The sequence below is a fragment of the Monomorium pharaonis genome, chromosome 7 (genome assembly GCF_013373865.1).
Source record: "Monomorium pharaonis isolate MP-MQ-018 chromosome 7, ASM1337386v2, whole genome shotgun sequence".
NCBI lineage: Eukaryota > Metazoa > Arthropoda > Insecta > Hymenoptera > Formicidae > Monomorium > Monomorium pharaonis.
Genome location: NC_050473.1, coordinates 5,922,773 through 6,211,130, shown reverse-complemented (window position 1 = coordinate 6,211,130; position 288,358 = coordinate 5,922,773). Strand labels below are relative to the sequence as shown.

At 35.7% G+C, this 288,358-nt stretch overlaps 15 protein-coding genes, 2 long non-coding RNA genes and 2 other non-coding genes across 27 annotated transcripts; 10 read left to right on the top strand and 9 right to left on the bottom strand.

Annotated features, from left to right (window-relative positions):
* Positions 1-3,366: 3,366 nt before the first annotated feature.
* Positions 3,367-21,194, bottom strand: LOC105828747. 2 transcript variants are annotated; one of them, XM_012667236.3, is made up of 5 exons: positions 21,080-21,194; positions 14,752-14,854; positions 14,590-14,675; positions 12,111-12,215; positions 3,367-7,799 (listed from the first exon to the last, which is right to left on the bottom strand). In XM_012667236.3, exons 1-5 carry the CDS (start codon positions 21,105-21,107, stop codon positions 3,934-3,936), a joined length of 4,188 nt encoding a protein of 1,395 aa, XP_012522690.2. In that variant the 5' UTR covers positions 21,108-21,194; the 3' UTR covers positions 3,367-3,933. The 2 variants fall into 2 exon arrangements, with proteins under 2 accessions (XP_012522690.2, XP_036145661.1); XM_036289768.1 differs by having other exon boundaries at positions 14,590-14,854.
* A 68,407-nt stretch (positions 21,195-89,601) lies between these two features.
* LOC114253800 lies at positions 89,602-89,721 on the top strand. The gene has a single exon (XR_003625276.1). It is a non-coding gene; the product is annotated as a 5S ribosomal RNA (ribosomal RNA).
* A 2,623-nt stretch (positions 89,722-92,344) lies between these two features.
* On the top strand, positions 92,345-106,884 carry LOC118646626. Its single transcript, XM_036289938.1, has 2 exons — positions 92,345-92,576; positions 105,577-106,884. The coding sequence occupies exons 1-2, from the start codon at positions 92,370-92,372 to the stop codon at positions 105,688-105,690; spliced, it is 321 nt and encodes a 106-aa protein (XP_036145831.1). The 5' UTR covers positions 92,345-92,369; the 3' UTR covers positions 105,691-106,884.
* Positions 106,885-108,537: 1,653 nt separating this feature from the next.
* LOC118646455 lies at positions 108,538-117,038 on the bottom strand. Its single transcript, XR_004964030.1, has 2 exons — positions 113,461-117,038; positions 108,538-113,141 (listed from the first exon to the last, which is right to left on the bottom strand). It is a non-coding gene; the product is annotated as an uncharacterized LOC118646455 (long non-coding RNA).
* A 2,264-nt stretch (positions 117,039-119,302) lies between these two features.
* LOC105830524 (transcription factor AP-1) lies at positions 119,303-127,356 on the bottom strand. The gene has a single exon (XM_012669892.3). The coding sequence runs from the start codon at positions 126,497-126,499 to the stop codon at positions 125,669-125,671; it is 831 nt and encodes a 276-aa protein (XP_012525346.1). The 5' UTR covers positions 126,500-127,356; the 3' UTR covers positions 119,303-125,668.
* Positions 127,357-133,386: 6,030 nt separating this feature from the next.
* Positions 133,387-141,317, bottom strand: LOC105830528 (dentin sialophosphoprotein). Of its 2 annotated transcripts, none has more exons than XM_028195187.2 (10): positions 141,008-141,317; positions 140,700-140,879; positions 140,472-140,614; positions 138,454-138,601; positions 137,154-137,392; positions 136,579-136,639; positions 136,379-136,503; positions 134,941-136,103; positions 134,757-134,870; positions 133,387-134,338 (listed from the first exon to the last, which is right to left on the bottom strand). In XM_028195187.2, exons 2-10 carry the CDS (start codon positions 140,797-140,799, stop codon positions 134,320-134,322), a joined length of 2,112 nt encoding a protein of 703 aa, XP_028050988.1. In that variant the 5' UTR covers positions 140,800-140,879; positions 141,008-141,317; the 3' UTR covers positions 133,387-134,319. The 2 variants fall into 2 exon arrangements, with proteins under 2 accessions (XP_028050988.1, XP_012525355.1); XM_012669901.3 differs by having other exon boundaries at positions 140,969-141,314.
* A 768-nt stretch (positions 141,318-142,085) lies between these two features.
* On the bottom strand, positions 142,086-145,159 carry LOC105830527 (tRNA-uridine aminocarboxypropyltransferase 1). Of its 2 annotated transcripts, none has more exons than XM_028195190.2 (4): positions 144,225-145,159; positions 143,931-144,083; positions 143,171-143,360; positions 142,086-142,760 (listed from the first exon to the last, which is right to left on the bottom strand). In XM_028195190.2, exons 1-4 carry the CDS (start codon positions 144,450-144,452, stop codon positions 142,423-142,425), a joined length of 909 nt encoding a protein of 302 aa, XP_028050991.1. In that variant the 5' UTR covers positions 144,453-145,159; the 3' UTR covers positions 142,086-142,422. The 2 variants fall into 2 exon arrangements, with proteins under 2 accessions (XP_028050991.1, XP_012525352.1); XM_012669898.3 differs by having other exon boundaries at positions 143,943-144,083; positions 144,225-145,155.
* Positions 145,160-145,185: 26 nt separating this feature from the next.
* On the top strand, positions 145,186-150,652 carry LOC105830525 (adiponectin receptor protein). Of its 4 annotated transcripts, none has more exons than XM_028195188.2 (7): positions 145,186-145,439; positions 146,985-147,267; positions 147,355-147,453; positions 147,953-148,124; positions 148,278-148,675; positions 148,775-148,939; positions 149,242-150,652. In XM_028195188.2, exons 2-7 carry the CDS (start codon positions 147,016-147,018, stop codon positions 149,374-149,376), a joined length of 1,221 nt encoding a protein of 406 aa, XP_028050989.1. In that variant the 5' UTR covers positions 145,186-145,439; positions 146,985-147,015; the 3' UTR covers positions 149,377-150,652. The 4 variants fall into 4 exon arrangements, with proteins under 4 accessions (XP_028050989.1, XP_012525350.1, XP_012525348.1 ...); XM_012669896.3 differs by having other exon boundaries at positions 145,186-145,749; positions 146,996-147,267; XM_012669894.3 differs by having other exon boundaries at positions 145,186-145,871; positions 146,996-147,267.
* A 178-nt stretch (positions 150,653-150,830) lies between these two features.
* Positions 150,831-167,666, top strand: LOC105830523 (transmembrane protein 205). Its single transcript, XM_012669891.3, has 4 exons — positions 150,831-152,541; positions 165,152-165,339; positions 165,502-165,665; positions 165,844-167,666. Exons 1-4 carry the CDS (start codon positions 152,240-152,242, stop codon positions 166,129-166,131), a joined length of 942 nt encoding a protein of 313 aa, XP_012525345.1. The 5' UTR covers positions 150,831-152,239; the 3' UTR covers positions 166,132-167,666.
* Positions 153,325-162,103, top strand: LOC118646504. The gene is made up of 2 exons (XR_004964066.1): positions 153,325-154,706; positions 154,789-162,103. It is a non-coding gene; the product is annotated as an uncharacterized LOC118646504 (long non-coding RNA).
* Positions 167,431-173,475, bottom strand: LOC105832807 (DDB1- and CUL4-associated factor 7). Its single transcript, XM_028195189.2, has 4 exons — positions 173,073-173,475; positions 172,173-172,548; positions 171,502-172,054; positions 167,431-168,606 (listed from the first exon to the last, which is right to left on the bottom strand). Exons 2-4 carry the CDS (start codon positions 172,423-172,425, stop codon positions 168,372-168,374), a joined length of 1,041 nt encoding a protein of 346 aa, XP_028050990.1. The 5' UTR covers positions 172,426-172,548; positions 173,073-173,475; the 3' UTR covers positions 167,431-168,371.
* A 194-nt stretch (positions 173,476-173,669) lies between these two features.
* Positions 173,670-176,857, top strand: LOC105832809 (pre-mRNA-splicing factor SPF27). The gene is made up of 3 exons (XM_012674078.3): positions 173,670-173,840; positions 175,224-175,489; positions 175,878-176,857. Exons 1-3 carry the CDS (start codon positions 173,766-173,768, stop codon positions 176,275-176,277), a joined length of 741 nt encoding a protein of 246 aa, XP_012529532.1. The 5' UTR covers positions 173,670-173,765; the 3' UTR covers positions 176,278-176,857.
* Positions 176,518-248,350, bottom strand: LOC105832808 (colorectal mutant cancer protein). The gene is made up of 15 exons (XM_012674073.3): positions 247,617-248,350; positions 246,065-246,514; positions 226,920-227,149; positions 225,013-225,149; positions 188,834-189,095; positions 187,563-187,708; positions 186,213-186,434; positions 185,820-186,008; positions 185,064-185,254; positions 181,129-181,395; positions 180,484-180,679; positions 179,540-179,728; positions 179,278-179,465; positions 178,475-178,577; positions 176,518-177,090 (listed from the first exon to the last, which is right to left on the bottom strand). Exons 2-15 carry the CDS (start codon positions 246,172-246,174, stop codon positions 176,980-176,982), a joined length of 2,541 nt encoding a protein of 846 aa, XP_012529527.1. The 5' UTR covers positions 246,175-246,514; positions 247,617-248,350; the 3' UTR covers positions 176,518-176,979.
* On the top strand, positions 177,870-178,179 carry LOC105832811 (small integral membrane protein 4). The gene has a single exon (XM_012674081.3). The coding sequence runs from the start codon at positions 177,929-177,931 to the stop codon at positions 178,148-178,150; it is 222 nt and encodes a 73-aa protein (XP_012529535.1). The 5' UTR covers positions 177,870-177,928; the 3' UTR covers positions 178,151-178,179.
* Positions 178,161-178,444, top strand: LOC105832812. The gene has a single exon (XM_012674082.3). The coding sequence runs from the start codon at positions 178,194-178,196 to the stop codon at positions 178,359-178,361; it is 168 nt and encodes a 55-aa protein (XP_012529536.1). The 5' UTR covers positions 178,161-178,193; the 3' UTR covers positions 178,362-178,444.
* On the top strand, positions 192,713-194,558 carry LOC105832810. Of its 2 annotated transcripts, none has more exons than XM_012674080.3 (2): positions 192,713-192,816; positions 194,020-194,558. In XM_012674080.3, the coding sequence occupies exon 2, from the start codon at positions 194,043-194,045 to the stop codon at positions 194,274-194,276; it is 234 nt and encodes a 77-aa protein (XP_012529534.1). In that variant the 5' UTR covers positions 192,713-192,816; positions 194,020-194,042; the 3' UTR covers positions 194,277-194,558. The 2 variants fall into 2 exon arrangements, with proteins under 2 accessions (XP_012529534.1, XP_012529533.1); XM_012674079.3 differs by having other exon boundaries at positions 192,738-192,893.
* Positions 248,351-249,424: 1,074 nt separating the features above from the next.
* Positions 249,425-279,746, bottom strand: LOC105830902 (ETS translocation variant 1). The gene is made up of 11 exons (XM_036289558.1): positions 278,540-279,746; positions 272,884-272,998; positions 268,766-268,819; positions 267,281-267,340; positions 262,856-263,000; positions 262,174-262,304; positions 253,952-254,460; positions 251,845-252,178; positions 251,192-251,728; positions 250,378-250,919; positions 249,425-249,943 (listed from the first exon to the last, which is right to left on the bottom strand). The coding sequence occupies exons 1-9, from the start codon at positions 278,594-278,596 to the stop codon at positions 251,292-251,294; spliced, it is 1,842 nt and encodes a 613-aa protein (XP_036145451.1). The 5' UTR covers positions 278,597-279,746; the 3' UTR covers positions 249,425-249,943; positions 250,378-250,919; positions 251,192-251,291.
* Positions 268,548-268,620, bottom strand: Trnak-uuu. Its single transcript has one exon. It is a non-coding gene; the product is annotated as a tRNA-Lys (tRNA).
* Positions 279,747-280,629: 883 nt separating the features above from the next.
* LOC105830904 (solute carrier family 25 member 44) lies at positions 280,630-284,701 on the top strand. 2 transcript variants are annotated; one of them, XM_012670598.3, is made up of 5 exons: positions 280,630-280,893; positions 281,804-282,112; positions 282,355-282,662; positions 282,746-282,932; positions 283,495-284,701. In XM_012670598.3, exons 2-5 carry the CDS (start codon positions 281,938-281,940, stop codon positions 283,812-283,814), a joined length of 990 nt encoding a protein of 329 aa, XP_012526052.1. In that variant the 5' UTR covers positions 280,630-280,893; positions 281,804-281,937; the 3' UTR covers positions 283,815-284,701. The 2 variants fall into 2 exon arrangements, with proteins under 2 accessions (XP_012526052.1, XP_012526053.1); XM_012670599.3 differs by lacking the exon at positions 280,630-280,893 and adding an exon at positions 280,900-281,383 and having other exon boundaries at positions 283,495-283,814.
* Positions 284,702-288,358: the final 3,657 nt, after the last annotated feature.

The following is a 288,358-nucleotide window of genomic DNA, read 5'->3' as shown; positions in this document are numbered from 1 at the left end:
ATACTCTCGTCGCTGGTGCGCATAAAATAGAAGAAGGTGACGTCCTGCAGGTCGGGTCTGTTGCTATCTACCTGGCCGCATATCATGTGAAGCACCGGTACCTGACGGACTTTCTCCATCATTTTCTGCAATTGCCACAGATCGCGCAGTTTATGATCAACGTAAGTTACTCAATACTGCCGGTTCGCTTTAACTGCCGTTTAAATCGATTTATTACATTGTCTCCGTCTGAAACTAGAACTGAAGAAAGAGACGACGAATAGGTTGAGCTAAGATTAACTGTTACTGGTGAAATCAAAGCTAAAGTTAACGATTGGTCACGATTGGATCTTCCTTTCCTTACAGAAAGATTGAATTTCTATCTACAGAATTAACTATTTTTTTGTATACAGAATTAACTGTTTGAAATGATAATAAATGACACAAATGTAATTATTGTAATTCATATATTATTTAGCAGAATAACCTTAGTTAAAATGTACTTTTCCTCTTCTCCAGGCGGTGGAGGAACAGTGGAAGTATCTGTGAAAAAGTCAATTAATTACATATTATATCACATATTATATTATATCACAGAAAAAAGTAGATTGGATAACTTTGCAAAATTATAATTTGCTGCCAGCATTTAACACTAACTAAAGAGATTTGATAGTTTAACAAAGAAATCGTGTTTAAAAGCATGAATAATCTCAGCCAGAACGTTTTATTAAATTTTTTTATCTACATAATCAATTACGTAAAATATTGTCTCGCTGTTATGACAAATACGATATTGCTGAATAATTATTAATTTTATTTTGCTGCTAGAACTTTTTTGCTACAAAGCTAATTGTCCGTATATTACGGCTACAGATCTGAATCAATAAGATTCTTGATTGTTTTAATAAATCTTTATTTTTATAATACGCTTAAAACGGAACATATTTGAAATTAAACGTAATGTAACTGACCAATAGATATGCTACTCAAGTCTTCCTTTTTTCTAGAATAAGCAGGAAAATCGCCACTGCCGTTATGCTCTCTATCATATTCCTCTTCTTCCTCCTCCTCCTCGCTAGACTCTGGCATACTAGGAGTATGCACTGTGCTAGTGCTCATTGCCGTGCGACTGGCAATTGAACTGGTGTCCATTTTATTACCTTTACTTTTGCCTCTCTTACCTTTCTTTCCGAGCCTTTTATCTTTCTTTTTCTCATCGTCATCACGTTTCTCCACTTTTCCTAATTCGATAGTAAAAAATGTTATTACATATCTGTTGGAAATTTTTCGCAATAAATGTTGTGTAATTTTAAAAATCGCGAAATTTTGCCGAAAAAACTTTTGATAAATCCGATACACTTTTTTTCTGTATAAAAATATATTTTAATCTTACTTTCCTCCCACACTGAAACTTCTTCTTGAAACACTTCACTGACATAAGTTTTGTAGAAGAAAATTAGTTTTTTTTCTAGATCTGTCACCCCTAATAAATCTAATATAAGAAAGTTGAGTAGCTTGTCTTCAAAATATCGATTATTCGCCTAATAATTAAAGATAGTAGATATTAATTTCAATTAATCTCTGAATTATGTACTCTTGTAAGAAAGATTAATTACGTTAATAAGTTTGTCGAAAAGATGTTCTTGGTTCGTTAGTCCGAGAAACTTTAAAACTCGATCACGAATCCATCTTATTCTGTTTAAATAAAACAATGCTGTTTAATAAATTCTAGGAAGAGTTCCACAAATAGTTGCATATAAATATAGAGAATTAATACAATATTATTAACTCTCTAGAGACTGCATTCTATCACTAAAAAATTTTTTTTATTGGTTTTACTCAAATATATCTTATGAGTCTAGAGAGTCTATCAATTTTTTTCAAATAAGCTAATCTCTTTTGCCATATATTTCAATGAATAATGCATACATTTCCATTTTTATTATAATATTTTTTTAACTTGTTAACTAATCTGCATAAAATCTTGAATTTACTGAGATATATTTATATTTAAATGTGAAAAGTGAATGTTGTAAATATGCAACATTGGCTATTACAGGATTAATTAATAAATCTGTTCATGTTGCTTAAAATCTTTCAAAAATTTTTCTCTTAAAATGAGATAAAATTTTCACTCGAAATAAATATACATTAGAGAAAGAGAGAGAGAGAGAGAGAGGAGGGGAAGCAAAAATTTTAAGTGCAAATAGTGTAAATAATACTAACAGGCTTAATACATACCGATAGTCCATGTGCAAGACGGACAATTCAAGATCACCTTTCTCACTTAAACCTTTCTGTTCATCTTTCTCCTTCTCCTCATCTTTTTCATAAATATCTTTCTCCATATTTATAATCAACAATAAAAATTCTATTTGAAATTTCTACATTTAGCAATGTTAGTTTCCTTTATTCAATAATTTTAATTCCTTAAAAATAAATTATGTCGGAGTGCTTAATAACCTGTAATCCCTCACTTCGAAGTAATAGGATTGTACTTCAGACGTTTTATTTCTTTCATCTTTTATACAGGCAATATTTCATTTTACTTCCTTAAGGCTTATCTTGGTACTGTTTTATTTACAACTGATTGAAGAAATCGTTACTGTAAATAACCGTTTTTCAGGGTTTAATGCTTTTCGACTTGAATCGCTTTTGAAGAATACTGCTGCATAGTGAGAAACTTCGACGCTGTCGTCGTTGTCATGGTGAATAAACGGTTTTTCGATGTAGGAATATGTACATACATACATATATACATAGAGTAAGGGAGTATACTTATTGATTACACAGTAGAATTCGCGTATAACGAGACAGATTTAATTTATAAAAAAGTTAATACAGTACAAAATATTTGCAATAATACATATGTTCTCCTGCATTCACATCAAGTGCACACATTATTATACATATATGATAGATGCTCTCTCATATACGAGAACTATTTATATGAAACGTTACGAATGTTCATCGAAGTCCATTATCACGTATAAACCAGCAATAAAATCCATTTTACGATACCTCATATCTTATCTATATGGTCACATTAGGGAATAACTATTGCATTTTGGCGTAGAAAAAATAATTACATTGATCCCTCGATTTACGGTATTTTTTTACGATACGCAGTTTTATTTTTGTACAATCTTCTTTAATTAGAAAATACATATATTATATTAAATTATTAAACATATTCTATTTGTAAAACAATAGTATTGATTTTATTTGTTATTGATTGATTGTTAGAGTATTTGCAGTACAGTGCGATAATTAGTTACAACGAATAAAATTTAAATACGTTTTTTGTAACTTTTATTATTATTGTTTTGCATATATGCAAAATAAATATTTGTATAACATACCTAAGTCTTTTTTTTTATTTTCTTATAGACGATTCAATTTTCAATCGTATAGAAAACCTATGAAATGGACATTGTGTAAATTGTGTAAATCAGAGGAATCAACGTATATGCATAAAATTTTTTTTTTTATATTATATTAACTAACTTTAATTGATTAATACGGACAACAGGTTATAACTTTAAATGCACATTTCATTTAAATGTTACTTCAAAAGAAAAAATTTATATAACAACTATAATTATTGAACAATAATATAATTTATTTTTATTCAGTATACAATATATTGAAATATACAAAAGTAAAATATTCAATTCTTTTGTAATAACAAATTAAGCTTCATGTATCAATTAATATTAAGAAAATCGTAATAAGATTTTCTATTTAAATAATATAAACATCAATAATAGGAGTTCATCATCTCCATTTAGTTAATTTTTAATTTCATAATTTTAAAAGAAATTATAGATCGACGTTAATAAAATAGATCTTTAAGGATATATTTAAGGATTTCAAAAAAAAATTCTTCATATGCTTCATTCTTCATATATTATACTTTTATTTTAAAAAATTTCTTTAAAGTCTGTTAAATTTTTATTGCTCGGCTTCCAAAGTTTCATCTTTTGGAGTTTCGTTTTGGATGTTGGATTCGTTTTTACTGCTTTCGCTGGTGTGCTCGTCGATCAATCCGTCAAGGACTGCTTGAACATATTCTTCGCGACCTTCATTGGTATCTAAAGAAAATCCCAGAGAGGGAACAAACTCGGTCTCGACGGTAGTCTTCGCAGATTCTGTCGTCGTGGTCGTTTCTTGTGTCGTCATCGTCGTCGTCGTTGTCTTCGTAGCAGACGTTGAACTTTCTTCTTCAATTTTGCTAGTCACTTGTTCACTCTCATCCAACGGCAAGCCGGTCTCGAAGTTCAAACTCCTTTGCACTTGCGGTAGATCGAAGACAAGTGGTCTGCGGATCAAATCGCCGCGGTAAAGGGGCTGTCCAAAGTTTTCCGTCAACTGCTCCAGAATCTCCTCCTTCTGAAGTGGTCGAACAATCGGCTTCGTCTTCTGTTCCGTGGCATTATTAGGATTAACTCCCGAAGAAACTTCAGGAGGTGGCCTTAAATCAACATTAATAGGTGTCTTCAAGGTATCATCCAAGGAAGCTGTCTCGGAATCTGCATTTCCGAACGACGCGCTGGCTTGAGAGTAATCCGACGGTGGACTTCCTGTATCGAATGATGGTCTATCGAGATGCAGATTGCGTAACGGTTTCGATTCAACAAGTTTAACGGGTGTCTTTGACGTGATCGTATCGAAAGTGGACAACTTGAGATTGGCGTTCTGGTATGTCCTTTGGGGTTGTGGTTGGTCCAGTGGTGGACTCGTCGTGTCGTAAGACAACTCGTCGAAATCGTCGAGGTCGAACGAGTCTTTAAACTCTAAGCTACCTAAATCTTTCATGGTAAATGGTCGCGGTAGTCGATCCAATTTCAACAATTCCGCCATCAGTTCGAGAAGACTCACCATACTCATATTCGTTTGTTTAAATTCCTCGATTGTATCATTTTCAGCGACATAAAAGCTGTTGTTGCTCGCACCGGCTAAAGAAACGTGGCTGGCATCAGGAAGTTTAGGCGTCTGCAAAGTGCTGTCGAACTCCGTTTGTGGTTCTACAGATTTAATAATCTCAAAGTCACCCAATTCGCTATTCAAATCCGGTTGCTGGTGCTGAGCGATGAGTCGACTGATAAAATCATCAGAGGTTGTCTCTAGATCCTCGTTCTTTTTTACTGTGAATGATACTTCGTACGGAGAATCATGTTTATCAATCACCTCCTCGATCTGTTTTAAAGATCCAGGTCGGATCGAGTGTAGCAAGCTGCTCGCTGTCGCGTCCACTGTTTTTTCTGTCGTCTCTTTAGGATATTTAATGTCAAACACGGCTCTCGGCGTAACCGTTTTCAAGTTGGAGTCTTTTACATTGATATCACTATTGACCGGAGATTTCGCAGTAGACGTGAAAGATTCGCGAGAAACAAGTGTCGCCGATTTTTCCGGCAGTTTTAGGCTCTTTGTGCTACTCGAAAAAGTTACTTTTTCTGGAATCCTCGTAGTCGCTCTCGTACCAATCGAAACTGTTCTTTCTGTTACGCTCGACGTAGAATCTGCAATTTTAGGAGTGACAGAACTCGTCTCGCAGCGACTTCCTCGCTGGTCAGACGTTGAAGTATAACATCCGGAATTTGGTTTCGACGTCACCTTCTGAGCCTTGACAGCGTCTCTAATGGTGAACTGGAATCTCGTGTTGTACCGGCCCAGGAAATCCGTTTCGCTGTCATTCTTCTTCAAGACTGTCGAAGAACTCTGCGTTTTTTCCGGGGATTCCGTGTGATCAAACTGCTCCGTGTACGGGCGTTCGTCCGGCGGGGCAAAGTCACCGAAGCCATCGTTATAATCGACGATCGGCGGAACGATATCGGTCACGGGAATGTCGACGATCGATCGATCGTGCGTAGAGAAGAACCATGGAATGGACGTCGATACCTCGGTGACCACTTGAACAGTCGAATGAACGCCTGGACTAGGCGTCTCCGAGAAACCCTCGTCTGTGTAATCGATCAGCTCCTCATCGTATATTGGCGATCGATTTTCGCTGTCTTCAGCGAACGCGCTAGAAAATCGCGGGGCTTCCGTGGTCCCAGGATTCCAGAAAGTCTTGGAATTCCCATCGATGTAGCGCGTCTCGTCAGGAACGTTAATGACGAAACGTTCCACCGGAGGCTTCAAAAACCGCGCTGGTTGAGGAACCTCAGGGTTCATTCTAGGCTCGTCGTTAAAGCTGGAGATCGATCCGGTGGAGGACGAGTTCTGATCTTCGGCCGTTGCCGAATTGCGATTCGTGTTATTAAACAAAGTGCGAACAACGATTTCACCGTTAATATCATCGACGCTTCTCTCCGTCGTATTTAGAGCTGTCACAGTTATCGACACGGTTGACGCTTGCGCGATATCAACGTCTCCCTGTTCCCAATTCTTCAGCAGCGGAGTCTTCCGATCGTCGAGGCTACTTGCCGTTGAGCTCGGGATGTCCTCGTAATCTCCCGCCGGTCGAGCGTTGCCCGTTTCGTTGGAGGCGTCGGACGTCTTCTGGGTACCTGATACATTCACGTCGTCCGCTTTCTCGTAGGACTTCCGCGAGGAATGACTTAAGATCGTCTGTAGTGGAACAGGAGTAGTGATCAAACTTCCTCGTTCGTCCTTCGACAGCTGGTGTACGGGACTTTGACTTTGTATGCCAATCCTGCCGAGTGGATCGTTCAACGCGCGAGCGATGCCGATGCTGTCTTTCGTCTCCAGGCTATCTTCCGACCGATCTTCGCTTTTATCACTCTGGATCATTGGTCTGTCATTCTGCTGTCCGAATGCCACGTCCTCGTCAAGCGCATCGGTTATGTTGATCCTGAAGCTCGTCTCCGACGTCTTCTTGGGACGCGCCTCGTCACTCTTGGAGCGAACATTATCGTCCTTTTCATCGTCTTTGTCCGTTCTCGATAACGAGGCGTTCTCCGATGTCTTCGGATCGTCGTGTCCCGTTTCACTCTTTCTTGAATCAACCTTTTCCATGTTGTCATTCTGATGAGTAACCGTGGGAGGGGTTACCGGTCCTTTACCGCTATGCGCGTATAGATGATCGGAGCTGTCCATAATCAGATCCAGCTTGCTATAGGCCAGAGTGGAAGGTCGATAGGTCGTCGGTACTGTGGGCGAGTATAATCTTCGGGTGGTGGTGGTAACAGTGGGAACGGTAGGCGCGTAGGATGTTTGTAACCGATTAGTGAATCCGTCTACGGGTCTACGATAGTCGTCTTGAAACTCGTTATCATCCGTTCGATCCTGATAATCGTGCTGAATAATCGCGGACGCGTGATAAGGCGATCGTCCCTTGTTTTCAAAGGGGAGCTTCCCCTGATACACGGTATCCACCTTCCTCTGCTGCTGATACCGATGATCGTAATTGAGAATTTGCCGCGCGTCCTGCTGAGGATAGTCCTCGAAGCTGCTCGGTAGGTCGTTCCCGGTCGCCTCGACCGGAGCGTAGTCCGTGATCCTGCGGAATCCGGGCGTGTAAGCCATCACAGTTCGGCCGCCGAGCGTGGAATAGTCGATGATCCTGGCGCCGCTGTCGGGATCGACCAGGCCGTCCTTGGTGACATCCTCCGCGGAGGCCTGCAAACTGATCATCACGTACGCATTCCGAATCATTTCATCGTCGTCAATCTGATAGCTATCGCGATTCACTTCGAGGTATCGTCTGGTAGAGGCGCAATCGACCTTGGTCCACCAGTCGCAAGTCAGCAGCTTCTGACTGAAAGTCGAGCCGATCGGGCACAAGAACGAGGAAACCAGCACGTCGTGGCACACGTGGAAGACCTGACATCCGGCCGCTTCGTCGGCATAGTAACCTGTTGAGCAATCATATAAGCGGATACTTAAATCATGATTCTTATTTGCAATCTTCGAAATTTGTTGAGAGAATAATATCACGTTTAAAAAATTGTATAATGAATAATTATGATCTGATTTCTAAGAATATCAAAATTAAAAATTGTAAATCTAACGTCAACAAGCATATATTATATTAACATTATTCTTATATGTACAATATTCTAAAACTAAACTAATATTTTTGAAACAAAAATATATGTAGAAGCTGAATTGAAGAAAGTTACTTTGCAGGCATGCAAATGTATTCAATCTCTTGTTAACATTACAAGTAATTTGGAAATGAATAGTAAGAATATGATAATTAGAACATGACTGAGCGAATATATAAATAAATGTTCACAAGGATTAGAAATTCGTTATGTACTACATAATAAATATGTAAATTTTGCTTATGTAACAATTTTATGTAGTCTCGTGTGCGCGGTGCTTTTTTTATATATTCTCTCAGCGGATTATCTAATACTTATGATGAGATGCGGCACCAAGCTTCAATGGCATAATCTCACAAAAACTATATTAAATGAAGCTGTATGCATTGCGTGACTTCACCAATAATAAGATAATTGTTACTTACATATGTTTAATTTATTGAAAAATTAAGAGAGAGGAATTTAGTAACACGTTTAATTAAACAAATTTAATTAGAAATCTTATTTCGAGCTAAACTAACAGACAAAATTACATTAATAATTTCGTAGAATTTCAATTTCTCAATTGTAAATATAGTCACGAATGACATATCACAACATATTATTTGTGAAATCAGTTAATATGGTTATATAAAGTTGTAACAAAGTTGTGCAAATTGTGATAGATGAATGTAAAATTGCAAGATCGAGAAATGCAGTCTTTGATTTCATACATAATTCAATAAGAGAAAATACTTTCTTACAGTAAAGATTTTAAAGGAATATAAAGTTATACAACTTTTTTTTAAAGTAACTACGTTTCCTTTACTCAAATTAATTGATCTCTTTATTTTATGCATAAAGTATTAAGTTGCGAATTAATCAATTATTTAAAAAATGAGTAATTTACGAGACTTTATATTTTATACTAAACATACAATGAAACTAAAAGTCATCGATGAAAGATCGATAAAATCAGGTAACGAAAAGTTCTATCTAATTGAATCACGCTTTTGGTTCATAAATAGATATTAGATTGTTTATCAGAAATATATGACAGATTTTCTATATTTCTGTATCATATTGTATCCTTTAAATATTTCATATTATATACACAACAATTGAAAACGACTTATTTTTCTACTATATATTTTTGATAGAAACGTATAAGGACAATTTCACATTAATTTACATAGAATCTTAACTTTTAAATCGTAACTTTTATATTTAGTAAGATAACTAAATAAGATCACATAGGAATGCACGTATATTCAGATAAAGTTTTAGTTGCTTGATTCAGATACAATAAAAACGATAGAATTTTATAACTTTTCTATCTAGCATAAAATCTAGTGTTCGTTAGAAATTATAAATTTAGATAAAATCATTAAATTTCTATCAAATTTCTATATGTTAGAAATTATAAATTCAGATACAATCATTAAATTTTTATCAAATTCCCATGTTTCCATCAATTTCTATCGAGTTTTTTGAGCAGGGTATAAGTGGTCATCATGCTTTCGAATGTCGCATTCCACGGGGTTCTATCTTCAATCTTGTACTCCGAGTACTTGTCCGTTCAAATTATACGGTAGCAATCGTCTCAAAACGAAATTCCTGCCATTCGCTGTTTTCAAAATGCGAAAAAAACGCGCGAAAGCGCACCGTAGTGCAGCTCCGAGTGAAGTTGCCCGCGAGTTCCCCTCCGCCATATTAGGACGCGGGAGTCGCGGGACGCAGGCAGTGCTGAGTACATGGGACCGTTGATCCAGTGGCGATGTAAACATCAGCGTCTTAATCTGTTTACAAATAGGACTATCGTGTGGTCGCGGGTGTCCCGCGTACTCCTAAATCGCTTTGCGTTAATCGTCGTGACGTCGCAGGCCGGCGTGGCTCCGCGCGATTACGTGCGTGCCTTCCTCGCGTTGTTCGTGATGCAACAGGTTACGCGTCGCATTAACGTGCCGGGAGCCGGGAGTGGTGCCGTGCAAAGCGTCGCGCTTTCGCGTTGGCGATTAATGAGCGATCGCCGTTTGGTGATTAGCGTTTGTTAGATGCGATCCTAACGGGCCGTTCGTGTTACGCGAGTGGTGTGAGTGTGTGTGTATGTGTGTGTGTGTGTCCTGTGACGGAGGGAACAACGATGAGAAGGGCGGAGGAGGAGGAGGAGGAGGAGGAGGAGGAAGGCCCGGGCATCAGGCATCGGTGGAGCAACCACGAGAGTGAGTAATTCATTATTTATTTATATTATTACGAAATAAATCGCGTTTAGCCTCGGGACAATCGCTCGTGTACCGTGCGGCATTTTACATTATTATGTAATACAATCTGTATAAAGCATTTAGATTGTTTTGAAACATGTGCTTTAAGAATGTTTAATATACACGTATGTGTTTAGTATTTGTAATACTTCTGTAAAGAATTAATATTTATTGCAGTATTTTATTATTAAACTGTATGTATTTATACTAGAATTAGATTTTTATTTTATAAAGATTTAAAATATTTAGAAAATTTTCTTTTGGAAGTAATTTTTTAGTTGAATGTTTGTTTAAGGAACAGAAAATTATTTTTCTACTATTTTAATTTTTTTAAATATTCCTACGATAGATTTTGAGAGATAAATAAAATATTTTAATTAAAAAAAATTTTCTGCAATTTATACAAGAATTAGAATCTTTCACAAAAGTTTTAAATACTTTGAAAATTTTTTGTCAGAAATTTAGAAGTAATTTTTTTATTGAACTTTAAACAGAACTTTAAACTTGTTTTTCTCCATTTTTTTTATTGTTGTATACACAGCAAATTTATTTTTATTGTTCGAACTAGAACTAATATCCTGTATTGCTTTTTTCTTTTTTTTTTTAAGTTTTTTTTAGGGAATAAAATTGTGTAAAATTGGAATTTCTTTTTTCAAATTGCCTTTATTTTGAAAATATGTTTGCGATGTCAATAATCATAGTTCAAACGAAAATTATAAGTTTACTCATCAAGAAAATTGCGGAATTTTTGTTTTCAAACTAACCATATGGCTTCAGGACAATCAATTGGCTATATTTTAAAATATATATTATTTATGCGCTGCATTTGTATTTTTATTTATAAAAAAATTATTGAAGACAGCATTAAATTTGATTCTTTATCGGACGAGAAAACCTTTAAAGAACATAAAATTTAATGTGTGCTATATTTATTTTTTACCATTTTAATTATTTTGAGCATAGGTTTAACTTGAACGTATTTGTATTTTACAGATCAACATTGTATAAAACTCCACTGCTGCGCATCGTACTTGTGAGTCAATATTTATTATCTTAAATATAATAATAAAATATAATTTTTTGGATTTTAGTTTAAATATTATTGTAGCACATGTCAAATTAAATATTCTTTTAAAAATTATCAATGTTTAATTAATTGTAATTTAAATTTGCAATGAAAAATATTTTACATTATTTATTCTTATAATCTATTTTGAATACATATTATCTAATAATTTTAAAATATTAGAAAAATTAAAATTTTATATGTTTATGGGTTCATTGCCCAATAAGGTAAAGCAGATTAATGTCATTTAATCTTTAAATATTTAATCTCTTGATTTATATTATTGCCATCACATCACTAACATAAATACGTAAAAAATTCAATATTATTTTTTTTACAAAATATCTTTAAAATGTTTTAAATCAAAAGAATCGAGTATTTTTCTTGTAAAAATCACACATCTTATTAGTAAAATAAATGCATATTCTAAATTCCTTAAAATTTGAAAATTATATTGTTATAATAAAAAAATTAAAATATATTCTGTGAGATTTTAAAAATTCTATATTATTAATTATTATTCTATATTATTATAATATAACAATTTTAAGCTGTTATATGAAGTTATTTTTTATTGTATTTGTTATTATATCAGTTAGCATCAGTCATCTTTATTAGAATTCATTTTAAATATATTGAATGCATGCATGGTGTGAGTTAAAAATTATACATTTCTGATATAAAGAAAGGGATGAAAATTTCATGCGCGTCTCATGAGAGATGTTGCGTTTAGCAAAACTGTACGTATGTCATAACGCATAATGGTAAGTAAAATGGCATATATGACTATATAATTTATTCATGTATATTTACCACGTGAACGTCCTTCACACGTGAATCCTGTCTGAGGTAATCTCGTGTAGGCGGGATAATCGATGCCCGGCTCACCCGGCACATTTTTTCTGATGTCGGATAGATCTGAAAGAAAAAGAAAGAGTGAGAGGTAGTGGATTTACTACCCTACGGCAAATTGAGTATGCCATTTAGAAATCATTTTTAAGTTAATGAGACTCTAGAAACGTTTATTTTATCTTCACGGGCTGTAATCGTTACCACAAAATTTACTACATAATTTGCACAATTTTAATGAATTCATGAAGAACTATATTTCGGAGAGCAAGCAGACATTATCGTCATTTTAACGTCAAAATGACATATTTGACGACACTTTGATGTCAAATTGACCTAGCGTGATATTTGCAAAGAAATATCTGTAATTCACATTAAATCATTATGTTTAAAATTAAATGACAAGTTAAGTAATATTTCAAGTCGATGAGTAATAAAGTAATATATTAATATGCTTGTTTAAAAGATAATGTACGCGGAGAAAGGAGCCAATAAAGTTAAACCATAGCTGAAAAAAGTCCTTAAAATAGGGATAGCTAATGTCGCTGCTGTCATTCATTAATTTATTAGTTATTAAAATATTCGAATGCGCGTAAGATATTGAAGAGCTGTAACTTTCTTAGCTATTCATTAACGCACACATTTAACTCATAAAATTATAACAAATGTATTTTACCTTTGGTAGCCAACATTTAGCGATGACAAAAAAAAAAGAATTCGAACCAGCTAGCTGACATTTAGCTGACATTTCTAAGTCACCTCTTTTCGCGTAACATCGTTGCTGTCGTTTAATTACAACAAAAGGAAAAGATCGAGTAAAAAGTATTGTTAGGCACGTGTGTCGAGTTTCATCGTCGATTGCTAATCAAGGTCGCGGAAAATAGGCCGCGATGATCGCGTCTGTGTCTGTGATATTTAAGATTTCGCTCGTGCTCAAACAAATAATGTCTCGTAATTTGCTGCATCCATATAATCAGTGAGGTTTTTCATGACCTATCGGCGACGCCGTTTTTTTTTCTATAGACACACCGCGGTACCTTTCACGCGAGTGTGACGATCCGCTCGCTTCGACGCGAATTAATAATTATCCACGCGCGCATTTATCCGCGTATTTATGTACATCGGCAGTTAACTTCCAACGTTTTTTTTAAAGTAGCAGGAATAATTTTGCGGTAGCAAAAAATTGTCTGAAGTTTCGAGTTATAGTTTCCATAAAATTGCCAACTGCCGCATCGAGTTGATGTAATTATGTGGCATCGCACCACGGCATATGATTTTCCATTTGTCGCAGCGCGTAGGTTTAATTGAGAGATAACTGCTCCCCGCGCCACAAGAGAATCCGCACGTCGTGAGGGGAAAATAATTACGTAATGCAAAAATGAATAAGGCGGTATCCACCTCAGTCGAAAGTATGAAGTTGTCTATTGAAAGACAGGCACAAAAGAAAAGGCATTTAATAATGAGAATATGAGTGCACATATAAAAAATGCACGCTGTAAATTGCTTGAATTAACTTGTGTCCTCCAGGTGTTTAATAAATTCATATATGTATATCCGCAAGTCTATTATAAGTTTGTCACAAGTCTGTTACAACCATCACATTTAACATGTTCAACATATATTTTTGAAGTAAAATAATAATTTATTTTAACGAAGAATTAAGTTAAAACGAAAATTTGATTTGCTTATTATTCAAATTTTCCTTCGATAAAATTTGATAGTATTTTTTGAAAAAACTATTTTAGTAAAAATTTAGCTACGGATTAGAAAATAACTTTATGTTGGACTATCAAAATAATTACATGGGACTCTCAAGTTGTGGAAAGTTTTGACATTCTTGCAATCAGCTTAAATGTTCAATGTAAATATGTTAATAATTTATCACAATTATTTTTAAAGCTGTATTTTAGCAAAATTATTTTTTTCCGTATAAATTCTTTTTTAGTAATAAGTTTTTTATTATATTTATGATATATTAAGACTGTTATCAAGAACATACTTTTTGTTAAGGCTCAACTTAATTAAAATTACTTTGAAGAAGAAAAATAAATTGAATAATTGCTTTTTCTTAATATTATTCTGTGTGGAATTAGCGCTTGGAAATTACAAAATTGAAATAAATTAATTTCTTATGCAGTATTCTAATTTAATTATTATTATATCCAATTATTAATTAATAATCGGATACAATTTTGTTAATTTCGTGTAACTGTTTTAACTAATAACGCAACCCAATAATTTACGATTGTAAAAGTCGTTCTACCAACAAGAGAGAAATTAATTGATTATATAATTTTTTTTATACAACTCCCAATCTTATAATTGGACACAAGTATTTTTGAACTTTAACATATACAAGAGCAGGAAAGGAATACATCTAAGATTCTAATTAGTTTCTTAAAGAGTCTTAAAGTTTTTTAAGATTAGAACGTTAATAATTTACCCGTTATATGATCGTACTGTTCGTACTGACCGCCGGCCGATCCGTAGCTATCGAATGCACCGTCCTCATTCGGATCGAAGTACTTCCTGCAAAAGGCGTACGATTTAATTAAGTCGCGTAATCGAATTCTCGTGCGGAAGGATCCGCATAGTGAGAACGTACCTTCCTCTAGTTCCGTCGATCGCTCTGCGTGAAAGGAAACTTCTCCTAGGAATTCCATGTTCAAGACTCCGCTGAACGGTGCACAAGACCGCCGTCACGAGACCTGTGCATAAAGGAGGCAATCTATAGATCGCGGAAAGGATGCACTTTAAAATATAAAAAAATTGTGCGGCAACCGTTGGAAAAAAATTCGTGATTCTGTTAAAATGTTACGATATAAAATTTAAAATCCTTCAATGCCAGCATAATTTTATTGTCGAATAATTTAGATAACGCGTTATAATCTAATTAACGCCAGAAGTACCAACATTTCTTATTTACTGTAAAGATAAAACGAATGAATTGTCATAAAAGTAAAGAAAGAGTAACAAGAAAATCCGAATAAAGGGGATAATTAACGAGAAACGTCAGAATTCTATTTTTCACACATGCAGACACACGAAAAAAATTATTAATTCAAAAAATAGAAACGATCAATGATAAATAACGACGCCCGGCTATTTCTACAGTTAAATTATAATATAATTAAATTATAATATTATTTGTCTACACCTTTATTACTCGTAGACTGTAATACATTGCAATTCAGAAAAAGGTCGAACATCAAAATTTAGTTTTTCATTAATAAACAAGGGAAAAGTCCGATGTTTAAACTGACGTTTTTTTATTCACAGATAATAAGCCTGTGAGTTTCAACGAGTCTCGATTCATCCTCGCGCCGATCACTGAATATCGGCGATTCGATTTCGATTTCGTAATCGGGCGAGCGTGGCGTGAAAGGTCGCTCAGGACGGAACATCTTTACAGTTGTACTTTTGAGGCCACGCTAAAATCCGACCCCCTCGCGTTCTACAATCGATTAGGCAAGGTAGCCTCTTAATTCATGATTGACCATGAACGATCCGGCGTCGTCACGACCCGGCAATCGGTCCCGAGAAGAGATCTCGGGTCTATCACGGGGTTAACGTAAGTCTTACGCGGCGAAGGAGTCCGATTCTCTTCTCTCATAATTCATATTCGCGCTTGTTAGATGATTGATGCTTCGTCCCGTAGAATTATCACGAATAAGCGAGATCGATTCCCTTGAAAAGGCGAGACTCGGTAGACGCGTTCTGGTGGCATTTCGAAAAGCGTAGCTCAAGATAATTGTTATCGCATTATATAACGCAGTTATAAAACATTATTATTACGCAATATAGCACGAGAATAAGATTCGAGAGCTCTTGCTGATCACTTAGATGACGCCAATGAAGTCACGTTTCTCTGGCTGCAATGTGCAACTTTGTCTTCTCAACATTTCTCATTTCAGAATATCTATGAGAACTTTGTGATGAAAAAATTAAAGCTTAATTGCTATTAGTTTCGATAGGATTATTTGTTCGAAATTGCACCACTTGATTCATAATAAAAAAACTCAATAGTTATGTTGAGTAGAAAAAGCAACGAGTAGTAAACATTTTGCGCTAATTGGATTATATATTTTTCTAGAGGAATAGTTTCATCTCAATTAAAAATCATACGGAAAAAATAATTTTGCTGAAATATTTAAGTATTTACTCACGTACAGATCTGAAAATAATTTCGTTGGGCTGGTCAAAATAATTATGTAGGATCAAATATGACGAGCAATGTTACAAAAAGTTTAGACATTCTAGCAACTAATTTGAGCATCCCACACAATCATTTTAATGAAAATTATTTTTATATCTGTATCTAAATATTTAGATACTTTAACAAAACTGTTTTTCCATGTAAAACTATAATACAACCCACGCAAAGCAATTACTAAGCTGTTTATCCTGTTAAATTATTATATTATTAAAATTTTATTTTTTTTAATGTCTTTATTATTTTACAATTATACATGAAAAAAATAAATATTGCAGTAATCATAATATCACTATAATTTATAGTCATTTTTAGAATCAATTATTTTTATAATTACTCAACAATACAAATTATGGTTTAAACTATGTTAAAGTTCTCAAAATCATATATTGGAGCTTATGCTTGCCAGAACCAAAATGCAGATTTTTATATAGTACACGTTGTACTATAAATTTACACAATTGCTATAAGCATATATATGATTACTGTAAGCATCATTATAAACATATAGTTATTATTACCAATATTATAGTAATAATTACTATTAAAATATTCCTGACTATTATTTTACTATGCAATTATAGTAAAAAAATATATATATATATCACACATTTTTTCTCAGTGTAAAGCATCCAAAAATTTAACTACACTGAAAATAATTTTATTAAATCATCAAAATAATTATAGGATTTAAGTCGATTGTTAGAATATTGAAACTTTTTGCATATTATGCTTAAACGCTTTATAATTATTTTGATAACAAGATTTAACAAGATCTAACTTTGATCTAACAAAATTATTTTCTTATTTTCTCTAAGAGGTCTAAATTTTTTTTAGATACGTCAGCAAAAAACAGATTTTCTTGCGATTCAATTTGAAGAGTCCCAGTCAAAATATTGATCGTAACGCATGTTTCTAGATAATGTGTGTACTATTACACGTCTGCCATATAAAGCCGTCAGAGCTTGATGTCATCTGTAATTTCGTTGTCATTATCCGTAGTCAGTCAACATGTGAAATCTTTCGAAAGAGCCCGACAGGCCGACAATATCCACTTTACGGAGTGACGTTCTTAAACGCACGTGCTCTCCCTCTCATTGTGGCTGCCATTTTCAATGGCATTAAAAGGACGCAAAGGCCACGGGGAATGAGCACAACGAAGACCAGTGGTCGTGATAGAGCGAGCTTATTCGGTGTTACAAATCGTTCGACCTGCGAGAAATCGCCCGTGAATTATTTTCCGCCTCACTCGCGCGAAATTAATGATCGGATTGATCGGAATGATTTGCATATGCGGAACGGTGCGACCTCCGAGAGAAAATGTCGAGTAACTTGCGGTTGTACGGCGAGTAATTAACGGCGCCAATTTCCGGCGGCGAAAGTGTCCACGCTCCTTTAAATATTCGCGTCGCTGAGACCCAAGACAAATCGGATTTCACGGTACCACTTAAAACAGTTGTTTGAATCAATTTAACCGGCCGCCGACAACTTTTTGCGTCGAGCACTCATCCGCAAATAAGATATACTTCATAATTATTATACACCGACAAAACAGTTTTTTTCTGAGGTATATAAAAATTTAGTTTACATAGACACAAATTTGAAAATAATTTTTTTAGACCATTAAAATAATTATATAGGATACACATGAAAAGCAATGCTTGCAAAAAATTTGGACACTCTTGCAATTAGGTTGAGTGTATTACAAAAATCATTTAAAAAATTTGTATCTATTAAATTTTTACATGCTCTAGCAAAACTATTCTTTTTTTCGTATATAATTTGTGTATCAGACAGTTTAAAATAGATGTAAAAATAACAACAAAAATTGCTTTTTCTAAAATGATTCTTATCTCTATTTTTATATATAATTTAAAAATGATTTTAGAATGAAATTATCTAACATAGTTAGATATAAGTTAAAAATAATATTATTAAACCATGAAATTAATTATGAACGCCGGTTGTTAGAATATCGAAACTTTTGCAGTATTTTTCATCATGCTAGAGCATTCAAAATAATTATATAATTATTTTGTAATCCAACGAACAATTATTTCCAGATTTGTATTTAGCTAAATTTTTGGATACTTCAGCAAAATTATTCTTTCCGTGTAAAATAAAATCGTAATCAACTTTGTGAATCTCTATAATTTTTAATATTTGAATATCTTAAAAGTTATTTTTTTATTGCGTACAATTCAGCTTTAAGCAAAAATTAATTTTTATTACTTACATATTTTTACATCTTAATTTATCGAAATATTAACATAAATGTCACAAATAAAAGTACAGTTCTGTTAAAATCAAACAAATTCATTTATACCAAGATTTATACTCATACTCTTGTAGGAGAATTGCAATATAATTATTCATTTTTTTAAGTATTTGGTATCGGAAAATTTCCATAAATTAATTACAAGTTTCATTAAGCAATCAGTGCATCTACATAATATATTTGCTATTATTAGCATCACCGTTACGAGCTACATGTCCACACCAACGTTAAATCAAAGCGCCGACAACCGTCTTTCACACGTGAGCAATAAAATTCTTCACGGCAATCGCTGCAATTTACACGGCGCATTTGTAAATTACACGTGAACTCATCGGATTGTTGAAATGGTGAAAAAAAAAGGGGAACGTAATACTTAATTCCGACTGTGCGTAACGCTCCGGCGTCGCGGAGAGATTTAATTTACGAGCGTGTTACCTCGATGCTCTTCCTAGCATTGCGTGAACGTCGGTCTCGGGCTTGCATGAATGAATTAACCGTCGCGGCGAAACGCGGATAAGCGGTATTTTCTATTATTAATTATAACTAGATCGCGAACGACCTGCGCTCGTCGATGATTGATTAAACTTGCTACCGACGTGAAGATGGCTTAGAGATATCTCGTTGCGTAATGTCTGCGTGTGTGTAATGAGTAGAGAAGGAGAGGAGAGCAAGTATCTTCATAAATTAAATCTTTATACATCGCGTACCACATGAATGCTTTATGACTTTGGTTTTCTCTCACAATTAACATTAGCCTTCGGTCATAATGCCGGATAAAATCTATTTGCAGCAATTGACACAATTTTTTTTTCCCCTATTGTGTGTATATCCCACAGCATATAAATATTAGAATTTTAAATTAGGAGTTGCGAATTTGAAGTAAAATCTCTGGCTTTGATTACTCACTTAAATATATGATACGCAGTATTAAAGAAGCTATCGGAAAGAATCTCTTTCAATTCAAATAATTTCTCTTATTTTAACTTCTTCGTTCAAAAATCTTTAGCTATTCTCTAGATATCTCGTACACAGAGGAAAAAATTTTTTTAGATTTAATAAAATTTAAAACAAAGAAATATACGCTTTGGAATAATCTAATAAAACTATATATTTGAAGAAACAAATATGATTACTTAATTATTTATTAATAATACTTAATTATTTATTAATAATACTGTTTGATTCAATGAAACAATGTTTTTTCAATCAGTAAAGATAATATTGTATAACATTATATTGTTTGAATAAAATAAATAAATAAAAATCCAAATAAATGAAAAAAAAAGTATTTAAAGAAATAGTTTTCTCTGTGTACTCTTAATTAATGTTTACAACTTTAAATAACATGTGGTAATTACATCGATCAGAATCATTAATTTGTCTAACTTTTAATAATTTCAATGACAAAGTGCAATTAACTTTAAAAGAAGCTATAAACAATCTATTTTAATTCAAACAATTTCTCTTTTGTTTTAACTTTTTTTGTTCAAAAGTTTGTAGAAATTTTTAGTGTTCGCATCTTTAATTAACACGCTCAACTTTCTAGTAACAAAGAGGATTAATCCAGATTGATCGGAATCATTAAGTCACCCAACTTTTAATAATTTTAATGAGTACATAAAGAGCAATTAATTTTTAAAAAGGCTATCAAAAAATTTATTTTCTCTTATTTTTTTTAAACATGTCTACGTATTCGTATTCTAGTTAATGCTCGAATAACTGCGCATCTGAATTAACACGCTCGATTATCTAGCAGGAGAGAAAATATAATCCACACTAATCATTAATTTATCTAATTTTCAATAATTTTAATAAGTATATAAAGTGCAGCTAAAGAAACCATGAACTATTAATCCATCTATTTCCAATAATTCTGATAATTGACAAAACTTTGAATTACATTCATTTGTCTAATGACTAAATAATTGATTTTTAATAAAAATCAATTTATACTTTATGAATACAAAAATGTGCATTAAAAGAATGTTGAACAAGGTTGGAAGTGTTATGTCACAATTTCATGTCACACGACTACGACCGTCGTAAATTTTTACGCGTTTGACCCATCGGCGATGTCGAGTCATCGGGTTCCCACCGAGATAATTGAACTCACGATCTCCGCCGGCGCTCGCTTTCGTTATTTCACCGTCGCGTTGCTGTCTGCTATGATCGACGCGTCATTAAAAAATTATTCAATCCTGATGAAAAAAAAATCCGTCGATTAACATACGTTAGCCCGGCGTGTCTTACTCGCCTGCGGCGAAAGACTAACACGTGATCAAAATAAACGAGAGCCGAAAGAGAGAGAGAGAGAGAGACCGAACACTATCACTCGTGATGTGATCGGCACGTGAGCCGATCTCGCGGGGTCACGATTTCAAATTCAGGTTCTCACAATGCGACGAAGTCCGGGCCCGGACCGACACGTGCGCGGACACTTACACAGAATACGCAGGCTAATTTTCGGCATTTTGCTCGGTGTCGCATGGGCGGTTTGCGGCGGACGGGGTCCCCCGATTACGCTCGTCCACCGTGAAAAGCAGCGGCGACAACGGCGGCGACGGCGACGACGGCGGATGCACTGCGCACCTCGACGCGATTACCTCGACTCAGCTCTCGGCACTCTTCCTCTCGATCGGGGCCTGTCCGTCGCCGCGTCTCCACGCCGGCCGGCGCGGTAGGGATCCCTGATCGTGGGACCTCTTACCTTTCTTCTCTTCTCGCGGGGGCCCTCTCACCTGCGCCGGGCATCTCGATCTACGTCCCCCGCACGAGGAGGAATTCCGCACGGGTCGCGCCTCTCGCCGGAATCTCTCCGCGTGCGAGGATGATTCCTGGGCGCCCTCGGCTTGTTTATTCGGAAGACAGATATAGTTGACGGATGGTCGCGGTCGGTGCGGACCATATTTTCTCTTCTAAGGATGCGAACATCTAAAGGCTTTAACGTTTGTTACTGTTATACAAACGGAAAGCTTATTAGATAGGCGTTTAACGGGACGAGCGTTTTGGCACATTCTCAACAATGTTACAATTACTCAAAATTATAGGCAGTGTTTGCCATTATTTAACTAGATAAGGAAAGAAGAATAGCTTTCTTTTCTGATGCCAAGACAAAAATATTCTTGATATATTTAATCTTATTACAACCTCGTGTAGTATAAAAGTAAAACAATTAAGATTCAGATTAAATTAGAAATAGAAATTTCTATCTTCAGACCGGTCTATTCTTAAATCTAGAATATTATATAAGTTTGTCATAAATTTATCAAATTATTTTAAGAAAATTAATAAGATAGCATCAAAAATTAATTTATTCTAGATTTAAGAACTTTCTATTTAAGAATAAAATATTCGCTCTTTGATAATAATTAAATAACCTTTGCGCTACATCAATGCTATTTTATAATAGACCGAAGAGTAAAGCATTAGGTCCAGAAATCTTTTCTGTGGGTGTAGATGATTGAAATATATGTTATTCTTATCTATCTTAGAAAAAGAAGTGTTATCTTTTTCAAACTTTATTACTTTATTACTTAAATAATCCAGATTATCTTAGCTTATTAGATAATTTAAAAAGGTAACACTTTTATCTAAAATAGATGACGATAATACATTTCAATAACATCATAAAAGTAAAGATAAAAATTATTTCTTTATCTATCGATGAGTATCTAGAGAATTTTATCTCTAGATAACAAACATTAATTACAGCTAATATGCAAACAGATATACAGATAATATACAGATAATCCTTATTATTGAAGAATATGTTGAAATTGTCGATCCTTGAGACGTAGAAAGTCAGCGTTGCGCATCCGCGCGATTCATTCGTGAGGGATTTAAATCGATATACGCGCAAGAGGACTACGTATAATCGAAGTGCGGCGACACATTATATAAGTTCGATGACATTGCCTCGGTTTGCGGCGGCGGTTTTCGCACACGTGACCGTTTTCGCCTTTTGCATAACCGGCAATCTCGTCTCCCGCCGCAACCCTCAGTGGCTTTCCTTTCGAGGCGCGGTGTGACCAGCTGCAGCAAGTCATACGCCATTTTCACCTGGTGCGTGCGATTTTTCGAGGCCGCGGATCACCTCTCGCTCTCGTATGGCACGTTATAACGGCACGACCGTCGGATCGGTATCTTAATTAAGAGCGAAACACTCACGTGGCCCCCCCGGAGCGTTTTTTGTTTAATTAATTTTTTTTATGGCAGAAGAGGGAAGGGCGCTTACGTGGCAGTCCGCAGGCTATTACGTTTAAATTAGAGCTTACTTTCGTCAATTACACGTGCAAAATATATCTATTAGGGAATCCGATAAGCTTGTACATGATTTTAAACATAAGAATGGACTATGAATACTGGAGGACGAAGGTATTCTCGAACTTTATTGTTAATAGATTTGGTCGAATTTGTAGAGCTAATTATCTTAATTGCAAACGCGTTTAAGAAAAATATTTAAAATTTATCTAAAAAATACTAATACATAAAAATTAATCTTATATGCCCATTATCACTCTTTAAATCTCGTAGTGTAAAACGCGTCATTGTGAAAAAGTGAAAATTGAGCTTGTACAATTAACGAATAGTTTGCTATTCTAATAAGAAAACAGTACATTCTTATAGAAATTTTATTTAATTTTACACAAAAAGAAAAAATGGTTACAATCATTATAATTTAACTGTAATTTATAATCATTTTTGGTGCCAAATATTTATTGTTTTAACGAAAATTACAGCTATTATTATTAGTATTAGTATTTGAAATTATTACAATTTACAGTAAAAGTTTTTCATAATTTAATAATAGAGTTAATATAATAATAATAAACATAATGTTATTATTACTAACGTTATAGCAATAATAATAGTAAAAATTTTAATTATAATTATTTTACCGTACAATAATAGTCGTAAATATATTTTAGTCACAAATACTAAAGCTTTTTTTTTACTGTAAATAAGTAGAAGTGAATTTTGATTTATATACAATGTGAGTCATTCAAACAATTGCACAAGCTCAATTTTTATTTTACATTTATAAAGAGCACTTTTAAATTAAATGTTACAACTAATTATTTCGATGATTTACTTTTGAATTTATCCTAGAACTATGTATACAGAGAAATACTGTATACTTAATCTACTTTTTTCTTTCAATATGGATATATAAACTTATAAAATACTTGAAATAAGAAATTTACTTATTTAAATATATATTTTTTGTGTTTTTATAGAAGATAATTTTTTAATATTATTTGTTTCAATATTTATTTAAAATGATAAAATATTTCAAGTCAATTATACAAAAATATTCTTTGCAAGAAAATTGTTACTTAAAAAGAGAAAATAAAAAATTAAGTAATGGCTCAGCACAAGAATAGTATTTCTCTGTCCACGATAAACCAATTGATACGAAAGACAATCACTTAAATCCTTCTAATAATATTTTCGTTTCGAAGTCTCTCTTCACGTCTCGAATATCATGCGTAAATTGAGGTGAATCCGTGCCTGTCGCGGAACGTTACGTGAAGCCGGTCAGTGGGTACGCATTGCATCTCTCACGTAACCGCCTAGCGGGATGCTGCTGGGGAACGAGCGTATATACGGCGGTGATACTCGCGCTCGCTCTCGTCCCTTTCGCTGCCTTCTCATCTTCGTCGGATGGCTTACAACAACGGCAACCGTAACCATTTACGACGCCGTTACCGCGCTTTCATGCAGAACGGTACCGTTCGCGCGAGTTGCGTTCGCTCTAATGGCAAACGACGATCGGCAAAAAGGTTTTATCTTGCGTCACTCGCTCTCGCGGTACATATTATTCGTGGCAGAATTCGAAATGTAACTTCACTAAGCCCCAACCTGCCACCTACTCGCGATTTTTCCGTAAGGCGTCTTAAGGCAACTTTTGACCGCAAGAAGAAGTTCAAAGTTCTTGCACTCGTAATATTTGCTCGCTTTTAGTAATTGTTATTCCAATCAAACATTGTTATTTTATATAAATAGAATTGGTGCATTTAAAGTGATACACTGCACTTTATTCTTATAATTAGAATTAGTCGAACTTATTTAATTTGCTGTCAGAAAGTTAGGCTCAACTGATTATTATGTCAAAATCACAAAATAAAAACTTCGTTAAAAATGTTCTTAATAGATTTTATCACGATAGTTTAATATTAAACAATAAAAAAAATTATCTAAAATATTTTAAGCAAACACAGAAGAAACATCCAAACATTCTTCTCATCAAAAAATCCTTTCTTATTTTGGATTACATTTATACAAAGTATAGACATTCTATTTAGGTATTTCTATTTTATTTGAAGCTTCTTATTTGAACATCTTGACGACTCATTATCGTCATGCGTTCGAACGAACTTGTTGGGGGAAGGAAGAAAGGCATTAGAAAGGCTCGATTCATTCAGGCAATCCCGAGTCCTTTGTTCTGCCGAGAAAAGCCCATACAAGGATGTAGATCGCGCAGGACATTGTGCCATGACATTATACGGAATTGCAATCAACGAGATCGAATATGACGAAGTAGTTGGACGTGTATACATATAATACCCGATGCGAGAGCTAAGTTGCGGGAAACAGAAGATATTAGAAATATCTTCATGAAAGAGATGGTTTTTCTTTATAAAATAATCATAAGGCAGCGAAAGGTAAAAGAAAAAGTGCTGTTGTCAAGGATGACGATAGGTCGTCTGAGATCGTTAAAGATGAAATTTATTAACGTTCGGTAGCGTCCGCGGAATAGCGTTTGCTTATGCAAATCAGAAAGACATTGGTATTTGCTCGGGCAAGTATTATTATTGACTTTCATCGGCGTGACCCTGTTTGCTACTCGCGTATGTATGGATGTGCAGCATGAAAGGGAAGTCGCATGCTGGGGACTTTCTTCGCTGAGAAATCGTAAGTAAACCGAAAGCAAAATATTTTCGTGGAGACACGCAACTTCTCTCTTGCGTTTTGATTGATCTCGCGTCGATGCCAAAAAATATCGCATTTTGGATTATGGAAAGTAATTTTTGGACGACAAGGATGGAAAATGTATAATAACATTCAAAATTCAACAATGAAATGAAGATAATGACTCTAGGCATGTCATTAAAACCACAAATTAAAAAATATAATAGTAATGTTTTCTACATAGAAAACAAAACTTTGTTTACTTAAATTATTTTTTAATAATTTCTTAATTATTTTAATTTAAATAAATAATCTACTTCTTAATCCTTAGAAAAAATTTAACACATTCAATAATAGTGCATTAAGAGCGTAAAATTGACCTTTATTTGTGCACGAGTGCGGACACGAGGCTCATCTTTAGTGAGTGCGTTCACCCGCACGAATGCACAAAAGGTCATTACACGTGTGCGTCGATGTCTGGTCATTTGAGCGTCTTGGATTCTCGCAAATTAACAGGTCAAGGTTAAATTCGCGAATGCGACGAAGCGTCGGTAAATGTCGGTAGCGTTGGGTAGTCAAAAAAAAATTTTTTTTGTTACATGTGCATCGAAAATAGTCCTTTTTGTGTTATTTTTCTGTAAGTAAAATCGCGGATTTCAGCACTTTAAGATTCTTGCACATCTTATTGATACTAAAAGAATTTAGTTTTTTCGTTTAAAGTAATTTTTTAATTAAAAATTAAATTTCAAGAAAAGACAATTACATTAAATAAGTTTTTGTTTTCGTGAATGTCCATTAGTGGTCACTTTCCCACGCAGTCATTCTGAATAACTTATCATGAGCATTGCGAAAGAAGTGAGATTCGATGAAATTGGAGCAATTTTCTTGCAAGAGTTGAATATTCGCACAGATTACGCAGATTGAGAGCACGTCGTGCGTTCACGGTGCGTAAGTATCTTAATGATTGTGATGAATCGAGATGCACGTGTAATGATCCATCAGCTAATTTAACGTGACCGAATAATTATCGATACCATTACGTCCGAGACTTTTCTTCATCAAGAGACTGGCTGCGCATTTACCAATAAACTAATAGAAATGTCGTAATTTCCGCTCTCTTGTGAAAGCGCTCATCGCTGTAGTCTAGTCGCAAAGTCGATGCACTAATAGCGATCTGGTTCAAAATCATTTACCTCTAATTAGATCTAATTGAACGAAGTCTAACTGATAGTACGCATTCTTTGGTAATAAAATAAAATTTGATGCGTTCATTAAACATTTAGTTAAGATCATCATTAAGTTTTGAAATTATTTCAAAACCACGTATCCATATTTTGTAATAAAATCAGCAGCGCGTTTATTTGTGGCTACAGGAACCCGAGTTTCAAATAATATTTTACAAAAACTCAACTAAAATAGAAACTTACAAAACGTTTATAACAGATTTTTTTACAATTTCTGATACTTTTCTTATGAATGTCACGAAATAGTTATTATAATACAAAACAATAATAAATTTATTATTTAAAAATGATAAATTATTATTATATTAACTTCAACTTACATACAAAAAATTTGATTTAATTATTTAACAAGTGCAATTAACTTTGCAAATGCCATGTATTGAAAATACCATGTTAACAAAGATTTTTATTAACATTTAATTAATGGTTTAGCTGCTATTGCATTGCTTCTACTTTAATAAAACTCTGCGTTCTTTAAAAAAGGAATGAAAATCCATGTAGCTTTTAAAAATGTCGCTCGTTATTTTAAATGAACAGTTTGTCACGATCCGAAGACAAGAAATTGTAAAAAAAAGTTGTACTTACAGCAAAATATATTACATATATTTTTCAGGATCGTTTAGATGTTGTTATATTTACGACCGGTCGCTATTGCGCACTCGGAATGCTCGACGAGCGTATATGCTCATTTTACGATCTCTGGTCTTAAACATGTAATAAGGTCATTTTCCCTTGAATATTCTTCTAATCGTAGTGTCTTTAGTGGTAAAAAAAAGAGGAACAAGAAAGAGACAGTAAAAAATATAATTCCGTCTTTCGAAATATTATTTTTGACAGAGAAATTTCACAAAATTACCGTTTCAACTATTTGAAACTCCCTTTGTCATTGTTTTACGAGCGAGGACCTGTACTTTCTACTCTCTCTCGTTGATTAGGCGCTCCTTGAGAGGCGCAATTAACACAGGTGTAATGGGTTCCTGGCAACGTTCGCGAACGTGTCGTGAAAAAATCGGCCGCGCATCTGCGTTCTTCCGCGTCGCGGATCCTATCTAAACAGCTTGGACGGATATATACAGGTCGTAAGAACAAATTGGGTAAAGATTACGGCGTTTAGAGAATGGGGGAAAGAAACTCCTCTCGGTTCTGCCTTGGATGTAGAAATCTGTTATTACGTCGTCACGATTCTACCAGCCGATATGCTTGTTGTTAAGCGATAACATCGTACATATAAGTAATATGCAGTTGATCGAAATAATTGACGCGGGCTCGTGCTTCTTACGATTTGTCGTAATTGAAGGGTTTGGCGAAATGTGATGCATTTAACAGGCGCATCTCTCTAGCGTTTTGTTTTTACAGGCAAACTATATTCGTAAAAAATTTATACTATCTGTAGAAAAAGAGAGAGAGACAGAGACAGAGAGAGAGAGAGAGAGAGAGAGAGAGAGAGAGAGAGAGAGAGAGAGAGAGAGAGAGAATCGTGAATACAAGACGATGTTCCGCGATGTTCCGTTCTCTTTTTTATTGACAAATTTTTCTTGCAATTTGAAAAGATTTTTTGTGGCATATTATATCAATACAAAAATAACAGACTCAGTGACAAATATTAATATTTAATAGTTCATAAAAAAAGACATAAAGATACGGAAATACGGTTAACATTTTCGTCATCTTCAGCAGAAGAGAATAAACATCTAAGAATATCTTCCGCATTATTATGTGTATCTTGCTGCAGTTAAGAATGACAATCACAGTTCACAAAGATTATCGAAAAACATTATTTCCACATAGCTGAATGGTGTCAAATTATGTGCGTCTTCAATTGTAATTTAAATATAAATAAGGGCACGCAATCAAAGGAAAATATAATCTGAAAATAGCATATTTAATTAATATGTAGCTAAAACTCACTCAAAATTGTAGCGAAAGCCTAATATTTTTAGCAAATATGTACTTAATATTTCTTGTAGTCCGAAGTAAAAGTAACGAATAGAAAGATTGTAGTTAAAAATTCAAATAACATTTAAAATGGAAATGTTTAATTGAAAATATTGAAATATATTTTATCTATCTTTATATTATAATAATTAAAAAATGTTTTAGTTTTAAATTTTAAACATAAAATTTTAAACACAAAAATATTTTTTTAGTTTTAAATTGCAAACACTAAATAAAACTGTTAAAAATTTCAGCTTTAAACATTTTATTGTTTTAAATCTAAACATCATTTAAAATTAAAACATTGTCAAGACAGAAAAAAATATTTTACTATCTTAAAATAAAACACATTTTTTAAGCGACTAAATAAAAATGTAATTATAGCTAATATAAGCATTTAGTAATTAAAACTAGCATTACTATTATTGCATTATTTACGTTTGCAATATTGTTTATGTTTCCCCATTTTTACAATTATCTCTGGAACAGTTTCGCAAGCCATTTTTGAGCTTTATGTGGACGACTTTCTATAAGACCTACCTTCTTGACCCGTGCCAGTTCTCGATGTATAGTTGGCATAAAAAATGTCACTTCAAGATGAGATTTGGACATTTATGGCGCAGACAAAGAAATATTGAGTCACATTAACTTTCAAAAAAATAAAGTAATATATATAAGTATATATAATTTTTAGAATTTTTTATAAATTTTTAAAATAATATCTTTTTTATAAAATATTACTTTTAAAAGTTAGAGAAAAACGAAGAAACAAACATTTATTTTTAAATAAAAAAATTTTTAATAAAAGGCGAATTTAAAAACAATAATTTTATAATAGAAAACATAATACTGAGATTCTTTGTACAAAGAAATATCTTGTCATAACGCACAATCGACTGATCGATCGTTCGCGAGAGGACGTGCATTTTCCTAATTGTTATAAATATTTTTTAAATTAATTTTTATTGTTTTTTGCGCCTCACGCTTAAACGCTATGTGCGATTTTCTCCAAATTTGGCTGGAAATATCTTTCCGTAACGTACAATCGACTGATTAATCATTCGCGAGAGCACGTGCATTTTCCTAATTGTTATAAACATTAAAAAAATTAATTTTTATCGTTTCTTGCGCCTCACGCCTAAACGCAATGTGCGATTTCCTCCAAATTTGGCTGGAAATATCTTTCCGTAACGTACAATTGACTAATCGATTATTCGCGAGAGGACATGCATTTTCCTAATTGTTATAAACATTTAAATAATTAATTTTTATCGTTTCTTGCGCCTCACGCTTAAACGCAATGTGCGATTTCCTCCAAATTTGGCTGGAAATATCTTTCCGTAACGTACAATTGACTAATCGATCATTCGCGAAAGGACATGCATTTTCCTAATTGTTATAAACATTTAAATAATTAATTTTTATCGTTTCTTGCGCCTCACGCCTAAACGCTATGTACGATTTCCTCCAAATTTGGCTGGAAATATCTTTCCGTAACGTACAATTGACTAATCGATTATTCGCGAGAGGACATGCATTTTCCTAATTGTTATAAACATTTAAATAATTAATTTTTATCGTTTCTTGCGCCTCACGCTTAAACGCAATGTGCGATTTCCTCCAAATTTGGCTGGAAATATCTTTCCGTAACGTACAATTGACTAATCGATCATTCGCGAAAGGACATGCATTTTCCTAATTGTTATAAACATTTAAATAATTAATTTTTATCGTTTCTTGCGCCTCACGCCTAAACGCTATGTACGATTTCCTCCAAATTTGGCTGGAAATATCTTTCCGCAACGTACAATCGACTGATCAATCATTCGCGACAGCACGTGTATTTTCCTAATTGTTATAAACATTTAAAAAATTAATTTTTATCGTTTCATGCGCCTCACGCCTAAACGCAATGTGCGATTTTCTCCAAATTGGGCTGGAAATATCTTTCCGTAACGTACAATCGACTGATCAATCATTCGCGACAGCACGTGTATTTTCCTAATTGTTATAAACATTTAAATAATTAATTTTTATCGTTTCTTGCGCCTCACGCCTAAACGCAATGTGCGATTTCCTCCAAATTTGGCAGGAAATATCTTTCCGTAACGTACAATCGACTGATCAATCATTCGCGAGAGCACGTGCATTTTCCTAATTGTTATAAACATTTAAAAAATTAATTTTTATCGTTTCATGCGCCTCACGCCTAAACGCAATGTGCGATTTCCTCCAAATTTGGCTGGAAATATCTTTCCGTAACGTACAATTGACTGATCAATCATTCGCGAGAGCACGTGCATTTTCCTAATTGTTATAAACATTTAAAAAATTAATTTTTATCGTTTCATGCGCCTCACGCCTAAACGCAATGTGCGATTTCCTCCAAATTTGGCTGGAAATATCTTTCCGTAACGTACAATCGACTGATCAATCATTCGCGAGAGGACATGCATTTTCCTAATTGTTATAAACATTTAAATAATTAATTTTTATCGTTTCTTGCGCCTCACGCCTAAACGCAATGTGCGATTTCCTCCAAATTTGGCTGGAAATATCTTTTCGTAACGTACAATTGACTAATCGATCATTCGCGAGAGGACATGCATTTTCCTAATTGTTATAAACATTTAAATAATTAATTTTTATCGTTTCTTGCGCCTCACGCCTAAACGCAATGTGCGATTTCCTCCAAATTTGGCTGGAAATATCTTTTCGTAACGTACAATTGACTAATCGATCATTCGCGAGAGGACATGCATTTTCCTAATTGTTATAAACATTTAAATAATTAATTTTTATCGTTTCTTGCGCCTCACGCTTAAACGCAATGTGCGATTTCCTCCAAATTTGGCTGGAAATATCTTTCCGTAACGTACAATTGACTAATCGATCATTCGCGAGAGGACATGCATTTTTTTAATTGTTATAAACATTTAAAAAATTAATTTTTATCGTTTCTTGCGCCTCACGCTTAAACGCAATGTGCGATTTTCTCCAAATTTGGCAGGAAATGTCTTTCCGTAACGTACAATTGACTAATCGATCATTCGCGAGAGGACATGCATTTTTTTAATTGTTATAAACATTTAAAAAATTAATTTTTATCGTTTCTTGCGCCTCACGCCTAAACGCAATGTGCGATTTTCTCCAAATTTGGCTGGAAATATCTTTCCGTAACGTACATTTGACTAATCGATCATTCGCGAGAGGACATGCATTTTCCTAATTGTTATAAACATTTAAATAATTAATTTTTATCGTTTCTTGCGCCTCACGCCTAAACGCTATGTACGATTTCCTCCAAATTTGGCTGGAAATATCTTTCCGTAACGTACAATCGACTGATCAATCATTCGCGACAGCACGTGTATTTTCCTAATTGTTATAAACATTTAAAAAATTAATTTTTATCGTTTCATGCGCCTCACGCCTAAACGCAATGTGCGATTTCCTCCAAATTTGGCTGGAAATATCTTTTTTTAACGTACAGTCGATTGATCAATCATTCGCCAGAGGACGTGCATATTCTTAATTGTTATAAACATTTAAAAAATTAATTTTTATCTTTTCTTGCGCCTCACGCCTAAACGCTATGTACGATTTCCTCCAAATTTGACTGGAAATATCTTTCCGTAACGTACAATCGATTGATCAATTATTCGCGAGAGCACGTGCATTTTCCTAATTGTTATAAATATTTAAAAAATTAATTTTTATCGTTTTTTGCCCCTCACACCTAAACGCAATGTACGATTTCTATATCTGTATTGGCGATCGTCCTTTAATTAATACTATGTAATAAGTAATAAAATATTTATATGTATACTTAATTAAAAATTATTAAGTTGCAAATATTACTTGAACTATGAATAAAAAGAAGCATACAATAAAAGTTTAAATAAAACTTAAAAATTTAATTTGCAAAAAAAAATCACAATTATATATATTTATTAAACTGGATTTTATTAAATCCCAAATCACTATGTGGTAGTAATAATTATAAAACCTGTTTTCTATTTTTTTTGTATAAATATTAATAAATCCTGAGAATTAAGATACTACAGAAACCTGTAAGTGCATCACAAAGTTGGCATTTGCAACGTTAGATAGCGCAATGAGTCTGACCATCGCAACCATTTTAATATCTTTTTAATCGGTTTTCAATTTTTTTTATATTGTTTATTGAAAAAAACTGTTATACTTTTTTTTATAGAGATGACTGATTTGTCTAGTGAGTCTGTGAATCTGAGTTCAAACAACGTGGATTCAATACACACATTTGTTCTCTCTAAACTTCATAGAGTGAAAATAAGAGCGAGTTATTCATTCTCATTTAACTTTAACTCTTATTAGAGTGAAAAATTATTCGAAAAATTGTATTGGCAGTGTTTTCAATCTATGAAATTTAGAGAATAGATAATAATACGGTAATATTTACAGAAAAGCACAATATAATATAATTTAAGAATGTAACAGGGAGAATAAAAGTAAGAATTACACTTCATATGACACATTTGATATAAATAGTATAACAGAAGTTTAACCAAAACTAAATAACAAAAACTTATTTTTATTTTTTTATAATTTATTTGTTTTTTACACACTCTCTCTTTCTCTCTCTCTCTCTCTGTTTTGGGGAAATTACACCTCTGCACGCTCTTACAAGTATTATGTAATATATGAATTGTGTATGTGCGAGAAAATTCGTTTATAAAACAGTATTGCATCAGGCAATTTCTATCCGTTGATTCTCTGTACGAAATTCAAGATTTGTAAACAAGATTTGTTTTGGAATATCTTTTATACGGATTTCCGTGTACAGTTTAAATAAATCTATCTCGTGTTTTATCGGGCGGGTTATCAACTTAATGAATTCGATTATGAATATAAAAGCTATAAAAAGATGTAGCAGCACACAAGCGATTAGCGCAAAGTTCACGGTTGACAAACAACTGAATAGGTCACAATGTCGCAATTGCACTTTGTACATTCGATACAAAAGCATTCTTCGGGAACCGGATCGAAACCGAGCGCAACAGAACTGGTCTCCATCCGTTCGTCGGTCTTATCTTAAAAGCAAACAAGCGACATTAACACGGCGATAGGAAAACGAATTTCTAAAACAAAGGCACGTCGTTCGTGCTCCGTTGCACGGAAAAAACTTTCGATCGACGACTATTTTCTTTCGTCTTGACTCCGACCACTGAACAAATACGAACAATACGCGATAGTGATATTCGAACGACCACGTTCGTGTGTTATCTGTTATTCGCATTGGGTCACGCATTTCTTTCTATCATACTTCACGCAATTAATGCGCAATCGAGTGTTACGACTCTATTTTAAAAGCTATGAATAATTTATATGATAAATTTTCAACTCTTATCTTTTTTGAAGGGGGAAATAAAATTGCTAAGAACGCAGTCGGAGTGGCTACCACTTCGAAAGCGACAAATAAGGAAGTGATTTCAAAAGCAAATAAAGATACGATCGGTGTTTCTTTGTCAGATGTACATCTGATAGAAGTAGATATCGGATATCGTATTATTCCTTGAACCTTTTATAAGAACTCGCGTAAACAATTACACTTGGAAATGATGTTAATTAGAAAACACGTTGAAACCAACAACACCAGGGGCAGAGATAGAATTAATATCAAAGTAAACAAAAAGTGAGTTATGCTGAATGAAAACTAATCTGAGGTAATGAGCGTCGAGTAAATAAAACGCGGCGTCGCGAGAATTATCGAATCGTACATTTTAATATCGCAATTTAAAATACGCAAGCACGTATACAGCAGTTCGATAACTTCGTGCCACACGTACGCGATTTAGATAAAGTTCCATGAGTGCGAATTCAACTTATCGGCGGAGGCAAACAAACCTGATTGAGGGGAATCAACACGCGAGAACTCAATGCGCAATCTCGACGGAGAGAGGCGATTTGCCAGCGGCGGCGCTAAATTCCCCTCCGCCGCCGCTGAACTTTGTCGCGCCGCTTTATTGCGTAATCGCGCAAAAGAAGAAGAGGCTTAACTCGCCGCGGCCGAACCTCTCTCGCGCGACGGATTTCCGTGCGCGCGGACCCGCACGCGAGATGACTCACGAGATAATTTACGAGCGGGGAGGAAAAAAGGCTCCTCTTCCGGAAACTATGTACTCCGATCCTCTCCTCCGGTCCATCGATCGCGCCGTCTCTCCTCCGCTTTCTGAAACTCGCAACGTGACTCACAGCGAGACACTGTTACGAGATTCAAGGTCATCGATCCGCCCACTGTACGCGCCATCGCGTAAACGAGTCATCTCTCTCTCTCTCTCTCTCTCGCTCTCTCTTTCTCTCTCTTTCTCGTTGAAAACGTCGGATGACGAGAAAAACTGAAATTTCTAGCTAAAGAGTGAGAAAAATCATAATTTCTAACAAAAGTATGAAATAAAATTGAAATATTGAAATTATTACTTGCTTCCGTTTCCCTACATAAATCGCAATCTCGACTTCCCTTCACCGTTTATCTCTACATTCGCGTTAATTCTCGAGTATAATAACAAGTGGCGGTTTTTTTTGTGTCACCGCGAATAGGACGAATTCGTCTCTCGCTGTTCCTCTCCGATGAATGCGTAATTACCACGCGGGTTGGTTGATTCAGGTGGGATGAAGCGCAGGTTGAAACTTAAAAGGCGACCCAGAAACCGAATGCAGCCAGCAACAGGTGGTGGCAGGTAGGCAATAACGGGGGGATGGCGGCGACCCGGTGACTCATGGGGTTGCTCCGAGAATGTTGATCGCTCCTCGCGATCTCCCCGCCGTCTTTACCTGGATGACTCACATACCAGTCGACATATATGCCGCACGCACACACGAGCACGTACACATGTATGTACATACATGTATATGCGCGCACGTTCTCACCGCCTGAGAGAAAACACGCGGACCTACTCTCTTTTTCTTTCCTTTTTTATTCCCCGAGCGTTTCATTCAGGACCGATCCTCTCCCTCGGTGGAGCCGCGGCGTCACTCACGTTTTCATTGGAAAAACCCTCGAATCGATCTCTCCCGTTTGAAACATCCGACACTCGATGTGGGACATTCTTTCGTACCGCTGGAATGCGGTAACCGCAACCGGTGTTTTCTTCAGCCGTGAATACTTACAGAGGAATAACGAAACCTTGACCAAAGAGAAGTGTAATCCCGTATAAGCCGCTTGTGTGTTTCCATCGAAGTGTCAGATAAATTCTTCAATTAAAAATAAATATTTGTTTAGATGAAGAATATTTATGTGCATGTAGAGAAAACAGTGTTAAGTTATAATCAACGTATTCTATTTAACAATTATTGTTTTATATATAAGCAAGAAATTATATTCTTGCTTATACGTTTAATCTTTTTTTTAAGAATTTGATCATCTTAAATTTCAGCAAAATATTATATTTTAATATTATAATGGTTTTCTAGAGCACAATATCATTATTATGATAATGTATAATATTAAAAAATGTTAATTTTCTTAAAGATGCTTTTATTCCTGTTGAATGATTTATATTGCTCTAATGAAAGTAAAAAGTCACTCTTTATAATTGTGATTTTAGTATTAAAACGCAGGGAAGTTAGAAACAACAAAATGTTATTTAGTTTATTAATTTACATAGCTAAGAAATTAAAAGAAAATTAAAGAGACAAGAGAGCAGGCCTTTCAGTTTATTGTTTAGCTTCCGAGGCGGAAATGTACATATTGCTTATATGTGCTCAAGACAGCAAATATTCACGACGAGAAGTAATCGAATACACTTACGACAGTCACATGTAAGGCTTCGTATCGATTGATACTCGACGATGCGGCGACTCAATAGCCAGCGTTGAAAAAAAATGACCAATCGATGAAATCGCGTAGCTACGACATGTCGACGGTAGATTAACATGCATATACAATAAAAAAAAGCACGTACACGTGCAATGTACAAGTACACGCGAGTGCAATCTTCTATCGTATCTCACATCATTTCAAGAGTTACTTAACACAGAACTAAAGCTTTCACTCCAATTTTCAGATAAAGAGATTTAATTGATTCATGTAGAGTGCAGATATATACTTCACCGAAGCTACTTCGCTTATGAAAATGTAGCTGCCGGACAATATTAAATTGGCTAGGAATTATCACTTATTTTGTGTATTAAAAGTATTAACAACGGTGCCTTTAATACTTAAAATAAGCCAATTTAATACTGCCCCAGTATTGCACTCTTATAAGGGTTTTCTTCAACGTTAATCACGCAAGAGATGAAGACGAACGAATTTCGTTGAGGTTCTCGTTTTCGAACGCAAGTTGCGATAGGAAATCACAACGGTCCATTGTCGGCCGGCATGCTCGTGTAACGATTTTCGTGGAAGTCAACGACGATGAATGAACCACACTATCATAGTACACCACACAAATCACTTACCTGTCGTTGCTTCCGAGAAAATTTCATTCAGAATCTGTTCACGATCAACCAGTGTGGTAACGCCGCTTCCAGTTCCGGCTTCCAGTCGATGATTCATGATTCGCGACACGTTCGAAGAAATCGTTCTTCCAGGAAACGCGCTCGTACGATGCCTTATCGATTAAAGTCGATGTTTCGCAAGTTGAACCTTGATTCGACGTAGCCCGAAACTCCGCGCCGAGAGATGATTTGACTTTCACCGGATGGACGAGAGAACATTGGAATGAAAAAAAAAATGAAAAAAAGGATATCGTTCGATTTGCAGATAAAAGGAAATTGATTGCACGGTTAATTAACTTTTCTAGCGATTATCTTCGATCTAAAGTGCCTAGTTAAATTTAACCAATAATCGACTCTCTCTGTCTGTCTCTCTCAAAATTGTACGATGATATAATCAATGAATTAATTTTTTAATTGATCAAGATAACACGTTATGCAATACACAATTGAAAAATTTCTGTTAACTTTAATATATTTTACATGTCTTTAGTTAAATTTTAAAAAAAGACTACTTAAATTTTTATGTTAATATAAGATATAAGATAAATACGTTAAAAGGTAATATAAATATTTAAAATGTTAACACAAAAGTACAAAACTCTGGTACAACTTGGAAACATATTATGGAAGCATATTTCCTTATTAACATTAACATTTATAATATATGTATACCACTTTAATTATTTTTTATTATATTTTCCATTTGCTACTGCTTTGCACACAAATAAACATTGGAAATTATAGCTTGGAGTTTCAAATCAACCTATTATATTACAATGATCTTCTATTACTAAGTACAAGATCTTTACACATAATAACAAATTAATTTATTAATAAGGATATGTTGCAAAATGCTACAATTTAGACAATCAGTCGCCTAAATCGTATTTTATTGAAACTATCGAATTTATGAATTAAAATAAAAATAATAAAGAATCCATAACCAATATTTATTTTATATATTAATTTAAGCGAAAAAGGATCAAATATAAAATAATAAATTAACAGTAATAAAAAGATAAGAACGTCGAAATAAAATTGACTTGAATTTATTTTTGCAATTGGCACATATTTTTATCCGCATTAATTATTAATTTTACAAATTAATTCGGATATTTTAGAAATTTAACACAAAAATTTTAACAAGAGCCAGTTTAAACGCAAATAAAAAATATTTTCTACCGTTTAACCGCGATAATTTCGCGAAATGTACATTTTTGTCGAACAACGCGTGCTCATTGCGAATCCGGACGCAAACACGCAGATGAATGAGTCACATGTGGCGATCATGCAAACAAATACCTGCAAATGTTTTGGACAGCGTTTAAAGCGATATCGGATGGCAGGTATCGCGCGTGCATACCATAGGCGCGCACCTGTTCCATTTTAACACATTAACAGTGATTACGCGATGCTCCACAGCCGGCATTCCGATAAGAAATAAATTGCCAGTCATCCCGTTCCACGTTTATCGTAACTCGAAACGCGATTGATTACTTCGTTCGCGCGAAAGGAGCGAGATCTACGAATTTTCTTCGTCAAAGCGAAAAATTCCAACGCCCGACTTTGTGTAATGTAGTTTATAGGGAAGCGAGATAACGAGCGAGAGTTAAGTTTTTCCTCACGTTTCTATAATGGCGCTGTAATAACACGTAATCGAAAGCATATCTTTAACACGTAACACGTATCTTTAAGATATAACGACGAATCCTTCCGATATTAAATACTTTTCCTGTTAATTGTTGTCGCGCGACCTTGCACGTCCTACGATCGCACGAAAGTTCTTTATATTTTTTTTTTTACATTAGCAAGATTGCAAGTGCTATTACTCGCAAATGTCAAATGAGTTTTTATTAGGGTTGGGTAAGTTAATTTTTTTTTTTTAACTAAATTAAATTAAAGTAAGTGGATTATAAAATTAATTCAGTTAAGTTGAAAGTTACACAAATAAAAAACTAACTCAGTTAAAGTTACGTTAAGATTAATCTAATTCAAGTTAAAGTTAATTTTGAGAAGCTTTATATTAAATTAGAAACCCATATAATTTATTTAAGTCAAATTACCAACATAATTACGGTATCGATCATCAAATATATTTAATATTTTATTTGTAAATTAAGTTATAATATTAATTATATGAAATAACAAAAAAGTATTGTTTTTATGCAGGAATGTATTTTTATTTTATAATTTTTTTCTTTTACCCAGATAAAATTTGTAATTTAAGAAAAAAGTTAATAAGTTAAAGTTTATGCATTTCAAAAATAACAAGTTAAAGCTAAAAATTAAATCATTTAAAATGAATTAAATGAAATTAAATGTTATGAACTTTTCAATTAGTTACTACCCAACCCTGCAGTTTTTATTCGTCAATTTGCCTCAGGAAATCAAAAGTCCATCGGTGGATTTGTTCAAAGTGTCAGGTAATTCGTCGTGGCGTTTTAATCACTTTGTTTCCTCCACGGCGTATATGCCGTATTTGTATTACGTAATAGATGGATAACGGTTATCATTAAATATAAATTATGTCATAATCATTTGAGTTTTGAGCGAGCCTCCTGCCATTTTTCCGTTTCCTTCTCATTTCTGTTATGTAATAGACATAATCGTTCTTATCAAAAGATAAGAAATTATGATGCTTTCGTAATAGATTTATTTTTTCAGTTATGAAACAATTTAATTATGATGAAAATTCCTTAAAATTCTTATTCAGAAATTCAAAACCGCCGCATTATTAAAAAAAAAAATATAATACCGTATATTCCCAGTTACAAGAAAGTGTTTAAAGATTCAAAAATTACAATTTCTTTCTCTCTGTTACTAAAGATAAAAAATTTCTTCCGCTCAAGGATCTAGTAATCGTGTTTTCACGAACGCATCCCTGTCAGTCATCAGCAATTCGTTTTTTTTTTTTTGCAAGGGTTGTCGCACAAAAGAAGCACCTCTTCTCCAGTTAGCGGTAACGATAAAACGCCCGATCAGCCGGTCGGTGGAATTCCGTCACGGTAGGTAGGTTCTCGCATTGCGTAATGACGCATAAGCGTTTCGCGCGTACGTGGCGTATAACTGATCTACGTCACTGCCGTAAACAGAGTGCGGCGTCATCGCCCTGCAACGCCCAGCAGGTTTCTCTTCGCGTTTTGCTCCTTTTTACTTCCTCTCCCTCCGGAGAGCCCTGGCTTCTCCCTCCCCCCCTATCCTTCCGCCAGCTTGCATTTTCTTCTCTTTCTCTCGATATTATTACGTGAGTACGACTGGTACGACGTATCAACGGGTACGTCATCGCGTCTCCTCTTGCCGAATGACTCACGCGGAATTTGCGATCGACGTAACGTATGTATACATATGTATATCACACAATTGTAAAAAAAAAAAAACACGCGATGCAAGACGAAATTATTATTTGCATCTGCTGGAAGGTAAAAGTAACAATAGTAACAATATTTAACAAAGGAACATTAATGTATCTACTATCGGATTTTTATTCCTTTACTAAAATTTAATACTGTCGTTATTAATCGACCATTATTAGTATTAAAACACTGTAAAAATAAGTAAAAACGAAATAAATAATTAATCACCAGCTAATTTAATATTGTTAGTATTAAACTTGTATGGATGTTCGCAATTTATTATTTTTTACAGAATAAAGGAAAAATTCTTCTTGGATCATTAAAAGAATTGTCAACGATAAGGAAATATGTAGAAAAATTAATCTATTTGTATCGCGTGACGTCTCTTGCGTCTGTCTAAGAATATTTGAAGACGTTAAATATGCATAAAAAATGGTATAACAATGTTTTAATTTATGTATTTTGTTAGCGGTAATAACCATATTTAAATACGATTTTTAAATCTTCAGTGCGATGATCATGTGAAAAGTTTGCGAGTCTAAAAAGATTGGGAATATCGTTGTTCCAGAGAACAGTTAAAATCACACGTCTCGTAAAATTTATGCCTTTCCAAGATGATTATTTATTTTGTTTTCTATCTCGCGTGGCCTTCAGGATATACGCGCCGTCATTAAACTCGTTTTTATTGCCTAAAAAAAGTAGTGTCATTAAAAGTAAAAAAAAGGAAAGACTAGCATCACGCAAGTCCACAAGAAAAACTTTAAAACGTCTTTATAAACACTTGTACGCAAAATAATAAAATAAACTGGTCGATGTCTATTACATATTTAAAAAAATAATCGCTTCAATCGCGTTCGTCGCATTGAAAACTCGTGGATTTTCGAACACCTTGTAGACGGGAGCGTGAATTACTACGTCACGACCGTGACGTCACGTAGATTCACATGTTCGTTCATGACGTCTTCTTCTCTCCTTCGAGCGAGAGGGAAGGATGAGGAACAATAAGGCGAAACGGGAGGCGCAGCGGTGCACGAGTAGGCGGATATGGGCATGCACGTTTCTAATTGCAGTGGGTGGGGCTAATGAGTCGGTAATTAATAGGAGCATGATGCAGCAGCGGTCGCAGGGGCCGCGCGCGATATCGATCGGATGATTCAGTTCTGGTTCATCATCAGCTTCCGCGGTCGCTGCAACGAGCATCTAATGTAACCGCAACGCCTCGTGGATTACGTAATGCGCTTAACGATCGCACGAAGCACGTCCGTCCCTCGATGAAAAACCGCGGAGCGCCATGATGCTCGATCGAGCAGCAATGATATGTAAAGCCGTTTTATTAAAATGGCATCGCGGCCGTATTGCTTCGAAGATATCGACGAAATGCATTTACTTTGCATCTCGGACATAGATGTTGCACGCGCAGTTTAGCCCGCAAAGGTGTCATCCCTACATAGAGAAAAGGAATATTCTTGTTTTGAAATATCTTTATTTTTGAAATTTTAAATATTAAATTAAGATTAAATAACGTTAAACAGATAAATTACGTAAAGAAATTTTGTATGGTTTCACGAAAATTCAAGAGAAATGTATTCTCATTATTCAAGAATAATTTTTATTAATTGAAAGGAAAGAAAAACCGATAGGAAGATAGAGTTTTTAAAATTAATTATTATAATCAAAATATAATCATATTAAATAATTATTATAATATTGAGATACAAATATTTTGCGTCATTTAAATTTATCAAATTCTTTAAAGAACATTAAATTATGCATAAATAATGTTTGTTAAGCAGAATGTATTGTAACTTGATACTAACTTTTTATGAAAGTGTTATAAAATGATATATAAAACGTTGAAGACACAATTGTATTTTATCCCTTTTAACGTAAATTAACTGTAATCCTATTTTTTGTTCTTTTGGAAGAGGATGAAAAGTGAGTTAAATCAAAGATTGGAGCTAATTTGTATTATTAGAAGTACAACCATCATTAGTAGATACACATTACAACCACTTACGCCCACATTTACACTATCATAGAGTGACCTTTAAAAGTTTACGTTGCACGCGGGGATTAACTGAATGATTAACTGTGTACCAAGAGGAGGAGGGGATTTACCAGACTTCACCTGTGATTCCTTTTTCAGTTACGGCAAACTGAGATCTCTAGTACATGAGAATAGAGTTAAACGGCACTATAGATGTTTAACAAATAAAGTCTACCTCGCGCGCACACACACAGTTCCTCGAATCGTTCGATTCCCAGGCGGCAGGTAGGCGTGTAATACGGTGATGAGAAAATACAAATACGTGGGATCGCGGAGTCCACGTTCTTATGTAGGAGGACACAGGAGAGATGTGTGTGCGTGCGCACCGGTGGCTGCAGTACCAGGAAATCTCGACGGTAACGCGATCGTCGTCGGGAGTGCGTAATGTAAAGTAACGATAAATTTTGCGGCAAGAAGAAAGAGCGCGATTCCTGGCGCGGAAACACATGGGAAATCGTCCGCGACGAGCAAACACGAGTCGAATTTGGTTCGACGAGATCCGCGTTCGTTCCGTCCACGTGGGCGAACCGGTACCGAGCAAGTTCAACATTTCGAGTTTCCATATACTCGGCGATCGATCGCGCGCGGGCGTCTACACGGAGGATCCTCGAAACTCCGTTGTGTTATGCCGACCGTTTAATCTAATGAAGATAGCAGCTGTCAGTTTAAGAAGAGAGAAAGAGAGAGAGAGAGCAGAGGGAAAATAACAGGAGAGTTACGCTGCTTTTTGAATAAATAAGCTGTCGTTCTTTGAGCTTAACGTTTTTTTATGGCGGAGCAAAAAAAACTGCGCACTCGTATCGTTATTTACGAAGAACTTGAGGAACGATAAAAAAAAAAGATCAGCAATTTCAAGGCTATTTATTTTATCGCAGTTTGTAAGGAAGATTCGAATTAATGTTTTATTTATTTTTTTTATTAATCTTTGGTGTATCAAAGTTGTAAGGAACAAGAATTCTTCTTACTCCACACTTCTTTTTATAATATTTTTGTGTACAAATATTTCACTTTCAAGTTTTGAAAAGAAAAAGAAAATTCTAGGTCGCTAAACATGATATGATGACCCATTATAATAGTATTTCTCTATGTACAATTTATTAAATTATAATATTAAATTAATAATAATAAAATTATTACTAAATTATTAAACTTACTAATTTAATAATTTAACGGTAATTTGAATTAAACGCTAAGCGATAAATAAAATCAAATAGAATAATAAAATTAAATTAATGGAAATCGAGAGAAGAGCGATTAAATGTCTTGCTCGCATTGATCTGTCAATGAAATAGCAACGTTTAAAGCCTCTCCGAGTTTGATCGTTAATCGATCGATGCAATCGTTCAATTGTGCAACGAACCCAAGCGTCGCGCTCAATTTGGAGCTGATCTAGAAGCGCGGTCTAGAAGAGCGAATTTCGCGGAACAAAGATGGCGGGCGAATACTTCGGTCCGGGTTAATATCTGTGTCGGTGGCGCGGGTATACGAGCCGATTTATAGCGTTCGTAGAATGCGATCCCTTTGGCAGGCGGGACGAGAGAATTCTCAGAGGTGCTGGCGCTAAATCCCGGCCTACATAATAGTCGTGCCAACGGGATCTCCCTGTATTCCGTTCGTCAAGTCCCCGCTGTAGAGCGTAGGATTCTCGATGTTTATGATTACTGCGAAATACAGAATAATTTAGCTGAGAGACGCTATTTATTTATTTATAATGATGTATACACTACTGCTTGAAAGTATTTGTCTATTTTGTCTTTCTTAATGATATAATGAGAATTTTGAAGAATTTAAATTTTCCTTCCTAATATTTTATGTGTTTACTAATAATCTTGTTAATTTAAAAAATTTTACATTTTACATATTATACATAAACGAAATATAGGATTATTGCATTCATCAGTGAACAAATAAGAAATCGAATTAGTAAATAAATGAACAGTTAAAAATAACTAAATATAATTACATTTTTAAATAAAAAATAATAGTTTAATCAAAACTATATGTAAATTAGAATTATTTAAGTATTAATTAATTTGCAAATATTATTTTTAATTCTTATTATGTTAATATCTTTCTTAAACAGTCATTTATTGGCAATTGTTCAATACTACTGACGTAGTGTGACTCTACCAGCATTGAAACAGAAAATTTAGATGTATAAATTATACACATACAAAAAACAAATAGACAAAAACTTTGAATGATATTATGCATAATAGTAATATTTATTTTCAGAATAATAAATCATCGTACTATATCATGTTCTCAGAGTTGGGGGGTAAGTTAAAACTTAAATGATAAAATTAACAATAAGAAGTCTATAATATAATAAAATTATTGACTTTTAACTTAACTTAGTTAATTTCAAACTTAGTTAAATTTTTACTTCAACTAGTTAAGTTTAGGATAAATCTTATTAACTTTTTTCTAAATTAAAAGTTTATCTAAATAAAAGAAAAAAATACAAAAAATATTTGTATATAAAAGCATTTCCTAGTTATTTTATATAAACTCAATTTACAATAAAATATTAAATTTATATTCATCCATATTATAATTATTTTGTTATTTAGAGTAATCTAAATTCTCCTTGGAAAATTACGATATTCTAATTTAATATATAAATAAAATTTTTTAAAGCTTTTAATTTAATCTTAACGAATTATTTTTTTTATTCACGTAACTTTTAAACTAAATTAATTTGATAAATTACATACACACACAAGCTTTAACTTAATTTTAAAAAATATCAATTATTTTTGCATATTCTCGACTATATTTCTTGTTTCTCCTTCTTAAATTATCTAATTGTAAAAGGGAATTCTTTGAAGCTTAATTAGACGCAATTAGGTGGATACAATTAAGTTTCCATATTCAAACTTTACTATATTTTAACTCGAGTGCATTCAATGTTGTATAAAGCTCTCTTAAAATCACTTCTCGTCCATTTAAGATTTAACTCCGTATTTGCGTAACAAGATTGCAATTTGCCTTGCTATTAAGACCGAACTACTTTATTTCTATCGAGAAATCCCGAAGGTCTGGTTGCACAATAAAATCAAATGATTTCCTCCGACGAGATTTCGTTCTTAGGTGCACCGTAATTGGCAGTGTAATCGCGCCACGCCGCGCACCGCGCGATTTGCCAGCGGCACATTTGTAAATCTATCAAACCGGATGTCTTACGTAAAACGCGGCTTGCGCAGAGAGTTGGCGATTCATACAATTCGTTTTGTTTACATCGAGAGGAGATGATATACGGGTATCTCGTGTCCTGCGTTCGACTCCGAACCAGGAAACGATTACGACGACACGTGCAGGTTCATTATCGTGGTGATTCGCGAGATCGCTACTTTGCCCGTATAAAGTATCCAGATAATGAATAGCTTCGCGACGTTTCTTTTTTTTTGTTTCTTTTTTTTTTTGTTAACCCACCGCGACTGATGTAAATACGATAATTGCCCGTTGTTTTTGCAGAAGCTATTACAAGATCATCAATTGCCGTTTCAACAACAAAATTAGCATGTACATCCGAAGCGACGTGAAGGGCAGCTTTATCGCTCGCGGTACCAGAGGGCGGAGCTACTTAATACATAATTCCGATGGCTGTCGCATTTGGAAATTTTCCAAACCCGCCCCTGAGACACTTGATACGTTTGGATACTCTTGCTCGTATAATCGAGAATTTATCTTTCCAAAGATATTCAATATCGTTCAAGAAGGTTACAGAAAATAATAATTACTAAACTTTGGCTCTGGTAAAATAATTTTTATATAAAAACGTATATAAATATACATAATTATATACGAAATATGTTCATTTATGTTTATACTAATTTCTTTTTTTGTAAAATTTCTGTTTAGTAAAAAAAGTCATACTGAAAAGATGAAAACTAATTAGAAAGATAATTTTCGCATTTTTCAAAAAGTTAGATATCAAGAAATGAGAAAAAATAGCCTATGATATAATCATATATATTTATAATTTAAGGAATCTGTATGATTATACATGAGCAATTTTTTTCTCATTTTTTCATATTTAACTTTTTTTGTGAAAGAAACAAATATTTTACAAGAAGAAAAGGCATATTTAATATACATATAATTATATATTTTTTCTGGGTTGAATAAGTTAATATATCTTTTAAATAAATTAAATTAAAGTTATATTAAGATTAATTTAAGTCAGGTTAAAGTAAAAGTAATTTTAAAAAGTTTTATTTATATTAAATTAAAAACTCGTATAATTTATTTAAGTCAGATTACCAGCATAATTATTAGTCTTTTGATCATGTTGAATGAACATTAAAAATTTTTTCGTCAGAGTTTAGTAACTATTGTACTTGATTATCATCATCATCGGACTCTTTGTTGAATGCGCGCAATCCTTGAAGTGATTCGGGGAGATCGACTCACGTCGACTCGTATCACCTTGTCTGCTCTATAGTTGCAAACTTGTTTATCCCTAATTTTCCTAAGTGGCGCAGGATTGTCTACTATTTTATCCCCTCGTTGAAACGCGCTATTTCCAATTGTGATGGGGGCCTCTGCCTGGCAAAGTGTCTCGCGTCGACACCGCGCACATTTGCATATATGTATATGCGACAGAATGCTCGGGCCATATACTCAGATCGCGTAATCTCGTAATGCAATTCTTTCGGACGACTAATTCAGTCGAAGTCAGCGAATGGCCCCCGCGCCGAGGGGACGGATGACGAAAATCAATACGCGCCACGACGAGACCCCCGTTGGTCGCTCCTGTAAAGTACGGGGCGAGGGTTCCCCGGCTGTGTAAGTGCATCCACGTCAGGAATGTGTCGACGAACAATCGGAGCACTCTGCGTCCAGAAAAAAAAATTTTACAACTGACGGACATTTTCATTGCATCACTCACACTATTCAAAGTCAACGGTGATTCGTTAATTTTAGATTTGCATAAAAAATATCAATGATTTCATTGATTTGATGATCGATACTGTAATTATGTTGGTAATCTGACTTAAATAAATTATATTTGTTTTTAATCTATATAAATAAAGCTTCTCAAAATTAACTTTTACTTTAACTTGACTTAAATTAATCTTAATGTAACTTTAATTGAGTTGGTTTTTTATTGTTGTACTTGAAATGAGAAAATCAAATGCACCACACAAAATAAAATAGAATATAAAATTATTAGGGATCAATGATGACAATTTCGATGAAAACGCGTTTCCTCGAGAATTTTTCAGCGAAAGTAGTTGAACTTGCGGTACAGCTGGGCCCGTGCATCGCGGAGGTCGCAGTAAATATAAAATCACCAGACCGAATCGAGGGAAAACGGGGGATATATATAGAGGGGAATAGAAAATTATTAGCGCGAGTCGCAGTAAACCGGCGTTATACGACTCTACCGAAATATATCGCGCGTACTCTCCGAAAGAGACGATACCGAATTATTAATACCATCACAGGGCGCAACATCGGGAGGGTGGCTGTCAGGCAGTTACGGGCCTGGAAAGTACGTACCTTCGGGAGGCAGGGGGAAGAGGCAAGTCGGCGAAGCGTGGCCCACGCTCCCCGCTCTTGCCGGATAGCCCGTGCGGCGCCCCTTCGCTGACATTTCGGCCAACGAAAGGAAAAAAAAAAAGATACGGTTCGCTTATTTCAAGACGGAAAAGACGGTATTACGTAAAAATATATATTTCCCGCGCAATGTAGAATAACGTTGAACTTGCTGCCAGATCGGCGCCGGCGCAAACGAGACGCTCGCACGCAAAAAAAAAGGGGGAATTCGATATTTTTATGCATACTTTTTTTTCTTGCCACGCATGACGTTCGAATTTTTTGAAATGCGTTTTTTTTCGCGGAAATAAATAACTGAATATGCAAAAGTACAAGTTTCCCAATAATTTATCGCAGCGCACGCACGCACGCGTTGCGATGCGTCGTACGCTCGCAATGATGCTCCTGCATGGCGTTCCGCGATTAATATTTCACGCACACGCTCGCAACATACCGACGGAATAAAACGATTTGAAATTTGTGCGCAATATGAGTCTATTAACGAAAAAATATTCTTTGTTAAAAATAATGGTTATCTAAAAAAAAGATAAGTAAATAATCGCACTAAAACTGATAGTTCACTTTGTGTAGAATGAAATTTTACTTAATTCGAAAGTATTGAAGTTTATTGAAGTATGTACTAAGCGTAAGATATGTGTAACAATATTCTCGAAATTTTTTATCGAAACAAAATATTTCAATAAAAATACGAAAATATATTATATATAAAATGAGAAGAAAAGGAAAAGCTAGGAAACGGGCATTAATAAACGCTCAAATTTTATGTAATAAACACATCGATGCTGACGGTGTTAAAAAAACACGTTCACACGAAATACATATAGATAAAGATAAAAAATGCGAGCCAGTAAATTGTGTGTCGGGGTCTATGTAGAAACGACCGACGTGCTCGTTAATATTCCGCGCGATGGCGCGTTATTCCTACTCGCGCACGCTTGCTGAATAAAAAAAAACGGACAGAATGGACAGAACGGTTTGTGTATCATTTTGCACTCTATCGTTATCCTGCACGGCGCACGCAACGTGGCTCACGCATAAAATTCAATCTTGTGTAAAAAAATTTTTATTTTACCTTAATTGCATCTGTGTGCCATTCCAATAACAAGCTGTAATGATTTTGCTGATGCAATTCTATCGTATCTTGTTACATTATTTTTACATTTATTGCAATTTTTACTTCATATATATTGTATATGTAAAGTAAAAATATATATATATGTATGTATATATATACACACACACACACACACACATGCACACATATATTCACGGATAAGCAAGAAGAGTTGTTGAAAATAAATTCTATTGCATTGAGAGATACTTTTTATTTATTACTTACTGTCAAAAAACAATAATTTTAATTTTTCTTAAGAGTAGAAAAATATAATATATTTATATACTCCAGCTATATTCTCAGAAGATACTTGGCCTTAACATCTTTATTAACCTCTAAGCTGTATGTATATTTTTATCACATTATTATAATGCGCGCCCAAGGCTTCTCTCGTATCTTATCTTCTTTTTCTAATTTTTATTTTTCTATATTAGTTTCTATAATTTTCTATGCTAATTACATATGTAAAATACCATTTCGCTCGTTGGCAACGTGCATCGTGTCAACGAGTCAAAAGTTTTCGAACCTTTGACAAATCCTAGTTGTAAAAGGGAGAGACATGAAATTCACCGCATCGACCGCTATCGTCGAATCGCTTGATATTCCGCACGTGCGCTCGATCTCGCGGCACCGACCATTATTTCAAAGTCGTGCAGCGCTTTGTATTGCATGAAACGTGCTCCGCGACTCGTTATCGGATAATGCGCGTGCTCTGCCTCTGCACTTTGTATTCGAGGAGAAATAGAAGTGTCGTCCGCCGCGGCGCGGTGGTTCTTCGCACGTTCTTTCCAAGAGTCTCTCTCTCTTTCTCTCTCTTTCTCTAGCGACCTTCGTTTCATCTTCTATTCTGTTATTAATTCTGTCGCGAGAGGAGCGTGTCGAATAACCGGTTTCGAATTTGCGTATACGCACGATCTCTTAATTCTGTATTCACAAATGTCTCATAAAAAAGCGAGGACCCGAGGAAAACGCGCGTCAAGTCTCCGTCTATTCTCTTCTGCGCAAGAAAGACTGCAGAGTCAATCAAAAAATCCTGGATTTAATCTGTTTCGATAGCTTACTTAGATATGTTTAATTATTGCATATGTGGATTAGAGAATAATGCGGTAATGCAATCTTTCGATCAGAATTTCTCTTTTAGAAATAATTGAAGGGTTTCCTGTAAAAATCAAACAAGTCTGTTTTTTTTTTCCCGAAATAATTCTTTGCCAGTAAAGTCACATTGCGAACATTTTTATGTGTTAATCAAACAGAAGTCTAGATTTTTTTTAAATGGATTCTTTAAAATATTAATCTTAAAGACTAAACTTTTATTTTTATATCCTTTATGAAGAAAAATTATTAAATTTAGATAAAAAGAAATATAAAAGGATATTTTTGTTGAAAACAACTTATAAAATTTTGTAAATAAGAGGTGAAAAATTGATTGCTTTATATTTTAAGTACTATCTCTTTGTTTATCTTTTATTACTATTAATGTTATTTAAAAAATGTTATTATGCTAGTAATATTTTTTTTTGTCAAGAAACAAGTTCAGATATTTTCTTATCACATATATTTTAAATAGATTTTTAAATTATTAATTAAAGAGTATACAAGCAATTTTGTTTTTTCTTGTACCTATTATGTGTCCGGAGGAAAGTGATCATATTTAATATAGATCATATAATGAATGGTTTAAAGAAATGATAAGTTTTTTGGTTTCCTGATAATTTCACTTTTTTGAATTTACTTGTAGAAAACCTTTCAATTGTCAATATTTTCTTTTTATTTTTTTGTCATTCACAGAAAATCATTAAAGACTCAACAAGGTGTTTGAGAAGATGCATTTATCTGTTTTTCTTCTAGTTTGCCGAGAAAGCAAACAAGATTGATCGTCGCCACGACGCAACGTTTAAGATAGGTTTAAGATAGATCGCAGGGAAAGAAAGGAGAATCGAAAATATACGACGCACATTGAAATTCTTAACCACGCTTCTCACACGTGGGCGTCAAGCCCGAAATTGATGTACATATATTAATGACGCTGATAGCATATAGGGATCCCCGTCCGACCCGAATCCTTTGTTGCAGGTCTTGATGCAGGGAGAGAGGAGAGGAAGAAAATATATACCGGGTCTCTCGCAGCATTTCTCTCTCTCTCTCTCTCTCCTCTCTCTCTCTCTCCCTCTCCCTCTCCCTCTTCTTCTCCCTCTCCCTCCCTCCTACGTATGTCAAACGGACGACCTTCGCTTCACGACGGGTAAACCGACCGATCGTGTAGGAAGATCTATAATTGTCATGATTATTTTTCTCCCGCAACGCGCACTAGAGCGTTTATTAGCTCGTTCGTGCCATTCCGTTTTCATAGGTTAAGTTTGCAACGCGAATACCAGCAACCGCAGCCGAAATCCAGCTGTAATACGAGTCCGAAGTAAAATAAGAAGAATCATATGCATTAAATATATATATTGAAAATAAAAGCCATACGTAGTTTAACGAAGCTGGGGGAGAACTTTTGTGGAATAACCGAGTATTATCGATTATCGGCTTGGTGGCTCGTAACCGATATTAATTTTTCCGACACCCTATAGATGCCGAAGCCGGGCTCGGGCAGATCTCTAGTAGGCACCGCCATGGGGGTCAGCACGCGACCAGCTGTCTCCCCAATAGGGGTTACATCGGGCACCGTGAAAAAAGGCTGAGGCGGTAGGGGTGAGGCCGCTTAATGAGGGCACCATGGTGGCTCGAGGTCAATGCTCTTTAAAAGTTCTCGGTTTTTACGGTACTTGACTTGAAATTTTTTTTATTTAGCTCTCCCGAATCAACGGCAAAATTGGTGGTGATTAAAAGTCTCCGATAAAGTCTCTTTCGTCGTCATGAGAATGCGAAAGAGTTACGTAGCTCTTTTAGATTTATTTAAAACCCCACGTTCCGCTGGCAGTTTCAACCGACACTTTTATTGCGACAGACAAGCTTCAAACTTTGCCGGCCGAAAGATATAATCGCAATTACATATTTTGTTATATATTAACGATATTTTAGTGTAAATCATCAGCATTTATGTATCAGCTTTTAGTATTTCTAACTTTTATTCTGTAATTATTTATTGAAAAAAGAAATGTAATCGTGAAATCTGTTCACGCAGGCGCGGGGCGCATATTGATATCAAATAACGATGCGAGTCTCGTGCGTTATTAATAGCCACACGTGATCTTGTATTGACGCTATTTCCAGAGGACGTAATTGGTTATCTGACGATGACAAAGTTGACCCTTCTCTCGGCCGGCCTTGCGCTTTTATTATCGCTAAGCACGAAATCCGGTGACCACGGTAATGGACCAATAACTAAATGAAAGGCCTTCTAGGAATATATGCGGATTTTTGCGTGTACCGGTAATTGTAACATTCTCATTAATGTAAGTATTATAAACCAGGCGGGACAAAGTAAAAAAAGAACATCCGTGTTGTAATAATGAAAATAAAATTTACATTTTAATTACATTTACTTAAATTAAATTAAGCTTAATTTAATTTAAGGATTATCGCCTTTTTGTAAAGTAAAAGGAATGACCCAAGGTTTTATGTTACCTTGGATCATTCCTTTTACTTTACAAAAAAGCGATAATACTTAAATTAAATTAAGCTTAATTTAATTTAAATGTAATTAAAATGTAAAAAAAAACATAAGGATCGTTCCGATCGTAATTATCCTTGATTGTATTCGCGTATAATGTATGTACGAAAGTCAATCCACCGTAGGGCGCGATTTAACCCTTCCGACGTGCCCCGTACGTGATTCGTGCGGATATACAGAGGGAGCCGCTCAAAAATAAACCGATGAATAAGTTTCGCTATACGGTTTCCGCAGTGTCAACAACTAGGGATTTATTATAGACGCGCTGCTTTTCGAGGAAAGCAGTCTAGTGACACAACATTATGCAATTGGCGATCTCGCACGGGCCAGACGTTAACGCCACCGCGAATGTTACAATTCTTCGAAAGATTAACGCCAAGAAACAATCAAGAGATACTATCATCCACTGGCAACTCTGTTTATTAAATGCTACAAAATATATTAAATAAAAGGCATCTATATATAAAATAATATTAAATATTACAGAGTATTACAAAAAAATTAAATGTATTGATAGTATTGCGTCCTCATCTTACATATTAGTAACGATTCTTTTCGCCGTGAAGAGAGATCACGATCGACTCACAGCGAAATGGAGAGACGAAGCTTAGAGACACAGATTCTACAGAGAATCGGAAAGAGAACGGAAAAAAGTGGGATCGTTGGTAAACGACCAGAAGACTGAGGATCGCATGAGAGCCACCCACACGAGCGCTTCTCAGCTTCTTTTGACGTTTCTGCCTGTCTGTGAACCATAAAATAGGTAACGCCTCGCGAACTTTCGTCCATATGTTTCTCTCGAGGGTTATTCATAGAAAAATGTCTCGCAAAGTTAGCCTTCTTCTTCAATTAATTACTGCTAATTAGAACATTATTACTATCCAATTGTTATTTATTAGGATGAAGAAATAGATACAAGCGATACATTACATTTATTAGAAAATTATCAATGTTATTTTTCTTACGCACAAATGTAACGAGGGACTTGTTTGATCGTACAAGAGCAACGCAGAGAGCAAGACTTAATAGTGACTTAAATGGAAATTTATTGCGCCTCATTTTGTTATTGCGCCGTAATATTAATTCTCTTCGCGAAGTATAATGCAGAATGATTACGTGCCTGCTCTTGGCAATCGCAATTCAGACGATTAAAATGATCGATTGGATAATGTGATATACGTGGCAGATTAGCGAAGATGATGTCTATTCAATGCGGTAACTTTTTAGATCCGTATTTATAGTCTCCTTTCTACTGAATAACTAACAGCTAAAATCAGACTTGAGAGACGTGATACAATTTGATATATTGGATCTTAAGAGTCAATTTGATATTTGTAACGTCATATTTCGCGATTCAACTCAGGCATGTATATGTGTTAAAACGTGCATTAAACTGTATTCTCTAAATCTTAGAGTAAAACTCTAAAAAAGTACAATTTGAGCTCGTTGCAATTATTCAAGTGATCTGCCATTCTGTAAAAGTAAAAATAAAGATGTAACAACTTGAGATGAGAAATGATTATGAAAATAATTTTAATAATTAAAACGTTCCATTAAGAAGACAGCTATTTATACAATACTCGTTACTTACTCACGTTATTTGTCCAGAATGTTTTGTTCAAATTTTTTAAAGACAAAATACAAGTAACAGCTATAAATACGGGCCTCAGTTCCATATATAGCGCTTATGCAACGCTTAGGCAAATGCGGAAGCCTCAAATAACGTTAGCCTCTTTGCGTACTCTCTTCATGAATATAACAATATTCTTTCTCCGAATAAGTTGAAGACAATTTTGTGAATAATGATGTGTCCTCCTACGCGCCCATCAGCGATAGTATTAATAGCGAAACGAAGGATTTGAGAGGTAACAATGAACCACTTTCACCATTGTCCCGAGTCGACATTATCACGTCCGCTATTGCACAAATATACGCCTTTTCAAGCTCTTTCGACGGTACTTAACGTCTCGGAGTCAATGGCCCGGTTACGAAATCATTAATGGACAGCCAAAAATGGAAGTCCTGCGATTCAATAGGAATAGACATACACACTTATTAGTTATTACCAAATATTCGTGATATTTATTGCACAATAAATTACGATACAAGCAATTATTCATGTCTTACTATATTCGAAATAATATGCCAAGAAAATAGTATTTGCGATTATATGTAACAGAATTAAGTAATTTATTTTTATAATTATTACTGCTCTAATATATGTGCAATAATATACAGTGTGTTGCATTGACAGAAAAATGCAATCATTACAATTTAAATATAATTGGCACTGAAAATTGTTATGAATTATGGTTATTTCCGTTTCCAACGGGTTTCAAATTATTATGATAATTTTGATTTTTGCCAGTATAATACACATTTCGTTTTAAGTACCTACACAATTTTTTTGAAGATTTTAAACAATACAAACAGATCTATTCTATGTTATTATTATTATATAAAAACTGGAGCTTCTAATCACAATCGTTTCATTATTCAATTAAAATCACAGGTACCAAACACTTTAATACTTGTATATGTATACATAATTTTTAAAAAATTTACATTTTTTAGTTTCGTGAACTTATTTTCAAACTCTCAAAGAAGAAATTAAGAGATTGTTAAAAATTATAAGCCTCTCAATTTCTAAATGAAGGTAGAGGATTTTTCATACTTAGAGTACATATTTTCCTGATAAATCCGATGATATTGAATTTGCGCTTCCAACTAGCGTCTCAGGATAAATTGTTATCCTTTGGCGAGTCGTGGATATCTTCACGCGACGTGTACGTGGCCTTCGCACAATACCGTATACCCGCAATAGGAATAACGTTCGCACGAGTGGCGCGCGGTGTGGATACGAAACGGTGACCCTGGCTCACTGACCCTTTTAGCCGGAGAGCCTTCGCATCGTGCCTCTCGTAAATACTGGACTCGATGTTGCAATCACGATGGCAGCTTCACGGCTACCCGTCCCTTTCTTTCTTTATCCATTCGCGTTAGGCGAGACGCGACTAAAAAGCGATTTAAAATAGACCGGGCAAAGTCGGTGGGATAACCGTCGCCGCGACAGATTACATCTACGTTGTCGTCAGTTTCATTTGCGCACCAATTACCGAGACCTGGAGCACTGTATTTTATTGACTTTGTTTACTACTTCTTCAACTTGAAATCGACGTTCTTAAAAAAGATATCAAGATATCAATAGCGTTTTAGTTTATAGATGTTGGTAAAAGGACCATTTTTTTCAATAACTTTTAGATTTTAAGAACGTTTGATTTCATATGACTTTTGGACTTAGAACTACGTCAATTGCATGGAAGAAAAACAGTATTAAATCTAATCTTAGTATCAACTTAAAATTAATATATTCTATTTAACGATTACTATTTGCGTTTGAAATAACGATTATCTTGCTTTTATGTATATAATTTAATTTTCTTTAAAGTAGCTGACAATATTAAATTTTAGCAAACATATTTTTATTTTAATATTACAATAGCGATCTAAAGAACACAATATATTATTATTTTAATAATTATAGCATTAAAAAAGATTTTCATTCTTGAAGATATTATTTTCTACGTAATATTTTTTTTCTCAATTGGAAATTATTGTTGAATAATAAGATTATATTTTTCCTGATAAAATTAACTATACAAAAATTCTTCATGTAAGCAAATTACATTTGTTTAACGCGCCATCACATTTCCATATTTAATATTTTGAAAATGTAGATATTCTCACAACAAAAATGCACTTTTTTGTGCAAATAAATTAATATTCCTTTCAAATTTTTGTCCAGATCTTTTCAGAGCATTTATTATATCGTCGGCTAAAGACATGTTACTCCTGCCTTTAAATCGGGTCTTTAATGGAAGGGAAAGCTCTTGATTAACGAAGTTGAGGATTTAACTTCATTTATATACTGTCTGTCAATTAGTCAAAAGTCACGTAAAACAAACATTCGCTGCGGATCGATGATTTCTTCAACGAACAGGGGAGGCAGGGAGTTGACAGCAGAAAGAGAAGAGGGAAGCTATTGGGCGAAACCCCTTCGGGCCGAGGGTTTCGGAAATTCGGCACCGCGCCAATTTTCCAAAAGCAGAACGGTGACTAAGCTACACCGCATACACGGCCAATCGGAGCCGGGCTCAAATTTAGCACCGCCAATCGCGCACTACCTGCCTCGTGGGAATTGCCACCCCGAGCGTCAACAACAACGTTGCTGTCCGTCGCGATTCACCATCTGTTTTTCCCGTCCTCTGCTTCGTCGCCCGTTGAAAAAGCGCCAAAACATCGTGTCCCCATCATTTTGCTGCTTTATACCCGCTCGTACGAGCGGGTATTAAAACGCTTTCATCTTTCAATATCTCTCATAACGCGTAACGCAACACCCGCCGCCGAGACTTTCGAAGTGATCGGTGCCGATGATCGATTGGACCTGGCTACGCGAAGTGGAACTGAACCCGGTCGATAAACAAGCGATAATGCGTCCGCATAGCTATGGAGATCTTGTTTCGAATTTTTACTGAGCCGCAACTTACAAGACGCCTTAAACAATAAATCTCGATAACACAATCTCCGTTTGCCATTCGTACCGAGTGACACTTTCAAAAGTGAAAAAACAAAATATTTTTTAGGTCGTAAAAAATCGAAATCTGTGTAGATAAATTATTTCAAGTTGTATCACTAGATTAAATACTACAGTCAAGATAAATAATAATTCAGGCACTGATTATATTCTACACAAAATAATTGTACACGATCAGAATATTCTACACAAATATATTGTATACAAAAAAATTGTACGTGAAAAAACTGTGCATAAGAATTATCCTTGAATTGAAAATTGCACATCGATATAGAATATTCTGATCGTGTACAATTATTTTATGTAGAATATGATCAGTGCCATAATTCAAGATAGCATAATTTTATCCAGACAGAATTTTATAATTACATAAAGTTTACGAGTAGAGTGGAAAGGAAAAGTTTGTTTTATGTTTGCTGGGGGAAAGTAATACCGAGGGGTAACGAGTAATAATATCGATCGCGACGATTTTATCGCTCCTTTCCCTCGGCAACCAATCGATCTGTCTTTATTAATCTTAAACACCTGGTCTCTGGCGTGGGTGCTAGCCATGACCCTCCCGGCTATTCACATCAGTGATCCCGCTTTCAAAGACCAGAACAACACTCTAACATTTGTGTGAGAAACGCCGTTCTAAAAAAAAAAACTCATTGACCTATTTATATGGGATCCGATTGTCAAAACTTTAATGTACATTTTTTAATAAATAAGAAATACTAATATTCAAACTAAACATTTGAAAGTATACAGAAAAGATATTTTTATTTTAAGTATACATTATGAGTATATTTATTTTTAAAATGTTAATTAAATGAGGTTATATAGCTTTAAATAATACATAACGTATATATTTATATTTAAAAGTTTTATTATAATTTTATGAAGAAGAATATACTTCAAAATTAATAATAATTTTCATGAGTTAAGAGGAAAAAATTGGATTAGAATTTTACGACAGCAACGGATTGATAACAAATTAATGCTGACACATTGCTATAAATTTGCCGTTGTTAAAAATAGAATATTATATGAGTTCAACAGATATAATGCTGTTTCACCTTGTTCCGAGATATTCTAAATTAGTTGCCACAACGATTGTCGACAACATAACTGCAACATCAAAACATTTGACTATTTCGATGTGCGTGCAAGGAAAGTGTATTTTAAATATTTATTTTAAATGTTATCTGCGATAAAGTTATAAAACATATTCTTTAATATTACTGTTAATATTTTCTTTACGACTATTATTTTTCGTGTACAGATGCATAACGTAAATATTTAACCTGCCCAGATGGCAGCGTCTGTTTTAGCACGACGATTCCCCTGGCAAACAAACCAATATTAGTGACGGGATTTGTCTAGCACTAAAACGCAAAGTTGCTAATGCAGATGTCTGGATCGTTCAGAAAAAAAATCTTCGCCAATCTCTACGTGAGTTTTTCGCCAATGGCAAACATCCATTATCGTCAAGCAAGCGTAGACATTCAATATTTTCGCAGACGTTGAACGATGTAGCGAATATAGTCTCCATACTTTTCTAACTGCTAGGAGAGATTGTGATATATTTGTAAAAATATTTTAATAAATAATAATAAACGCCTAATAATATATAATAATAAGGTTAGAGACGGGAAGAGACCGGGAGAGACGGGGAGAGACGGATAGAGACTGTGAGAGGCGGGGAGAGACCGGGAGAGACGGGGAGAGACCGGGAGAGACGGGGAGAGACCGGGAGAGACGGGGAGAGGCGAAGAATGTTTCTATTGTGTTTAAATTAAGGTAATAAGAAAAATAAAGGTGGCTTTTATTTTATTGAAAAAAAGGAACTTATTTAAAACAGTCTTTTGAATGGATTTCTAAATCCATGGCAGCTTTTAGAAAAAAAGTTAGAAGTACGTGAATAAATGAATATTAAATTTATTAAAGATAGATAAATGCTTATTCAAAAATAAAATAAAAAGAGCAACAGTAAAGCAAGGCTCTTGAAAGTTAAACAACGAAAGCAAAGAAAATTTGAAAAAAACGTAGCATAAGAATAGAAAGCCATAGCAACGCGTGACAGGGCATAGCTAGTATATAATAAAATAATCAAACAAATGCAAAGGATGTACGATACCTTGGAAACAATACATCCAAAAAATATCTTAGAAATTTACCTTCTCTTTAAAAATTTAAAAGTTTAAATTAATTTTTCCGTAGCAGATGCTTTAAGAAATATTATATTATCATAGACTTCCTATAAAAATGAAAATAATTTATAAACTTTAGTATAAAAGAATCATACGTTAATTTATTTCGATATTTACGTCAAAAATGATCGATGCTCCAGTTCAGAATGATCAACGATCCTCTCCAAGGACTCTTTTAGCCGTCAATTCAAACTCGCGTATAATTATGCCGAGAAGGACAAAGAGCCTCCATAACGAGACCCAGACTATGTGCTTTAAACAATGCTTTGTTTTATTGCCACGGAAACGGTTCATTGTCGTCACGACTCGGCGAGCGAGGTTCTCTATCTCTTTTCTCTTCTCTCTCTCTCTCTCTCTCTCTCTCTCTCTCTCTCTCTCTCTCTCTTTCTTTCTTGCTCTTTTTCCATCCTGCCGTAACACTATTTCAGGGATTACGAATTTAGTGTGAAGCTGCTCCCGGCAAGACAAATGGATCCTGCTTGTTGAAATTACAATATGAATCGTGCGCCCACTTATTCGACGAAACGCTCGATCGCTTAGGGTGTCATATCTGGCTTCTTAAGCATCGGCCTTTACCTATTCACGAGTTGTGCGTATAGAACGAGCTATTCGACGGACGCCTGAATAAATTTATGGGAAAAAGACGAAGTGCTTTATACAGCGCTATATGTGGCAGAAACAAATACGCTCGCGAGCCTCGCGTTGCTCGAAGACTCCGTTGTGGCTGAAAGCGTGAAATCGTAGCATCCGTTTATAACGCAACAAGATTTAGGGACGTCTTAAGGTTATTTAAACCATATTCATTAACATGCGCTTCATTAGAGTCGATTATATATCAACACGTACAAAGATTAAATCTGGTATATTGATACACTGAGAAAATAATTTGTTAATTTGATTAAATTTTTCAACTTAATTAAATTTGTTTAATATTTATGTACTTTAGTCCAATATATAAAGATTTAATTTAAAATTCAAATATTTTATGTATTTTAGTTAAATGAATAAATGTTATACTTAAACTAAAGAAATTTAATCGAGTTGAAAAATTTAGTCAAATTAACATTTTTTTCCTCAGTGTATTCATTCCATGTCCGTTTCATTTCTGTTCCATTTTGATCCATCGCTTTATAATTTTTCTTGAATATGTACTATATGTACTACATTCCACATTTATAATATAATTTTATGATTCTGAATTTATAAGTTTTTAATTCAAACTTCAGTTTTGCTTTATGTTTGTCCATCCATTAGTTTGCTTGCAGTACCGACGTGGTCAAAATTAAAAGTCCACGCGCCACGTTCGCTGTCGTAAACGCGCGGGACTCTCGCACGAGGGGAAATAGAAAAGGAACGCATTCAGGCGAGATATAAATCGATGTAAAATTACTGCGACGGCGGCGGCGAGGCTCATCTGTGGAGGCCGGCCGTACGGTTCTCCTTTAGATCGCAAGGAAGACATTGAGGACGGCCGCTTTCCTGGGTGGCGAAATTTACGGTACATCGCACACCGCGCGAGAGTCCGTGCCTGCCTTACTCCTATCGTTGCCTTTTACGTCTCGTGTACACAAACAAGTCCACATAATGCGATTAATTCGACACGCGGACGCGGACTCGACGGGACCGAAGGTCGGCGGCGTCCCGTTTTGGACTTGCGCCTGGTAAGCACGGGAGGAAGCGGATTCGAAGGCGCCTTGCATTTTCTAGCACCGAGTTCGACGGACCCCAGGCCAGCGCGTGGTTCCACGCGAGCGCGTGTATTAATCGGGCGAATGACATAAGACGATTACACGCGGCGGTGTAACGACAATCTTTTGCACGGCGGGAAGCCTTATTAATTACGGAGATAATCCGTCTGGTAATCGTGGCTTATATCTCAGGCATGCACTCGAATCTCCTGCACGCGATTTGTAAGAGTCTGACTTTCGATTTTCTTAATAGCAGCAAACGCTCTCGGCACAAGCGAACTCTCTTTTAATTAATTTTAAAGACTTAGAGTTGAAATTCAATCAGGTTTATTTCGACTTTCTCTACAAGATTGTATTTTTTTATTTTTTAAAATGTACAATTAAGCTTGACTTGAATATTTGCTATAAAAGTATCTTTTAAAATAAATAGTAATATTAAATAAATATGATATAAACATAACTTTTTTTAAATATATAAATAGAAAATGTATAATTGATTTTACACAAATTTCAACTAATTGGCTGAAATGATAAGGTGTTTATTATTTAAATACAGAGAATTAAAGAGTATTTATGTGAAATAAATACAGTATTGAAAAACATAAATGAAGAACTATAACAATATGAATTACAAATATTTATAATTGTTACATAGTCATACAAAGCAAAAACTTACCTCTGAAATTTTAGACTCAGAAGAGCACAATTTGAATAAAGTAATAATTACAAGCCGTAGAAAGCAAATATTGACCAGTTAACTGGCATAAATACATCGTATCGACTTCCTGCGGAGCGCGATATGTCAACGTTATCTCTGAGATTCCTTGTATAATTATTTGAAAATGGGGGAGGTGCCAAATTGAGTACACGGCCATACAGGTATCTCACTATCCTTCGCCGGCTATCGTCTTCGCGTGACATCTTCCGCGTCTCTGGCAATCCCACGTATCGGGACACATCTTAACGAGCTATAAATTCACCGGCGGAAGCGAGGACGACGCGAAGGAGGTCCTGTAGCCTTCGGGATCGACGCTGCGCGCCGCCTCGCCTCGCGATCTAATCGACGTTATTTCACATCTATTTTCACGCGATCCTAGGCGAGGTAGACTGTGACGTCATTTAAACGCCGATCGCTCGTGCCGGCTTTCTTCCATCCTGGCTACTAATAACAATGCAGCGTGCACCGAGAGATGATAATTCCACTGTCTTTCTCTCTCTCTCCCTCCCGCATCCTTCCTCTCCGCCGACTTTGTCGGCTGGCGCACCTCTTCTGGAGCATTTCAATAGCACGGTATGTAAAGTGACTATGAAATCATTTTGCCGGGGAGCACGACGGGGGTCTCTCAAAAATGTTGCGACAATCGAATCACTCGTGTCACGCTTCCCCCTCCCCTTCCTCCCTTCGGAATCATCGGGTACTAACTCGTCGATTTTGATCAGGCGAGAAAAACAGTTCGAATTGATTATTGAATTGATTTGCGTGCTGCGTGAATAAAGACGATCCTCCGTTAGATCGTAGTAAGATTATACTGCGTCGCGATCTGAGTCACAATAAATCGCGGACAATGGAAAACGCGGCGAGACGTTGGTATCGAGGATAAACGATTCCGAGATTGATCCGAGAAATCATTTAGCGCTCAGGGACACCTGAACGGTGAGTCGAATGGACGCTCGTCATCGTCGATTTCGAGGCAGGCGGACTTTATGCAAATAACGCGCGATAAGATCGCTCGTCAGTCTTCTTGAGGTAATAATCGCCGCGGGCGAGTTCTCCTCGCGACGATCCCTCCGCGTATTTTCTTAAAAATCAATCCACCCGACAATTCTTCACAGATGTGCAATAAATCATAATTGCAAGAAGAAATAACATGCAAAAGCAGGAATGATGGAAAGATAAAATTTTCAAAGTGGATATGGCATATATTGTGAAAAGAAGAAAAGGAGAAAAATTTGTTTTATTATATTACAAAAAATTTCAGTCAGTAATCAAGTTGAATAATTTGTTACATTTAATATCACCTATTTATAAATATTTGTAAAGAATTGAGAAAAAATTTGCGGTACATTTGTATTGTTTACATTTAAAGTTCATTTTTTTTCAACATTACGAAAAGACGATTTTTTATGAGTGAGTCAATCACGGCTTCGGGGTTCAAAACAGTCGTCATCGACGATCTTGATTTCTAGGCGTAGCTCGTTGATGCAAATCGCCCTGTCAGGTACATCGATCTTACGATCATTACGCACCCTTCGCGATCAGTCGCGCATTCCTCTCGGCTGAATCAGCGCATGGCAAATAACCATTATACGAACGAATAACCATGTGGTATTGTTTTCATAAGTCAGCCGGCGATGAAGTAGCCGGCAGTCACTGACGCAGTAAAAATAGAGGATGTTAGGACGGGTACATAAAATGCTTCGCTTTGTTGCGGCTCGAGGCATGCTCCATTTTCCGAAAATAATCGCATTTAAGGTTTGTCTTATTTCGTCAATAAATCAATAAGTTCAAAATTATTTGATGCAAGTAAGGTGTCTGATCTTAATAAAGCACACCGCTAAATATAAGGTCTATTTTGAATGTATAATGTCTCTGGGAAAAAATAGTTTTCTCAAAATACGGTTATAACCTACTTTGGGGCCCACAATTAAATAATCAAATTATTTGAATTATTCGTAACCTTAATTTTACGTTAATTTTTTTAAATTAACCTTGTATTAACTAAAAATTGCAATTAGCTATTCTAATTGAAAGATTTTGAAGTTATATTCAAATCTCTCAATTAGTTCCGTTGATATCTAGTTACGCAAAGATTTTTATTTAAATACGTTACTAAACAAAATATTAAGTTGTTTAACTACAACAAAAGGGGTTAAAATTTTTCCTACGGTAGAATCCTCAAATGGGTTATAACTGTATTTTGGGAAAACTATTTTTCCCAGAGTATTATTGAAAAAAGACGTCTTTTAAATCTGGGGTACATGTTTAAAAGATGTGTCGTTAGGAAGCAGAAAAGGATACATTGGAAAACTAGCAACGGATTTGTTCAATATAAAAAAACTTGATGATAAAATGAGCGTTTTTTATAAAAATCACATTATGTAGAGAAAGGTCGCCAAACACCGGTGTAGGCCTAAAGCAATACTCCCTTATTTGTCAAAAACTAAATATTACATTATATTAATATTGATAAAAATATGATTTGCTTAGATAATCAAAGAAATAAAAACTTATATAGCTTATCCCTTTTTAAAAATAAAATCTACTAAAAACGAATTTAACCCAATGTAACTTTTATAATTGCGCTACATGTGTCTTGTAAAACAGCATAAGAATTTTTTGTAATCTTTCTAATTTACTTTATGATACTCTCTTGTATCATTACGACGGCGAGAATCGCCGAACATGATAACATAAATTCAATGAAAGTTTCATCATCGCTTGCTTACTATTTAGTCTTATCTCTGGTACGCTTTTGATATGATAAAACAAAGAACTTTTCCTCAAATAAATTTTTCCTTGACGCAACTTGCATTCCTTTCATCTACGACGCGTGAAATCACGCGTTATTAACGTCTGTTTTAACCTGTGCTTCCCTCGCCCACCAAATTTGGTGCCGCCGAAAATCGTGACCCTTTGCGAAATCACCTCGTCCGTCCGTTGTAACGAATTGCACAACTTTCCGTGGGCACTCTTTCAACGCGCATTGGATGTTTCCAAGCGTGTCGCAACGTCCACGTCAAAAAAAAAAATAAAAATAAAAGTTATTTTATCGCTTATTCGTGGAAAAATTCGTGGAAACGTTGCGCAATTCAGTCCGGAGCGGAGGAACAGCAGTCTCCGGATCTCGCACTGATGAGAGAGAAAGAGCCAATGATCCTCGGATGATTAATCAATTATGCCAGGGTTTGCAATCAGGACACGATTATATATTGTGGCATCCTTACAGCTTCAGAGCTCTGTGAAATCAAAATGACTTGATATAAACGTCTCATTGAAACTCTACTCGAATAGATTGGAGTGGCTGATGCAAAAAGTGTTCATTACACGATAGAATATAAGGAAATAATATATTTAATTACATGTGTTATAATAATATAAACGCGTCTTTTTTTAATGAAACAAAGCAGTTCTATTTTAATCGATAAATCTTTTTATATAATTCGCGGTTTTTTAATTTCCATTGTTATCACAATTTCTTGCATTTTATTCCCTTGATAAAAACTTATTACATCTGCATGATAATGACGTGCGAAATAATAAAATAAGCTTTGAATGATGATTTCAAAGAAATTATTATTCAAAATGTTTCTTATTGTATAATAATCAGTTAGTGTTGGTACAAAAAAAAAAGAAGAATATAAAGGACCACGTGAGGTTGCAGAATCCATCTGGACGGCGCCCGCGGCCTGCGAATCGCGCGGTGCAAATTAATAATACGCGTTCGTCGCCGCTCGCTATTGAGATCACTGCCGGCCTTGGCACGTTTTCTTTTAAGGACCAACCGATTAAGGTCCGCTCCGCGAGTTGCAGATACAGCGCGCCGTGCGTTCTCGCCGTTCTCTCCTACGAATTCGCGGAACTAGAATGTGCACGTTGCACATTATCAAATGAATTGCGCGCATTATGCAAATCGATGTCTACGGACACAGCCGCGAGCCTCAAGGGGAACGTGTGTACGATATGTTGATACATACGTGCTTTTCGCTCCCCCGCGCCGCCGTATATCTCGGTGCAATATCTTTGGCGTGAAATCGCGAAATCGCGTTCCAACGGAACTGATTAGCACCATCGATGCGATAACGATCGCGTATCGGGCGAAACCGATGGAGTCTAAAGGTCGACACAGGCTGCAGAAGCGATTTCTTATCGGGCGAGTAAAAATTATCAATTCCGCGAAAATTCTCGCGAACCTTCGTCGTTCCTTTTCACGCGGCGAGAAAAAAATTAGTTCCCCGGAAATTGGGATCCAGTCGGGAGAAGTGTGTACGCGGGGGGAAATTTCGAATTTAATATTTTCGCTTCTTCCTTTGTCATTGAAGACGCGCGATATTGTTTTTTTAGAAACAATTTATAAATTAAAGTAATAATTTCAATTTGATAGTTTTTAATTATAAAACTTTAAAAAGATAAATTAAGCGAGCTTCATTCAGCGTCTTATTAATTTTGATGTAGATCCACTGCCGCGAGCTTGAATTCACTTCGGAAATCGATCTGTGTCGCTGGTAATCGGGATTTCATCTTTGCACTCAGCTGCCCGAGCGAAGGCAATAAAAAATTGACGGAAACAGAAGTTGAAATCGGTACAGTAACGGCAATTTCAATGAAAAGCAACAGACCTTGCTCCAGTGTCTGTAAAGCACCCAAATCTCTCTGAACCCCAGCAGCTGAACAATAACGGGTTTCGGTCCTTGAGCACCGAGTCGCTGCTGATGGTGACCGAAAATTCGCCGGTTGAGTGCCACTGACAGCCCGGCAGGATGTGGGAGGCGAATGTCAAGGCTAAACAGTCGCAATGTCTCGCTCTTCCTCCTCTTCCTCCTCCTCCTCCTCCATCATCTCCTCCTCCTGCTCATGCTCGCCATCCTTCCTCGCTAATTCTGTTTGTACTCCGATTTTCGCCTTCTTTTTAACGCCCGTCCCCTCGTTGTCCCCCTCCGCCCCCTCCCCTCTCTGCCCGTTGCCCCTTTCTCTCCTCCCCCGAGGGAGAGAGACGGGCCTTCAAGCCCGCAGAAAATAATTTACGAAACAGCCGCCCGTTGTTACGCTCCTGCGGGTTCTCGAGCCTCGTCCTCTTTTTCCCCTCTCATTCCCTCCCTCCATCCCCCCCCCCCACCCCTCGGGGCCTCCGTGAAAGAATTCATAAGAAACATGCCATGTATTATATAGAGATTCCTGCGGTCCACATATGTTTCCTCGAGGGTATACAAGGTTATTTACAACCGATGTCACGAACCGTGACGGATAATCTCGTGTGCGCTTAGTTTCAAATGAATTCTATACAGGCGCAACTTTTAAACTCGAATAGCTCCACGTGCAAGCGAAAAATACGCCCTCAAGATTTACGACGTCTCCCCTTAAACCCGAAAAGTAACGTTCGATTAGAATGAGAATTAATATTAATTGAAATTTATTGGAATTTTGATGCTTTTTTTTCGACGTACTGAAATAATCTTTCTGCACGTTTATTCGTAACAGTAAATACGTGATAAATCGTGACGATATATTTTTTATACGTCTGTTACACGGAAAAATTAATTTAGCAAAATCAGAGTTGGATGTAGCGATCAGTTAAGCCAGTGGCACAATATTTGTTTTCGTGCTGAATTGCTCGCTGGATGGAAGTATTCTGTTCCGATTGGTTGCATTTCTGAAGATGAATGAAAATGCACCAATCAGAACAGTATTTCCATCCAGCAAGCAATCTTGTACAAAAACAAGCATTGTGTCGCTGGCTTCAAAAAGTAAAAGTTAAATAACAAAATTGAAATGGTAATGACTTTTAATTAATTAGTCAATTTTAAATGAGTTAATTTTTAACTTGTTTTTAAAACACATAAATTTTAACATATTAACCTTTTTCTAACACTAAGTTAAAAATTTGTGTAACTGTGAGAGAAAGAAGAATTAGAAAAGGAAAACACACATTTCTACATAAAAACAATATTTTTTGTTATTTTATTAAAACTTAATTGACAAGTAAAATATTGAATTTATTTGATGATCTATAATATAATTACTTCGAGTAATCTAACTTAAAAAGATTATAGCCTTCTAATTTAATATAATCTTCAAAACTTTTAATTCAAGTTAATCTTTACTTTAATCTTAACGTAACTAAATTAATTTTATAACCCTTAATTAACTTTAACTTAATTTAGTTAAAAGAAGTATTTATCACACAGACCCTCATCAAAATACAATCACATATTCAATCTCAATCTCTTAATTAGAGTAAAAAATAAAGTAATAAATAAGGTAATAACACTGCATTGCTTATAATGGGATTTATCAGCCAATCCCACTTTTCATCTCGCTAACATTTTTATCACTAAATATTAATATTATTATTAATTGTTAAGCACTTGTGTGCGTAACTGGCCGAACTGCTAAGTGGCGTTGTAGTGCGACAGGAGTCGTAAGACTCTTATAAATAAAAAAAGACCGCGCGGACTTGTGAAGGAGCGAGTTTAGTTTCAGCTTGAAATTCGCGCGATCGCTAAAAACCACAAGTAATAATTATCATTGCGCTGCGGCGGCTGGACGTGGCAATTACGTGCTCCCCATATAACGGGTAGTCATGGAAACCCCGGCGTCGTCGGGAGCGCGCAACCTTTTCGAGCCCCTCCGATGGACGGTGTTCCCTCCGACGGTCCGTCGTTCGGTGTTGGAAATTGCTCTAATAAACTTAGCCGCACTTATAAGAGATACGGAGCGGGAAAGGGGAGACAGATAGATAGAGAGGAAATTTATTGCTGCCGGGAAATCTCGTTGCCGTCCCGTTCCCCAATTGTCCTCCATTTCTCTCGACGAATCGACAGATTACCGGACGTTAAATGATCGGGCTTATTGCAATCTATTATTATTGCATTGTTTGGCAGAATCTTTTTTCACGAATAAATAATTATACGTCTTTATATATATTTATAAAAGAAAATTAACCTTAGTAGCACAAAACATTAGCGCAATATTGAGAAGTAATGTAAAGGCAATATTCCTAATATTGGTTTAATATTGTAAAGTAGACCCTTCACCTTATTTAGCCAGTTTGTCTAAGCAGTAATATTGATTCAATATTGATTCAACATTGGGTGAATGTTGAACCAATCATTTTTTCATATTGGATGTTAATTGCATTCTAATTTGGAACCAATATTTTATGACCAATATTGGCGTTACATTCGGAAAACATTGGCCAATGCATTCCCAATATAACCAATGTTTAGCCAAAATTAGCTGATTTACTGTCAATGTATTGTACGACCAGAAAATTAATTAATTAATCGACTCTTTTTTTTATTTCGTGAAACAAGAAATATTTCATGCGCTCTGGTGGTTTTGATTGGCGATAACATTTCTAGATCAATTCCTCGATTTACACATCCCAGATTAATGCGAGATTGACCAAGTTTCGTAATCCGCGACATCTTCCTGCTTTCGAGAAAGCAGGACGGATGTCGCCTACGCGCGACGCGGAAAACGCGTATTGCCGCTCGTAGACTTTAATAGGAATCGCCACATCGCATCTACCGCGCGGATTCCGGAAGGGGGTTCCCGGAGATTTTACGAACGGTCGGAGCCCCTGATATTAAATTACGTTTAATAACATTCAAAACCGGCGAGACGCCGCCGCGCCGGACCCCGACGGCCGCCCTTTGTCGACGACGACGACGACGATGTCGTCTGCCCTCATACCGTGTTAATTGCGCCATCGTACATAAAACCGTTTTTATGCGTCTCACACGAACGATCTACACTATACTGCTCGCGGGCATCTTTACGAGGCTTTTTAATTTCTCCACTGTATATCATTACACAGCTTTAATTCCCGGAAATAACTAAAATTTTTACTTGATGATTCCTTAAGCGTTTCTTTCAGATTAAATATACACTGAATACCTAATCAAAATACTATACATTAAAAGAGCATTTAGAAAATGCAGTAATTAGAAAAATCTTTAATATACAGCTGATTAATACCATTATAAAAGAAATTATATAAACCTTTACAATTTTCTACTAATTTTAAATATTTTTAAAGAATTGATTAATTTTTGATGTTTTACGAATCACTTATGGCTTTTAATAACTTATTGATAACAAAAATTGATTGAGCGCTTAGTTAAATATATTTTTAATCTTTTCAGATAACAAAATAACAAAATAATGTTTTAAGTAAAATTTAAAAAAAGAAATTCGCAGAATTACAAGAAATATTGGAATCTGATTAACTCAAACTCGATCTTTTGATTTGATTGACCGCGATTGATAAAATAATAAATGCTAATCAGTAACTAGGTGCTTTCTGAAAAATCCATTAAGAGTGCTCGTACTTATTAAAGCGGGATACTTCGTGTTGCATTTACAGACACGCGTTACAAACGATACACATTACGGCCATTAATTAATAGATAACCAAAAGATGGTAACATAGATAATCGATATTTATTATCAATCCACTTTAAATCTACTAACAATATTAATGTACCTCTTGGAGAATTTTCCAGTGGATTTTTAACATGCTGAATTCAAAGGCGCTTATCTTGTATATGTTTTACATAATTTTTGTAGATTAGATGAGGAAATTTATAAACTCGAGTAAAAATACTTCACGTGCACCGTATAACGTAACGATGTAAAAATGTTACATTATTATTCTATTTCTTCGTTTTTTTGGACAATTTCCCGTCACCAAAGTTACAAATCCTTAATTTTCGAAAACTATAATTGGACCTGGTGTCGATTTCTTCCTATATTAATTTTTTTATCAAAAGCAATTTATCTTTACTAGTTGATACGTCGATACGCGTTTCTATCTTAAAATTGCCTATCGTTTGCAGGTCAGATTACGGTGTCGAAAATAATTTTATCTTCTACACAAAAGTCTTTAGCTTCTGCGTACACCCGGTAGACTACAGCACGGTTTAACGCGGCGAAGCTTATACTAGTGGTCGTGCTGTTCGTCGGCAATCATACGGCATTAGCACTTTAACCTACTCGCTCTCTAGGCTCTGACCATTTTAGTCGGGGAACTCTTGCGCGCCACTCCGACGATCAACAAGACGTAGTCGTTGAAAACGACGGTGCGAGTGAGCGCGAAACCAGAAATAGAAAATTGTCGTCGTTTGTTAGGCCGATTTTTACTTTTGCGAAATTGCGCTTGTCCGTCGAACTAAATGCCGTTTTTATTTCGCCCAACTGAATTATCCAACGGACTTGATCGCAATTTTATATATTTCTTTTATATATTTGAAAATTCTTTTCCAGAATTAAAGTACACATATTAATGTCAGCCTATGAATTGAATTTTATATCGAAAATTGAAAACATTTTTTTAAATTCCTCTTTTCGTCTAGATTTGAAATTACAAAAAGTTAAAGTAACTAATCTTTTTTTCTAAGCTCTTAATCTTAGTTTGAATTGCATGATATTGTTTGTATATGTTCTCTCTAAAGGAATACGGTTTAATTTTGTACATATAGGCATATCGCAGATTTTGTATATTAAACAGATATATTGTCATCAAGTGACAGTTCTACGTACGAAAAAAATAAAAATTCTTTCCGCTTTTTATACGAACTCGACCGTTTTCCTCTAGATTTTTGTGAGTACTTTAAAAGACTTGCAATTCTATAAAGCCAATTAAAAAGTTAGTTTAAAAAATATCCGTAAAACAGACGGTTTTAGGATCCCTTAAGCGATTTCTTTCAGACATCCGTCCGATTACGATCGCACGATAATCAAATACGTTCCGCAGTACGTCGCGCGCAATTCGCAGCGTGCAAGCGCATCGCTCCCAGGATAAAGGCTATAGCCGCCGCGTAATTGCAGGATGTAATTCATGCGTGCGCATTGCACTTGCGCGAATAATATGTACGCGTCTCCACGACGAAGGTCCGGGATTCTCCCGGGCGTTGCTCGCGAGACGCGGTACACGTCCCATCCTCTCCGACTGCGAATCGCGCGACTCGATCTCCCGTTCTCATCTCCTTCGCGCCCGGGTAAGGGGGAAAAAAGGACTACCGCTGCGTGCGAAAAAAAAAAAAGAACGGGCCACACGAATTTCGGCCGCCGATCGATATCTCCGAAGGACACCCCGCTGTGGTCGACTCCGAACGCGCCAGGGGCTTCTCCGAAGCACCCACAAGACGCGCGGATCTGCGTTGAGTTTTTACCGCGCATATTATGCAACGCGTGGAATGCAATAAAAGAGCCCGCGCGCTAATAAATAAATATCCATGAAAGGTCAGCGTGTGTGTGTGCATATACGCGATACATTTTCTCGCGCGGCTCCCGGCACAGTTTCGTAAGATCGGCTTGCCCCGCCGTTTAAGGGGGGCGTTACGAAATTAGCATGAATACTGGAAACTTTGTTATTGTTTCTATCCGCAATGCATTTGCAACTAATTAAGATATATATGCCGCGTATACAATATCTGCATACCTGTTTATGAGTCAATGAGAATTTATTCGGAATAAATACATACAAAAGCGAGGCACAGAGAACGATTATACGTCCCGACGTAAAAATTTAATCAATGCGTAAGATATGCGTTTGGTAAAAAGGAAAGAAACGCACGTTTAAAAAGTCACCGAGCGTTATAGGATTCAGAAAATAATATTTCGCAGTAATGCGTTAAAGCGCTTTCACAATTTTTTTAAGTCTCTATAGATTTAATGTTCCTACTCGACAAACCAAAATATCTCTCGCCATTCGCTTGCTTCATCCCGCCCAAATTTAAATTTGCATGTACAAACAGCGTTCGCATTTACATAACGCGTACAAAAAAAGCACTTGACGCGCGAATTGCTGCGATCCGCGTTGATGCAGAAGCCAACCGATAAACGTGGAGATCGTTTTTCTGCATGTGCAGCGTCTAGATTTTGTAGGTTTCCCCCGAACGTTGTTGTTTTAACCCTCTGAAGGTTCTAACAGCACACCGAGTATGGCATACACAAAGAAGAACATTCTTGTTCTGAGAATATCTTTATTTTTGAAACGTTAAATACTGAATTAAAATTGTATAGCGTTAAATTGCGTATTAAAAAACTTTTTAGGCAAGAATAAGAAGAGAGATTTAAAGAGAGATTTTATTTGTTCGAAAAATGAAGATAAAAGACTTTTCAAATAGTATTTCAAAACTTTAAATTTAAAGAAAAAATATGCAGTAGTTGTATCTACTTCAAAAACGAACGATACAACTTAAGTATGATCTACCCAGTATAAATTTTTGTTATTACTTAAAGATTATTGCCTTACAACATTGTCCTTTACGCCAGAAAATAAGAGTAGTCTAACGTTCAAATGTCAGGTAGATCTGCCAACCTTCAGAAATACAAAAAATGTCAACCTTTGAAAAAAATGTCTGAGTGTACGGCAGCGTGTTGTTTTAGAATTAAAAACAAATTCCATTTGATCATCACTTTGTTTCCGCCTCACCGAGAAGATATCGATCTTGGAAATATCGGGAAAACAACCGAATATGCGAAAAGTGCAAAATTATGCCGCGCCACTATTCGCCCGGCGCCGATAAGGTAAACGAAACGGGAGAACCTACGGTCCGGAAAATTTATGAGCCCCCAGGGACGCTGCGGGGGTGCGGGGATAAGGCAGACGTGGCGCCGGGCGTCCCGACGCCCAGACTGGCCGGGGCCGCACGCACGTTGACCGTGAAAACTGGCGTGCTGCATTGGGACTGTGTGTGTGTGTGTGTGTGTGTGTATGTGTGTGTTTGCGATCCGATCGAGTTACAGCTGATTTCGAATCCAGGTCCTCGCCTTCCAAATCGTAAGTACAAAATGAATTCAAAATTATTTGGGCCAAAAAAAAACTAGACTTCTCTTTACGATAATGCACTCAAAGGACATATTGTTGCGTGAGATATCTCATGCTTTTAATCCTTCGAACCTAACGTTTGTAACAATAACTGAATCCAGTCTGTGAGACTTATGTTGACTTAAAGACAGTAATTAATTAACGTATAATTAATTAAGGCTTAATTGTATCTACACATCCGTTGTATGTCTGTGTGTAGACATAGACACATTTGTCTATTAGATAACTTGCCATATAATTTAGTCGAAGATAAGAACAACCGGCCTTAAAAGATACTAATTAATTTCGAGAAGCTAAAAAAAGAAATAAATACTAAGTTTTACTTTACATTCGCTCGAAAAATGTTTATAACTGAACAGATGCAATAAACTTACCGTCAAGAAAGTTAAAGCGATTTCTTTAACATTTCTGAGAAATCAAATTATTCTTACTTCTTCGGATAATTGGAGTTTTATTTAAATTATTATCGCACAGCTGCGAGAGACGCAATGTAAACGCATCACTCCTTCTCCCCCAAATAAATATACCAATTATGTATAATATTGTGTTACCGGAAACAAAGGAATGGTGCACCTTTCGATTTTGCGACGAATTCGTGCGCGCGCGCGCGCGCACGTTCACCCCCTTCGCCTTGCGAGGGAGAGCGATGAGATCGATAAAGTTCGAGGGTTTCTACACGTGCACACAAGGCGTGTGCGCCCTGTCCTCTCTCTTCCTTTATTTTTCTCTCTGTCTATCACCCCTCTAAATTAGGAATTCTTACGTGGGAGAGGGTCCCCCGCGAGCGATATTTATTCCGCGGTTCGGGGGTTGGTATCCTCCTTTTTCATTCACCCTCAGCGACGGGCAATATCCGCGGGGGGTCACTGAATCGGCCTGGCAACACAATGGCCAGTGGAAGTACGCGTCGTCTCAACCCCCCTCGTATTCTCTTTCTCCCTCTTTTTCTCTTTCTCTCACCCTTCGCTCTCCGCGTCTCGTACGTACAACTATACGGACAAGTACACGCCGATCAAAATTTCACCCTCGCCGCCGCGTGCGTCCGCGGTATCACTTTCGTCGCGTTCGATAAATCGGTCCCCCACCTCCACTCCCTCTATACGACCCGTAAATTCGTGATGGTTATCGCGCGAGAAAGAAAGGACGACTGTCAATTTATTTGGAAACAGCGAGTCGCATCTCAGAAACAGCCCACTTTCTACTCTGAGTTATGACGACGAGATAACATCCCCCATTTTCTCCCCGAGTACCTGCGAGAAGTGCTTATTGTAACCTTTCTATGGGCTGCGACCCTTCGGTGCGTTTCTGGCGCCAGTAGAGCGAGCAAAAACTCATGGAATTTATCTACGCATGTATTTTGCACTGAAAAAAAAATATTTTAGTTACAGTTTTAAAAAAGCTGTTTCTTTTGAATCGCTGGAGAAAATCGGATCTTGAAAATCCTAATTGTAATTATTTATTATAGTCATAAATACTTTTTTCTCAGTGTGTATTTAATATTATATTAACGCAATATCATCTAATTATGTAAGTGACAATTATTAACGTTTTAAAACTATGATTTTTTATTTGTCGTATTATATGTATACGTGGTATTGTATGTGTGTGTGTGTGTGTATGTGTGTAAAATATATTCTATTTATTACATATGTACATGTATATAATATGTAATATATTATTATATTTTACTTATATCAGATGCGATACGCATTATAAAAAAAGGCTGATAAAAAAGTTACCATAATTTAACTATAATTCATAATTATTTTTGATGTCAATTATTTACATATATTTATATTTTTAACCATGCAGTTATAATTACAAATGCCAAACACTTTTCTTTCAATGTAATATTTTACATTAAGATTTCATTATGCAAGCATCATATCGCCTTTCCTAACAATATTACCAAGTTCCTATAGCAATAAGTGACAATGGTGCCGCCCTTATTTAAAAAATTGGTCTCTTTAAGAGATCTATAAATAATTCTAATCCACAGATAATTAAGAACGCGTCTTCAATTAATTCTAAAATTATCCCTCGAGAGCCGCTCATGTTAACGCATTAATTTCTGCGGAATTTAATGGTAGGCGAATTCGTTTTATTTCCTGACAACGAGAGCTTTTAAAGGGCAGAGTGCCCGAGGAGCACGCGAAGAACACGCGAAGGGTCGAAGGGACGGGATTAACCGAAAGGTGATTGCCAGATTATGGCGGGTGTCCCTCCTAGTCTATTAAGCGCCGTCTGTATTTTCATCCCCTTCGAGATGCGTTAATACCGCGCGGGGAGTGCGAAATGACTTTGACTGACAGCCGGCTCGTAAGAATGCGAGCTTTGAAAAAGTAAAAGTTCGATTTCTCTCCGGGAATTAAGCGGACAAAAAGAGCGGCGGGATGGTCGCAACGAAGTCACGAAATCTAAAGCTTTTACGCTAACGTCTTTTAAATCGTTCAAGTCATTTACTTAATGAATTATTTAAACGCGCCCGTCAAGAAGTCGGGTATAATTAACATGTAATATGCATTCAGGGCGAGTGGAAGAGTTTCGCGTGTTAATAAATTAAATCACGTCATCTCCCGGCGCTTGTCACGAGCCTTTGTTATCGGCAATCCGTGATAGTTTATAAGTTTTTTAGCAGCGAAAAAAGCACGAAGAAAGGAAGGAAGGAAGGAAGGAGAGGTTGATGAAAAGGAGTGACGGGGGCAACGAGTCTTGCGCTTGGCGCCGCCAAGTGAATCACGCGACACGAAATAAACCGCGCGACGCGTGTCGTTTGTAGACTTCTGACACAAGAAATATGGCGAGAAGCCGATCTTTTCGCGAGCTCGTTCTTTTTCTTCGCTCATGATTACTTCCAGCGCTCGCGTAACTCGACTCACTCCGATTTTAAATAGCCGAAAAGTAATTCGAGAATAAGAAATAGTACGACAGCATGTAAATTGAGAGAGAAGTGTCTGGCATTTGTAATTATAATTGAAAGTTTAATTATGAACATCATCTTTATTATTGCTATAATTTTACTAATAACAATGTGTTACAATGTGTTCCTGATAAAGAAATCGTTGCAATTACCATAATTTAAATATATAGTTGGCATTGAAAATGATAATAATTCATATATTATTTTTCATGCTACCTATATTTAAATTATAGTTAATGCAAATTTTTTTTAAGTGTAATACGTAGAATATGTGAATCGAATCAAATCAAATCAAATCTCTATGATTCAAATCCGAATTGTTTTGAAATGTTTAAAAAATTTTGAATCCATAAGGTATTTTAAACGCAAGTCACACACGCATACACATTATAATATTTAAAATATGATTTTATATCACATAATTATGTTTAACATTTAATTATATTCATGTATGTAAATACCAAAAACTTTTCTTTCAGCCTAAAGAACTAAAAAAGAATAACATTTATTTCTGAATAACGACAATTTAAAGTTACAATCTGAAAAGAAGACTATACAACGATAATATTTCTCCTTGCTAATTTATAACGAGACATGGCTGACTATGATTGACTGTCGAATGACGTAAGGAATACCGGTCGAACGTTACGCGTCCCAGAGAGAAAAGAGATCTGTTGGAGAGCCGATTTTTGCCTGTCACGTATATTAACCACTGATTTTCGCCGGGATGTGGTGAAAACCGCAGCTCGGCTTCCAACGCGCGCTTCGGATGGTGGCTAGAAGCAGGAAGTCGCTGAAAGCATGCCACCGGTGCCGCTGTTTTTATTGGCAATCGACCGATAAACATTTACATGCCCCCCCGTCGAAAACAGCTCGACGTCCCATTTTCTGGACGCGGGAAAACAATCTATCCGGCCACCTTCGCCCGCGCGAATCGCGTGTCTCACGAAAGTCACACGGGCATTTTATCCCGTGGCGAAAAGCTCAATAACGTGGTCGTGCGTCACACGTTGTCCAATGTTAACAATTCAATGGTACGTAATCTTCGTGAAAATAGACGAACAAGAAAATATAACGATGGAAATCAACATTTTAAATATATCTTTTATATATAAAGAAGCATATTATTCTTCACTATTGAAGAAATACATGATACTATTGTAGAGAGACATGAAAAGAAATGTTAATATATATATCATTTATATAAAAACAAATATGTACAGATACAGGTTAATTATATTCAGCTTTGGACAAAAGTAGTAGGTATTTTCTTTGTTTGGAACTTTTTATTTCGCTTCTTATTAATGGCATTGTATGTAAATTTAAATAGTTTAAAACAAAGAACAATTTACATTTTAATTTTCGTTGAAATCCCCCTCCCTCCCCAGATAAAAGTATTTTTTTTTTTTTTAATGTAGATGCTCTTAATGCCTTAATGCCTTTGATTAAAGCTTTACAATTGGGATATACTAATACAATTTAACATTGTAAAACAACTTATCTTAGGATTTGAGAAGGAGCTTCTTTACGTTAAAGAAGATTTATTTGTAAATAGAATTGCGCAATGTTGGTGAAACAAAACGATGTTTTTCGCTTGCCGCGGATATCTGCGAGATAAATCTTTCACCGAGCTGGTTTCGGTTGCCGCCACGGAAGATCCAGCCGCTTGAAAGCTGCACGTTATTAGCTCGAACGGCAAATAACTCCTCTCTGATATCGAGCCTGGGAGGGAAACCTTTAATCTCGTGTATCGAATGTTAAAGATTCCGCGATTCGTTTGTTGCCTCTAAGTCCAGCGGGAACGTTGCAAGTTGCGCGCGTTAAGGCTTGATCGATTCGTTATTTTAGGCGCATCTGACGAGAGAGACCGTCGCTCGGCCACGCATTGGCGGACATCCAAATGGGATAAGTCCCAATGTGAAAGCGGCACCACACATAGCGGTGTGCACGCGTGTGCGTGCGGCCACATGCGGCGAGTTACGCGCCCGTTGATTCGCGTTAAATCGATCCCGCGCGAAAATCGATCTGCAAGTAACATTAATTTAATTGACTTATACGTATATTATCTCATGTATGCTATAGATAAGGATAAGAGAAAGAACCCCTAATAGCCCGATACATTGGCAGTACATTGACTAATATTGGCTAAACATTGGTTATATTGCGAATGCATTGGCCAATGTTTTCCCAATGTAACGTCAATATTGATTATAAAATATTGCTTCCAAATTAGAATGCAATTAATGTCCGATACAAAAAATTGATTGGTTCAACATTGGCCCAATATTGAACAATTATTACTGCTTAGACAAATTGGCTAAATAAAGTGAAGTCCACTTTACAATATTGCGCCAATGTTTTGTGCTACTAGGGACGAGTCATACGCACGGTTAATTTTCTCTGAGCGTGTGCTGAACGACACGCAAACACCTCGGAATCGTGCCGAGGCCGCGAAATTTCTTTGCCCAACCAATATTCTCACCTGAGCGTCCGGTCGCGCGTTTTGCCTTACTGTCAGCTGCGCCATTCGACGAATACCGCTACTCAATACAACTAAGGCCGAGGTCTATCGCCTGGCGGCCGCCGGTGCTCGGCGAAATACCGTAATTGGCGTATGTTATACATACTATTTGCACTTCGCGGGCGCATAAACTTTAGAGGTGAAACGAGAGAAAAAAAGAAACACTAGGCTAAGCTGAAAAAACATAGAATGCAGCGGTATATATTGTTCCAATCTCGATCTTTCGCGTCAACTTCTTTGCGCCGACTTGAAATCTACTTCCTCGACCCTGAGGGGGAACCGTTATTAGTTTATAAGTGGCGAAAAAGTAGCGTAACGGCGCGCGTGTAGGCGTGGGAACGTGCGACAGTCCGAAGGTCTCCGGTCGCGGTTGTCATTAAAAACCCATTATCGGGCCGACGATAAAGGCCGTCGCGAACGGATTTCGAGGAGAATGGAGTTCTTATTATCCGCGTTTCTACGTACTCGCGAGTCTCTTTCGCTTGCGTAAGATCGCGGCGATTCCTCGCCTCGCCTTCGATGATCGATAGCGACGATGAGCTGCTCTGGCACGCGTCGCGTTCGTCCTAATAGCATATGATTTTGTGTCTCGGGCGCAATTAATGCATTCTGCCTTGGCACCAGCGTGACCGGACTTTGCATTTCCCCGAGATTCCCAAATTCTTCGTGTTAAGTCTTACAATTAGTATGTGCAATTGAATCTTTTGTGTCCTGCATATTTCTTTTCTTTGGAACATTACAAATGCTGTAATTAATTAGAGCATTTGTATACAAATTTTTTTTAATACACAATAAAGAGACCGTGAATGCTCACTAATTATAATCACAATTATACAAATCAGTGATAATACATTGCCATTTAGAGAGTATAAACGGAAAAATGGTTTGCTAAAGTATCTAGAAACTTAACTAGATACTGTTGTGAATTTTGTTAAACAATCAAATTTAAACTGATATTTAAACTGGTTACTAGAAAGTCAAAACATTTTGCAGCATTGTTCATTACATTTAAATATCCTCGTAATTATTTTACTCTTTCGACACAATTAGTTCCAGTATCTTTCTCTATTAGCTATGTTTTTAAATATTTTAGCAAAATCTCTTATTCCGCTTATGGAAAATTGATTGTGAATATTACAATATTATTATACGTTAATTTTCTTCGTGCATTTATACTACCATTGTCTTGGAACACCATTTTTGTATTCGACTCATTTCGTGCTTATTATTGCACCGATAAGTCAAGTGTGACAACCACGTGCGATTCGCCTACGTCACTCAGTCACGCGATACAAATTCCAGTAATCCGGAGTGTCCTTTGACCGATGATTCGACTGTTTCACCTTTGTACGAGAAATAAAGCGAGTAAGAAAGGCACGGTTTTTACGAAAGAAAGAGAGACAGTACGCAGCGTAGAATTATGGAGACTGAACAACAAAGAGGCGAGAAAAAGAAAGCAGACGTTGCGCAGAGCCAACGACCACCTGAGCCAACAATAGTCTCCCGTTTAATCCACTTGATGCACTGCCGCGCCGTTATTAACTTTTTTATGCGACTCGCAGCTGCGCTTGAGCACACCGAACAAAAAAAATTTCATTAGCGCGGGAACATAACCAGGGATTAAAAGTTATTCTAGGAATTCATCGGAAGCAGATAAGAAAACCTCCGCTCGAACAAGCGCGATAAGCTCTGCAGCACAAGATTAATCTCCCTTAGCGGTGACATTAATGTCCAAAGTAAAATTTCTGCCAGAGTAAGGTTTACCTGAGTAAAATCCAAATGGAGGACATTTTATTTTAGTGTCGTTTAGTTATTAATTATTTCAATTAATCTGATTGTTTTTTTTTTTATTTACGAACTTGTATTCATATCTTATCTATCACTTATTGTTCATAAAAAATAATTTTAGTTTTAAAAAAGTAATAATAAAAATAGTATAAAGAATAAAAATAGTAGAATTGAATAATAATAATAATCACACAAGTCTAGGTGATAATTATTGAGCTTTAAGAGAATAATTTTAATTAAATGTTTGATTAATATAATTAAATATTTCGTAATATTTAGTAACTGTTTGGTAATCGTAACCGATTGATTACTATTATTATATAATTACTAAATATTAAATATTTGGTTGTATTAATCAGACATTTAATAGAAATTATTTCACCACAGTTTAAATTATCAAATTCTTTGTTAGTGTAGCGATGACAATTACAAAAATGACAACTGTACAAATACCGACATGTAGAATTAATATACACAGTTGAACAAACTACTTTTTAATTATCGCAACTAAAATTTTATTTGCAGTAACTGTAATAAAATAATTTATTGAATAATGTAATTCTACGTATAAAATACATAAAATTTGTACAATTGTTGTTTTCACAATTGCTACATAACGTCTTTGTCTTAGTGCGACTGTTAATTTTTAATTTGTTAATTGGTCAAGTTTTAATAATCCTGAAACGCACGAACGATCTCGAAATTCGTGTTCGTTTCTAGTAATATTCTCGTCACGCGTACACTTTGATATCTACCTGACGGATCCAAACGTTATATCTTCGGCGCAACGAGACACGATATATAACATCGGAAAATACGGCACGAACGAATTCTCATCATCGTGCACAGTAAGATGATAATCTGGCAGACGTGCGATTCTTGGCACGGCCGGTCGGCCGCCCCCTCCTCCCCCCTGAATCCGCGCACAATGGATGATCGTGATTTATAATCGCGCGTTAACGATACGCAACATCTGAAACGCATCCGTCCAGACGTAAATTCAGATACGGAGCTAAAATTAAGTTCGGGGGTTGCCCCGAAACCTCGTCATCCAGGATGCGACATGCAGTAATATCAGTGGCCGACGGATACCGGACGCCAGCGCGAAATGCCGACACAATCGAAAGAGGTCGGCGCCAGTCATGCGTGACGCTCGCAGTTGTAACGTTATCTCGCATATCGGACATTTATTTTATTATTTAAAAAGGGGGGAAATATTAAACATTTTTCGGAGAAAATTTAAGTACTTCATAAAATTTAATACACTGGAGAAAAATATCTGGTGAGATTAACCAGAATTCTGGTGATTAATCGTGTAACCAGAATTCTGGTTAATCTCACCAGATATTATTCTTAGTTTATCCAGAATTCTGGATAAACTCACTAGAATTCAGATTCAGTTTACTAAACCGTATGGTGAATAATCGTGTAACCAGAATTTTGATTAATCTTACCAGACACTTTTTTCCAGTGTACATACAATATTTAATTTATTTAATAATTAAGATTGTATTAAAATCCTTTACATATATATAATTAATTTCTCAAGCCACACAAGTTTAAACTCGCGCGTACGAAAGTTCTTGAACTCTCTCGAATTTTCGGCCGCACTCTCCGGCAATTTTCGCGTGCGATCGACGTACGCGCGCGAGGATTCTGTTTACGCGATTATTTCGGGAGACATCGTCGTCGTCGTCGACAGCTCGTCGAGTCGACGCGGGCTAACAGGCAGGCCGCGCTATCGTCGAATCGAGCTTACGCGAGTTTAATTCGATCTGGCAGGCCGCGCGGGGTGTACGTATACACGTACACGCGAGCACATGCACCGGCCACGTGTCCGCCTTACTCTGGCTGACCACCTGCGGCCGCGGCCGTCCGGAGATCGTTGTCGCGAAACGCACGCCCGGTCGCGTCGCGTCGCGTCGCGACGCTCGTATTGGCGCGCCGACAGCGGGCCCGCGTCTCGAATTCCAAGGAAAACAACGCGTACGACACGGCGCGAAATATATAAGAGCCTACATCTTTCTCTCTCCGCATCACGCGAGAATCGAGCGAGATCCGCGGGAGATCCGCGAGATTTTCGCCAAGTTTAAATTCGTCCTCTCGTAAAAAGGGATTGATCTTGGAGGCGCAAACGTTTACCTTAATTAATCTGGCATAAATCGTGTCAGCTAGGTGTGCGGTATATTTTCTTTATCGCAAAATGATTACCAATTTAGAATTTATTGACAAAGTCCAGACCCTAAAGCTGTAAGTTTGCTAATTAAACTGTATTACGTAGCAAAATACTTTAAAAAATATAGGTTTATTCCTTTTAATTAATTTCTTTCAATTAATGTTTACAAATTACAATTTAACTCTCTAAACGTGTCTCAAGTTAATAATTACTCTTGTAAAGAAAAATAAAAAAACACGCAAAAAAAGTCATGCTAATAAATTAACTCGCGGATCAATACACTTTTAACATAAATATAAATTTCGCACACATTTAATAATTTGTAAATTGATTATTACTACATCACATTTTATTTATATCGGCTGTATCCTATACGTATAGATGTGAACGTTCTTCGTGTCAAGAAGATTGAGCAACCAAGAGAAAAGGGGAAATCCCTGATACGTCACGGTTGCGCTCTCTCTTTCTCTCTCTCCTTCTCTCGGTCTCCCTCTCCCTTTCTTCATCGCTCACGTTTCCTCTCGCTGCTGCTGGCAAGCAGCACTCCCGGCACGAGATCCGCGTCGACCGCCTTTTCCTGCCCGAGATACGGCCCTATCCCGTGACTAATCGCGACAAAAGCCCGACGTCCGTGCGTCTCGTGTATCTTTCTCTCGATGCTGTCGCGCGTTGCGCCGAGCACACAGCCGCCCGCGTCGCAACGGGCGATCCTGAGAATCCGCCGCGGACCACCGCCCGACGACGATTCCCGCGATTTCGCAGAATCCCTGTGGTTGTCTGGCGGTTTCGCGTTTCCGGATTCGTACATTCCTGCCTTTTGCCATTTTCAACGTCTCTCTTCGTCTTTCAGAGGCTCGATGATGTTATCCGCGTGCAATATTATTAGCCCCGACAAATTTTTTCCGTTTCTTTTTTTCTTTCAAAACAGCGTTATCTTTGTCCTTTCTATGTCAATGGTTTTAGGATCACGAGAAAAAAGATTTATTACAACTAAAAATTTCACTAATGATTTAATTAGCAGATCTGAATCTATAATATAAGTATGGACAGCTAGTTTTCTACGTTAAAACAAAGTTCTATAGCTGAATAAAGTTAGCACGTATTCAGCAATATCATATTTGTTATAATAGCACAGCAAATTTGTTAACATAGCACGACAATCTTCTGTGAAAATCAATTGAATATACGGATTAAAATTTTTAACAAAACATGAAGTGACGGTCCCAATCATTTAAGGTTAAAGTAATTTTAATTCATTCGAGTAAATGTAACGGACAAACATTTAAAAAGGTTAAATTTAACGTAAGCAGTAAAGATTATAATTTTAAAAAGAAATTATTAAATACATATTTAGTAAAACAATAGCGAATTTTGAAAAAAATATTTTAAGATATTTGTGTAAGTCTCAAGTACTGATAACAGACACAATAGATGTCCATATAAACCATATTGTAATTGCACATTTATTAATATTTTTTATGTCATTGCTTAAAAGTATGATTTTATTGCGAAAATTCTGAACTACCTTTAAAGCACACATTTATATAATTCTATAAATTAATGTGTCTAGATATGCACTTTTATCTAACATAATTACAAGAAATTATTAAAGAGATATTTAGAGAGCTTATTAGAAAGGTTAATAATAACTTCCTGCTTTTAAATGTCAGCAATAATTAAGAAAGTGACTTTAAGTTACAATAATTACAAGAAAGTTAAAGAGTGTAAAAAAATTCTGCCATTTTATTAAACATGTATGTCTGCAAAATATTTAATTTTGCAAATTTGATGTAATTAGACCTTGATCCGTAATTGGAAGCGTCACCTTACTAGCTGATATGTCGTCATATTTTGGCTGCTGTAACAAGGAAAAATTTACATTAGCAATTTTCATTACAACAAAGAATTAACTTAAAATTGCCTTAACAATTTGTTCATTACTTTCAAAAAGGTTGTTGTGTTGATTTATCAAATCTTTTAGTTACATGGTGAACTCGCGCAGCAAGCTTTGCTGAATCACCCAATCCGTTTTTTTTTTTCATGTTTGTCTTCACATATAAGAATCATAATAAATAAGTAATTTATCAAGAAAGTTCATTGATATCACAATTGCTGTTATCACAGTTCGAAGGAAAGATCTAGAAATAACAGGTTTTACTTTTCTGAAAAGTTAAGAACGCTAATCAACAAGTAAAAGATAGCAAGAGGACCTGATATCAGTCCTCTCGGTATCGCTTATGTGCACCGTGTTCGTACGCGAATGAAATATACGTATGCGTGCTAAATTCGGTAATTACAGATTACTAATCGGAGCGCCAAACGTGCACGCGCGCGAACGTAACGACGAATCGCGCGTAATGCACGGCGGGAAATACGAGAGAGAATACAAAACGGTTCTCCCCTTTTCCCTCCTTCTCTTTTTCTCCCCCTCGGCCTAAATAATGGCGTGCGCGCGGCGAGTGACTGGGTCCCCGCCTCCGCCGCTTCGCTCGTTAAGATTAACGACTGGCCGACGAGTGCCAAGAGCGCGAGAGAGCACCGAGGACACCGAGAGGAGAATCCGAAGACGAGAGAAATCCCTCGCGCTACCGATGCGTATACCTTTTCCCTTGCGTTCCCTTCGTTCCCTTTTCGTAGGCCTCCTGTGTATTCCGCACAAGAATATACGGTTCTCGTGAAGAAACACATTATCTGAATTTAATATCAATTTTAGAATCGTGAATTAATAAGGTTTTTTCTGAATAGTGAAAAATTTGTATTAAAAATTAAGATATTACGACAATAAGATAATGGCTTCAATTATAAGCCATTTAAAGTTAAAGTTATTTTTATTAATTTATGTAAATTTAATGATCTAATTTAAAAAGCTTATTGATGCACTGAGAAAAATGGTTTTATTATAATAATAAAACGGTTCTGGTTGAGCGTATTCTTATTAAACGAAACAGAATTTCTGGTTATCATAACAAGATTTTACAGCTTATAACTACACCGTTTGGTTAACTGTACTATAAGGATTTGATTAAGTGTTTTCTTGTTGGATCTACAAAACTTCTTGTTGAATCTACAAAATAATACAAAACTTCTTGTTATATTTACAAAAATAGCGATAATGCTGGCGCCTTCGTTCTTGCAGTGCAAGTCGGTGCATGCCAATCTCGCGCAAACCAACGCGGTATCGATGCGATACTAATATCACGCGGTACCCATAAGGTAGCTACATGCTTTATATTTGTTTCGTGTATCTTACAATCGTGTATTTACATTATTCTATTCAACGGCATGGCGGACGAAAAAACGTCTTCTCTTCTGCGCGAATGGAATTTCGACAGCTATATAGAGATTTTTAGAGGTTAGTAAAATATATATAAAATATATGCAGTGTACTTTAAACCAAGATATATTGTTATTATTTTAAAAACTCTATCCGAACTCGTTTTTTAACCAAAAAATTGTGTTAACCTAATAAAACAATATAATAAGATTAACAAGAAATTTTTGTAGAGTTTTGTAACCCTAACAAAACGATGTAGTAAGATTAACAAGAAATATTGGTAGATTTTTGTAAACCTAACAAAACGATGTAGTAAGATTAACAAGAAATTCTGATAGATTTAAACAGTATGGAATTAACCAGAATCCTCTGGTAATTTCAACTACAAAATTTGTATCGTCCATTTTCGAACAAACGGACAGGTTGAATCAACCAGAATTTCTCATAAAACAACAAAACTTTTTTTCCAGTGTGTCAATGTAAGAGCAATGAATAAATATATTCAATATTTTCGTTTTTTTTTTTCTCAAAAATTTACAATCTGTTGTTTTCCTTTAAAATTACAATATATATTTAATATATATTATAATTAAAAAAAAAATGGTTATACATTCAATTAAATTATGAATTTTAGAAAAATAAGAATGTTTACGTACAAGTCTCAATTATAAGGTCGCATAATTAATTGCACATTTATGTATGTTATACGTTTAGTAAACTAATTACAATTTCAATCTATTAGGAGTATCATAATTTCAAGGAATTCAATCAGCGGCAAACTAAGAAAGATCAATAGATAGAGGAAATTATTATGAATATCCCAGTAATTATTGTTATCATCAATCCAGATGCGTGGAACAGATGAACCTTTCAAAGTTCGATAAATAAAACGCACCTCTAATCGCTTTAACATTTTATTAATTTTTTTCATGATTTTTTCAACGATAAACTATTGTTGATTTTTTTGCATGGTTTGGATTTAAAACAATCGCCGGCGATTTTAAAGCTTCCAGAATCGTACGCACGCATGCATGACGCTGTTAAAAGTTAAGGTTTCCGATGACTTTCGCTCGTTCCCCGAAGCCCCGGGCTTTCTAAGTTACCGTATGCGAGTGGCAGGTCGCGCGATTTTCGGATGCCTGACGTGCCACTTTTACGAACCCGCATCGTACAGCCGCGGGTAGGCAGGATCGTAAACCCTGCAAGGATACGCGGCTTTTATTTCGGTCGTCCCGAAAGCCAGCCGCGGATTCGTGGAAGGAGAACCGGTCGTTTCGAAATCCACCACCGCGCGCCGCACCGGATAAAGAAAACTGGTCCAGAGAACGATGGTCATGGCGACGACGTCGACGACGATAGCGCGAAGAGGAATCGTTCGGGGGAAGGGAAAGGGGATGGTGTCTGGCCGTCGTCCAAGACTCGTGATGCCCGCGGATTTATCGCGAGGAAATCCTGACTGCGGACGCGTGCAAACAACGTTCGCGCGGAAACGAGCGTCAGCCAGTCGCTAAAGGCTGTTCTACGGTATAGCTGGGCTATCGCCAGTACGCCCGTCGGGTATTTTATTTGTTAGCATCAAAGAATCTGTCAAATTGCTTGTCAATTCTATTTGTGATATATTGCGTGCTTCAGCTTCAGTTCAGAACTGTGTTGCAAATAGCCGACGTACAGTTTGCATGAATCGGAAACTGGTAAAAAAAAGATGCGCACTGCAAATATTAGGCACCGAGATTTGCCTCGAAAAAATGAGTTTTTTTACCGCTTAGTTTGTAATTTTAATTAAAGTAAATACCGGTAAACGTTCTAAATATTTACAGAAAATTATTAGTAACCTTAACCCTCGGGGTACACATCTTTTTTTTCGAACGTGGACCACTTTGGATCAACGTTACTCTGCGCACTTTTTCATCTGCTGTCATTCAAAGACAGCAGATCAATCCGATTGTTGCGAAAAATTATGAAATAAAGTTCAAATATTTTAAAATAAATTTATGTACTTTGAAAGTTTAATTAAAATTATTAACATAGTTTAAAAAATTTGTGAGAAAAAGAATTTTCAGAGAAGTTTTTGTTTCACTTAAAAAAAAATCATAACATTTTAAGTTCTTAATATTTTTGGCTAAAAATTTAACCTGATATTCTCAAGATATACCTCTTTTAGGAAAAAAATTGTTTTTTAGTGCAGCTTTAAAAAAAAATACAATCATACTGAATCATATTGTACCCCGAGGGTCAAATGTATTTTTCATTATAATATTAAAATTTAATTGTAATTTTTAAACACTTAAATATATATTTATGAAATTTTAAATATTATAAAAATTAACTTTAAACAAATTAATTTTTTATACAACTATGTAAGCAAAGTATTTTTCTTGAAGTTTTTAAAAATTTTTAAAGAAATTATTACAGGTATTTGTTAAAATATTATTTATTTTACTCTTTGTAGTTATTTTGTATAGTTATAATAAGTATTTTCAATAGTTCATTTATAGATGCTTCATAAGTTTTCATTATTCTCAAAACAAAATTAAAATTTTACTTTACATTATCAATTCTTAAATTTAACAATGACAAAAGGTTATTATTATGTACTCATAAAAAGAACTTATAATAATTAAATATTTCTTCGGTTTTCAAAAAATTACGTAATTTAATTCATATATTCTACTAAAATGCAACAATTTGTATACATCTATGAATAAATCAAGTATTGTAATTTTCTGGTAGAAATTAATATATTGACAAAAAAATTGTGACAGAAATATTTTCATGTATTCTTTTTCATCCAAATAATAGGTGTTGATTGAAAAAAGAATTACTTGTATATTGCTCTCGCGAAAAAGAAAGACAATATCGATAATAAATTTTTAATCATACGCATTGATCGATCACACCTAACATTTTTATGATATTGACTACATAAAAAATTAAAATTTTTAGAAGTAAAATTGAAAGGCATTGAAAACCATTCTTAAACAAGACTGTACTCGGCTAACGTCCCTACCACGTTAGTGTACACCAGTTCTCGTCCGATCACTGAAGTTAAGCAACGTTGGGCACGGTTAGTACTTGGATGGGTGACCGCTTGGGAACACCGTGTGACGTTAGCCTTATTTTTTTGCACTTTTATAATTATTATAAAAAAAATAATATTAATTTTTTAATAATAATTTTTTATAAAAATCACATAATTTTTATAAATAAAATAATTTTTTTATTTATTTTACATATAAAACTATCAAAATAGAATGGTAAAAAATCAATAATTTATGAGATATTTTATACTTCACTGTAGCATATTTTGACATAAAATATAAAATATTTCAAAACTTATTTAGTTTGTTAATAATTGACTGATTCGCACGTTTACACTTTGATGCATAGAACAATAATATTAATTAATTGGTGTAAAGAAAACTTAATAGCTTTTAGGGCCACTGCAAAGAGGGTATATTATTTTTTCAGGTCCTGTTATCTTCGACTCATGATGTAATGCGTTGTGTTTGAATTGTAAACAATAGGTAATTAATTGTAAAGAGTAGGTAATTAAAAACAATAGGTAAAAAAAGCAGCCAAACGCCGAGCGGCCAGGGCCGAACGTCACATAGGCGTTTCCAGGGGCATCATTCAATCAAACGTTAAAAATTCCAGGGTTACGAGATTTTTAACGAACTTTGAAAAATTTGCATAGGGTTTAGTTGATATAATATATAATCGATCATTTGCGACAAGACTTGTAATTTACCAATTGTTACAAATGTTTTTTAATTGATTTTTACTGTTTTGGCACCTCACGCCTAAACGCAAAATACGATTTTCTCCAAATTTGACTTAAAACATCTTTTCGTAACGCACAATCGACTTATTGATCATTCGCGAGAAAACGTGCATTTTCCTAATTGTTATAAACATTTAAAAAATTAATTTTTATCGTTCCTTACGCCTCACGCCTAAACGCTATGTACGATTTCCTTCAAATTTGGTTGGTAATATCTTTTTGTAACGTACAATCGACTGATCAATCATTCGCGAGAGCACGTGCATTTTCCTAATTGTTATAAACATTTAAAAAATTAATTGTTATTGTTTCTTGCGCCTCACGCCTAAGCGCTATGTACGATTTCTTCCAAATTTGGCTGGAAATATCTTTCCGTAACGTACAATCGACTGACCAATCATTCGCGAGAGCACGTGCATTTTCCTAATTGTTATAAACATTTAAAAAATTAATTTTTATCGTTCCTTGCGCCTCACGCCCAAACGCTATGTACGATTTTTTTCAAATTTGGTTGGTAATATCTTTTTGTAACGTACAATCGACTGATCAATCATTCGCGAGAGCACGTTCATTTTCGTAATTGTTATAAACATTTAAAAAATTAATTTTTATTGTTTTTTGCGCTTTCCGTCTAAACGCAATGTTTGATTTCCTCTAAACTTGGCTGGAAATATCTTTCTGTAACGTACAATTTACTAATCGATCATTCGCAAGAGGACGTGCATTTTCCTAAATGTCGGCGTTTGGCTGCTGCCTTTGGCTGCTAGTTTCAGCTACATATTTCTTTTTAATCTTAATGATAATTTCGTATTTTAGATGAATCAGTTTCGTGCCTTTTAGCAAACGAATGAAATAAAGATTTTGCCTTTACGGTTGCTCGTTTTCTTGATAATTCTTACGACATTGAATCTAATCGGATAGTGTAGTCGATCGATTTCTATCAGTTCTACTACCAAGAAAAGCAGCTACTCAATTTATTTTTCTAAAATAATTTTTTACAAAAAGAAACATTTTCTTGATAATTTTTCAAATACTTTCGTCATTTAGAAAAACTAATATTATATATTCACAAAAAGAATTTATTCTTTTAAAAAATGTTATAAAATTAAATAACATTCAAATTAACAAGTCGAATTTTTGTTTATATTCTCAATCGAAATATTACTAGAATATAGTTTGAATAAATTGAATTCTTATAACAGATTTACGGAATATATTGAACTAAGATATTTGAAAGAAGTTTAACGTTTGCTCGAATCCGTGGTGTAATTTATAGCGCGTATAATTCTGCATGCGCGATCTCCTTTATGGAACAAACTTAAAATCCACGGCAAGAGCGATAAGAAACCACTCGATGATTGTCGCGCGCGGCTGATTAACGCGGGAGGCAACACCGTCTCTGACCTGGATTTCGTTTCTTCCAACGCGCGATTAACGGGCAGACGCGTTACGTTGCGCCGCGCCGCGCGCTCGCTTTCTAAGCGTCGTCCGCTGGATTTCACGGCGCGAAGGAGATTGAAAACCCGCGAGTGGCGAACGCGATTTTTCCGCAACTCGCGTAACACCGTGGCGAACATCGTGCGATAAGGATCTCGCTGAAAATCACCTCTCGATCTCTTTTACACCGCTAATTTTTTTTCCGGATAAAACCCGGGCGTATATACAAAAATTAATCGAGCGAATTTTGCACAATGCGTGAAACTAAAAAGCGGTATTTGGAATTCCAGGCGAAAATTTCCAGGCGTGAGGATCCGAAGCGCGTTCGCGAACGCTGCGGAACACGGTTCCTTCTGAACGGGCGAGCCTGTGGTCCTCGCCGGCAATCGCCGCTCTTACACGCGTATCGGAACGACGCCGGAGTATAAAAACGATGTCAGCGGCAAGGAGGCCGAGGAGGGACCCGTGTTCGACGAGCTATTTGACCCCGAGAGGTTACGCGTTGCGTATATAACGATTGCCAGCGCACACACGGGAATACAGATGCACACGCGTACACGTACACGCGTACATACACCCATCGAATTCTGGATCCTTCCGCGCTTAAGTGCGTACACGTGCAAGAACTGCCGACGCGAACCACGTGCGTACGAAAGAATGTCTGCGATTATGCCGGCCCGATGTTGTCCCGGGGACAGACCTTCCGGATCCGATTCGGTTGCGCCCGCAATGTTGCCAAATTCAGTACAGGTAAATGTGAAGTAAACTTTAATCTTAGTCTCTAAAAAGAAAATTTATGTTTAATTATTCTGTAAAACCTGCATTTAAAATTTGAGTCTTTTTCTCGATTTTTTACTTTTTTCTTTAGGCATTTTTAAATTTTAACAAATATTTTTGGGATTTTTATGATATTTAATGGCTATTTTTCTGTTTCTACAATTAAAAGGAAAAGATGAACTCTGAACTAGTACAATTGAATAGCGTCTGATTGATCACGTCACCAATTGGCTAATTTAATATAACATTTTCAAATTAGATCTAATGGAAAAACTATAAGCTCACTGAACGGCTAAATAGCATTTGAAAGTTATTTGTTGATCCAAAGGTAGAAGCCAATTACTTTGATGGCTATGGTCAATTGGGACATGAGCGACCGAGACACTCCCGTGCAGCTAATTCAGTTTTAAAAAGTTCTTTCGAAAATGAATCTTTTGAAAATCCTTAAAAAATTTGCTAAATATATTTTGCTCCCTATTTTATCCCTAATCTACTTTTTAAAACTCCTAAAAAATCTCCTAAATATTTTTTCTCTATTTTTTTTACCTTTAACCGAAATACAATACCCTTAAATCTTCTTCCCTTTTCCTTTGCGCGCTTCAGATTAATAATTAAACACTTATGGCATTAATTTTTTAAATATTATAAATATTTTTGTAAATATTGCAAACATTACATATAAAATTGTGCATTATTATAGTATAGTGATATTAAAACAGATTGTTATTGCTAAAATATATTTTTTATTTCATGTGTATATATTTCCTGGTTATTCTGGAATAAAAAATCTTTGTTGCATTTATTAAACATAAAATAAGGATAGAATGACAAAAAAACTACGTTAACATTTCTGGATGGTTTCCAGCAATGTGCAATTGTACATACACGGATGATATTGTATAATACGGTGCATCATCCAGTGCTTTTCATCTGTAACACAACTCGACACACTTGTACACAGTTAATAAAATGTTTATATTAATTCAACATACTGTACATTTTAATTTATTTAAAAAAATATTCTTTTGCTTTTAAGTTATGTTACATTTTTTGTTTTAATGTTTTTTACATATTATTTGCGCTATACTATCCAACATGTTCCTTGTGATACGTGGAAAAATGTGTTAAATATACACGTAATTTTTTACTCTTGCAAAAATAACATATAAATACACATTACATTTGTACGAAATCTCTATCATAATTAATATATCACACAGAATTATTACAAAATTATAAGTCGTAAGAGATTGTGGACGAAAATAAAATCAGAAACTTAAATATAAATGACGTAACAAGACTCAACGAGGCGTGAGTGGCTTGAAAAAAAACGTGAAAAAAGAAATAATTTTGTCCCTGGATACATCTGTTCTCGTATATGCTGCAAGCGTGCTCTCATCCTACTTTTCGACCATCCATTTCTCGATAGCCTCGCAGTACTTAGCGTGCTGTCACGTCACGGGCATAAATCTCGCGGCCGATTTATTACGCGCGGCATAACACGCATGGCGGCTTGATATTCTTCGTTTCGAGCGAAAGAGTGAAAGAGAGCGCGGCGTTCCGGGAAACAATGTTTTTCATCGGCTCGTTATGCGCGTCGTGACAAAATGGTGCTAAGCGCCCTAAAAAAAAATTACTCAATTACAATTTTCCGACGCTTTTAGTACGTTAATAAAAACGAATGTTTACGTACATGTGTTAGTTTCTTTAAAAAGTTGTACTAGGAAAAGTGAATAATTGTATATATTAATATTTAATTAGTTTCGATTTATATAAGTGTTTCGAGTAATTGTCTTAATAAACTTGATTTCGTACTAACAACCGCAATGATAGCTTTATTTTGTTTTTTTTTTATTATATCAAAGTATAAACTATGTTCTTTTTATTTTACTGTGTTACAATAGTCTCTTTTTTCTCTGTCGCAGAAATAAAATCTTAAAATTGAAAACCTGAAACATGCAATTGATCGATGTACAATTCTCCTAGTATTTATGTTTTAGACGTAACACGAAAAAAAGAGGCTTATTGCTTCGTCGACCTTGATCGTCTACACGTGACGCTATTAAAAGTCGATAGAAGTTCTCGCGACCTTGATTGTCACGCACGCATCAGATTAGCAGGAGCCAGCGAACGCTTAGCTTAATTTAATCGCCGAGATAATGCCTGTCAAAACGTGGAAATGGATGTTTTGTTCGCTTTTTTTAATGCGCCGCAATTTACCGCAAATTTATTGTCATTTTATATAGTTGTTTTTTTACCTATTCTTTATTTCTTAATTGTGCGTTAAAATAGCTCGCGTCCATAATGACGCCGCTAAAGATTTATGAAAAATATTTTCTAAAAATTGCATATGTACGTGTATTCTTTTGCATTTATATATATATATATATATATATATATATATATGCATGTATAATTTTTGCAACAGAGAGAAAAAGACTATGCAATAAAAATTAAAGTAAAATAAAAAGAATAGAATACTCTAGTATAATAAAACAGAACATAAAATAAAATTGTCATTATAACCATTGTGGTTGTTAGAGAAGTCAAATTTATTAAGACAATTACTCGAAACAATTAAATTAAAAAAAAATATTGTTTATAAATATTAAAATATAAATATTAAATTATAGTATAATTTGATCCAAACGAAAAGTATCAGTAGTATTTTATACATATTTGTCATTGTCGCAGGAATTTGTAGGTTTAAGAAAAAAAATTTTGCTCCAGACATGCAAAACGAAAACACACGTGCCACCTTTCGCGGCCTTCCGTAAAAATTTACGAATCGCCTCTCCAGCTATTTCAACGCGATTTAGGACCTCTATAAATTAACCGAGCCTGAAAATAATCATCCTGTTCCTCCCGAAGACTGTACCCCTACATCAAAAATAAATCTGCCTCGTCGCAATGGATGACGAAATGGTACCGCACGTGACACCTGTAATCCACCAAAGTGTCGCAAATTTTTGAAATCGGTCGGGAAAAGATTTCCACTTTGACTTACGAACGAATATTGCGAAGCATCAGCCAAGCTAAATTTACTCACACTGAAAAAAAATTTACTAAATTGAAAGAAATGTTTTTTCAAATAGTACCATGCAGAAGTTTTGTAAAAAATAAATAATATTTATTTCTAATAAGATAATATTTTCTAATTTAGAAAATGTATTATGCATTTTGTATACATTAAAAAAAAGTATTATACATTTTCTGAATTATAGAAAATATTATCTTACTTGAAATAAATATTATTTATTTTTTACAAAACTTCTGGTACTATTTGAAAAAATATTTATTTCAATTTAGTAAATTTTTTTTATAAGTGCAAATACCATTTAATTTCTTCATCTAGCGTAGAAGAGAGGACTTTCAAAATTAAACTTAATATCAACGAAATATTTTAAATACGTTATCGCATATCTGAATGTTTTAGCTCGCGCATCCGAATGTTTCAGGATTATCACGTAGCTTATAAAACAACGATACGACTCTTCGATAATCTCGATAATCCACAGTCGGCCGACGAAGAAACCCCTGGAACCGCGGGTTAGTGGTACCGAGCCGCGCGAGAACGAGAGAATATACGCTCGATATATGTACCCAGGTCACGTTCGACGCCGTGACTACCAGCCGGACAGGTTTCGACGTCCCGTTTCGTTCTGGTACCAACTCGCGCTCGCGCAATCGAAAATACACCCGCGGTCCGAGCGAATAAACAAAATATCGAGAGAGAGAGAGAGAGAGAGAGAGAGAGAGAGAGAGAGAGAGAGAGAGAGAGAGAGAGAGAGAGCGAGAAACACGTAACACGTACACCGGTAAGATGCCGCCGGAACACGTTACGGCGAAGAATTACACGACAGACACGTTTCTAGACGCAGGATGCGATTGTGAACCACCTTGAAAGAGCCTCTCGCGAACCACGTTTCATAATAAAGAACAGCGATCGCTGATTTTTAACGCGCCAACTTTTCAAGGCGCACGAGTGGAACCGCGCATGAAACCGCCAGCGTTGTAATTTAACGAACATATGCGTGTTCCCGGAGAATTCGAGCCGATTATGATGAAAAACGCGATTCTACGAACGTGAGAATCCGCTGGATATTTATGCTAGTGGCAAAAGGAAGGACATACAGAGTCATATGGGAAATTCTTCCGGTGGACTTTGGTCATCTTTTGTAATTTTGTAGTTTACGTGACGCTGAAAAATGTCAGTGGGTCAAGACTCTTTAGACATTATAGAAGATGTATTTTAAAAACTATTTCAATATAAATTAGATAAGATAAGTTCAGAAATCATCACGTAAAGGTACTTGTGATTCTCATCAAATCATTTAACAATAAAATATGATTGCATCAATTCTAATGATTGCATATCGCGGTTGCACCAAAAGGATTAGGATTAAGAGATGTAATCTCCTAATCAACAATAATCGATGATATTAGGTGCATCTAGCACTATATTTAAACGATTTAATAATGAATATTTTATATTAAATTTTTGCATCTCACATACATTAAATATAATAAGACACAGCAGTATGAGTACAGATATCTGTGATTTAAACTTTCGTTTTATACAGTAATATTTTACATGTATTTCTATATAGCTGTATATCTTTAATTATAGCACCTACATAGAATTATGATTATTACACAGTTCAACAAAAAATGATATTCATTTTTGGATGCTGAATATGAATCTGGTTTTTAAATTGCTCCATAGCATCACATATTGCAATTATAACATGAAAGTATGTGAAAATAGTCATTTTTCCCACTTTAACTGCAAATTTTTCAAAATTGTAAAATAATTGAGCGATTTGGAAATCGGTTTTGTATTCAGCGTCCAAACAATTACAATAACTAGTCCCATTCTGATGTTTTCGTATCATTAAACTAATAGTTACTGATTAGGAAATTATTAATTAGATTTGAGAAGATAATTATGACGTGCAATCATTAGATTTAGTGCTACTTATGGATGAGTGGCTAAGAAAGATTCGAATTGCCTTTGTATGATAAGTTTTAAAGTGTTTCACTTGTTAAAAGTTGTAAGCATGTGATACTTTTATTTACAATTCTTAAAAAAAAAAATCTTTCAACTTTTATTTAATCTCTGCAGATTAAACTAGGGAGTTTTTGTTCGTTGATACTTTGAAGCAGCATTAAATAAACTACAAAATTATAAAAGAGATACGAGATTCGCCAGAGACAAATTTCTCATGTACATAATTGTGGATAGGGTTCTTCCTTTGAAAATTACTTGAAATTCTTACTTTTCGTTCTACTTTTAAAGGTTTATAAGATAAGAGATAGCTCGTTCCAGTGTTTAAATTTAATTGTGTGTGATACGTGGGAATGTGTTGTGAAAGGAAAAAAAAAATTAAACGGAATATTTGTGCGGAGCAAATGTTCGCTCGCCACGTGCTTTCTTCGCGCTTTCGTTCCTTTGTTCGTGCTGCGTGGCGATGCACGCGAGAAGAAACGCGTATACGTTTAAACTGCGCAGCAAGCTAATCTTGGTGGAAGATAAGAGAAACGAGAATGAGCGGGAGAGGGATTGGTCAGAGAGAGAGAGAGGCAGATATGCTCAGGGAGCACTACGGACAAACAAGGGGAAGGGGGAGGAAAAGGAGGGGGAACGAGCACGTGGCGGGTGTGCCTAGGTCAACTGCACACAATGCCCGAAAGCGAATTGAGCGGAGCATCGGCGAGTGGGGTCGAGAGGAAGACTTGAAACGCTAGTGAAATACGACGAGTAATTTCGGGTTAACTCGCGTTGCTCGCTTGTGCTCGCTGGATCTTCGAATTGCGGTCGTGGTCTTCGTATACTTACCGGATTTTCTGTGGTTGACGTAGGACATGGGCGATGAAAAGTAAAAGGGAGAGCGGCACGCATCAAGTCTTCCTAATCTCAACATACCTTTAGACATTAGTGTTCTGCGCATTTTTTTTTTGCCTTTAAAATGTTAAGAATACCGCGATAAATATAATCTTTATTTTCTTTCCTAAAAACAATTTACAGCTAGGAAACAAAGCCTAGTGCATTGCTGGCCTTAGTTCTTGCATATTTCTTTTGCCAAGATGTCTTGAAAATTTATTCTAAAAAAATGAATAATCTATCTTATGTAACGTGACTATTTTTTCTCTACTAAAAAATTTTTATTTCTTTCCTTATTTTCAACCTAATTCTCGTTTGCATTACAAGGATTTTACAACTATTTAAAAAATATTCGAATTTTTATTTTTATTTTGATGTTTTCCATTTATTTTCATTTATTTATTTTTTGTTATTTTTTCAGCGTTGTTTTAATTAGTTACAAGTTTTTGTAACGCAGTATCAATAATAAAATATATTATTTAAAATGTAAATGTAATATACCTTCAATTTATATCTATTTACATGCATATATTTTTAAAATATCATTTTTCAAGGAATAACACAGTAACAATTTTTAAAACAACCGATACTTGAATTATTCTTCTTTTATTATTGGAATGTCAACTTTGAAATACGAAAGTATTTTTCCTTGAGTTACTTTTATTTCAGTTTTTAATTTTTACATGAAAATAAAAATGAAAAATGCATTCGTCTCCTCTTGTCAACTATAATTAGTTACAACATTTATGTGCAATTTTTAAGAAAATAATTATACAAATTCTTTCTAGAGATATTAAAGTATATGTCAGAGTCAAGTATATGTAAGAGTCACTTAATAATTCTTTTATACTTGTAAAAGAGAAAATTAATGACGGACACGAATGACCTGTCCTATGATGTGCCGTAGGGAGCCAGAAAACAAAGTGCATTAAGTGATAATCATCACAATGTTTCATAATCATGAAATTATAAAAAAAAATTATAGACGTATTATAAAGTCCAAAGATATAATTCCGAAATTATAGTAATTTTGACAAATTCAAAAGCACTTGATGATGAATGTAATAGTAAAGCTGTTTTTTGTTATTAGGAATTAGTATAAAAGGAACGAGGATTAAGTATCGCGATTAAATTATATAACACAGAAAAACAAGTATTCGCCAACAAAGGCAGAAACCGCAGCTTGTACAAGAAAACATCCCGCGCTTATGACGCACGCGCGCGCAAACGCACCCCAAATATCTTCACAGAAGACTCTCGGAATACTCTCGGAGGGTCGTTCGCGGTATTGTGCGCAGCGGAGGACTTTCCAGTTAAAATGTCCAAATAAACAGCGGCTTGAATTAAGCACTGCTGTGCTGCGAGGGAGATGGAGTAGGCGAAGAAAAAGGAAGAGGAACCCGCGCAAAGAGACAAAAGAAAATAAAGAGAGAGAGACGCGGATGGAGGAATCTCCGGATGAGCGAGAAGGCAGAAGAGGGAGGGAGCGGACTAAAGAGTGACACAAGGTGGTTGCGGGAGGAAGAATTTCTTTCGCGTCTCTAAGATAAACTCGTGGCAAAGCATCGTAGGATAATTAATCTTAAAGATTAAGCATATGGATTTGCGAGGTCTGGCAAAAATTTCAAGTTGCCAGAGTTCTTGGCAAACCCTCCTTGTTTGAGTGTATATTTTTCAATCTGGCTTAAATTTTTATTTTGTGATAGGATTCTGTGTGATGTGCGTATGTGTGAGTGACATATTTCTGAATAAAACGATTATCTTAAAATATACATATTTACGTATAAAAATATCTTAATCTAATTCTCTCTCTCTCTCTCTCTCTCTCTCTCTCTCTCTCTCTCTCTCTCTCTCTCTCTCTCTCTCTCTCTCTCTCTCTCTCTCTCTCTCTCTCTCTCTCTCTCTCTCTCTCTCTCTCTCTCTCTCTCTCTCTCTCAAAGAGAATATTAAATATTTACTTAATATAATCAATAATAATTTATTTTTTTATTAAATATTTAATTAATATTATTAAATTTGAGTTTAGTAATATTTAGAAAAGTATATGACCACTTTTTATTACATTGTTAAATATTGAATTATTTTAGTCAGCATTTGGTAGCTATTAAATTCAAAGAGAGCGAGATAGAGAGAGGGATCTCTACACTAAGAAAAAGTTTAATAGCTACCAAATGCTGAGTAAAATAATTCAATATTTAATAATATAACAAAAAGTGGCCGTATACTTTTCTAAATATTACTAAACTTAAATTTAATAATATTAACTAAATATTTAATAAAAAATTAAATTATTATTGGTTATATTTAGTAAATATTTAATTGACATTTATTCACTCAATATTTGGTATTACGAAACTTTTTTTTATAGCGTATAGTCTTTGAATTAATACGCATAACGTGGAGAACAGCAACATCGCCGGTAGAGGAAGGGGACAACGAACTTGCACCGTAATATCGGCGCTCGTCGACATTCTGGGTTAAGCGCCGCGCTGCGTAGAACGCGCCACGTGCGGAGAAATTAGCCGCGAGGCAGGCCGCGCGCCGAAATCCGGGGAGAGCGCTTCCGAAACAAGACTTAACTTTCGGCGATCGTTTCGCATGAGAACAAAACGCCTCCGTGCGAAATCCCTTGCGCGAACGCAAATTTTTTTTCTTCGCTGCAGCACAAAGGAAACTCATCTCGAGACCTTAGATCTACATCGATCGTCATTTTTGTCATCCAAAATTTCTTGAATTCCTCATTACGCGCGCACTGACGATATGATGTTACGGAATAGTTAGTGCTTGTCAATATCTATCATCTAAATAAAGAAATAGCTTTATTTTATCTTTATTTAAACTATTGAAATGTATAGTATTTTCATTTATCTTAAATAAAACAAGTGTTATTTTTTTAAATTATTTAGTGTTATCTAGATAATTTGAAAAAGGTAACATTTCTTTTTATCTAAGATAAAGATAAAAATAATATACATTTCAATAATCTAGATAAAGACAAGATAGTATGAAATAAAGATTTTTTTATTTCTAGTTTCAGATAATTTTATTTGGGTAACGGTAAACACTGTTAATAGTTGGGTCGTAATGTTAATTCTCAGCAATCGCATTAACTCTGAGAAACAGCAAAGATCATAGTATCCATTTTAGGCCGAACTCTGTAACCAATGCTCCCTTTCTCTCTCATTCTTTCTTTCTCTTTCCTTCTCTTTCTTTCCTCTCTTCACTCTCCCCCTCGACGACAAAGAAAATCAAAGTTTACTTTAGATAAAGAACCGCGTGCTTACCGAACAAACGGAGCTCTCGAGTGCTTTGTTTAGAACTGCTGACAAAGTTCCAGATTACATGAAGCTGGCACCGAGAATTGCGATAAGGATACAATTCGAAGGCCGCGGCGGCGATTGTTTATATAAAACAAAAAAACAAAAAAAAACGACGCAAAAAGAAGAAATCATCAACCTCGTCTGATGTCTCATATAAACCAAATATTACATTGTTAATGCGATTAAATTCGTAAAATCGAATTGCAGATGACTTTCGTTAATTTAAGCCATTTTTTTATCATTCCCAAGTCGCTGCTGTCGCTTTAATCAATATTAGTAAATTTAACAAAGAATAATAAAATTAATATTAAAAAATTTAGCTTAAAGTGTATTAAATTAGATCCAAATTTGTGATTTATTATTTATTAGGTGTATACTTTAATATAAACATTACTTATTTTGAAACTAAAGAAATTCAACTACAATAAAATGATAAATGTGACTGATTTTTTAACCATGTGTTAAAATAATTAATTTCGACATGTATAGAAATTAACAATAATGTTATTTAATTCAAGGAATTGATTTAAATTTGATCCTTCAATATTTATTTACAATGTAGCATTTAAATACCACCAAATGACCAATACAATCAGAAAAAAAACTGACGTAACTTATTTACTGTAATTCTTCCAAGAAGCCAGTAGTATTTACGTTAGACAAATAGAACATATTAGATAAGCGTGTGTAAAAATGTACAATTATTTTGAAAATAGATAAAGTTTTCTCTGATCACTCCGATCAGACATTTGTCTGAGAAATATACTCTCTCTCCATTTAAAGTAGTTTATTTATTGAAACACGACGGTGGTCTCGACGCGAGGTCTATACGCGTGCCAAAGAAAGGTTTGATTCGAGGAAGTCGGCAAGGTCACCCGGACCCTTTTGGGTCTCTAAGGTTCTCAAAGCTTCTCAGGAATGCAAGTGATAAAAAAAAAGTGAAAGAAAAAATAAGAATGAAACCGCCAAATATCCTGTTTGGAGCTACTTCCTCGTTCTAGACTCTCTTGACCTGTAACACTCGCATTCTTTGTTCGCCTTCCTTTCATGGGTTCTTTCTATAGAGTTACCGCTTAGTTAAGATCTTGGAGAGAATGTTAACGCATCCGTGAAAGTCGTTTAAAGTTCGTTCGTCGTGGCTTTACTGCTTACTGAAAAGGATCCCGTCGAGTTTCGAGGCTCTCGGCATTGTCAAACGATAACTTCCAGAAAAAGAGAGAGAATTCCATTTGTACCGGCGAAGTAGATCATTACCTGTGTTCACGAATGTATTTATCTGTTCTGTTTTTATTAAAAATTGGCAAAGGCCATCGTAAAAATGTATTATTAGATTTTTTTCGATTTTGTAATTGATAGTCACTACTGATCGTCATACAAATGATAATTGATATTTTTTTCAATTTTCTAGGAAATTTTATAAATTTTTGGGCAATTTTATTCTTTATTCTATTAACCTGTATAGACAACTGTTTTTTTCTTTATGAAACAATTGCTTGTGATTTTTACGTTTTAATTAAAAATCATTATTTTATAAATTACGTATTGTATATTATTGATTTGACAATTTATTAGCTTACGAAATTATTTTGTGTACAGGAAAGTCATCTGCAATATCGACGTACAGCTCTTTATTTTTTACTATATTTTCTTCAAACAAAGTTATAAATAAAATTTTTGAAACGTAAGTACAAACTGAAAAGAAACTATTTCCATCAGATAATATAGTTTTCATAATATCGTTTCGGATTTTAAAATAATCAAGTTTTTGTGTAAGATTAACAAAAATAAATGTCTGAAAAAATGAGTCTCAAAACTGACATAGTAGGCAATATATAATACTATATTTTCCTTTTCTCTTCCAACACAATAAGTCATCTGTGCAAAATATAATACTTACAAGTAAATGTATTTGAGGATTCCTAGATTTTTCTCAATTAACGTAATTTTATTTCACCGTCTCAATACATTTCTCTTTGCTGAATAGTTCATCGATCGATATCGTTGTCCATCTGCAGCAGCCGAGCGCGTTCGAGATGGTATGCCGTCGCAAGGAATTCCGAATCTAATCGAAACAAATTCCCGGCCGTCGTGATGGCTGCTAAAACGACCGACGAATTCGGAATCGAGAGAACAGTGGGCGACGGCTTTCTCGCCATCGCGTACGCATTTAAAAGGCGCATCCGGCCACGTGGAGACCGACTCGACTGGAGAAAACATCATTTCGATGTAAATGCGACCCGACTGCATAATGTTGTCGCCTGTATGTACGCCGACGCAAACCACTCGCTGCCGAAAAATACAAAAGTAGGCTTTCAGTTTTCTTTTCGGTTCACGCGTTTCAAAGGTTCAGATCTTGAAATACTTGGGCGAACCTGTATTTTGTTGTTATTTTTTAAACTCAGGCGAACCCTAATTAACCCTTGAATCGCGGGTACTCCTTGTCCGATCGATTTCTATCTATGGAAGTGACTCGAAATTTTAAAGGTAATTAATTATGCTATATTTTTTTAAAAGAAGTGCGGACATTCATTCTAAAAATTCGAAAGTGTATTTATGAATTTTTTAGAGATTTTTTACATCACTTTAAATAGGTGATCTGACGCGAGATACCAATGGGTCAGTAAAGTTAACCTGATCTTTTTTCAAATTTTATCATAAGAGTTAATATAAATATGCGATTTCTTTACTTACTATCGTTCAATGACTGAAGAAAATACGAATAACTTGCCAAATGCATGTTGGTTTGTGGCATTTTTCGCGCGCTAGAGTTTGTACACATTACACACTGCATTATGCAAAACAGATGATTAGCACTGTTGTTCCGTTCGAATCTATTTGAATAAAACGCATTTTATTTTCTTATTAATGTTTAAGAAATTCTATTCTCTGATATTTTTCATCTGTAAGACCTCTTTTTAATGAAAATTTTTATTTCTTATTTTTAAGATCTTTTAATCCGAACGAGACGATAGTAAATTTGAACAGAACGGTATAGTTAATTGTTCCACGTAAAAGCTGTCTTCACTTCAATAATTCGGTTTCCGGTTCTCCGCGAAATTGCGGCTTTCCTAAGAAAACCGAGTCACAAAGTGGCGGAATCACGAAAACCATCATCTTCGCGCGCGTCATTGCTATTGATCTTGCGCAATATTTAACGAGTCCTCTGGGCTGTCTGCCAATCGCGATCCGACTTAACTTACGAATAAACTGGCGGCGAGGACAAACGATATGAATCACAGACTGGCGTCAAGTGATTGTGCGACCAGAAAATGCCGGAACGTCTAGCCGGAAATCATTAAAAAATATTACAATTGTACAACGTAAATTCAATGTTATAAATCAAGTGCTGAAAAAAATATAAGAGACAGAATGTCTTTATGCAAAACAATAAATTTCACAAAATTTTATCAAACAAAATCATTAACGGAAATAATTTATATTCTATTTATATAACGCAACGATATAAATATTATTTAATTAAAAAATTCACAAAAAGCCTTGCTCACATCACGATGTACAATTTTATGATTTTGTTATCAATATGTTGCTTTTATATTTTCTAATTTTGACATACCGGCACGACGAACTAATTAAATTCATCAGCTGTCCTTTTACTATCTCAATTACTATCAGTGTTTCAACCACTGCCACCTTTGCCGTAACATTAAAATAATATTATAATATAATAAATATAATAAATAATATTATAATATAATAAATATATAATATGCATTTAAATAAAATATTTACGTCACTGGATTATTTTCAGAGAACGCATAATTCGTCCGTTTACAAGATCACGTTGCTCGATTGCTGCCAACTCCGAAGAGCAACAGCACATAATCCATCGGGAAAATCTATCGGGGCATCGGAGGTGGCATAATGCGCTGGCACCGACTTCGCCGTCACGTCTGGCACGAGGACGCCGCGGACCGCGAGAGCGCGGACTCCCTTTGTCCCGCGCGTGCACGCGTGCTCTTTGTTTACGCGCGCATTCCGCAGGTCTGTCGCGCGTGCAGCCACGTCGCGCCGCCGCGTTGCATTCGCCGCTCTCCGCGGCAGCTTATCTGCATCACAAAGCGTCGTCGTCGTCGGCCGCTTTAGTTTGGCCTACATATCCCGGTGCGCGCGTTTACCCCGCCCCGACGGCCGAAGTAATGACACATCGCCGAGATAACAATGTCAGGAACGGCAGATAAGGTGAAATTTCGCCCGGAGCCACTCGCGAGACGATCGCGGCGCGCTCCCGAAGCTGCGTTGCATCGAAACGCACGAGCGGGAGCGAATCGCCGCGATTTAACATCGCGATAAAGTCTGCGCGGACAACGTGTATTGTTGCGAAAAACTAAAATTAAATTTCGGAGTAAATTAGTGAAGAGCAATACGATTTTTCGTTCATGAGATAGAAACACGACAGAAGAAGAAAGTACCATGAATTATTTTATCTTAAGATAATAATTGTTATATTTTTTATGATAACAATGAAACAGAAAAGCATTAATATTTCAATTTCGAATATCATTAGAGATTATCGTAATCCCATTTACGTATACGCAACATTAAAATCTTCCCCGATCGATGCGCGTTCCACATTTGCGCTCCTCCTCGCGATTATTTCGGGCACATAAATTGTATGAAAAATTATAATCATAACGCTTGAACATTTCCGCACGAATCGGTATATATTATTTTTCTATCAGCAAGCGGAGATCTGGCTGGAAAGGAGTGCAGATCTCTCATCGGCGGCCATTGTGTGAAGGGTAAACAGATGAGATCTATTATCCCACGCGTCGTAGCTTAATGGCATATAGAGCCAGCACGCCGCGATAAGCCGGTTAAAATACAAAAATCAAGATAACACTAGAACACGGCACAACTTTTATACGATTGCGTAATTGCAGCTACGCATAAATTGAATACGAACGCTTCGTCAAATATTTGTGTCTACGAGCGTGTAAAAATCGCGCTCGTATAGATACGTAAACATCGCCGCGTAACATCAAAGTACATATCTTTTGATATAAATCGCTTTAACGTCAATAAAAAAAAACTGAAAAAGAAAATGTGAAATAATGTACTGTGATAAATTAACAGATAAATTAAAAATATTTTTATATGTAAAAAAAGAACCAGAGAGGGTTGAATAAATTAATTCTTTTCTTACTAAATTAAATTAAAGTTAATGACTTAGAAACTTAATTTAGTTACGTTTTAACTTTATTATAATATTAACTTTTAACTTTTTAATTAATCTAATTATCACCCAACCTTAGTTTAAATACACACACATATCAAAAAGCTGTTTTTTCCAAGATTATAACTTGGTAATTTAAGAAAAATTATAAGATTTATGCTCTTGAAACTTCCACAGATATTTTCGTCAAGAATGCTAAAAGATTTATGGATTGTCTGTGTCTTGATATAAAATTTAAGGTTTATAAATAGCGTTTGGTAACCAATAAGATACTTGGTTGTGGCAATAAACAGTTTTACTTTTTAATAGCGTAAAATTTTGTTTAATATAAAACTATTAATTTTTATTCTTATTAATGAATTAAAATTATGTCGAATAGTGTAATAGAAATACAAAATATACATGTGTTATAATACATTCATTTATTATATTTAAATATTTATTAATATATGTATTAATAAATATATCATAAATATCATAAATCATAAAATGATTATCAAGTTACGACATAAAAATAATTCCGCATTTTTCTTATCGCGACATAATGTAACTTTGTTAATTAAGAATCGTAATTCTTTCTAAATAATTTCAAACAGTTTTATATCAGAAGGAACCTCTTTCGTGCTATGAAAGCAGCAAAACAGCTTGCCATGTAACTTAAGAAATCATAAATCGCGCCGATTATTTGTGCAACGTAATTTAAACAAAGCGGGCGACGCGACGCCGGGCGCACATTGGCGACGGTCGCCGGGCCGCCGTTAATTGGGCGATAATTCGCGCGAGTGCAATTAGGTGACTAAAACACGAGCGCGCAATACCATAGCTATGGAGAGCCTGCGATCAATTCAAGGACACGCTATAATGAGAGACCGCCGGTGCGGTCGGAATTCGCGATAATCACGCGTTCGCCGCGGGTTAAACGAGCGCTCATTTGTAACTCTATACGGATAAATAGCGACGCGGAATTGCGCGACCTCGCATTTTTCTCCATCGCGGTGTCGGGTCGATCTCTCTTAAAGGAGATCTAGATCCGCGTGGCCGGAGAGCTTGGTACCCTCGGGGGACGACCTTCGCCTGGTGTCATCCATTTTCAGTTCAGGATTTCGCGGAATCCTCGCTCGCGGAATTACGCTTCGATTCGCGGCGACGGCGACACGATTCGCCGTGCGATTCGCATTCAAAATTCGCACCTTGTCCGTCACGTCGAACCGGAGTCACTCGATCTTGCGCGTCCGACGAGGCGTGACGAGGCAATTGACAATTAAACGCGCGCGAATCCAATTTACGAATGCAATTCCGCGACACGCACTGAGAGAAAAGTAGCCGGTATTTGTAAATATTTGAGACTTGTTAATTTAATCGTTTTGTAATTACAAAACGATTAAATTCAATTGAATGTCACAATATAATTGAAGGATTTTTCACAAAGATTGAACAAGATTATTTTTGTCAAAATCTGGATCATGATATCAAATCATTCTTTATCAGATTCACATTATAAAATTTGTGCCAAGGATCAAAGTCTAAAGATTTTTATTTTTTTTTTCCTTTTAAACGTATTCTCAGAATGTTAATTAAAGAGCCTACGACTTTATTCTTATATCTATTATATAATATTATATCCAGATTATTCATACAATTGTCGGTTTGAAGATAAAAAGTGTTTTCTGAAAATTTTTAACTGTATAAGTTTCTTTAGGAAATCTTTCAATTATCCCAGTAGCACAAAACATTGGCGCAATATTAGGAAGTAATATTATATATAAAGGCAACATTCCCAATATTGGTCCAATATCATAAAGTAGACGTTTCACTTCATTTAGCCAATTTTTCTAAGCAGTAATATTGATTCAACATTGGTCGAATCAATTTTTCATATTGGACATTAATTGCATTCTAATTTGAAATCAATATTTTATGAGTAATATTGGCGTTACGTTGGGCCAATATACTCCCAATATAACCAATGTATTGTGCTATACTAGAGTACAGTTATCAACTCCATCTTTATAATTATTTCTGCTATAATATTAATATTTAATAACATGCAATGTGTGTTACACTGATAAAAACAATTGCACATTTATAATTTAAATATAATTAATATTGAAAAAAACGATTACAAATTATAGCCTCTAATTGTAGTAACTAAAGATAAAGCTCTTAATCATAATTTATTGTAACATTCAATCACAGTTACAAATCATGGTGTCAAATGTCTCTCCCTTAGTGCGTCCGTACACACAATTCGCGCTGTATGCGCGAGTGCACACCGGCGTGCGTTTCGTGCCACGTGCATAGATTTACGAAGATGCATATTGCATAAATGTGTCCCGGGCGTCCGTAACGCATAAATTCCGCGAAACTGAATATTCAATTCCGCATATGTTACCCATATGCTTTTATATACGCGCACATTCTGCCCGCGACGGCTTTTAGTATGCATCAGTGCGCACTGGCGCGTCCAATCGAATTCCCCGTTAGCACACTTTTGCCTCGGACCTCCCCCCCCCCCCATAAACGCCAAATGGGGTCCGTCATGCGAGCGTTCAGTCTTAACGAATTTGTTAACCCGACCCTCGTATCGAAAGGGTGGAAGGAAAAATTTTACGACAGTTTACATCTGTCCATTTAATATTTTATCATCTGCATAGAAAAAATTTACCAAGAACTCTCAAGATCATGGTAACCGTAGGACAACGTGCTATTTTTCGAAGAATTTTATCATATACTTTAATAAAATTTAGCCATATTTTATATTTTACGAAGAAATTACATATTGAATCGGGGAAAATTATATCAAACCTTTCGAAATGTAACGACTATAATATCATGATTTTAAAGTTTTACATTTTAAGAGGAAACTCTTTATATAGGACATTTTCAATTATATTCAATTCTCTCTTAGACATCTTGTAAATTATTTATATTCCACATGCCAATCTCGGATTGTCGCTTCCGCGAGACGAGCGAAAGGCTTCGTCGTCGTGCCGCCGCGCCGCTCCTCCGCGTCGAGACTCCGGGAATTCTCGGCGATAAAGCGAAATCCGTTCCACATACCGCACGTCGCAGGTCTCTGTGCGTTCTTTCAGGAAAGCGATAACATTTGTGCGGCTCACGATCGCTCGATGGATCGTAGTAACCAACGCGACGTACGCGTAATATCGTCTCACGCGGGAGTGTCAATAATTAATTAAACGCTTTGTTCTTTGATTGCTCTCGATGATAAATATATACATTGTTAAATATTAAAAGATGCAATTTAAAACCAACTCCTTGAGTTAAATTTTATTGTGTTTAACTTACATGTGAAGTTATTATTTTAACGCACATGTGGTTAAAAAAACAATTACACCTAATCAACCGTGATTAAATTGTTTAATTGTGTAAAATAAGCTACGTTCGTATTAACGTATACGTGTAGTAAATAATAAACTAATTTTTAACTTGAATCAAATTTAGTACATTTCTCAAGTTACTCATCGTTAAATTATTCTGCTTTCCGTTATTTTAGTTTGATGATACATTAAGTGGAAACAAAGTAACAGGAATGAAAAGATAACTCAAATTGAACACAACATTCGACATTATGAGTTTAACAATATAATGTAAAAACGTTACAGAGAGGAAAAAATTTTGAGGATGCCATCCTATAAATAAGATGAAGGAAAAAAGGGGGAAAGGATGAATTAAGTTATGGAAAATGTGCAAATATTTATTTTATAGACCCAGCAAACACCAACTAAAAATGATGTAACTATGAGTTATAATTTTCTGTAGTAATAACAATAATTACATTATTGAGTAAAAAATTATAATTAACAGTTATATAACTTTTAACTGGTGTTTGTTGAAAAGCGCACTTTCAGTATTTTTCACGAAAAAAACAAAACAATATTTGCACTTTAAAATTTACGAACGCAAGTGAGACACTCGATGTACAGAATATTCTCGATTGTTCAGATTTCACAATTTTGGTCGTTCAAGTTTCGGTAAGTTTTATTTTTTCGGGATTCTAATTTTAAATCCATTTATTTAACATTGTCGCGTCGAAAAGATGATTTTCCGAGGAAAAGGTTTCAAGTACCTTCTGAAACATCCTGTACAACGATGTGACAAAGATACGCAAAGCAATTTATAGTCTTATCTCGTCGACGTGTTCGAACGCGCACAAACACTCCCGGAGAGACTTCGCCTTCGTCGCCTCGAGCCCCCGATTCACCGCTCGATGAATTATGCGATTTCGCTCTCATTTCACTCGCATAAAACCCACCTGATTAGTAACTAAATGCGATTACGCAAGATAACGAAAGACCTAAGTCCAAATCACTGTTTCCGGATTCTCAGACGCGTTAAAATTCTTATGATAAAATACTTTCGTTATCTTTCCGGTGTTTCGATTTTACCGATTTTACCGCAAAAATAATAGTTAACGATCTGAATGATCAGTAATGAATAGTCAGCGATTAATGTAATATTAACAAAACAGCCGATTTTTTCACTGCTTTTAATTATATTAAAATAAACATATAAACGTGATTTAAATGATTTATGAGGCTGCATTTTTGGGGGGAGATGTCACATCGTAAAATTTACAATGTCTTTACGGTAAGGAATTAGAAAAAGATCAGGATTGCTATACCATTTTGTTTTTAGATACTATTTCTTAAACAAAAGCTAAAAATTAAACTTTGAAAACATAAATATAAATTAGAAATATCTTCTCAAACAACAATTAACAATTTTTACAATAGTGTTTCATTTTGTAATAATCAATGTTTTCACAACATAACTAAAAATGAACGTTTGAAAAATTAGATCCCAAAACTAACAACAGAACTCTTCTTTCTCTTTTCCTTTTCATGATTTATTTGTACAAATTGTGTATGAGGATTTGTATCTTTTACTTCAACGTAAAATATTTTTTGTTGATTATACAAATAAATGTTATTCCACAAAATGCAACATGTAACGCGACTATGTATATAGATTAGATTAGTTTTCAGTAGATTTTATGTAAAATAATGTCTTGAAAGTATGACCTATGGAACTATGTTTTTAATTATCTAAGATCATGTTTTTATCAGTATTAATACGGTACAATGTTCAGAAAAATAAGAAAGTGCGCTTTAGAAAACCTATGTCATTATTGATGCCCTGCTTCTATACCAAAAATATTAAAATTTCTATGACATTATTTTATTATTACGTTTGAATAACTATGCAAAAATTTGAACACTCTTGTTAGAACAAAAGTTATTTAATTTTTTATTTGCTTTTTTATGTAAAATCACGTTTTGTAGTACTTACTTGTAAATTTGATGGGAAAATAGCACAATGAATTGAATACATTTTTTACATATATAGGTACTAATAAAACTCTAATAAATATTGGCGCAAAAGTTTACTTGACTCCACTTACTCGTAAAACTATAAAAATAATTTATTTAAATCTGCCGCAGAAATATGGTGATTTACGCTACATTGGTTATTATAATCCAAATTATTTTTTGCAGTTGATTTTAAAATTCAGATAATCACTTACGATCTAAGTTTTTAATTGTCAATTAGAAAAGAAAAAAGAATAAGAAGCATGCAATTTTTTAACTTTTAGCTAATATCGTATGCTTAAAAATATCTTTAGTAATGTCAATAATAAACAGACGATTCTTTCATTAATTAATTACAGATAAACATATGATAAACATACGATATGATGATAAACACATGATAAATATTTTCGAAAAACGTGAGGCCACGTTTCCTTTCTTTGAATTATCGTCAATCAACTATGATAATTCTCGCAGAGAAACAGCTGATTATTCATTGCCGGTGTTTCGAGTAAAAATTTTGTTTTCCTATGTATAAATAAGTCGACGACTTCAAGTTTCCGAAAAATAACGCTGACATTTCTGACGTACGTAAATTACACTCGTGTTTAATTGCGCAATCCATCATCTTAATAATCGATACCGTCGAGCAGCGATCGAAGGTCAGCCTCGTTCATGAAATATATCAGACGGGCAATAAAATGCTCCGTGCCGACTTAATATTTAAAATCTTCATCTCGTTTACAGGTCCATATTTCACGCAGCCTCCTTTCGCGTGTTCCCTTTTTTTTATTTCATAGCATCTCCCCTCTATAACATATCGATTATTAAAACGCAAAAATAACAAGAGTAACAAGTTCGAATGACGTTACACTTAGTTACACAAAGTTACACGTTACACAAAGTAATATACTAAACGCTATTAAAAAATAAAATTATGTTTTTTGCATTAAAAAAAAAACTAGCTGTCATATCCGAGGGTCTATATCGTACTATTAATTTTATATCACCATTTTATACTTGCAAAGAATAAGAGGTGATATTTAAATCCGATAAATCTGTAAGTTTCGGTGATCTTTTTGTAATAAATTTATACTGCATGCGGAACAAAGGTTTTAATAAGACTCACAGCGTTAAAAATAAAAGATTACAGCATCGATGAATAATGACACCAAAAGTCGTCGTTTTGGCCCAGCGGCATCGTCGTCGTGAGCATTATCTTCCTCTCTCCCGTTCGAATGTAAGCTCGTCAGCCGCTCCGCGAGATTCGCGCGTACGCGTGTACGCAACCACTTATCTCCTACATTCCACCAAAGCCAAGGTAAACAGTAAGAAAAAGAGAGGAGGACATGGGGAGAGGAGCGGAGAAAAGAAAACGTTCGCGCGTCCTCCTCCTCGTCGCCGGCGGTCGTTTCCAACCAGGCGCAGACCAAGGTTTCCCTTCCTTCTCTCCTCTCCGCCGCGCTCTTTTCATAATCCGGTCGATGTATATCGTGCGATGGTGGATTTTAGATGGTTAGAGACCGATTAGATTCGCGAAATCGCTCGACCGAGAACCGCGGCTGCCGCGAATGCACGGGAACGATATCTCTTTTTGAAACTGCGGTGCAGCGTAGCTCGCGTTTTTCTTTTAATTGTCTGGAAGAGCGCACCGACCTATTAATTTTATTTATTTCTTATTTACGGCCTTTATTTTTATGCCTGTTGAATATTGACTGTGGTTTTTTCTTGTTGCTGCGTTGCTGCAAGAGTTTCAATTAATTAACTCATTTATTTTCATTCTTCCATTTTCTCTCAAGATTCTTGCATGCCCATGTGACTTTTATTTCTTTTCTGTTTCATTTCCACCCAAAATCAAACCATATATTTCCAACGGCTTAACTCTTATAAGCACTTGATTTTATTTTTCATGTAATATGTAAATTACAGCCTCTTAGGTGCTGCGTTATCTAAAAATCGAAGCTACAAAAAAAAAACATAATGCAGATTTAGTATAATTTTATTTCACAAATTTTAGGTCTTATCTCCGATAGATCTCTCTATTTAGAAGTCGCCTTAGTGTGCTGCAGCGAAGAACGCAAATTGGCGCAAATGCTGTTCGCTTTTCCCCATTTGCGATAAGCACGCATTCAATAGCTAAACGGACCGAAGTGCGCGCGCGCTCGCAAGCGAGCGAGCACCGATAACGACGGCGATAACGCCCGTCGGTCGTCGATAACGCGGTGATATCTTCCGCGCGCACGCGAGCCGAAGCGGCGACGTCCTCTGAATTTTTATCTCCGGTTTAGAGACCGCGCTGAAAACACAGGACTATGTCGCAGTTTGCTTTTTCCAACGTGCAGCCGTCCAGTTATCATTGTGATCGCGCAATATTGGCATAGTAATTAATAACACACTGTTAAAAGTCAAAATGTCTAATTGTACTAAATTTAAATCACTTTTGATCATTCCTACAGGTCGCCACTGTTTCTACTTATATATGTCGTTAACTTAGTCAATGGAATTAAACGATTTAATTATAAATGTATATTAAATTCGACTCAAATTTGATTTATTATTTATTAGGTATGTGTTATTGTGGCGGCTACTTACTTTGAAACAATTTAACCATAGAATTGATGAGAAAAGGTTGCTTTTTTTAGCTTTTGCGTTGAAATAATTAATGCTTTGAGCGTTAAAAGCATTAAACCTCGAAATTCCAAGTTATTATCGTTATGTCGATGACATTTTATTATCTGCACCGTTGACAAAAATTACCGAAACCGTTAACATGTTTAACAGTTTTCATAACAGACTTCAGTTTACTTTAGAACTTGAAAAGGACCGTTGTCTCAGCTTTCTGGATCTTTTGTTGGGGGTGAAGGACAACAAAACATTATTAAAATAATTTTTGACATACATGAAAAATACTGTTATTTAATTCCAGGAATTAATTTAAGTTTTATTCTCGAACATCGAGCCATCTTGACTCCCACTTCACAATTTTCTAATTTAATGTCAGAGATGCTTCTCCCTGTCTCTGCCTTTTTCTCTCCCCTGCCTTCCCACTTTCATCGACAATAATTCACAAGTTATTCGCACATATCGTCGCACTATACGTTCGTGAATGCGGCATTTCGCCGTGCATTCCACGCTCGGCGGAATTTATGCCTTATCGATTCATCCGCGGCCATGAATGCGCTTCCTACGATCATCTCACTTTCCCTCATGTGATCGACGACGCGACGGCCGGATTTAAAGAGCTCGCGGGGCTTTGTGTTTCGAGTGTCCTTCCGTTCTAAGAATAACCGGTGAAAAAATTATTAACGGGCCGAGCGGAGTCACAGGCGTAATCAAGGCCGTAATCTTAGGCGCGATAATCGCGCGATCGTGTCGCGCGCACGTGCGTTCTTTTTACACCGGGGATTTCAAAAGCTGCGAATAATTCTCGTGTGGGATACGACATTCCTCGTGTGTGACATTTTAATCCTAATAAACGTGACTCCCGTACTCTCCGCCGTTTTTCCTCCTAAGTGGACTCATTGCCTCCTAAGCAAGGCTAAGAAGTGATATTTCTTCATACTCCATAGTTGTGAAAATCTTCACTTTTTCCTTGTCAGATTCGTGTAGGAAATGTATCGTTGCCCTGGAAGTGAAAGTTTTATGTCGCTATAAAATATATCGTTTGCGTGTTTAAAAAAAGTAATTGCGTAAAGATAATTAAAAATGTAAACTTAACCTTTATTAATGAATGGACTCTTATATTAATGGAATTATGTGAAAATAAAATAAATTTTTTAAATAACTCTTCACATTTACCTACAATTAATAGCAACGTACAATAATAATAGAGCCAATAAAGGCAGCCGTTTTAACAAGAAATGTTATAGCAAAATTTTGTCATTATTAAAAAAAATTGTATTCCTAATATATACATATACATTCCCTAATATTGATTAACTAGCGAATGACTATTGATCTATTATATTCTTTTTATAAAATATGTAATATTATATTTGCTAAATTATATTTGTTTTACATTTAATGGCAGAATATTAGGACCGTTAATTATTACATAATCAAACTGAAGCGATCATTGAGCGCTTTGATATCCTCGCTTCATTATTAATTCGAAGCGTTCCTTTAACGAAGGAAAATAAAGCTTTGATTAATGTCCGTTAAAAAGAGATTCTCAGAACGAGAGGTCGTTCTCATAACCAGAGTTACTTTTAAAACCGCTCGCCCGATTTTAATTAGTACCAAGAACTTTCCCAATTGAGCCAATTAGTCAATTGCGATAATTAACGCGGTCAGAAGGGGAGATCAAGCCGATGTTGGAATTCAGTTTCCCCTCTCCTTCGTTCCCTTCAATGACTCTATCGTCTTCTATGAGAAACGCCATAAATCTTATAATCGAGAAGACGGGTCTCTCCTGCCCTCGGAAATATAATAAAAAAAAATAGAATCGATCGCTGCAATCGAAGTGCATTAGATGATTAAAGAGCATCTCGCAGTTACGTAGAAAATTACGGAGGAATAGCGAAAACTTGCGTTATCATTATAGAACTATTATTATTACAGAACCATATCTCAGGAGGATTGAGAAAGAAGGATACACAACTTGTTTGCGTTTAATGTATTGAAATTTTATTTTCGTCGTATTTCATTCAAAAATAAAATTATTCGTAAAAAAAGATTTCTTCGTTCTCTGTGTCGGTAGACAATATATAACATATATATATCTATATATATGTGTATATATATAATATTATTACATTTTATAATAGCAATATTTACTCTCATGTATAATGTTATACGTAACTCTCTACGGCGCGCGCGTGTGTGAGTGTGTATGTGTGTGTTCTTATATATATAATATATATCTCTCTTTCTTTCTCACGGGCGTCGTTAACCACCGCACAACACCTCGCCACGCAATTACTATACTCTAATGGGGGGTTTTTCTCGCTCTTACTGACTAAATCACATGTGGTTTCCATTTACTTTCATACATATCGCCGCCGCTCTTCTCGCCGCCCGGCCAGCGCTCCCGAAGAATGTCATCCGCGCGATTTATTATACAACTCGGAGGAAAAGAAGGCACGCCGCGGGGGCGTGTGAATAACGCCTGATGTATATGTGTGTGTGTGTGTATGTATACTCGCGAGTCCGCTTCCGTATTCTCTTGTTCCTCGTGTTATTTCACGGCGCATTGCACAAAGATGGTGAAAACGTGGTCGGTTTATCCGCACGTTTACAACCCGCGGAAACAGCCACCCGGGGCGATTTTTTTACCATCCCAGCAGCGAGAAAATAAAGTTCGGTCGCACAGTAGCTTTTCTTACTGATTGAGAATTCTCGTTCTCTTCACTTCTCCTTACTCTTTTAGAATTGGTATTAAATAACCCACACAGTAAAATATATCTGAGATGTAATCAAATATTTTTTTGTGCTTACAATTTTAAATAAATTTTAAAATATCTTATTGTCAGAATTCTGCAGGACATTATTACTTGACATTACGTATTATTTGTAAAAGGATATTTATGCAACATTTGTATATAACATGGTCAATATGACAGTTAAACTTTTTACTTTATTTTAAATTTGCTTCATATTTATTTTAAGATATATATTTTGTATAAAATAATTTATAAACATATCTTAAGATAAACTTCAGATTATCTTATATATAAGAATTAAAGATAAGATTAAACATAAAAATATCACAATTGAGATAAAATTATCATGACTTTTTAGTATCTTGGAGATATCTCAGAAACATTCTTAAGATATCTCTAGACAGTACAATGCAGATATTCTGACATGTAGATATTTTCAAGATATCTCTGGCATATTTTGCCACATGGGAAATTTATATGATTTCAAATACTAATAAACTGTAAAACAATCAACATTTTATATTAATATATAAGGAGAGAATTTTCTCTTAGAATTTATCCTCAAAAACATAATGGTCATGATGATCGAACTAATATTATAACCAATATACACTATTATATAGAAATTCATTATTTTAATGTCACAATATATGTAGTTAAAAAAGCAACTTCTATTCAACCCATTTCTGAAATTAAATTGCTTATTTTCAAAATAACATAGGAAAAAAATAAAAATTAAATTTGAATCATATTTAACATTTCTTGAGCCAAATTATTTTAGATAAATTAATTGCATATTAAGTAGGAGCAAAGGCTACCTATAGAAATAATAAATAGTTATTTAAATTAGGTAGAACATTTTCGACACTACAAATTTAACAGTGCGTATTATTCCACCACCATCACAAGTATGAAGATAAATTCTAAAAACAAAATTCTCTCCGTACATTATAATATCAATATTACCATGTAGAATATTATATATATATATACAACGTTATAATAATCAATAGACGTATAAATATTTTGAAATCATTCCAGATGATCTTTTGCCTAAAGAAAAATTAAGTGACTGTTCCCGCGCTAATGCGCGGCAAGAGAATACGAACGAGGGACATCCTCTGATTCTAACCCTTTGCGGTTCTACATCGCGACGCGCTCTACGCAAAAACGCTGTAATACAAAACATATCTCACACTCCTTCGAAATTTATCCGAGATAGCCCGAAATCGACTTGTCTCTTTCCCCCGTTAAATAAAATCTTTCCGTCGATGCGATCGCAAAGGGTTAAACGTCAGAGTGCACGAAGGCGAGGCGAGGACTCCCGCGACTTATCATCGTCGCGATCTTCCCGCCCTTCTTTTACCTCGTCCCCGAGTGTGTCGCCGGAATCGCTCGGACACGACGAATCCGAGATTCTGCGATCGAGAGATCATACACGAAGCGACGGTTGTCTCTCGATCGCGATGATGAATAAATACAAAGAGTGTGTGAATGTCCAAGCGAGCGGGAACAACACGCAGCGCTCAAGTCGCCGATACTCGCCGCTGTAATATCGTTACATAATCGGCTGATTTGTTTTTTTTTCCCTTTTTTTTCATAAATATTCCCACCGCTGCTTAATGTACGTTATAATGAGCATGAAATTTGTTTTGTGCATGAAATCTTTCCGTTTGTTCTCTTAATCTATCGTTTTTCCCTCCTGCGAAATTCAGATTATCGTAACGACCGTTGCGAGTATCGGAGGGAGTTAATCTTAAGAAATAAATATATCTTAACATTCTCCGTGTCAATGTTAAAAAAGAAAGTGTAGAGAGAGATAGAGAGAGGGAGAACGAGGCCAAACGGACAGTCGTAGAAGTCAAGTAAGCGCGCGAAGCTGGCGCGGGCACTTTCGGCGTCCTCCTCCTTCTCGACTCTCGACAATTATGTGCGTAAGTCGTAAAAGTGTAAAAAGATCGATCGCTAAGAGGGTCGTAGGTATCGGTTAATTAGCTTCAGCGCGCCTAATTAGTTTGATTGAGGCTCCGAACTGTCGCGTCGAAAGAGAAAAAGATCGCACAGGAAAAAATGGGCTTTTCGTCCGTCTAAAAATATCGCCCGGTGAAGAAGCGTTCTCGGTGAGACGCACATTTCCCTCCAGCGGCGTGTCGAGGCGATACGAGTCGCGGATACACCGACATAGGTGTGGTCCGCCACTCGCGCCGGACACACCCGTTAGATTTCGCGCCACGACGGCGGCGTTACGCAACAACGTCCGCGACGAAGAAGAAGAAGAAAGAAGAAAAATTCGCGCGCGGATTTCGTCGCGGCCGACAGAAGCTTCCTGAGGAGTCCCGACGAGCTGAAAAATTCCTCGCTCCAAATAATCGAGACAATTTCTTGTTGTATCTAAAAATAGAACACACCGTACAAAGCGTAAGAAATCACTCGTCCTCCTCAAATGTAATCTTCTTATCACGATAGTCGTCTTTGTGAAAGAAACTTTTCGGCCGCCGCTCTGACCACGCCGACGAGAGACGTGGAAATTCTCGGACCGAGGTTCTCGGAGCCGAGGACATTATTCGCAAGGGATTGCGCAACCGCGCGATAATCGCAATTTTTTCCCCGTCCGCTCGTAAATCATATTTTTCTTCGCGATCACGCGCGCGCGCGATCCATCTCGTATTAGATAATGCGCAAAATGGAGGTAAGATTGCTTTGTTATTGCTCGCTTCCCCTTCCCCCCTCCCTTCCCAGCAAGATGTCCCTGACTCTCATCTTTTCATTCGATTATATCCGAATTCTCTCGGAGAGGATGCAACAAGAATGGATTACACTGGGGGGAAAAGAGTTGTAACTTGAATGCATTTGTTTCTATTCGATCAAATTTCCTCACGCAGTTCAAGTATTTATATATTTAACTTCAATTTTCGCTCAAGTACACAATAAAAAATATATTATATTTGTGTTAAAATCGGTTCTTGTTAAGCATTTTTGTGTTGAATTAATATACGACATATGTTAGTGCTAACAAAATAGCATAACTTACGAATGAATGGACAATAATATAAAAATATTGTAGCTTAGAACATAAATTCTAATGACGAATGAATAAAATGTACGTGATATTAATACTAAATTTTTTATTGTGCATTTATAGTTAAAACATTTGAACTGCGAAGAAATTTAATCAAATTAACAATTTTTTTTCCTCAGTGCAGTATGGCAATCTTTTACTCAAAAACTCGTCTAATCAACATCGCCTACACATCTAAAGCACCGATAACTTTACGAATAATCGAACGGAAAGATCGAGCTGGGCGTGTGCCCATACGGGACAATTCCCGGGTCTTCGTGAAGAAATGGGAGGAAACATACCAATATCGTCGCGATAACGATAACTTGCGTGCGGTAAGCGTCCTCGGGTTAAGCCCACGCGTGAATACTTCGTATCAAAATGTGTATCGTACACGGAGAAAATTTTATAATAAAAATTACTATGTACGATAGTACTTACGGACCATAAGAAAAAATTTCAGAGAATTATACCATAAATAGTGTAAATACTATGGTGATTTGATGAAAAAAATATAGTAAAAATTTTTATAATTTCTTCCTTTGGTTCGCGCTTATTATTTCACATAATAATTTTTACCATAAAGCTTTCTCCGTGTACGGATAGTGAATGTATTGTGTCGTAAGAGAAACGAGGGGTGTGTTCCAACAACATGCATCTGCCGTTTCAATGTATGGCGTGAATTTAATATATAGGGTAACTTCGATATATACCGCACCTTCATATACCGAAAATTCAATTCATCATTTACGATGTTTAAGATAAATAAAATAAAATCTTTATACTGTCTTTACTACAAAAAATTTTCAATAAGACACTTTCTTAAAAAGAATTTTTTAAATTTTCGTTGCAAATTTTTTTGCCGTATATTATGTGGCCGCCCATGAGTGACAATCAGAACGAAATACAAGTACTAAGATTGACAAATTGATTCGGCTAATGATTTTGTTAATATTAAAATTAAAAATCACAACACTGATATAACATAAAAGCATATTACGGAGTAGTTGCGTGTAAACCTTCGTTCGTTTTATTTTTTCTGATTACAACAGTGAATACCGGAGTTATCGCGGATGACTGATGACGTCGCGACGCCTGCCGACGCCGTGCCGCTTGCGACACGTGGTTTAACGCGATCGCGATGACCACCGTGCTATTGTGCGTACGTGCGTCCCGTATCTCCGTGTATGTGTCTGTGTGTGTGCGTGTGTGTGTGTTCATGCGTGAGTGTTGCATATGTACATGTGTATAGATGTGTGTGTATATGTGTGTGTGTATGTGCGCGGTATGCGGCACACGCATAATACGCGTCGCGCGCAAGTTACAAGGACATACTGTGGACAAGACTAGATGCACATATGACGAAATGGAGTTCTACGCGCCGCGAGGCGCGCGCAGAAGAACCAAGTGGAGAACCGTGGCTCGCTGACCGTCTCCGGCTTAAGAGCTAAGGGAAAAATTTCGGGATTCTTTTCCCTGTGGAGTATCGCGCGAACAGACGCGGTATATCGATCTCCGAGTGCGCGAACAACTTCTTTTTCCCTTTTTTTTTTCTTTTTAAGTACGGCGTCCGCCGTTTTTTTTTTAACTCACAGAAAATTCATCCCGTGCGTTTTGCGGTATTCAGCGATTGGGAACTTTAACGCGGTGAATCATCTTCCGTGAGAGGCGTGATTCGCGGTTGGACGAGAGGCAGACTAGTTGGCGTCAATTTCTCGAAAATCCTGCGCAACGACGACAAGCGCGATCCGATCGATCACGTAATAATCACGCGTGAACTACCTCGGCTCCCCGTAATCGTCGGTAATCAGGCGTAATCCCCGAATTAATCGGCACGCGTCGGGCGATTATGCAGGGAGATCCCTCTCGCTAGAAAGCGCGTACATCGCGTCCGTTCTTCTCCCCGGCCCCTTCTGCAGTGGATGACGACTATTCGACAGGTTCAACACGCAAGACTGCTCCCGAACATTATACTCTACTATTTATACAGCCTTAATAGCGCTACAATTCTTCTTCAAAAGCGGTGGTTGAAAAGAGGCTACTTTGGTAGACTGAAAAAAAAAGTTTGATAATAATAATCAGACGCATACAGGAATCAGGATGTTGGTTATTAAATTTTGAAATAGTTTCAGTGAAATGTCCAATATTAACATAACCAAATGTTTAGTAACCGATCGATTACTATCTTATTATATTTATTATTAAAGCCTGTCTCTCTCTTGTAAAAAAAAGCCGTGTAAGCGATTTTATTGTTGACAGTTTTTCGCAATGCTGATTGGTTCTCTTGCTGCACTTATTTCGTGTTGCGAGAGTAACTATCATTGCAATTGAATTTTGACAGCTGTCAAATTTGTATAGATGGTTATCTATACAATTGTCATTGCAATTTATTTTTAAAAAGTAAAAAATAAAAAGTTAATTAACGCGCGCGCGAAGCGCGCGTCTGTATTGTCTAGTGTTGTCTAAATATCTGGTTATATTGATGAACATTTAATTGAAATTATTTCACCCCGAAAGCTTAATTATCATTACCAAACTTTTTCTTCAGTACACTGTCAGATCAACGCGTTGCAGGCGAAACGACGTCGAGGCACGTCGGAGATAAATATCGATGATCTTAGAAGAGAAATATCGAACAATGTTAATCGCATGGGGCGAGGCATACGATTGTAACGCGTCTTTTGCCAATAGATATTCTTTGTTAATGTAATATAAATATTACATCTCTTTATTCAAATGATCTTTCAACCAAAGTACGTATATGGAAGATACCAAAAACAATTTGTACATATTTTTACAATTTTAACAATTAAAAAAATTTACATATATACTTGGCGCAAAAGGGTTACGCCTCTCTTTGTATTTACATATATGTATAAATTTTCATCTCATCAATCACAATTAGAAAAATACTTTAATTTATCGTTCAAAGATTCGATTCTCTTCGCGATACAGACAAGTATATTGCAAAAATTTAAAAATAGATATAGATTTTTAATTTAAAAAAAAGTTACGCGAGACTACGTACGCTACTTAAAAAAAAAATGAAGCTCGTTTCGACGCTTCAATCAAGTCGTCGATCGATTCTATCATTCGGTACGTTAAAACACGCGTCATTACAACGGACTGCCCTAATGCACGTTTCTGCGCGGCTACAGTACAGCACCGTAATGTATTAATCCTTAGAATTAATTAATTTGTCATCAATATCTCGTATGCACCAAAGTGTGTAGAAGTTTCCAAAACTAGCGGAATGCTCGAGTCTCTCTCTCTCGCGAAAAGTGCATTCGGTAAAAGGCAAATGTGATCTCCCGGGTTTGATTGCGCTTATCACAATTGTTAGTCGGTCGGTGCGGTTCGTGCCGGGAAGATGAGAATCTCCCGTTTTGATTGATCCGCAAGACTATAGACGGTAAACAATCGTCGGTCCTCGAACGTAACCGATCATCACCACTTTGGTAAGAGGGGCGTTTAATTCCGTTCGAGAATCGCGGAGCGCAATAAAAAAATCGACCACCTCCAAGGGTGCATCTGTGTCAAGAGAACAATTTTTTCGACACTTGACTTAACGTTACTTGCGCATAGCGAATGAATATCACGTATCATCGAAGAAATACGCACAAGCGCGAAACCGAGCACGCGAGTCCGCGCGGGTAAAGAAGAAAATCAGCGCTATCGTTTTCACCGCCGAGAAAGAAAGAAGGAGCCCTTTGCTTTCTACGATCTACAACGTGGCAAGATCGTCAAACGTGGAAAAGATTCGCGAAAGGATCGATCGAGAGATCTTTCCCGTCCGTTCCGTCGGACACGGACTTCGAGGATTGGGAAAACCGTCGTCGTGACGAACGACGGTCAATCACTTATAACAAACGGATAGCGAGAGGAAGGAACGGTGGAGGAATGAGAAGAGCCTTCCAATAGCTTCGAATCTCCCGCCGACTCTCTCGCGTTCTCCAAAATGGCCGCCGCGATATTCCCCCACCTCTTCCTCGTGCTACTTCGCGCGATCTCCCTCTTTCTCTCTTTCACGCATGCATATACACACACACACACACATATATATATATATATATATACTCTTTCTCCTTGTCACACGCATTCTTTTTCTTTCTCTCTCTCTCTTTCTCGCTCTCTCTCATACATACGACACACGCATTTGCCCGTCGCCCGAGCGTGTAAAGTCTCTCGCATGCGCGCAACACGCACGCGCGCACGCCCGCCACTCTCCCAAAAGCATCCTTTACGTTTCACGCTGTACGAAGGCACTCCTTCCTCCTCCTCTACCGTCACCTTCTCCTCCTCTTCCTCCTCCTCCTGCTGCTGCTGCTGCTGCTGCTGCTGCTGCTCCGCCTGCTGCTTACTGTTCTTGCCGTCGCGGTGTGGTTCCTTCCTCCGATCGGTCACAGAAAAATCGAGAAAGACAACGATGAATCTCCTCTCTCTCTCTTTCTCCCTTTCGCGAGAAGCCTTCCTCGGGATGGCGTGACATTATCATCCTTCTCCAAGATACACTCCCTCCCTTCTATCCCGAACTCGTTGACGATTTTGAAGAAGATGGAGAAGAACTTTGCTTCCTATTTTCCTCTCTTTCTCTTTCGCCGCCGTCGGTTGTAGAAAAACAAGGAATTCCTCCTCCGGAGTTTGTTGAGGTCCGAGATAACAAGGAACGTTCCCGAACGACGATGGATCCGTGTTTACTCGGCCAAAAGAGGTTTCGGCCTCTCGATTCTCTCGCGACAAAACAATTGTCTTCGCGAAGGAAAGCAAGAAGAAGAAGAAGACGATGAGGCACGATGATGGCAACAGCGAATCACCCACGAGGGGTGGGAAAAAGGGCCGAGAAAGGGCGGCAGGTCCGTCACCACCCTCGGGAGGGAGGCGGACTTCAGGGGGCGACTTCAAAACTGGTTGCTGACGGTCATGATCTGACAACCGGCGTGCACGTGGTCCATGACCTGCTCCTTGAGCCGGCACACGTGCTCCTTGAGCTTGTGCACGATGCCGCTCAGCTCGGTGTTCTCGCCCTTGAGCATCTTGACTTTCTCCTCGAGCCTGGAGATCCGCTCGAGCTTGCGCCGCCGGCACTTGGACGCGGCCACGCGGTTCCTCTGCCGCTTCCTCTCCAGCTTGATCTTCTCCTGGTTCTCCATGTCGATCGGCGACATCGGCGGCGTGCTCGACACGCTCGGCACCGTTTGCGGCTCGTCCTTGATGTGTATCAGGTTCGTCCCGGGGTTGCTGCTCATCGTAGACTCTGTGCTCTGCACGCTACCGGGCGGCTCCAGGGTCGTGTACGTGGCGCCGTGCATGCTGCCGGGCTCCTGCGAGCTATCGGAGTGATGGAGCTCATTGAGCGCGTCGACGAAGCCGCGCGCGTACAGCTCCTGGGCCTCGGTGACCGCCTTCGGGAACAGTATCTGGGTGGTCGGGGTGGACAGGCTGGTTACCAGGCCGTCCGGTTGCGTCATGATCAGCTTCTCGAGCTCCGGCGAGTTAAGCTTGAGCATGTTGAGCTCCGGTGAGCTGAGGATCGGCGTGACGTTGTTCAGGGCCGGCGGCAGGGGACCGAGCCGCGGCCTCTTCGCCTGTGGGCCCTGCCTCTGGCAGCCGTTCAAGTCGAGCGTCAGGTTCCGTTTGAGCTGGACCACGGTGTTGTCGCGGCCGTTCATCGTGTTGTAGACGCTCGCGTCCTCGTAGAACGTCTGCTCCATCGTCAGGCTGCGCACCATCGATGCCGCCGGACCGATTGACCTCGCCTCGATTATGGGAATAGGGCCGAGGTTTTCACCCTCGGCTCCTCCTTCTGGGCACTCTCTCGCCACCAAACGGCTCGAAAGTGACGTTCGTTCCCCTCTCGGACGGTGCGAGCACTCGAGAAGAGAACGACGGGCTCTCTTCTTCGGTTCTCCTTGCCCCCCGGAATTTCAACACGTCAACGATGTGTGCTGCTCCGCGACGTTCTTCGTTTTCTTTCTCTTTCTTTCTCCCCCCCTCTCTCTCTCCTTCGCCCGCCTACGTCAACGCGCAAACACTTTGCTTCGCGCCGCGGCGATTACATAACAGCCGCGCACCGCGACTGTACGCAAAAAAAAAAAAGAAAAATTCACCCGCGCGGTCCTTCACGACCGCCCTCTCCCTTTTACTCCACGCCGCACCTCCGTCTCACGTCACTCCGGCGTTATACTGTCGCGGCACCAACCACCGGCGCGGCACCAATAACGAGCAAATGTAAACCGAACCGAAATCGGCGCAGAAGACGGCGACGGAAACGTTTGACGCACGTCCGGCGTTACTACGCCGATGCGAAAGAAGGCACAACCGGTCTCAAGGTAGAGGAGCGGCAACCTGCTCGTGCTCCGCCTGCCTGGCTTCCTTGCCTGCCTGCCTGGCCGTCTGCTTCAACTGACTGTCAACACAACAATGACTCACGACGACGCGACGTGATGCGCGTGTGCCGTCGTCTTTCCGTGCTCCACGGAACGGAACGCAGCGTGACGACGGGTTCGCGGCGACGTGTGCGTTTGCGAACGCGAATCGCCCTGTGCGCCACGGCGGCCCGACAACTTGTGAACACCCAACTAAACGTACTCGCTTATATTCCGTGAGTCACGCCGGTCAAGAATAGCCGCTGTCGTCACCGCGCGCGGCCCCGATTGGCCGACAGTGCCGTCACCGGCCGCGCCCGATTGGCCGGCCGATCGGAGCTACCAAGAAATGACGAGCGCATGCGCTCTGGTTGGCCGTCCGGTGCCGGGGGAGGGGGGAGAGCCGAACATGGCGGGGAGGGGAGGGAAGCGACGAAACGCCGGTGACAGGATTAAGGTGCGCGCCCATCTGACAGATACTTCGGCACGGTCCGGAGTAACTGTCATTAAATGTCGAAAATGTGAAAGATCGCCGTCGGAGCGCAATTTATGGCACGGACGATACCGATAGAACCAATTTCACGAATTAATAAGTTGGTTTTGTAGCGTTAATCGGAGGACTCGTCCGTACAGATGGAAACGACGCTTTATATTTGCTGTTTCGTTCTTACGCGATCATCGGCAGATCTATCGTCTCCCTTTACCGCTTTGGGCAGGCATTTCTGCGCGCTCTTTGCCGAAGTTTCAATAGTTTTCAAAAGTTTATGTTAATAGAATAAGGAATTACAGAGCACACGTATATATCAAGCATCAGGTACTTTCAGAGCTCTTGAAAGTGGTAAAATCTTTGCCTAAAAAACGCTATATAATTACGTAATCGACAGAGTTTCAATATATCGTAATGTCGTCGAATTTAAAATGCTTTCGCCTACGTTTCTTATGAAATAGAGATTAAAATATTTTAACTATATAATATATATCAGTTAAAAGTCGAAATTAAAAGATTGCGAGATTCTTAGACTGTTGTTTGTTTCTAATTTGACTTGTGATGCAGCGCAAATAATATATGTAATAATATATTTTGCTACAATTTTATATAAATATATATAAATAAATAATTGCTAAATGAGTAAATAAATTTTCCAAACAAACTTTTGCACAAATATCTATTACAATTTTATCAGTATATATGTAAAAAATATGATTTAACACAATTATACATTTGTAAATAAATATTATGAAACGCAATTTTACATAAAAATCAAGAGCAAAAAAAAATTAAATAACTTTGAAACCAATAAGAAAATTGTGTGTAAATTTTACACACAGATACTCAAACATTAATAACAGAACAATCTATGAAATTTTTATAATTTCATTGGTAATGCTTTAATGTATGATACATCATTAATTACTAATACCTGAATACTTATTAATTTGACTAAATTTTTTAACATTAAAAAATTTTAACATTAAAATAATCAAAAGCACAAATTATAAGTATGTACATCAGATTCAAATATATAATATATTTTTATAGAATGTAAAGTTAAATTTATTAAGAATAGTCCTTCAAATAAAATATTTTTTAGAGTATGAGTAAAGTATTTTGAATTTACGTACTAAAGTTAAATTGTACAAATAAATTGTGTGTATAATTTAATCAAGTTGAAAAATTTAGCAACTTTCTTCTCGCATAAAAGTTACATTGAACGAAAAATACACTTTCCTAATGATAGGAACCTTAACTTTGGAAACGAGAAAGTTTATTATTCCACTTGTCAATATCGTTTGCATAAAAGCATATCAGTAAACATTAATCTCAATTGTACATATCATACTCTCTCTTTCTCTCTTTCCATAACACCTATAATCGACCGTCTACATCTTATATGCAATTGAATCTACAATGCATCGACTGACTTTCAGGACGACTGAAATGGTTTGTCATTATCGTTATCATCATTCTTGATTAATACAGTCGACTGCACGAGTTTCACATATCGACTTCGTAATAAATCAAACTAGTTTGTTGCAAGTTTTTTCGTGCCTTTGTACATCATTAGGTATTAGGTACTGTTTAGGAATTTGAATACGAAATTGCGTCTGCTAAATTCTCGAAACAATAAGCGCGAATTTCTTAATAGCCCTTAAGGCTTTTTAAGAAGGCACAAGAAATTGTATGATGAAATTAGAAACGAAATTTATTTCATGGAATGAAATAAATAAATACAAAGTTCTCTATTTAAGTATCATTTATTACTTTTATATTTAAATATAAAGAAAATTAAACTGTAATAAAAAATTTATTGAAAAATTTATTAAAAGGAGTTTTTTATATCGGTCAATATGGGTTTGAAAATTTCAAGTTTTGCTGTGACTTTTAAGGAAGCAATCGGCTACTTTAATTTTTCTCTTAGAATTTTTTTTTCTACAAATTGAATCTAAAATACCGTTACAAAAATGTTATTGCGAAATGGTAATGATATAAACATAAAATTTTAATTATTGCCAATATCTAATTATTATTAAAAATTGACCTTATTTGTTTTTTTTTCCTGAAATAAATTCGTAAATTTTATCTTCAATTTGATCATTCAATCTCCTGTCTCCATCTTTAAAAGTTCGACAATTTAATTAATATTCTTCTGATTTCCAGAGATCTTTCTATGAGTAACGTTTCTATTTTTTTTTTATTAGCAATTTATTTTTCTTGCTATCGAATATTCTAATTTATAAAAAATTTCTTACAATAAAACTTCTACTTCTCTTACAATAAAACTTTTAAGAAATAAATTCAAAAATCGCTCGTTCACCGGACACATGTATTTTTGAACAAATTTGCGTTTCACTGCATTCCGGCAGCATGCGCTTTCCCGGGAAAGCTCCTTTGAGCATTTCTCCCGAATCTTTTCCAGGAAAATCACGCGCGCTATTTGCTGGATCATTATCCGAGTCCGGTTGTTTAGGAAAAAACGAATGAAACATAAATGTCATGAAATTTGAACTGCATTCCATGTTTTAACATATATATGTGTGACACTAAATATATCTAATTAAAAAGTTTATTTTGTAACCTTTTCTTGCACTCTATTCTGATGCTCTCGTAATATTTTTATCGCCGGAAACAAAGTTTCCTATCGTATATTAGACTTCTGGGTAGCGATTATGTAACTTTTTCCCCCAAGGCGGAAATGTCAAAAGGGAAAAATTTCTCCGTTAATTTCAAATTTTTACTTTTTATATTTTTACCCTACGACGGAATTTACACGATTGCTAATCTGAATTATAATTGACATGTAATTAAATTAAAAACTTGAACTGTTTGAATTTCCCTTTTGTTACCAGACTGCGCGTGCACAAAAAAAATTAGTATCAAATTAAAACTATTATATTTTACGGTACAATATAAGAAAGGGTATCTTTTATAAATCCAATCATGAGTATCTTGCATTCAACTATTTTTTTATCTATTTCGCTTGTAAATTAAAAAATATGTTTATATTAAAAAAATAATTTTATTCAGTACATTTTAATTATCAATTCATAAAACAAAAATTTTTACCTAATGTGGATAGAAATCGGTTGTACGCGGAATTGGGCCTTAAAAAGTAACATTTATTATTTCATATATGTATAAATATAAATATAAAATTCTTTTGGGAAATTCAAATTTTAGCAAAATATTATATCTTTAATTTCAGTATCATATGATAGCCATCTAAAGAGCACAACATACTTATTCTGACATAAATATAATATTAAAATTCTTCTAGTATTTTAATTCTTAGTTTGAAACTTTTTTTTTCCGATCTAATATTAATATCCAATGATAGTATCATAGTTGAGGAAAGCGAGAAAAAGTGAAGGTGTTTCTCAGGCGACCTTGCATGAAATTCTTAATTATACAATTTTCAACTCGCTCGCGCCTCGTAGAGGACACGCGAGAAAGGATAGTCGCGTGTCTTTTGAAGTACAGATAACTCCGCACGTATAGTTAATAGAACGCCCGTGATCTCGAGGTCTGTGATTTCCCGGCGTTCGATCACGGGGAAATGCGATGCGATATCCGGCAATCCGGTACGAGCGACGAGCACGCGACGATGGTGACCGATGGCATATCGATACATCGGTTCACGTTGCACCATGTATTAAATTCACGTAACGATTAATCACGTGGCGTATATTCTTCCGCGGTGTGTGCATCGCGTCTTACTTTCCCCTTTTTAGCGAACCGATATAAACGTAACGTCGCGAGGCAGCTGCGTCTTCATTCTTTAACCGAGACGTCGACGTTCCAGGGGACTAGCTTGAAAATCGTTCTTTCACAATTTTTTGTGACCAACTTGTGAATAAATGTACGAAAGTGAAATTTTAAGGGACACTTATACAGAGTATATAAAATAGAACAACTAATTTTTATCGCTATTATTTATCAGATATTGATCACGCAGTAAAATGTTTTTCATATAACAAACATGTATGGATCTATTTTGTATACATTTATATCTGTTTTTATATGAACGATTTTTTATTGAAAAGTTGCTTTATATAAGCAGAAGAAATTTCCAATATAAAAGTATTTATTAAAAATATTTAAAAATTAATAATTAGTATATGGGTTCTCAGATTTAAAAATTAATACAAACATCAAGAGTTAATGAACCAAGTCAGATTCTGTTATTATAAAAAATAAAAACTCTATATAAACCTAAATAAATAAAATAAAATTTAAAATCAAATCAAATTTTAAGTCAGATTTTTAACTCTTAAACGTTCAGTTGGAGTATTCAGTGTTTATCAAATTGAAGCATTTCATTATTGTTGCACGTATACTGACGATTAGCATAAATATATGTATATCGCTCATTTGCAAGTATCTTTTTTTATCGGAAAGTTTTCATTGTGAAAATCGAAACGCGTTAATTATTAGCGAACCGCTTTAATTTAATCAAGTCGCATGTAGAGCTGATGCCAACATCTTTAGGTAGAGAAATTTTTACTTTTTTTCTTCTCTTTCTCCCTTTTCTCTTTCCATCTTCTCGTTCTTCTCTTTTTTTCCTTTTTCCCGGATTAGAGCCGCGCGAACGCCGTGTGAGCGAGGCGGTGCCAGCTGCTTTTTTCATCTCGAAATTAAACAAACATAATTAATTTCCGCCCCCGCTCTCCCGCGTGGAAGCGCGCGGAGAAGGTTAAATCCATTACATATACACATAGCACTACTCGAGTACGCGGAGGCCAAGCCTTTTTTATTTGCGCACGAAACCTGCCGGCCGTTTCCGACGATCAATCATTTCGTACGAGCACGGCGAAACAGTCTCACCTCGCGCTTAATTCCGTGTCGGGGACTCTTCCACGAGTCTATTCGTTGCGAGAACATTCTTCAGAGAGATAAGGAAGTCAGATAATACCACAAAAATTCTTAATGGGGCAGAGTGACGAATGAGAACTTCTAAATATTAATTACTGTTGACATTTCGATTATTACGTACATTTTTAAAATATTATGAAATCAGCGTGAGATTTGAGATTTAGTGTTAAACTTCTTGATGCATAGATATATAATTGATATTTCCAATTTAACGATAAAAAGCATATAGATTGAAAATGCAGAAAAGATGAAATCTATCAAATTAATAATTATTCTCTCATATATAAGCAAGATATAAAATTTTTTAAAAGTTTAATAATCTTAAATTTCAGCAAAATATTTTTGTTTCAAGTTACCTAAAGATCACAATATATATAATATTATTATTTTTATAACAGTATTAAAATATTTTTAATTCTTGATTTGAAGGTATTGTTATCCAACATTTTCTTCATTTTTCTTGACGAAACTGTTTCTTCATGACAGTTTTTTCACATAAGTTACGTTTGTTTAAGATTATTAAACTCTTTGAAGTTTTTATTTTACTTATGCATGAAACAATTATTGATTTGATACCACCAACTTTATTCTGCATAGATTTATTCACTGGTATGATATTTTTTAGATTATTTTCATATGTTAATACAAAAATATTATATTTATAAAATACGGATAATTAATCATGCATTATTAAAAACACATCGGCTCTTTAATATAAATTAAAACATTTTTAAAAGATATACATTTCTAAAATTATTTATATAGAAAGATATTGGATATTATATAATACACTATTTAAGAAAAAAAGAGGAAAAACAATATTCCAATCGCGAATTAATTATTGAAACAGAGGCTGGAACAAAATCATTTACTCGCAATCTTTACACAATGTATTTTGGTTATATTTATTAAAATAAATCTAATGACATACAAAAGAATACGGTATTGTACAATAATACTGTAGAAGGAAGTTATATTGCATGATTCTTGTATGTATCAATGCTTAAAATATAACAATAAGGCCAATTATAATATATGCGATATATCAGCGGAAGAACTAACGTATCCGAAATATGACGTTCCCATGAGACTATTTTAGGATAGTTGAATCAATTGTAACTCCCCCTCCCCCTCAAGATACCTACTAACAAACACTATTAATATTGAAATTTACCAGCTATTCAGATAATTTACACCATGGTGTAATTAGAAAGATTCCCAAAGATGCGCAATTGTTCAGAAATTTAAAAAGGAAAGGAGACTCAGCCAATTAGATGTGTACAATGCAAAACCAATGTAGGATAACCTAACTATGTTAGGGCAAGTATCTTTAAAATTCATCGGTTACATTAGTGCATGCATCTGATTGGTTAAAATAACGAGCGATTATTATATGCAATACGTCACTTTTCTAATTACACTATGATTTATACCTAGTAAGTCCGTTTATATTGTTCTGTCAAAATTCGATTTCCGCGAAAGTAAACACAACTATTTTGTATTCATCTTTGTATTCAATTGATTTTGTATTCATCTTCATATAATGCAAATATCTTTGTGTTCTGAACTCAAGCTCTTCACAAGACTCTCGTGGAAAGCTAGAGACAGATGTCAATAAGGCAGATTTATTATACCCGTCTCCCATTCTTGAAACGGATACCAAATCAAAAAACAGAACTAAAATTGAATGAAACTGCAACGGGTAAAAATTTGATACATATGGAAAAAGGAATAGCTTTCAGCAATATCAGCATGCTACTGATAGTACATGTAACAATTCTTTTCATTAAATTTTGACATATATTAATTCTTCCTACTCTCGTCTCAATTTCCTGTAAAGAAATACAATTTCATATCATATGTGATAATCAAATATTTTAATTAGAGCAAATTCTAGTGTGTACGGAGAGAATTTTTATGGAAATTTACCCTCAAAATCGTGATAATCATAGAACAACATAAACTTTGAAAATTTTACTACACTTTTACAGGGTATTTACTAAAATGTTATAAAATTCCCCGTGAATTTCTCGATTTTTAAGAAATTTAATTCAAATAAATAGCCCTGTTTTAGCAAAATTTAGTCAAATTTTAACGAAATTTTACTAATATTTCATTAAATTTTATTAAAATTATAACAAAATTCTTCAAAGTTCATGTTGTTCCACAACTACTATGGTTTAAGAGTAAATTTTAATAGAAAATTCTCTTCTGTGATTATATTCTAGTCTACGTAGAATTTTTACTTACTTATTTAATTTAGGTTCTTTCAAATTCACTGGCGCCTTTTTTCGCCTAGGACGACTTGAAGCATAGACGCCGTTTTCCGAGTCTCGATTATCGTCATCATCGGACGTGTCTTTCCTGCAAATCCAGGGTATGAAATCATGATTTACAGGAAAGAATCTCATAGATTTTTTGTAATTATACCTACATCAGATTATTAGTTGAAGTTTGGATATCATTAGATGACCTTCTTGACTTAACATGAGACTCATTGAGCTTCTCCAAAACGACTTTTGCCATACTTGGATCTCGACTATTCTCTCGAGTGTTTCGCGATTTTATTATACCCTTAGTTCTCGAAGAATTTTCCGCGGAATCCGCTTGCTCTTTCATATTCGATTTTTTAACACTTTTACTGGAATGCTTTGTCTTTTGCGGTGTCGACATTCTCTTATGATCGTTAATTAAAATTAACGGCAGTTTTATTGTGATGTGGTTATAGTCAAACTCGTTTATGCTCCGATTCGACACAGATGCTACCGGGATATTCGTAACTCTCGGTATCGTGGCGTTTACGTCAGTGTCACTTTCGTTGTTGACAGTAGAATTATTTACATTGGATTCCTCCAAAACGGGCAATCGCAAGTTGTCGATATTGAATTGCATATTTTGTGCTGGTTGACGCAACATCAAGGTAAAGTCTTCTACCGACTCTTCCAATGCTTCTGAACCTCGCCTCAACGTTACGAAGCTCGCAAATTTCATTGCATCATTTACGTTACTGTCTTCGTTATCTAAACTCCTTTCACGATTGGATAAAGTCGCTGCCGGAAGTAACTCACCAATACTACCATCCGCTTCGTGATAAGAAGAATCAGACTCGGAACGATCGGCAACGGGCGGTGCATCTTTCTCCGACGGTGATGTATCACTTGTAGATTCATTTAAGTTCGATGCCTCTTCATTGCTTTCTGTAACGCTCGAATCGTCATACACTACTTGTGATGTATTATTGTTAACATCGGAATCGTTAACAGACTCAAGCTCTTCTGGCTCATTATCCCGTGTTGGCAAGGTATTGTTAAACAGCCAACTTGGACCTTCCAGAGGATCTTCTTCCTCCCAAGCTCGGGTATTATTTTGCGACAGCCTCGAGTTTTCTGTTACATTCACATTCCGACTAAAATCTTTGTTGGAGACCTTATTATTTATTTGTACGTTAGGATCTTTCTTCGATGCGTCCGTGTGAGTTTCATTCTCATCATTAGCAGATATCTGCGATTCCGATACTACGTTTATTATATCCGATAGCTCGTGCGATGTACCATCATTACTCTCCTGACTCTCGATGTCAATGCTAGTGTCAATTACCTACAGAGATTAATAATACAATATCATAAAATTTATTTTTTTTTTTTTAATTATAATAAAATTCTTCAATGACTTTTATCCAACAATTCTCGTGATTTTAAAGATAAATTCTAAGAGAAAATTCTGTTTATGTAACATTTAACAGATAAGAATCTTGTATTAGACACTATTTTTTATATTACACGAATGAAGCGACTCTCTTAATATTAACAAATTGCGAGTATCAATTATACAATAATTTGGATATCTTTAAATTTTATTGTAATTTAACTGACGTCAATTTGTCCCGTATTTGACGCAGCTTCATCGGACCATCTATTTCGTGATCGCGAAAAAGATACTGATAATCGTTTTGAATGATGACTTCGCCTTTTTCTTCTTAATCTTTGCTCATCTGCCGCTGTAAGTGTATCTAATTAGTTAATGATTATATGAATTGATCGATACATCTATTACGGTTAAGAATCAAATATACCATTAACTCGGGGTGAAGAAATTGTCAGTCTTTCGGGCAGTCTGCATGTACGATTATTTTCCTAAAATAATTATGTTATTTAGAAAAACATTTTTTTTTATTAAATTATTTTTTATTAAATTTTTTTGTTAAATTAATATAACTTGATAGTATACAGGGTTTGACAATAGGTGAGAAAAAATTTAAGTAATGACTCTAGATAATAAAAAATAAAATCAAGAATAACAAAACTGCGATAAAGGTTTTGTTCTAGAGTTATAAATGTTTACATAAAAAATGCCTAAAGAGCGTGAACATTTAGATATTACAATAAAAAAATTAAGCTTCCACTGAAATTTTGTTATTCTCCATTTTGTAATTTTAAATATTTAATTGTGAATTTAAATATTCATGTAAAAAATACACAAATGCTTAATTTCGGAATTAAATAATAAAACCTTAATTGCAATTTGATTATTTTTCAGTTTCCTGTCTTAATATCTAGAATCCTTAAGTTTTCATCTGTTGTCGAATACCTGTATGCATATTAAATAAGTTACATATATACATGTATAAAAAAGCGAATACCTACGTACATATCTAAGAGGTGTGGAAGGCAAGGAAATGATTGGTGACCTAGTTTCGTTCATTTCTGGACTTCTAGTAGGTGTAGTTACTTCTTGTATATCACTCAATCTCGATATATTATTAATACTCTCCATGTTAACCCGACTTAAATTAATTGTAGGCTTAGTAATGGTGTGCCCCCCTACCATAGGTTTCACCACACCTTTAGCTGGTGATTTTGTCGATAGTCTGTTGGACGATTCTTTTCCTGAAATATATTCCAATGCAAATGCGTAGTCTAACAAGCAAATTTACCCAAGACACTTTGATTTTTTTCCAATTTGACACAAATGTAGAATTATGAAAAATAGTTTACCCGTGTCTTTCCATTTCTATCACCAATTAACACTTTTTCTTAAGTATTAAAGATTGAAGTAAAAAAACTTTAAATTTTATTTTTGTGTAGAAAAGTTATATATTTTTAAAGAAAATTATTTTTTTCTTTACTTATATTCAGAATTTATGTAAAAAATATTCAATAAACAATTTTATATAAAATGACTATGACATCATCAATTATAATATTGACAGATATTTTGTGAACTTTTTTATTTTTTTTTCTTTATTTTAAAATAAAGAAAATGGGATTCAGCACAATCCATAATCCAAAGGTAACGATACAACCAGAGGGTTAAAGTACATTATTTCAAATTTTTTAACATCTCTTTTTCCGGATGTGACTTTATAAAGGATTATTCCATCTACTATTGTACTCGTTTCTATGCTCGCCATCCAAAACGAAACTCTTATCGTTTTTCGCGTAAATTATACTCCTATATTTGTGCGTATAAAACGTTATTTACACAGAGCAACTTTTATTCGTTTTTGAACAAGCGTGTTACTTTGTTAGTGAATTCGCTGATAAAAACGCAATTTTTTATTTTCACTAGCGTATAAAATTTTAAAGTCGCAGCATCTAATAATCGCTGCGACAAAGTTGAACATGTCCAACTTTACTGTTTGTCAAACAAGTAGTCAGACAATAGTACCAAAAAAAGCGCTTCGCCACAATACACACAGTAGTTTTCGACACTTGTTATTAATGTAGAAGTAGACAACATATAAAATCGTTTAATACTAGCCAATTTTCTCGATTAGAAAAATCCTCTGAAAGAGCGACGAACTGACGATAAAAGACGTCAGCAACAAGCGTTGAAAATCGCTCATTAACGCGCACAACATAGAAATACACTTATAAGAGATTACTATAATTTTAACAAGAAATTAAAGATATTCGAACAAAAAAAAGAGCATTAATATATCGCTTACTTCCAGCTGAAGCAGAAGAAAGTCTCACAGCAGTGTTGGAAGCAACAAGCTCTTGACACATGGAGATAGTGTTTGTCATATATCCAGTCATTGTAACCAACATTTTCAATATTTCTTTTGCATTATTCAGTACATTGGAAATTACAGTCTGCAACAAATAATAAATTTAAATTAACCCTTTGTTGCACAAATTTTTGCTGAAAGTTTGTGTCTAGAGATTTTCTGGGTCTCTGATTACGAATTTGCTATAAGACTTTCAAAATTCAACATGGCAGATCCAAACAATTTGGAAATTAATTATTCAAAATTTTTACAAGAATTAATGTATATGATTTTTGGGGGTTGCTAATTATAAAGTCATTATCCCTTTCTTATTTTTTATTTTATATTTGTTTATTTCTTTTTATTTTTTAGTACTTTTAATTCTTTTACTTGTTATTTTTTAAATTTGAAAGTTATTGCTTTCAAAATGTAACTCTCTCAAACCTTTATGGAGGGTAAACATAATATCAGCTATTTTAGAGTTAGAAAAAAAGATTGTCAACAGGAGTATCCCATTTTTCAAATTCAACACATAACATTTTTTATCCTGAATTTTGAACTTTTTACATTGGATACATAATTAATGTACATGAAATTTCTTGGTGACACGAAAAAATACAATATTTATGGAATAATTAAAACTAATAATAGATTTGCAATTAGCGGCTCAAAAAACTTCTTCAATCCTTTGTAGAAATTTATAAATCTTTTTATTTTTTGGCCGCTATATTAAATCCGCCATTTTAAATGTCAAAAATCTTACTACAAATTCATAATAAGTGATCTAAAAATTCCTTAGATTCTGATTTTTATAGAACTTTATTAATTTTTCGACATTTTAGTTCATCATAATATTGCCATTTTAAATTTTGAAAATCTGGCAACAAATTCATAATCAACAATAAAAAAATTATAAATATATATTTTTCCTGCATGTTTATTATCAAATTTTCACAGAAACAAGGAAAAAATGGCATTTTTGCATATATTTTATTTATAAGAAATAACCAATGCAAAATAATAATTGTATTATATGATGTACACATAAAATAACATCAGAGAATCCCATAAAGACTTATCACATGACCAGAAACTCTTAATCTAAAATTGAAGAGACATTAAACCAAAAAAGTGACATATATATTTTTTTATGACAGATATATTTACCTGGGCAACAAAAAGTTAAAATACTAAAAACAATAAAAAAATATGAACATATTAAAAATTAATATACATAATAATAAATTGTAATAACCAGGACTATGTTAAATTAAGAAATAAAACAACAAAACAAAACAGACTATGAGCCTAGCGAAATTTTAACGCTACAAATAATATGATAAATATATAATTCAAACGCTTCAACCTCAAGTCATTATGGCCTTATGCCATGTTAATTGTAATATAAACTACATTAATTGTCAGATCAACATAACAAGTCAATAGTTTCTGTGAAACTTTGATATTTGAGAATTGTGAATGATTTTTTATGAAATTTGTACATGAATACAAATCTGGCCACAAAAATTACATTAGATTTTTTAGATAAATGGAGTAAAAGGATAGTTTCATATAGTAGTAGTCTTCTTCAAAATCCAATTTTGTTTGTCAACACATACGACTTTTTTCACTGAGATATACCGATATAGCAGTTAACAATTTTGAACTTTTGAAAGCATAAGATTATAATCCAGATTTAAAAAACTGAGTATTACCACAGAATGTGATATATAAATTGTATATAATTTACAAAGTTTTGAAATTTGCTAATTATAAATCTAATGTCAAATTTATAAAATTTGAAATATTGGACTTAATATAATAGATCTGTAAATTTAAATTTTAGATAATTCTAATAAAAATCTACATATTAGAATTTTTAAAGTCACTGATTTCCAATTGAAAACAAACTATAAATATATAAAATTATTTGTGAAAGTATTTTATTATATAATCTTCGTATCAACCATACTTACATCTCGTGTGTTGCATACACGATTTAACTGTTGAATCTCCCCAATTAGCTGTACATTCTGCGAGAACAGTGCCTGACTGCTTTGCTTTTCCTTCGAGAGTGCCTTAGCCAAGTAACTGTTGTTGTTTTTCAATTTCTCGTACACTAGGAAATAAATTAACAGTTGTAAAAACAATTGTAATGTGCTGAAGAGGAGAGAATAATTGATAGAAAGGACTTATTCTCTCACTTGGTCTGTAGGATCGCTCCTTGTAGTGTTTCCCCAAACACTGCGCCCTTTTGGTCAGTACGCTGACCCTCTTAACTTTTCGAATCGGCACTTTTGGCATTTTGAATTATTTAATTTCTCGATTTGCGTACGGACAATACGTAAAAATTGAAAGCAGTCTTACAAAGGTTTTTCTTTAATCTGAAAATGTTATTTGTAAACATTTTATTGTCTTTTTTTTTATTAGTTTTTTTCAGTAAAATAATCACTCCGAGAAAATCTTCCATTACCGTACTTTAACCCGCATCTAATAATGAGGATAGACATGCCTTTCTCTCCCCCTCGTCGAGAGGGAAAAACGTAATGTAAAAATCTAATTTCTCCGGGACAAGTAACTCGTTGAAGACGAGTTTCTTTTCTCATACGTGACCAGTCAAATACACTTGCGACAACCGTGACACTTTTGTGCCACACTGGTATACTTGTATTCGTAACAGTAAACGTAACGATAAAACAATATCAATGATATCGTTGTCCGCATCCACATTGGCCTGGCGCAAAAACATGTATAAATAGATTCAAATGCCAACACCACACGAAAAAAAACTAGATAGATCAGGGCTGTATGCATGTACTACATGCAAAAAGTGGCACTAGAGTTTCTTGGCCTGTTCTTTTTAGCTGCATTGGTGCACTGGTGCAACAAGTTAAAGTGAGATAATACAACAAGATAAATATATTTTTCTCATTTTTGGTTTGTCGCGTCGCCAGACCCCGACATGCTCCTACTCACTCCAACGCATTCTAATAGGTTGGCGTTGTCGGAATCAACGTATTGGAGTGCGTTGGGGTGAATAGGAGCATGTCGGAGCATGTGACGCGAACAGACCCTTTAACTTATTGCACCAATGCAGCTAAAAAGAACAGGCCACTGGATAACGTTGTCAGTAATCCTATTGGTGCCGACAAAGTATGGCGAAACCAATAAGGTGTCTCGAATTAATACTCTGTTCGCGGTAACTGGTAAGAATCAAACAATAGGAAACAAATTTGTTTTTGAAAGTTTTATTTGTATAAAAATAAAAACAATAATTTTGAATAAAAGATAACATTATTTAATAACAGCATGCCTAATCATAGTTTTACTACTATAAATTTTATTTTTTAATTGCCCTTTTTTGCAATCAATTAGACACGCAGCAGCCAGGCATTTTCTACAAAATTTATGTAATTTATAATGAACATTAAATACAATATTAAAGGTTAAGAATTGTTGAAAATATATTGAGATATGTATATTTCAAATATATACAAATACTTAATGCTTACAATTTACAAAGCAATTTTTTATATTAAAAAAAATTTTTATGACAAAAGTAGATTTGATTGCAGTATGAAATATTATTTGACTGTAGCATATTTATTTTATATATTTAAAAAATTTTCTTAATTTTTTGTTACATTTTTTGTACAAAAAGAAAATTACAATACTCAGGTCTCAAATATGAGTGATATTTTGTTACATATTTTTGGAAACTAAGAATCTTGAAATATTCAGATAATTTTATGATATATAATTATCTTAAAATTTTGTAAAGTTATATTGAATTCAATGTGTTTATTATATAATTATAAGATAATGTATTCCAATTTTTTAGAATAAATTTTTGTCGAAACATGTAAATATTATTGGTATTTAATTAAATGCAAACAAATGTATTAATGCGAATTAAGAAAGACATGATTATGCAAGTGGTCTTTTATAAGCCTGTAATTTGTTGTGATTGTACATAGAATGAATTTTATCATACATAAACTTAAAAAAATATAAAAGATTATCATACTGTCCATTGTATTTCTGCATTATCTCTATATTATCACTATTAATTATATTTCTATCTAAGTAACTTGTTACCAAAGCATCACATTTATTATAATCTTCATCCACTCCAAGAGCACATGTGTGTAATTCCACTAGAAACTGATGAATTGCTTCAATTGTCGCCAAATACCATCTTGGACTTTTTTTTTGATGACGCCAGAATTGAGAAATCCTCGACTTTAATACGACACAGCGTAATTCTATTTAAATTGGATAGAAGTGTTGTAAATTCTTTGAATAATGACACACAAAAAATTTGTAATATTCTGACGAAAAAATTTTCATAATGTCTTACAAACTTCTTCAGGTTTTATAAGGTTTTTTTCGAAAATTATAAAATGAGAAATTTTAGAAACCTTAGCATATTTTAAAATTTACTGTATAAAAAATTCTCGAAAAAGTGATATTAAGCTCTTTCTCAACATTTCTGAGAAAAATTATCCAATTTATATAAAAAAAACTTTATAAATTTTCTAGAATATTATAAAAATATACTGAAATTGTAAAATATTCTAAAATTTATATAGAAATTCTGTAAAATTATGTAAAGAATTCGAAGAAAACTTTTTGCTGGGATAATCATAAAAATTAAACTTCTTTTCTTATATACCTCTCAGTCTTTGGTCCTTATATATCGATCTGGTTTGTTGCCATGTACTATCAATAAAAATTGCCCTTCTTATAGGAAATACAGTCTCAGGTGTTTCCACTGAGGCACCACATTTTTCCACTTTTCTTGAAAAAAGATCCTCAACACTTATATTCTTTGTATTATCTTTGCAAGGAAAAACTAATATAGTCTAAAAAACAAATAACATCCATCAAACATTATCTTCAATCTACAATAGATGTAGTCAGCCTTTAGCTTTTTGTTCTAAGTTTCGAGCTGTGACATAAATTGACTCTAAACTCTAAACTTTATAGTTACAATCAGCTCGCTTGAAAATGTTTTGGCTCTACAATATCAGCTAAATGTTATAAAATTAAAAAATTGCAGACTTCTTAGTTGTATTCTTTCAAGGACAAAAAATATTCATCTTGAATCACTGAATTTTGGTTCTGAACTAGCTAGAAACTAGCAAGGAAAAAAATAATGAAAATTGGGCTCATAATGGATCATGCAGCAAAAATAGCCATACATAATTGAACAATCTGCAAAATTCTCAATTTTTTGGTAATATTTTGAAATTAAGACACATATATTCTTAGTTTAGAAATTACAAAATTAAAACAATGTTGTTTGCTGGAAAAAAAGGTCACGGTCTAAAGTTTAATGCCTACAGCAAAAGACTAAAGGCCTACTATACCTATCGTAGACCAGGTTCACTTTAAACATCAATCCTTATCAGGAATAGCAGAAAAATTGTTACTTTTCTTCTTACTTCTTCTTTATTTAATATCTCTGGAAAATCCGGATATGTGTAAATCTTTACATCTGTTGGTGCAAGTATTGCTGCATGGACAGCCGTGCTTTTACCATCTATCTCACGGGGATGTTTAATAATGTCGATTTTAATTGGTAGCTGAAAAAGAAAATAGAATTCCAATTCGGAGCTGTAAAACGGAAACGATGATTGGCATACAACAATTAAGGTATGCCTTAAATTAACAAATATGTTTAATTATATAAAAAGTTCAGTAATAGTTTGTGACAATCATGATACCTTCACTCGTGGAAAATATAAGCTTGGGATGACAGGGTGGTAGCAGGTGTAGCAGAAAAATTTCCGCGATTTGTGACACAAGTCACATGTACTTCTAAACTGGACCAGCTCCAGAGTACTGGTATCTTTAATTCTCAGTCCATCAAAAGGTGCTCTGTCGATCATCCTCTGTTTCTTCTCCAGCTCCGACAGTTCATCGGTAGGATTTTCGACGATGTACTCCATCATATTTTTGACAATGATCGAAATATCGATATTTGTTTATAATAACAAACCTGCCAACATACCCCTCTTGCTGTGAGACCCCGCGTCTAAAAGGTCTTCCATGAGACAACCTGTTCACTGTACAGATCGTAGACGTAGACAATTGTTTGAAATGTACAGAAGTAAAAATAGCTTAATAAAGCTTATAATTTAACAAATATCTATTGTTGTGTGTTAATATTAGTCATTACATAACTACGGGTTACTGAACAAATAATATAATTATAAATATGCTCATTTGACACGGTTTTTTTACAAAATGAAAGAATCTAGCAGACAAAACATACGTCGCTCTGGTTTGCGAAAAAAGACATTAATCATTAAATCTGAAAAATATTAATTATTCTTTTAAGATCTTAGTATTTTAATATCTGTCTCAATTATTTATTAAATCGACCAGTACATAATTCGCCAAATTCATAAACAAATATGGATTTTCGATCCACATCTTCGCACCGAGGCCCCGAAAATCTTTTGCACGGTCCTGCGAACCTTAAGCTCGTATCAAACTGTCGAGGACTGCGAATTGGAGATTAAAGTCAAATTTAATCAGTCAAATAAAAACTAAAACCCGTATCAGACTAGAGATTGAGAGTGAAATTAGATTGGAATGATTAATCAAGCAAAGTTAAACTGGAGTGATTCGTCTTTTTTCTTCGGATTGGTTAAATTTTGCAATTTAATCTTACTTTGAACTTTAAGGCAAATCCTATTGGTCAAATTCTAATCTTTTTCACTTCGCAAGTTTACAATTCTCGATCTGCATCGCTCAGACTGATTTGGACCTCAGGTCTACTGTCGCTCAGATCAAAACTTGCGAACGTTACAAGAGAACGTAATATTTTTAAGTAAAAAAACTTGTAGGACATAATACGGAAAGCCTAAGAAACTTGAAAAGAACAAATGTGCCCATGCAACTGTGAATAACGTGCGAATATCGTCGTGCGACTGGTGCGTAAACCTGGAAAGACCTTAACACATTCGTCGTACTAACACACGTCATCAACAATCTCCATCAGTTTTTCACCGAGTGTTAAATTTCACGCCTGTTGCGCGCTTTCACGACGCGCTTTCGTTTTTTCGGTAGCCACGAAATGAGGCACGCAAATTCATTCACGTGACTTGAGACGCGCGATCCTCATACCTCATTAGACGCAAAAAAAAAGGAAAGAGGGAGAGCGAGAGCGAGAGAGACGGCACCGCAGCAGCTGTAAAAAAAAAAGATAACCTACGATATTCTGGCGAGGTTAAAGTCCAATCGGTACGACTCGCGCGAACGTTCTGTCCAACACGAATTTCTCATGTCTTATGTAATATAAGTCACATATTTACTTAGCTTCGTCGCGCGAGGTCTTCGTAATATTATCGTATTTTCGTGTAACGGTAAGTGTACAATTTTTTGACGCCGGACGAGGTCGTCGTTCTTTCGGACACGCGGATTTGTCGACTGACAATTCAGTCTTTCAGATCGATCTCAAACTTACGATCCATTAACTTGTCTACAGTTTTTTTTATCTCGTTACATCATTTATTATTTCTACTTAAAGCTTAAAGTATCATCTAATACTGTCGGTTATTCGCCTTTGCTTTTTTCCTCAAACATATATTTAGAGAAGGGAGAAAAACTTTGGGATATAATCACGTTGAAAATTTTCTTCATTCAATATCATTAATCATCTTTGTATATAGTTTAGAGCTTTTTCTCAAATGTTGTAAATTTCGTCGTTAACTTATCAATTTTTTTGTCCTATTAGTCATCTTATGCAACTTAGAATGTTGTCTAATGTTGTCAGTTATTCACCTTTACTTTTTTTCTTGAAACATTTAGATTGGAAGAAACTTTGGAGTGGATTCACATTGCAAATTTTTATTATCAACTTGTCAATTTTTCTGCTCTTGTATTAGTAGTTATATGTGTATATAGCTTAGAATTTTATTTATCTAATATTATCTTAATCAACCTTTTGTTTTTATTCTTGAAACATATTTATGTATTTATGAAGAGAAACATTGGAATGGATTCGTGTATAAACAAATTTACAATAAGAGGTAGTTATGATTGCCTTGGCATAAATTTATTTGCCAATATATATATATATATATTTTTTTTATGTATTTGCATTATTACATTTTTAGAGATGCGTTCGGGGAGACTATTAGCGCTATCAGCATTAATCTATCTTTATTGCTTATTAAAAGTAAAACAAGGATGGGCTAAGGCTGAAAACGCTAACAGCATTTCCTCAAATGCACTCTAGGTCATTTGATTGCATAAGCTTTATTTAGAATTTTATATTGAGACTTATAAATACGAAATATTACAATAAGCCTGTTGTCTATAGTTAAACTAGCACATATTGTACTTAAAATAAAATATATACATATTTGAAGCTTGGCAGAAGTGATGAAGTTTTGCAGTCTAGTGCAACAACAAGGAACAGGTCTTATTATCATAAGAACTTGTATTTTCTTTTCTTTTTTTTTATGGAACAACAGTTTTTTTGCAGTTAATCATTTACCTTGAATCATGTCGCATTATGAGGATGTCATAATGGAAGCGAAAGAGAAAGAAGAGAGTTTATCAGTGGACTCGGTAATAGGAGTGCGACATCGTATCCCATGGAGTGATCGTGTGCTACTAAATAGTGAGATACCTGGTTTACATGAGGTTAAAGAATTATTGGACGACGACGATGCAAGTTGCCTGGCAGAAGAGGAGGATGGCGTTGGCTGTCCGTTGCCTTCAACGCCAGAAGACGACCATCTTCTGGACTGTGAGGTACATGCATTGTTTTCTTTTGTCTTAAAAAAATATATTCAATTAGCAGTTAGTTGGTTAAATATATTAATTATATTTGTATTACAGATGACTGAAGTGTTGAAGGCAGGAGTACTGAGTGATGAAATTGATCTAGGTGCATTAGCGCATAACGCAGCAGAGCAAGCTGAGGAATTTGTGCGAAAGGTAAAGTGCTCACATTGCATTAAACATTAGTATCAAATTAAAACTAGTACATTCTATTTAATAATTATTATTTTACATAAAATATAAAGCATTTCACATAACATTTTTTAAGCAAGAAATTTATATCTCTGCTCATAGATGAAAAAATGATGATAATCTTGTTTACATAATAGTACAATATTAAAACATTTTAATTCTTGGTTTAAAGATATTGCTATTTTTTATCTATTTTTTTTCCTTCTCAACTCATAAAAATTGTTATTGAATAATAAGAATATATTTTTCTCAATAAAACGTAACTCAACAATACAAACATTCTTTATATAAATGATCTATTGATATCTATTTATATAATTTTAAACATTTCGAAAATAAAGATATTTTAAAAATGAGAATGTTCTTTTTTCTATGTAAAAAAAAGCTAACTGTAAACAGAAATTAATCTATGATAATTTGATATTGTTGATCAGCAAATTACAAGCTTAAATGTTATTTACAGGTATGGGAAGCATCGTGGAAACAGTGTCATTTTAGAAATCTGCCAAGATGGTTACAAGATAATGATTTCTTACACGCTGGCCACAGGCCACCGTTACCTTCGTTTTATGTGTGCTTTAAAAGCATTTTTCGAATTCACACAGAAACTGGCAATATTTGGACACATTTACTAGGTACGTTGTTTTCTACTAAAGCTTAAATATTAAGTAACACTGAATATGTAAACGTACTTTTTTTTGGAAAAAAAGGGCGTGTCTTATTTTAAGTATATTCTGTGAAGTTTTAGTTATCGATTTTGCTCACAAAAATGTTTTTTTTTTTTACAGGCTGCGTTGCCTTTATTGGTATAGCTATATTTTTTCTAACACAGCCTCCTATAGAAATACAATTGGAGGAGAAATTGGTATTTGGTACCTTCTTTGCTGGTGCTATAATTTGCCTAGGAATGTCATTTGCCTTTCACACAGTTCATTGCCACAGCGAATGCGTGGGAAAGCTATTTTCAAAACTAGATTATTGTGGCATAGCTATGCTTATTATGGGTAGTTTTGTACCATGGCTTTATTACGGATTTTATTGCGATTATCAACCTAAGCTAATCTATTTGTCTGTGGTGGTTGTCCTTGGTATAACCAGTATCGTAGTTTCGCTATGGGAGCGATTCGGCGAACCAAACTATCGTCCGCTTAGAGCTGGAGTTTTTATGGGTTTTGGACTTAGCGGGGTAAGGTTTTTTTAAAATAATAATTTAGAGCTCGTTATAAAATTTATATTCTAATTCTATATTTAATATTTTTTTTCTCTATTTTTGCTGCACATTTAGGTAATACCAGCTGTACATTACGCTGTGGCCGAGGGTTGGTTCAAGGCAATTAGCCAAGCATCTCTCGGATGGTTGATACTGATGGGATGTTTGTATATATTAGGCGCGTTATTTTATGCTTTAAGGGTACCTGAACGTTTTTTCCCAGGAAAATTTGACATTTGGGTAAGCATTATATTAAAATTTCAATTTATGGTGACTTGATCTTACAAGAAAAAGTTTTTAAATTCAAAACATTAAATTTTGGCAATAAGTAAGAGATACCTGGATATATATACTAAATCACTTTTTTTTACTATTTATTATGAAGGGATAAAATATTCCTTGAAAATTTTTTGTACATATTAGAATATCTTTTATAATATATACTGGTAGTTTTTTTTTGTTTTTTTTTGTTTTTTTTTAAGAATATTTTTTGTCATTTTGTATCACAGGATATATTGTATGTTTAATATTTAAATGTATAGTTTCAGAGTCATCAAATCTTCCATGTATTAGTAATTGCAGCTGCTTTTGTTCATTATCATGGTATTACGGAAATGGCAATGTATAGAATGACAATAGGGGACTGCACAAATCCATCGCAGGTGTTGGCTTTTTAAATCTGCGAGTGTGTATATCTTCATCTTGTTGATAACTTTCATATGTCATTAATCTAAAGAAAGACTTCACGAAGATTCCTAAATCTTACGCCAGCATATTTATGCTGTTGAAAGATACGATAAATCTGTAAAAAATAGAATGGATATATTTATATACAATTCCAGGTTTTTGTTAGAATATATTTTAGAGAATATGTTGCTTATTTATTTATCAAACAGAAGTAAACTTATTTTACTAATTTTAAAGCTAGAAGTTACTTTTTGAAGATGTCTATATTATTGCTAGTGGTTTGATATTGTTAAATATATTTAACAGCTTCCTTTAAAATCAATGCAACTTGGAACTTATATTGATATGTGATTGATATACTTCTTTACGATTTAACAAGTTAATTATTAGCAAACTTTATACATGTATATACACAAGAGATTTGCGTAATTATGTTGAGGTATAGTATTTAAGTTAGTTTTTTAAATTTTCTGTGAATATGAGATGTGAAAATTTACATATCATTTTAAAAGATTTAATTTGGATACTGTAAATGTGAAATGGAATTCCAATAGAAATGTACAATATGTAAGCTTAAATGGCCATGTATTACTTATATATTCTTAGATTTTGGAAATTATCTTTAAAATTATGTAAATATTTATATATCTTATCACGTAATTGTTTTTTCTTTATTCATATTTGTTTACATATGTTATAGCTATAGCAAGATAATACAAATTAAATTATTAGTTATCATTAAAAGAATTTATCATTGAACGTTTTTGGGTTACTAAAAATATTTACTAAAAATATTTATGCATTTTTAGCGTTTTAATAAAAAAAAATGTTTTGTTTTAATGCAAAATTTATTTTATATATTATAAATATGCAAGAGTATACAGATGAATTACAGACTATAGGCAACGAAAATGAAACGTATGTAAGATTTAGGAACCAACCGTTACTATGTGAACGATTTTGTAGCATAAAATCTATACTATATTTTGAACAAAGTCATTGTTAAATATATGGAAATTTGTTTAATATATATACTCTCATTTTATATATATATAAATTATATATGTATATATAAAATATGTAATGACTAATCTAATTTTTTCAAATGCATTTCTTATTTTCCAATTCATATACCGTATTCAAATTTCATAATATACGGACTTCTGATAATATTTACATATATATCAGATGTATTAAAAGAATTTTATATGTATAAAAGGAAGGAAAGAAGGATGATCTTTGAATTAAACATGATTGACTTATATCTGAAATCTAATTAATTATATTAAAGTCAATTAACTCTAGTTCCTAATTATTCTTATCCTATTTTTCCTTTCTTCCTATTTTTTTCTTTCTTAGGATTTGAAACCCTAATAATTGTTTATTCTTTCTTTAAATTGCTGAATTTATTTAATGTTTATTTTTAGCAATATAGATTAATTTTAATCATGGTTTATATAATTTCCTTTTTATCTTTATCTTTTTCTAATTTTAGAATAAAAAAAAGGTAAAAAGTAAGTTAAACGGAGATTAAAATCAATCTACGTTCGAAGAATTGGGCTACTTTTTTATGCATGTATAATTGAATAGAATTTTATTGTATTTATTGTCTTTGAATCTTGGCACTTTACAAAAATTTGAAAGTAACGGGAAGTGTTGATAAAACTTGCGTAACAGATATAATTTAATATTATAATTAAATATCGGTTGTGATAAATTAGATAATTTTTTTAGAAAAAATATTAGATGAGAATTGAAATATACGTTTTCAATATCTTCGAAAAGTTTGTAAAAAACAATTTTCTAACTTAGGGAGACATGTGTCAAACATTTCCAAACATCAAAAATATCAAAATTGAATATTGTTTTTATATTGTTTATTATTAATCTTTTTAATTATTTTTATTTTTAATTTTATATTTATTTTTATATCTTCATATCTATATTTATAGTTGTTTTACATGTTTCGAAACAACAGAAGATATTTATATATTACATTGAAGTGAAAGGTTTCTAAGAGTCCATATACATTAACTTGTAAATATTTTATGATTTATTCAAATGATTCGTGTCGAGGGAAAAGGAAAGGAAAGTACAGTCTATGCCAGTTTTGAAGGCAATTTTTCAGACGTTTATTTTTTATGTTACAGAAATATTACAAAATATAAAACACTCTAGTTTACATTTATATTTTCAAAATCTTATTTTTCAAAAGCAAAATGGTATGCCAATATTGGTCATCTTCCTTTATTCTATACAATAAAATGGAAAGTTGTAAATTCCTATTTCTCAGGATTCGCGGTTTCGAAACGTTATTTCGGGAAACGAGGTTCCTAAACGAGACTTGTTCGGTCTTACTTCTTCTGCGAAGGAGAAGGGAAAGGGTTCATGCTCACCTGAACCCTTTCGCATATCTCGTCGGGCCGGTCGGTCGTCGCACCAGCCGCGAGGGAGGGAACGGAGGGAATGACATAAAACTCTGAAACGATGTCGGGAGGTAGCGCACTCTACGACAGGACCGAAGTGAGAGAAAGACACGAGAGCGCGGGCGTTGTTGAATTCTTCTCCGCTTTCTCCCTCTGCCGCGCACCACGTCGCGCAACATATCGCGCGACACACGAACACGCGAGTCAACCGAGATTAGTCGACCACCCTCGCGACAACCGGCTTCAGTTCGCGACACGAGACAAAAATCGACCTACGAGGAAGTTATAAAGGAGACCAGTTCTGGTACCAGATCGCGCAGATCAGTCGACTTCACTCAGAAGCGAAAGTCAGAAAAAGAGAAGAAACAGCCGAGCACCTGATCGTCGACCTTATCGCAGGCAAATCAGAAAAAAAAACGGAACGGCAATGTGTGTCCGCACGCTGTTGGGTAACGAGACGAGCGAGTCACTGCTGATCGCGCCGTCAGTCATCGCGGATTCGAAGCGATGCGACAAGCTGTCGCGTACCAAGGAAAAGTACATGAGGCTCTACGAGGAGATGTTGGAAAAGGAGGAGCAGCAACGTCAGGAGCAAGAGCGAGAGGAGAACGCGCTCTTCCTGCCCGACCTGGCCGACGACGTCTTGGCCGCCAGCACCAATCACTACGGCCTGCTGCTGAAGAAGCTGTCCACGTATTACGAGATCGTGCGCCGCTCCAAAGTGTTCAAGTGAGTATAAATCGATCCTTCCCTGCCATTCTGGTTTTTGATTTTATACGAATCCAGTTGGAAAAAGAAGGAAGGCAGGTAGTTTTGTATGAAGATCAGTATCCTTAATTTTTTTAGAAAAATAAGAACAAGGGAAAAATCAGTTCTTTCCGAAAAATACCATAAAAAGCGACTGTAATAACAAGATCTTAATTAAACAATATAAAGTTGTTACTTGTTGAATACTTTGAATATTCGAAGGTTCGAAAGAATTTAAAGGTTTGAAACTTCAAATCTTTGAAGTGAACAAAAGTTCAAAGTTAACTTCGAAGTTTTCAAAGTTCTAAGGTTTGAAGCTTTGAAGTTAGAAGTTTACTTTGAATGTTTGAAGCTTCGAAACTTTACAATATTCCTTCGTAATTGTGTCCTTAATTTTCCGGAAAAATAAAATTGAGGTGAAAAAAACTCGATTTTTTTTCGAAAAGTGCCGAAAAATGTGCCCGGAAATGATAACAACGGATTTTATTGATGAATTTACTCATTAGAACTTTTAAATGTAAAAAAATCTTAGCATCATTGATATAGAGAACGATAAAGTTAATATTATTTTTTTAAACCTGGAAAAATATTGTTTTTCTTTCTTAAAATTTGCGAGAATTTTTTGGGGCTAAGAATACTATTGAATACCGTCAGGTCTCTTTGATTCTGGTGTCTCATCTATTGCGCTTCGCTTTCTTCCACTGCAGGTTCCACGACGGGTTCTGTCTGGAGCCAGCTAGGCGCACCTGATCTCCTGGAGTACGCAATTTGTAACGTAGCTTTCTGACGTAGATTGTTTGCATTTGTTACGCTAAGAGAAGAAAGTTGTTGACTTAACTGAAGTTTTTCAACTCGATTAAATTTCTTCAGTTTAATTTATTTATGTATTTAAGTTAAATACTTGTAGGAATGTAAGTACAAAGAAGCATATTGAATCGAAGAAAATTAATCTATATTGGTGCAAACGGGCCTTACACAAGAAAAATTAAACTTAAATAGATAAATAGATTGAACTGAAGAAATTTGATCGAATTGAAAAAAAAACTTGTCGAGCTAACAACTCTTGTTCTCATTGTAATTCCACAAACAATAGTCTTACGTACCTATATTTGCAAGCATATGGTCTTTAAAGTTTAAACGAGACCTACATACGTTTGTCGCGCGTTTACAAGACCTACTTTCGAAAGGTTCCCACAGCGGAGCTTCATTATCACGTACGGTCTTCACATGCGATTTGCAAGAACTTAGTATACACATTGTCCTCGCGTATATGCGACGTTCGGACTTGCGGATTGAAATCGTTTCACGATAGCCGCCTTCGCGCTCTCGTATCACTTGTTACCCGAGACGTGTGTTGGTAATGAATGCGGACAATATATGTAAGATTGTGCAACATATAGAAATTATCGCCATATTCCTTGGGCACATTCTCTCCGAACACTGGGAAGAAAGTTATTGTAACTTAAAAACTTCGCAAATACAACTTAACTTGACTAAATTCTTGCGGTTCAAGTATTTATGTATTTTTAAATTTCACACACACAATATTTGAAGAAAATTTAAAGGATGATTTTAAATGATAAAAAAAGATTAAAATTAAGAATAATAAAATTGCAATTAAAGATTTGTTTTTCAATTATAAATGTTAAAATATTAAAAAATTGTTTGCTAAAACACGTGAATATTTAAACGTTTATAATTAAAACGGAGCTTTAATCGAATTTTTGTTATGTCTTTTGTCTTTATTGTCTATAACTACTTTTTAAATTTTCCCTCATCTGTTGTTGACCATATTGTACATATACATACACATACACACATACATATATATATATATAAAATATATAAAAATACTTGAATTGAAGGTAGTTTACTTAATTTAACGGATTTAGTCAAGTTAACAACTTTTTTCTCAATGTTGGTAGCATTTATTTCAATATTTTGCGGTAAGCTGCTTGAGAACGTGACATTACCTCTAAATTTATTAAACACACAGTAATGCACCAATACTGCATGAAATTTTAATGAGAAAAAAAAACATCTGGCGTGTATCTCGAAGAGCAAAGGTTCGCTACGATTTGTAGAGCAAAACGCGCGACTCTGATTGGCAGTTAACTTTTTCCACGGCTATCTCTATGCGGAAGAAGGTCAGTCCACAAAATACAAAGTACTTAGAAGTCTTAGAAACGAGATAATCATGAGTAGATATCCTATCGTTTGTTTTTGCAGAAGCTGAAAAAGAGGGAGGGCCTGTGGTCTTCGAGCCTCCTTATGTCTTCATTTCTACTAATGTAGATCAACTCTGACCTCGGTTCGTAGCCAAGTCTTTATCTATATCTAGTTTTTCTCCATTCTCGGGTTGGAGAAAAATAAGAAATAAATGAACCGAGATCAAAGTTAATTTCCATTCCTGAAAATGGGCATTAGCAGTTTTCTGAACAGGAGCAAAAAAAAAGGATCTTAAAGTTGGAAATGTTACACATCGCGCTATCATTATTCTAATAATCGTTTAAACGGATGTTTGACGCGTAAATACATTTTAATGCGATAAAATTTAATTAATTCTGATATCGCAATTAAGAAACGAGATAAGGTAGATCTGAAGGTGATAACACACGAGTATACTTTCCGACTTTTAGTTCTGTCGAAATAGAACGTTAGAGCACTGAAAATCACGTGTGCAGCGATGCAGCAGCACGTGCCTGCGCTCGCTCTTGGAGTACTTCTAAATCGGGAAATTGATTTTCGAGATAATTCATATAGTAACGTCAATCGACGGTAAATTCTGTGATTGGATGATGCAAGCCGAGACTGATGATGCGCAATCAGTTTTGTTTGGTTAGAAATCTTCCGTGTTTCCAGATAAATCTTTCGTACACACACGTATGACGCACCTGTCGTGTATTTCCTTCTCATTCGCGCGACTTATCTTACGTCTTTTCGTCTATATATGATCTATTTCATGATAGCAAAGATCAATTAATGATTCGCATCCAAAAAACTTCTTTATCAATAACGACTGAAGCATTCGCCACTTCGAGACGTGTCTTTATATCTAACTTGACAATCTACACCGCTAGAAAAGATTACTTGATTCAAAGAATGTTATTAATACAATTTAAATAACTTATCGACAAATAGATATTATTTGTTCGTAGAAAATATTAAGTACTTATTTGATATGAAAGTTTTTTTTTATTTACTATACTAATAATATATTTATTTGAATCAAGCAAGAGGAGAAATTATTATAATTGTTTCAATTTTTTAATATTTTTGTATGCTCACATGTCATCTTTATGAGAATTGAACTCTTAAAAATTGATTAACTTTTTTTTATACTCAAAAGAACTTTGACAATTGTTATGTTTTTTATATCTAGCCAAATAAGATGTGTTCTTAAAAAAAGATTAAATTATCTTTGATATGTTACAAAAAATATTGCTATTGTTTCGATTTTATATATATATCTCTTGAAAATCAGTTACAGATATATTTCTATTTTTAGATTTCTGTCTTCGCAAATATATTCGAACAGTGTTACAAATAGCGCATTACTTTCGTCAAGAGTTCCCACTAATATCTCGTGAATAAGTGATTTTCCCCGAGAAGCGTCTTCGCGTTTCCCCCTTTCTTAAACTTCCTATTTTCGAACAAAACAATTCGAGCTCTGACACGCGAGCTTTAAAAAAAAAGTGGAAAAGTTTTATCTCTCTGCAAATTTATTTAATTTGATCAGACAGACGTCATCGATAATATGACGTTCCGATAATTCCGTATAATTCCGCAGGTGTCTTTTCCATTACCGAATAATTGACAGTCCAAGGTATAATTGAGAAAGATTGCGCGATCGAGTAAATTCCCGTGTCGGTCATCTCTGTAATTAGCCCCGGGCGTTAACACTAGACGTCCACAATTAGCCGATTGTTAAGTAATAACTGTGTGTCTATGGCGTGTCTCGCGCGTCGTGAGAGCGTAGGCCGATGACTGCGTCTGACGTAAGTACGCAATCTACGTACGTTCTCTGAAAAAAAAAGAGGGATGCAAATAATGCAGCCTTGTAAAGGACGCGGCGGGACAAACGCAACGTTTGATCTCGAGCTTTTTTCGCGCTCCTCCCCCCCCCCCCCCCCGAGACCAATCTGCTTCGGACCCGTCAATCTTCTTTTTCTTCGTGAACGTTCCGCATTCTCTTAGGATATTTATTTTTCATAAGCGTTTTTTTTTACATCTCACGTTTACAAGAGGTAGACTGACACCTTTATAAATAGCGCTTTTAATAAGACTTTCTTTTTGAACAAAAAAGCGGTTTAGTCCGATGATATTTTAGATTTTATTTTAAATTGTATTTCAATTTCTCAATTTTTAATTGCACACTGTTGTAAAGATACAACAGATTGCTAGTTTGGATATCCTTCTAAATGTCAGTTTTTTTTTCTTCTTTCATATCATTCATCACAGATTTTTTTTTAGGAGGATAAAAAGTGCAGCGGAATTTTTAGAGAAAAAAAAATCTATGATACTTTTTAGGAACTGAGACTTATAACATAATAAATTTTGTCACGTGTATTGTTAATATTTATATAGTCTGATAACATTATGTAAATACTATATGCATAATTTGATGCGAGAACACTATTACATTATTTTTATCACGCAACTTGATTATCCTAATACCTTAATTTATGTTTGTTTTTACCAATGTAGATTGACTTTAAATTACTTCGTGTCTTTTTCTAATTTTTAAAATGAGGAAAAGATAAAAGGTAAATTAGATCAAGATAAAAATTAACCTACGTTGGTAGACATGGACATCGCTAGATTAAATTTCTTGTCGAGAATTCATCACGTTAACCGTATATTATATTGCACTTATATTACATTATCATCTCTTTTTCAGCAATATTGTATTTCATAGGCGTCTCTTTCCGTGCCGTATTTATGAAGGATAGAACGGCACGTTTATAAATAGCACTTTTAATAAGATGTTCCTTTTTCTTTTGTAAAAAAAAACGGATCCAGTCTGGACCGACGATATTTCAGGCGATATCCTTGATGGATCAGACTGTTCTCCATTATATACATATATAAATTATATTTGTTACATATATATAACTTGAAAGAACACAATTATATGACTCTCATTACGTAACGACTGTCGAAATGCAATAATTGAGTAGCAGATTAAATTTTTTGCCGAGACACTTTGTTATGTTAATTATTATATCGCAAATAATTATAAAAAATTGTTTTCTTAAACAGTATTATATTTTATATATAGACGTCTCTTTTCATAATCAATATATTTATAAAAAATAGAAAAACATCTTTATAAATAGCGCTTTTAATTTTATTTTACGGACCTAATGCTGAATCAATGATATTTCAGATCCGCAATAGACCAGGTTGCGTAATTGCAATAATTCTGAATTATATTCCATTACAAAGATAAGTATAATTTGGCGCAGGAACGTAGTTGTATAATTTTTACTGCGTTAATGGCTATCCCAGTGCATTAATTCAGTAGCAGGTTGAATTTTTTTGTCGAGAGAAATTTTCATCATGTTAATCGTTATATCGCAAATTACTATCTTTTTATCAATGCGTGCACTTTTCGCGCGCGAGGCGTCGATAATTTCTTGTTTGCACAAGCATAATGGATGCTAATGGACTTCTTTTCGCACGCTGGAATTGCATATGTGTGCATTCTCGGGGCTGGCAACGCGACTCCAATAAAAAAGATATAATTACAGACTCCAGGCGCCTCGGGCGACCGCAGAGAAACCCGTTCGCAGCACAAAGGCATGGGGGAACGTCTTGTCGGAGATGTTCTTTATTAAGCGATCCAGTCTCGAAGATACAGTTTCGAAATTGATAAATTGTCCCTAATAATTACTTTCGCGAAATTATTAAAGATGGTTCTTTTTAACCGTTGTTAACACAAATCAGCCTGTTAAAAAGAGATTATACGTGCACTGAGAGAAAAATGTTAATTTGACTAAATTTTTTAACTTGATTAAATTTTTTCAGTTCAAGTATTTATGCATTTAACTTAAATACTTGAACTTCAATTTAACTTTTTTTTCTCAGTCTACTCTTCAGAATTGAATAGTAATCAGTTATAAAAAATTGGAAATTATACACAATAAAAAATTTACATAATATACATAATATTTTTTAAGATTAACTTTGAATTCAGTTTTAACACAACTGAGTTTATTCTTCGTTCAACTTTTCAAAATTTTTAACGTAACTAATTTAATTTTATGAGCCATTAACTTGAACTAAATTTAAAAGAAATTAGCTTACTTAGTCCTGCTATTTCTGATCGTATTATATTTATATTTTTAATCTTTCTTTTAAATATTTATATTTTGCGACATGAATTGCATCATGAATTTCATATTATCGTATTGTGAAGATCGTTTCTGCGGATATCGTGTATACGTATGAGTCACCGTGTTTAAAACAAAACCGTGTCAGAATTGTTCCTTGCATTTCTCATGTCTACTACAGATCTAATTAATTATCTGATATTATCGGAATTAGTAATAACTGATAATCGGTGACACACACGGGCGCTACCGTCAAGGATTTCTTTTTATAGAAATATCGTGCTAAGCGACGACGTGCAAACGAGTTTAGGGAGGTCTTCGCGGGCAGAGAGGACACAAACGTTCCACTCGCCAATCGGATGGACGTGTGGTTGGCGATTCGCCAAACTGGACACCTTTCGCACATCTTCAAAAGATGTTCCGCAAGCCGAAGCTTGACCAAACGATTTTTTCTCGTTTTCGCGATGCCCCGTTATGCCGCACAGCCGGCGCTTCCATTAGGAACTAAAGAGTACTTGTTAATTTTATTTCTTTTTACGCGAACTACTCATTTACTTTGATAATCTATTATTTACTTTATTCTTACTCATCTAAAATTAATAATTTATTAAATCTACGTAGCCCAATTTGTGTATCTTGAGCGATGAATTTTTAATGATTAGCAACATTTGCTTTTTCTTTGTATTTGTAAATACTTCTTTGGTTAATTACGTTAACTCTGAAATGTTGCTTGGATGAATTTCCACCCAAGTGCTATTTAAATTCAATGCAGTTTTTGTTATTAAATTTTTTTGACAGTTTAAATTATTAGGATTTTTACAAAATCTGTGCTAATTCAAATTTACTCTTGAAGTTAAAGTTTTAATTTATTCTACCTTGCAGCTTATAAAAAATGTAGTAAGATATTTGAATTATGCAGGTGAAGTTTCACCCAGATGAATAGTGTTAATGTGAGAACAAAGATATGAATAGCACACTCATTAAAATTGATTTAACAGCCATATACCGAGACAAAAAAACGAAATCGTGCAAATCGTTGCGACAGGTCTATTTGGGGCCAAGTTACGGTCCTTGAGATTATAACGTTGTTTAACGGTGACGATCAAACGAAGGGACCGGATGCGTGCAATAGAGATTCGCGCGTATCGCATTGTGTCATTAATAAAATCGCCGAGTACTGATTTTGCACGTATGCCGCCCCGCGATCCGAGCGGCGTGTGTCGTGCGTGCCTTCTCGCACGTTTCCCCGGTGTCGCTTGATAATAGGACACTCGGTTCGCTGCACTTACACGCGAATGCTCGTACACGCATAGGTGCGTCCGGCACGTCAAATTACGGTCGCGTATCCGGACCTGATCCCCCTTTCCCCTTCCCGGATTCTCCCTTTCGCAGATCCTCTGTCACGTGAGAGCGGATGGTATTTTAAATGGGAGAGAGAGAGAGCTTCCTCCTTCATCAAGGAGGTAAAAAAAAGGAAAATAAGAGAAATAGAAAGAAGCTGAGAAATGACTAGAAAAGCCAAAAATCAAATTATATATATTTATTTTATATAAAAAAGGACTATGGGATTACAATTAAAACTCGAAATAGACAAGTGAGAGTACTTCGTGCGCAATTATTTGCATGAGGAAGATTGCCAGTATTAACAATTGCTTGGAAACTAAATATTGGATTATATTAATACTGATGCAAACTGATAAAATGATCTCCTTAGATAATTAGAGAAATAAAAAGCAGTGCTATATAAAATCTACTAAAAATCGAATCTCATCTAATACAAACTTGGTGTACACAGTCGTGCTACATATTGTGTTTTGCGGAACTGCATAAGGTATTTGTATAATCCACAAAAAATGTTACATTGAAACAAAAGACTTGTAGAAATCTTCAGATATATTAACTTGTAAATGTTTGGTACAAATGACTCGCGTTGAGGGTAAAGAAAAGGAAAATGTAGCTTTTTATATCAAATTTTTCAAATGTTTTGATTATGCTGCAAAAACATTATCATAGAATATGAAACAGTGTTATCAAAACTGCTGTCATCTGATAGAAGACATCTTTTGGTTTTACATTATGTTTTCAGAGCTTTATTTTGAGCTTTTCTTTCAGAAATATTATTCAAAGATAAAGTAGTAAAATTCTCCTAAATAAAGCGAAGATCATTTATTGCAATGTAAGAATTTTGAAAAAGTGCAGCATTATGTATATTTACATAAATAAAAAAAAATAAATATACGTATGTGCGGCTAAATCATTGAGATTTCCTATAACTGTATTGCAGGGAGAGAGAAAGAGAGAAACAGAACGGGAAGAAATGAAATAAAATTGTCTTCCTGAAAGATTGCAAGATATACTGAATACACACACATCATTGCATAAATTTGCACAATCTGCAAACAAATCTCAATCACCAATCACATCTCTATATCGTTAAGAGATCTGTCTCGAAACGCTCATTCGTATTGTTCGCTTATCATGCATGACCGACGCAGAAATGAAGTCTAAGTGACAAAGGTCTCCGGGACTTGCTGGGGTGAACGTGACCGCAGAATGCGCTCGGTGGGCAAAAATTTTCGCCTCGCGTCGCCCCTCTGTTCTCTATTCGCGTGTCGAAATTTTAACTCTATAAACGCGAGGAGAGACGGCCGCAAGATATTCACATGGACAAGCGCGATTTGTCCGATGGTCTCTGGCTGACCTCGTGGCAGATTAAACGCGACGGCTTCAAGGGGATCGGCGATCAATACGATCACGCGCGTATTGTCACAGATGTTTCTTATCGTATCAATCGAGAGAGAAGCTTCGCGCTACGCGCGCTTATTGCCAGGATAAGTTGCTCTCGCACTCGGCGCGGGCCCCGCAGCGAAGAGAAGCCTACCCCTCGTGATTTTACTGGCGAACAACGAAATTAGTTCAAGGATGAAGCGCGCCTGCATTCGCGACGATTTCTCTTATCTGGTTTAATGGAAAAGAAGTAATTTGCCTTCGCGCGTTTATTGCCGCGCGCAATATTGACGCTATTGCGCAAATCACACGCCGGCGATGATTATACAAATTTTATTTATTACTTTATGCTACGGACACGTAGCATTATCGAGGCTCCCTACGAGGGCCACCCGATATTTTGCAAATGCTCCCCGTTGATCTCCGTTGAAATAAAAGTAAAAACTTTTGTGCCGCCGCGCAGAAAAAAAACTGACCCAAAATTTAAATATATGTATCGGTTGACTGATATATTTTAGATATCTAGATATCAAAAGGTTATTAAATATAATATCTCAAATAATAATACTCAGTGTAATCTAGTTGCTAAGCAACCGATATAAACACGAAACAATATTTTCGCAATATGATTGTTATTATCGAGAAGCGTATTACATGCATTATATTTTGATATATTTCACTTTGTTTAATTGTTGTTACAAATAATAGTGTTTTTGTAGATAAAAACGAGGATTGCCGGAAAGTAAGCAAAAAGGTTTCTTTATAATACTCGTTATATGTATATATATTACTTTTAATGGGTTTCTTTTTTCATCACATCACACCATGTTATTACACTTATTTACTGTACTTTTGAATATTTCCCTGAAAATGTTTGAACTTGTATTTAAAGATTTTTTAGTGTGGTTGTAATGGTAATATTTTTAATGATAATTCTACGTTTTTAATGATTATTAATTTGTTTACATTGTTATAATTTTTTTCGATGATTGGTCACAGATAAATTGTTAAGTAAAAGCTTTGTAATTATAAAAACAAGTATTCGCAATAATTATATCTTAAAATCATTTTACATTTTTAACGCGAATACACGGAATATTCCGTCCGGAAATATCTTAACATTGTACATTGCGACGTGAGAGCAAAGGCATACAATTATTTGTTTGTTGTTGTCAGGTTGAACAAGCAGAGACGATTAAGACTGTCTCGTGAGCGATAATTTCGTTCCTTGTCATGCTAAACTGCACTTGGTTGTATCTGGATTATGCCATGTTATAATTCTTGCAGAGAGACAAGTAGTTGACCAGACAACATGATATTTAAAATCGTGATATAAGGCCAAATCACACTAGCGATTGCCTGCTATAGCGTAAACGTTAGCTGTAAAATTGTAAGGCGCAGTTGTACGTTCATTTTCGGCAATGTAATTTTAATCTTTAATATCGGTTTTTCTTATTTTTAGAATTAGAAAAAGATAAAATGGAAATTAAACTAAGATTAAAGCTAATTTGTGTGTTTGTGTGTGTGTATATTAGCAGAAACACAACTGCGCCTTACGACTATGTTTATGCTGTTGTAAAACGCTATTTACATCCCGAATAATGTTAATTATAAGAACATTACTTTCCGGACCTAATACAGTTTTCTTTTCTTATAAAATATAAAAGGTTTGAATTTTTAACGGAAGTGCACGTTTGCGTTTCTTGCGACATATTGCAAAAAGAAAAACATCAACCCCTCGGGATGTTCAACCAGTCATTCTTCATGAACCAAGACACTTCGGAGAATTTTGAGAAGGGATCACGCACGCACGTGCATATATGCATATACATATATACATAAAAAAATTATTCTTTTTTCATCATCTTTAATATGCAGACAGCATGCATTTTATCCCAGCGGGAAGCGCCTGATGAAATTTAATAACGAGCTGTCCAGCTTCTCAAGTTGTCTTTTTAACATTCGCGCCGTATATATTCGCGCGAGATATAAATGATAATTATAATATGCTCAATGTTTTATAACTCGCTCATGTAAATGTCATAACTCGTTCGGTTAAAAAATCTATAATAATATTAAATATAAATATATATAATTATATATAAAATGTGTCCATAAGTTTTATGTCTCTTATCTCTGTATAATCTTTATTTATATATACTAAAAAAATAACAATTGAAGATTTTGATGCAAAATAATTTTCATAATGTTTTCTTTTTAAATAAAATTTAAGAAAATGAAAAAAATTATCCATATATAATTATATATAATGTATACATAGAATATTATATAATACCGTTTTTGTAAACTTAATTTTGTAAAGAAAAATAATGTAAAAGTTATTTTTCTAATTATTTTATTAATTATTCGTCTTATTTTTCCTGTAGATACAGAGATTATATTATACGCAAAAAAGTTAATTTTGTGAAAAAACAGAGTTTGGTTACAAAATTCTATGTTTAGTCAAAATAAAGAACAAAATGTATTACGTAATAGAATATGCAAATGTATATGCATATACATGATCTCTTCAGTATACAGACTACAGTATTAAAAATTGTAAATATAACGTAACCTGTAGATTAGCAATAGAACATTTAAGTATTTAATATTCTTAAAATGGTTCACTATCTCTTTATTTTCAATACCTTGATGTTACATTAGACTGATAATAATAAATTTATATCTATATCTCATTCAAATCAAACATAAAATTTTTGCATGTGAAACATTGCATTGTATATTATCTCGTTATTATATGTATATATGATGCAATATTTTTTGCATGTGAAATCCTTTAGAATGAAATGCAAACGAAACCACTTATGAGTGTCAATCAAGATTGCTTATATTGGCAATGAAGAAGCGGCGTATTCTCAGTCTTGCTGGATTTGTTTGACTTTGACGTCATGTCACGGCACATGCATAAATCAGCGCTAATTGAGTCACGCCGTCGGATTATCTAACAGAGTAGTTGCACGTGACGAAAATCGAACCGGTCGTTGATACGCAGTCGCGTCACACGTAAGAATCTATAGTTCAAGAGTACCCTGCGAATTACGTAATTACTAAAAAATGCGGCAGTTTTCTTGCTCGGCGATATCACGCGTATTTCATAAAAATTAGATTTATCAATGAATTTTCTAGCGGTGTTAAAAGTGCACGAGGAGAAACGTCAATTCGATATCTGACGTCAATCTAAATTGTGATGATAGAACTTTATATCCCTACCCTAAAGAGCTAATTCCGAAATGTTCTTTATAAGTGTATTATTTTTTATGAATATAATTTTTCAACATTTTTATATTTTGTTTGCAATTAAATTATTTAAAACTCTCTATCCATAAGATTTAGTGCTATTTTAGAAAATTATATTTTAGGACTGAAAGGAACAATGGAAAGGTAAAAAATTTTGAAAAAATTAAAAAATGCTTACATATTAATTAGAAGCTTATTCTAAAAGTTTAAGTTTTTAGATCATGTGAAATGTGTATGAATGTTTTTAAAAATATGTAATTGTTGTTTTTCAGGATCCTCTTCTACACGACGCAACCCGCACACATAATCACAATCGCTGCAGTCTTATTCGTTACGTCAGTCCTGCTTCCAGTCAAGGGAAGGATGCAGGCTCCTTCTTATTCGCGAATGATGTCCTTCATTTATCTCGCATCTTTTGTCATACATTTCGGTGCTCAAATTTGGATGACATTCGTATCAGGTATGTCTCTATGTGTATAATATTAAAAGATAATTAAGAAATATTTGATATTTAATAAAATAGGGTGCAAGAAAATAATCTCTCTTGATTTGTTCTCTGATAAATTAAAATTTTTTTTTAAATTTAAATTGACCTCTGAAACAACATACGATTTATTTACAGGTCTGTCTTTGTACTTTGCACTGCCACGACATGCATTTAGCGAAGTGCAACGCGTCCTATTTCCAAGATATTTCACGATTAACGCGTGTCTGAGTCTCATCACGTTGCTCATATTTGTCAAACAGCATCCGACGTATACATGGGACACCGAAATTACTGTTCAGGTACGTACAGATAATGCGCTAATAAAAAATTTGCCATATTTGATATAAAAAATAATTAACATATATATAATTTTTTCTAAAACTTAATTTTTATATTTGATAGATATGAATTAAAAAAGAACAATTTATAATATAAATTCCCATAGAAGTAAAAGTGAAATTCTTGTATATTGCGCAGGTTGGTGCGATATCCGGAGCCTTTTTCTTGGAGTTGCTGATACGTCTCTACCTAACACCGCCGCTTCTTCAGTTGATCGTACAGAAAAATAACTTCGAGCGCGCAGTGGGCGTCGGTAACGAGATAGGCCGTCACAATCCCGGACCGCTCAAAAATTGTACGCACTACTTAAAGATACACCGAGCGTTCCGCCGAGTGCACGTGTGCATAGCCATGGGAAACATGCTGACTATGGCGTGTACGGTACTTCATCTCTATTACATAGCGAGCAAATTGTGCGCTCTGTAAGAACAATTAGTATTTGATCATAAAATTTATATACAGGGTGATGCCTAAGTACAAAATATCTTCGTTTATTTTTGAAAGAAATGGTCTTATAAACGTACCGTAAATTACACTTTGTTTTCAAAATACTAAAGTGTCAAAGTTGAAAGAAAGATGAAAATTTCGAAAATGTGAAAAACAGCTATATTTTATTCAAATTTAGTATGCGCACATCTAGCATTAAGGATTATTTTCCGGTGTGAGGTAAAACATTTTTAGATTCATTTTTTACACATTGTTAGCATACCTTATAATAATTTTGAAAACAAAGTAGTTTTATTAGAATCTTCTTAAACAAGCTTAATAGAATATTCTCTATTTCCTGTACTTACTTAGGAGTCACCCTATATGTGCTTTCGCGTTCAAGGGCTCAAAAGTTTTTGAAAAAATATAGAATCTAGAAAATAATTTTGAGAAGAGCATTTTAGTAGTAACGCGTTAGTACGTGTCTCGTATGGTGGTAGCAAAAATTCAAATGCACCGAAATATTCAGATCTAAGGGTGCAAGATATGATTTTCCTGCCATTAAAATTACTTGCAAAAGACTGTATAATGAGTCTTTCAGTACAGTTGCCTTGAATTTCAAACCTCGACGAATAGAGGAAGAAATATCGAAGTATATTAGTGTACCTTGTAATCTGAACTTACTCTATGTTAAAATAGAATGAGTATTCAGATCATAAACATTATTTGCATGATGTAAGTCACGCTGTGACTTATTCTCAGAGAAGCCAGTAGCCAATTCAAAGGAGAATCAAGCCGAGGTAAAAGTAACCACTTCTCACAAATATGATCTGCTTACAATTCGTCAGTAGTGCTGTATAAATTATTGCTGAAAGTAGTGCGAAGCGCGTGCATGTAATTTGTGAGAATGTCTAGAGATTTGAGTGGTCATTTATTTATTCGTCGGCCTAAAACGGCCGATGCTTCTATGTAAATAATATATATCTCATAAATCGAAAAATATATCGATTCGTTTGTATTTGTATAACTCGTAAGGTATATAAAACATTTTTATATCCGTATATTTTATAAGTTTTAAACATAGATTTTTATTAAGATATATTTCTTTTATATATCGGCGTGAGAACAATTACTCTTATTAAAAAATGTATTGACAATTGGATCAAAGTATCCTGTCTACGATGGAAAATCGTGGCTCACTTATAATGATAGATATTAAAAATTTTCATATCGAATTGCTTTGTGATTTTAAGATCGCTGTTGTTATATTGGATGCAATAAAAATATATCTACTCTGTATCAGAGCTAATGATATTTATTGAGATTGCACACTAAAAAAGGATGGTATAGATATAAATGTAGCTACGATATCAAAATGAAGGAATGAATTTAGCACGATTATTTTGTACTAATTAAATGAATTACGGACACATACACGCATATAGAGCTCATTGCTGTAAATAACTGCATTTCGTTCATATTTAATATTTGTAAATCATACGATATCTCACATAACAATATACGAGTATATATTATTTTCTTGTGACTTTTACTTTGTGAGTTTTACTAATTACTGATACCTCCCATAAATATCAACTTTAATATTTGCGTAATACATATAAAACCATGTCAATGAAATGTTATATGACATAAATTAAATTGCGAATTTAATATTCTTATCAATGACAGTATAATCATAGAGTATACTGATATATGGTATATTCTTTCCGAATTATTGTGTAATATATTTATATCTTCATATATCAAAAATTTTTACGTCTATGTAAAAATTTGTACATTACATACTAAAAATGTCGATCACACGAGCATATTTTATGAACTAATTAATGTTTAAAATTAATGTTTACAATTTAAAATTTCAATCCGATTGCTATAATGATAATCATAAAATTATTTCCTTGTCTGTATCTAACACGATTTAAGAATGATACTTAAAATTATTGATGCTTAATTAATATAATTTATATATCTATAATCTTAAAAAATAATACTATAAAACAATCTTGAGATCCCTAATACTATTAATTTTAGAATATTTCTATGAACATATGTACAATACAAAATATACTAAAAAAAATGTTTTATAATTATTGTTTCCAGGATAAGATACACATGTGTCTCTTATATTGATGATAAAAAAAAAGTATCTTACTCCAGGAGCATCTATTTGAATTTCTAGTCCCGAATATCGAGATAAAACAAATGTATTTTGAAGACATTTATACTCGAAGAATCTCGGCCGCTTTGTTGTAACAAATGGCTATCCAATCGGGCTGCGTGGCACCCCACTGAATTTGATTGACTTCGCCTTCCGCGGCGGTATAAGCGAGAATAGGATCTTCTATGGCTCTTGGCATTTGTTGTATGTCCCAGATTAAAGCCTGATGGTCGTCTCCCGCTGTGCAAATGTGGCAGGACGAATGCGGGGCCCAAGCTATCCCATTAACACTAGCTCTGTAATAAAACAAAATTAATCAAAGAAATTCACTATAAAGTAAATTAATATAACAAATTAACAAATAAAAATTTCTTATACGTTGTACATAAAAAATAAAAATTTTATGAGTTTTAGTAAAATTTTCCTAAAATTTCGATTATATTTTGTTAAATTTTATATTTATTCACTATCTGGCACATCCATAATTCAAATATTAATATAGTAAAAAATATCAAAAGAATTTACGGATTCTCGCGAGGTTCCCTTGTCAGAGTATTGTAAAAATTCATTATTTTTCGCAATGGTCAGCCTATTGCAGAAATTATTTTTTACAATCCTCTGTGTATTGTAAAAATTCAATAATTATTTTCCGCAATGGTTAGCCTATTGCAGAAATTATTTTTTACAATCCTCTGTGTATTGTAAAAATTCAATAATTATTTTTCGCAATGGTCAGCCTATTGCAGAAATTATTTTTTACAATCCTCTGTGTATTGTAAAAATTCGACATTTTCTGCAATTGTCAGCCTATTGCAAAAATTAATTTTTACAACACTCTGTGTATTGTGAAAATTCGATATTTTCTGCAATTGTCAGCCTATTGCAGAAATTAATTTTTACAATGCTCTGTGTATTGTAAAAATTCGATATTTTATGCAATTGTCAGCCTATTGCAGAAAATAATTTTTACAATGCTCTGTGTATTGTAAAAATTCGATATTTTATGCAATTGTCAGCCTATTGCAGAAAATAATTTTTACAATGCTCTGTGTATTGTAAAAATTCGATATTTTCTGCAATTGTCAGCCTATTGCAGAAAATAATTTTTACAATGCTCTGTGTATTGTAAAAATTCGATATTTTCTGCAATTGTCAGACTATTGCATTAATTATTTTTTACAACACTCTGTGTATTGTAAAAATTCGATATTTTCTGCAATTGTCAGCCTATTGCAGAAAATAATTTTTACAATGCTCTGTGTATTGTAAAAATTCGATATTTTCTGCAATTGTCAGCCTATTGCAGAAAATAATTTTTACAATGCTCTGTGTATTGTAAAAATTCGATATTTTCTGCAATTGTCAGCCTATTGCAGAAAATAATTTTTACAATGCTCTGTGTATTGTAAAAATTCGGTATTTTCTGCAATTGTCAGCCTATTGCATTAATTATTTTTTACAACACTCTGTGTATTGTAAAAATTCGATATTTTCTGCAATTGTCAGCCTATTGCAGAAAATAATTTTTACAATGCTCTGTGTATTGTAAAAATTCGATATTTTCTGCAATTGTCAGCCTATTGCAGAAAATAATTTTTACAATGCTCTGTGTATTGTAAAAATTCGATATTTTCTGCAATTGTCAGCCTATTGCAGAAAATAATTTTTACAATGCTCTGTGTATTGTAAAAATTCGATATTTTCTGCAATTGTCAGCCTATTACAGAAAATAATTTTTACAATGCTCTGTGTATTGTAAAAATTCGATATTTTCTGCAATTGTCAGCCTATTGCAGAAAATAATTTTTACAATGCTCTGTGTATTGTAAAAATTCGATATTTTCTGCAATTGTCAGCCTATTGCAGAAAATAATTTTTACAATGCTCTGTGTATTGTAAAAATTCGATATTTTCTGCAATTGTCAGACTATTGCATTAATTATTTTTTACAACACTCTGTGTATTGTAAAAATTCGATATTTTCTGCAATTGTCAACCTATTGCAGAAAATAATTTTTACAATGCTCTGTGTATTGTAAAAATTCGATATTTTATGCAATTGTCAGCCTATTGCAGAAAATAATTTTTACAATGCTCTGTGTATTGTAAAAATTCGATATTTTCTGCAATTGTCAGCCTATTGCAGAAAATAATTTTTACAATGCTCTGTGTATTGTAAAAATTCGATATTTTCTGCAATTGTCAGCCTATTGCAGAAAATAATTTTTACAATGCTCTGTGTATTGTAAAAATTCGATATTTTATGCAATTGTCAGCCTATTGCAGAAAATAATTTTTACAATGCTCTGTGTATTGTAAAAATTCGATATTTTCTGCAATTGTCAGCCTATTGCAGAAAATAATTTTTACAATGCTCTGTGTATTGTAAAAATTCGATATTTTCTGCAATTGTCAGCCTATTGCAGAAAATAATTTTTACAATGCTCTGTGTATTGTAAAAATTCGATATTTTCTGCAATTGTCAGACTATTGCATTAATTATTTTTTACAACACTCTGTGTATTGTAAAAATTCGATATTTTCTGCAATTGTCAGCCTATTGCAGAAATTAATTTTTACAACACTCTGTGTATTGTAAAAATTCATCACGATTGCGGAAAATGATGAATTATATTAGTAAACAGTAATGTTAAATAGTCACATACGTTTATATAATTGCGTTATACAATTAAATTGTCAGACATCTGGGCGCATGACAGTACTTGTCAATATGTCAAACGCTTTTAGTTTGGCTATCTCCGAATTGGTCACGAGAACGTTTATATGCCATATCACGAGACACAGTAGTTTCATATATTCATTTGGTGCAAACCACTACCATGTCTCATGACATAGCATAAAAATATTGCTTGTGGCCAATTCAGAAACAGCGTGACCCAAACTAAAAGCATTTGACATATTAACAAGTACCATCATACACCTGGATGTCTGACAATTTAATTGTAATTTGAATTGCGAATATTGCCATATAATATATAATACACTGATGACTTAATATGAAATCGAAACATATGTGACTATTTAACGTTTATTGTTTACTAATATAATTTATTCGCACTTACATCTAGCATTGGCTAAATGCTGCTTTTAACGTTTAATTTTAAAAAAATCAACGAACTTTGTAATTTTAGTATGTTAACTTGTATTATTAAATTATTTTATATTGATACCTGTGATTGTTCAATCTCGCGACTGGCGTGCATGGCACACGAACGTCTAGAATGATGACTTCGCATGCGTCCATTGCCACAGTGGCGAGGTAATTGGGATCTTGCTTGTTCCATGCCAATCGCAATAGTGGCGTGTGTTGCGGGTCCTCGTAAATTATGGTCGAGTGCTCCAAATGTCGTAGATCGAACATCCTCACGGATCCGTCGGCTCCGACAGAGGCGAACATATCACGACCGCCGCCGGCGCGGCTGAAGGCGATGTCGTATACTTCCTTGTCGTGTGCGATAAGCTGCGTCTTCACATGACCAGTGACCATGTTTACTCTGCCAAGAACATGCCCAGTCTCTAGTCCCCAGATTGTGCAGGTAGTGTCTATGCTGGAAGTGCCAATTAAATTCGGATCCACCTCATTCCAGTCGAAAGACGTGAGCGGTGCGCAAAAGTCCGAGTTCTTGTTATTGTTCAAGACACATTCTAGACGCGTCTCAGGTTCCGCCGCACGCCACACCCTCAGATAATCGCCGGACGTAGCAAGAAGATCGGGAAATTGACCTAAAAAGGATTCATTTATTCGATTATGCTGATTGACAAAAAGATTTTTGCTCAAATAACACTAATCAGAGAATAGGTGTTTCTTATAATCAAATTTGGAAAAAATCTTTCAACTTGCCTTTGCTGTCTGGTATCCACATGATTTTTGTAGTTGGATAAGGATGATCAAATGTACTTTTGGCAGTGAATTCGGATGTCTCTTCGTCCAGTGAAACAATCTGCACTTTATTGTTGTACTCTTCTACGAAGCTTCCCAGCGCCAGACGAAATCTTTTGTCGGGTCTCACTGACCAGTTCATACTGTACAGTGGCCATGGTGCTTCGTACTTGTAGATTTCCTTACGCTTTGGTGGTACGGTATGCATAGCCATGTTTGGCCACAATTTGCAATGGGTATAGCAGCTTAGCTTTTCGTTCTAAGCTCTAAATTGAAACTTTGTTTTTCAACAAAAAGCGTTTCTCTAAGTTTTAAAGTTGTGTTGCTAGTACAGTCTCTGCAAAAATAAGAAATTACAAATGTATTAATATTTATATAACTTTACACTTTCATATAAAAATGAATACTAAAACTATACAGAGGTTCTCATTTTAGAATGGGTGCGTCAGTCCCTAGGGATTGACATTGAACTTTTTGTTTGTATTAATCTTAACTATAAAGTTTTAAAGCTTAAAACATATTATGCCCCAAATAACCAATTAATATTATCAATTTAATAGATATAATTGGAGAGATCTTAGACTTTTTTGTATAAAAAAATAAAAATAAAATAAACTAGGCTTTCAGCAAAAAATTAAAGGATCAGTATATTTACTGTAGATCGCCGCTTGTGTTCGGCTTTTGTTACATCGAAGATAATTAAACGTTAATTTAACAACTCTAAAAACATTTCCAATAAAAATAAATAATTATTATATTTTATAGCAAAATAATATTTTTTTACAAAGAATAAAATTAACAGAAAATTTAGGTAATAAGTTAAAATATTAATGAGATCAATGAGAAAATTTGTTCACTAACCTGAAAACTATATGTTATAAAAAAGCGTGAAGAGTAATCCGACTCCTTAGAACTTAAATTTCTGTAACTGTCATATCGCTGAAGAAAATAAGATCGTCCAGACTGAATGACATAAATATCCACGTGTATGTGTGTGTCATACACAGCGTCTACAGTAAAAGCCGCAGAAGCCAAACGTAGAAGCTTGGAAACCACCGGAAATGTGGTTGATAATCCAAATATAAAAACACTTCCTTTTGGAAATCGAATACAAATACGACTATGAAACTTTCTGATTTCTTACAGAATTAGTCGCAACTTTCTCTACTTATGAAAAATGTAGCGAATTCCATACATAATAACATAACGTTCCATTGTACATGGTAAACACTACAATTGTGTGCACTCCATAGAATATACAGTTTCATAGAACGAGTATCCACTATACAAATAAGATTGGACAATTTTCTTTTAATGAGTTTCAGAACGCCTTCGAAGCAGGCAGATGCAGAGGCGGCACAAATCTTATATTTTGTGAGTTTCGGAACGCATATATACGGTAACGCTATCTATCGAAATAATCTATCGTAACAATACGTTTTACTTCTATCGACGTTTACTCTCTTTGTACTTCTCACTTTTCGACATAACGCTTGATAACAGTTTGTTTACAAAAGTTGTAAAAAAAGGAAATAATTTCCATTTCATATATTTATGGCTGGAGAAGTAATTGTCGATGCACTGCCATACATCGACCAAGGATACGATGAGCCGGGCGTACGGGAAGCGGTAAATAAGAAAACATTTTTATTTTGCAATTAATAAAATAATCTGACAAATAGACTAGATTAAGGGTTATAAATGCGACATTTGTTTGTATGCGATTTTATGTTGATGTGTAATGTCTTACAATGTTAATGATTTGTGTTTTATTTTATTTTTTACTTTGCGAACACGAATAAAAGATCTATATTAATAATTTGATATGTTATATACCTATGGATTTTACTGAAAGTATTTTAAGATTTCAGAACTACTTCCTAGTAAATAAACAGTTTATTCTTAAAATTATGTATAATCGATTAAAATTCATAGTAAATAATAATTAAAAAATGTATTTACAATTATATTTACAAGCAATACCTAATTTGCTAGTACCAGACACTATACATAATTTTTATTTTATACGCTATGCTCTGCCACGCGTTGCTGTGGCTCTCTATTCTTATGCTACGTTTTGCTTTCGTTGTTTAACTTTCAAGAGCCTTGCTTTACTGTTGCTCTTTTTATTTTATTTTTGAATAAGCATTTATCTATCTTTAATAAATCTAATATTCATTCTTTCATGTACTTCTAACTTTTTTCTAAAAGTTGCCATGGATTTCGAAATCCATTCAAAAGACTGTTTTAAATAAGTTCCTTTTTTTCAATAAAATAACAGCCATCTTTATTTTTCTTATTACCTTAAACACAATAGAAACATTCTTCGCCTCTCCCGGTCTCTCCTCGTCTCTCCCCGTTTCTCTTCGTCTCTCCCAGCCTCTCCTCATCTCTCCCGGTCTCTTCCCGTCTCTCCCGGTTTCTCCTCGTCTCTCCCGGTCTCATAATTTTTATTTTATATTTTATTAAATATTTTTGAAGTGACAAAATAGCCACTTATTTGATATAAGTTTGGATAGTAAATAATGAAAATAAACATTATACTTAATTATTATAATAAAATGCTCTTAAAAATGTTATTGATAATCTAAAAGAAAGATATATATCTCTTTATAGCTTGTATTAAATTTCACATCACACCTATTTAAGAGTAACTAGTAATATTGCAAACAATGCAATGCATCTTTAATATTCAAAAATATTAGAAAAGAGAAAATGATGAGTTTGGTTATATCAAGTTATATATTATACATGTCTTTTACTCTTAAAATAATAAACGCAGCAAAATATAAATAATGTGTTTGTCACGTATTTATTATATAATTGATTGTGAATCCAATTGTTTTGAAACATTTTTCACAAAAATAATGATATGTTGAAATTATGATTATTTTAAATTTGACAGTCATACAATATTACCATGTCACATATTTACTAAATAAATTAAACTTTATCAAAAAATGAAAATTTCTATTTTTATTTGAAATTTACAATGTAATATTGTATTTTTAGGCGTTGGCAATGGTGGAGGAGGAGACGCGACGTTATAGGCCAACAAAAAATTATTTAGAACACCTGCAGCCTCTCTGTATAACCTCCTTTGAGACGGAGGTACTCAAGCATGAATTCGAAAGGATGCAGAATCGCTTGCCGATGGAAGTACTTAGTATGAAGCGTTACGAGTTGCCGCCACCTCCATCTGGCAAGCTGAATGACTTAGCTGCATGGAACGAGAGTGTGGAAAACAGTAGCGCACAACTGGAACATCAGGCTACTAGGTAGATAAAGATTTCATCTATCCTTCCCAATTTTTATACTATTTCTGAGAGTTGAACATATACACATAAAATATAATGTACCTATAGAAAGAATAATCTAGGATCATCAAAGATTTAGATTTTATTAGAAATAATGGAAACTATATTCTGTTTTTTATTTTTTTATTTATTTTATCAATACTAAAGTTAGATATGTTGACAATCTTATAACTTAATTATTTTTTTCTGTATTATGTTATTTAATGTATAATAATTTACATTACCTGTATTGTTTAAATTAAAGATTTATGTAAACATAATATATATAATACATAAATAATCCTAATAGTATAGACAGAATTTTGAAATTTACAACTCTGTTATCACCTGTATTTTTGCACAATTTTAGAATCTGTAATTTGGAGCTGATGATGGAATATGGTTGTGAAGCATGGAAGTCCTACTTGGAAGTACTGGTTCAGATGCTAGGTCAGGCTCAGAAACAGCTGCAAATGCTAAGGAAGAAGATTCAGGAGGTTAACTGGCAGCGGAAGTCGATGCAGACCCAGGGTGGCGATAAACTGCGGGCGCTCGAAGCGCAATGGGTCGGTCTGGTGTCCAAAAATTATGAGATCGAGCAGGCTTGCGTGCACCTGGAGGAGGAGATGCAGAAGATCATGATAAACAAAGAAGCTGTAGAAATTAACGATGTACCAGCGGAGGAAGAGTCCGACATACCAGAGAACAGTGCCACAGAGACCATGGCACTACAAATGCAGCAACAGGAAAATCAGGACAATCATGCTTAGATATATTATGTAACATAAATTTCATGTATATAAACAAAAATAATTTTACGGGTGTAACGATAAAAAACTAAATTTGGAAAAAAAAAGATTACGGATTTTTCCGCCGGTTTTTTTCCTTTTAAGATAACTTAAGATTTTTTTCAAGATAATTTCTTTTGTTATTCTCTACATTTTCGAAAAATTAAAAACAATACGATGGGATTGTATCTGTCAGTATTCATAGACGCAATGTGGGGAATATCTGTAATAAAGCACAGTTTATTATAGTTTACACGTATCACACTTGTTTATGCTTTTACAATATACATATGTACACAGCGATTATCGATAACGCGATACACTACTAATCAATTATTTATAATTTACGACGTGCTGAAAGATCTATTTTATATAGACTTGTTCGTGTATCGACACATTGCACACATTGCGTAGGCCTAGCGTTGAATCGTTTCTTTTTTCTTTTTATTATTCTCGTTAGGACAGCGGCAATATATACTGTGATATAATTACAAAGCGAATAGCTAAGCGTCTTTTTACTTTCAACTATTCGGTGTAAAAAAATACATGTATGTGAGCTTGATCTCCATTTTGCGTTATTTAATTGTGTCCCCTCGCGACAACACAGGATAGGCATTAAAAAATAATTATTAGATTACTAAGCTTGCACCGTGCGTCATTTTTTCCCATTTAATCACTCGACCGTCATAAGGATGTCTCGCTAGCACCAGAACTCTGAGACTGCAGTGCCATGCTTCCCTTATAGCCCATTGATTCCTCCTCCAGTAGAGCTATTCGCTGCTTCAATGTTTTCACCTGCAAGTAACAGAAAATTAATTTAAAAAATAACATTGCAACATACATAATATATATATATCCCATGTTCTTTTCATATTTTTCCTATATTTATTCTCCATCTGCAATTTGGGTCTTTTTTGTTCAGCCTGAACGATTTTTATTGTTATCTAAGTTTCAAAAAATCTGGAAAAAGTCAAGATTACTTTTAACGTCACCGTTACATTAACATTTTTAATTGAAATGAATAAATCTTTATTTAATAAAAATTGAAAATTTGAGAGTGAAATTTTGTTTGTGACAAAATACTTAAATTGCAGATGGAGATTTAACACTACTGAGTAAAAATTTATCTACAAAATCAAGAATTTGTAAACTTATTCATGACATTAAAAGGTAAAATAAATATTACTTCAAGTAAATGTACATATTAAATACAATTTGTTTTATATTTATTATATAAAACAGTATTTTTTTCAAAGATTACTTTTCATATATCCTTTAAATAAATGTTCACTATTTTATTACTATTTTGTATTACTATTTTCTCCAGAAATTCAGTAGCACTCCAAGATTAAAACGCATCACAGTAAAAAGTAGGATACATTTTTTAGGGTGCGTTCCGTTTCACGCATAATACGCATGATGCATCGTTTATCCTTGTTGTTGGTCAAACGTTAAACAAGGATGAACAATGCATTATGCGCATCATGCGTTGAAACGGAACATAGCCCTCGTTTATTAGAGAGAGAGCGCCTACGCCAATGCGCGGACGCAACATCTATTCAATATGGCGGTGATCGATTAGTGGAGAAAACAATTGCAGCCGTCGTTCGGCGAGAGAAATTTTGGTTTTTCAATGTTTCTTTTTAGTCGAAGATTGAAGAAGCTACTTCACAAACTGCCTGGAAAGAGATTCGGCGAGTACAGACTGCTGCCATTGTTTTTTTTCTTCGGGGCCGCCTTGGAATACTCCATGATCCATTGGTACGTGGGAGAGGTTAACTTCTACAAGATATACAAGCGCAAGAGGGTGGAGGAACTGGTGGAGGAGAGACTAAGGCGAGAGCAGGCGGCCTAAAGAGAAGCAATTTTTGCACCACTACTTTCTATTAGTGTCATATATGATGGCTAATGTGTCCACGCGATATATTGTATTCTGCGCGACAGCACTGGTTACAATGCTGGCTGGTGCGCAATGGGTTCACGAGCTCTACAAGCCGCTCGACGACTTGGAGGATCTAGTCGAACAGAGACTAAATGAGAGGCGAAAAGAGTTGCAGAAGAAATAGTGTATAACCACAGAATGTGTTCAGAATGTATTCACTGTATAATAAATTATTGCTGTTTTAATAGACAGTGATTGATTAATGTATGGATAGTTTTCATCTATACTTAATCGTACCTGTGCAGCGTGTCTCTCCACCATTCCCAGCATTTGTTGCTCCAGCTTCTTCAGTCTGGACTGATACTTTTTCTTGGATTTCTCCAGAGTTTGAACCAGCGCTCTGAAGAAATTATTGTTTTTATTAAAAGTATAGAAAAAAAAAGAATGTTTTTGTTTTAAGAATATCTTTATAATTGAAGTAAGATCTTTTAGAGTTAACAAATATAATTTGTTCATAATGAGAGTTTTCATAATTTTATTTAAAAAATAAATTTACGTTATTCAATAATAATTTTTATTGAGAGAAAAAAAATATTAGAAATAATATCTTCAAACCAAAAATTAAAATTTTAATACTATTATTATTAGAATAATTATGTTATGCTCTATGTAGACTATTATAATATTGAAACAAAAATATATTTTGATAAAATTTAAGATTATCAAATTCTAAAAAAATTTTATATTTTTACTAATATATGAAACAATAATTATTAAATAAAATATATTTAGTTTTAGTTTACATTTATATAGTTTTATTTTTAAAAATGTATTCTTATGGTTCTCTCTCACTATTTTTTTATGAGCTGAGAGAAAATAATACGAAATAATATTTTTATTTTAAACTAAGAATTAGCTTTTTTTAATAAAATAAAAATGTATTTTGTTAAAATGTACGATTATCAGATTTTGTTAAGATTTTATATTCTTGTCTACAAATGATGATTATTAAATACAACATATTAGTTTTAATTTGATTAATTTTTTTTCTATGTATATACACAGCACGCGCACAAAAATAATTTTTCTGCAATAATTACCCGTTAGCTCTTTTCAAGTCGTTAACAAGTTCGGCGGACTGCTGATGCCTGAGTTCGGAATTCTTGTTGACTTCATCCAGGGTTGATATCAATTCCTGCAGGCGTTCCTTCAGCCTCGCTTCCCTGCCGAGCGCCTCGATCAATTCAGACTCCATTCCCTCGTTCTCGTTGTCGCTTAAACCTCGATCCTAAATGTGTTTTCAATTAGTTGAGACGTGGAAAAAAACGAGTTGAGGATTACTTTGTACACGGTTGTTTGTACCTTCGTTGCCATCGCAAGCATAGCTTCCGCGTCGCTTAGTTGGCCTTGAAGGTGCTGTATGGTGGCATGTTGGGCTGCGATCTGCGTGTCGCGCGCGTTTAACTTCAATTCTATCGTAGCGCGTTCCTTCTCCAAAAGAAATACCCTAGCACGTAATTCAGCCTTGTCTTCTCGCATGGCCATTAGTTCCTGATAATAAAATAAAATTTCATGAATATGAACTTTTATTCAACTTATCGTTAAAAATTTTACGTATTTAAAATTTATGCACTTATAAAATTTTTCTTTAGTTTTTAAATAAAAGTATAGGAAAATTGCACATGGTTTTTCATTTATGGATATATATATATATATATATATATATATATATATATATATATATGTATGTATGTATATATATAGTTTTTTAACGCAAGCTCTTGGTATTGTTTTTAAAATAACAACTAATGAAAAAATTGTAAGTGATAGAAACGATTTGTTATTAAAAAATATTTTCTTTATAATTTTAATATTTTAATAGATATTGATGTGAAAAAATTGAGACTTGTTTATAATGATTCAAATGTAGTAACAAGTAACGTTTGTCACATTTTCATACTTGATGCGTTTTTCATATCTAAAGAAAATTGCATAATTCATGAACCATTTATACTCTTAATACAGATAAAACTGTTTAATTTCCAACATGTTTTTTAAATTTTACTCTTATAAACGTATTTCTGCAAAATTATTGTATCTTGTTCGCGATTAAATTATTTAAAACTCTCCTTCTCATAAAACTAAAAAATGTTATGTTTTTGAAAATTATTTAAAGAAAATATACGATTAAAAATTTTGAAGAAATTCGGGAATGATTATATAATCATAAACTTGTTTTTAAAATTTGATCAGAATTTTATATTATGCGAACAAATTGGAAAATTTTTTTAATTCGAGATACCGACTTGCATGAGCACTGCGGTTTCCAAATCGAGTTTTCTAGCCTCCGCAAGAGAGATGGTGTTCTTTGAATTCAGGGGTTCTGCGTGCACGCTCTCTAGCTCGACCGCCGTCGATCGGACCATCGTACGTTCTCCTTTCAACCTGCTGATGTGTCTTCTAAGTCGCTGCTCATCTTCCACGTTCCACGTTATTTCCGATCTGTTGAAAAGGCATTCATCAGAAAAATTACAGTTACGTGTGAGGTGCGGACTTGCGCGGTTTGGACTTTTGTATTTTGGTTTGAATAATTTTTCAAAGTTGCTGATGCAATTAACCAATTTTATTTCCGCACATCCCATTTTTGTATTTTTTATATTAAATTTAGACAAGAGAATAAGAAGCCGTAATTTGAGCATCTTTTATTTTTATATATTCCAATTTATATTTCTTCATTGATTGCAATCAAATCCTCTGGGAATTCGTTATTCAAAAAGAGATGAGAAAAACTGTACATTAAGCGGTTTCTAAAATAGCTCCATATATTGCACAATATTATTGATTGTCTTGAAGGCTATATTGAGTTTATTATGAATTGTTTATAGAAATATTGCACAATATTATTGATCGCCTAGGAGACGCTTTACACACGATGTACACAAGATACTTACTCATCTGACAAGACCATACTGTCTTCCCACGGAGCTCCCAGCGTAGTGCTACTGTCATTCTCGAGTCTATTTAAAACATGATACGCAACGTTTTCGGCCGCCCTCCTATTGTCAATTGTCACGCTGTTTCTCTCGGTGGAGAGCGCAATTTCGCTTTCCAACAGAGCGACTAGAACGTCATAGGCCTCAATTGCGCGATCGCTGTATGAAAGTGCGAGCCGCAACGCCGTTGCATTCGACTCGTACTTGCCGACTAATAAGCTCAACCTATAACACGAAAAAAAAGATGATTATTTTACCTGTTATTGTTTATAATACTAGAACATTACAGGCGCGCGCTGCGCGCGCGCTATTTGACTTTTCACTTTAAAAATAATAATAATTGCAATTTGATTTTCTCTATCTTTTGTTTACATTAATCAAACGTCTTCTGCAATTTTGAATAAAAAAATGTAAAGTTTAATTATACATACATACATACATACATACATACATACATACATACATACATATATACATACATACATACATACATACATACATACATACATACATACATACATACATACATACCTACATACCTACTTACATACATACAGACCAACATACATACCTACTTGCATACTTACTGCTACCTAGCTACATATTTATCTAGTTACGCTCGCTCGTTTGCTCCCTCCCTCCAACCCTTTTTCACTCACTCACTCCTCGCTCAATCACTCGCTCACTCCTCGCTCACTTCTCGCTCACTCACTCGCTTCCTCCTCGCTCACTCCTCGCTCCCTCCTCGCTCACTCACTCGCTCACTCCTCGCTCACTCCTCGCTCACTCCTCGCTCCCTCCTCGCTCACTCCTCGCTCACTCCTCGCTCACTCCTCGCTCACTCACTCTTCACTCATTCTTTACTCACTCACTTACTCACTCACTGCCAACCAGCCAGCCAGTCAGCCAGCCAGTCACTCACTCGGTCACTCCTGACTCACTCCTCGCTCACTCCCGGCTCACTCCTCGCTCACTCTTAGCTCACTCCCGGCTCACTCCTCGCTCATTCACTCGCTCACTCCCGGCTCACTCCTCGCTCACTGCTCGCTCACTCCTGGCTCACTCCTGACTCACTCCCGGCTCACTCCTGGCTCACTCTTAGCTCACTCCTCGCTCACTCCCGGCTCACTCCTCGCTCACTCCTCGCTCCCTCCTTGCTCACTCCCGGCTCACTCCTGACTCACTCCTGGCTTATTCCTGGCTCACTCCCGGCTCACTCCCGGCTCACTCCTCGCTCACTCACTCGCTCACTCCTCGCTCACTCCTCGCTCCCTCCTCGCTCCCTCCTCGCTCACTCCCGGCTCACTCCTCGCTCCCTCCTCGCTCAGTCACTCGCTCACTCCTCGCTCATCTACTCGCTCACTCCTGACTCACTCCCTGCTCACTCCTGGCTTATTCCTGGTTCACTCCCGGCTCACTCCACGCTCCCTCCTCACTCACTCCTTACTCACTCCCGGCTCACTCCTCGCTCACTCTTGGCTCACTCCTGACTCACTCCCGGCTCACTCCCGGCTCACTCCTCGCTCACTCCTCGCTCACTCCCGGCTCACTCCTCGCTCACTCCCGGCTCACTCCTCGCTCACTCCTCGCTCACTCCCTCGCTCACTCCTCGCTCCCTCCTCGCTCACTCCCGGCTCACTCCTCGCTCCCTCCTCGCTCAGTCACTCGCTCACTCCTCGCTCATCTACTCGCTCACTCCTGACTCACTCCCTGCTCACTCCTGGCTTATTCCTGGTTCACTCCCGGCTCACTCCACGCTCCCTCCTCGCTCACTCCTTACTCACTCCCGGCTCACTCCTCGCTCACTCTTGGCTCACTCCTGACTCACTCCCGGCTCACTCCCGGCTCACTCCTCGCTCACTCCTCGCTCACTTCTCGCTCACTCACTCGCTTCCTCCTCGCTCACTCCTCGCTCCCTCCTCGCTCACTCACTCGCTCACTCCTCGCTCACTCCTCGCTCACTCCTCGCTCCCTCCTCGCTCACTCCTCGCTCACTCCTCGCTCACTCCTCGCTCACTCACTCTTCACTCATTCTTTACTCACTCACTTACTCACTCACTGCCAACCAGCCAGCCAGTCAGCCAGCCAGTCACTCACTCGGTCACTCCTGACTCACTCCTCGCTCACTCCCGGCTCACTCCTCGCTCACTCTTAGCTCACTCCTCGCTCATTCACTCGCTCACTCCCGGCTCACTCCTCGCTCACTGCTCGCTCACTCCTGGCTCACTCCTGACTCACTCCCGGCTCACTCCTGGCTCACTCTTAGCTCACTCCTGACTCACTCCCGGCTCACTCCTGGCTCACTCTTAGCTCACTCCTCGCTCACTCCCGGCTCACTCCTCGCTCACTCCTCGCTCCCTCCTTGCTCACTCCCGGCTCACTCCTGACTCACTCCTGGCTTATTCCTGGCTCACTCCCGGCTCACTCCCGGCTCACTCCTCGCTCACTCACTCGCTCACTCCTCGCTCACTCCTCGCTCCCTCCTCGCTCCCTCCTCGCTCACTCCCGGCTCACTCCTCGCTCCCTCCTCGCTCAGTCACTCGCTCACTCCTCGCTCATCTACTCGCTCACTCCTGACTCACTCCCTGCTCACTCCTGGCTTATTCCTGGTTCACTCCCGGCTCACTCCACGCTCCCTCCTCACTCACTCCTTACTCACTCCCGGCTCACTCCTCGCTCACTCTTGGCTCACTCCTGACTCACTCCCGGCTCACTCCCGGCTCACTCCTCGCTCACTCCTCGCTCACTCCCGGCTCACTCCTCGCTCACTCCCGGCTCACTCCTCGCTCACTCCTCGCTCACTCACTCGCTCACTCCTCGCTCCCTCCTCGCTCACTCCCGGCTCACTCCTCGCTCCCTCCTCGCTCAGTCACTCGCTCACTCCTCGCTCATCTACTCGCTCACTCCTGACTCACTCCCTGCTCACTCCTGGCTTATTCCTGGTTCACTCCCGGCTCACTCCACGCTCCCTCCTCGCTCACTCCTTACTCACTCCCGGCTCACTCCTCGCTCACTCTTGGCTCACTCCTGACTCACTCCCGGCTCACTCCCGGCTCACTCCTCGCTCACTCCTCGCTCACTCCCGGCTCACTCCTCGCTCACTCCCGGCTCACTCCTCGCTCACTCCTCGCTCACTCACTCGCTCACTCCTCGCTCCCTCCTCGCTCCCTCCTCGCTCACTCCCGGCTCACTCCTCGCTCCCTCCTCGCTCAGTCACTCGCTCACTCCTCGCTCATCTACTCGCTCACTCCTGACTCACTCCCTGCTCACTCCTGGCTTATTCCTGGTTCACTCCCGGCTCACTCCACGCTCCCTCCTCGCTCACTCCCGGCTCACTCCTCGCTCACTCTTGGCTCACTCCTGACTCACTCCCGGCTCACTCCTCGCTCACTCCTTGCTCACTCCCGGCTCACTCCTCGCTCACTCTTGGCTCACTCCCGGCTCACTCCTGGCTTATTCCTGGCTCACTCCCGGCTCACTCCTCGCTCAGTCACTCGCTCACTCCTCGCTCACTCCTTGCTCACTCCTCGCTCACTCCCGGCTCACTCCTCGCTCCCTCCTCACTCACTCCTCGCTCACTCACTCGCTCACTCACTCGCTCACTCCGTGCTCCCTCCTCGCTTCGCGCGCGCTACTTAACTTTTTATTTTTTACTTTTTAAAAATAAATTACAACAATAAATGTATAAATAATATTTAACAAATTTGACAGCTGTCAAAATTGCAATGACAGCTACTCTTGCAACACGAAGTATACGCAGCGAGAGAACCAATCGGCATCGCGGAAAAGCGACAATAATAAACTTCGAGAAATACGAGCAATCGACTTTACATGCCTTTTTTTAGATAGGATAGGATAGGATAGGATTGTTCATATTACTTTGACAAACGTACCTATCACATTGCGCCTTGCTTTCGTGCAACGTAAGCGCAAGAACCGCGTTGTTCGCCCGAGCATGCTCCAGTCTGCTATTCAATCGCTCTGTCTCGACCTCAAACTGCTTTTCTGAGCCATTCAATTCCTGCAGGTTTGACTGCTCCAGGAGATCCGACACGAGATGTTCGGCGACCATTGTGGAGCATACCTAAAATATGTTAGAATCTAATTACACGTTTATTGCAAAATTAGAAAATAAAGAAATAAATAGAGCTACTGCACTTTTCAGGCGCAAAAACGATACTAACTAGTTAAAAAGTTAATAACTTTTAACTTATAATTAGTTAAATGAGTTAATTTTTAACTTCTAAATAGTTACTTTTTATAAGCACATTATAAAATTATTAATTTCTTTCCGAAGTTTATCTTATATAAAAGAAAAGTACATTTCCATATAAATAATATTTTTTTGTTATTTCAGATATTTAATTTACCAATAACATAGTAAATTTATTTGATGAATTAAATTGTAATGTTTGCTATTTGAAGTATAACGACTTAAAAAAAATATATAAATAATATATTAAAATAATAAGATTTTAATACAAATTAATGGATACTTTTAAATTTAATTTTCACTTTTTACTTGAATATAAAATTTTTATACGTTTTATTGGATCATTAATTGATTCATTTTCTTATTTATTAATTAACTATTTCTTATTTGTGCAGTGGCTTTACAACAATATTCTTCATTCAAACAAAACTCGTACCCCAAGATTAGTAATGTCCGGACCGGTAATGTGTCTCTCGTCCGTTCTCCTCAATCTCACCCTCTCTGCCATTTTGAGTACCGGCGGCTCTTCCCTCATCACGCTCTTTGTCGGAGGTGCCTGTAGCGGTGGCAAGAGCGGCGAGCATGGCGCCGTCAAAGGTTCCGGCGAGCTGTTGTTGCCTCTCGTCTGTGGACAGAAGAGGCAAAGCGTGAACGAATGCAACGAGAGACGTTAAACGGGAAAGTTGTTGCATTTTATTAACATCTCTTTGTTTTTTTATCCTTGTTCCTTCGGTTCTCTTTATTAATATTAATTTTTTTTAGATTAAAATAACAGATTCGTTTTTCTTTTTCACGAAAAACCGATTGTGCTATGGACTGCTCTGCTCACTCGGAATTCTCGACGCGGCGAATCGCTGCCCGCCGTCTGTCTCTGATTGCCGCTCTGGCTCTTGAAATGAACCAGTTGCGCCTGCAGACTCGTGATCTCCGCCCGTAACGCCGTGATCTCTTCTTGCAGCGTCGCGACGGCGACGCTCTGACACGATGCCGCTTGCTGCGTTGGCTCGGGAGTCGGCAACGCGGCCGGACTGTCCAGCTGTTCCCTATCATTCTGTTTATAAAATAATATTTTTAAAGGATATATTAAATATAGATATTCTTTCCAAAAGTGTTAGATATATTAAGCGATCCCTAGATGATCAATAGTATTGTAATATTACCCAGATAACAATTCGTGCGGAGTCATGATACCTTCACGGCGTGATTATCACACCGTGCATGCACGAACGCATCATGCTCGCTTCACGAAGTGATTTTGGCATACGTGCGTGCATAGAAGGTTGCACTATACCATCACGTGTGATTACAAAAGGTAATAATATTTATTTAAGTAATTTACAGTATGTATTTTTCCGCGTATATATTGAGAATCTATGCGATACACTGTGTGAATCAAAATTCATTGAAACATATTGCGCAACTTGTGATATATATGTCGATGATGTCCATGTATACTATTGCGTAATAGGTGCTAATTCATACCGATGCTCGACATTCATTTGTAAAAATTATAGAGATCCTCTAGTCATTTTACATAATATAAAAAGATCAAATTTTGCGAATAAATTTATGATTAATATATACATATAAGTACACTCCTAAAATTTTTTTAATTTTCTGACTATAATATTCTTTCAATTATTTTTCAAAATAATGATTTGTATGATCTTGAGTCTTTTTAATGGAAATGAGAATTTAAAGTAATTTAATCATAACCAAAATTTCAAAAATTGAAAAAGTAAAATTTTAATTCATTTAAATATGAAAGCAATAAAGAAAATGTAATAAACACATATTACTTGTTATTAAATTTAAATTACTATTACCAATAATTATTATTAGATTATTATACCAAACAATTCTTTTTCAATTTTTTCTATAATATAAAAAATATTTTTAAATTATCATTTTTAATGCTTTAATTTTATCTATTACTTATTATTTTGGCCAGAAATCCCTCAATTAAAATGTATGTATATGAATAAAGTGATTTCTCTTTCATGTAATTTTCCTTCTAAAGAGAACTTCTTAATTATGAATTATTGAATACACAATTTAATTGAGAATTACATTGATAATTGTCAAAAGAAAGAGGTACCTATTGTACAGAATTATTATTAGTCGTCCAGAAATCGCTTTACGTTCAAAAAATTGAAGAACTTGAAGAATTCCTTTTTACCTCTGCCGGTCGATTCTCGTCCTCGCAGCAGCTGGAATCGGCGTCCCCCAGGGTGCGATCGCCATCTCCATGAATATCGCCGCCGCCCTCGCTCTCCTCCACCGGGTTGGTGATGGAACCCTCGGCGTCCCTGCTCGTCTCGACTTCTGCACATCATTAAGACCATCTTCTCAGATCGCGCGCGGCCACCGACCGACGATTAATACGCTCGGTACTCCGCTTCTCTACAATCGCGGTTCGGAGAAACGAATCTGCTCCATCAGCCCCGGTTATTTATCGGGATAAGCGATCGTCTCTCGCGACCGTGTGGTATGCGCGTCGCGAGCTCCCGAGAAGAGATCACTCTTCTTCTCGGTATCGAGAAGAGGGACCGAGGGGAGAATCAAGAGCGCACGCCACAAAGAAAGAGAGCTATTAGTATTGTTATTGTTGGAGTCTGGTGAGACCTGCTGATTGCTCGCCGCGCAGTAGGATGAATTGTACATCTACCGGGACAAAACTAAACGAGTCAGTATTTTTTAAGCAAATCATACAGTAAAGCACTGTTTGTACATGCATAACGCAGATTCCATCGTGGGGCCGATAAAACATTTTGATTTTAGCCGTAAAAAGACCTACAATTGGTTTCTAAGAACAACTGTTTACTGAGAAACGCACTGTATCTTTGCATAAACACATGTAAGAATATACTTTTATATCTTTAATATTTTTGTGTTTCTTTGGAAGATAATATTACGTTCTTTCAGTTTTCAATAAAAGTATTATTTTATTGCGTGAATATATAATGGAGTAAAGAAAAATTTTGTCCAGCCTCCGAAGAGATCATACCATAATTGGATTCCTTGTAAAAATTGGTATGCTACTGTTCGCAACTTTTAAAGATATATTACATTTTTAACTTGAAAGACACATGTCCGATATTAAAGTAGAAATAAAGTACAATTAGACAATTGTAATTTGTATGTTAGATAAAAAATCTGTTTATTATTAAGCATCATAATAATTTGTATTATAAATTTATATCGTAAATTATAATAAAATGCAATTGGTGAACCAATTGATGGTATTAAGTCACACAAAGCTCATTTTCTAAATTTATCTCCGAATTCAACCGCAAAAATCTTTGTTAACGCAATTTTATCTTTAAAAAATTAGAGTTTCGTTCTCTTTCTTTCTCGCTTTCCGCGGAGCAAAATCAGTACGCGGAATCGCGATACTCTCCTGCGCGTCGTATCGAAGCGGGACGGAGCAGACCTGGAGCGGACCCTTACCAGACTCGTCCTCCTCGGCAATTACGGTGGCGCGATGTCGCTCCAGCTGTCTGCCCAGCTCCGCGATGACGGAATGCAACTCGGTGAGCCGCTCTTCGTGCCGTGCCGCTTGCTGTTCCGCCCGCTGCTCGGAGCGGGCCGCCTGAACCTCCGCCCGCATCAGCGCGGCCTCGGCCGTCTCCCGCGCGCGAGTAGCCACCACCAGCCGCGAGTTCAGCTCGGCCACCTCGGACCGCAGGGAGGAGAGTGCGGCCGCGTGAAGCTGAAATGGAAAAATTCAATTCTTACTTCAACAGCTCGAATTCTTGAAGCCGAAAAATTCTATCGTAATTTTGTACTGTTGTTAAATCAATAGCATACGTAAAAGTCGGACGTGAAATGTTCTAAAGTCTTTTTTTGCAAGGAGCTCTACCGTCCATTTTCGAGAGATGATTTTATAAAATTAATTTTATTATATCCATAATTTTATGTCTATAATTTTATTTATAAAATTACATAAGGTATTCAAATTTGCAAAAATTAAATGTTTTATATTAGACATGCATTGATGCATATATTAATAAATGCATTATGTAACATGTAGAATTTGTTTACGTTCTTTAATTTTTTTGTAATTATTGCAATATAAAATTTTTCTTCATCATTACTCATATTTAGAAAAAGCTACCTTTAATACCCCTCTAATGATTCCTCTAAAATACCTCTTTAATAATCTTCTCGAAATTATGATGCTTTTAGCAGATTGCATTTAATGAAGGAAAAGAAGGGTGGTATTATAGCCACTTACATTTATATTTTATATAATTATTTTATATAATTATAGACTGCAGTAATAAAAATCTATAATACATATAATGTAAACTATAGATTAGTCGTAGAACTACAATAAATTGACCTGAAACTACAATACTTATCGAATAATTATTTTGAGATATGAAAATTCCGAAAAAGTAGCCTTTTTTAATTACACTTATTCTGATAATCTAAACCTGCAAAATAGTAATAGTTTCATCCATTACTTTGGTATTTAAGTCAAATTTCTTTCCAGTAAACCATTTCTTCATGCTTGGAAAGAGATAAAAAATACTGAGAACTAAATACGGTGAATACAGTGAGCGTGGAACAAATTCAAAGCGCAATTCATGAAACTTTTTAAAATAAAATATGTTATCACTGCACGATATTTATTTTTAAAAAGTTATTTATTTACATGACTGGAACAAAAACTAACAAATTTGCAAAAAAATTATAGTAGTTTGATATTTGTGACGCTATTTCTGTATCAGGCCAAAAAGTTCATGTGTTGTATTATATTTATATTTAACAATTTTAAGGCTAAACGGCGCGTGTGCAGCGCCCGCAATGCTACGTCCCACGTGCAGGACGTAAGTTTGATTTGAGTCAAAAGTTACATTTTGATTCTTGTAAGTCAAGAAAATTTTTATTGAGCGACGCACTACAATATGATGTAGATACACCACACTATTTTTCAACGTAATCACCCAGTCTCTAAACTTGTCTAAATGTTCAGACTTCGACTAAATGTTCAATTTCCTAATGATAGAAATCTGCTCTTTGGTGCCAGAACCGCTATTTGCATCTATTCATGAAAACGTCGTCTACGCAGATACTTTTTCAGTTTGCCAAATTGCAAGGCGCCCACAAAAATATTATACTGCCCAGGTGTCCTCCTACACAGTGAAAAAATGTAAAGCAAAATGAGAACGGAACTAATCATGGACATCTTTTTCGATTTTTGAAAAAATTCAAATCTGCGTAACGAAAACTGATTGCGTTCTGTTTTCGTTCCGCTTTATGCTTTTCCACTGCGTGGGAAGGCACCCTTCCTCGTACTTCAACCTTGAGGTAAGTTTCCAGTTGATGCGCTATTTTGTACTTGTATTATGATGTACCTCTTACCGCTACTACAACGAAAATATCTCTATGAAAAGGCATTGTATAAACTTTAACGCACTTCTGTGCACGCGCATTGTTGCGCAATTCTGCAACCAAAATGCGATAAGCGTAACTTATTTTTTGCATCATCTATGTACGATGATAGCCACGAAAACCATAAGAAAAAATTTCAAAGAAGTATACCATAAGTAGTATAGATACTGTAGCAATTTGATAAAAAATTAATAAATTTTTTTCTAATTCCTTCTTTGTGCTTACCATAGTAATTTTCAATATAAAATTTTCTCCGTATATACACGGTTCGTAATACCACCCTCTCTTTGATTAAATCGTTGATTCAATTTTATTCGTAATACTTTTATTTCACATCTTTTATTTCGCGATAACGTAACAGGACCAGTATTCCGTACCCGGTTACCGATAGTTATCGGTTCGATAACTGTCGTTACGCATATATTTTCATGTATCAAAATACATACGCAACGATACATACTTATTGAACCGATAACTATCGGTAACCGTGTACGGAATACTGGCCCAGGTAACAGAAGTCAACTGTTGCCGGATTGACGGTCGTCATTGTTAAATATAAATAATATGAAATACTTCAAGAGTAGAAATATGGAGACATAATATTTGTATATTACAATTGTTTTATATTTTTTTGTGAAAAATAAAATTATATTTCACAAAATTTTTCCACATTTTAAATTTATTTTCCACGTGTAATAGTTTTCATTTTGCCTAAATGAATTTTAGATTACTTAAGCACGTAAAAATTTATAAACGTAAATAAAATTTATTTTATATAATATTTACTTTACATAACAATTCAATGATTTAAAATTGAATTTTATTGTCTATTTCTTATATATAAATCCCACTCTTAATTCACATCATTATTTTCTGCGTAACAACGTATATAGATCGCGTTTCTGTTACACGACATTGTTATGTGCAACAATGTTATTTTATTTGCTATATGTCATCATTGTACAAATACACGGAAGGAACAACTTTAAAGTATACTAAACATTCATCTAAATTTGAAAATAATTGTATTAGACCATCAAAATAATTATGATTAGTTGCTCTAGAATGTCAAATAATTATTCTCAAATTTGCATGTAAATAGTTAAAATTTTTTATATTTTAACAAAAAAATCTTTTTTCTTCATATACAAATTATTTTTAATCGCGTTTTAATCAATTTACATAAATAAACAAATTTGCACTTTATTTACTGCTATTTATTATTGTACTTTGATTCGTATTTCAATCTATCTAATTTTTAGATTCTAATGCATATTTTCACATTTGATTTTTTTTTTGTTAATAAAATAATAATAAAATTGATCTTAAATTTTTGAGATTTTCATTAATTGAATGTTATAACTGACGAGTCTTTCAAAAGTTCTGTGTAAATTAAAAAAAGTCTCAATACGCATTTATATCAAAGTGACGTTAATTTCATTAGATGCATAATAATTAACATAAATAAGAGTTTTATGTTCACATGTGGCTCGTAGATCAATCTAATCGAGTTAAATGTAATTTCCTCGTCGTAAATAGACGCAATCATCACGAAAGGCCTAATGCACTAAAATATAGCGCGCAGATACTTAGCGTGAGTCAGATCTATTCGCTCTTTTGCATTCAGTTATATAATTTTGGCGGGCGATCATTACCGCGAATCGAGCGAAATATCTCGGCTATTAGATGGACGGGAATTAAACTGCAGGAATTATCATCGACACGGATCACATCGTGGGCCCGTTCGCTTCCTCTTTCCGCAGATCCCTACTTACTTACGCAGGAAATGCGTACAAAAAAAACGCGTTCTAATACGGGTGTCCTTCTCACGCGCATCCAGCCGTATCGGACATCGTTATGAGACGTCAACGATTATCGGTCACGTAATAGGCCGAGCGATTTGTGAAATGGATGCAAGGGGGTACCGCAACGCATAAAAGCGCGCTTGTGCATGATAATCCGACCATTCGTTTCTTGAGGTGTCGTCAGTGTCACATCGACTCTAACCCGGACTTTGTGCGCAAAGAACTCAGGTAACGTCAAGTCACTCGGGACGAACCGGGAAAAATCCTGTTGCGAGCATCTTCATTGGAAAGCAAGAACTTTTTGTGTAATTTTTTACAATTTTATTCCTCATCTCATTCCTTTTCATTTTTATTTCTTCTTGACATTTAAATTCATTCGTCAAATCGCTGATTTAATCTTTTCACTGCCACAAGCTGTCATCGTGGCGATTGGGAGACAAAAACATTTTGAATAATTTCTTTCACTTTGCTCTTTTCTTAGAAGGCAAGATTCTCAATTCAGAAATGCGAAAGATTATATATGGCAATTTTCTTAGACTATCTTCACATATATCAAATTATTTTTTTGCTGCCTAATTTATTTAGAAAAGGTAAACTCAATCCCTAATTTGTATTATTTTTGTTTATATATTATATATAATTTTTTTAAATAATACGTATTCTAATCGATAAATCTCATTTAAAAAAAAAATAAATTTTCTTTACAAACCTTGTTAATATTATAAACTTATGAACAGTAATTTATATATTGTAATAAGATTAGCAGTAAAACTACAATCAATTCATCGAATAACAACTTCAATATAAAAATTAAAAGCAATAGAAAAAGAGGCCACATTATATTTGCGTTAGTAAAATCTCATGTTATTATTTATTTTTGCATAACTCAAAATGTGTAAACTCGAATAAAAAGTATATTTTTAATAACAAAAAAAAAAAAACTTAAATGTACATGCATTTGATAACATCATTGCATAACAGCAGGTTGCTAAATCATGGGCGTATCCAAGCAGGAGGGAGAAGAAGGTTGGGGGGTTCAAACCCCTCCTGAAATTTATTATTCATTATTCATTTTTAATTATAGAATACAATTTTACTTTTAACTATATTAAGTAAAGTTTTTCATATTACAAAAAAATATTTTCTCCTCAATAATGCAAAAAAACAATGTATCAACACAAAAATTTCTGCAGTATGTGTTAACAGAAGCGACAACCCCCCCTCGTCTCTCAAAATCTTGGGTACGCCCGTGCGCTAAATGATTCCATAAGTAATTACTAGAATGCATTACTTAATAATGGAGAGAGATAATACGAGTGGTCATAATACCTAGTGCGATCTACGATAGCACTTCTTTCTCCATTAATTCGCTCATCCAATTTTACTGATCGCACTTTTAATTCGCATCATTACTTCCTGCGCGATAAACAGGTGACAAAAGAAGTTGATCAAGGATGAAATTAACTATCGCCCTGCTGATGGTCGCCGCCGTCGTACTCTCGACGACGGTCACCGCGGACGATCATGAGAGTAACGATGACTACATGCACCTGCCAGGGAAAAGCTGCGACGACGCTCCGCCTTGTCCCGACGGCAGACCCTGCGTAATGGCACCACCTCATTGCAACAGTGGCACGTGCGGCACGGATCCGGTGCCGCAGTGCGGGCCGAAAGAGGCCTCCCCGTAAACGCGCGAACCCGAGGAAAGATCTACGCTGCACCTTCGATCCTCCATATATTGTATCTTCACGTTACCACTTGCGATTAATAAAAAGTTATTGATGTCGCCTATAGAAAATCGCAGTGCGCTTATACGTGTAAACGCGATTAGGCATCCAATCCGATACCACAATTCAGAAAAATGAGTTAGAAATATTAATAAAATGTTAAAGTAGATAGTTCGAATGTTTCTGTCATTGCTAAAAGTTATTAAAGATATAATACAAATAAATTTGCTGCTGATACAAATTTATTAGCAGCTACTCCTCAATATTTTATGCGCGTATTCGAATCGCAATTGTTCCATGGGACGCCATCATGTATATTTGATTCTAGCCAATATTTTTGCTGCAGCTATACTACGTTTTAATAAATTGAGCTTCGGCAGCAGCAACATTAGTTATCCCTATTTTAGAAGAGACGCTAAAGCAAATTAGCGACATTTTTTATTAGAAAATAGCTGTAAATTGCAGAATTTCAAATTCTTTTAACACAATTAAAGATAAAAAGGGCAAAGGATAACTTCGTGCTAATGACAAAAGAAATTCTTTTACATTTTTCAAAATGTTAATGTATTTAATTTTTTGCCAGCATAAAATCGCCCTTTACTCTTTTTGTTCACAAGAATTTAAAATTTTGTAAAACAAATTCAAAGGTATCTTATAATAAAAAATTCTTGGCAGTTTGCCTTAGGATTCCCGAGGACACTTGACTGCCGTGGCTATATTTTAGGAGCTTCGTTGGCTAATCCCTTCTCTGCATGAGGGAACGTCCCGTGTTAACCAAGCGCCTCGGAATTTTCACGATGTTTCATTCACGAGAAGATCCTCTCGCCCGGTTAAGGTCAGGGGTGCCCGAGAGTACGCATATGTGCGTGTATACGCGCGTTGGTCCAGCGTAAACATAGGGACATGATGGCCGGAGTGTAATTCAAACAAAAAGCAATCAAGGATTCAATTACAAGGCCGGTCGACCGGCCGTTCGTGCGGCGGTTTGCAGTTTCATCGAGCGAGTAAGGCCACGAGCGGGAGATTCGATTACCGAACTCACCTTCGGACACGCCGGGCCGTCCGCTCGCAATTAATTTAGATACAACTTTCATACTGTACCCTTTTCTTTTGCTGGCGAGAACGTCGGGAGGCGGGGTATTGCGCGAGGTGGGCAAACGCGCCAAGTATAATACTCGTGCATTGTCAGCCGTGATGAATGATCGGTCGAATCGACGTCGATGTTGAGCCTTGATTGACATCTTTGTCATCCGCGACCTCAACGTAATTATTTTTACGTTAACCGAATTGCCAATATTTGTATACGTAATTTTACATCGAATGCACGGTGCACCGAGAAAAAAAAAGTGTGATATTTGTGTGATCGTAATTGCATAGTAAAATAATTATAGTCAGGAATGTCATTTTTATACACTGAGCAAAAAATGTTGTTAATTTAACTAAATTAAATTTGGTCTATTCAATTATTTATATATTTCAATTAATTATATAAAGACTTGAATTGAAATTTGTGCATTTAAGTTAAATGCATAAATTCTTGAACTGACAGAATTTTAATCTAGTTGGAATTGTGTAAAATCAATAATTTCTTTTTTCAGTGTAGTAATCATTACTATAATATTAGTAATAATAACCATGTGCTTGTATATAATGATTGGATGCTTGTAATAATTGTTTTGTGGTACAACTTATTAAAATCTCCATTTTGGTTATGGCAACCATATCATAATTATGTTTATGAGACTTTAATATAGTTTAAATAAATTATAACTTAATTAAATAATTATAAAATATGGTGAGGTCCAAAAATGAATATAAATTATAGTGATATGATTACCATGCAACCATTTTTTTCTCTCGGTGTGTAGAGTGCATTACGCAATTAGGACAGAGCATCTGTTCCGTTAAATATAGAAAGAAGATATGCTACAAGCAAACGTTACGTTGGTATATCTTTTTTCTACTGACCTTTTTTCATAAATGCAACGATGCACGGGAGAATGCAATTGCACTTAATTTTTTAAAAATAAAATCAGATATATTTCCCGCATACGAAAATTCTTCTGAATATTCTGTGTACATAAAAACATTAAGATAAGGTATTCGAGAAAGAAATTGTCATCGTCTCAGATATAAACAAGAATATCAAATCTTCTTTAGAAAGACGAAAGGCAGATTTGATAACTTTTCGATTAACCTTAAGCGCTCGACATTATTGAACAATATTACTTTATAATTGTCTTGGGGGTTTGACAAAGGAATATTTAATCGTCTAGGGGCTGCTTTGAGACTATCGAGGATATTTGCTGGTTTACTCAAACACAAAAATTCCCGATAAAGTCTCGCGCAACGCTGCATCAGCACTCAAGTTTCTCTCTAAAGCGTTTAAAAACGCGCTTCGAGTGCAGCCGGACGACGTGCGAAAAAGCATGCACGATGTTCTTCTACGAAGTAGCTTTCCAGGCGTTGTAAAAAAAAGAAGCAAGAGGAAAAAGGTACGCACGGGGAGCCAGTCGCCGGAGGTGCCATATACCATTAACCTACATCGCAAAAGAGCCGGTTGTATACAAATGAAGGCGTGCTGTATCGCGCGCGTGTGGACGAGAAAGGGCGGATTGAGCGCGGAAAAATGGAAGACGTCGGATGTTTTCCACGACACAGCAAGCCGATCCCGGTGGCACGATACCTGCCCCCTCACGTTGATACAATAGCTTCGTGCTTCAAAAAGGTTCAAAGCTATTTCCCGATATGAGGTGCGATTGTTACCTGCTTTCGCGGCAAAGTGTCTCTTTGTGTGCTCGCGCGTGCCTTTAGAAAGGCACCATCCAGTGTTCTTAATTTTCTAGAGAAATCACATTGAAGAAAAGGACTAAGTTATTTCCTCTTTTCCCGAAAGATTCGAAGAAAACACCGAATGTGATAATAAAGCAGTAGATAAGTATCCTTAATTTTCCGGAAAAATAAAACTGAGAACATTTCTTCCTAGAAAAAAAGATTATGAGAACTTTATTTGTGAATTACTAATTTATTAAAGCTTTCATATATAAAGTAATTTTAAAATTAAAGTGTAGAGAAAAGTACAATAAAGATGATATTATTTTAATTATACTTTTAGAACATTTGTAGCCTGCGCATTTCTTTTATTTACCGGCTGTATTTTGACAGTGTATAATTAATTATAACATTTATGAAGATTTTTTTAATTACATAAATATTTTTTTAGAAAAGTATATGTAAGAGTCACATAAAATTTCTATATTCTTGTAAAAGTGTAATGATAATTAATGACAAACACGAACAACTCATCTGAGATCGAAGAACAAAGATGTATGTTTTTAATTTAACATTAAGTGTTACAAGAAAAAAAATCGAGAAAAAAATTTTTTGTTAAACTTTCCGAGAATCTTTCCAAAATGAGAGCACTATCACCGCCTCTCTTTCAAAGAAAATTAAATCTCGCATAATGACGCGATACATAAACTGCGCGGATTAATATTCATATTTTTCTCCACATTATTCTGAGCGAAAATTCATTCGCAAAATTAAGAATTCTTGTTGCACTTTTTTTTACTTTGTACGTTAGAATAATTGATATGTTTTAATGCCAACAAAATTTGCTGTTACTTTAAGCTATCAAAATTTCAATGGCAAAAGCGACAATAAACCTGAATTGAATGAAAATAAATGAAAATTCACTTGGATGAAAATTCACTCACATGAGAATTCACGATCAATATTAGTCAGGAAACTAAACACGATACCAGCGACGTAATGTTGATTCAAATGACATGTTAATTGCCGAATCAACTCGCGGGGATGAGTGAGAAAAAATAACACGAGACATCCACGTGCGTTACGTTAACTGTCAGCCAAGATTTTTTTTTACGGCTTCTCTATCTTCTATTCTCTCGGTTTTTTTCCCTTTTCCCGGAGGCTTTTCTTCGCCGTCGCTTTCAGAGACGTAAATTATCCTTAACCGCGAAATTGCGCTGACGTCTATCGGCTTCGCGCGCGCAGTGTCGCGTGGACTTAGCGTGTATTCGTCGTCTCGGCACGTCAACCAACTCATAAACGTTAACGATGCAGCCCTTCCCTCCACCACCAACCGCCCTCGGCTGAACTTTACGGCGGTATGCGACCTGGCTGGCGGTCGCGATGTTACCTGGCAAATGCCTCAATTGCGCGCGCCGCGGAATGCAACGGTAGGCGTCCGCTGGTTTCACGGTTCGCGCGTGTTTTGCCAGCCACGCGTGAGGATCCATTACGGAAATCTCTCTCTCTCTTTTTCTCTCCTTCCCGTCGTCGTCGTCGTCGTGCAATTTGGCGCCGATCGTTTCCGCGATCGCGGCCTGGAACCGCGGCGCAGGTTTCGCGATTACTTCTCTCGCCGCGCCCTTTTCTCACCGCTCGAGAAATCGCTCGACTCGCGTCCGTTCGATCCTTTTTCTGACAGACCACCGAAAGCGACAGAAACATTTTGCATCACGTGTTGCAATCTTCAATCGCGCGGACAGCAAGTCTCTGATAATCATTTCTAAATATCAATGATAGATTAAGTTCGATTTCCAGTTTAATTTAATGCTTTATTTGCTTCTTTTTTTTAAGTAGGAGTTTACAGAACTTCCTAATGTATATCCCTAACGTATAATGCCCACAGCTAAGGATTAAATATCGTCCAATCTTGGGATAAAAAACCTTTATATAAAGCACAACGCCGAATTTATCCCCGTAACGGCAATTTTATCTCCGCCTAAAATAGGCAAGTTCTATTAGTGGCGGGGCGAGCCGTTTGAGAAAACGTAAAAGTAACTCAACTGGCGTTATAAAACGCCCTCGGTAATCTAACTTTTCAAGCGCGATTTCAAGTGCGATCCATATATCTTCGAAAAAGATCTAGACTTTTAGACTAGCGTTTTAGCTAACGATAGCTCCCCCCTGTCCTCCCCTGGTCGAATCGCTTTATCGGATATTACTAGGAAGTAATTTTGCCAAAGTTACGCCCTTCCCGTGCGAGAAGGCAGAAGCGACGGAAGTTTTCCGTCAGCCGTAACCATCGTGAGATTAGCTCGGGAGAAATTTGTCGAAAAACTGGGGGACGCGCGCGAAGTCATCACGTCCGTGGAGACACCAATGAGAGGAGGGTGTGTGTGACGTTGCCCTAGGATACACATAAATATTTGAAGCACGTGGAAGTGCGAAACGAGAGCTTAATCTGCTTCCGTATTACTATGAGGTAAAACGGTATAAGGAAATAAATTGGAAAACCGTCGTCCGTCATAAATCATACAAAGAATTTTTTTTTCGGTGAACAAAAAAAGTCTGATAATATAATAATAATCAAGCTTAGGTAAGCCAGCTACTAGACTGGTGAAATAATTTCAATTGAACGTTCGTTCAAAACTGATTTTATTGCTAAACGGTTCAATAATATAACCAAAACTAGTAATTATTATTATCAAATTATTATTTTAATAATTATGAAATAACTTGATAATAATTATATCAAATTTAATAATAATTATCAATTACTTGATAAGGATTTGACAATAATAATTTATCAAATAATAATTACAAGTTTTAATTATATTAATCGAACAAATGATTAAAATTACTTTATCAAAGTTTAGTAACTGTTCTCTAGACTCAATTATTAATACCAAATTTAAATTTAGAGCCTTTATAACTCTTTAATCCGAATATAGATGCGACTTCTCGACAATCCTTTTGCAATCCTGTGAAAATACACGAATAATTGTACTACCAATATAAAATAATTTCGATCCTTGTGACGACTTTTGGGATGTCGATTTAATGTATAGAGAAATTAATGCGGAGCGCAATGCAGAGCTTTTCCAGCGGATATCAATACGCAAGGGCGATCCCCTTGAAAGAGAAGGAATTCTCATTATTCGCGAATAGGCAAAGCGCAAAAGTCGGATTTTGCCCGCTCCGACGGCGCTCTCTCATTATGACTGACAAGCAATTTATCGAGTAAAAGTTCTTTTGTGTTTTCGTTTGTGTGACTGACGGCGAGCGGCGCGGTGATTTATTGTCGCAAGCTCCGGATGCAAAGCCGCGGAGAGGTCTGTGAAAAGAGCGATGCCTGCCTGCCCGTCGCGTATCGACTTGTTGACAGGTTTTCCTAACGGCGTATATCAGAACGCGATGTCATATCGCGAGGGAGAATGGAAAAAGTCACAGCATCGCGCGATAAATCAGCGCGACAGATATCGGAAGCGATATAGCAACATCTCGAGGACGAGATCAAAATTCAAGGATGCTGCAGTCTCACCTGTAGTGTTCTTACCTCGCGGAAAAATTCTCGGAAATTTCCTCTTTTAAGAAAAAGAAGCGAGTTTTTTTGCGATTTTCTTTTCTCGCCATATGTTCCGGGTTTTTTCTTTTAAGACATATATTTTTCCCTCCTCCCTTCCCTTATTATCCTTTACGTCAACAGTAATTGTAATGTTTTTGTCACATTTATAGTTGTACTAAATTATTAACTAATTTATTAAGTAATCCCTAATGAATGTAATTATACACTATGAGTTCTTAATTTTCAGTTTGAGCTATTCTAATTCAAGACACAATGTTGTTTTCATTAACAAAGCAAATTCATTGACATTTAATTTCATGCAATTTTCACGAAAATTGGTGACTTTATTACTTATGAAAACAGACAATTAATAAATACTTTTTCATTTTCTTATCTATTATGTTATCTTAAAATATAAAATTAACTCTTCATGATTATCATAGTTATACAAAATATTTAATTCTGGGATACTCGTATAAATGTACACATATATCATACTTTCACTAAATCATATTTTTTAATGGTAAATTTTATTAGAGTCACAAAATTTTTCATCAATAGTATCCTTCAACATCATATTACAAAAAACAAAAATTTTAACCAAAATCGATCTTCTAAAAAATCAAGAATAAAGAATAAAGTCTGTGCTATCATTATCGCAGTTAAAAAATTGATTTCCTCAACTTTATTTTGTGAAAAAATTGAGAACAAATTGAGTATACATTATCACAGTATTTTTCAGAAAAAAGATGGGAAATATCGGTTTTTTCTCGATTTTATTTTACTGGAAAATTAAGAATATAAAATTAGTATCTCATCGTTGCAGTTGTATTTCTTATTTTTAGAAAGAGAAAAGAAAAAGTCTGAATTTTTCTTTCAATTTTATTTTTAAAAATTAAGAACTGTCTTATTAAAGACGAATACTTGTAGCTTATTAAAATCCCAAGAACGTGATTCTTTCCGTGATTTTATTTTTCTGGGAAATTAAGAGCAGACTGGTCTCCTAAAAAAAGAACCTTGCAAATATTTTAAGATCTTAAGATTCTTCATAAAAGTTTTTCACCGCCCTGGAACTCGTTCGACGGCCGCGAGCTATCGCGTGTTTCCTCGGGCGAATACTAATTTCCTAAACGGGGAACCTTCAAGTTTTAACCAAGTTGAAGCGCACACGCGGAGATTTCCCCTCTAGATACAAGTTCCTTCCTTTCCCCGACGTTCATTTTCGCGCCCTCTCCTTCACCTACATCGGCCGGGCGATCCGGCGGGAAAACTTACTGCATTTTGCATGTCCTTATTGGCCTCGACCTGTATGGGCACGGTCTTATCAGGCCGGCGATCATTGGGGCAGCAGAGCCACGACCTAGACCTGGTGAGCCCCTTGGACTCTTCATCCTCGTCCTCGGCGGCTTCCTCGTCCTCGGTGCTCGCACAGTGAACGTAGACGAGGTCGTTGCGACGCGGCAGCAGCTCGAGGACGGCCTCCTTCGCGGCCAAGGTTGGCATCTCGCCGGAGAGCATCTGCATCGGGTAGCGCAGCGATTGTTGTTGTTGTTGTTGCTGATACTGACGCTGAAGCGGCGGCGGCTGCGGCTGCTGTGGTGGCGGCGGCTGCTGCTGCTGCTGCTGCAGCTGCACGTGCTGCCGGTGCAGGTGATCCACGTAGTAGCGCGGCTCCGCCGAGCCATTGTTCACGGCTACCGCGAAACCCGCCACGTTGAATTCCGGGAGATGAGAGAGCTGCGAGCTGCGGAGCGAGTATCCAGAACGCGCTCCTCTCAGGAAGGCATCTTCCGCCGTGCCGCGCGACGTGATCTCGAATCGATCGCGAACGAGATACACCACCGTCGCGGATCGTCGCTTCTCTTCGCGCGTTTCGTTTAATTTACTTTCGGCCTTCTCGCTTCTCGCCCGTCCGAGATCGCGCGGCTGCTGCGGATGTTGTGGTTTGCAGCGGGAGTCCGTCCGTGCGTCGGCTGGATGCACCAGGAAGAGAACGATTTAACGAATGCTCCTGTTTATCCGAGGATGAAAAGCGCGAGACCGCGAGAGTAACGGAGCGCGCTTCGATTGGACGCGCGTCGCTTCGCGAGTTAATGCGAATTAAAATGCAGCAGCGATCGCTCGCACCGATCCGAAGCGCGTAATGTGAGATACACGCGAGCGCGCGCGCGCGCTGTATACGTCCGTCCTATGCGAATGAATAAAATATTTTCGGACGGTGAGAGAAAGGAGGGGAGCGAATTTCATGCGAGTAAAATCGAGAGAATCGGGTTATACGTGTATCGCGATATTGGGATCCGACGAAAAGTGATTCGACGTGTGCGAGATGTGTATCATGGTGCGGCGGTTTACATCGTCGATGCTAGGCATTTCGCACATGGTATTGATCGACTTCTATTTTCGACTCGCGAGCACGTATATATTTTTCGTACTCGCTCGCTTGCTCGCTCCTAGTCCGTTACAACGCAATTGTGTGGCTCCTGCGCATGGTCTGGCAAATGAGCCGGCGCTTTGCGCCGCCGAATCGATACACACTTTTTGTTTTTCGTTCGTGACGTTTGACCGAAATCATCGGGACGGTGAACAGCCGATTCGTGATTTAAATGTGCGTTTAATATCACCTTAGGACGAAGAATTAAGTATATGTAAAGAATATTTCGTTGAATTAAAAAATAAAAGTTTCACTATATTATTTTCGTGTAAGAGTATGAAATATTCACGGATCCAATACAATTCCTTATAAATGTGACGTCATATTAACGTTTAACAACAACGTTCATTATGGCACCGTGTTTAAATCCATTATTATAAATAATTTTTTTCCAATTTCTTTTCATATCAATACATTGATCAATATATTACTTAAAAAAACAATATATTAATGTTTACTTAAATTTGATTAATTATTATATGATTTATCATTTGCGAAAATGTAGCAATGCAAAAAGTCCTATGTAAAAAAAATAATACATGAGTAAAGAAAAATCACGTAACTCCGCTTAATATTTTAGAGGATCTCTTTAACTAATTCGATCGTATCCTGTTTATTTGTGATTTTTTTTTAATGGGACAATCACAGCGATTAGAAAATAAGGTTCCAGAGCATAAATTCGCGGAAAAGATTCAAGCGCAATATTCTCAGCACCGCATCAACGGAAACTGCCATTCAGTGTCGTTGCAAATTCGTTTTCGTTTTTTTTTCTCCGAGACACTTAATAAGCTCGACGTGACGACGTTCGTTAATTATTCATTAGCGGATCCGCGAAACCGTAAAATGACGTTCCGACGGATCGAATTGTATTCAGAGGAGGAACAGGGAGGGAAGATTAAAATTTGCCGCGGGGCATCGGATGCGCCCCAAATATCCAAAATGTTCAGCGCATGCAAAACGCTCGGCGACGCTATCGCGTGCCCTCGTGTGCCATGAGAGCTTTAATGTGATTTATCTGTCGCTCGTCGCGCTGCACACCGCGTATCGATCGATGCCAACTTTTTCGACCCTTCTCACCCTCACCGCGTTCACGCAGGATCATCGCGCCGACGTGACCGGTTTATCGTGCCGCATTCTCCGCGCGATACTGGGCCAACGAGAAAACAACATTCCCGCCCTCGTGCCCGCGCCAGCCAGAGATTCGCGCCGGCGGGCGCGGAAACCTCCCCGAAAGCAACCCAATTTCGCCGCACTTCCCGTAAAACTTTCTCGGAAGATAGGTGCCCCCCAAAAAGTTGCGAAAACGTATATTCGCATATTCGGGGCGCTTGCTTCGCGATAAAACCGGCTGAGTCGACGCGCTCTCGGCTAACGACCGGCAGAAAGAGCCCGTCTAAAGTAGATACGGAAACTCCGCCCTTAATCCCTGCCGCCGCAAGAAACGCGCCCGTCTCGGGTCGAACCGACCAACGTTGCGGGTTTCGATTAACTCCTTCTCGAAGAGCGAGTTTCCAGCTTATGAGACGAGCGACGAACGACGCCGCGCGCTCTCGGGGAGCTCATCAAGCTCGTCGGGCGTTAAACATTTTTTCGCGCGGATAATCGATTCATCACATTTTTCTCTTTCCCTCCCTCTCTTTCTCTCTCTCTCTCTTCGTGAAACGCGGAGTTTCAACAGCTAAAAAAAAGGACCTGTTGAATTCCAAAAATACGCGCACTGAAAAAGCAAATAAAACGCGCAACTCAGGGGGAATATACGCGCGTAGGCGTGTCGAACGTACGGTTCCGTTGAAAGAAGAAAAATGTCGAGGAGAGAAAACGGGAATTTAATAAATCATCCGCTGCCCACGACGACGACGGGCCGTTTGTCCTCGCGACGCCCACGTTGGGGATTCGCGCGAGGCGTTATGCGTAATTGAGTTTGCGCCGGTGGCCTTAAGTGGTCACACCGCAAGGGATCTCCTTGGTCTAGAAACTGTTTGATTATTATTTAACTATTCGAGCCCACGTACGTCACGCGCGACAACGGAAGCCGCAAACAAGGTGGTGCAATCATCCCGAAAAAGCGATTACGAGGCGAACCTTCCGATCGTTATTCGCCGCGGCTCGCGCGTTGCGCGTAGTGTTTTTGACTTACAAAGTAGTTAGTATCCTGTTAAACCGGACGGCGAACTCCCTTCGCGACCGGCAGACCGAAAATAAATTTTAGACCGCGCTCGGGAAAATAACGTGTAAATAATCGAAGGTTTGTGAACGCGCATAGAAAAAAGAATTGAAAATCAAAATTTAATACTCAACAATCATTGTCTCATATATTATAAACTAATACAAAATCTTTTTAAAGAATTTAATATTCCGCTTCTCTTTAAATTTCTTAGAGTGGAAATATCTGCCACTACAATTTTTCGATCCACTCCATAAGAGTTAAAATTCACTCTAATAGATTGAATTTTTCACTCCAATAAAAATTATTTTTCTAGTAATTTTCTACTCCAATAAAAATAAAAAATTCACTCTAATAAATCAAATAGAGTGAATCTATTAGAGTGAATTTTAACTCTTATTGAGTGGGAAATCACTTGGAAAATTGGCAGTATTTTCACTCTAAGAAGTTTAGATAGTTACGTATACATAACTTGTTTGAGTGAAAAAATTGTGTACTGTGTAATTTTCGCGAGGAAAAAATATCAGATGGAAAATAACAATATCTTCAAACAAAGAATTGAAATTTTTAAAATAATATTATTACCAAAACAATTATTTGACTCAGATGATAATTGTCAAAACCAGAGAAGACTTTCTCGCGGGAATATCGAGATTCTGAAGGGATAATGGAAAAAAGAGGCGAGTACGGATGTGATACGTGTTCTCGACAGACACGTTCTTATCGTGAACTCTACGCGGGAATAAAAATCGTCGCTGCGCGACGTTGAAATTCCGGAATTCCGTGGCGCGTAAACGAGAGTCACGGGAGTCACCGCTCTCTTATCAGTCGTGCAGTCCCGTTAGTTAAATGAGTTAATTACTCGAACCGGAACGCCGGGACAACCCGCACGAATTTAGGAGAACGCGAACCAGCGACGGCAAACGTTAAATTGCAGGCGATCAACGGTATTACGCGAGTACACGTAGAATGCAGTTTTAACAGATCTATGGTGGACACCTAAAGTAAACTTGCTGAAGTTGCAACAAAACTGGTTACAGAAGACGATTTAATTTAAACTAAAACTTAGATTGATAAATGGAGTATACGTTTAGTTATAATCGTCGAAATTATAAGGAAACATTCTACTTTGTGGATCTGAAATAAGGTTTGATTTTAGAGAGCATGTTTTCAACATTGTTTTTTTACCTATTATTTAAGAAACATTACCCAGAAACAAAGTGGTGTTCCAAATTCGGTGCCTTTCCCTCGATTATAAATAATGAGACTTCTAAATAATAAATTGCAAACTAATTGACATGTTTTTGTTTTGTTCACTGACTGATGCGGTGATCCTATCCGATTCGAGATTTCGCGAGGATGAAAAGCGCGATGAAAACGTCTCGAAAATTCACGGAAAAGAGAAAAAGACGAAAGTCGTAGATCGCGAATAGAGGCAGGGATGCATTACGTGAATAATAATTAACGCACAGCGTACGCGCGCCACTTCGGAGAACGTGCACGCGGCGAACGGAATTCGCGCGTGCGAATCGTCGCGGGACGTCGACCCGACGCGACGCGCCGCGACGATTGCACCACCGCGCTGTCGGCAATTAAGCACCGTAGTGCCGAGTAACGCGCGCGTCATTCGGCAGCCAGCGCACGGATATTAATACCGTCGCAAAATGCAACGCGCAATTAAGGAGCGACGAGAGAGAGAGAGAACGGCTGGGCCGTGAAAATTATTTCTGCGTGAGCTTCCGTATGAACGCGGCGAATAGTGCGCAAATTAACACGCGATCTGTCCACTAAATTTAATCCTCGGTTTACGCATTCGCTGTTTTTCGGCATCCTCTCTGCACATGATATTGGCTCGATATTAACTTCCGAGAGTTAATTTTCATATTTTATATCATTTCTCGCAACAAATTCTTTGGTAATGTATTTGGAAGGAATAAAATAACGGACGGTTGTTAACATCATTATTATTAAATTGATTAATCAATTTAATATCATAAAATTATACTGTACTTCTTCAACTTGTAACAGTGTTTCAAGACTGTATATTTATTCGGCGTGCACATTGAGAAAAAAATGCGTGATATACATATATTCGCGACTACAATTGCATAGTAAAGTATTTTTGGTCAGGAATATCATTTTTATAGTGATTGTTTTATAGTACAACTTACTATATTAAGTTTCCATTTTGATTATGATTGGCAATCATATATTATAAGTTGCATAAACCAATATTACGATTATGAGAACTTTAATAGTAAAGTTTAAACAAACTATAATTTACGTTGCTAAATATATAATTATAAAAAATAATATATATAATTGGATTCAAAAATGATTTTAAAGTACAGTAATATTACAATTACCGCAATTATTTTTTCCTCTCGGCAGTGTGGTAAACTTAAAAAAGTATAAAAATTACACAAGAGAATTATCAGCACAAAGATTCAGCTGCGACCGAATAAGGCTTGTTTTTAATTAGTTGTGCCCTGTCACATATCGGTCTACATTCTCCTATTATTATTTAATCTGCATTATTTTTACAAATACAGGTATTCCTGAACTTATGAATTTTCAAACTTACAATCGACTTGCTTAACTAAAAGTGAATCAGCAAATTACAATAAAGCTGAAAGGATGCACGTGTCATGTCATGTCTCATTATAAAATATTGGAAATTTGATGAATTGTTCTATTATTATGTTTGAATATATCTATGCAAAAATTTGAGCATAATTCTCTTATTGATTTAAAAGTTATTTAATTTTTTCTTTGTTCTTAATTCTTATGTAAAATCACGTATTGTAGTATTTGTAGTATTGACAAATTTGACGAGAAAATAGCATTAAATTAATTGTTTTACACATATATTAATAAACTCTAATGAATATTCATAAAAGTTCCATTTGGATTTTTCGAACTTACTCGTTAAAAAATTGTTTATCTAAAGCTGGGGCAAAATTGCAAAAACGCTTTTAATTTTTTCAAGAGAAAAACCTCGCGGGACAATAGTGCGTATAGAGGGTTATTAAGTACCGCTCGCGATTTCGACGAGAGTCACTTTCTTTCCTATCCTTTTTTTTCCCTTACTTTCAGCGCAAGGCGAATAAAGCTATATCGCTTCGTGGGACGCGAGTATAATCGATTTAAATATACGAGTCGTACACCGCCGCGTGCGTACACGGTCGTGCGATTATTGTATCGCTTAAGTGGCCCTTTCTTGAAACGAGGAGGGCTCAACGAGTGCCTTTCTTTAATTGCGCTTTACTCGACGTGCGCTCCGCGAGAGCCTCTTTTTTTTTTTTCGAACGCAGCACGGACTGCAAAAAGCCCATCAAAGAGTTAAAGAAGAGGAGGGGAAGGAGAAGAAAAAGGGCTTCCCTCCTCCTCTTCCTCTACCTGACCGTCTCATTGGATCTCTCAATTTCCGTCTCTCCCGCGTAAGGCACTTTCGCAGCTTCTTTTTTCAAAGAGAACAGTACGAAGAGTATGAGAGAGCTCTCTCTCTTTCTCTCATCCTTTCTCCTTGCGGACGGGGAACGCGGAAGGGACGCCTCTCGCACGGAAACTAGTTTGTTAAACTCGTTACCGATCGCCTGGAAATCGCCGTCTGGCAACACGTTCGGTTTTACTTTCCCGAGAAAAGGCACGAGGGATCGTTTCGCGCCGTCGTCGGTCCGAAAATTCCATCTTAGCGATATAACCGCGCGCAGCACGATTCGCGTTTACGGCCGATTATTAACGGCACGTGCCCTCGATCAATTTAATAGCAGCGGGGACCGCGCAATCACGTACACGTGAGCGTCGAGCGAGTGTCGCAGGGTCAAGGTGCAAGGTAGTATTACGGATTCGCGGGACTTCGTCACGCACATGTCCCGGCGAAAGCAATTTGCGGCACTGCGACGAGAGGAGCCTCAAATAAGGACAGACTCGATTGCATCGTTGATCAAAGGGCCGGAAACTACGAGGAAAATACGCGCCGGGAAACTCCCAGATGAGCGACTTGTACACTGCACACGCGGAGAGAATTTAATAAAATAAATTTATTTAATTTTAAAATTTTACTAAAATTTCGTACTACAACTTTATGGTAATTTTATGTGAATTGTAATTTAGTAAAAGTACAGTAAATTTGATTATAAATAAATTTAAACATAATGCTCGTTTAATTGCTCCGCAACAGAAATAAATGGTGTAGAGCTCAGACGAGCAAATTAAAAAAGTAAATAAATATAAATAAAAACGTTATTTTTTAAATCTCAATCTTGTGAATTATATTAAATTTACGTTAAACTTCAAGAAACAAAATAAAATTTCTCTTAAGTTCCTGTCCCACAATTATTTTGAGAATAAATCCTAACAGAAAATTCTCTCTGTGTATACACAGTTAAATTTTTTGTATTGAATTTTTAATATATCCAAGTATTAATTTAATATAACGTGATTATGTTATTTAAACATTTTGTTAAATTGATATTCAATATTTCTTAGTGTTAAAATAACACAATTTATGGACAAATAAATAAGTAAAACATGAATTCCAAGATTAATGAGTAAAATGTACGTGTCAACATCTCTATCAATTCTACTAATGAAATATGTTTTCTGCAATCTGTAAATTGTGTCGGTGTTACATTTTCTGTGATAATTTTTCACATAATATTTATGTTACTTTCTAATATATTCATCTTGTGTAAAAGTAACACAACGATTTGAATGGATCGTTTGAGACTTATGTTAAATTATGCGTTAAATTTAATAACAATATTCCAATCACGTATATATATATATATATTTTTTGTATATTTATAAAAAATAAAACTGTCTTGTCGCGAGATCGGAGTCGTTAATCAGCTACGGCGATTCCTGACCGTTGAATGAAATTTATGGAATCTCGGCTGCGCAACGGCGTCGCGTCGTCGGCGTGGCGATGCCGTGAGTTTACGACAAGTCGTAATTTATCACACCGGGGTGATTGGATACCCAGTGATCGGCGATGCGTAACCACCTAGGATCAAGGCGATTATACCTGCGCGCGCGAATAAGTGGCGGATGAAACTATCGCGTGCTCATCGCGGGCGTAAATGTGTCACCGTGCACACACTTGCATTGCCCGGCAACGTGCGGCAAAAACAAGAGCCGCCTATCTAACGATCTATGCGCCCAATGCGCGTGCACGTATAATGCACATACGTCGAATCGCATTTTATCGCGACCGCGACCGCGATACTGCGGGATACCTTTCCCCCTTCCAAGAAAGCCGTCACGGTGAGACGCGTGATTATCGCCGTCGGACATATCTTGCCCGATAATGCGCAGTAATGTATGCAATACGACAATATTTAAGGACGTCTGACTATGCGATACCAGTTATCGAGTTTTGAACACTGCAGGTTTATTCTCCTTCTTTCATAATAATGAATATTTTGATCGTGAATATCTAAATTCTAGCTTCGAAACCAGGGGAAAATATTTAATTAAAGTCGAAAATAATTGTATAAATGTTAGTACAAAAAATATATCTACAATAATGCTATTTAAAATAAATATTTTATATTGCGCATATAAAAAAGACAATAGTACATTGTGTAATGAGTGTGAAAAGTTAGCTTTTTGGGGCAAAAGTGTGGAAAGTGAACATACAAACCAAAGGCGAGTAAATGTGCCGAAAAAATCATGCAGAAAAATTGTTTTGTATAATTTACGTCTATCAAAGAATAAAAACTGTGTAATAATGAGTTATTTGTGTGAGAAAACTGTCCCGTGTGGGAATCGATGACTTTTCGCATGAAAAAATAACACGAAAAAAACTTTGGACATACATGTAACATTCAAGTGGTATTCTCTGTAGATATATTCTTCAAATAAATATTTCTACTGCATCTATTTCAATTTTTCCCCATTGTTTTTAAAACCAACTGCAAAAACCATGAATAATTTGACATACAAATAATCATATTTTATTAAAGTTTTAGATAAATAATTTTTAAACAAGTAACTGGATCCAGATAAACTTTTTCACGAATATTTAGTTCATTAAAATATGTAAAACGATTTGGTTTAATTCATAATGCTACTTCTTCATCAAATTTGCAAATAAATACTTCGAAACTTGCGACTTTATATAGAAGCCAAGAGTAAACAGAAAACTGAACAACTTTTAAACTTAACGGAAGAACTGTGATCAAATTTCAAACGGATACTTGAATGTAAGTGTAGTAGAACAATCCATAAAACTTTTATATTGTTAGTTTGAGTAGCTTCGCAATATTTCTTTTTTTACACATACATCCTTGACAGACGCCTCGTTTATATTGCACGTCGCTTCCTTACGACGGATTCCCGATCGCCAGATGTCGGCTATTATTATAAGTCCGACGCGAGTCCCTCGGTCGCGCGCGCGCGACGTGGCCAATGCGCCTGAAAGCGGCCGGCGCGTTCCGAGAGAGACGGATGGCGCGTCCTGCCGGGGGAGCGCTGATCGATGTCGGAATAATCACGGGCACGAGGGTGAGGAAGGACGGAAGGAAGAGTTTCGGGGGAGTTTCGCGAAACGCGCGGCCAACCCTCTCTCTTCCCCCCTCACCATTTCCTCCATTCCGTCCGGTCGGACGGAAGGAAGAGTGCTGGACGGACTGGACGGCGCCCGAGCGGCGTGTACCCGCGCGGATTTAATGGAAGTTAAATGAATCGCATTGTTCCCTCTCCTCCGGCGAGCATTCGCGCGAGCGTTCGACTGCACTCCGGCTCTTTGGCGGTGCGCCAGCCAGCCTGATGCGCTCCCCCGCGCGGTGAGGAAAAACGAATAATGCGCGCGTGGGTGATGCATCAGGTCCCCGCGCGACAGGCTTGTTCTCGAGATGAACCGCAAAGAGTTTTCTTTTCTTTTTTCCCCCTTTTTTGTCCCCACGAGTCAATTTCTATTATGTCGCGGGAAGACAACCTTTAGCTCATCATTCATGCGCTGCAAAAAGAACAACGATCGTACGGACACGATCGAGCTAACGTCACGCCAAAGTTTCCACATGCAAGAGATCTGTATCGTTAAGCCCTTGTCGTACTAGGCGTTGCGGACTGGATTGCAAATTGCAAGTCGTTGATCAATCAATTGGATTGAGATAGCCAGAATATAGATGATCTCGTCGCAATTTGAATTCAATTAGCGTTTGCACTTCGCATATGTACAGTTGGAAAATTTCTGTTAAGTATTAACATATATTGCATGTCCTAAACGGTTAATCAAGTTATTGTGTTAATTTAACGCAAGCAAATATATTAGAAAGTCATATAAAAATTATGTAAAAAATGATCACAAAAATGTAACGCTTTGATATAATTTAAAAACAAAGTAAAAACATATTTTTTCAGTCAAATTAACGTTTGTAATATGTTGACACGTACGCTTTATTCATTAATTGTAGAATTGTAGAATTTGTTTTCTTTTTAATTAAATTTTCATATTATTCGCTTATCGAATTATAAATTGTTTTATTTTAATGCAAAAAAAAGTTGAATATTAATTTAACACAAAATATTCAAATAATATAATGTCAAATGAATACTTGAATATTATGTTCAAATCATATTGTCAAATCAATACTTGAATATGTTAAAAACATTTCAACACAAAACATTTAACAAGAATCGGTTTTAATATAAATACAAAAATTTCTACTGTGTGGAGAGAATTTTCTTTTAGAATTTCTTCAAAGATATAATATAATAATTCAAAGAATTTTGTGATTATATATCTCTCCATAATTTATGTATCTCGAATCAAGGTAGTAAAGGGTATTTTTTTACACATTCATAATAGAGATTGCAGATAATTATGAAAAAGTATCTTTCCAAAGATTTACAAAGTTTATAAACAACATTCAAATATTAAAGAATATATGTATAATTTTTCAAGTTTATAAGTTTTTAAAATATTTTTTCTTAATAAAATTTCTAAGAAAGGGTACAAAAAAGTGATGCCAAAAATGAGAATGGCTTCTTAATATCACAATAAAATACAAAATAGTCTGATTCACAAAAATTATATTAAATCTTATTAAAAATATAATAAAATTTATCAGAATAACATATTATCTCACGACTATCATTGACTTTGAAGATAAACTTTAAGAAAAAAATCTCCCCACGTAGCGTGACGCGGGCTTTATGGCTTTAAAGTAGCACGACAGCGAACCGCCCTTGGTACACGCGCGCGCTGTCATTATGTCATGCTACCTGCCCAGGTGAAGCCTCCCTCCTGCCAACGATACTGCGCTTGATATAATCATCGAAAATAGCTCAAGCTTAACTTTTTTTACATCGATTGCTCGGAGTCACGATAGCGAACTGATACAACAATTCTATTGTTTTTCTTTCTCTCTCTTTTCAATATGTAATTACTTAACGCAAATCGTCGCCCGCTAATGCGCTCGCCGAGTAACGGCGTTTCATTAGCGGTCGGTTGCCCATTAATCGTGATTTCCTATCACCTAATTAAACGGGGCAGACTCGACTACATGTGACTGTTCAACTCCATAGTGTGAGAGAGAAGGGCACCACCCGTCTCGACCGTCCGGCCGCTCGTAAATCCTCGTCCTTCCGCACGCGGCGGGATGTCGAAGGGGTTACGATTACGTCGTGGGATTACGTCGTGGGGGTCGTCGTAAAAGCGCCCGAACAGCCGCTCTCTTCCGCAACTTGTTCCCTTCCCTTTAAAACGTTCCACGAGGGGTACGCGAGAGGAATCTGTGTATACACCTGAGATATATCGCGACGAGACACATGGGCAATTTGTATGGGAGACCCCTAAATAAGAAAGGTAGAATGGGCGGGGGTGGGAAGGTTACCGAAATCGCATTACTATTCACACGAAGACTTGTAACTCGGAAATTACAAAGAATACTTTTAAGTACTCTACACATCATAATAAAGTACAATATTTTTCTTCTCTTTTATGTGAACTTTTTTCACGATTTGCATCGTTGTAATTCTTTTAAATATGGAATAACGATGAGCTTGCAAGTGGTGCAATTTAGAAGACCTGTTTTCTAGATCGCAGTGGTTCTTAAGCCATTCACGTAGTCTATACTAGCACGTTCCATCCCCCGCAAAACTTTATTCCGACAATATCGCAGAAATACATTTTTACAGAAATACTTCCTTTTTATTTCTCTTCTACTTTATTCTATCTTATTTTAGCAGTATTTATATGTGTGCTCTTTGACAGCATGATTCATAGATTCTCGATATGCTTTCCGTATTGTCTTTCGGCTATTTTTGCTGTAAAAGAAACAACTATGATTTACATTAGGTAGCCAAAATTACGATCTAGACAAACTTGTTTATCTTATAAGATAAGAGCGAAAAAATTTTAACCCTATTAATCTAATTCTAGCCGTATTATAATTATTAAAAAATTATCAAGGCTATTTATATAGGCTAATTTACATTCTGTAACTCGGCTACAAAATGTATCGAAAAATTGCTATAATACCATGATTCTTTTTTAACAAACTTCCTATTATGCCGCTCGAGTGCAATAAAATAGTGCAGAAGTACTATATATTTTTTAAAGAATCAAAGAAACTGTACAAGTATAACGATTGAATTTTTAAAATAAAGTGGCACGATTTAGGCAATCGTCCTTTGTTGAAAGAATTTAGTAATAATCAAACCTAAATGACAGTTGCCAAACTTTGATGAAATAATTTCAATTAAATGTGCGGCTAATATAACAAAATATTTAGTGATATTTAGTGATCCTCTGATAATCTTTTCGTGATCAGATTGATTACTATTATAATATTTGATTACTGTTAATATAACATAATACCATTAAATATTTGATTATATTAATCAAGCATTTAATTGAAATTATTTTACCGAAGCTTCATTATTATTACTGAATTTTTTATAGTTGCTTTATGAAGATACGATGACTAGAGGGAATTGGCGGAAAAAGAAGCCCCGGAGTCGATTACGGAGGAAAAGAAACTAGCCGTGGGAGACCGTGCGTGTCTGTAAAACCGGAGGGGAGAATATGACAGCGCGTCGCGGTACCGATTCGCGTTAGCGCCGTAATTGCCTTCGCATCGATTGTTCTTACGAGGTCAGCCGCTCATAACATAACTACGCTACGCGGTTCTCCTGGCCCAGAATCTCGCCCTTATGCTTCCCTCTCTCCCTCCTGAGGGGAATCGAAACTAAATCGGTTTTCCCAGTTTCAGTAATAGTTTCCAAGTTTCAAGATCGGATCTTCTGAAGAGGAGAAGAAAAAAAAATCCGCAAAGAAATCGTCGATCGACCTTCGACACATAAATGACGACACACGTGCTCTATGCTTAGATCGGCGCGTCCCGCTCGATTCTCTCGATCTCGCGGCTCGCGAGTGTGATTCTGTGAAAGGATCGGTCTCACACTAGGTGTAGATCTCCTGTACTCCCTCTGCGCGATCGAGTTGACGATCTGAAAGGTTTTACTACACACGATCGACGATCACTTATTCGTAGCGCGGTGGCGAGATCGGCGAGAGATCGGATCGGCGCGGCGTGACAACGAGCGAACGCCAAGACGCTCGGTGACAGACTGAATCGAACGAACTACCGAACCACCGTGTTCGGCGGCTCTTACACCCCGAAGGTGTTTGAGGAGGCGCCGGCCGAGGGCGACCGACCGCCACCGAGCGTTGCCGATCCGGCTCGTTGCACCGAAAGCTCTCTCCGCGGCCTGCAGTTATCTATCCCCGCGTTCGTAGTGCATGATGTACACCGTGCGGGTGGCACGGGATAATGCGGTCGCCGCGAGCTTCCCCGAGAGTGAGGATAATAAAACCCCGCGCTGAACTTTCCGTTAACGCGTAAACTGATCCAGCAATGTAGATCAACTTTATTCCCGGTTTAATTTTGCACTTCTTATCTTTTTCTAAGAATTAGAAAAAAAAAATGAGACAAGATAAAGCGTACAGAAAATTCCCAAAATCTTGTCAAAGTACAACTTAGATTACGATTAGAATGTCCGAATGTGTTCCAAATAGGTAAATCGCACTATGATACCAAATTGGGGTCAGAAAGAACAAGTCAAGTCATGGGGAATTTTATTTTTATTTTATCCAAAAATAAATTCAGAAGAATAAAAAAAAATGAAAATTACGTATATTCGATCAGTCTGTATGCGCCTTTCCTGTGTGTTACTATTGATATTGTTGACTACGGTTATTTAAATGACATCATGATGATCCCAATTGCTGAAGTTTTTAGGTCTCCAAGTACCTCTGTCATCGGTGTTTAATGAAATCTATTTTCACTACTTTTTCTCGATCATGTCTAATAAATCTGAAGCTTTTCTTAATCTATATTCCTTTTAGCTACATTGTAAAACTGAAAACACTTTTAACTCCTTAATCAAGCTAGAGCCTGATCGAAAATCTGATCAAAACCAACGTTTCATGATTAACAAAAGTGACTTTGACAAATTGATGCGTAATTTCTCATTCAATCAGCTGCATTTTGTATATGGGATATCGATTGAACGCAATTACTCGTCAATAGGTCCATTCGTCAATTAATAATTCAACGATTTCTCTCTTATTTCCTTGCCTTTTCATAGCTCCCTTTTTCCTCGTTATACATACAAATGTTGTACTTGCAAACGAACATCGATCGCGCGCTTTGTTCGCCCGGATGGGACGGTTAAAGTTGCAAAACAAATCCGTATGGAGAACGGATAGGAACCCTTTGAGGTGAGAGGCGACAAGGGAAGTCTGGTGACATAATCACAGGGGAGGAGAGGAGATACGTGACTGTTAACGGCGTCGCGCAACGCGCGGGGGATGATTGCCGGTAGCGGTTAACCGAATGGCGAACGCTTAAAGCAAAATTATTAGGATCACCGCAAAAATGGCACCCGTTCGCGCGACTTCTTCCCCGCGCGTCTATCTCGTTAAGATGCGCGCCGCGCAACGGAAAAACGGTTCCGTCGCGGCGCATGCATCGCGCGCGTTCCTCCGCACTTACAGCCGCGCAATATACCCGGCTCTCGCGGCGAAGAACCATTAATCTCCGCGCGGCTGCAGTAAGTCATTTTCTCGGCGAATAAACAACAAAAATCGCAAATAGATGACTTGGACACGACGACGGGGAGGATACGACGTGGAAATGAACAACGATCGAACGTGGCGAGAAAGAGAGAGAGAGGAAAGAAAAAAAAGAGACTGCGCGGGAGGGGAGGGAGGAATTGTGTGGAATGAAAAAAAACAGGAGGGGAAGACCGCGGGAGAGCGATTGTATTAGTGTAATTATGTGGGCGGGACGGCGTCCTCCGTGGGTGCGGCGTCTTAATTAACTCCGCTAATTTCTCGATTAACGCGGCGGCGAGGGAGATGAAAGAGGGCGACGGCGGGGAGGCCGTCGGTGGACGGCGACGATGAAAAGCGCGGTGGCTCTTCTTCTTCCGGGGCGAGGGTCGTCCCGAACGAATATAATTCGCGTTTCGCATGGGACGGGAAACGAGCCGTTTCTCACTCGGCCTCTCTATCATCCGGATCTACATGCATATTAACTGCCGGCGGTTGTTCGCGCTCGCGCGTTGCACGACGAGCGATTATGAATGTCGACACGCCAAACGGAGCGTGTTATCCGAAACGCCGCCGCTCGAACGGAGAGCAAGACGCCGCGCATATATAATTAGGAGAACGTGTGGGCTGTTACACACCGCGATTATTTTCGCAGTCCCGTGGAGACGGCCGCGATTATCGTATACACTTCTCGCGCATACCGCGTAAGGGTAATTGGATTGCGTCACAGTTGCAACTGAAGATCACAAAAATTGCTCCCTATTTTCCTCTCAAAAATCTGCCTCTATTATTATTGCACGTGTCCCTATTATTGGTCGATAAATTTTCCTAAAATATTTTTCCTAGCGTTATTTTCACAGTCATCGGTTATGATTATCATACACAGTTGAAGAATTCGTGTTAAATTTAACACATGTAAGATGTCCATTAAAATTAATTTCAAGATAATGTGTTAAAAAGTAACATACACTGAGAAAAACACTTGATTCAAATAAATATTTTTTTTAATACTAAGCAAAAATTTATAAAAAATTAAAATTTATTTCAGATAAGATAATATTTTCTATAATTAAAAAAATGTATTAACATTTTCTAAATTATAAAAAATATTATCTTATCTGAAATAAATATTATTTTTCTTTTATAAAATTTCTGCTTGGTACCATTTCAAAAAATATTTATTTGAATCTAGTTTTTTTTTCAGTGTATGTACAAAATTAATTCAAAAAATGTAACACTTTAACGCAATTTAAAAACAAACATAAAAGCAAGTTTTTTTCAGTAAAATTAACATGTATAATATGTTGGCACGTACATTTTATTCATTTATTTCAAAATTAACATTTCAACACTACATTATTTTTATACTATTTATTCATTTACTCATAAAATGTTCAAATAACACAATCAATACGTTAAATTAATATTAACGTTAAAAATTCAACACGAAAAATTGAATAAAGATTATTTTTAATATAAATACGAAATGTTTTTTCAGATTGCACAATTTACAGTACGCGCATAATTAGATTACGTTACGATAATTGAAGATCGCAAAAATCGCTTTCTTTCTCTCTATCTTCTCGAAGATCTTGTTAATTTACACGAAACACGTGTCTAGCACTCGCCGATGAATTTCTCCGCGATCTCGAGATTTTTTCCTTCCTCCGCGTCTCGCGCACCTGTTGGCGCAATTTTACCGCGCCTTACGGTATCATCGCCACGGCGTACCGTTTATTGCGTCACGCAAAGAAGCGTATCGCGAGAAGAATTCATAGGGCAGACGACGAGAGAAAGATATGGAATTCTCAAGGCCCGACGGCGAGAGGGCGGAAGTAAATATCCTCCGGGAGAAAAGGACGTGGGCGTCGCGCGCGATGGAAAATAACGATCGGCCGCCCTAGAAAAACATCCGAGCTCTCCCAGTCAGGATATTTCTGTAGGATCCTTCGAGACGAAGTGCGAGGCGGGCCCGACCGATTGTCGCCGGGTTATCACGCGCACGAATCGCTCGCACACGGGTCATTTGTTCGGGAAAAAATTAGACGGAATCTTATTGCAGCTTTTATTACTTCGTCGTGGCCTATCGCCGATCTCCGGCTTCATTTTTTATAGGATCGTTACTTCGGGGCGCATCTTTCTTCTTTACACGCTCTGATAACAATCTGTTTCCCCTCTTTCCCCCCCCCCTCCTCTTCACTCCTGAACCCAACGGCTATGCGACGCTGTCTTGCTTTCTTCTTTCCTTTTATGGTGTTTTTGTTACAATTAAGGAATATTAACTGCATGTTCGGACGTTTCACGATATAGCCATAAAATCGGTGAACCCTACCGCGTAATACTGTTTCATTTGTTACGTAGTAAAACATTTTGTGTTGAAAACACATCCGAAACGGTTCGCGCAAATCTCTGTGGTAATTTAACTCAAAATGAATATATTAAAAAATAACACTAATATTATTGTAAAAAATATAACTTTAACACAACTTGAAATGAATTGTGAAAACGCATTTCTTCACTAAAATTAACATTTATAATACACATTAAGTCAAAACATTTGATTTTATTTAATTGTATATCTTAAAATTTACGGTTTAAAGTTTAAACCTTCGCTTTTTATGTTATTTTTTCACTTATCCATAAATTGTAATACTAAATATTGAATTTAATACAATTTAATACAACATATCCAAATAATACAATTACATGTTAACATTCAATGAATAATTAACGCTCATATCTTAAAAATTCAACATAAAAATATATATTAGAAATACATAGAAAAGAGAATATATTTTAAAAATATCTTTATTTTTAAAATGTTAAATATTAAAATGAGATTGTGAAACGTCAGATATAGGTATTCTTATTATTCAACGACTTTCATGAGTTGAGGAGAAAAGAATATCAAATAAAAACAGTATCTTAAAACCAAAAATAATTTCTTTTAATACTACTATAATGTTATATTATTAAACTTTTAATATCATATTATTAAAATAATCCTATCGAGCTCTGCAAATGATTATTGCAACATTAAAATTATACATAATTATAATATCATGCTGAAATAATCAAAATCTTTAGAGAAAATTAAATTATATAAGTATATATTATTATATATAATTTATATTCCTCTAAAGAATTTGATAATTATTTCAGTAAAACATATTTTAGTATAATTTCAATAAAATACATCTAATATGTTAAAAATATTATATTAAAATATGTGTAATAAATTATAATTTTAATAAATTAATTTCATAAATATATATATATACAATAAAATATAGTGATTATTCTGATAATTCAAATAAAACTTTTTTAAATTTTATATTAATGTTTAAAACCTATTTTTCTGTATATGGCATTAGTTTCTTTACAGTTACGACGTAACTGGATATGCACGAATGCACCAATTGCTGTTGCACGCGATGAGTATTTCGGCCGCGCTAGCGTTAGCGTATCATTTCTGCGCGGTAACGCCGCTCCAGTAATTTCTGTGTCGGAGTTAACGACGGGAATTAACATCACTGTTATGTTTGCCCCGATGTACATCTCCCCCTCTCCACCCACGCTCACTCTCCCCTTTCCCTGTGCGTGACTTCTTCGTTCCATTTCTATGGAAATTCGCGTTTCGCGTAGAATATTCCCACGAAAAACGGTTTCCGTCGCATAGCCTAAGACGCTGAGCATATTTGCACCTTTCCCCGGGAAAACGGACGTCCCACATCGACGGCGTCGTCAAGATCGTCGTAATGCAACGCGCGAAAGCTCTTCTCGCACATTCGCAGACAGGGGTTGAGGTAAAAGGAAGGCGAGAGAGAAACATCAAGTTGATTCTTGGCGTTTCTCTTAAAAAAAAAAAACACAAATACGCACGTTACACCGAGCGTCGCGATATTTATGTCTAAAAGAAGCTATGTGTTTGTAAGAGAAAATATATTATTTCATACGTGCCTACCCTCTCAGAAAGAATTCCTGACACCAAGACCAAAAAATATTCTTGACATATTTAATCTTGTTGCAACCTCATGTAGTATAAAAATAAAACAAGATTAAGATTAAATCAGAAATTTCTATTCTTCTTTCTCGAATTAAAGAAAATTGACTTATTATCTTGAGACAAGAATAATATATATAAATTTAAGCTTATATATTTTTACGTTTAAAACATATCTTGTTGTTAAGATGGTATTCTGTTCACTACTCACCGCTGGCGTTTTCTCGTAAACAAAATGCACTATCTAATGAATAAAAGAGGCTCGCCAAAAGCGCGGAAGAAAGCAAGATTTCGCCATTGACATATGACATATTAGACCGAAATATATCAGTCTATAAAAGAAATCGAGAGAAATGAGGATTATAGTACATACGTTAATGTGTTAGTGTTGGTATTAATGTAATGAATTTAATCCTTCCAGAAATATTAAAATGAGATTTTCAGATTAAGGTCTCCAGATCGGTCTATTCTTAAATTTGGAATATCATGAGATTGTCACAAATTTACTAAATTATTCTAAGAAAATTAAGATAGCATTAAAAGTCATTTTATTCTAGATTTAAGAACTTTCCATTTAAGAATAAAATATTCCTTCTTTGATAATAAATATGATTGGCGCTATATCGATCCTATTTTATGATAGATCGAAGAGTCAGGTCCGGAAATCTTTTCTGCGGGTGTACGGTTTCCTTTTCTAATATCTTCTTAATAAATTCCTTCGCGTGGAGGGGAAAACGCGACGCTCCTTCCTCTCCATCGAGGCGGTCAAAATTCTGCCGCCGCGGCCTTCCCGACCACTTTTTTTTTTCCGATGCTATAATGCGGAGCGTAATAACGGTTATTTATAGGCAGTAAACGGCGCGCGCTTCTTTTTTCCTTTCCCCGAAACCATCCTCTTTCTGTTCTACCGTGTTCCTCGTTCCTCGAAACACGGTCGGTCAGTGGAGGCCGTCGCGAGAAATCGCGATAACCGCGGAATTTGGTCGGCAATTTTGTTTCTTCTTTTTCCCCTCCTGCAGCTGTCGTGACTCTTAAAACGAGTGCGCGCGCGGTTACGAGCGCGATCGCGAACCGAATCATCCGCGGAACTGAAACGCCCCGGGAGATGGGAATTTCGTCGTCGGAGCGGCACGAGTGAGAACGAAATTCAAGGGTGCTGCACGAATTATGTGAATTCGTGGCGTTAAACTCAAACGTGAAAATTTATCTAAAATCAAATCTGAATTTTAATCGATTCTGGACCTCGATTTAGTTTGACTAGGCATTTTCTTTTACAAGATTATTATAAACACGGTAAAAGAAAAATTTAGATCAAAATTAATCTCTGTTAAATTTTTGTGTTGAATTTTTAAAATATTCCATTAATTTAACATAATGTTTTTGCGTTTGAACATTTTATATTAAATTGGTATTACTGATATAACAAATTGATACAACATTTCGCGAAAACACAGAAAAAGTTGTCTAAAGTTGAGTTCAGATTAAAGAAACGAGCGTAAACAAACAAAAATTAACAATTTGTTTTAACTTGGAGTTAAGCGCTAAAACAAAGTATGCATTAAAAAACATTGCATTTGTGTTAAAATCGATTTTTGTTAAAACTTTCATGTTAAATTTTTACTTATATATACATATTTAAATTTGTGTTAAATTGATTTTCAATGTTCTTAAAATAACACAATTTATGTAAATAAACAAAAAACTTTAAAATGTAATTTTAAAACATAAATTCTATAAGATAAATGAATAAAATGTACACGTCAACATATTATGAACGTTAATTTCATTAAAGAAGTATGTTTCCACATTTGTTCCACATGCTTCTATTAAACATCTTTTGTATTAATTTTTTGCATGTATAGTATTCGTGTTACTTTTTCTAACACGTTCAGCTTAAATTAACATAAATGAAATCTGTAAATAAACCGATATGTGTTAAACTTAACACAAATTTTTCAACTGTGTAACTTAATTGTTCATCGTTATAATCTATTCACAAGAGCGATAAATTTGGTTAATTACATTTCACAGCGATAATTAAGAAACTCCCTGTGCAAAGTCGAGAAAATGTCGACGGTGTTAATCTACACCTTGTAATTCGATACCGAGGCTGTGGCGAGCGCGATTGATGGACGGGGGAAAAGCGGGGAATGCAGAAATTGCACGTCTTGCCATCTTCCACGACGGCATACCGCGTCTCGATGGTGGTATCGTGGTTAATTGCGGCTGACAAAGAAATTCCCAGGCGCGAACTCGTGATACGAAGAGGGAAATAATAGAGAGAGAGAGAACGGCGAAAGAGATGAAGGAGTTAAGCGAACGAGGTGCTCTCTTGCCAAGGAAGACCGGGGATTATCGGCATGCAGAGACAATTTGCCTCGGATAATTGCGCGTCTCGTTGACTTTCCATCAGCGCGAATGTTGCATTAACAAGCAGAAGTTCGCGATGCTCATATCCGGCAGTCTCGATGCGCAACCTTTTTCATAATTTGAGACAAATTTAAAATGACGTAGGAAAAAAGATGACTTTTTTTCAGTGATTTCTCTCCTCTTTGGCAACGCATTGCGTTGATTATCAAGAGACACTTGGTCATTGGCTCATGCCAAGTGAACACGCAGCGTAAAACTGGCTCGTGTAACTAAAAATAATCTAATAATAACAACACGGTTAAAACAAAATATTTAACCATTTGCAATATAATTATATTGTTCTAATTTAATATAGGCAATGTAGTGTAGCGTGTTTTGATGTCCTCAAAACTTTAAATATTGTAACATTTATTAATGAAACTGTAATAAAAAGTGGTTCATGAATTCTGATTAAAAAATACATTTTTATTGAAAGATGCGCCTAAAGTTCTTCAGCAAACACTTAAAATATTTTCCGAAGAAATTAATGTGTAAAAGTTGTTAGTTTAATATTTATAAGAGATAATTAAAAATAAAGATTATATGTATATTTTTAATTTTTTACAGCAATAATATTAATAACAAAATCATATAATAATATAATATAAATTATATAATAAAAGTTATTTTCAAGAAATTTAAATAAACTGTCTTTGCATACATTGAGAAAAAATTATTCGATTCGAATAAATATTATTAATAGTATTTAAATAACTATTTTATATCAAATAAGTAATATGTACTTGTTTAGTGTAAAAGTTATTTAAGTAATATCATTAACATATTTATTTAAAGTAATCAAATAATTTTTTCTAATAGTGTAGCATTAGAAACGAATCAGAGTTTTTTGATGCCAAATTAAATCAAATCATAAAACATAACTTTTAATTAATATAATTAGATGCATTTAAGTTTTTTAGTTTTCGAATAATTTGGATTCGAATCATAGAGATTCAAATCCAAAACGAATTTTACCTGATTCGATTTAACTAGATTCGTATTCGAATACTTATATCTCTATGTATCGTGTATCCTTATTTGGTTCAATTATCAGTATAAAGTGTTACAATTTACGGATGACGAGATTTGCAGTATTTTTCTGTCGACACGCAAGTACACGAATACATGATAGGTACAACAGATTCCATCAGGAATTCATAACGGTAAGACGTGCGCCAAGTGATCACGCGAGAGCGTGATTCGCGCACGAAACGGGAAACGAATCTAATGCCGCGAGAGAACAGAGAGTCGGTGCCGAAGATATCGACGGTCGTTTCATCGGGAAGAGTAAGACCGTTGTGGCTTACCTTGTTCGCGAGGTCCAGCATGTTCCCCGTTCCGCCGGCGGCCGCCTCCACTAGTTTCTGAAGACTATGAGGTTCTGGTGACAAATCACGGGCACCGCTGTCAAACTCCCAACTTTCATGCCGTCCGGACACGGTACCTGAAATAAAAGTTATGTTTATGCACTGGGCACATAATTGTATGATTTTCCTTTCATAAAGTTAGAACAATTCAAAAATTGATAGTCTTGTATATAACTTTTTTAAATCAAAAAATGTATAAACGAAAATACAAATTCTTCTTTAAACGATTTAATAATCTTAAATTTCAGTAAAATATACTTTTATTTTAATATCTATATAAATAAAAATGTAAATGTTTGTTCCTCATTTAAGATCTCCGTAAGTTTTTCACCGATTGCTTTAAAATTTTGACAATGTTGCATTCGAAAATAGGAGTGTTCTTATGGAGTTTAATTTTGGATATACCGGGAAACAAATTAACTGAATACAGCGCCAAAGGCAATAAATAAATGAAGTAAGTTAGAAGTATGTAAATAAATAAATATTAAATTTATTAAAGATAAATAAATGCTTGAATGGTAAATTTAAATAATAAAGAATTTGAGAAAAATGTTTATATTAAAGAACAAATACAGGATATTAAAAAAGGTAAAATCAAACACTAATTTCGAAATAATTATAGATATGATATTAATTATTTTAAATTAAATTTTAAATTAAATAATTTCGAAATAATTATATTGACCGGGAGAGACCGGGAGAGACGGGGAGAGACGGGGAGAAACGGGGAGAGACCAGGAAAGACGGGGAGAGACCAAGAAAGACGGGGAGAGACCGGGAGATACTGGGAGAGACGGAGAGAAACGAGGAGAGATCGGGAGAGACGGGGAGAGACCGAGAGAGGCGAAGAATGTTTCTATTGTGTTTAAATTAAGTGTTTAAATTAACAAAATATTTTTGTAATAAGATTTATATTTCTAATATTATGAATATGAAAAGATTCAAAAAGAAAAAATATTTTGATAAAAAAATCATACCTTTACAATAAGGTTATCTTTTAATGTTCAGTCATTAATACATTTATCTTAATAGTCACTTAAAAAGAACATAATTTAATTATCTTGATAATAACAGTAATAATCTAATATTAAAAAAATAATTCTTGTTTGAAAATATATTGTTATTCATATTCAACATTTAATTCTCCTCAATTTACGAAAATTATTATTAAATAAAGATGAATATTTTTCTTGATAAAACTATATAAAATTTCTTCATTTAGGCTATTTAAGTTATTTATTAAAATTTATCAAACAAACTTTTATATTCTTGCTTATTGTATAGACTAGAATAATAATTGTTAAACAGAATTTATTAAGTTTTAACTTGATATTAATTTTTTTTCTTATAGAAGTAACAATAGTGAATTGTTCCGTTTTATCGCCTGGTTGTCTTTCGATGAAGATTTACAGTTGACAGCGAATGGGCTGATAAACGAAAAACGCGCGTAGCAAAGCGCGTGGATATCCTAAAAGTCGTCATTTCCAATTTGTTCATCGATCTCACGTATCACGTACAGTTGCATATTACCCGCTCGATCGGAATATTACAAATACGCACATGTACTCTGTTGCAATATTCCCGCGGTCATCTCGTATTCATTGTTCCATCGATCATCAATTTCGCGCAGCTATTTTTCAGCATACGACACATAATACGTTAGATTGCGATGCATTGTCTGTACGCGCGATGTTTCGAACAAACGTTCAAACGTCGTCTATATTTTCTTAATCGACGAACGTTCCTCTCCGGCCGGGGAGGGGAGGGGGGGGGGGAATTTATATCGTCGCGGGAGCGGAAAAGAGGGTATCTGTCGCGGAAATTCGAGCGATTTGTACGACTCTTACCGAGGCTGTTGTCGCTGCTGGTAGGCAGGTACTCCGGCGTGTGGGTGTGATGCGGACTGCTTCGCCGTTTGCCGGCCCTGAGAGCCTCGATTTCCGGTCGCAGAGCCAGACGCCGCCTAAGGAACTCTTGATAGGAAATGCGACCGTGCTCGTCCGCGCCCAATTCCCTCATCAATTCCTCCACCGAGTTCTCGAGATTCAGCTCCCGGCACACCGTCAATAGGTCTTGGCTGGAAAATTCAGTAGGCGGAAGGACGCCGTTAGGGGCCGTCGAAACACTTTGTCGAAACGTCTCGGGCACGCAGAAAAAAAATGAGTGATCAGATTGAAACTAATATTTTTTATTTGGCAAACATTGTCTAAAACATATTTAATAAAATTTTACTATGATAATAAAAAATTCTTCAATATCCATGTTGTTCCATGACTACCATGATTTTAAAGATAAACTTTAAGAAATTCTAGGAAAAAAGTTCTGAAAAATTATATAAAAAATTACGAGAATAATTTTCACAAATAATTCCTTTGAAAATATTTACGAGAATACATTTAGTAATTATTGGGGAAATTACAGCCATTAGTTATCTTCTCCGTATGGTCATCATATCCTAATTTACCCTATTATTCTTGACATCTTTTTCTCTCTTTTTTTTTTGAAGATAATTTAATTGTGATGAAATATTCTGGAAAAACAAAGAATTTTCTTTTTTTTTCTATGAATACAAGCAGCAAATAGCGCGATCAGCGCAAATCGACAGTGAGGATTTAATTCAAGAATCACGAGCGCGTTTGAAGAAAACTCTCGGATTCGTCAGCGAGAAACTTCTCGTGGCAATCGCGCGCAGTCGCCGACCACTTAGCGCGAATCGCAAATAATAAATCGCCGGTCGTATCGCATATTAAGCGGAATGTGTATTATGAAGACTAAGTACTCTCTTTCTATGAATAATTCATCTCGTGAATAATTCATACGTCGGACGGTGGCACAAAACGCGGAAGATGAGGTACGGAACAGTTAAAAGTAGAAAGGCGCGCGCCTCGTCGCTCGACGACCCGAACCGGCCTTAATCCTATATCGATATAGCTTATACATATCCGAGGGAGAGAGAGAAAGGGAGTATTTAATAATCCATTATGGAGATGAGGAGATCGACGCCGGGGAGGACTTTTTCCCCCGACCCGGTCGGTTCGACAATGACGATCGGCCCCGAGACGTGTATACACAGCAAACGGATTTACAACGAAGAGATCGCTCTATCGCTCGAAGACGCCCTCTCATTTTAACGATACCGTCGAGATTTCATTTAATTAAAAGGGACGGCTATACCGGGGCGCCGGCGCTTGTCATATCATCTCCGTACGGTCGCGCTCCTCTCCGTCCATTACGATGCTCAAATAATTGTCTAACCGGCTGGAAGCGGACGAGAGAGAAAGAAGAGAGAGGGATCAGGAAGAGAAAGAGAGAGAGAGAGAGAAAGCACAGGCCTGTCACTCTTGATTATCGGTCGCGACGGCGACGCCGCGGCGCTCGATGAGGAGCAGCGAGTCGCGCGCGATGGGCGCGTCACGCGAGGTACCAAGGTACCAACGCCGTCGTCGGCGAGGAGAAGTCGTCGCGAAGCAGTGTGAGAATCACGGCGCGGACCACCGCCACGTCGCGTCGCTTATTCTCCAGCGAGCCTGCAGCAGGTCGACAGCATTAAAGATGCATCCGTCTGCCGCCACGTAGATGTCCTCCCTCTCCCCCTCCGTCCCCATCTGGAAAATCGTTAAGCCAAGCCTTCGTTCTTTCGCGATTTCGTTGCGCGTTCCGCTAATGTCGCGACTCGAGAAATTACGGAATTTTTAATATTGTTTGGAGAATACAATCGAGATAATCTGGAGATCAAAGGGGATATAATAAATCCCGACCTCAGAAGATATAACATGTTTAATTGAATGGAATTAACGATAGTAAGAGAAATTCTCAATTTTTTATAAAAAACGTTTCGTTTTTTAAATTGAATTATGTAATTTCTTAACATTGCATAAATCGTTTGCTTGCAGTTATGCTGCATACGCAGAGAGAAAAGTTTCTTAAAATTTAATGAACAGTTTTGTTCGACTATTCCAAAGTGTGTTTTTTCTTCTTTGTTTTTAATAAATTTTTATTAAATATAAAGAAATGTGTATAAAATTTATTAAAACCAAAGAAGTATCGTTTATTAAGTGGAATATATATATATGGAATACATGTATAGTTTTACGACTAATAAAGACACAAGACTTATACATATATATTGCATATATCAGTCTTAATTTAATACTAACACTTTTTTTCTGCCTACTGGCTAGCAATTATCAAAGATTGTAAATTATGACAAATTTGTAGGATCACGTACTATGCGAACGTTGATGACGGACGGAGTGACGGTCAAACGTGATCGGGATCGATAATGTAGAATCATCAGTGCACATCGTTAACAAGATTTCGTATATATTTCCTTTTGACATAAAGTCTAGTTTATAGACCGATATTTATTAATACTTATGGTTTAATTTTGGAAAAGAATTTTTTAAACCTACAAAAGAAATACGTAGCAAATTTGGTTATAAAAATTATTGCTTAATCGATAAAATAAACTGTTTCCAGCATCCCCTTAAAATCGATTGAATTCCCGCATTTCTCGACCACCTATTACCGTCAATTTGCTATTATTTTTCCTACTGACAGTTGTGGGTACCAGACGCTTTCCTGCGGGAGGAGATGTGACTAACACGACCACGATTCTGGGGGAGGCAGGCAGTATCTGTCTCTCATCTCACCGAGACAATAGTGTCGCCGGTTTCGGCACGGTCGTCGCGAATTAAACGTCACGCATTAATTATCGCGCGTTCTCTCCCGCGCGCTGCGACGTCCATCCCCCGCGCGCAATATTAATGGATTACGGTGTACGGTGTATCGTCGTAGTCATCGTCGTTGCTTCCGGCGGTCGTAACGAAAGCTCGGAAGCTCACGGATGACCGATGCTCGCCGGGCATTGCACTCGAGTAAGTCCTACGCGCGAGTTTCACCGCGACGTCAATTGACACAGGGATTACGCTGACAAACGTCATCGGCCGTTAACTTTAATTCCACGCTTTCGAGTTCCTCATTGAAAAGAGGTGTGTGATATTCGTGACTATAATTGCAATATTATTTTTTATACTATAATTATTACTATAATGTTGGTAATAATAATCATGTACTTATAGTAAATGCTTATAATGGATTATTTTATGGTACAATTTACTACATTAAAATCTCCATTTTGGTTATAGCAATCATATCATAAGTTGCACATGATTATGAAAACTTTAATAAGTTTTAATAAGCTGAAACAAATTATAATGTATCTTGTTGAATAATTATAAAAAAGTATGGTTAGGTCCAAAATTGATTATAAATTATAGTGATATTATGATTACTGCAACTATTTTCTTTTTTTCGGACCTCATATTGCAAGACTGGGATAAGGCAGAAAATTTGAAGACTGTTTTGTAACATGGTCACGTTATCACAATAAATATATGATTATTATTAGCAATATTATAGTAATAATTGCTATAAAAACGATATTCCTAATTGTAATTATTTTGCTATGCAATTATAGCCGCAAATATCACTCCTTTTTTTAAATAGTAAATAACTATAGAGATAGTCACAATCTGGTTATAAAGTAATTTGGTCAAGAAAAATAGCTACCTCATTTTCTTTTTCCTTTAGCTTTTTCTTTCTGCCAGAAGTTAACAAACATAAGTCAAAATTAACTAATGTTTTCATCATTCAAATTTTACTGTTTTATGGCCTCTGATTGTAAGGCCTCCAATCATAGTCAACTTTTATTTCAAGACGCTTTTAAATAACGTCTTAAGATATTAATACGATTGGTTGACATCTTAAAACGTACTTAAGACGATCTTAAATATAAGAATTGTCTATGGATACCGACCTAAAAAGACACACGCGTCAGGATCATTCGTCGGCAGGTTCATCGGTTTGCGTTTATTAATAGACAGTTGAAGAGAAAGAGAGAGAGAGAGAAAGAGAAGAGAGAGTGTTTAAGGCGAGTTCGTGTATATACCGTTGTGACACTCGACGTCCGCGTCTGTGTCGGGAAAGTCTCTCCAGAGTTCTCGTCTCCCAAAGTTTGAGCGACTGCATCCTCTCCCGCTTCGCCCTCCCGCGCGGTTCCTCCTCTGGCAACCGCCACCAACGACCGTTCACTTTCGGTTCACTTTGAACCCGCGCTGCAAGAGACGAGAAGTCGTGGGGCTGTGTGAGGAGACGCGCCCGCGTATCGACAAGCGCAATAAGCATCTATTAAGTTTCTAATCAAAGGACATAGTGGAGTCCTCGGAACCTTGAGAGAGTGCTTTATCAGAACACAATGTCAGACTCCTGGTGCACGGAAACACGCTGAAAGAGGGATTATGCTGAGGTGCCCAGAAATTTAGCTCATCTGACGTTAATTTTTGACCAACCATCAAAAGAATTTTGTAGGATTCTCAAACGTGATGCTGCAGAAAGTTTTAACATTCTGTCTAATCCTACACGATTATTTTGATGGTTCAGCAAAATTATCTTCATATCTGTACACACAGAGGGAACTTTTTCTTAGAATTTGCTCTTAAAATCGCGGTAATGATTTGCAGAACAACATCGAAAAAATTTACTTAATTTCAGTAAATAATATATGATTAAAAATAGTATTTTTAAATAAATTTTCCTAAAATCCTGTTACAAATATTTTAAATATTATTAGAACTGCAGTAAAATTCTACCCGTGTTGTTTCACGATTACCGTGATTTTAAAAAGGATGTGTAAATTTTAAGAGGAAATTCTCCTCGCGTATCTACATTTTTGTACGAAACTCGCCTACAATTTTGAACTTTATGCTCACAATTAACCCCGACGGAAGGTTCGCGAAAGGTTTCACGTTTACGAGCGGATTAATAGACAGCAGCATCCACGAGCGGAGCGGAGCAAGCCGATCGCGCGACGCCGCGTGTCGAGTGCCACTGCGCGCTGCGACGCGCGGATAAATGCATTCCGCGTTGCGGTTCGAGAGGTGAAACAAAAACGCCGAGACGGGAGAGAAAAGGAGTCCTATCTATACATCTTGTTGCCGGCGCGAAAAACGGACGCAACTTAATCCATCGTGTCGCGATGCGTGCCGTCGCCCGTCCCGTCCCGTCCCGCTCGCTCGCTCGCTCGCTCGCTCGCGGGCGCCGCATTTGCGGTTTTACACCAGACACGTGAGTTTATTTTAAATGTACACGCACACCCCACTCTCCTTTCCCCATCCGCGAGAAACGGCCTTTCTGCCGTCCCGAGAAGAAATCGCGCGACTTTGTATTCCGCGACTCCGGAATAACAAAAAGCGGGAGAATCACGCAGGAATTTTCACCCAGACGCGCTCTCGCGATTAAATTATCCTTTCAATTAAAATTTAGTCCCGATTCTCGAAGATTGCGATCGCACACTTGTTGTTTCTTTCTCTCCTTTAATGCCTCGTGCGGGAAACGGATTAAAGTCGCAGGAGCGACTTTTCACGGTCGAGTCGATGGCTACTTTTTCAAGTAATTATAGAACAGGGGTGTGTATATACATGCGGGAGTAACGTATAATTAATCAACAATCCGCGCGCGGATCGTGTTCCCTATCGCAATATATTAATTTATTCGAGTATTATCTCGAAATAAATGAATGCCGCGCGAGCGCGGGGTGCACGCGCGTCGCGTATTTACACGCGGCGGCAATTAAACGGCACTTCGCTGCGGGAGAGAAAAAGAGAGACAGAAAGAGAGAGAGAGAAAGAAAGAAAGATAACGCGATAAACCTACCACGTGGGAAACGATCGCGTTGTAATGTGTGGTCCCATCATCGGCGTCCCCATATGTTTCCCCGCGAGAAAAGTGAATTTAACGGCTTGTTTAATTTCGCATTCGCATCGCCGTCTGTCGCGAGGCGACAGTTCCAGTATTGCGATCTCATTAAATGTTGAAATCATTAAACGCATACTCGGAGAATCGCGAGAGACGAGAAGGCTGCACCTCGCACCAGGGTTAGAAACGTTACCTTAAAGAAATAACGCATTATCGTTACTTGGGAAACAATTCATCAAGAAGTATTAGATTTTGAAATTATATTATTTAATATAATCAATATTATATCGATATTATAACTTATTTAAGAGTAAGTTTGACAATTATCGGAATGTAGTCTAAAATATAAAGTAAAAAATATTTTTCAATATTTGAAATATATAAATAAAATATATAACTGCGTTTATTACGTAACCGTTTATTACCTAACGTAATTGATTTGGTACACTGATTACTGCACTTGCATACTTGGAAATGTGCGCGAATTTATTAAATAGATATAAAGAACGATAAATTAACGAGATAAAAGTAACAGTTGAAATTCCGTTACCGTTACAGAGAGATAAAAAAAGTAACGATTATCACAAAAAAAAAAGAAAGGTAATGATAAGGACGTTACAAGTGGCATGCTACTCTCGGCCCTGCTTCGTATACGGATTGAAATTATCAGACAAGGACGCGAGGTATCGAGAGGACTTTCGAGAAGACCTGAAGAAAATTCCGATAAGGGCACAAGCGTGCGCGCGCGTGTCGATATTGGTCGCGACGTGCGATTGGATCAAAACTCAATTTCGTGCCTCGACTCGTGATGCGATGATCTCGTTACGACCCTTTCCCGTTTTTCGATCCGGGAATTCTCTTCCCTGCCTTTACTTTTAATCACGGCTCTCATGAAACAACGCGCGCGCGCGCGCAAAAAGAGATGATTCGGCACAAAGCGCCGGAATAATAGAAATCAGGAAAATGAAAAATATCGAAGGGACGGAAAGCTGACGGAGAACTATCCTGTCTTCCTGTGACGTTAAAGCGCTTCAATTGTTTTGAGATACAAAAGATGTTGTCAGATACAAAAGATCTTTCTGGCACTGTATCAAAAAGTTTTTAAAGAGTTACATTAAGAAAGACATTTTATAGTCACGTCAATAAGAAGTAAATATAAAATGTATTCTGAAATTATCAATAACAGAGTTCTGATAATCGCGATCAAACAGCTAGATTGTTTGATAAATTTAACAGTAAGTGCTTAATTTGTAGCTTCTTAATTAAATCTATCAAACTTTTAATTTATGTAGTGCAACGAACTTTCTTTTCCCGAATGTGAGATTATTATTTCGAGTTATACAGCTTCGCGACCGGCGCATTTCTTCGCCGGCGAAAGCAAATCTTACGCGAGTCGCGTTTAAAAAGCAGGCGTAATGTACCGTAACGGACCAATAAGCGCGTCCATTGTTGGGAAATGTGAAACCGACGACGCTACCGCGGGATGGCCAAGATTTCTCTCACGTTAAAATGTTTCCTCTCGAATCTGATTCTACTTGATACCGAGATCATTGTTCTGGTGTGAGACATACGCACGGGAAAACTTTCCACACACACGTAATAACCTATATTCCACACGAAGAAAAAAACATTGTCTTTATTTTCAATAGGTAAATTTTGAAATGAGATTACATACCTGAAATTATAGAGATTATGTAGAGATTATATGGATTAAACGTTTGCTACATGAAAACATTTTGTATATGCTTCATTAATAATTTTTATGAGTTGAAAGAAAAAAACGTCAAATAGGAAGGATCAGTAGCCTTCAAATCAAGAATCATTATTTCTTAATATTTTATAATCATTATAATAATTAAAATAAAAACAATCTTTTGTTGAAATTATATATTTAATTACTGAATTGTTTAAAAAACATTTTATAAATTCTTGCCTATATATAAAATAATGATTACTGAATAAAATATACTAGTTCTAATTTGATACTAATTTTCTATTAGTTTCATCAAGAAAAATTATATTGTTATAATCTATTAATAATTTTCATGAATTGAAATGGAAAAAATATCTTCATACCAAGACCATTAGAATTTTTGAATACTATTATTAACAAAATAATCATGTATTGTGTTTTTTAGATGACTATTATAACATTGAAATTATATAAAAATATTATATTTTACTGAAATTTACAATAAACACATTTTTTAAAATAAAATTTTCTGATGTTGCTTATATACCTATAAGCAATATTTGCGTTAAATAAAATATATTTTTTCAAATAAAAAATTCGAATATTAGACAAATATTATAATATTAAAAATATAATATGCTGAGAAATTCAATAACATCACATTCTTTAAAACTTTTATATGTTATTCTTGCATATATAATATATAATACAATGATTGTTAAATAGCATATATTAGTTTTCATTGATTTTAATTTTTTTTGTGCCGGAAATAAGATTAATCGGGATTAATAGGGATATTACTTCACGTCCGATCTTTGGCATCTTTCGGAAGAGTTCCAAGGGCCGTCCACGACCTTCGCGTTAGAAGGATAAGATCCTCCAGGTCGGGGTTGCGATCAATAGGTATCTTTATAAAATTTGTCTCTCACAAATGTAGAGTAAAATCCAATATAAATACACATGAAAATAAAAAGACAAATAGATTCCAGGCAAAACGAACAGAATACACTTTTTTTTAAGGCACGGGAAGTGTTGTTTAAGTAATGCAGGAGATATGTAATGTAAAGTAATACCAGCGCAAGAGCGCGCCGAGACAACAGAGAAAAAGATTTTAAAAAAACGAGTCTGGAAGCCGCGCGAATGCGGTTTCAAGAAAATTCGCGCGCCCAACGGAATCCCTTTCCAATATCGTGATACTGTGTAAATGGTCTCGCTCTATTTCACAGAGACGCACCCCTCATCGAAGCCCGTCACGTGAAAGAGTCTTTACACCAGCGGTTCGGCTAATCCACCCTTTCGTAACGGCGAATTCACGCCTCGTCGCGTATACCATTAAAAACAAAAAAGGAAAAATGAGAGAGAGAGGGATAAGAGGGAGAAAAAAAAGATAAAAGTGGAAGAGCAAAGAGCATGAGCAGATAGGTAGAGGGGCGGAAAGAGGAGACGTTAAAAACATCGGTTTTTAACGGGAGGGAAGCCCTTCACACGTTTTATCTCTCCCTTTTAACGCCGGTCGCTTTGTTAGCGCTCTTCCGTAAGGTTTAGATTTCGCGATAATTAACGAGAAATCGTCCTTACCCTCCGATTGCGAGGGATCTCCGGATATCGCGGAGGATCCTCGCCGATAAAAATACAATCTCGCCGTGATGCACGGATGCGGGTGGCGAGGAGGAGACGGGAGGGACAGAAGAGTCGCTTCTGGAAGTCACGGTCGTCAATTTGAGCGGCGCGATATCGCCGATAATGCGGTTGATTTCAGAATCCGCGACTGGTATTAATAATTCGCGACAGAGCGACGAGAGACGAGGGACGCGGGGGAGACCTTGACGTCGGGCTGATATCGGCGTATCGATCGCGAGTGAGGGGGGGGGGGGAGGAGCGAGTTTATCAAATTTACAGCGGCGGCATTGGGTTCCGAAAATAATTCGTTTAACGCCGAAGGTCTGCTGTCGTCCTCCTCTTCCCTCCCCCTCGCCGCTAAACGCGCATTCTGCGCGTTCTATTTCCGATGATACCGCTCGCGCGGAAGGATGTTTTATTCACACCACGGACGAGTTAACGAATTATTCACAGCGGTAAGATATTCCCTTGAAAAAAAAAGAAAGAAAAAAGGGAAAAGAGAAAAAGACGCGCCCTTATCGTTTGCAGCACGCAAGAACCTTTCAATTCGCAAGCCGCGCCGTGTAATCCAATTATCGTTAAGCGTTACAGGCGAAAATTCGTACGTCGTCTTTATTAAGTTCCGAGATCGTAGCTGAGCGATAACAGAAATACGCGAGGGCCACACGCGAGATCGCGGGCTCGCTTTGCGATCCGCGAAACGACGACGACGACGACGACGACGACGACGGCAAAGCGAAAATTTCCAACCGGGAACGGGACGCGCATCCCGACGTAGCCGGAAAGAGAGAGAGCGTAAAGAACGATAACCGGTCGGGACGATTTCGGGATTTATCGCGGACGAACCGAGGCGAAATAAACGGAAGGGAGAGGGAGGAGAGACTGGTAAAGAGCAAGGAACGCGCAAGCTGATCGCGCGTAACGAAATTACGAGTGCGGACCGCTGTGCATGAAAAAAAAAACCGATCATGGTTTCGACGAAACGCCGCAAAACGCGCGTTCAAGCCAGTTCGAGGACTCCGGATATATGTATTCCGCGATCGGCGATCGGATTTCAGGAAGTGCGAGCGTGGAGAGTTGAAAACAGAAATAGCGAGCGTTTATGCTTCACCGAAAGAAGAAATAATTGCAATTACACAGAGGGAACTTCAGTATTAAATTAAAATACTAATATATTCTGTTCAAGAATCTCTTTGTTTTATACGTAAATTGAGAAAAAAATGTTAAATTAAATTTCTTCAGTTCAATTATTTATGTATTTAACTAAAATACTTAAACTTTAATTCAAATGTTTATATATTTGATTGAAATATACACACACACATATATATATATACTTAAATTAAATAAAAATTCAGTTGAAAGATTTAGTTAAATTAACAATTTTTTCCTCAGTGTATGTAGGCAAGAAATTGTATTCCTGCTTATACATAAATCAACATAAAATTTATAAGTAACTATTTTAAAATAAATTACCCTTACTAAAAAAACACAGTTTATGGTAAAAAGATGATACTTAGATGGAGTTTTAGTAGTAAAATCAAAAACGTCAATAAATACTTAGCAAATTATATAAGATTGTACGATTATTTCTTCCAATTGTAAATAAGCATATGTATAAATAAATATAACCAAAAAGACTGGACCAAGTAATACGTTAACTTCAAAGAAAAAAAAATCTTGTATAGAGCATGCAGTTGATTTTTCACATGTGTCTTTGTGATTTTATAAATGTATATTTATGCAATTTTCCTTTTTTTTTTGTAGTATAATATTTTAAAGTAACTTATAAATTTGTTTATAATGTGATCTTGTATTATATCTAGCTAAACATTTGCTTACGGATTTTGCTTGCTAACCGCTAACCTGATGTGAATGTAGTGAAACAGGTCAAGGCAGAACCATTAATCGCGGATGTACTAACCGAGGGCCTACAAATGCGGACAAGCACACAAAGTTGGGGTATTAATATAATCATCTTCTTTTAGAAGGATAATTGGGACAAAACTATTTTTTTCATTTTCATTAAAATATAAAATAATAATATAATTGACTTAATATAATTTAATTTGATTGACTAGTCAATCAAATTAAAAAAATTTATTAAACTATTGCGTTTTGATTCTCACTTTGAGTCCTTAGCAAGTAAAATTAATTAACTGTGATAAAGTTAAGTTATGCTCATAATTACAACGTTATCCGTGTCCAAAGTACAAAACATGTTTTGCTCGGACCACTCACCAACAATGAGATCTTTTAATCTTTCTGACTGCCATGTAATTTTATTTTACTTGACAAAAATTACTTGTACTTTAGACACGGATAACGTTGTAATTCATTAAAACATAAAATAATAGCATTTTTATATTAAAAAAATGTTACACAAAAGAAATATAGTTAAAAACCGATTGTATGTATAATTTCAAGCAGACAAAATTAAGCTACAATATTTAATAATTACTTTGGTAATGAACAAGTTGATTTAAGGCACATTAATAAGGACAGTTCATTTATTTACAATTGCATTTATTATATGAAAATTTTTTAAATTTTAATTATCATCTATATCCTGATATGCATTTTATTATAAAATATTTAAATTTATCATAATTGTAAAATTGTTTCATAGTTTCAGAGCTATAAATATAAGATCATTATTACACATTTTAAAGAGAATTTTCTCTTGGAAAATTACCAAGTCAAAATCATAGGATGGAGTTCCAAATTATAATTACTTTATGACGCAATTACAGTCACAAATAATTTTCTCAAACACTTTCCTCCCAGTATAAAACAAAAATATGTGACACTGTAGATTAAGCGTATGCATTATATCATTATTAAGCGTGCAGCATCCTTCAAGGGCTGCACCGATCGACCTTTTTGTGCGACGTAAATCGAGACAGTAAGCGTCGCTCTTTTTTCAGAGCCCCGAGCACGAGTCGAGACGTATCGATTCGGGCGACAGGCCGCCCGCTCCTCTCTCGCAGTATTTCTTTCGGGAGAAATTTCCCGCTATGTGCTTACGCGCTCCATCGCGTGCAAACAAGCCTGGGAGCCACGGCAGCTCCAGGTAAATCGCCCGGTGCATCTATTATTCCGTCAGCCACGTCGCGGCCGAGGGAGAATCTCGGAATTATAACGAGAACGTCCGCCGGCGAAATCTCGTCGCATCGCCACGAATCATTCAAGAGTCTAATATTTCATACGCCGTACGGACAAGTTGGACAATTATTACCGCTAGTTGATACTCGCAGACGATCGATGTTCTTCTCCTGAATAATTCCGCTGATATTTTATATACAGAGTCATCCAACAATCATGATACAAACAGGAAAGAGATGATTTCTTTTGAAAAAAAAAGAATCAAAAATAAATCTTTGTAAATAAATAAAAAATGTAGAAAAATATAGAAGTTTTTCTGTACATTACTTCCCTTTTGTTTTCAAAAAAGAAAATTTTTTATGTTAATTGAGCATGCATGCATTTAATTACTGGATCACATAAGTACAATAATTACAGGTTGTCTCATTTTATTTTCATCAAATGACTAGAAATTATAAGGTTTTAGAAAAAAATATCTGACAAAAATTGATAAGTATATTGTAACATCAACAATTTTTCAAGATCGTAATACCATTTTTATTATATCAAATCATATTTTGTAGTTGTTAAAAATATTAGAGTCGTGAAAAAAATTATCAATAGTTTATGTAATATTTGTATATATTTTGACATGAAACATTTTTAAACTATTCATTTTTTGATAATCGTATTATATAATAGTACTTAACAAATAAAAAACCGATTTTACCTATTTTACGTTCCCGATTTATTTTTTCAAAAGGAATTATCTTCTTGATTGCATTACAATGATCACCAAACCATCTTGTATTATTAACTTATAGTTCTAAATGACATACAAATATCGAAAGAGGGGTTGTTATAACTTTGCGTTACTATATTTCACGAATTTCTAGGATCGATCGCTTTATAAATGCATAATAAGTGAAACTCGCTCTCAAAATTTCTTTCCGCAATAAAAAAAACTATCCCTAAAGAGAATTCTTCTAATTCCAGAGAGAATTCCCTAAAATTATATCGCGCGTAAAAAGTTCATTCGCAGAAGAGGTAAACTGTTTACGAGGACAAAAAGGCGCGAGAAACGAGGTAAAGATATCGGTGTCGAACTCACTGTACGTCGCCTATGGACGTGCAGTTTCGAAACTCGAATGACGAACGATCACTCGGTTCCTTTACTCCGTCGCGTTGTTTCGACGGAATTTACGTTTACGACCACGTTCGCTTTCGTTCACGGAAATCCGTTGCGTTACAGGATGCTGCGCAACCGATATTCGCCGACTGTATTTTACGCGACAGGAGAAAATCAACCGCAGAGAAGAAGAGAAAGAGAGAGAGAGAGAGAGAGAGAAATGGAGGATAAAAGGGCACCCAGACATGGGTTAGAATCGAAAGAGGCGGGGGAGAAATGCCGATAAACGAGTCTGCGGGCGCAAAGAGCCGGCTGACTGGAGCAGTCGTACGACCAGAACGACGAGCAGGGGGAAAAGCGATGGAATCTGTTCGCGGTGGTGGTGTGACTCACTTGCCATAAAACGCGGAGGCAACACGCGTCTCCCTCTCGCCGAGGGGGGTCCAATCTTCCCTCGGGGGGGTATCGCCGAGGGTGCGCGCCATCGACGAAATCGACCCTTTCTCCTCCACGTCCTACGCACGCATCGCCCGACTTCTCTTCAGGCTCCTATCCGTTGTTGTCAGTCGGTCCGTGGACCGAGGAAACCCCTTACACACAATCGCGACGTGTGAGCTGCGCCCCGGAAAATTAGGTCACCGGTTTCCCAATGCGATTGGTTCGACGCGATGCGCAGAGATTCGACAAAGCGCCCGATGTGTTCCGATTTTCCCCCGAGAGCTCACTTTACGAGTGGAACTCTCCACGCCAAAAAAAAAAGTTTTATATGAATAATAAAGTGCCTCGTATATAAGCAAGAGTGAATATCAGTCTGTAAAAAAGATCGATAAAAATGAGAAAGATAGAATAAAAACTTTTATTACAGAAAGTAGTAAAGGAATCTGTTAGAAATAAAACTGGGGAAAAGAGAAAGGGAGGAAGAGACCGATGATGTCAAACCAATGCAGCAAACATAAAAGAAACAAAAAAAGCAACAATGAAAAATAATAATTGAATAATAAAAAAAAAATAAAAGAAAAAGAGAGGGGCGAAAGAGAAGTAAAATTCCGTAGTATTATGTTATACACTTGGGATGAAAGGCTGACGGGAAGTTGGCGCGCGACGTGCATCACGCGCGGCGAAGCGCAGAGCGACGGCGAACGGCGAGGGGTAATATAATGAGGTTACGAAAGCCGTGCCGTAATGAATGCCAACAAGTCGGGAAATATTGTCCCGTTGTTCTTCTCCCCTTTAACTCGGAAAGAGGAACGATGGCTGCCGGGTTTGCTCTCTTAATTTGTTTGTAGAACGCACCACTCTACTTCTATGGATATAACTACGAGTATAACTATTCTACCGGCAAATCTTACTCAAAAACGCATTTGTACACGGGGAAACTAGACGAGACTTCGTACGTCGCGTAGTGTGGCACGTGGAGACGGAGGAAAGAACCGAAATAACAAATAAATGCGAGAAATCGGGCCTCCCGAGCGATCGAGCATCATATAAAACGCCGCGACGACGGCATCCGCCACGCAATAAATTATTCCTCGTTAACGAATCGATGTTACTTCTCTCCCCCCGGAGCGATAATTAACGACGTAAAGGCAATTATTATCGGGGGAAAAATGCTGGTTAATTATAAATCCTTTCCCCCCCCTCTCTTGCTCCAATCTCGCAGATGCCGCTCGCAACCTCGAGGAGTCGAAGGATTTATCTCGGAACAATCGTGCGCGCGCGCGCGCACGAGATTCGTTAAAATTGCCGCACCGCGGCGATTTCTCGGAAGATCCGATCGTTTTATCGTACGTACACCTTCGGTAAAACTCCTAGATTGTCGACGATAAATCTCATCCGCGAGATTAAAAGCGCGCGCGGAGCATGTTAACGCTGTGCCGAGCAAGCGCACGCGCGCGTCTCAATTTTCTTTGGGTTAATGAATTCTCCTCATTACGCGCGATCCGTAGAGGGAATACCGCCACGGGATAACGGACATGTCGATTATTTAACGAATTGTCGGATCTAGCTACATCTTATACAGAAAAAAAATATAATTTCAAATCTAATAATTATTGTCTTGAAAACAAAAATAAAATTTTAAAAAAACTTGTTAATTTTGAACAGACGCAACTCGTTTACAAGAAGGCTTTTATATAGTTTCTCATTATTTAATCATAATTCTCATTAAACTAAGAAGAAATATTAAATAAAAAATAACAATACTCTCTTTCAAACAAAAAATTAGAATCTTTTATTCTATAATAAAATACGATTATTATCAAAGCAATCGTATAAAAATGTGCTCTTCAGATGACTGTTATTAAAATAAAAATATATTTTATTCAAAATTTAAGATTACAGAATTTTTTAAAAAAGATTTTATCTTTTTATTTATATATAAGACAATGGTTATTAAATTGAACTATTTTTTTCTGTGTACTAAAAGATCTGTAAATTAGATTCCAGATTTCTTTTTACGAAAAAATGTTAATACTAAGTATATAAATTAATTCGTAGCCATTACAATTAATCAACTGTAACTTTATTTTAAATTCAAATATTTTATTCATTGCATTGGCAATTTCGAAATATCAGCGATTAAAATTAAAAAAACACTGTATAACACTTAACGATACTGACGATATAACTTCATGAAGCAGCATTGAGCAAGTCGTCCAATAAACAAATCAGACACTGCATTTTTTAAAATACTAATTAAGTTATAATTAATTTTGATATTGATGTTCTTTCTCTGTATAGATGTATAAATTTTTGTATGTATATATAAATATGTAACGTATGCAAAACTACACGTACTTTTAAAAATCTAGTATCTAACATATAATATAATTTTAACCTTAATAATTTTGACACAAATGCAAACAAATACATTTATTTAACATTGTTTCATGCATGTATAAGCAAAAATTATATTCTTATATATGAAACAATTTTGCTCATATACAAGTTAATTTTCTTCAAAGAATTTCATCGTCTTCACCAGATAATCATCTTAAATTTCACTTAAAAGATATGTTTTAATATTATTTATAAAATTACAACAATATGATTGTTAAATAGAATATACGAGTTTCAATTTGATACTTGTGCTTTCTTTCTGTTCAATTCTCAAAATACTCGAACAATTCTTAAATTAAATTTTGAAAGGTTCTCGCGTGAAAAGATCATCTGCTTACAAAAGATCGTCTCTCATTTGCAAAAAAAAAACCGAGCTAGTTGAAAAAAGGGCGCGATTAAAAGAGGAGCTTACGTGGGCGTTCTCACCCCGCCCGCCGACGTGTATAAATGCAGTTTGCACAGCTTACAATGTACACGAGACGAAGTCCATGTAAACATTAAATGCATGTAATACGCGTAGAGAGACCGCGGTAGACGTAATTTTACCTTCGTAGATTTACCCACGGCGGAAACCTGCCGCGGAAGAGAGAGAAAGAGAGAGAGAGAGAGAGAGCCGCCCCCGGTGTGTGGGCGAGGAAAGGAGGAAGGGGGGGAGAAGACAAAATAGACCGTAATGTTCAACGAGCGCGCCCGGTAAAAAGTGCACCTTTAGCTTCATCGAAACGAAATAAAAGGTGGCGCGAGCCCTACGTACAATACGCGTGCACGCCGCGCTGGAAGCGCAATATCGAGACACATCTCCCGCCTCCTCTGGCTTCCTCCCCCGGAAAGAAAAACAACAAAGGGAAAACGTATCGGGACATCGATAACGGAAACGACGAGCGGCGAGCAAAATGGATAGAGCGACGGTATGGACGAAACGGAACGGAAGCGTCCTCGAGAGCGGAGAATCTAATTTAAGAGCCGCTCGTAAAAATCACATATTTCCGGATTTTGTAACTCTGTCGAACGACGGGAGAGAAAAGGAGAAGGGAGAGAGAGAGAGAGAGAGAGAGAGAGAGAGAGAGAGAGAGAGAGAAAGAAAGACTGTTTCTAAATTGTTAGCTTTATGAAACAGACGGTCCACTCGATGAATCGACGAAGAAATGTTTTCTCGATCGGCTCGCAAGGATCGGGAAAAATAAAAAGGTGCGCGACGAGGGGGAGTTACGAAGTGGTCCACAGTCCGCGTTTACTCCACGGGAGAGACGCTCTTCGTAAATTATCGCGAACTTATTGGTCTGCCTCTCCCTCTCTCTCTCTTTCTTTTTTTCGCTCCTGTTCTATTGCCGCGGCGATTCCGACGAGTTTGTACTTTCGAAGTTGATGCGGAGTAAAAAAAAATACGCCGTGCCACAGTCGTCTCTCGTTAAATCCCCACGAAAGTCAGAGTAAGCGAGAAAGAGAAAGAGAGAGAAGGGGGGAGGGAGACGGGAATGGCTTTAATTAATTGAAGAAATAATTAAAACGTACGTGCCAGCGGCAGGCGCGGTCTCGTCAACGAGCTCTTTCCATTCCGCGTTGATACCAGCCACCGTTAATTGTGCAAATTGCGCGGAGGTTCGCGCGCGCCGAATTCGCCGGGCGGAATTTATCCGGTTTCGCGAAACCGCGAGATAACGTTACATCCGGCGCCGAACGTGACGGTATAATGAACGCGCATTCGGGCGAGATTCGTAAAAATCGATAGAACACTAGCGCAAGGGAAGATAATATTCTTATATTTTTTTTGAGAATATAATTGGTTTCGAAATGGCCGTAAATGTCGATTAAAATCGAGAAAAAACGAACAACGGTCATAGCGGAATCTTAGTGCTCAAATAATATTATATTTCTTGCGTTATTTTGTATACGTTATTTTTCTAATTATTCAAGAAAACATATGTATAAATTATAATTATATATATTTTTCAAGTGTTCGAAGGTCTTGCAACGAATTTTTTATAGTTTTCTGGAGGAGAAAAAATTCTAAATATACTTGTAAGTATCAATATTTATTTGATTATAATTTAATGTTGTTAATTTAATGTGCTATAACTGTTATTAGACTTCTCTCGAGTTTAATTGCGAGTTACACACATTATGACCTTATCTTAATTGCAATATATAAATATTAAAATGATTATACAAAATAAAGGCTTAATCAAGAATTTTATTCGTTAGCAACTCTTAGAATTTTTTCTCAGAATTTACTCAAAATCATGGTAGTCATGAAACAATGATATATCGAAGAATTTTACTACAACTTTAATTTTTGCTTTTAATAAAAAATAGTTTGATTTTATTACAATTTTAGTAAAATATAACAAAACTACTCTTTATATTTTATTTTGGTATAATATAAGATGTTAATAAATCAGAAAAAAATCTCTTCAAAATTTTCAAGACCATGTTATCCTCTGATTTGTTATTCCGCTATTATAATTCTATTTAGAAAAAAATTTTATCTAGTATTTGCGACTTTAACTAAATGTTAAAATAATTACTAAAAATTAATTTTTATAGTTATTATTATAATGTAAATAATATTAACATACAATGCACTGGCAAATAAATTATAATTTAAAATATATAACTGATACTGCTAGTGATTATAATTTATAATCATTTTTCGTAGCAATTATATTTAAATTATAATAACTGCAACTACTTTTTGTCGGTATAACGTGTATGTTATATTATTACTAACATCACCGCGATAATAACTGCAAATATAAAGCTCTTAATCATATTTAAATATCAAATTTATTATTGCTATAAATTTATTACAGTGTATAAATATTTTTCTTTCAGTGTATTTTCCATCGTGTATTCCCGAAACAATATCCACTCACCTGTCGATGTAGCCATCGCCGTCGCCGTCGCATGCCTGGAACAGCTTCCGGACGCGTTCCTCGTCGCAAATGGAGCCGGTCTCGCTTTCGGCATCCGCGGTCTGCGACATCTTCTCACTGGAGCCCACGCGTCGTCGTCGTCGTGGCCGTCGTCTCGCAGTAACGTACGGTCATCGGTACAGTCGTCGCTCCTGCCGCCGATCTCTGCCGCGCGTCGTCGTTCGCCACGCGACGACGCCTCATTTGTCCGACCTTGCCTGCCACGAGCCGCGCCAAGAGGAGGATCAATTCGTCGCTCGCGGCGCGCCTCCTCGCGCCCGGCCCCGAAGGATCGGGACGCGCACTCCCCCGTACGTTTATCCTGCGATGCGCGGCGATGCGTGTCGCACGCGCGAAAATCGCCGGGACATCGTCGCACAACCGGAAATGCACGCGTCTCGCACGGGAACGCTGTAAACACAAGGGATGAATCTGTTACGTCACACATATAACACATCTTAAAAACGATCCTATTTAACACAGAGAACATTTTGTGTTTATGTTACTTTTAACCCTTGTTAAATTTTTTGTTAAGTTTTTAACATATCCCAGTGTTAATTTAACACGATATGATTATTTGAAATATTGTGCATTAAGTTAAAATTCTATACTTCTTTGTGTTAAAATAACACAATTTATGAGCAAACAAATAAATAACATAAAAGGAATGTGTTGTTTTAAAATACAAATTCTAATTAATAAATAAAATGTACGTGTGAACATGTATTATAAATGTTAATTGCACTAAGAAAATACGTTTCCATACTTTATTTACAAATTGGATCTTAGTTTTATATTTTTGTGTTAATTTTTCACACATTTATGTTAAATTTTAACATATTCATCTTGTGTTAAATTCGAGTGGATCGTTTGAGACAATATATTATGTTAATTTTAACACAAAATTTTCCAACTGTGTAGACTTTTATCACGATTTATCTTTAATAATTATAATAAACATTTTCATTGTATCCATTCGATCTAGAGCCAGGGATTTGGTTTACAAAATTTTCTTCTCAAAAGTTTCCTCTCACAATTTTACTTTTAAATTGTCAGTCGACTGTAAAGAGAATTATTTATTGCTAACCATCGCGCGGCAAATTACAATAATTTTGTACTTTATTTACTTTTAAGTCACGGTTATCGTGGAACAACAAAGAATTTTAGCAAAGTTTAAGTAAAATTGTACTAAAATTATAATAAAACTGTTAAGCATGAATTCTAAGAGAAAATTCTCTCCGTCACCCTCATTTCTTTTCTGTCGTCCCTGCGTTCTTCCCCTAATTTTCTTTCGTCACCCAACTCATCTCACCCCGCTGCCATTCATCTTCATCCTCGAACTTGTAAATAAGAAAAAAAAAATTACTTCGCCCGTAATACCAAAAGAAAACCTTCGATTAAAGATGCGGCTCGAGATTGGGGCAGGTTGGATCGCGATTCCGCGCGCGCGCGGAATCGCACACAAAGATCGAAATTGAGAATCGATAGTGATATCGCGATATCGTCTACTCACCTCGCTGCTGTCGCGACCCCGACTGATCCTGTTTCCGGATCGGACTGGAGGGAGGAGAGGGAGGAAGAATAGGACAACGATGAGCGAAGGATCGCGCCGGTCGCGAGATCGGGCATTCGATCGGGCGGTTCGGCGCGCGGAATGCGGATCAATGACAGATCCTCGTCAATCGCGGGGAGGATCACAGCGCGCGCTCCAAAACCGACGAGCGGGACGGACGAGAGGGGGAGAAAGTTGGCGAGCGGCTATCACGTTGCCGCTCTCCGGTCTCGTGTCATCGACGTCCGTCGCGTTTGCCTCTCGCCCTTCGGGATCCCGGGGGGGAGTGCGAGCCTTCCCTTCCCCCTCCCTCCTCCCGCGCGAGCGAGGAATTCCGCCCTCTGGTCGACGGGCGCCGCCGTTCTATTTTTGGACGCGCGCGGCGGATGCCACTCGTGTTCCCGCGATATAAACAGACGTCAGGGAATTCCGCCGCCGGCAGAATTGCCTCCCGTTGTTTCACGAAGTTTTCGTATCGTCGCTCGCCGACGACGACGGACGTTTTCGCCGACGTTCGACGCGACAGCGAGGAAGCGGGCGAACGATGCCCCGGCGCGTTCGCTTCCTTCCTTTTTCTCGCGCACCGAAAACTCGCCGCCTGGCGTCTGCCGCGGTGTCACCGAGTCACTAACCCTAACCTCAAAACCGGAGCACCAGTTTACCCTCCACCCGCAACTGCCCGCAACCGCGACTGATAAAAACAATCGATTGAACCCGCCGCGGTCAAAAACTCCGACCGGTCGATCGCGGCGACATCTCATGTGTTAGGGTGGAATTATAAACTACTGCAACATGAAGGTGCAGCTTCGGCGCTCAGTCGCTATAAGAAACACTCTATCCCGGACAACATTATGGGTCTGTTCGCGTCACATGCGCAGACATGCTCCTATTCACTCCAACGCGTTAATTCCGATGACGCCAATCTATTAAGCCCGTTCTACATTAATCGCAAGCAGCCAGTTATGACAGTCAATGACAATGGTTGTCGCGGCATGGCGACGCGAACAAACCATATGACGTCTATGGCTCCGGCAGCCAGCGCGATTTGTCGCACGCGACGCGCGATGTCCAATGAGTGACCGCCTTTCCGCTCATCTCTGTATGCCCATTGGATATCGCGCGGGACAAAAATCGCACTGGTCCGCAAGTCATTACGGCTCTCGCACACTAGACGTGATAAGCGACGAGCGATAAACGATATCCAATGAGAGCTCTGCTCTCGTAGACGAAGTGCGTTCGACTTTAGAATGCGTTGGAGTGAGTAGTATGTCGGGGTATGGCGACGCGAACAAACCCTAGATTTGCGAATGCACCCACGCCAACTGCACCGGAGTGGGGAATCTTCGAAGTGGGAGCAACCGACTCGGAGCGGCCGAAGCGCGCGAAGTCGCTTGTTCAGTTTTATTCTAGACTCCGACTCGTTTGAGTTAGTCCGAATACTCCAGATTTAAGATCTTTGCAAAACAAGAAGAATTTGCAAGAATTATTGAACAGAGTAATTATATATTATTTATTATTGATATTTATAAATCATTTATTAAGAACAAAATTTTTGGTGCACTATTTCCTCGAGATTTAAATTTTTCGATAAAATAGTAACATTATAAAATACAGAGAATAGCAGGATATGCATTATTTATCGATGACATAAATATTAATTTTGAAGCACTACGATTATGCACGTTTACTATTAATCGCTTCGTTTCCAAATGTCATCGTTGGAACTCAATAAAAACGGAGAGGAGGGGGGGGGGAGAGATAACGAATTATTAAACACCACAGACACGCGATTCGCGCGCGCTATTTAGCGTTTTATTTACTTTTAAAAAATAAGTTGCAATGATAATTATATAGAAATTATCTATACAAATTATTTGATAACTCCACGATAATAACCTCTCACGAAGTTAACGCAACAGAGAACCTATCAGCGTCGCAAAAAAAGCAATGACATTTTGATAAATTCAATTATCAATTTCTTATTAATTAACAAGACAAAATGCGAAAAAATTCCCTAAATTTAATGACATTGAAAAAATTATTTTTTAACAATTGATGCTCGGAAGCGCTTCATTTAATCCAAAGTATTCAGGCGCATATGAATAATTTGTAATAACAAAAAATTATATGAACATTTAATTAATTGTGAACAAACCTTGTTTAGAGGTCGTTGTTTGCTGACTGTTGGTAGCGGTTGATTAATGGTTGTCAGTTAGTGACGGTTTAGTTTAGCGGATGGTTGGATCCCGCTTTTTAAGGAAGTAAAATAATTCTTTCGGCGACTGCTTCTGCAATTTGTTCCAAAACCAATGTTAAAAGAAATATTATTAACAGGCACGGAAGTGCTCCGTAACTTCAAAGTACAATTTGTCGCATTTTTCAATATACAGCTTAAAAATTATTAAATATAATTTTTTGTTTTTTTAACTTTCTTACAATCTATGGCACAAACTGTCAAAAACTGACTGTAAATTGTTACACTTAATAGCAGCAGACAGCACAGAGTGAAGCAAGTCATAAAGCACAAATCAACTTGACAACCAACAATCAATCAGCATCGTGAAAAAATCAAAATAATGTCTTTTTTCAAAGTAAATACTTTACATTATATTGTACACGCAATATAAATTAATATTTTATAAATACTCTGATTTATATTAAAATTAATAAAGTACTGATGAAAAAATATAGAAAGTTTAAATAAAACAACAGAGATACTTACCAATAAAATGTCACTGTTGTTAATTGCGCCGAGTACAGTACCGCTTCAAATTATGCACTAATCGACCACTCGTAAGAATCTCGTAACTTCTACTCGTTAAGTATTCCTAGTAGTTTTTCAATCGTAAGCCTGACGTTGATGAGACGGCTTAAGTCATCGATTAGATTTGTCAGCAAAACTTCGTCGAGCGTTAAGAAAGGACAGCCACCAAGTGAGTGAGGAAAAATAAAAGGTCGATATAAACACACTCATTTTAGAGTTCGAAATACAGTACGCACTATCGCACACTTGCATAACATGCGCATCGAGGACACATGGAAAGGGATAATCCATTCTATCTGCGAATTAATATTTATCGTTTTTCAAGATTGCAAGCTTGTTTTGTAATAGCGCGGTGTTTAAACCGGCTGTACTGTACATTTATGCTTTCTACTGCATTAATTCCTTTATTCGTCATTTCTCGCTTTCGATGGAACAGATTGGGAACAATGTTGAGTCAAAGTTATATTATTCTAACTTAAGCTCGATGAGTTTATGTATGTCTGAAAATAAAAATAAAAAGCATAAAATAAAAAGTATAAAAATAATAAGTTACATTATATTTTTAATAATCAGCCTATTGATAAGATTTATTTTTAATATTTATAAAATAAATTACAATCGCGCGATAAACTACTAGAACACGCGCACAATAACGATCGGAGATAACGCAAAATTGCGTCGGATATTCGCACTCAAATTTATTAACCTATCTCCGAGAATTCTCCGATAAATCGGCGCAGAAAAAATAAATGCTATTTACAATACCACGTACATCCAGACTTGGATCCTCGCTCCTCCCTTTCGAAGATCGTTAAGCATGCTCGAGATAAAACCTTCCTTCCAAATAAAACAACAGATTCGATCACATTTATTTAACAGACGCAGCTTCCAACACCTAAACATGTGTAAGGTGCTTGTTCGAGTTTCGAGCTCGTCGCGCCGTCCAGTATCGAGGTTTGCGACGGTACGGCCGGAGTCGGTAATTGCGATCTCTGTACGCTGTCGTAGGATAACGACGCGGATTCCCGATCTCTGCTGTTGGTATTCTCCACCTCCTGGGTATACGTGTCCCTCGGCGGTGGTTCCTGCGTCTTCGTATCGTAAGTAGCTTCATGTGATAGTCGACTATAGTTCAAAAAGGTCTCCGTATAGCTCGGAGTTGGATGATGATGATGATGATGATGAGGATGATGATGACTGCCGCCATATTGATGAGCATAAGGAGAGTGATATCTACTTGATGGCGTTTTAAAACCCTCGTTACCGCCGAGATACTGATGCAAATGATGAAGACTGGAAGGTCCGTACACTGTAAGGAAAATAAAATAAAAATATTAATTTTTTGAAAATGCCTTATGTAATTTTAAATAAATTTTATGGGATTTCGATATAAGAAATAATTAATGTGTCGAGTAAGTTTAGTACCTGCGGTATTAGAGTACATAGCGAAAACCGCGTCGCTGTACCCCGCGGCGGGATGCTTCATCAAATCTGGAACTTCGTTCCCGCCCGCTCCTTTCCCGGGTACCGCATGGCTCCGTACCATACTACTTGGAACTTCTCCGCTAATCCCCGAAGACGCACCGGTGCCGTACGCCATGTTGAAGAGCGCTTCCGGATCGCAGACGAACTTGTACACATATCGTTCGCCGGCGACCTTCTGCATTATGCCTTTCTCGTAGTAGTATCTCAACGAACGACTTAGCTTGTCGTAATTCATAGCCGGTCTATTCTTCTGAACGCCCCATCTTCGTGCCACCTGATCCAATAGAAGTGCATAATATTATGATTTCTTTGTTATTTTACATAAACTTAATTATAAATAAAATATTAAATTTATTTTCCAATTTATCATTTTAGAAATAATTATTTTAGAGTAACCTAATTTAAAAAATGACGTTATCCTAATTTAATGTAAACGATACTGTTCCAAAATTAACTTTTAATTTAAGTTTATTTAAATTTAACGTAATCTTATTTAATTTTAACCAAATTAGTTTTTTATTCATATTATTTTATTACTTTAAAATATACTTTTTACTTAAATAAATTTTTAACTTAGAAAAAAATTAATTAGTTCAAGTTTATGTATTTTTAAAAATAACTAATTACAATTTTAAAAATAAGATAATAAAAATTAAGTTAAAAGTTATTACGTTTTAATGCTATTTATAATTTTCACTTTTTAATCAGATACTATCCAATCCCAGTCATAAATATAACACTGTAAATCAGTAACATTTTGCTGAAAGAAATAGTAATATAATAAGATATAAAAGAGATACGAATTGAGTATTTAAGACACTGAAGATTAAAAGACCCCCATAATTTTCAATATTCACGAGCTGATCAGTTTATCTCGTTAACTACTTTATCAATGCATCATGGTGAAAAATAAAGAAATAGAACATTCCGATACACATAACAGTTCAGAGCCAAAATTGTAGAATTTTTGTGAAGATTCATGATATATAAAATAATTTTATAATATAATTAACTAAAATATTTAAAAAATATATATATATTATTAACGTATAATATAAAAATGTTTTAATTATTACGAAAATAATACAAACTTCTGAATAACTTCTAAATGAATCATCTGGATTAATCTATAAACTTGTTTTTAATATCTTAAATATTTGTTCTTGTACTTTTTATAAAAAAAAATAAAAAAATTTTAAATAATGTTTCTTCCTCTATATTTCTATAAGATATCTCTCCTCCTTGTTAAATTGTGAAGAATTTATTATAAAAAATATCACCTAAAGGATTTAAACTTGAATCTTCGTACATTCCATACAAATGTCCTATTATTTCGACTAAGCTTACGGTATGTAATATTCTTCACAATAACCAATAATAAAATGTCCTAGGTTTACTTATTATTAATAATTAATTTGTAAAATAAATCATTTTAAAATTTTAACCAGTTATGCAAAACAGCTTGATTTACCTGTATAACAATTTTTTTCAAAATCGATTTTGGCACATAATCTTAATTCTAATGAGTATTTAATTTTTCGTTGTGAAATTATTTTCACAATTTAATTCTTCCTCCTTGCCAAAATTTAAAAAGAAAAAGAGGTGCACTCTGATGCTTAAGAAATTATACGCAAAGAAAGGTTTATATTATAGAGAACAAAGCTAAAATTTATCCAATTGCAGGTAAGATGTACCCTTATAATAGTTAATGTCATTGCTACCGAATCTCAATTGATTAGTTATTAAAATGCAGATACAGCAAAAACACGCTACTAGAACTAAATACATACGTCAACGTAAACAATTTCTATTCAAATGTGCGATTTTGTGCACATAAAATATTAATAGTTGCCACTTTCTTAATTATTTGTGTTAAAGCAATTTTAATTTCAGCCAATAAAGTTATATTATCTCGTAGCAAATGTATTTTACATTTAATAACTCTAACAATTTAATAGAGATTCGAACTAGCTACTAACATTTTTTTACTTGTAAAAAAAAATCATTTCTATTTAAATAAAATTTTTTAGAGTGTTTTTTTACGAACCTCTTCCGGCTCGATCAGTTTGAATTCCATCCCACGTCCGGTCCACGCGATACAAGGCGCATTCGCAGGATCATCAAGCAAGGCTACGAGAAATTGCCACAATTGTAGAGAACCACGTCGCTGCTGTTGATAACCGACGGCGACGTCGCTCCAAGCGGACACCCCGGTCGTCGACGACGGCCTCTTATTATGGTCCGGGTTCCAAGTCGAAACGGGTGAGCTCTTTTTCTGGTAACAGCCATTCTGCCGATCCCAGGATGAGCTGCTCCTGGGATCCAACTGTGTACCGAGTTCTGTCCACGTTGGCGTACCGCTTCTCTTTGCGTAAGCATCAGAATTCCAGTTCTCCTGTCGTTGCAGAAAGGTCTCGGAGGAAACGGAAAAAGTCGACTGCCATTGGGAAGTTGAAGAAGAAGCACTGGCTGGACGACTGGACGGTGGCGATGAGCCTCGATGATCCCTTGTTACGTTCCCGTACTGTTGGCGTTGTGGATAAATAAGATTACTCGCTGTAAAAAGATGCAATTATCTTAAAGTCATTACATATCGTCTTGTTATAAAATCTATAATTTTAAATTACGTCAAGAACATCGGTTGTTCTCTTAACGTTTTATGTGTTTAAATTTCGGACATTTAACGAATTTCATCCGTACACAAAGAAAATTTTTTTAGTACAATTTAGTAATTTAATAATCAATTTATAATTTAATAATTTAACCAAATTTTACTAAATTTTATTATCATGAATTTTCAAAGTAAACTTTCTAAGGATTAATCTACAATAGGAGTAGTAAATTTCAAGCAGAGAAAAAGTTGTAAATAATTTTTAGACATTAATAACTTCATTTGAAATAAATTAATTTTTAACTTCAAATAGTTATTCTTAAAACATAAACTTTAACTTATTATATTAATTCAAACAATATAAAGTTGTAAAATTAAATCGTAAGATGTTTTTGAAGCATTTTTTGAATGTTTTTTACATGTTTTTAAGATTATTTTTACGAAGTGTCTTTCAGACGTTTTATGATCTGTTTCTTTAAATTTCGTGTTGTCTAAATAACTTTTTTTTCTTTTAAGTTCAAAATTTAATTATATATATAAAAATTCTGAAGTTGATTCTTGATAATTGAGGGTTAATCTCCGTTTGATATAGTCTCATGTATGCTCGTTGGAAACTGTCATTGCAAAGGTAGTTTAGTATTCATCTTCCGGAAGATGATAATCAAATAAAAATATAACCTATAATATGTTTTAGGTGGATTTGAATCTGGATTGACACAGAAAACAAAAACACTATTGTTGCAGTCACTACAAACAAAATTATTCCCCTCAAAAACATAAAAAACAATATTCTTAGTTATTTCATATAAACTTAATTTACAAACATAAACTTATATAAGATTGAATCGATAAAATATTCAATCTTAGCTTTAAACCGACTTATCATAATTATTTCTTCTTACATTCAACTTTGATGATCAATTTCTTAAAACTAAAGGCTTATTATACCTATTGACAATTAACCATAAAAAAAATTTGCTTAGAATCTACCTTTAAAATTATAGTAAAATTTCAATTGATTATAAAAATATTATTATAATAAAATTATGAAAATTTTACTAAATCATATTAAATTCCTCGAAATTATTCCAAGACTATTATGCTTTTGAAAATAAATTCTCAGAGAAAAATCTCCATATACGCGATATCATAAATAAATTTAAAAATAACAATCAATACGCAATCAAATTCGTAAAGATCAACTTTATATTTTAGCGTATACGAAGATACTTCAAGCTCCTTTCTTCAACAATCGCGCTCATAAGACAGAGACATCGTGATACGGGAAAAGCGTTGGATTATCCGCGGGCGTTTTTTCGCACGGGGGAAGGGAATGGAGCAAGCGAGCGAAGAGAGGAAGAGAAAAAGAGAAAGAGAGCCAAGAAAGAAATTCTCAAGAGGACAAAAAGCGCGTTCGGTATTACCGATTGCACTCACGCGCCAGGCCGGTTGAAGCGCTCTCGTCACACAAATATCGGCAGGAAATTGGTGGATATTCAAAGCCCACCGGGGGCTGTGGAACCCGCGCGCGATGGTGCCCTCTGAAATATCGAAAGCCGAGAGAGCTCGCGCGATATGTATATTAATCGGGCCGCGCCTCTCTCTCTCTCTCTCTCTCTCTCTCTCTTACTCTCGGGGGGTAGAAGAGCTGCCGCCACCAACCCCCGTCGACGTCACGGCACCGAAAGAGCCATTCTCGAGCCGTAATCCGGTTACGCTCCAAGTCGCGCTTGGGGAATATTGAAAAATTGACAAGTCCCGCGATCGGAGGAGAGCGCCGATAAACGTTGCTGCACGGCGACGTTACGACGCATCCGACGACGAGAGAGCGAGGGCCATCGGAAGCGATGCCGAAAACGACGAGAAATCGACCACGACCCTTTCCGCTGGACGATGCGTCGGTTGCGTCGGTGGAAACGATTTCGTTTTTTTCCCGGATCTTTTCAAAGGACGAAGACAAATCGCGCGAGTTTAACACAAACAGCAGACACAAATGTACAGAGCGATCTTGCGCCAACTTTGAAAATTTCTGTTAAATTTAACATATCCCAAACGGTCCACTCAAATTGTGTTAATTTAACATAAGAATGTGTTAGAAAGTGATATAAATATTAAAATAAAAAATTAAGATAAAAAGCGTTGTACTCTGACAATTCAAAAGCACAGCGTGCAAACATACTTCCTTAATAAAATTAATACTTATGATATACAGACATATACATTTTACTCTTTTAACAAGGTAAAAACATTTATAATAAGACCAATCCTTAAATTTTTAACCTGTTCAAATGTTAATTTAATATAATAAAATTATTTAAATATTTTGTGTTAAGTTGATATTCAATATTTCTTAGTATTCATTAAAATAACACAATTTATAGTAAAATAACATAAAAATAATGTAATTGTTTAATTTAAAATATGAATTATTAAATATACATGTCAACATGTTACAAATTTTAATTTTACTAAAAGAAATGTTTTCATAATCTATTTCCAATATGTGCCAGAGTGTAACATTTTTTTGTGATAATTTTTTTACATAATATTTATATTACTCTCTAATTTATTCTTGTATTAAATTAATACAATTTAAGCAGATTATTTGGGACATGCAATATGTTGCATTTAACAAATTCAACTAGAATTAATGTTTTAAAGTCACATTTTTATTATTTGTTTATTTACGTATAAATTAATATTTAACATTTCTTAATGTTAAGATAACTTGGGTAAATAAAAGTAATGTAGTTTCAAAGCGAAAACTCCAAAAGAAACAAATAAAATCTACTTATTACAAATGTTAATTTTACTAAAGAAATTTCCAAATTAAAGTTAGGTATATTTTTTGCCCTCACTTTTTTCACATCATATTTATGTTACTTTCTAACATATTCTTTTTGTTCGATTAAAAATTTAATTTTGAACATACATACATACATATAATTTAACGCAAACTTTCCGACTGTATACGAAGCGCACGGATCATCTTCTTCCATCGGCATTCCCAATAAGCTTCCGCAAGGTTGAATTGCTGGAGTGTCGGCAGAGAAACTTAATGAAAGGCCGATCGTGCTTGGTCGCTTCGCTTTCCTCGCATTTTCGGTGAACATAGAACAACGCATCTCGAACCGGCAGATCGGAAGGGAGCCGAAAGCTCCGGGGCCAATCTGGCACTCTCTCGAAAAGCGAAGAGAGAGAGAGAGAGAGAGAGAGAAACGCGCGGCGCCACGGGGGTGGCGAAAGGGGTTGACCTCAGCCTGCGAGCCAGAGAGCGCGCGGGCCAGAGGCTTTGCGGGTGGTTTTAGATTAAAATTAATCGCGAGCTGATGAAACCGGTGGCGATGTACCACCACCGAGGGAGGCCGGAGAAGGGTTGAGAATTCAGGACTGGTCATAGGGGCGGCGGAACACGACGACCGGTGAGGCGGCGGCAACGGCGGGCGGGGAGGCTTCTACACGGAAAAGAGGATGGCTTCCACTCTCGTCCACTCTCAGACGAGGAGAAACGCGTTTTGCCGCAGCTCTTCCTCTCTTTTCCCTGCCCGCGCGCTACCGCTACCTTTCTCTCCCTCCCTCTTTATCTCTCTCTCTTGCTTTTTCTCCTCTCTTCTGCCTCGTTGATCCTCGAATTCCGGCATAGTGCTCCGGTTAATAATGCAAGCTCTATTTTCCACCCACCTGACGGGCGGCGAGACCTGACGAGACCTCGCCTTGTCCTTTCCCGTCGTCGGGTGAAACGGGAAAATGCTCGTTTTGCGTATTTCCATCGTCGGCACCTGTATACGCGCTTCCTTTTTTTTCTCCCCTGCTGCCGGCCGAAACGTTTAAACCGCGCGACACGCTAATCGAAGGTAGAGCGAGTGCCGAACGGGGGATGAGTTTCGCCCGGCGAATTTTCCGCGCACGCGGAATAGACCATCGCGGCGACCTGTAATCCACGGTAATCCTCTGCTCGTATTAATTAGTGCAACTGTGAAACCAATCGGTATCCATTAACTGGTTATTACTATTCCACTCTCCGAATTGTTTGTCCCCTCTAAACGAGATGATCTCGATTATCCCTTTTCTAAATATTTTCCTGTCCAGTTCGGATATTTAACGAATTCTTGCGATACGCTTTTAACGCGAATAATCCGATAAAGCATGCGGCGTCGCGTTCAATCGATAAATTTATACTAATGTATTTTCACTCGGGAATAAAGAAATTTTCGCTTAAGGATCATATCCGAAAATATTCAATCATTTTCGGCGCGACGATTCTTTCGTTTGGATAATAAATCGAGTGATCGTAAGTAGATTGCGGGATATCGATACGGGGCGATAGGGAATGTATCCTATTATTAACCTAAACTACGTGTAAATAATTAAAACGGCTTAATGGTAGGGAGAATTACGCGAGGAGAAGCACGAGCATAATCCCAGGTGACTTGGTAGTAGGCGGGTATTCGCGTATACAGTGTCGACGAGCCAGTGGGATATATACCGTAACCGAGAGTTCCTAAAGGATTCGGCTCCCGTGATTGTATGTGTGCGTGAATAAAGGAAGACTAATCGGTCTGATTACAAAGCATGAGCTTGCAACCCCTCTCAGCAACCGGCTCTACCTTTTATGAACGGTACAAGTGGCGGCGACGGCAGTGGATGGCGGGGGCGCGTATTTTCACTACTTGATTTTTACAACCTATTAGATAATGGATTTCGTTTCGATTAAAAAAAAAAATCCGTATTTGTTGTCGCTGAAATGTTATTCGGTGGCCCGTGCTAGGTGTCCGTGATTGAAATTTAATGCAATGAGATACATAAATTTTACATGAATATTTATTCACAGTTATCTCAATGCATCTCAATGAGATGCATTGAGATATCTGTAAATAAATATTCATGTAAAATTTATTTATATTAGTAGAAGCTCAAACCAAGGTGATTACTCAAATTTTGTAAAAGAATTCCCGGATTTTCCGCGAATTTTATTCAAAGTTTCAGGATTAAGATTAGAGATTTAGAATTTTTTGTGCAACCTTGAAATAAATTTATTGTACATTTTAATACGTACTCAATCATACAAAAAAAAAAACATTTTAATTTTGAATATTAAAAATTTAAAAAAATTAAAATTAAAATTAAAAATAACAATCTGTCAACTTGAATTTCATTAAAACTGTACTGTCTTTCCTTATTATTTTTTTAAATAACCAAAAAAACAATTTTGTCCAAATTAGAATTTAAACTTAAAAGTAAAATTTAAACAATTTCTCAAATACGACTAAAATCCCATAAAAACTCATGATTTCTAAGACTACAAAATAAATACTTTAAAAATTGCAATTTTCCCAATTTTTTGCAGTTGTAAACATCTTGTCTTATATTAATAAAAAATAATCAATAAAAATAATTTTTCTAAAAGTTATTAAATTCGAATAATACAATAAATATAATAAAACCAATAAGAATTATTAAATGTTTCTTAGTTCATGCTTTAACGAATAAGAAAAGGAATCTCAAAAAGCTAATACGCGATTGTTAAAGACATTGTTAATCTTGCATCAAAAATCTCTGTACGGGTCACGAGAGAGAGAGAAACCTTTCGACTTACATTTTCCCCTGGGATCTGTCTAGCCTCGCGCGCTCTTTTCTTTCTTTCGGTAACTTTTGCTGGAATCTACAAGACGCTCGCCATAGCTTTCGACTTGAAAGCATCGTTTAATTATTCAATTACGCATGCTCAGTCATGCGTGAGTCCAGTGCATTAGTCGTGAGCTTCGCTACGATTACAGGAAATGTTGGCTCTCGTGCGAAAGTTATCGTCGTTTCAGTTAAATGTTTCGCAAAGTAAAACATACGTAAAATGCGTATAATAAAAATTCAAAACAAAAATAATCCTTTTAATGAGGAGTAAAAGACTTTTGCCTTTTACTCCTCGTTAATTTGTTGTAAATTTCTTGAATTTTTGTTATTACATAGAAAAACAATTACTACCAAATTAAAAATCACTGTTTCATATACAAGTAAAAATATAAAATCCTTAAAATTTGATAATTTTAAACAGACATAATTTACTGATATGAAAAAATCTTGTTTAGGATCACCATCATTAAATTAAATAAATAAAAACTTAATATAATTTTTTATAGTAAAAAATACTATTTTAATTAAATCTATATAAAAATTAATCTAAATTATATCAATTTACAATTATTTTAATAAGTTACGTCGTGATGTTGATGATAATTCTTTTATTTTTGACTTAATGCATCTAAGCACTGTAGTCAGAAAACGGACTCAGTTGTGTAAATTTAAAATTGATCAACAGGAAGAAGGATTAGATGGATTCGGAAGGATTATTAGGAATCCGATTTTGAAAAAGCTGCGATATTTAAAAAATAGAGAATGCAAGATTAATTTTTATTTCGTTAAGTCTGTATACGTACTGAATAAAAGAAAAGAATTTTTATTTAGGAGGCAATTTAATCTGAAATTTTACTTTTTTTTTCTTGCTGTCGTCCGTCTTCAGAACGCAAAGAAAAAGAAAAAAAGAAAAATATATTCTATAGTACAGTTTACAAAATGCTCCAAAGAATTACTATTAGAAGAGACAGAGGCCACACTATTAGCAACGATAAATAATCGTAGCAATGCTTTGGGTATCGTTACTAAATTGCAAAATTCAAGTTAAAATAAAACTTGCTAAGATTTGAATCTCCATCAAAATAATTAAATGCATTTCAATTCATAAAAAAAATACAAGTTTAAAAATAAATTTAAAAAACTAAATTTTAAAAAAGAAGTAAAAATGTGGTCCTTATGTTTTCACATTATAAAAGCTATTAATAATAAGCAAACTTGAAAAATGTTTTTATGCAGTAGAAAAGAGAAGTTTACTAGGACGTAGCAGATATTTTTCTTGAACATTCACTGGTAATTATTCAGTAACTGGTCCAATGACTCCAATTTAATTAAAAATATTTATATTCATCTTCAGTTAATAATAATTTTTACGAGAATAAAAAATATCAAATAGAAAATAGCAATATTTCCAAATATAAAATTATAATTTTTAATATTACTATAATTTAATACTACTATAATTATCAATTTATTTGCATCTCAATTTTCACAAATGACAAACCGACATTTTTTCCTCTCAATTTATAAAAATTATTATTAAATAATGAGGAATATATATTTTTTTTTACAGAACTAACACTTCTTTTATAGAACTAACAATTTCTTTATGTGAGCAAATTCTTTATGTCTGTTTAAAGTTACATAATCTTATTTGAATATTTAATTAACATTAAAAAAAATTCTCAAAAGATATCCTCTAAAGTTTTCATAAGTACATAGGTTTTTCTTTTCTATGTAGACATGAAGAACAATTAACTAACAACGACGTGGACCGATCATTATCGATGTAGCTATGGGGCCCTCAAAAAGCTAATCGGAAGTCGACTCGATTAATGGACAGCGGTACCCCCGTTGTATCCCTCGATTATTTATGGACTCTATGGGGTGGAATAGCGCCACGTGTATCCTTTTATGCTGGGATTTGTCACGGCGCTGAATTTTCGTGCGGAGATAAAAGTCAGCGAGCCGCGGCGTTCTCTGTCTTTTGATACTCAATACCGACTTAAACGTGCCATCGCCGAATTACATACCGTTCTCCTGTGACGTTGCGGATGATATGTTCGCTATGGGAAGTGGCTCGACGTAGCTTCGATCCGTTGGTTCTTCCTTCACAGCGACATCCTTCGTGCTCTTATTAGTCGGCCCGTTTATCTTTCGATTCCTATAGATAACATACAAAATTCCATTTTATTTTCAGATTCGTTTCGTGCGACGAACAAATAAATTTCGTGTGCAGACACAGTTGCACATCAAATTCAACATTACAAACTCGTAAATATCATTTTTGCCGATAAATTTGTAATTTGTAATATCGAATTTGAGTAATTTTTAATCATTCTTGTCATTACTGCTCCTACTTAATAATTATTCAAATTCTCGTTAAATTATTAAAACAAAATTAAAAAATTTAATCAAAAAATGTATTCAAAAACTTAGTTTATTTTTCTAAGTCTATGTATTTATTATAAACGCTGCTTATATTTTTTAATTAACCAATCCAATCATAGAAATGAATTGCTCAGCTTTTTTTCACGTTTTATAAAAATAAATTTCAAAAAAGTTAAAAAAAAACATGTAAATTTAAACATTAATACTCAAGAAATTGATTTAAATTTGACTTTTTAACATTTAGTAATATACGATAATTGCAAAAAGGTACAAATGTTTAAATAATGAAAGGAATAAGCTCCATCGGCTATCTCTCAAACTTACCCGAAGCAACGGTTCGAGCTGATCTCGAGAAAATCGCTGTTTTGATCGTTCGCGACTGATACGAGGGTAGACTGATATTGGGAATAATTGCCATCGTTGCCATTGTTTCTTGTGCAATTGCTCGACTCTTGCTTCACATTTGCACCTAGCACAAGCGAAACAAACGTATGAATCACGATCCATGGATCCTCTTACGTCGCAATCTTATTGGGAGAGTGATTTTAACGACAGTCTATAGAAGCCTTTCTGCGCCATACATCACTGCTATTTACCGAATGCGTGGCGCACGATCGTTTTCTTCGGGCGATCGTACCCGAAAGAACGGCGGGGCGTCAGGACATAACGGCGCGTGTCGTACCGGAAGTGAAGACGCATCGCTGCAACGACACGTGAGAGGGAAGGTGGGGTCTAATGGGGTGCCGACGATTTTCGCGAGGGCGAGGGCTGCGCCCCCGATAAATCAAACAGACTCCCGGGGCCGTGGGAAGCATAAGTCACAAGCCTCCGGCAATAATTGTATTTGTAAACATTGGAAGTTTACCGATAGGAAGAAGCGCGTCGGTGCGCCAGGATAGATTGAATTATGTCGGCGTATCGTCCGCGTAGATCTCGTAATAATTATTTTTGATAGCGGGACTTCAACGGAATTTCGCAAAAAAATGGATACAAGCTCGTACACAGAAAAAAATTAGTGTCAAATTAAAACAAATATATTCTATTTAACAATCATTTTGTATTTAAGAATGAATATAAAATGCTACAAAAAAATTTTGATACTTTTAAATTTCAGTAAGATATTATATTTTTATTTCAATACTATAATCAAAAAAGGCAATAAAATTGTTTTAAATAATAATAGTATTAAAAATCTCTATTTGACTTGAATTAAAGATACTGTTATTTTTCCGATTTTTTCCTCTCAACTTATGAAAATTATAATTTAATAATAAAAATATAACTTCTCCCTCTCCTTCTCTCTCGATAATTTTCTTTTCTTTTTCCTTAACATAAATCATCTATGTAAAATATTTACAACCTAATACACATGCGAATTTCTAGAAATCTATCATTTCAATGTTTTTTGTATTAATTTATATAAATATCTTATGCTATTCTGTAAGACACAATATATAAAGATCAAGTCATTAACGTAATAAACAGATTTCCTAATGCTGTTTTTTATTGTATTTTACATGCAAGTTTTTATTATCTATCGTCTATTTTATTGATATTATAGGCGTGGCAGTTTAATGTACTCTGATTTTAAGTTCAAAACTGCATTATAAGAAATATAAAGAGAAAAATATAAAAAAGTTTCAAGATGCTACAAATGTAATAGTATCAATAATATACTTTGGTTTTTAAACTATGCAATTTGCAAAAGAAAATCGTGTAAATTTTATTCTTACTTTTGAAAAATTTTTAGAAAATTTTATTAGAAAAAATCATGAATGTATGAACTACAGACTTTCACTTCTTTTATTATCTAAATAAATTTTTGATCAATATTAATAAAATGCAATGTCTAGTTTTTGTGAAATAAAAGTATCTCTTTAGAAGATCTATAATGTCGGTATTGGTGACTTCCTTCTGTTGAATTTAAAACTAATATATTTTTCTTGCTGAAGCTATACAAAAGTTCTTCAGGTAAGCAAGTTATATCTGTTTAATATATTATATAATCTCATTTCAATATTTCCACATTTTAAAACTAAAAATACTTTTAAAACAAGAATATTCCATTTTCTGTGTACATTTTCATTACTAAATAATTATAAATATTTAATAGTTCCTTCACTTGGGAAAAATCTCAAAAAATACTTCTTATTAAACTCTCAATATTACTCGTTAATAGTTCCATTAAGTCTATAATCATTGAGCTTGAGAAAAAATTAAAAGGCACCGTGATATTCAACTTAAAGACGACGCTTTAGAAGAAGACTCACGGTTGCAAGTATGTACATACGAGCATGTATCTCTTCCCAAATGCGCGTCGCGAGCTACATAATATTACACGGAGGATACGCGGTCTGGAAATTGCGTGCGCACGTGTATGTGTGCGTGCGCGTGTATGCGTGTACGCGGCCCGCTCGTACACGTGTGTGCACGTCGGTGCGCATATAGACACTAGCTAGCCCCCGCCGATTCCCTCTGGGTGTTTGCCCGCCCGGTTGAAATGTTCGACGATACGTTTGTTCAACGCTGGGCTCGACGGTGAATTACACGTATCGTGCGTCGCGAATTTTGCGCTTCCCCCCTCCTTCCCCGGAATAATGTAAACTGTATGAGCCGCGGCGTAACTTCGCATTGAAAGCGCGTCGGGAAACGCGCGGGCGGTACGATTTTCTGCCCGCTTATCATAATGACCTCGCAGAAGAGGCGCGGCGGCAGTGTATATCGATAGCGACGATTAATAAGCGCGCAAGAGACGTCGACGAAAGGCGGAGAGATTAAAAAAAAAAAAAAAAAGATAGGACGAATCGCCGCTGGCTTAATATAAAGTGCTTACTCGCGTAATCCGATATCGATGATCGCCGCCGAGGCGCCCCGTGTTGATTCTTTCCGCTCGCTCGCTCTCTCTCTCTCTCTTTCTCTCTCTGCGTTCGCTCACTCTCTAAAAAGAATTTTGCCTCGCGGGCATCTTTTCGCCGGATTTTTTAATAAAGGACCGATATTGCGCCCGGCTGCGAGAGATCGGCTGTGATTTAACAGTCGCAACTTAACAAAAAAGAAAAAAAAAAGAACTCGTCGAACTTGGTCCCCGTATTCGTGGACGGGCCATCCGTTGCAAAAAGGCCGTCGCCCGAGCGGGAAAACCACAACGCGCGCGCGGAAAGTGTCGACAACTAATTAAACATGCACGTGCGGTGTGTTACGTGCCCGCTAATTGATTCGTCGATTACGCGACAGTTACATAACAGTTAAATCGAGCGAAACGAGTCGATCGATGAATTAACCTTTGTCGCACTAATTTTTCTGTCAAACTTATTTGCTAGATTTTAGGATATTACGAGTTTTTTAGGGTCGCAAATTTGCAAATTGCAAATCTGAAGTCGAAATTTAAAAAATGCGTTTTATTTAATTCAGACTTTTTCTTGATAGTAATTTTAAATGTGTCACTTAAAATTTGTCAATTATTAGTGCAAATTTGAAATTAGCGATCTCAAAAACATCAATTTAAGAATTTCCAAGATATTTTCATTATTCTTTTTACGTTCCAGCATTGAAAAAAAAATTTGTTTTAAATAATCTTTTGCTGTAACGTATTATTCATATATACATGTCTTAAGTTTTAAGAATATATTAAAAAAGTTACACGAATCAATTATAAAAAATACGTGAAAACATAGAAAGACTAAAAAGACGAGTATCTCATTTATAGAACACTATGTAGCAAAGGGTTAATAAGATCATTCTTACATACCAAAAAAAATTCCCAAACAGAAAAACGGTTACTCGATACACTTTTTTCGTTCTAGTAAAAGTAACAAATAATTAACAAATACTATATTTTCTTGATAATTGCTTTAAAATATACTCAGAAAATATACACAGAAAAGTTTAAGAAATATTATTATAATATATATAATTTTTTAAAAATTTACTCTTTCAAAAAATATAACATTGTATCAAACAAAAGTCAGAATAATATTAATTTTAACTTTATATTCTTATATAATTGAAAAATATTAAATTACTAAAATTCAGAATATATTTTGATGTTACGATAAACTAATGATAAAACTTGCGAATATAGTTACAAAATGTAGGAAATAAATAATATTTGCTCAATTCAAATTAGTTTACAGTAAACGTGCGTTTTCCTGTGCGTAAACAAAAGTTTATTTCAAGTATTATTTATTTCAAGTAAATAATTTTGAAACGATCGAGATATCCTTTGTAAAGATTACTTAAAATAAAAGACCCATCAAGTAATCGCTTTTCTTAAAACAATATTCTGTGTGCAATTATTCGCAAAAGCATTCTCTTCATTCCACTTCCGTGGACATTGCTATACGAATTTCGATTTCTCTGTTCAACTCAAATTTATTTTTCAGGGCAGTTCGCTCAAGCGGAGATGCGCGAAGACTTGGACTGTGTCAGATACTGTGTCTTCGAAGAGAAGGTTCCAGACCTCCAGACGGCGTGCGCGGTAACAGATTTTCCAACCAATTTCGAGGCCGAAACACTTCCGCGGCACTACACGCGATTCAGCGGTGATTTCAGCGGAGATTGACATCCCGCAGCAATCCTGTTTCGCGGATTCCAATCTCGGGATTTATTTATCCGGCGGCGAATTATCAGACATCGCTGTACGTCGTCGACGCGACGCGGCTAATCTACGCGCTATCTTTCCACAATGATCGATAAGGATTAAACGACGGTTCAGGAACGGAAGCGAACAACGAAAGTGGATGCGCTTACTCGACATCTGGTGAAACTCGGGAACATATTGCTCGCTGTCCTCGGTCTCGGAGCTGCTACCTGCGTAAAAGACATTTCTTGTGTTAGCTGGATTTTTGCGACCAATCGAACACAGAAAATTACGTCTGCCGCGCACGGCAGGAGATGTAAAAAGAAAAACAAAATCCGTTTGAATATCCAACGAAAACATCGAGTTTCCGTCCCGCGGTAAAATCAGCCCCCTTTGATCATCCGTTACATTACGTCCAGCGCGTATTACATCGCAGTTGGGCAAGGTAATTAAAATTAATGTTCCGAGCGAATAGTGGCTGCACGTAATTATCTTCGCTGACGGCTTAGGGCTTTAATTTCATGCTACATCTCTAAATTCGAAAAATCAATACCGAGATTTCGCGACTTTAATAACATTTCAATTTTCATTGAATCCATTTATCGTTATCATTCTGCGGAGCATTATAATTAAAAAAAATATTTAACAGTTTTATTTAAAGAATAATTTCATTCTTATATCCTTATCTACAAGGTCTAACTGCTTAATTGCATCTAAAATAGAATTACTCTACACTCGCTAAAGAAAAGTTCAAACGGATTTAATAGAAATATTTGTTCAAAATATGTAACTATAAAATATACAATTTGAAATAAATATTTTATGTAATAAATACAAATTTATTTTGATTTCCAATATATATGTATATGTTATGGATAAATTTTCTCTATGTTCTATTGTTTCTTTATTTCCTTGTTATTTTTTACTTCTTCAAAGTACAAAATGAAAACAACGATTGAAATTAAAAAACAGAACATATTTCACAGATATATAATCGTTATTTGGTAAATAATGGCGTATAAATTTATTTTAAAATGTTTAAAAATGAAATACATTTATATATCTATAAAACGTATTTATCTCAATGTTACTATTTGCTTTTTTGTACCTTTAAGAAATAGAAAATAGCAAATAATCGATAGAAAATTGAAAAAACCGATTCATTATAAATATCTTGAAACGTAAATATTTTATTTCTAATAAGTACACGTGTATATAAATGTTAAATACTATTTGCTTTTTCTATTTACTATACAAAATGCTTATTCCAAATATTATCTCTTATAGCTACATCTTTAAATACTTTCCTATTACTATTTTTTACATTTCGACTTTTTCTTAGAATTATGCTACGCGTATTAATTGAAATTTAATACACAGGGATATCACAATGACTTTATTATAAACATTTTCGTAGAGACGGATAGAAAAAAAAAACGCCCGAACAGGGACTCGAACCCTGGACCCTCAGATTAAAAGTCTGATGCTCTACCGACTGAGCTATCCGGGCTGATGAAGTCGGTAGCGTTTAAACTTATATTCAAGGCAATTCAGTACAACATTCGATGATAAATCAAATCACTCATGATAGCAATCGATTAAAGCATTATAAAATATGCATACGTAATAAAAATAAAATTTAGAAGTTTACTCACCATCTTGCAACCAAGTTTCTTGCCTGTAGCCTTGCGGCATGTATAGCTCGCTTCCTGCAAACGTGTAAACAGAGTTAATTTTTCGAAATAATGTGCATTAATTAATCGCAGCTATTGAGATTAAGCAAACAGTGGGGTCAGGAGGAAAACAAATACGTTTGTTTTGTGTATATACCGAATGATCGAGCGGTGTTCGCCGCAGATTGACAGGACACACGGTACGCTTCCGTTGATTTTTGATTAATTATCGATACACGTATTCTCATTCGATGTATATAAAATAAAAAAAAAAAGGTTCTTCGATACATAATGCGGCCAAAATATCCTCTCGATAGAGAGAGGCGCTCGTTCCGAATCTGGAAATCGGTGCGAGAGGACAAAAGAAACGGTCGCGAATGAATCAGAAGCAAAAACAAACCCTTCCGCGTGAACGGGCGCGAAAGAATACCGCAGAGAGAAAAAGAGAGAGAGGGAAGAAACTGGGGTGCGTTTAATGGGCCTCCAAGATTCGCCATGGGTAGCCACTCGGCGATGGTAACCTCGTTTCGTTCCACGGTAGAATCTCAGTCCAAAGGCGAATCGAATCTACTTACGCCACAGCTCATTGCTTCATGGCTATAACGCGATGCTCTCTTTCTCTTTCTCTCTTCTCCGCAAAGACGACACTCCGAGAGTGAGTGTTCACACTGACTCCTCGTTTGCCCGCAACGAATTTACGATCGTGGAGTACTGGATTACACATGTATCCATTACGCGGAGAGACCGGTTCTGCTGAAATGTCTAAATACGTCGTTACAGATACGATAATAATTTTTCGTTCACCGAGAAGATTGTTAATTTGACTAAGTTTTCCAACTTGATTAAATTTCTTTAATTCTAAGATACAAAATAATTAAACATCAAGTATTTATATATTTCAAATATTGACGTTCAAGTATTTTATGTATTTGAGTTAAATGAATAAATACTTGAACTGAAAAAATTTGATCAATTTAAAAAATTTAAAGGATGTTCTTTAAGATATACCTACTGGGTATTGTGAAGAATCCTAATTCAAATCTGGTTAGGGTACTATTTTTCGCAATAAATTATTTCCAGTTTTTTTCCGGATAAGAGAAGAATTTAAAGATGCTTCTGAGCATCGAGATTTAGCTTGGTACGTTAAATTAATAAAAAAAATCTACTCAGCACCAAAATCTGCTGCAGACCGAATAGGCGATCTTAATTTTATATGTTTAAAACAATTATCGATTGTAAGAATTAATTTACTATTATTGAAAAATTTAGTCAAATTAACATTTCTTTCTCAGAATGTTGGAATATCAAAATAATTATAAATGTATTCAAGTATGATAAAAAAAGCAGCAAAAAACTGATATTCTACTAACCAACTGGCGTGTGCTGTACATAATTATTTTTATGATCTAGCTAAATTTTTAAATAGTTTAGCCAAAGCATTGTTTCCGTAAAAGAGATTCGCTGAAGCGGATATGTAAAAATTAACCTAAATACAAAACTGAAAATAATCATACTAAACCATCAAAATTATAGAACAATTAGACTAATACTAAAACAAGTTTTGATATTCTAGATATTATAATAGTTTGAGCGTCATACACAATTACTTCAATGGTCCAACATAACTGATTATTTGAAATGTAAATCAATTTTCGCCAAAATTAAGATATAAGAAAAATGTGCATCTACATTTACATAATTCTAAATATCTCAATTTTGACAAAAGATATTTATTTTTCAAATAATTGATTCAATTATTTTCAGAGTTGCGTGTAGCTGATTTTTGATCTATTCTTTTTCTTTAACAAAACAATTCTTTCCAGATAAATTTTTATTTAACAAATTTTCCCAATTTTTTTGTAAGACAATTCAACAAACAATCTCGTACTGAACTATTAATTAATATTAATATATCTTTAGTAATGGTAATTGAAATAGACGTAAAAGAAACAAAATTAACAAAATGTGAATTGGCAAAAAACGACGAACATTTACGTTTAATTAAATTTTGTAACGTTCTATAATTAAACTCTAAAATGTTCGTCACAGAGAGATGAAGTTGTTACAATGCTGCTTCCAGATATTTGCGTCGAATATGAAAAAAAAACCGAGAGAGAAAGAAAAGGGGGGAGGGAAAGAGAGGGGAAAAGAAGAGAAAGCGGGGAACGATCAGCGGTACTTCCATCCGTCGCGGCGGCGTTTCAATATTTCTGAATCGTCGTGTCGAAAAGTGGATCGAGCCCTGACGAAGAGAGAAGAGGGGGATGTAACGCGATTATGATAGAGAAATTGCGGCATTATAGGCAGTGATTGAGTTAGGCGGAGGTGGTCCATCCCGAGAGCGAGAGAGCGGCGGCTTCACGCCGTGGCATGCCAATGCTAGATATAAAGTGTCAATCACTGCAGCCAGACGCTGGCTGGGGTTGTTCGGCGACTCTCCTAGATACGGGGAGGACGTCGAAGGGGAGAGGGGAGGGAAAAATTCCACCCCTGCGAGGACACCCCGGGGAAGTCTTTGCGGTGATAACGCGTCACTTATTGAATCTCGTATCGGGGAATTGACGTCGTGTTTCTGGGTCAAGGCTGGGAAGACACTCGATCCGAAAGAGGAGACGTTGTCGCCAAAGAGGACAAATTATCGCGGCGATTATTTCAGCGAACGTTTCTTCAGCTTGTTCTAAAATTTCTCCATCTGTGTCACTTAAAAGATAATATGTATCAAATAAATGCAATGACTTTGGAAATAAACGACATCATAATCGAGACTACAGGTGAATATTAAATAAGTTAAAATAAGATTATATAGCATTAAATGCATAATATGCTTACATGAAAAGACCTTATAGTTTTATTAAGAAAATATCTCCAAACCAAGAAAATAAGAATTTTCATTGAAACAAACGTGTATCTTTTTAAATAATTATTACAATATTAAAATAAAAATATATTTTTCTGAAATTCTAGATTATCTTGAAGATTAAGTTATACATGTAAGTTATGTAAGCAACATAATTTCTTACTTATAAAACATATGAAATACATATGAAATATATTGTTAAATAGAATATTTTCTTTTTAATTTAATACTAATGTTTAAAGTTATATGTTGGCTTTTGTCAACATGAATTAACTTTAATCTCATTTTTCATTTCTTTATTCCTAAAACTAGAAAGACAAAGACGAACCGAGATTAAAATTAATCTGCATCGGTGAAAGAGACACAATTGTGTCTCATCGCCTACGTTTATACTATTATAGAATAATTTTTTTACAAATCAATGCCAAGAAAAAAATACTCGCGTCGATTACCGTAGGCTCTTCATATATCTCCGATGTTCTAAATGCGGCACATCGAAATATCGGCCGGTCATTTGAAAAGCGAAGTCTCGGGCCAAGTAATTGGCAAAAAGCGCTCTCTCGCCGGGCCGGATTGTGCCTCGATGGTGATGTTTCACGATGCAACCCGGCGCACGTCTCACCGCGACCTTTAGAAAATAATGTCGTCGTTGATGCGACTATATAAAGATATCGACTCGACTGCCTGCGAGTGACAGGCTCTCTTCGGGGGGTACGGCTCACCCTCCGCCGCCTCTCTCCCTTCTTGCCGGCGTGTTTCGTTTCGGGGTACACGTCTTCCTCCCCCCCGCACGTGTTCCTCCTAAACGCGCCCTTTCCTATGTGTGTGCGTTACTCCTCCCGCGATCTTCGTGTATCGAAAAGCCTCGCCTTCGTTGGAAACGCGACGTCTCCGAGCCGCGACGAGCGGTATCAAAGAGCTTCTCAAAGTTGAACGACGGGGGAATCGAAGAATCGACCGACTCGCCTGGTCTCCGCTCACCCGCGCTCACCTTTTCCCTTGATTACAACCTCGCAAGTTCGTTAGGAACGTCGGGCCGAAACGTTGAGGTGACTCGGAAAGATTTCTGCACAGATACTTTTTCTCGAAAAAAGAAAAAAAAGAAGATGAACCTGCAAACATGAAATCACGCGCGAATGTGCATCGTCTCTTCGCTAATGAGCGTTCAAACTGGGTAAAAACGTCCAATTGAGCCGATTATCCTCGAGACCGAAGTCCGTCGATTAACGAGAATTCCACTCACCGGTGTGCAGCTTTTCATTGCTCGCGGCTTGAGACACCGGGTAGCTACCGGGGGCACAATATTCGCCGGCCACTGTCTGAAGGGGCTCGGGCAGTCTGCCGAATCCGTTTCCAGGCTGAAAATAGAAAAAAGAATCGTGGATTAGCGTAACATGCACAGAACCTTCATAATATCTTAAATGCTTTCTCCGAAAAATATGATCACATCATCAGATGCCTGATATTTGATACACCCTCTTCCCTTCCCTACTAAAAAAAATTGCGTCACGAAATTACAAACAAAATTACGTAACAAATCACGTAATTAATAAAGACCAAACGCGTAACAAAATGTTTTAAATTGTTACCTGATTTTTAAAAATCATGTGATTTAAAAAAAACAAGTAACAATTAAACATTTTGTTGTTACGCGTTTGGTCGTCATTAATTACGTTTCGTTACGTAATTTTGTTATGTGATTTCGTGACGTTATTCAGTAAGATTAGCTGTAAATATAAATCCTCGATTTATTATATTCTTTTACAATTACAAAGTGGTGATAAAACCCGAAAGAGAACTACTGTTAAAATTTTTAAAGAGATAAATATAATTTTTCAATAATACTGTTTTTCAATCTATATTTTTATTTTATTGGATATAGAGAACGTTTACATCAATTTGTGAGGATGCTTCATACAAGGCTGTATGTTTGTGCCGATGTTATGAAATATTGAACGAATGAGGAAAGAGAATGATATAGACGTGATTTCAGAGAGCGATTGTGAGGCCTCTCAATATAGGAGCGCGAAAGACACAGTGAGAAATAGAGGGCGAAGGGTAAGAGAGGCGGCAAGAGGAAGACATCCGGTGAACGATTGGACGGTTTCCTCCTTGCGGGGCAATCTAGTGGTAAACTCAGTTACCGGTTTTGGGAATTTCGATAACGTAGACGTTTGACTCTGTAAAATTTGACTGCGGACTGCAGGAGCACAAACCATCGTCGCGGAAAAAAAAATAGCGCAATAGTCACAAAAGACCACGTTTATTTGAGAAAAGACTACCAAATTAAAGATTTTTATAAACAATGTGATAGAACAATTAAAATGTCGAACTGTTCGTAAGATATTGTATACGAGATGTATATTATAATATATCGTACAGTTTTCCATGTCGGATATCTCCGATAGAAAGTATATTGATATTAACGAGCATCCGGCAGAGTCACGCTGCTCAAAGTTTCATTATTTGTTCATAATTTCTCCTCGAGATTTTCCTTTGATCGCAATTAATCGTCGTCCGCAATTAGTTGCCGCGATGGCACGGCGCCTGTAATCCGTGCGCTTCAACATAAATTTTAATTACATTCACTAATACCGCCTTAAATGTTTAATACGCCTGTCAATCCATTATGTATATATATTTACTGACGCAAAAACGATTCGTGAATGTCATTTCAATCGTGCACGAAACAAACGTTAATATTCCATACGCATTAATCTCATACAAATAAAAAAAATTTAATTTAAGACAAATTTTAACTAATATTTTTATATATTGGAATCAACAGTTGCATTCTATTTGTATATTTTAATCCAATTATTGTATTAAATTTGATTATTTTCTGAATTAGCTTACATATCTCTCTTATCTTCTTATAATTTTAAATACTGTACAATAATGCGTCTCTTTTTTATGTACTTTTTTAAGGTAATTAATTAGATCTACTCAAATTTGCTTTAAATCTACTATTAACTATAAATCTCTATTTTTTGTAAACTACTGCACTCAATAAAGTTATTAATTAAAAAATCCAATATCTTAAATATATTTTAATAAATATACACATACTGATATTTTAGTTACCTGATATTTCAGTTATGCAATTAACGTATGAAAGTAATCATACCGCATAATACACTATTTAGAAATAAAATAGAAATACATTAAACATACATTAGGAATAAAATAAAAATAGAACATTAAACCGATATGTAAATAACACAAGAAATAAAGTGTCATTTTTTGATTGAAGCAAAATTTTAATGCTTAATAACATTTCGATTATTAAACACATTTCTCAATTCTATACCAAAAAAATTAACATTTTATATTTCTTGTATCGAAAATATATGAAAATGGAGAAATCATGTTGATTAAACTACTCGCTTTTACTAAATAGTATTGCGTTTAATCTTTCAACGTCGGTGCCTTTTCGTCAAACAGGATTTAACAGAGGATTGATCAGGCAATGACGCGTAAGTGGAAAGTGCAAACACGGAAAACGCGTACCGTTTGACGTCTCGTGGCCTTTCCCAGCGGATGTTATTTTAGACGAATGCGCGCGGAATATTCGGCACGCGAGTTTATGTATGCCCGCGTTTATGCCTCTTCTCTCGTGAAAACGAGATACCCACGACGGATGAGTCGGGGGAACGCCCCGTCGTTCGCGACGGGGTTACACAGGGGTGCCGGCGCGCGGTCGAATCCCCCCAAATCTACCGTTCTCCACCCTCGTAGTAATTGCGCACTTCGGTTCGGTTTATAATAAAGTCATCGAGCAGGACGACACATCGTCAAACTGTATCCCTTTCGTGATACGCCCGACGGACTGGGAAGTTAGATTTCAGAGATTAAGTATTGAGATATTGATAAACGATTGATACAGACTGTATCGGAAGAGGAAGGGGGAAAGAAGAGATTGAAGATAAATTCAAGATTTTGCAAGTGCAGATAATTTAACTAGAAAAACAGGCACAAAATTTACATTACATCTCTTCTATTAATAGACTTTAATCCATATCTAACTTTTCATTCCTTTCTAGTTCTGAGAAAAAAAATGTCCATTTTAACCAATGCAGATTAACTTTAATCTTGATTTGACTTACTTTTATATCTTTTTCTAACTTTGAAAATTAGAAAAATGTCCATTTCTACCGTCAAGTACAGTAGGAAAAATGTATCATTTTATTAATTAAAAAATACCGAACAAAATTTAGTTATTGGAAACAAATATTTTTTTTATTTACACATTTCACAGAACCAAATGCAATTTAGTTAGTGGAAACAAATATTTTTTTATTTATACACATTTCATAGAATCAAATGCAATTTTTTTTTAATAAAATATATTTGGTTGCCGTTAAAAAATGTATCAATAGCTTTTGCTGAAGACTTGTTAATTTTTCGTTTAACAAGATAACAATTAATAGAATTCTATTTTAAAATCTAATAAAAATTAAAAACAGTCTGAAGTATTAGGGACATCTTTAACAATCCACATTGCGTGTATATGTTGCACTTTGACCAGCGGGCAGATAAAAGGCAGGCCAGAGTTTCCCTCCGCTAATTACGTGTCGATAATGGCAAGGGCAGTCAATTTTACCAATCACAGGCGAGAAGTCGCGTTACTTCTCGTAAGAGAAAGTTTCCCTGCCTCGTCTTCCTACCCTTAGACCGCGAAGATAATGACGGCGGTGAACACTGAAAGGCGGACACAATGCCTCCAGCGAGAGGGACGATGCGGAGATTTTTCGAGATTAAAGAAAACGCGTCGCGCCGTGTGCGATCGAAGTTTATCAGCTAATTGCTTCCCGCAACGCGTCGCAAAGATCAAGCTGTACAGAAGAAGGATCGAATTTCTCGCAGTTCGTTTTCGTATAATCGCAACGTCCTTTCGCATCTAAAATTACGAGAGTAACTCGTGTACAGACAATACAGAGTAAAAATATGTATCATTTATCTTGCCAATTGAACAACATCGAGATAATCGCTTTGATTGCTTGATTTAACGCCCAAGCTCTCATCGAGAAATCAAACGGACGAGCAGCTAAACAATCGTCGTCAAACAAACCAGCAGTCCCGTTACCAGCACGCCCCATCCCCCGAGGAGAAAACGGTCACCCCTAATCATGGGAAACTCGAGTGGCGACATATGCTATCTCTCGCGCGGCAGTCAATTAAACGGCGCCGAGGTGAGGCAGCGACCACCACCATCAGCGTGCGTGTGGGAATCGGCCGATTTTTAGAGTCAACAAACATAAATCAAGTACTCGCTCCAAATCATCCCTCCCTTGTCTCTCTATTCCGTTGACCACCCGCCGCGGGTCCCGCGCACGTCGTGTCGTCACGGTGGTGGCACGCACGCACGCACGCACGGCGACAATTACGTGTTTAGAGAACACAAAAGGGGTGGCACCCGTGGGACGAGCCATCGGAGCGTGGAGGCGCGTGCCGAGGCAATTCGCCACCCGAGCAAAGCGATCATCTCTCGAGTGGCCGCATTGTACGCGCGATGACCCCGAGAGCGGACCCCGTGTGCCGCTCTCGCGCCGAGGAAGATTCTCCATTGTGTCGGCCCTGAGGAAGTCGGACACGGATATCCGAACGGGGCGGCTCTCTTAATGCGGCGGCGTTTAATGGATCTTAAACACCTTCTCGCAGCGCCGACCGAGCAACACCGATACTCGCCTGCAGCCTCTCGGACCCTGATTGACGTAAATCCATTACGTCGTTTTGAAAATTTGAATTGACAAAAAGAAGCGTTAACGGCAAAGCAAGCTGGACTTACTTGTAAATCGAATAAATGTAATTGATCCGGATCTAGCTCATTTTCTTGCGGTTGAAATATTTTTATAGTAATCAAACGTAAAACAATTTCTCCTAGCTTTTGCAACTATTTCATTTTATTTCTTCATCACAATTAGTTATGTATTGCCGATACAAAAGCAAGTTTCAACCCACAAAAATTTTTTCTTCGAATTTTTTGTACATGTAAATTTTAAAATATTCTAAGATTTGTATTACAAAAGGTTTAAAATATTTTAAATTATAAAGTTTAGAAACATTCTGAAAAAATTTTCAGTTATAAAATATTTTTTAGATTATTGAAAATAATGTTTTACTTTCGTATAAATTTCAGAATTTCTACATAATTTTATAACATTTTAGAAAATTTTTCAGATTTTTTATAATCTTAGAATATTTTACAAAGAATCCATATATATATAATTCTAAAAAAAAGAGTGTAAATTTTCACAATATTTTTCAAAGGTATTCCAATTAGTATAAAAATTCCGAGAAAATTTTTCATCATAGATCGCCTAAAAAAGAAATCGACAAATAAAAATTATCACAGATATTTTCCTTTCTCTCAGATGCGGTTTTGTAATCTCCTGATTCACCCAAATTAAAATTTAAAAAATATATAGAGATGTGATTATAAGACAAAACTTATTTTTGAATCTCTGCCTAATTCAATTATAAAAAATGTTTAAATTTACTTTTAAATATATAATACTATCATTTTTTAATGTGACTTTATTTCTTCACTTTGTCGCATACAACAAAAATAGTTAAAATCAATTAACGTCACAAATTCACTTAATTTTCTGAGTTTTTTCGAGATACTAGCCTTCAAATAAAAAAATACTATTCTTATAAATAAAAATAATAATACACTCATTAATTGCGTGCATCATCAACGAGATACTTACGAGTGCAATATAAATCAATCAAATGTTACAAATTTATTTTATTTTCCGAGATGCTCCGATTTTCACAAATAAAAAATCTTTTAATAAATTAATAAAAATCGTAATAAATTAATAACATTATTAACTTTACATAAATCCAATAAAAATCCTATGCTCCAAACAGCAGATAAATTTTCAGCTACTTACTAAGCCCGTCAATTCCGTCGTCGCGGCAGGCACCTCCTGATCGGCAAGATTCATCATAACTTCGCGGTTCGCCGTTTCGTCTTCGATTTATTCGCTAACGACTCTCAGAAAAATTCCTCACTACAAATGGTAAGTGAAATCACCGAAGTTAAAGCGAAAAACGCGCAACGCGAGTCTCGCCGATCGCCGCTACCGATGTTACAGCGCGAAGATCGAAGATAGCACTGAATCGGGTGATTTGATCTATCTCGGCGCAAACCCGAGGGGTGAGCCACCCTCGCGGCCGGGGGTTGTGTCTCCGCGGCTCCGCGGTGTACGCCCCCAGCGTGACGTAGAATTCAGTCCTGCGCGTATTTCGCCTCCTTGCCGACCACTGCCAAACCGGGCACTGGGCGGAGCCTGAAACTCATTGGCGACACACGGGCAAGCAAGCGATCAGCGAGGGATGATACTGCTGCTGCTGCTGCTGTTGCAGCCGCGGAAAAGGCTCCACGCGAGAGAGGACCGCTCTCTTTGGCGAGTCGAGCTGCGTACAAATTCGAGTCGATCGCCATCGAGATATTTGCGTGCGCGGACATTAGATACATTTCGAATAGGACATTTATCCATTTCTGTGTAGATTGACGTTAATTCCGATTTAACTTGTTCTTTTTATTTAATTCTTAAAATTAAGAAAAGATAGAAAGTAAGTTAGATGAGTTAAAGTTAATGTAAAGTTAATCTCGATAGAAATAAACTAGCCCAACATAAGCGTCTCAGCAACGTTCAGAATAGGATAAGCTCCACTGAAAAAATGTTAACTCTCTTTCTAAAGAGTATACATATATGAAAATCTTGTAAATTTAGTCCAATTTTAGCAAATATTTCTATGTTCCGATTTTGTGCGATTAATGATTAAAAATTAGTAAAATATAAGTGATTTAAGTATACAACTCTTTTTACATGTGTATCGAAATTGGTTCCTTTCGTGTCACCTTTTTGTGGGTAAAGTCGCGGATTTCAGCATTTTAACATTTTTTAAATAGTACTTGTCCTCCAAGTCATCCTCAGGATGACTCGCCTTTGGCTCGTGTGTCCACTCCCGTATTCGTGCACAAAAGGCCGACTTTACATCACTGTTATACATATAATGTACTATTACTTTAATTCATTAAGAGAGATGTGCAAGAAAAACATATGCAAACGTTATCTTTATCAATTTATTTTACGGGTAAATTTATTTCGATTAAATTATTTTCAAAATATAGCAAAATAAAAATTGTATTTATATTTTTATTTTAATTCATTATAAAAAGTAGCAAGATTACAACTTAAAAAAAGAAGCACACGGCAAACTCCGTTATTATTGTATTTTAAAGGTAAATTTATTTCGACTAAATTAGTTTCAAAATATAGCAAGATAAAAGTTTTACTCATATTTCTTTCATTTTAATTAGTTAGAAAATGTTACAAAATCTGTATCAAACAAACGAAGCACATGCAAAAAATATGCAATCATCTTTGTCAACTTATTTTAAAGGTAAATTAAAATTTATTAAAATTTTTACCTAAATCAATAATTTCTTAAAATTAAATTAAAAATTAAAATTTTAATTTCTTTTGAACTTATAATTATTAAATTCTCTATTAAAAAAAAAGTTCTTAGTTTGTTACTACTTAAAGAGAATTTCACATATTATTGTCGCCTCGAGATTTGATCTATGCAAAACATGCTTTTACTTTTTATGTCTGGTAATCAAGAGACATTCATTAATTTAATAAAACTTCTTTACATATAATTCTTTTTCTTGGAGTTTCAGAATTTATGAAACATTATATAATTGCTAGAATAGACTGTAATATGCTTCATCGTTAAAAAATAAAATTGTAAAATTAAAAATAAAATATCGTTAAACATAAAGAATAACAATGAAAAATATCGAAAAATATGAAGAATAACAATGAAAAATGTGCATTGATGATGATAACGGACCTTTTTCATCGACTCTACGGTTCTACAGATAAATGCATCATACTGCGTTGTGTGCGATGTTTACGATTTTTTACCGAGATGTCGCCACTGGAAAGAAATCCTGTGTGAGCGCGTGCGCGTGACAATCTTGCCGAATAGATAGCCCATAATTTTTTATACGACTTTTCACTATCTCTGACAACTCTACAATCGTGAAATGTTGTGAATGAAAGGGAACTCGTGTCAGGGAACACCAAGTGCTCGCTGATGACACGCAACAGCTGACATACCGATTATTATGTTATAAACACCGAAGGTTTCCTCCTCCTCCTGATAACGCGCAAGGACGAACGCGAAGGAGATTTCGAAGTAAATCCACTCCGCGATAGCGCAATACATCATTGTAAGTAATAACGGACTTTTTGTGAATGACTTGCACCTTCCTGCGCGACCGATTTCCCAATAATGACGTCGAAACGTTTACGTCAATACATTACGTCAATATAATTGAAATTAATAACGTTCATTTTCCGATCCTTATTTACTTATCTAATTACCAAGGTCGCTCCACATTTTATTTGTTATAAATATATTTTTACGTGCACTTCGCCGCTGACGAAAACAAAAAAAAAAAATTATTTGTATTCTGTAATTGTGGTACAGAAGTAATTCGAGTATGCTCGTGTTTCGGGGCAACTGATTGCGCCAGTGTTTTAGAATTATATTTCGTTCGCAATTATTGCGCCTTGAACGTCGAATTTCTTTTACTATCGCGACCTCATTGTTTTGCGCATGAATTCGTTTAAGTCCGGCAAAATTCGGAGGTTTTACGATTTTCATTATCAAATCGATCGACTCCGGAACGATGCTTTGACGTCTTGCAATTAATTATAGTAAGCAAGTCGTCGAAGACGTGCATCGAAATAATGTTAAAGGGGGATTTTTAATCTCCAGCGTAAAAATAACAATTTAATTATACAATATATATCCATTACACAATTTATATAAATATATAAAAGCGATCTTGCTTTTGAGGTTAACTAACCTCAAAAACTAACTTAACAGTTCCTACAGATTGTGTGGAATTTATTAAGAAAAGTTTAATATTTCAAAAGTGATGTATAAATTTGTCAAGATAGCAGACAGAATAATATAATTATAGAATTAGTAGAAACAAAATTCTAGGTCAAGTTCAATAGGACAAAGTGTGCCATATATCTGATCAGGCACATTAAACCCTAAAAAAATTAAGTTTCTAAGACAATTCATCAATCTTCTATATCCCCAAATCATCTGTAATTACGAATTTACAGACCAGCAGAATTTTGGGCGTTAATGCTCATAACACACGGATGAGATATGCGGCATCAAATTAGGTCAAAATCTCCGCGAGTCTCTCTATCTGATTCACTTGTCGCTACGAGCCGCATCTGCCCACGTTCGAGAGATGTCCGCGGTAGAGGCAACGCCGTTCATCCGTACCATCGAGTGGGACATGATGGACAAGACCAAGTTCTTTCCACTCAGCATGCTGTCTTCGTTCTCAGTCAGATGTTGTCTGTACCCTCTGACAGTGATCAAGACTCGCCTCCAAGTGCAAAGACAAAATCACATGTACAATGGTAGTGTAAATTGACTTCTATATACAATTTAACTTTCCTGAGCCTTGTAGGTCCAAGGAACACACCAAGTCAATAGAAAGTTAAAATGAATATATTTTTATTTAGTCAAAAGAAAATTATTTCAAATGTCAAAATTATTTGATTTTACTTTAAATTAAAATCATTTTGACTGTCTGTCAACTTTGATGTTTTCCTTGAAATAAAAATCCTTGCCACAAATCCTTAACAATCTTATCCTGTAGGTATGGTAGATGCATGTAGAAAAATTTATAAAGTGGAAGGCGTCTCGGGTCTTTATCGGGGTTTCTGGATAAGCTCCATTCAAATCGTCTCTGGAGTATTTTATGTATCGACTTATGAGGGAGTGCGCCACTTGCTCAAACAAGATACACCCCTTGGACGCGTTGACTCGAGAGTCAAGGCATTGATTGCTGGCGGTGCCGCCAGTTTAGTCGGACAAACGATAGTCGTCCCTTTTGACGTTCTCAGTCAGCATCTGATGGTTCTTGGAATAAATAGTACCAAGCATGGCAAAATATACGTAGATAAAGTGAGTCAAACTATCCCCAATCCATGCAAAATTTGCTGTACTTTTAACAAAGACTTATTTGAGATAGTAAATGTCTTTTGCAGATGGGAATGAATCCGTTAGGTGTGACCCTCGAAGCCGGAAAGACTCGCGCGCAAATCTCCGCAGAAATAATAAAATTGATTTATCAAAGGGATGGTTATCGCGGTTTCTATCGAGGGTATATGGCGTCTTTATGCGCTTATGTGCCTAACAGCGCTCTTTGGTGGGGATTGTATACGGTTTACCAAGGTAATTGTACATTATACCTTGTACTTTGTAACCATTAAGAAAGTTAAGTAGCTCTATAGTACCAACTAAAACTTATAGAAATTAAAACACTGCAGGCTCTTATGTTTGTTCTTTTTTCTAATCGATGAGAAAAAAAATTTGAATAAATACTCAAATTTCAGCTAATTCTGAGACCAGTTATAAAGAAAAAGAAAGAACTGAAAAAAACTTATAATGGGTTATGTAAAAAAATGACCTAATTTTATTATAGTTTTAGGTTTTTACGTTATTTTTAAACAGGTAATGCATCCAAATAAATTTCTGCATGAATATTTGGACTTTATCACTATATGTAAAAAATTTGATGCAATTCGTGCAATTTGATGCTATACATTATCAAAAACAAATACATTGCAAAAAAGTATTACAAAACGCAATTTTGTAAAAATAAACACGACTTTTCTCTTTTTGTTTTGCCACAAAAAATTAACCAAGTAACCCTTGTTTTAACGTATCTAGGCACATATGCTTTCTCGAGTAAAAAAAATGAGTGATAACACTTTTTGTATCTCCTTTTCGACAGACGAGCTTATAAGACTGCTTCCGAGCTGGTTCTCGCACTTGTGCATACAAGCGATGGCGGGCACGTTAGGCGGTTTCACGACCACGATCATCACAAATCCTCTAGACATCGTGAGGGCACGATTGCAAGTGCAACGATTAGACAGTATGTTCAGCGCGTTTAGGATATTGTGGATCGAGGAGGGATTGCACATGTTTACCAAAGGACTCTCCGCGAGACTCCTACAATCTGCCTGTTTTAGTTTCTCAATAATCTTAGGTTACGAAACAATCAAGAGAGTAAGCATAACCGAAGAGTACAAGAGTTACGTTCGGTGGTGAACTTCAAAGGTACTATTACGATTAATTAATTTCACGCAGATGGAACGGATGATCATCTGTGATTTTTTCTGACTGTGACGCGCCTCTTTCAATGCATCACTTTTTACGCATCAATGAAAAGGCAATCACAATTTAATTGGCATAAAAAAAAATTCGTAAAAGGAGCTACTTAAATTAATTTTTCTTGGCTATGGAAGTACTATTAAGTTGCGTTAGGTATTTAGTGTGATAAGAGCTACCTTTCGTTACACGAACAAGAGTAATATATATAATTGCATAATTGTATTATCATTCGTCATTCGTTTTGCGTCATTCGCAATTCGCATCCAGTAATTTGATATACCACAGCAATCTCATAAAGAGAAGGCTCTACATACTTTGATGTACATAAAACAGTAGTTCCAAAAACAGCAACTAGGAAAGTAATTTGTAAATCAGGGTGTTTATTCAATTTTGTAAAAAAAATTTATAAAAATTCCCGGATTTTCCAGAAATTTTATTCAAAATAAAGACATTTTTATATAATTTTTAAAATATATATGTATTTTATTTTGTTTTAGAAAAGCCTTTTTTGTTTTTTAAACATAAATTGTAGGAAGGTATTAAGAAAATATGAACCGAATATAACAACCTGTTCACGATAGATGGATTTAACTCTGAAAGTACAGAATTCAAAAGATGATTAAACACAACGCCAATTTAAAACGATGTATTGTTCTATTGTCATTAATATTTTTTTTAAAAACTTGCAAGTCAAAAAATACATGGATATGTACGTTATATTTATTGCTAATCGATTTTGTATTTTTAAAAAATGATCAAGAATGTACAAATTTACCAGGAAAAAAAGATAGAACTTAGAATTTAAGATTTTCAAAAAAAAAAAATTTTTAGTACCCATAAAATCCATGATTTAAAAAAAATTTTCTGAAAAATCCAGGTTTCTCAGTTTTGTCCGGTAATAAACACCCTATAAATGTAATAAAGCGCATTTTGTACATTAGCGTCATAGATCGAGTACAAACTTCGTAACATGTATTAGATATGTTACTGTGATACAAATATGTCCTACTCGTATTTTAAAGACGGTCAGTTTTATCGTTAGTAACGCATTCATTTATAATGTTACGATATTGAACCTAGTCAGATATGGGCATACAATGCGTGTATATGAGTGTTTATCGACTGTCTTGAAAATACGAATAGAATGTAATCCATAAATATCAAGCGGATTATACTGGCTCACTCACTCTAAAAAATGATGTTATGTAATTCTCACCATATTAGTGTTTCCATTATTTTTATATTATATTTATATATTTATTTACATATCAGGATTGGGAAAATTACTTTGTAAAAGTTATGATTTATCTCTCATTTAAAAAACGAGTTATCGTTACAAATTATTGATTCTAATAAGTAACACATAATTACAAAAATTATTAAAAATAAAAACATTATTTAATATATTAAAAATAAAATAATTTTCTAATTTATATATATACACACGCATATATGTATTTAAAATACATTAACAAAGTATAGAGATCAATAATTTTTCAGTTTATAAAAATTAACGAATTCAAATTCCACGATTATATTATAAAAACCAAAGGATCTGAAAAAATAATGATCTTATTTTAAAGAAAAAGATTTAATTGTTATATAATTCTCGCGAAGATGATTTATCATCTTTATTCTGCGGAATGTAGACCATATTTTGACGAGTCTAAAATATATAAAATAATTATATAAAGTAAGTCTAAAAATACGTGTACTAAGGAAAAATCGCCAATAGTGGCATATTACTTTGATAGTATTTCTTAAACAAAAACTAAAAATAAAAACAAATACAAACTAGAAAGAGTCTTTTATCAGATGCACTGTAAAAAATTTTTGTAAAATTATAATTATAATAATGAGTAATTTTGAGACCCGCTATAATAGTTGTAAATTTTCTCATGTCTATAATTTTGCAGTATACAAGTAAAAATAATTTAATGTCATAAATTTGTTTACAGTGTATACACAAATGTGTAAAAACAAATTAAAAAATCATTGCGAAATTTATATACAAAATTATATAATACAAATTTACAGTGTGGTGTAGTAATTTTTATAATACTGTCTCATATTTTGTAATAATTGATGTTTTCGTAACACAACCAAAAATGAATATCTGAGAAACTGAACCTCAAAACAGATTAATAAGATACATTGTTTTCCTCTCCTTTAACACGAGTTTGTACATAATATTTAAAAATTAATGCATATGAGCATTCATAGAAGCCTTTCAACACAAAACACTTTTTTGTCGATTATACCTTATGCTGTTCCGCAAGACACAATATTTAGACTATACATATACACATATAAAGATTAGATTAAGTTATTGTAGATTCGTTTTTAACAGATTTTTAATAGAAAAAACAAATGTATAAATTTTGGATTTTTCTTTAATTATCTAAGCAGAGCACGTTTTTGTTACTATAATGATTAAATATTTTGCAGTGCAATAGAGTATGTATTGTCTAATTTCCCAAAAACAACTGAGTGCCATTTTGGAAAGCTTACGCTAATATTAACTTTTCTCTATTAAATTATTTACAAAAAGTGATTGAATTACAGTTATAGATAGAAAGACACCTAGTTAAGTTATCAAGAAAGAGTAACTCTATACTTCGTTATAAATAACGAGTTACTTCTCAACCCTGATTTACAACAAATATTGTTAAATCCATATGACTGGTGGCTAAAATCACACCACATCATTTATTTAGAGTGCTAAATTATTAATAAATTTTAAGCCGCAAATTTAAGAAATATATCCCGGGCAATACACGGGTCTAAAATTGGAATATAGGCGTTTTAATGATGTCGTTAGACAACGTGTCTGAAAGATGACTTAATGACATCTTTCTTACGTCTCTCCATTTTAGACGTGCATGTTATCCAGGACGACTGTTTAATATTATATATTTCCACCTACACTATGTATGTATATACAGAAAAACTGACCCCCCCTCCCCCCCCCCCGAGAACCCCATGAGAGAATGTTAATAAATTTTATTGGCTATATTAAATCGTGCGTGACCTCTTGTTTCCTGCTTCAAGACGAAATCCTAACTCGTATCCCCAAGTATTACTTGCGTGTAGACAACTCTGATTATTACTTAAGGAAGACTGAAACTCGCCATTTAATGCGACGCGAGCGCAACACGAGCAAATTAGCGCACGTACATCGCTTCGAAATTAATTTGCCTGACATGCAAATCGGGGAAGGGATCAAGATCGAGCGAACACATGCGAACATAGAGATACAAGACAAAGGCCGGTGGCGGCGGCGCGTCGTATCCAAGTTTCCGGACGCATCGATTGGTATGCATCGCGGAGTAGATCGATCTACCCATCTTCTCGATGACTAGGCGCCGCCAGATCGACGCTGCGATTTTCTACGTCGGCGTCGTTGGCGCGCAACGCATCTCACGAGGATACATGAATTATTCCACAGCCGAGGTAATGCCCGTGTCGACCGATTAATCGAATCCGAGCGAGACGGCCTTCGTTCGCTCGAGTCGTAGCTACGCGATGCGAAACTTATAATTGCATAATCGCGCCGTGTGCAAGTCGAGCTTTCGCGTTGAATGTTAAGAAGCACTGAAAATCGATCTCACGATTCTGCCTATTCAGTTTCTACTAACTATCGCATACGTAGCAATCGTTAAATTAATTTTAGTAATAATAAAAATCTTGATAACTATCATCAACAAAGGCAAACATTTCATTTTTTTCAATTATCAATTATTTATTACATCTTTAATATGCTTGATGAATCGTTTGCATCTTAATTGATTTGTGCACACGCAAGACGTACCAACACATAGTCTTGAATAATATATTTTATCTGTGAAGTGGTATAGCTACAACTTCGTGTTCTCTATCGCTACAACTTCGTGTTCTCTTTATCTACAGGCCAAGCATATTATTTTCTTGCATGTACCGATAAATCTTCAGTACTATATAAAAGATCTTCAAAAAATCAAACTTCAAAAAATCAAAATTATACAATTTTTGTAATGGAAATAGGATATGTAATAAACTTTTTCATTGCTGCCCTAATTTTATTCTAAAAGAGTAAAATTACAATCCTAAAAATTGTGTTATAATTTCGAGTATTTACAACAAAAAAAGATAGAACAAAATTCATGGAAAATTTACAGAGATTAAAAAAATTTCTTTTATGCGTTTTAGTAAAAGATTAAATTCTGTTTTCGTCGTATAAATCTGAGTTGTACACAGTGCGTAATTGAATATGAACGGTGCGTGTCGACCGCAAGCGGCACCCTTAGTCGGACAAACGTCAAACAGAGAAACCGAGAGCGCGTTCACCGGTTTCCTATTTCCAGCGAGATCAAACATTCGTGGATCGGAGAACGGGTGATGGGAGAGGAAGACGGAATATTATTCGGAGAACGATGTACACCAAACGAACGTCTCTTCTCGTTCTTTGAGGAATCGCGGTAGCGCCGACGAGCGTCTAAAAA

What these genes read in the sequence shown, in the direction of transcription:
- LOC105828747 (XM_036289768.1), bottom strand. Translation starts at nt 14,809, where the DNA reads ATGGAATTCCTAGGAGAAGTTTCCTTTCACGCAGAGCGATCGACGGAA. An exon ending in ACAGTACGATCATATAACGG is followed by an intron (nt 12,216 to 14,589) that starts GTAAATTATTAA and finishes TTTTTCTTTCAG; the next exon opens with ATCTATCCGACATCAGAAAA. An exon ending in GTGTGAAGGACGTTCACGTG is followed by an intron (nt 7,800 to 12,110) that starts GTAAATATACAT and finishes ATTGCTCAACAG; the next exon opens with GTTACTATGCCGACGAAGCG.
- LOC118646626 (XM_036289938.1), top strand. Translation starts at nt 92,370, where the DNA reads ATGCACACGCGTACACGTACACGCGTACATACACCCATCGAATTCTGG. An exon ending in TGTTGCCAAATTCAGTACAG is followed by an intron (nt 92,577 to 105,576) that starts GTAAATGTGAAG and finishes GATTATTTTCAG; the next exon opens with AGAACGCATAATTCGTCCGT.
- LOC105830524 (XM_012669892.3), bottom strand. Translation starts at nt 126,499, where the DNA reads ATGGTGCGCAGCCTGACGATGGAGCAGACGTTCTACGAGGACGCGAGC.
- LOC105830528 (XM_028195187.2), bottom strand. Translation starts at nt 140,799, where the DNA reads ATGCCAAAAGTGCCGATTCGAAAAGTTAAGAGGGTCAGCGTACTGACC. An exon ending in GTGTATGCAACACACGAGAT is followed by an intron (nt 138,602 to 140,471) that starts GTAAGTATGGTT and finishes TATTTGTTGCAG; the next exon opens with ACTGTAATTTCCAATGTACT. An exon ending in CAAATACGGGACAAATTGAC is followed by an intron (nt 136,104 to 136,378) that starts GTCAGTTAAATT and finishes TAATCTCTGTAG; the next exon opens with GTAATTGACACTAGCATTGA.
- LOC105830527 (XM_028195190.2), bottom strand. Translation starts at nt 144,452, where the DNA reads ATGATGGAGTACATCGTCGAAAATCCTACCGATGAACTGTCGGAGCTG. An exon ending in TATATTTTCCACGAGTGAAG is followed by an intron (nt 144,084 to 144,224) that starts GTATCATGATTG and finishes TTTCTTTTTCAG; the next exon opens with CTACCAATTAAAATCGACAT. An exon ending in TAAGGACCAAAGACTGAGAG is followed by an intron (nt 142,761 to 143,170) that starts GTATATAAGAAA and finishes CAATTTAAATAG; the next exon opens with AATTACGCTGTGTCGTATTA.
- LOC105830525 (XM_028195188.2), top strand. Translation starts at nt 147,016, where the DNA reads ATGTCGCATTATGAGGATGTCATAATGGAAGCGAAAGAGAAAGAAGAG. An exon ending in ACCATCTTCTGGACTGTGAG is followed by an intron (nt 147,268 to 147,354) that starts GTACATGCATTG and finishes TTTGTATTACAG; the next exon opens with ATGACTGAAGTGTTGAAGGC. An exon ending in TATTTGGACACATTTACTAG is followed by an intron (nt 148,125 to 148,277) that starts GTACGTTGTTTT and finishes TTTTTTTTACAG; the next exon opens with GCTGCGTTGCCTTTATTGGT.
- LOC105830523 (XM_012669891.3), top strand. Translation starts at nt 152,240, where the DNA reads ATGTGTGTCCGCACGCTGTTGGGTAACGAGACGAGCGAGTCACTGCTG. An exon ending in TTGGATGACATTCGTATCAG is followed by an intron (nt 165,340 to 165,501) that starts GTATGTCTCTAT and finishes ATTTATTTACAG; the next exon opens with GTCTGTCTTTGTACTTTGCA. An exon ending in ACACCGAAATTACTGTTCAG is followed by an intron (nt 165,666 to 165,843) that starts GTACGTACAGAT and finishes TATATTGCGCAG; the next exon opens with GTTGGTGCGATATCCGGAGC.
- LOC105832807 (XM_028195189.2), bottom strand. Translation starts at nt 172,425, where the DNA reads ATGGCTATGCATACCGTACCACCAAAGCGTAAGGAAATCTACAAGTAC. An exon ending in GTGGATACCAGACAGCAAAG is followed by an intron (nt 172,055 to 172,172) that starts GCAAGTTGAAAG and finishes AATCCTTTTTAG; the next exon opens with GTCAATTTCCCGATCTTCTT. An exon ending in GCGAGATTGAACAATCACAG is followed by an intron (nt 168,607 to 171,501) that starts GTATCAATATAA and finishes GTTTTATTACAG; the next exon opens with AGCTAGTGTTAATGGGATAG.
- LOC105832809 (XM_012674078.3), top strand. Translation starts at nt 173,766, where the DNA reads ATGGCTGGAGAAGTAATTGTCGATGCACTGCCATACATCGACCAAGGA. An exon ending in AGCCGGGCGTACGGGAAGCG is followed by an intron (nt 173,841 to 175,223) that starts GTAAATAAGAAA and finishes TTGTATTTTTAG; the next exon opens with GCGTTGGCAATGGTGGAGGA. An exon ending in CTGGAACATCAGGCTACTAG is followed by an intron (nt 175,490 to 175,877) that starts GTAGATAAAGAT and finishes GCACAATTTTAG; the next exon opens with AATCTGTAATTTGGAGCTGA.
- LOC105832811 (XM_012674081.3), top strand. Translation starts at nt 177,929, where the DNA reads ATGTTTCTTTTTAGTCGAAGATTGAAGAAGCTACTTCACAAACTGCCT.
- LOC105832812 (XM_012674082.3), top strand. Translation starts at nt 178,194, where the DNA reads ATGATGGCTAATGTGTCCACGCGATATATTGTATTCTGCGCGACAGCA.
- LOC105832810 (XM_012674080.3), top strand. Translation starts at nt 194,043, where the DNA reads ATGAAATTAACTATCGCCCTGCTGATGGTCGCCGCCGTCGTACTCTCG.
- LOC105832808 (XM_012674073.3), bottom strand. Translation starts at nt 246,174, where the DNA reads ATGTCGCAGACCGCGGATGCCGAAAGCGAGACCGGCTCCATTTGCGAC. An exon ending in AGCAAGGCGCAATGTGATAG is followed by an intron (nt 181,396 to 185,063) that starts GTACGTTTGTCA and finishes TTCGTGTTATAG; the next exon opens with GTTGAGCTTATTAGTCGGCA. An exon ending in GACTTGAAAAGAGCTAACGG is followed by an intron (nt 178,578 to 179,277) that starts GTAATTATTGCA and finishes TAATTTCTTCAG; the next exon opens with AGCGCTGGTTCAAACTCTGG.
- LOC105830902 (XM_036289558.1), bottom strand. Translation starts at nt 278,596, where the DNA reads ATGATGAATCTTGCCGATCAGGAGGTGCCTGCCGCGACGACGGAATTG. An exon ending in CAATGAAAAGCTGCACACCG is followed by an intron (nt 268,820 to 272,883) that starts GTGAGTGGAATT and finishes ACACGTTTGCAG; the next exon opens with GAAGCGAGCTATACATGCCG. An exon ending in AACTGATCGAGCCGGAAGAG is followed by an intron (nt 252,179 to 253,951) that starts GTTCGTAAAAAA and finishes CTATTGGATCAG; the next exon opens with GTGGCACGAAGATGGGGCGT.
- LOC105830904 (XM_012670598.3), top strand. Translation starts at nt 281,938, where the DNA reads ATGTCCGCGGTAGAGGCAACGCCGTTCATCCGTACCATCGAGTGGGAC. An exon ending in GCAAAATATACGTAGATAAA is followed by an intron (nt 282,663 to 282,745) that starts GTGAGTCAAACT and finishes TGTCTTTTGCAG; the next exon opens with ATGGGAATGAATCCGTTAGG. An exon ending in ATTGTATACGGTTTACCAAG is followed by an intron (nt 282,933 to 283,494) that starts GTAATTGTACAT and finishes CCTTTTCGACAG; the next exon opens with ACGAGCTTATAAGACTGCTT.